Below are 254,189 nucleotides of genomic sequence, written 5' to 3' on the forward strand. Positions count from 1 at the left end.
TTTAGCTTCAGGTGGCTTTACAATCTGTAGCGCATACAGCCCCCTTTATCCTTTGACCCTCATATGAAAATGATCTAGTCCCAACAGGAATTAAGAACGCTAACAGTGGTTCTTCAGACCGAAACACTGATACTGAAAATCTTATCAATAATGGTGCATCACCTTATGGTAAACTAGCATGCTAGCTTGCCATTAAAATCCTAGTGCTAGCCAACCACAATAGCCCAACATTAGCACAATGAATGAACAAAAAATTAACAAAAGAGATGCATTTGTATCTTCAAGTCCTGTGTGATAATTGACTTTGTTTTTTGGATTATTGCAAAAAATATGATTTGTGGCAAACAAAAGTTTATTACACATACAAGTTTTGTTCAGCAAAATAATCGTCACAACTGAACACCACTTTTATGATTTTTGAAGCATAAGTAAAAAGCTAACGTTAGGCTATAAATGAACTACACCACAGTCAGGGTCACCACCACTAACTATATATAACTACTCTGGATGGCATTACTCTGGCCTCCAGCTCCACTGTGAGGAATCTGGGGGTTATGATGCCTGTTCAGCAGAAACCATCCTAAAAGATAGACATGTATTAGTCTTGGAGGAAAGTAACTAAAGGTAAGGTAGGTAAATTGAGATAATAATAATAATAATAATAATAATAATAATAATAATAATAATAATAACAATGTACAAAAAACTTGCATAACTTTGAGGATAAAAACTATAAAAATGTACAATAGCAGAATAATAATGGAGACAGGTGAACTGAGTAAGTAGAAAACTTTTGACAATCAAAACTAATAAAGTAATGTTACAGATAATAAAAAACAATTCACACAAAACTTAGCTAGCTCGTTAAGTCACCATTTACTGTACAGTATATTTTCTTAAAGAGCTCATAGTACTGTACTACCCCATTAGAGCTCTGCACTCCCAGAATGCCTAGTGGTGGTCCTCTAAAGTCCTCTAAAGTAGTGATGGAGGCAGAGCTTTCAACTATCAGGTTCCTCTCCTGTGGAATCTCCTTCCAGTTTGGGTCTGGGGGGCAGACACCCTCTCTACATTTAAGAGTAGGCTAAAAACCTTCCTTTTTGATAAAGCTTATAGTTGAAGCTGGCTCAGGCCTGTGACCAGCCCCTAGTTATGCTGCTATAGGTTGAGACTGCTGGGGGACTCCCCATGAGGCACTGGGCTCCTCTCTCCTCCTCTTCCTCTCCATCCTTATGCCTCATGTCTCTTTAACCCTTCGGAGTCTAGGACCGCCACACGGCGTCAAAGTCACATGTCGCACGTTTGAAAATGTAAAGCTGTGACACAAGCATGCAGGTGCTCAATTCAAAGACTGTTGGAAAGCGGACACTTCAAACTTTTTACAAGTGTTTGAATTTTGTCGATCAGCCTATTAAGACTAAATTTATGAAGAGCCGAAGTCGCGCACTACAGCTCTTCTACGAGTTAGAAGATGCTGAATCTGGGGAAGAACGTTCTAATTCTGAGGAAGACTCCTCCACTGGAAGACTCTGACTCCAGTTTCAGAGGATGAAGTGGATGCTGCGCGTGAAGACGAACGAGAGGAGGTGTCCGCGCAGACCCCCGCTCCTCCAAAGATCCAACTAGTTCCTACTCTGATTTTGTGTTTCTTTTGCACTTTTACATACAGTGTGTCCATATATTATGTCAAAATAAATAAATGCTTGTAGAATCACATAGGTGAGGTTGTGCTGAAAAGAAAGACACAAAGAAAGGCAAGCTAAGCAGTTTTAATGGGAAACACAAAGGTAAAATGAAAAGTAGTAAAAAACGCCGTTTTACCCCAGACTCTGAAGGGTTAATGTCTGTTACTAACTTCGTATCTTCCCCAGAGCCTTTCTCATCTCTCAGGTTCCTGTGGATCCTGGTCCTGGTTCTCCTGCTGTGGTTCTTTGGCTTCTCTGCTGTGGATCGTTTGCTGCTGCCACTTTTTACTGATATTAGTTGTGCTATTATTATTCATATATTAACTATTGTCATGTCTTCAATGTTACCACATTGTTAACTATTAGTCATATTCCTATTATCAGTAGGCTACTATAGTTGCTGTTAGTATTTTGGTTGCTGTTTGTTTTGTCTCTCTCTCTCTCTCTCTCTGTCCAACCTCCACCCTGACAGAAAGCCGCCCACCTCTGAGCCTGGTTCTGTTCAAGGTTTCTTCCCGTTAAAGGGGAGTTTTTCCTGCCACTGTTTCCTAATATAATATCTGATGCTTGCTCATGTGGGGATTCTTGAATCCTTAATTTTGAATTCCTGAATCGTTGGGTTTCTCTCTTAATTAAAGAGTTTGGTCCAGACCTGCTTTTTATGTAAAGCGTCTTGAGATAACACTGTTGTGAATTGGCGCTGTATAAATAAAGGTTGATTGATTGATGATTGACTAACCTACACTACAATTTGAATAAAAAAAACATAATTTGATAAATGTACAAGTTAAAAAGTTTGAGTTAGAAAAGTATAAACAAGTTAAAGCACAACCAGAGACTGTAAAGGCTGACTACTGTGTAGATACTGAGTGTCTTTGTTTTACGTAACGTCAACAACCTCTGGAAGTGCTAAAATTCAAATGTATTTCCATTTTTTAGGACTCATTCATGTAGCATTCCACACTGGATAGCGTGACACAGCTAGTATGACAGCTTCCTCTGTTTTGGACCTTGTGGCTCTCCATCAGAGTCCAAGAGCCTTTCTACCAATTTTTCTCAGTGGCCGCTTGTGGTAATGAACCATTGCAATGAAAACATCACAATGAAAAGCTCAACAAAGGTAAACAAATACATTTAACTTCTATATATACATACATAAAATATACGTACATAATATATGTATTAAAAAACATCAATGAAAATTGTGAACAAGAAGACAATAGTGCAACGATGCAGATGCTAGAGTAAATATGTCCCTTAGGAGTTGAGCAAAAGTCAACTGGACTTGTTGAAGGTACTTGAAGACGTTTCGCCTCCCATCCAAGAGGCTTCTTCAGTTCAGGTCGGGCATATAAACACTGGTAGGGTCGTTAGGCCCTGGGCGGGTCTTATGTGGGCCATTGCTCAGTCTTCATGTGAGTCGTTAAATCGCATGAGTCATGGTGTGAATGGGTGTTGAGTCACTCCGTGTAACAATGGTTCATTAGCACACCAGGCCATCATGTGAGTCGTCAGGGTCACATGATTCAACGTGTGAATGGGTGTTGAGCTGCTTGGGGGGGGGGCTCAGGACAGCATTGGCCGATAGATGGTGTTGTAGGTCACCTCCTCTGTTTAGCGAAGGTCGCTCCAGTTTGACAAAGATGGCTTCTTCGACTCCTCTTTCAAACCATTTGTCTTCTCTGGCCAAAACCTGTACATTGCTGTCCTCAAAGGAGTGCCCTTTGTCCTTCAAATGGAGATGGACTGCTGAGTCCTGAGGAGTTGGCTCTCCTGTGTTGGGCCATGCGCTTGTGGAGCGGTTGTTTAGTTTCTCCAGAGTTTCTCTCTGTCTGGGCATTCCTCACTGCATACACCACGTTGCTCAGTTTGTGTAGAGTAAATATGGAATAATTAGCCTGATGTGAAAGTATATGAATGTATAATATGTATGTGTAGTATATACAGTGTGCTTAGATTTAAATAAAAAAGGATGATATACACATAGAGAACTCTATTTAAGTTATGAAATAAACAATTTAGAATTTAATCCGTTTTGAATGGAGGGCTGGGAAGTGTAGGGGGCACTGTCATGTCAACAGTTTTGAGCTTGTTTAGCTCCATGTTGTTCAGACCACACCAGCTTTCAGTGTCCTGTCCTGTATGCAGACTCGTCACTGTCCTGGATTAGGGCAGATGACTGTGGTGTCATCTGCAAATGTCATCACGTTTATCAGATGGGGCTCCTGAGGTGCAGTCATATCTGTTGAGGGAGAAGAGCAGTGGGGAACGCGAAAGCAGCCAGTGCTGATTGTCTGGGTTCTGGATATAATTTTCCTTCTGCCTCAGGAAATTAGTGATCCTCTGGCAGGTGGGGGCTGGCACAGTGAGATGGATGAGTCTGTAGCAGAGGACTTCTGAAGTCCACAAATAGGATCACTGCATACAGTATGTCCTTGGGGGTATCAATGGTTGCAGGATGTAATTCAGTCCTATGTTGACTGCATCATCCACTGACTTGTTTGCCTGGTAAACAAACTGCACGGAGTCCAGCAGTGGCCCTGTAATGTCCTCCAGGTGGGCCAACACCAGTCTGTGGAAGGCTTTCATGACCACAGATGTCAAGGAGACGGGTGTGTAGTTATTTAATGCTGTGATAGAGGGTTTCTTGGGAACCAGGATGATTGTGGGGTGTTTTAAGTGGGAGACTTCACACAGCTCTGGTGATCTGTGGGAGAAATGTGTGAAGATGGAGGCCTGATGGTCAGCTTAGACTTTCGAGCAGGACGGTGACACGCTGTCTGGACTTGGTGCCTTTTTGATCTTCTGTCTCTGAAAGAGCTGACTCACATCCTCCTCACAAATCCTGAGAGCAGGTGGGGGGTCAGTGGGGAAGGTTGAGGGGATTGGCAGGGGTGTCGTTGGTTGTTTGATGTTGTCAGAGCGGTTGAAAGTGGGTGTCAATAAACTCAACTTTATTTATATAGCACTTTATAGACACCACAATTGATCCAAAGTCCTTTACAGCACAGAGAAAACAGCACATGAAAGGAGACAAGTGATCAAGTAAGTGACTAATTTCTGTAGACAATGCCGTTTTCCAGCTTGTAGATTCATTAGTTTTCTTCTAAATACTTCTGCATGAATATACACGTATAGATTATTATATCAAATCAAAGCTTTTTCTTTTGTGCAGCACTTTTGTGTTATTCACATTATGTGAATGTAGAAAGCTCTATTCCATGTTTTTGAAAATTGAATACAAAATATGGTGTGAATGCTAATAATAATAACACAGTCACGTCTATCATTTCTATTTAAAAGACACCCTCCAGTGTGTGAAAATCACGTATTGAAACCACAGTGCACCAACAACAAACTGGATTCACTCAGGTAGGCTGTCACAAACCAAACCAAACCAATCCCATTTATGGAAGAGGTGATGCTTTACTTATCATTATGTGCTGCTAGCCAAAGGAGAAGGCAGGTATAGCAACTTAACCCCTTGTTGCCTGTTGTCGCGAATTCGCCTCAAACCTCTTCCGGTCTTGATGCATCTGAGGTGGCCTCTGTATCCCACTAATACCGATTGATGCATATTCTATGTATACCTTATATATACATAGATGCATACATATATAAATAAATATATATATATTCTATCCGTATGTACATATATATATTTTATTATACTATTATTATATTGCACTAGTCTATGCTATGTTATATTCAAATTAACAATCTCCACTTCATTTAGCATCTGCTTGAATGCAAAGACACAAATAATAAATTTTTTTATATAATTGTAAATAAATTCAGGCAGTAAGGGGTTAAACATAAGCGAACTAAGTTTCACTGTTTTTGAAACTGTAGGGCATCTTTAAAATAACTTTTACAGAGGAGCAAAAGAAAGCTGGCTGGAAACATCACATATTGGTATGAGAGAGGCACACCCCAGGACAGGAGGGCTCTGCAGTGGGGGATTATAACAGCCCAGAACATCTTTGGGACTCATCTGCAGAACATCAGTGATATTGCTGAAGTGAGGTGCCTGCGCAGAGCACCTCATCTCAGTACCAGCCTGACCATCCTGCTGCTGCCTGCCCAGAGGTACACAAGTGTCCCCCGTCCTACTGCCAGACTACAGAGCAGCTTCTCTCCTCTGACTCTAATAGTCCTAAACTTATCCTCCATTGTAAAAAATGTTGTTCTTGCATACCAGACGTCACTACAACTTGTGAAAACGTGAGCATTTGACAGGGTTGTGATAAGGTACTGTTGATTAGAAACCTTGATATTGCAACAAAATGTTCTTCTGGTGTTAAATTGGAGCTTTAGTGTCACCATGAAATGTTTTTGACCTGCACAACAGCGACGTTTCTCTCCCCTTGTTTTGAGAACGTCCAGAACAAAAACAAGATACAACACTCACTCTAACCTGATAAGCAGGAACCAAAAATGCTTGCTTTGTAAACATATTCCAGTTAGATACGCGCCTACGCAGACAACACCCACAACTGTTAGAATATTATAAGCATCACTTCAGGGTCGTGCCACCTGTGACGCACCAACCCCAATGGCAAATCAGACATGGTTATGTACAGTACCCTGTCCAAGAATCATTTAAAATCTGATGTTTAACTCAGTTTGTCGCTCCTCTGACCAAGCTCCTCCGAGAGCTCTGTCACGAGCCCAGCGCTGCACGTACTTTACCTGTGACCTGAATAAACTGCTTCTGAGACCGACTGAATTCTCCGGCTAAATTCTTGGGCTGTCAAAACAAGGACCGAAGGCTCCTTAACAGTACCATTACTGTTATTAGGGAGACTGAGATTATTCTTTGTGACCTCGCAGTTATGTTGTACGCATTTTACTGCACCAAAAAAAAAAACTCAGGGCTCTGCATTGGTGGAGGCGTGCTGTGATTTCAGGAGGCCTGGTTTCATTAATACATTCATAAGTTTGACAGTTTTTCAGACGCCAAAGAGCTGCACCACGGTACAATACATACTCATATGTGGTTGCCATGGTAACAAACAATTATGGCGTAACAGGAACACGTGCTTCTACGTATCTAACGGGCCAATGCCCACGCTGCTGGATGATGTTAATTTGCGTTGCTGCAGAAGTTGACACCCCTGCATTTTTTTCTCTTTGTCAGGATTCCATTCAAATGAAAGAGGGGGCGTGCTAGTGTAGGTGTGAATGTGGGGGTGTCACTGTAGCAACCACATGACAGAGCTGTTTAATAGGCTGTAAGTTTGTAAGTATAACCGCCCACTATTGTGAGGAGCCCTGAGCCACACTCATAAAATGACATTATTTGCATAGACTTAAGTCAATACAGCAAATGAGTTACTTTGTGGGTATGACTAGCTGGGTCACAACATTTAACCAGGGGTCACATGGCAGCAAAGACCAAAACAGGATCTTGTTTCCCCAATCAGATGGCTGACTATCCAGCAAACACTGCACTTACTTGCAATAATTCAAGTAGGCACAACAAAAGTACTTTTACCATTTGTGAGTTTACATGTTCTGTTCAAGGTCTATGTACTATGGTTTATGTTCTTAACAAGCTGTTAAAAATGACACCAAGCAGATGACACTGAGGCTGCCTTCGAACCAATAATAGCGCGGCGTCACAGTACACAGCCTCCTAATAAAATTTAAAGAGGCAGTTGTCACAGAGGCTCTGCCAATAAAACCAAGGGAGGAAGCTGAGCTCGGCCAATCACATATAAACAAGCTCACATTCTCAGTAGATTGATTTTAAATGGTTTTCTGCACAGTGTGCTGCGTTTCTCAAACTGGACCTCCTTATTTATCATCTTCTCATCTGTAGCTGTAACACCAACCCAGCTCCAGTTCAACCTTTTTCAGTCTCTGGGTCTCGGAGAGATCGGTGCCAGGACGTCCCACCTGTAGTGTTTGTGTGTCTGGACGCAGCACACGGGGGCAGTATAGCATGAAAACAGGCTGATAGATACAACCAATGTCCTTTTCTACAAATACATCTTAACACATTAGCAGGATGACCATATAAACTATGAATACTGAAACAGTTGCTTGTTGTGATCAGTCCAGTTGCTCATACAGGTCATTAAAGGCCTTGTTCTAATGTCTCTGAACTGTGAGTGGTGAGTTTCAAAACAGACTTGAAAAAATGTGAACCTGTCCTATAAAGTGGTGTAAAATTGGCCTTTTTCTGTAAGAATGTTAGACAAAAGGAGAACTGAGGGTCATGATTTTTCAGATGGTTTTATTTGCAGTTAATGTTATTTCATCATCATTGATGTACAACAGATTTGTGATACTGATTATATCCCAGATATGTAACTACCATCCACTAATGTAGCTAAAAGTATGTGGACATACTCTTACAGGAATATGGCAGCTATATGCAACAGTAGAACATGGGCACTATGGGCATTACTCTGCTGCTATTACAGTCCCCACTCTTGGATCTGGCTTGCAGTCTGCATTCAAGTTCATCCCAAAGATATTAGATCTGGCTGAGGTCATGGCTCTGATGAGACCAATCAAGGTCTTTCACACCATTTCACACCAATGGAAAACCATTTATTTCTGGCTTAGTGCTTGGGGGCACTGTCATGTTCAGGGAACAGGAAAGGATCTTCACCAAACTGTTGCCACAATGTTGGAAGCACAATATTGTCTGAAATATCACTGCAGACTGTACGAGGAAGATTGGCAGGCTGTCCACATACTTCTGGCCACATTGTGTACATAATCAAGCAAAGGTAACATTATGTCTCATGATAGTGTGTGACAGGTGGCTAATGTGCTAGCCTTCCAGTACCCTCACCTTGTACTTTAGCTCCAAGAATACTGATTCAAAAACAGCACACATTAAACAAAACATTAAACACACCACCAGCAAGTCCCTGTCTGTTTGCCTGTCTGTCTGTCATTAAGTCCATCCATCAGTTCATCAGTCAGTCGACAACTTTGCGAGCTCGTCTGCAAAATGTCCAGTGATGTTCCACTGTGTTTTCATTGGCCCGTTCGCTCATGTGGTGAACACGCGTGTTGCGTATTGTGAAACCCTGGAAAATAATGAGACAGGCAAGCTGAGTCATCTTACCACATAAATTATTAGCATATTTTTAAACGTTGTGCCATTCAAAAGCATGCTATGCTATAACATTATCTATTATTTAATTATTACACACAATGCACATATACATAATGAAGGATCTGTCTCTAAAATTTACCTAAAAACATTGAACACTAAGCAAAAAAAAATCAGCCCGTAGTGACAAGCTATGATCTAATTTCTTGGTAGGATGATCATTTCTAAACATGATGTGAATGGAATAAAAGCAACATACAGATTTGGAGATAAAGTCGAGCAGGTAAACGCGCAGGCTGACTTCCTGTTGGTAGTCACATGGCCCAAAGGTAAAGGACACCTGGTAGTCTCTGCTGTCCATCATGTGTTTGCTCCACCTTGTGAAATCTCTGGAGATGGACTCCAACACTGCATGGACCTAAAAAAGAGTGAGAGTCCTGTGAGTACTTTTTCAAAATGTGCTTATTTCTTTCTATGTTCTGTTATTTCGTTAGTTTGGTTTTAGATGCTCTGCTATTATTTTTACTATATTTAAATAACATTATTCTTTGGCATCTTGTTACACAGTATCTTTTTAATTATGTAATTACATGTTGTATGTGCACAGTTCCACCTTAAGAATGAGATCTCAATCACCACAGACTGAACCTGATTCAATAAAGGTTATATCCTTATTATTATGAGTGTTAGCTCGTCCTAATAATGTACAAGTACGAAATATTTATTCCATTTATAAATAATAAACACATTTTGCATTTTTGCCTAAATTGCAAATGTCACAACTTTCTACCTTGAACTGGTGATACAGATAAATTTGTCTTGTCCGAAGCAATGCAGTATACACTGTTGTTCAGTTGCATTTAATTTAGAGGCAGTATGAATACAAACATGGTCAATAGAAAGATGTGAACAGAGGGGAAAAGGTGTACTGGACATATTAAAGAGAAGAAAATGCTTCAAATTAGTAAAACAAGGAAAATATAAAGACAGATGCAGACAGGAGGGTTTGGAGCAAAATAAGACAGTAATGGGTATAATCCTGTGTGTGTGTGTATCACAGTATATTGGGCCATGATGTGTCCACACTATTCTAAACAGACCTGTCCCCACTCACCTTGGTGGTGATGGTGAGCTGGGTGATGATGACTGCGACAGGGTTGGAGTACTTAGACAGCTTCCTGGTGCTGGACAGCTCGACCACCTCCTCGTAGGTGTCGGTGGGGTAGGGCAGCTGGGATTTGGGGTCTCCCAGGCACTGGACCAGGGGCTCGATCTGATAGAAGTCAGCCTCCTTCCTGAGGAGCTCAGTCTCCTTGAAGTCGCAGGGCAGCGTCAGCTCTGACGTCCGCAGGAAGTTGAGGATGTAGCTGAAACAGCAGAAACAGAGACAGGATCAGTCCGGACTGCTGAGCTGATGATTCTGTAAATCTCTGAGCTGTCAGTTTAAGTCAAGACTGGAGGGGAGGAAGCCGATGTGCAATTCAAGAGTGAGAAAAGAACTGTCAGTTTTTCTTGCGGTTGAGTTTCTTCTTTATCCTCAAAAGTTGATTCATTTCCCTCTTAAAAGGGAAAATTTGCTAAGTTTTATGTTGATATCAAATGTAATCAACTGAAGAAATAAACACCTCAGTGTGCACTATATGTACTGAGAAAGCTGAGTTTTCCCACTCATTGAGCCACGCTGGCAATGCCTACACATACCAGGATACATTGAGCACAAGCTTCTGACAGCCAACCCCCAAAACCCACCCAGCTTGAGGAGGTGGGCGTGTCTAATGTGGCACAAAAGGTTAGGTTCTCACAGTGTTTTGTCTGTGATTTTTTTGTTGTCAGTGGCTGTGCATGTTTTATTTCACGCCACCAGAAGATATTTAAGGCGTCCGTTGACACATGAAGGGCTTAAGACACATATTCGTACACAGGGTTAGATGTTGAATTATGCTTAATAAAATGCTGCAAGACCAGGGCTGCCAACTTTTCTGCTTAGTTTGGAGTGAGATTTGGTATTGGTGAAGTCAGTGCATTTTAACAGTGGACCCCATGAGATATTACCCACCGCAGGGGTCAATGCTTTGTTGTGATTACTTCTAGCAGACAGTGACACGGACAGGCAAGCGGTCTGTCGGCACAACATTATCAGCACACTCCAACACGCAGCACAGAGTGTCAGAGAGATAGATAATAATAATAATAATAGGCAAATAGCAAGCCTGGAAGCAGAGCCTTTGTTGCTTTTTAACCAACCAATAACCAATAACAGACTCCTAAATGGTAGCAATGTCTGATGCTGTAATGTCCTCGCTGTTACCAAACTCTGGCTGCTTAAAGTAGAGATAGCAAGTTTATTGTGTTTATGGAGAACAATGGCGCTCATCATTACTGAATGCATATAGGGGAAAAACACTGTGACTGAAATACTTCACTCTTCTATCAGTATATTAGTGTTATAGGAAAGCACATAGTTCAAATGGCACACAGGCAAATATAGACATGTCTATTTTTTTCATTATTTTGGGCCAGCTTGAAAGCCCTCCACTCTTATTTGTGATAACTAGCGTTTCAATGTGCCACTGATGGTTTGGATACTGGTTGGAAGTTGATTTGCACGTTGGCTGCAAGTGGGATGTTGTTACCTGCTGCTTCATCTACAAATACGAATAGATATGGGTTTGTACATGTAGCATTTGTTCACCTGCTTATTACTTGGAGGGTTGGGTGGCATGATTATAGTAGCTTATAGCGTGAGCTTTTATCAAGATGCGTCTACAAATAAATATATCCCACATTGTTGTAAACGACCAGCCAGAAAAATCAGTTCTTCCTCACTTCCTTCTTACTCAACATTCATGAACAACCTGCTTCAACTGCCAGTGTGCCTACTACTAGCTGTGGACTGCTTGACTGTAACCAAAGCAGTGTTGGCTAGCATCCCATGGCTAGATATACATTTTTCCAGGTTGATCTGAAATTACATCTCTGACTTAATCACACAATTTGTTCAGAACTGTAAAGCAACCGTCAATTGACCTAGTCACCAGTTTCAGCAGCATTCAGAGACCTCTACCACATCATCTTCAGATGACAAGGCTGGGAAGACAGACTCTTAGGAATCAAAAGCCATTGAATACCGGTTTTGTGAGCTGGAATTCTTAAAGAAGTGCCAGCACAATGCTTTCTTTGTTACAAACTGACTGACTTGTCACAGACTGGAATCCAAACTAGAATTTACCACTCTTCTGCACTTTGTCCAAAACTCCCTTTTCCTTCTGATTTTATTGCATGACTTTGTAGAGGACCAATTTGTGTTGAAATTAATCATGAATTCTTGACTGATGGACAAAAATGTGTTTTGTGAGGTCATTGACCTTTGGACCACCAAATTCCAATCAGTTCAAGTGGATATTTGTGCCAAATTTGAAGAAATTCCCTTCCTGAGATATCTCCTTCATGAAAATGGGTCAGACAGACGGACGGACAACCCGAAAACATAATGTCTACAGCCTTCCCTAAATATATTTTTGTCATTTCAGGTGAGGTTTTTTCATTTTCCTGCCGATGAAGGTTCGAGTCTTTACTCATAACTTCAGAGCCTGCCTTGTTGAACTTGTCATTGCACTAAAACTGAACACTGCCTACCAAGTGTTGACGTTATTTCTTGTTTCTTATCCACACAAACCTTGGAATTGAGAAACACTGAGTTTGAATAGTGTCCTTCAAAATAACATATCTTTAGCATGGACAGAACCCTGACATGTATCTAACTATTTTTTGACAATATAATAAAGCCTTTGTACAGTGCATTGATATTTCAACCTTTGTTGGTGTTTATTAATTTTTTTGCTATATGCCTAGACATGAACAGGTTCTTATAGGTAAAATAGGTTTTTAAAGGGCCCATTCCTTCTTGCTTAGAAAACCCACTCCACAGCCAAACTCTCTACTGTGCCCTGTTTTGGGCACAGTAACGCATTGCATCTCACCTCTGAAGTGAATATTAGCGAACTCTGCATAAGCCAGCAGGTATGATTAAATTATTAAATTGATTATGATTAAATTGTATGATTGAATTTTCGAATAAATGTTAATCATTTAGCATACCATGCTTTGACAAGACAGATCAGTCACAGAAAGCTTCAAGCTAAAAGCGGGGCTTGTTTTGGTTGTATTTTCCAGTTTGCCTACGGGATCCTGAAGAAGGTCTCCAGCACACCTCTGTCCATGTGAGGAGTAAAGTTTTCATGCAAAACAACCCACACACGTGCTATCTCGGAGACTGCATCCAACAGAATTATTCTGTTTCGGTTGGTATCGATTAGAACCACGCTCTGTTTGCTCTTGCCAGCTCAGGTTCTGGATGGTCCCCGATGGCCATGTCCTTGTGGCCAGCTAATGCAGCCACAGCATCAGCCTCTCTCCACTGCATTTCTTTGGCCATCTACTGTGGCTTGAACAAAAATGGCTTGATGTCCGAGTTAGCCAAAACATTGTAAAATTGTGTTGGGCCCCAACAAAATGTTAAGAACACATTTCTTGTCTTTTGAACAAAGGGCTCAGTTTCCCAGAGTCCTGAAGTTTCACACCTCTTTCCAGCTTTATCACAGGCATTGGTTGATTCGTGGCACAGGACTCTCGATTTTCTCAAGCCAACAAAACCAGATTTCCCCCACTGTTCCTCCTCTCTTTTCGCCTGGGCTCTCTTTCTGCCCTGAACCTTCCTGGGGGTCCAGCTCCAGCCCTGCAGCTTTCTTCTCCAGCCTCAGTGTGGCCTGTACAAAGCAGACCATTTTCATGGCAGCGACACAAAGTCCTGCCAGAACCAAGTTTATTCAGAGCCAGCAGGTATGACTCAAAGTCTGCCAGCTGATCCTCCAAGCCAACATGAGCACACCAGCATGATAGCACAGAGTGGCTAACTAGCAAGGAACAAAGGAGCGACCAGTTTCCTCCAACCTGCGACCAGGACACAGCAAGGACAAAGACAACCCTTCTTCCAGCCTGGCTCACCAACAGCTGAGAAAGCAGCACATAGAAAGACCTCTCTCGTTTCCCTCCAGGGACTGGCAACAAGCACTAACTGGGCATATATATAGCATAACATAACTGTAATACATGGCTAGGCAGTGGTTTAACCTTGTGAATGTATTGGTTTTGATGTGTCGTTAGTTTGCTGTGTATCCATGAATTTAAGTTGATGTTAGTTCAGCTCACAGGCACACTTACACATACAGATACACAAACTCTAAGGTCTGTCCCTCTGACCCACACCTCAGGGGGTCTGAGTGGCAGCCATTTTGTATCTAGTCGCCTTTTGATTCTCTCACCTTTTGTCTCAGTCGGCACACGGCTGAGCCTTCCCTTCCTTTGCATATTCACACACACACACACAAAATCCAAGCTGACACAGCCTCTAGTTCCTCCCGGACACCAACTACGTCACTGCACACATCAAATGATGGTGTCAGAAGAGCAACAGATTTTGCAGCAGGACAACTTTGAGAGCTTTCTTGGTCAACATAGCACACACTGATGTATTTATTGCTTCAACTGACTACATTAACTATTAACCTTTTTATGGATTTTTTTCTTTAAGGACAAGGCTGGTGTTATTCTGTTTTTCTCATACTGTCAACAAATTCCATGAAACCAAAGCCAATAACATCTTGGTCTTTCTACTTTAACTTCCCTTGTAGCATTCAGTCCCGAGCTCATCGGTTCCTCCTGAACATGTAAATCTTAAACAGTTCAAAAATAAATGATCATTTCTGAAAATGCTCAGCAAGCTTAATACCAGTTGAGCATTGATTAATGGTCAGGTACATTGTTATTGGTTTTTTTTTTAGGTTTTTATATCATTCACTCATCATTCAAATCCAAAAATCTAATTTTGGTCGAAGCATGCATGCTTTAGCATCAAATAGCATTTTCCCAAGCCATTCTAAAAGCCAAGCCTGACCTTGTCGATCTTCCAAATGAACCATTTAGCCATTAGACATTGTGTTATTGTGCTTCCCGTTCATCTCCCTACTACTCCTTTTTTTTTTTTTTACTCTATCATTATTGTTCGTTAGTCTTCCACAGAGGACACATGATAGGTGGGATGACCACAAAGTGTTGTGATTCTCTTTATACATCCATGGATATCTCTGGCAAACAGTAGCCAAGCGGTTCACAACAGAAGTGCATTTGGAAGCACATTTGTGTGAGCGAGAGCGACGAGCAGACACACACAAGCAGACAAACAGAGTTTAGAAATCTTGTGAAAAGCCAGACTCAGATTCAGTTTGTCAGGCTCAACTCTTCACTGTCAGACTTGGCTCAACTTTTATCAGTCCAAGTAGACATGGTAAAGTCCAGTCCAAGCATGTGCCAGTGTTCGCATGTAACACTTTAACGCTCGTGCTGACGTCTGGATACTGACTTCACTGAAAATAGTTTGATTCACCCGATAAGCAGATTTTATTATCAAAAACAGTATAATTCTGCCATAGGGACACACACTTACCGGAACAGTGGGCCATCACGGTCGATGAAGTAGTTTCCTTGAGCATCCCTGACAGTGGGTAGGTCTCCTCTGAACATGGCACACAATATGGAGTCTGGGTAGCGCTGCAGCGTGGACAGAGACGTGCTGTAAACACAGCCACCCACATTCAGAGTCACTGGGTCCCCCATCTGGACAGAACAGGAACAGCAGTCAGAGACAACACTGAGGGCCTGAGATTTAGAAGTGGGTAAATGCACTACAGACAAGCTCTTTTACAGACAGCAAGTGCTCTTCTGCTATTAGGTGATTACACCTGAACCTACTTTTTACACTTTTTGTCTTCTATGTCATGCAGATTTAAACTAAAACCAAATCTGGTACCATACACCACACTGCCTAATTATTTTTTTCTACATATATTGATATTTCCAAAAGTGTAGCTAATTTTTGAGTAGACATTATAAATAAACCACATATTTGAAATCTATTAATTTCTTCTCTAAAAAACTGCTCAATTGGTCCTAAAAATATCCATTATAAGAAAATGCTAACCAAAACCGCCAATCCTCACCCAGGAGGTTACCTTTATTTTAATGCTTTTTTGTGCACCCTGGCACCTTATTTACATTCAGAATACATGTCTTAATTACAGAATCATTAAAAATTGTAGCGTACCTGAAAAATTTGTTAAGTTTCCAGTTATGAAGTGTAATGTTACAAATAGTGGAAGTTGTTAGTAATTAGTGTTAGTATGCTATCGTTAAACAATTACTAACGAGAGATGGAAAAACAAATGTATCTATGTTAACATTCGTTTATTGAAATATTAAAGGGTATTATTTTGTTTACTCACCCACCCACACACACAATTTTCAGATACAGTTTTTGCAGTGTAGTGCACTGCTCACCTCTCCATCTTCTGCTGCTCTCTGTCTGACCTGCTGTTGTATTATCTTTCTTCTCTTTATGGAAACAAAGTTGGGTTTTTTTCAACCTGGACTTGTATGCTTGGCCTTGGCTTGGATTTTTCTCTTTACTCTTTCTGCTGTGACTTGTCTCACTCAGCGCTGACCATCAGATGGGGGTCTTATAGGTGTAGCGTAGCTTCTTCAAAGAATATGCATTGTGAGTGAGTGGTTGAGCGAGTGAGAGAGAGCAAGAAGCAGAATGACGGTAAATGCGAGAGGAGCAGATGGAAAGGTTAGCAGTGAAATAGTCAACTGGGGCAGTGTGAGTGGGGCATCACGGCCACTCTGGCAACAGGGAATGTGATTTTTGAGGGGCATAAGGCCAAACTAAGGGGGCACAGGGGCCATGGCCGTCATGGCCTCCATGAAATTCCTGCCCTGGCGATCAGAATGTTCATTAAATCATGCTGAGCCTGAGTTATCCACTGTGAGGTGGACAAATTCTGAATTGTCAGCATCAGTTGTCTCTCCCTTTCATTTGTGTAGCTTTTTGCATGATTGTTGGGGCTTTGCATTTGTGTTTTGTTTCCAAAGCATTTTGGATATGCAGTTTGTTCGACAACTCAGAATATCCCTGAACTGACTCTGACCAACTACTTGAAGGACCAGCCCAAAGGACAGATCAAAATGTCCTCACAAAGATACACAAACACACAGAGCATGAGGGCAGGTGCCATCATGTCAGAAATTGTTTAACTGGCCAAATACTCAAATGCCAGAAAGTGGGAGAGTTCAGACAGAAAAATGTCTGCAGAAAAAACCACTTCTGAACACACACACTTACACACAAACACACACACACACACATGCACACGCACCATGTGACCCAGGTCTCCATTCTCCATCTGCAGCCCAGCCTTTCTCTTCAGGTCAGACTGTTGAGAAGATCATTTCTGCGTCTCCACAAACACCTGCAACAAGAGGACAAACAGCTTGTGAGATGGTTGCTATGGAGATAAGCAGTCAGCTGATGCAGTGTTGCAAGGGCCCAGACATCATCTGGCTAATTAGTTTTGTGTCCCTGATGTGCCCGCAAACAGCCTGCCAGTGAGGAACAGGAGGAGGAACTGTGTCTGTACAACACTCAGAATATTAATACAACATTAAACAACTATTTGTTTTGTAGAAATACAGTAGAATAATGGTGACCGGAGCAGACAAAGAAAGTCACTCTCCCATTGTGTGTGTTGTTATCCGAGCTTCTCTGTCATTTGCTTTGGTTGTCGGAACGGGCGCACATACTTGTTAGTGCGTGTGAGGCTGTGAATAGTTCAGTGATCGAAGCCAGTGGTAGATTTACTGAGCGAAAGATGAAGTTGCTGGGGTACACAACGAAAACGGTATACTTTTTGGCCTGTCGACTGCAGTTACCAAGCTAACCACCATCACTCTTATGAAGGAGAGTGCCTCCTCCACTTCCGCATGTCCCTGCGCAACTGGTGAGGGCTCCATATCCTTCGGCTACTGACGAAATCTAAGTTCCAAAAATGGCACCAGCTAGGTTAGCTTGGCTCTGATCCCAGCTCTCTCTCCTCTTGTCCTAGAGAGACCGCCCCTCCCACTGTGGTGTTAGGTCTGGTTGAACAGAAGATGTCATAGGCGGCAATCAACTGATTTAATCCAAAGGCTTAATTCAAATGTGCAATTCTGTCATAAGTAATCCGAGTTTCAGCAAAAAAGGCAAACTAAATGGCTGATACCTGATAAAACAACAACAGAGTTTGAGATGTTTGTTTTTGATTGAGATGCTGGTGCTCTAGTGGTTCTTAACCTCATATATAGGACCTTAAAATCTCAGAAACAAAGGCAGATTCCAAACTTTTGAATGAACCTCCGTGTGACTGATTAATGAAGCTCACACAGCATAATCTGCCATGATTAAATCACAAAACAAAACAAAACCCATCTCAATTCCTCAATTATCAATTCCAGACAGTCAATGGAGCAAAAACAGAGATGCTCTCGCTCTCAACAGCATTTGTTAGCTACACAAGTGATTAGAGGAGAGCAGCGGAGTAGAATTGCATGCTGACTGGTGTAGAGAAATGCCAATACTCACCCAAGAATCAACATATCGCTGTGCTTAGATTCCATATTTATTCCAGCACACTCCTTTTTGACATCTAAATTTATATATATATTTATATATTTACATTGTACATAGACCTTAAATATTAATATTTTTGCTTAAATTAAATGTGTGTTTACTTTGTTCAGCTTAATTGTTCTTGTCTCCCTTTTTGTCTGTTTATGTGTAAGTAGTAGTACACAAGAGCAGTGGAAAAACCTCAAAGTCAAATTGCTTGTATGTGTTCACATACTTGGCCAATAGAAACTGATTCTGATTCTGTTTCCTGTGAGTTGTTTTAAGGTTAACTGTGCTATCTTAGAGCTGAACGCTAATGTTTAGTAACGTTAACATTAGAATAAAGTGCCCGTACATTCGACCACTAAGCTGCTGATTCCATGCCATAATACTGGATATATTTATCCAATCCTTAAAGTAGTATATTACCCATTCAGAGTGCCAAAGACAGTCCTTACATATTAAATTCACTCAAAATTGTAAAAATTAAATCGTTGTCTGCAATGAAACAATGCACAATTATAACATTATTTTCATTAAAGTATGATTTGTTCTCTTTGAGCCATAACAAAGAAAAGTCATGATGACACGCTGCATCTAGAGTTTTATATCTATGGATTCAGGTGTCTCCCCCTTGAGCTGCCACCTTACCGTGGTGGGGGAGTTTGAGTGCTCGAATGATCCTTAGGAGCTATGCTGCCTGGGGCTTTATGCCCCTGGTAGGGTCTCCCACAGCAAACAGGTCCTAGGTGATGGGCCAGACCAAGAGCAGTTCAAAAACCCCTATGATGACTGGAAAAACAGACAGTGACGTCGCCCGGTATGGTGCAGCCGGGGCCCCACCCTGGAGCCAGGCCCGGGGTTGGGGCTTGCAAGCGAGTGCCTGGTGGCCGGGCCCAGCCGGAAAGGACGATGTGTGTCCGACCTCCTGTGGGCCCACCACCCGCAGAGGGAGCCGTAGGGGTTGGGTGCTATGTGGAACGGGCGGCGGTCGAGGCGGAGGGCCCCAACGACCCGGGCCTCGGAAACAGCCTCTGGCTGTAGGGACATGGAATGTCATCTCGCTGGGGGGGAAGGAGCCAGAGCTTGTGCGGGAGGTTGAGAGGTACTGGCTAGATATAGTCTGGCTCACCTCCACTCACAGCTTGGGCTCTGGAACCCAGCTCCTTGAGAGGGGCTGGACTCTCCATTTCTCTGGCGTTGCCCGAGGTGTGCGGTGACAGGCTGGTGTGGGCTTGCTTATAGCCCCACAACTCAGCCACCATGTGTTGGAGTTTACCCTGGTGAACGAGAGGGTCACGTCCCTGCGTCTTCGGGTCGGGGACAGGTCTCTTACTGTGGTTTCGGCCTATGGGCCGAACAGCAGTACAGGGTACCCGGCCTTCTTGGAGTCCCTGGGAGGGGTGCTGGATGGTGCTCCGACTGGGGACTCCATTGTTCTATACTGGGGGACTTCAACGCTCACGTGGGCAGCGACAGTGAGACCTGGAGGGGCGTGATTGGGAGGAACAGCCTCCCTGATCTGAACCCGGGCGGTGTTCTGTTGTTGGACTTCTGTGCTAGTCACAGATTGTCCATAACGAACACCATGTTGTCCATCGGTGCACGTGGCACCAGGACGTCCTAGGCCGGAGGTCGATGATCGACTTTGTTGTCGTGTCATCTGACCTCCGTCCGTGTGTTTTGGACACTCGGGTGCAGAGAGGGGCTGAGCTGTCAACTGATCACCACCTGGTGGTGAGTTGGATTCGCTGGCAGGGGAGGAAGCCGGAGAGACTCGGCAGGCCTAAGCGTATCGTGAGGGTCTGTTGGGAACGTCTGGCGGAACCCACTGTCGCTGCGGTTTTCAACTCCCACCTCCGGGAGAGCTTCTCACAGATCCCGGGGGAGGTTGGAGATATTGAGTCCGAGTGGACCATGTTCTCCACCTCCATTGTCGTCACGGCCGCTCGAAGCTGTGGTTGTAAGGTCTCTGGTGCCCGTTGTGGCGGCAACCCCCGAACCCGGTGGTGGACACCGGAAGTAAGGGATGCCGTCAACCTGAAGAAGGAGTCGTACCGGGCCTTGTTGGCTCGTGGAACTCCTGAGGCAGCTGACGGGTACCGGCAGGCCAAGCATGCTGCAGCTCGGGTGGTAGAGGAGGCAAAAACTCGGGCCTGGGAGGAGTTCGGGGAGGCCATGGAGGAAGACTACCGGTCGGCCTTGAGAAAATTCTGGCAAACCGTCCGGCGCCTCAGGAGGGGGAAGCAGTACTCCACCAACACTATTTACAGTGCGGGTGGGGAGCTGTTGACCTCGACTGGGGATGTCGTCGGGCGGTGGAAGGAATACTTCAAGGATCTCCTGAATCCCACCGCCAGGTCTTCCGTTGAGGAGGCTGGGGACTCAGAAGTGGACTCGTCCATCACCCAAGCCGAAGTCACCGAGGTGGTCAGAAAGCTCCTCGGTGGCGGGGCACTGGGGGTGGATGAGATCCGCCCCGAATACCTCAAGTCTCTGGATGTGCAGGGACTGTCTTGGTTGACACGTCTCTGTAACATCGCCTGGCAGTCGGGGACAGTGCCTCTGGAATGGCAGACCGGGGTGGTGGTCCCTCTTTTTAAGAACAGGGACCGGAGGGTGTGTTCCAACTATAGGGGGATCACACTCCTCAGCCTCCCTGGGAAAGTTTATTCCAGGGTACTGGAGAGGAGCCTCGGATTCAGGAGGAACAATGCGGGTTCTGTCCCGGTCGCGGAACAATGGACCAGCTCCACACTCTCCATCGGGTGCTCGAGGGTTCATGGGAGTTCGCCCAACCAGTCCACATGTGCTTTGTGGACTTGGAGAAGGCATTCGACCGTCCCTCGTGGCATCTTGTGGGGGGTGCTTCGGGAGTATGGGGTCCGGGGCCCTTTGTTAAGCGCTGTCTGGTCCCTGTATGACCGGAGTAGGAGTCTGGTTCGTATTGCCGGCAGTAAGTCAAACCTGTTCCCGGTGCATGTTGGACTCCGGAAGGGCTGCCCTTTGTCACCGGTTCTGTTCATTATTTTTATTGACAGAATTTCTAGGCGCAGCCAGGGGGCGGAGGGGGTCCGGTTTGGGGATCTCATGATAGCATCTCTGCTTTTTGCAGATGATGTTGTCATGTTGGCTTCATCGAGCCGATACCTCCAGTGTGCACTGGGGCGGTTTGCAGCCGAGTGTGAAGCGACTGGATGAGAATCAGCACCTCCAAGTCCGAGGCCATAGTTCATGACCGGAAAAAGGTGGTTTGCCCTCTCCGGGTCGGTGGAGAGTCCTTGCCTCAAGTGGAGGAGTTCAAGTATCTCGGGGTCTTGTTCACGAGTGGGGGAAAAATGGAGCGCGAGATCGACAGGCGGATCGGTGCAGCGTCTGCAGTGATGCGGCCATTGTATTGGTCCGTTGTGGTGAAGAGGGAGCTGAGCCAAAAGGCAAAGCTCTCGATTTACCGGTCGATCTACGTTCCTACCGTCACCTATGGTCATAAGCTTTGGGTCATGACCGAAAGAACGAGATCACGGATACAAGCGGCCGAAATGAGTTTCCTCCGCAGGGTGGCTGGGCGCACCCTTAGAGATAGGGTGAGGAGCTCAGCCATCTGGGAGGAGCTCGGAGTAGAACCGCTGCTCCTCCACATCGAGAGGAGCCAGCTGAGGTGGCTCAGGCATCTGTTTCGGATGCCTCCTGGACGCCTCCCTGGGGAGGTTTTCCGGGCATGTCCCACCGGAAGGTGGCCCCCGGGGAAGACCCAGGACACGCTGGAGGGACAACGTCTCTCGCCTGGCCTGGGAACGCCTTGGGGGCCCACCGGATGAGCTGGAGGAGGTGACTGGGGCCGGGGAAGTCTGGGCATCTCTGCTGAAACTGCCGGCCCCAGCGACCCGACTCCAGAAGAGTGGTTGAAGATGGATGGATGGATGGATGGATTCAGGTGTGTTATGCTAGTAGCGGCTAATGTAGTCTCCAGCTGCAATCCTTAGGCAAAGATGAGGAGTGGGCTACAGCGGTCTGGCAAGCTTACTTCTCACTCACAAAATGTTTTTTTTTTTTTTAAACTACAGCCCCGGTCAATGTTGCCTCGTATGACATCACTTGAGTCAACTGATCAGATTAAGGGTTAGGATTATAAAAGCTCCCTCTGGAGCCACAAAAGGCTTTGTACAACTATTCGTCTTTTCCACAGCAACAGTACTCTCCAACACCTGTAGACAGACTGTTGTGTAAAATCAGTGGAGTCTCCCTTTAAATAACCCTCCACAGAACAAAACGAACTGCCTCGTTTTGTAGCTTCTTTCAACTAATTGTTTAGGATGACAGCCCACAACTTTACTGTTCTGAGTCAGTCTCACTGCTGGTATCTACCTTGTTTCTTGCACCAGCAGGCAGCTGCTTACAGCAAACAAGCCCTTATAAAGCCACAGATGGTGACCTGCTCAGCACCAATCAGCAGACAGACAAAGTTCAGGACTGGAAAAAGGGGAACTGTGCATACTGTTTATTAAAAGAATACGTTTTATCCATAAATAACAAGTGTTGTGCATCGCTGCTGAACGAAAAGATATTCTTTACACATAATTTGTTTATCACATGCATAAGAAGATGAGTCATTATCTAAGTGTGGAATTATTAAAAGAAGGGCTTAGATCAGCAAAATGATCACACTTGATCACACTTCACACACAGATGAAAGCTGACTGAGAGCTCTCTGACAAATAAATGGTTAAAGACTGAATTAAAAAACTGTCACGTTAAATTCAACATAATTCATGCTTGAAGAGCATTAGGGCTGAAATCGTGGTTTGATAAATCGCTCATAAGCCTAAAGCAAAAATGATAAACATTCAGTGGTCCCAGGTTCTCCACTGTGAGGATTCGCTGCTTTTCTCCATTTCATGTTTGTTGAAGGTGTCACTTTGGTTTCTGTGTGGTGCATTTTTCACTATTTTCTAACATTTCACAGACACAGTAAAGAAAAGAATGAATTTAGATATGGATTTCTATTTGCCGTCTAGAGCAATACGCATGGAAACAGTAAACCAAATAATCCATTAGTCAATTGACAGAAAATAAACAGGCCAAACATTTCCTTAGTTTCAGTTTGTGAAACTATAGACTGACTTCTGCTCTTTTTAGTTTTCTATGAATGTAAACTGAATATCTTTGGATTTTGGACGGTTGAAATAACAAATACTTTGATTAGAATCCTTAATCATCAAACAGTGTAACTAAAAAAGAGCTGTGCTGGGTATACCTGTGTAATCCAAGGCAGTACAGTCCAGACACTGACACACACACACACACACACACACACACACACAGTGCACATCAGGTGAGCTGATCAAATCTGTCTGCGTCACACTGTAAAATGTTGCTCCACATCGCTTTGATAATGAAGAATATTAGAAACCCCTGAAGTCCACTGAAACCTGTGATGTGCATGTGAACATTAGACACACACACACGCACAGACACGCACGCACGCACACACACACACACACACACACGCACACACAGACACAGACACAGACACAGACACACACACACACACACACACACACACACACACACACACACACACACACACACACACACACACACACACACACACACACACACTGTCTCTGTCCGTCTGAATGAAGCTAATCAGGGAGTCTCGCGGCGGTGAGCAGCAGCTAGCTAGTTAGCACGATACGTGTATACAGAACAAGTCACAGCGTCACTTTGACAGATTAAACATCAATCTAACAAGTTTGTCGGGTCTTACCTATAACTGCTCCATCAGTGCTGACTGCTGCTTTATCACGACGCACAGCTGGAGGTGAAGGCTGCTAGCTTACCTGTCTGTTTACATCCTTCCATTGTCAGGCTACACACTTCCGGAATGACCTATCAAAATAAGACGTTGTAAAATAAGAGTTGTTAATATAAAGGTGAGAATAATAATATTGAATGTATTTCTGTCGGTGTGTATGCTCAGAGTTTAAGAATACTGGGATGAAGAAGAAAAAGTCTCTCATTTTAATTATGATCATTAGAATCATATTCTAATCCCGTATTATTACACACCCTTACATAATTAGCTGTGCATACTTATGTATAGATTTATTGTATGGGTGCTTTCAGAGTAATATGTGTAACTCCATTTAAGCATGTTACCGGGGCTAAAACTAATGTTATTTTCATTAATATCTATCTATCTATCTATCTATCTATCTATCTATCTATCTATCTATCTATCTATCTTAACGTGTAGTACCTGCCTCCCAACACCTGGGGGCGCCAGCAGCAGCCTGTCGGTTTACAAAAACACGGAAACTGTTTTGTTTATCACTGTCTACATCCTGTGGTCACAGCTCTTCTGTGTTTTCCATCTGCTCTGGAGACATTCCTACCAAAATCACTCTTTATTTCGTCTCCACCGCTTCCTCATATTCAGCAGTTATATTATATTCGCCGTCGCTGCACACGTCGCCCAAAGCGTTTAGGCGAGTTTTACTTTGAAACGTCGGTGTGGAAGTCCCGTGTTTTATTGTGGCGGGCTTTGGTGCTAGCATGAAGTGTTAGCCTGCTGCTCCGTGAACAGCGATGACCGCTGACAGAGTTTTGCTGTCTGCGTATTTTGACTGTTGACGAAAACCGGAGACCCTCCGTTCATAATGGCGAGTGAAAACACCGAGACCAACGCGGGGAACAGTGAGGGAAATGGTTCTCCGTCAGAGCCAAACGAGCACGACTATGCCCACACCACGGCCAGTAACTTTGCGTCCACGGAGGGGTCCTCCTCCTCCTGCGGTACACCGGCGGCTGACGGCGGAGTCACCGCGCAGGAAAGCTTCACTGCACCGGCTGAACCCGAGCAGAGCGCTCCGGGGCAGCCCGCGCTGCCGGTAGAGCTTCCCGAGCCTGCCGTGGGGGCGGAGGTGGACTGCCCCGGTGGGAATGAAGTGGAGGCGTCCTCTCTGCCGCAGACCGAAGAGGACCCCCAAAAGACAGCAACGTCGGAACTTGCCCCTGCTCCATCCTCTGCCGTGCCGCGAGGCGGCCGCCGGCGCTCCAGGGCCCCGGAGGACATGAACTGTTCCTGCTGCAAGTGTCACTTTGAGCGGCAGGGTCGCAGTTTCAACCGGAGGGCGGTGTACACCTTCACTACCCCGGAGACTGTGCTGTGGGCCTTCCCGGACGCCATAGTGCACGAAAAGTCCTTCCTGTGCGAAACCTGTGCTCAGGTCATCAGGAGCAAATGTAAACGTAAACAGAGCGGGAAGCGGTCTCTGTGGATCAAACCCCCTGTGACAAAACAGGTGTGTGTGTGTGTGTGTGTGTGTGTTTTTGGCAAAGCAAATGTCCAAAACTGTTTAGTATTCCCTATATAGTGTGTTTGTCATAGTGGTGCCTGAATGTGTGGTGAGAAGAATTATTCTATGTAGTTGACTTACTGAATATATCTATCAGGCACTTATATATGTGTTTGTTGATGTATCCACTATTGCTTATCCCAAAAGTAGTGTACAGTCAATGTTGATTGAGAGCTACCAGTCTGCATGCCAGATGAAAGGAATGACCTGAATCCTGTCCAAGAGTGTTTACTGTATAATTCTCCACATAAATAATTTTCAGTGTATTTCACAGTATAGAATCTGTAGTATTGAGAAAAAAACACCCTCCATAATAATGTTTCATTATGTTTTCTGTCTGTGTCCTCTGTGTTGGTGACTACAGTCAGAGGTGAGAGACAAGAAGAAGAAAGGGCGCAGGATGGGGAAGAAGAGCAAAGCGGCGCTGCTGGTCAGCAAGTCCTGCTACAAGGCTGCTTTGAAAATGCTCTGGTCTGCCAAAGGTGCCCGGAAGCCCATGATGGAGTTCTGGAGCAAACAGCTGAAAGAGGAGGTGAGGACAGAAGCTCCTCCTGGTTCAAGCGCCTGTCGGTCAGGACAAACACATCCCACTTTAAGTCATTGTTATGTAATCGTGGCATGACGTGATTCCTCTTGGTGGTGCAGATGAAGGCGATGACGCGGCACACGGACAATCCCTTCCATCAGAAGGTGTCGAGCAGGAAGCCGCTGTCATCCTTCCCCTGGCGGCGCTGTCTGAACTGGGCCCAGGACAAAGCTCCTCTCGTCACCTCCTGTCTCACCTCGCTGTTCCCTGATATCACCGCCATCTCAAAGAGCAGCCAGTAAGTCTGAGTTAGGACACACAGTGCACAAAGCTTTAAAATGGTCCATTAGTCAAAAAAGTTGAATAGTTCTGTTTTTTAAAATGATGTTCTAAGACCCCCATTGTGGGTCTGTGGCTCTAAATCTTACCAGATGTGGGTCAGCGATCTGATGAGCGTCTTCTTTGCTTGTTTGTGTGGCAGCCAGCTTACGGAGGAGCAGGCCCAGACACTGCTGGAGCGCCGGGCCGTGGTGGCGCTCTCCATCCCGCTCTTCACCAGGAACATCTGGAAGAACAACTTCCTGCAGGCGGCTCTGGGGGCGGAGCTCCGCCTGCAGGGCTGCTCTGGCTCCGCTCTGGACGCCCTCAACACCATGGGACTGTGTCAGAACAAAGACACCGTCAGGTTACTGCTGCACAGGCTCCGAAACGGCAAGAAGGCTGTGAGTACAGCACAGTGCACAAACACTGACCGCAGTCAGGCATGTTTGTGTGTTTGCACAATTCAAATGTCACAGTGAATGAACAGAAGAACAAAGCAGCATCGGTCTAGGAAGCACAACTTTCAATGTTCAGACACAAGTGTAATCGGCAATCTCAGGTAGACAAAGCAACAAATCAGAAGTAACGCTAGTATAAAAATACTCTTTGAAGGATTCGACTAATTTGGGAGTCCTGTGTGTGTTGAAGTCAGTTAGCATTGATCTTGTTCAAGGGGTGGAGTTCCCCAAGTGTTGCAGCTAATGGCTAACAGCCAACAATAAACAAGGCTTTTTAGCATCAGCTAACATTAACTCTGATTAGCCTCCATGTAACCAGTTTCAACTGACAATAAGGCACACATGTACTCTTAAGGTGTCCTGAAATGTTTACTCACGATAAGGCGTCCTGTGTGCTTGACGTTCTCCAGCTGATTCATCTTTTCTCCATCCGTTCATCACAGGATGCATCTAATACTAGTGTCCTTTCAGGCTGTCTTAACTATGTAGAGCTGAGCCTGAGATGTCCAAAAATGGCCACCATTCAAAGGATAATCTCTCTTTATTCAGACAACAACATGATCTTTTCACTGGCACACAGTTTACATTTTAGTCTCCTCTGTAACTTTGATCCGTATCAGTACAACACCCGCAGTTGATAGATGGATCTGTTAGTCTTTGAGCTGCAGGTTTTATTTTTTAATCTCACTATTGGTAAAGATTAGAAAAGAGCAAAGTTGTCTCTTAATTTTGCATCCGTCCTCCATGATTGAATTTACTGGTGTGTAATCATTGTTTCAGCCACACAGGGCTCCAGAGTTTAGTTTTCTAACTCTGCGCTCTCTTCCTGTTAGCTAACGCAGAACGGACGGCAGAGGATGAAGCTGAAACAGTTAAAAGGAGAAGATATGACCGACTTGGATGAAGAAGATATTGAGGAGGAAGGTGATATGGAGGTGGAGATGGAAGAGGATGGGGAGGATGTTGAAGAGGAGGAAGAGGAGGAGGAGGAGGAAGAAGAAGAGGAGGAGGAGGAAGAAGATGATGATGATGAGGAGGAGGAAGAAGATGAAGATGATGATGAGGAGGAGGAGGAAGACGAGGATACTGAGGAGGAGGAGGAGGAGGAAGAAATGGAGATGGCAGTAGAGGAGGAAGTGGAAGAGGAAGAAGTTCAGATCGGAGTGCAAGAGGAGGAGGAAGAGGAGGATCAAGCAGCAGAGGAAAAGGCAGATATGGAGAAGAGAAGGAAGAAGAAGGCGAAGAAGCAGAGGAAGGAGGAGAAGAGAAAGGAGAGAGGGAAACGAAAGATGAAGGAGAGAGGGGAGGAGGAGCAGGAGGAGGGGGATGATGACGATGAAGGGTCGGAGCAGAAGAAGAGGCGGGTGGTGGTGGTGAGGCTCGGCCTGCTGAAGGGACACTCAGAAGTTGGCCGATCCGACCTATCGGCACCCTAAGACTCTACAGGCTGCACCCAAGGACTCAGTACGCCCCACCGCCAATCGGACAGCAGGACAGAGGCCCCGCCCTCTCCTCTGGGGGGGCTTTGAAAGGCATTCTGGGGACTGTAGGAGGACAGTAACTGGAGGGGAACTAATGAGAGCTTTACTTAAAAATTTCATTTCTTGATGTTTAAAAAAAGAACCAGTTTGAGCCCAGAAAAGCCTCTGAAAGCTGAAACTGCTCCACTGAGACTGAGACTAACAGGAAAACACCCACAGCCGACTGACCACATGATTATCTGCATCGTTTTCACCCCTCACGGTCGTGTGTCTCAGGTTGGCTGGATCACCTCTTATGTTCCACCCTCCATATATTGCAGCTTCCAAAATACATTTTCCTGTAACGTTTTGTTTGGCAGCTGCCATAGTCTCCTGGTAATTTACTGAAAAAGGAACTGATATGTCATTTTCAAAACGTAGAAAGGTTTCTGGACAGAACTACATAATTCGGCACTAATTGTAGGGACAGATGATGGGGTGCTAAAGCCACCTGGGGATAAAAGAAATTGGACATTTGGCAAATCAAGTCAAAGTAATTTGGGGAAAAAAGTCAGAAATTTGTAATTTCTGAATTTTCCAGGCTCATTGTGAGATTAAAGCCACAATGAAACGGAAAAGAAAACTAAGTTGCAACTCTACAAGAAAAAGTACTGATTTGCAATCTGGCACTAAAAAGCCAAATATTAATGTGCTTTCTGGGCTTTTGAGTGCTTTTCTCAACTTGGTGCCATCAGTGCTGCAGCTCTCCTCTCTGTCACACCCCAAACAACAGCATGCTGGTTTTAGTTTGTCAACTCCACACTTTACAAGCGGTTCAACAGTCTCAGTAAGAGGCAACTACTGTACCATTTCACGGGCGTTGACTATCAGAATGTTTCCTTATGGTTAATACCAAATTTGTTTTAGTTTTGGAGCAGCAGCAGCAGCAGCAGCAGCAGCAGCAGCAGCAGGAGTCTGTTCTTAAGGTTGGTTCTGCTGCTGGATGTCACCAGGAGGTAAAAAGCGTCTTGTTTTCATATCCTGAATAAGGTTGAGATTTCTTTCTGAGTGACTGCAGCTCTTTGAGTTTGGAGTTTGGTTCCCCTGACACAGAGTAAAGTTTATAAACTCACAGGATCAGAAAATGGTTTGTTATTCTGAACACTGTGGACGTGGAGGACGTTTGTGTTTATGGACTGAATATGTTTGAAACGCCTTCTGCGAGCCATGTGGATGCACGCTAAGAACGGGACCTGGAATTTCTCACTTGGTTCTTTTTTGTTTTTTCTTTGTTCATTGTTTGTTGGCCACAGTAAACCCAACAGAACAGAATCGAGGATCGTCGATCGAGGATGGTTGTTTGATTACAGGTTTGGTCCTGTGAGGGTTACAAATACAGACAAGCGCCCATAAATGTTTGATTGTCAGTCACTTTCTCAATAAGAGCACCAATTTATTATTTCAGGAAAACTAATAATTTAGACTTGGACACTATTTAACTGGTAATTACAGTAACTCCAACATGACGTGAACACAGCATTAAAACCATGTTAGTTATGGGCCCCAAGGAGAACTTTCGCCTTTTTCTTAGAATTCAGACACAGTTCAACTCAGAAAACTGGATTTTTGTCTTTGCTGAGCTTTATTTCATTTTTTTATTTCATAGTCAAAGAAAGAACAATGTACTGTGGTACTGGTCGTGGTTAAAAAAAAGAATGTGAACTTTGTCTACAGATGTATGGAGGATGAAGTCTCCTTTTTTTGCCGACCATTAGTACCAGACTACATGGTTCTCTCCAGGAAAATATTGGGACTTTAAGGATCCAGAATATGAAATGTTTAAATGTTCCTTTTCTCTGGTGTTCACTGAATATTTCCACTATTTTTTAAGACTCGCTAAACATTTCTTCTGAGTTTCTGAACCAGGAGACTCTGTAATATAGTTTAATTTTGTATGGACGGCTTGTTCTTTGAGTTTCTCAAAGCTTATTCAGAAAATGTTTCTATTTTTATGTGTTTGAGTTAAGGAGGACTGTGACAGATGTGTTTTCTGGCTGTTGGCCTCAGACCTGATGTTCAGTGAGTGGATACAGATTAGCAGATCTGCTGGTTTCTGTAACGGTTTACCAATAAAAATGTTCAAGGCTGCCCCATGTCCTCAACTTTCTCTTTACTCTGTCAGCGACCCACTTGTTGCCGCTCCTGTCAGATGTTAGATGGTGTTTTGTTATTTTATTATAATTTATGGTGAAGTTATTTGGGTTTTTTTGCTCACATGGAAAACAAATTTAAGATTTAAGTTTAGAAAAGCCGTGTTTGAGTTCTCAGAGAAGGAACTGAAATATTTATTGCTGGGTGCCGATATTAGCATGTCCAGCTCAGTAGTTTCCTACACACAGCAGAAACCAAATTGTATTTGACTGCCAACAACAGCTGTACAGACACGATTGTCGTGTTCAGCTTTACTGTATGTTCCAGTCATCAGACGTAAGAAATAAAACCAACACTGGTGTGAATGAAGCAGCATGAAGGACTAAAGGATTTTTATTTCTGTAACAGATTCATTTACAGCAACAAAAACATCCACAGAGCTGCTGCAGCTACAATAAATATCCCAGACCACATTCCACCTCCAGTGCTCGGCCGGTTCATTCTTCACTGCTGCTTTTAGAGATGAAGCCGAGTCAGTGCAAGAATTATGTTAACAGACTTAGGACAACACGTTTTGGTGGTTAGAGAGATGAGAGTTTATTAACAACAAAACTAAGAGTGAAAACATTGAGTCTGCACGTCTTAAACGCTCAGGACATTTCCAGCTTTCGCCCAGTCTGAAATCAGCCTGTTTGCAGACATTTTCTCAGATTCTGTGAGCGTGAGGAACAAACACGTTTTACCCTTATTTTCCATTTGACAATATGGGTAAAAAGGGGTGGCATCAGTTGAATTAAATTTACACGGTCCCTGCAGACTTATCAGATCCTCACATTTTTGTGCTCACTCAGCAGTTTGGTTGTTGACAAACGTTCTCACAAGCACAGAAAAGCCTACAGGATACAGCACCTTATTTTGAAAGGGGGGGAAGTGGAGAGAGCAGCTAGAGCCACACACAGAGTTCGGTCAAGTTCGTTACCGACAAGCAGAGGTGACGACTTGACGGAGCCCTGTGTGTGTGTCCCCTCCGCTCTGAGTGCAGAGAAACAGCTGTGCGTTGGCCAACATCTGGAGCGTTTTTAAAGGAACGGTTTGGCTGTATTTACACATGGTTCAAATGTTTTACCAGACGATGTCTCCACCTTCTGTGTGAGCAGGACAAAGAGCATTCGGGTAGGTTTGTCCTCTGTGAGTGTCTCAGACATTGAGGGTCTTTTTGATGGTGAAGATGATGTCTTTGATCTGCGGCAGGCTGTTGTCCTCCAGGATTTTAGCGTACGGCATGGGGATGTCTACGCCAGTCACCCTGGTGACCGGAGCGTCCAGGTAGTTGAAGGCAGGACCTTAAAACACACACACGAGGTTTAAGTTTTATTTCAGTGCCCTTAAATCCCCAAATGTTCTCTCTCACTGTTAATATTTCACACCGCTGTGTGCCACCACCTTTAACTCAAGACATTCCATGTTTTTTGTTTAATCAGGCTGCAGACAGATCAGCTCATCACAGAACTGAAATGAACTAAAAGATTTTAAGAAACAGCGCCCCGAGCATTTGGTATTTTACTGACTGTGAAATTTGCTTTGCCCCTCAGTGTGGCGTTTTGGCGTCCGGTAGGAGGCTCGTGACAATGAGGCCGCCCAAAGCAAGTTGTTACTATCTTTAACAGGCTGATGAGGCAGTAATGTCACATAGTACTGCGTCTGAAAGGGGCTTTAATGCAGCCAATCAGCTGTTACCTTCCATGATCCTGGCGCAGATCTCAGCTCCAACCCCAAACTGAGGCCAGCCGCCCTCCACCGTCACCAGGTGGTTGGTCTTCATCACGCTGGCCTCAATACTCTCCACATCCATAGGACGGATGGTCCGCAGGTTGATCACCTGACACAAAGACAGACAGACAGGAAGGAGTTAACTGGCCGCTGAGCGCCGGTCATCAGCAGCAAAACAACAACAGGTGCTCCGTCTTCTACCTCGCACTCGATTCCCTCCTTGGCGAGAACAGCAGCAGCATCCAGGCAGTGGCTGACGTACCGAGAGTGACTGACCAAAGTGATGTGACTGCCTGAAACGCAGGAGGAGAGGAAGGAGAAGATGATGATGATGATGAGGATGTTCAGGAACACAACAGGGACTGAGACAGCTCATGGGGACAGATCTCTAATATCCAGGTCACCACCCATTTCCCCCCCAAATACCAGCACCATGTTTATATCTGACAGCAGAAAACAAAAAGGCTCATAACTCATAAAACTTTTTGGGAAATACACTTGTTTTCTTTCCAAGTAAGTAAGTACTATCCACCACTAGCCACAGAGGCATTGATGGAGCAGTGCAGAGCATCCCGTGTCCAGTGTGTCAGTCTCACCTTGTCTCTCCACCTTGGCCTTGCCGATGGGAATGGTGAAGTCTTTGGACTGCGACTCCTCTGACATCTCGAAGGGAACACCGTACATCAGCTCATTCTCCAGGAACACCACTGCAACACACACACAGTTCCAAGTCATCTGCATAGTTTTTGGTTTAAAAAAAATCTCCATAACTCCAATAACATTCCACAAAGACGTTTGTATTGAACCTTAATGAGGCAGAAGTGGAGGAAGATCCTTTTAGTAAAAACAGATACATCATCTGACATGTACTGTGGCTACCATAGTCTTAGCAAGGGATGGGGTGGGGGGGACAAAAAACAACATAGATTCACTCAGGTATTGCAAGTTTTTAAAGTCTGAATCGATATCATAGCCTATTTGGAAATGAAAAGAAGTTACTGCTGTTATTGTTGATGCTGTTTCCCTCTCAGGGAGCTCTCACTGATGCCGCCACAGAGAAACAGAGAAAATGACCCTAAGTATCATGAAAGGAATCTGCTCTTTGATATTATTTGTGTCTGATGTGCTGGCAGACAAAGGGACTCTACTCTGAATATCACTGCATCAAATCACAGTAATTCATAACGTAGTAAAATACTATATAGTAACAGAGCCTTTTTTTTTTTTTTTAAATAGACTACAGCAATTTTCTATAACAGATTTACATTAAGGTGCAAGAGAACTGACTGAGTGTTGAGGAAAGACACCAGTGGAATCAATGAGACATTAAAGAAGAGCGGTGGCACCAGGGTTTCAGTTCAGAATGAAGTTTTCCAGTTTTGTTACAGAAGTGGACTGTAAATGTCTGAATAGCATTATGCGGATCGTATTCCTCTAAAGCCTTGAGCCTGTTGGTGACCTTTGCTGTAGTGGGGGGGGGGGGGGGGGTGTCTCACCGGGGTTGTCGTCTCTGATGGCAGATTTCAGCAGACCTTTGGCATCCTCTGCGTTCCAAGGACTCACAACCTTCAGACCTGGACAGTGACCGTACCTGCAGACAGACACGACATCCTCAATGACACCACAGCTACTGCTGCGCCCACTGTTGCTTCAACTAATGTCACCACCAGTGCAGGATAATTCCTTTCTTGAGACTATCAGGCGTAAGTGAACGCACCATGCGGCGAAGCACTGAGAGTGCTGTGCAGCGACGCCTGCTGACGCTCCGTTGGGTCCTCTGAAGACGATGGGCACCGACTGCAGACCAGCTGACATGTAGTAGGTCTTTGCCGCAGAGTTGATGACCTGGTCGATGGCTTGCATGGAGAAGTTAAAGGTCATGAACTCACAGATGGGTCTCAGGCCGGCCTGAAGGGAGGACAGCAGTCCAATATTAATGAGAGCTGCTGGGGGAAAAAAAAGCATGTCCACAGAGGACGCATCATTTTTAATCCAAGATGTTTCAGGTGTGTTGTCGTGGGTAGTCAGGCGATCTTCATAGGAATTGTATTGTATCCTTTTGTAATTAGTATTTATTTTGTATGATAAGTTATTTCTGGCACTGCGAGGTCTTCATGGGTCCGCTCACTCCTAGTAACCGAGACCTGTCCCAATACAGAGTCCGTCAGAGTTCAAATCATATCCAGTCTAAATACGTCCACCACAGGCCTCATGTCTGTGCAGAGCCTCGGGGTGTCATGGAGAAAAGAAGAACTTATGTGCACAAAGTACTAATTTGTGTTTTCCATCCAATATCATGTTATACATTTTACTTCCCCTCCTCTCACACGGGGCAGCAAAATGCCTGTGGTGGGGCAAATGCAGTGACATGTCCACATATCTCAGTCAAAGATTAAAATAAAACCATATTAAATCCAAGTGATTCATAATGTGGCAACGACATCATACCAGTGTCGATAGGTCGAAAGTCTAATAGTGGATTCTCTAGATCACAATCAGAATGGATCCAAAAAATGTTCTAACTGTGTAATTACAAATATGCCAAGTATCATATTACTATTGTACCGTTAGGGATTGTGTGTGTTTGATGAATGTGTTGCCATGAGGATGAATGGTAACTCACCATGGCGGCTCCCACTGCCATGCCGGTAAAGCCCATCTGCACCAGGGATGGAGGGAGAGAGAGACGTTAACCAGCTGAGATATGCTAACAATGACAGAAAACTCTCCACAGGATGTTTCACTTTAGTGTTGTTTTAAAAGGGTGAATGCTGGAGTGTCTCACCTCTGTGATCGGAGTGTCAATGATGCGTTTGTCTCCGTACTTCTTCCACAGACCCCTGCTCACCTACAGACAGACACACACACACACACACACACACACACACACACACACACACACAGGATATTACCAGCTGTCTAACATCCACTGTTCCAGATCAGTTTTTCAGATTATGTTGGATCTTTGAGGGAAAATATAAAATGTTTGTCAGGACTTTTCATTGATCTCAGCTAGTAACTTGGAGAGTACAATGTAATCACTTACAGAAATGATGGATAAAAGTGGAGCAATAAGACCCAAGTTGCAATAAACTGTAGTTTCCCTTTAAAGAGACTCAAATGTAGTGATGCTGAGTGAACAGGCTTAGCTGCTGAAATGTCCAAAGGTCGGTGCTGAGACCATAATAAGAGGCAATATGGCCAGAGATCCTCTAACTGTCCCAGATGGGGTCTAATCGAAGGCCACTTAACATCTGAGCACAAGCTGTAATAAGTTTAACGGTCTTCGTGAAGCTCGTCCACTGTGCTGTCCTGGACATCTACTCACCTTGTACGCTCCGTCGTACTGAGCCACCTCCTCACCCAACAGGAACACCCGCTCGTCCCTCTCCATCTCCTCGTCCATCGCCTGGTTCAGGGCATCACGGACCGTCACCTGACACACACAAGGGGGCCACAGTAAGTACAGACCCACTGCTGTCACCCACAAGTCTCGCCCTTGTCAGGTCATTCAGTTAGAGAGGTGAGTCCACTCTGATTTTTTTTACAGTTTGGTCCAATTTCTACCCGGTTAGTAAAGATGTGATTCAGACAGTGTGGGAAGACAATTCTACAGAGACACTCTGATAAGGATTAATTAAATTAAAGCTGAGAAACTACAGCAATGCTTTAGAGTTATTTCTATACATGTGTATTTTACATATGTATACAGAACACTATGAATAAATAAATTCACAATTTAGCATAACAAGAGCCTCAGGCTCTGGTGATGACAGCATTAATATTCTGGTGATTATAACAGCATGATGATGAGCTTTACAACCCCTACATGTTAATATTTGCTTTTCAACAGCTGGATGGACAAAAAGAATTTTCACTTCACCTTGGATGTAATTGGATGTACAATTTTAATCATTTTGGACATTTTGTGATTAGACAATTGAATGAATACATGATCAAGAGATTAACTGAAAAGGCAATGTTTTTTGATTTGTGCCCAAAGTCTGTAGAGTCTGTCACCTAATAATGAAAAAACCTCACAGTATAACATAATACAATGCAACAGCGCCACAGAGAACAGCCTCCACATGACTGTACAGTTTAATTAACACCTCTAACAGAGATTCAACAAAAACTGAACCATTAAACAGCCAATAAATACACAGTAAAGACACTTGTATATCCTTGGTGTGTGACTACATCACAGGTTTGATGAGACACCTCTGTGACCAGACAGGAGCTGGGACACCGTCACTTGGACTGAGTACAAACTAGTCCGACTGGTTAACCACTAACAACTAAGACAACTGTTTGTTTTAGTTTGCATTAAACTCTGTAGTTTAAGCAACACTAACCGTAAAGCCCAGAGCAGCCTGAGTGTTAGCTGTAGCTGAAGTTAGCCTGCTAGCTAGATGCTGACACTGACCTGCACCGCGGCCGGAGCGCTCCTGTGAAACTCCCGCCGCCGCAGAGCCGACACGGCATTCTGTGAGACAACGGAGAGACGCCATTAATGACCTTCATCATCAACAAACACAGACTGGTGATACGGAAGAAACATTTAGTAATAATCTCAAACCTTTCCTGTGCGGAGAAAGCACCTCAGGGACGCCGCCATGTTCAACCTGTCCTCTGCCGGAGAGAAGGCGGAGACGCTTCCGAGGTCACGAGCCGACAGCCAATGAAAGCTTTAGTTTATCCGTACGGTCGGAAAGCGTCATAACGCAGAGCCAATCACTGAGGCGGAGGCGGGACGAACCTCAAGAGTGGGGAAAAAAAACAGAAGGGATCCAAGGACACTGTGTGGTGCTGTCACCAAGTATGGAAGACCAAGTCTGCCATCAGAAAAATTGATTAAATGTTATGGATGAGAATAGTTTTTACTATTGTGTCATGGATACAACCATATAACAAGCCAGCATGACTTTACAAGGGTCCAGTAGAGTTGTGAAGTTGGAGTTAATATCCCATTTGGTTTTCCCACAAACATTGTTATGTGACTCACAGTTGGAGCACTCCTACGGTTGGGATGGGCGTGAAACGTGTGTGGTTTAATCAACAACACAAAAGAACTGCATTAGAAAATATCTGGCTCTTTGGTAAAAGTCTAAGCTACAAGCTTGTATGGCAAACATTAGACACTATTCTATACTATACATTTCAACATGGAACAAAGAAAATCCAATCACAGAATTTAAAATTCTGTTTCATATTTCAGGGTTTTGCCAAATACTTTCATGGAAAATTGAAATTCTTAAATTGTCATAATATGAATCCATCATCTACTTGTCTGTAGGGTTAGCTAGTTTGTTTGTAGATTTTGTTGTTTATTATAACCCCTGCCCATGATATGCTTGCTGCATATCATTTTTCAACCCCTCCAAAACTTTTACCAGCAATCAAACATCACACCGACAGCAGGATGGCTCAACATTCCTATCCATCACTTCTCCTTCCTATCTAGCAAATCTCCCTTCATAGTACACCTCCCTGATGAAGCAGATGTTGTTTTTGGGGACGTTTTAGTGATATTGCTGTTTTTAGGGGCTTTAAATAAATTCAGACCAAGTTTGAATCCTCAACAAAATACCGTAGCTTAAACTAGACTTACAGTTCTTCTAACATATGAATGTCTCTGTGGACCTCCAGGGAGAGGAGTGTTACGTTGTGTTTCCACCAAACGCAAAGTGAATTTTTTTTTCTTGCATGAGCAAATTACATAGTCAATGCAAAGATGTGAAAAGATGAAAGAAGGTGTGAAATTGCGGCCAGCGACGCAAATGACAGTTGAAAATATTCAACTTGAGCAAATAATTAAAAAATGCCCAAATAAAAACAATTTTGACAGGTCTAAACTTTTTAAACTTTCTTTCTTTGACTCTATCTTATCTAGGCATTTTAAATCTTCCATATTTCTAAGGGGTATTCAAAACAATACATCACAGGCATTTGCAATGAACACTCCTTACTCTCCATTTTCCTGAACCATTTTTTTAATCAAATGTTGATACAGTTGTCATTTCATCACAGCAGGCTTGCTAGATTTTTTTATTTCAATATTGATGATGAGGAGGATCATTTTACATCTGCATTAATGTACTTTCATCTATAGTTGACATATGGGACAAAACATGTAATGCATCTAGTGTGTGATAACTGCAAATGACCTGGAGAAGATTGAAGAGTGGTTTTTCATACCAATTTACTTGGAATCCAGCACCATCTGTGGGACTCATTGTTTTCACAAACACAAACACCTCTGGACTTGTCTTCCACCCCTCATGGGTAAAGTGCTGCAGAGAAACATTCTGATACAATTGAATGACCATTCAAGACATGAAGACCATCTCATTGGACCGGATTGCACTGAATAATAAAAACAATGATTTCAGCATATAGCAATCATTTAAAACACATGCTCTGAGTGCTAAAACTTAGATTGTAGTGATCAGAGACATCAGGAGGCAGGATTCACAACAAAATCTGCTCTTGTAGCAGCTCTGTCCGCCACACAGGCTTTAACACTTTAGCACACAGTATGTCGGGTAATCACAGGTGAGTGGGATTAATGTAAAAGTGAAGAAATGAGTGCTCCCAATTCTGGCGGCCTGGTGATGCTGCGTTTCTAGCCTGAGGATCCATGGTTGCTAAGTCACACTCATTTTTAATAAGAAATAGGTCAGCATTACAGGAGATACGCCTATTTGCTTTTCCATGGAGAGTTCGATGAGAAGGTCAATACCACTCTCACATCTGTCTGTTAAACATGAAGCACCCGCAGGGAGCATGTCAAATCCCTGTCATAACAAAAACCCTAACATTGTGGCAAAACAAACACAGAAAGGTACATTTAGTAGCTGCTCTGGAGCTTTCAATTGCATCACACCATCACCACCAAGTTCCAAGTATTTTCCACCACGGATGAGAAGTCTGTAAGAAAGCTCAGGAAAATGGTTCTGGCACTGCTACTAAATGGACCCTGAGGTGAGGTCAACGATACATATTCATAGACGAAAACTCAAGATCTCCATCAGACAGTTAGATGAAGTTGGATCGGAATCACTCATTTGTTTTTCCAAAACGCAGGAATTTTACATTTAATCCCACTTTAACTTTTAATTTCTCATTTTCAATCATGGGCTTATTTCTATTGCAGAAAGGATTACTACACTGATTGATTAGATGAATGGCAGAAAAAAAATGATCTGCAACAATTCTAATAATCAATGAGTTGTTTTACGTCTCTTTTTAAGGAAAAAATGCAAAACATATTCTGGTTCCATCAACTCCAAAGTGAGACGTTGTAAAATTGTAAACAGAATATTTTTGGGTTTTGGACCATTCACCATTTTCTGACATTTTATAGACAAAATGATAATGAAAATAAGTTTCCTTTTCAGGGCCATTGCTCCTGTCTGCCCAGCCTCTAACACCGATAACCACATGATAACATTCTGTGTGCTAAAGCGTCATCAGTAATCCTCATCTCAGCATCCTCATCAGAGCTTTATACATACCGATGATCTGGTTATAGATATTGTTACATACAATATTTTAACAAAAAACATTCAGACTGCCATAGGCACAGGAATCCATATGGCACAATAAAATAAAAAAAAAAATCTTAGCTCTGTGACGGCAACAAACATTAAAATACAACAGGATTAAAAGAGAGGCAAAACATTAACAAATAACAGGAATCAACACAATAAGGGTCTGAAATTAATCCTCAACGGCCGCCCAATGAGGGTAAACTGAACTCTGTATAGGAAAGTAATGGTAAAGTCACTAATGCTAGTAGGTGCTGCTAAACAAAATAACTTGTACATGCGTGTCTGCAGATTTGACTTAAGTAGCAAAGGTGTCACTTCTCACCAAAAAAATGATTTAATTCTTTCATTAAAAAGGTTGAAACTTGCTGCAGAGAGTTCCATGTATCTGTCTGTATTGTTAGTTTTATATACTGCACTTGTGAGCAGGGACTGTGTTAAGACTGGACCGATGGATTTGAATAATCAAAGTTAAGGGAGCAGCCCTGAGCGCCAGCAGACAGAAGTGAATCAGCAGTTGAAAAGCGTTGCGTTTAACAGAAATCCAAATCCAGAAGAACGAGCAGAGATGGATGCTGTGAAAAGCTAAATTTTCTGTTGCGTTATAAAAAGCAACAAGCAGATCTCTAATCTCTGCTGTACAGTCGATAACAGTGAGAACAACTAATACAGCGGCTGTTCAACACCATCCCTTCTAGCAACCTGAAATGACCAGATAACTATGAAGTCCTCAAAAGCTAAATGTTGGCCATGATGGATTTTCTCTCTATGGCAAGTATCAGGTTGGTTTTCAGACAAATTACTGAAACCTGAAAGGAAGGAAATCTAAAATGTGATGTTAATGGGCCAAAACATGCAAAAGCAGCAGTATGGATCTTGTATGTGGAATAATAAGGCTTTATTTTGGTGCAAAGGAGAAAATAAATTTATTTTAGATTAATTTCAGACCCAAAATACAATCAGAGCTGAGCGGCTTGTCGCTGTAGATCCATGTTGCTCTGATCTGATTCTGCATTCACCAAAAGTGCAAGTGAGACATCACGTAGAGGAAGGCCATTATTTCAAATGGAGAGACCGGCTGCGCTAGCCACAGGGGCACGGCCAACACTTTTTTTCTGCCACACTTAACATCCAGAGTTCAACTAAACTGAACTGCAACAAAACACGGTGCCGCGGTATTCTCTCACTGATGTGAGGCAGAAGTTCCACAATGATGGCGATAATTTCACTGTAGAGCAGAACGGTGGAAACGAATCTTGTGCCTCTCTGAATTCTAGCAGTTTTGTAATCTTACTTTCCAGTTCTACCAATACTTGAGTAAAAAGATCCAAATGAGAGGACGACTACATCTCGTAAGAGAATATATACTGTGACTGTTTATATCCCATTGGTCAAGCCCGTAAATTTGAACCAAATTTCCAGTGAGTCAAAGAAAGCAAAAGAAAATGCGAATGAATGTTTCCATCCAGTCCTGTTACAGGAGTATTAGGAGTTGGTTCATCAAGATAACAGTTACTGGGGCTAATTGTCCACTCAGCTGCCATTAGACCATTTGCAGAAGAAGACACAACAAGATGATTAATTAAAACGGCTGCAAGACAGTCGAAAAACCATGAGGAAAACACGATGAAGATGCAACGTTTCTGTTGGTTTCATGTATGAACTGGTGGAGGATTACGCTCTCCTCATCGTCTCTTCGGCGGACGTTTAAGTCGCATTGCTTCAAGTATGTTATGATTAATTCGCCAAGACTGTTTCCATTACTCGTTTTTCTATATCTTTTTAAATCTTCAGCTTTTCCACTCATTATGCACAAAAAAACCCAAAAACTGGTGGATGGAAACACACAGTGAAGTTTGTAGCGTTGCCGTTAGCTGCTCTGAAGCATTATGTGCTGCTCTTGGTTTGGCGCTCTACCTCGTGCAAACTATTCACTCTAGCAGAATGAATTTACAACCGACCAGTCAGGACGCCTCATGCCTATAGAGCTGAACAGGACACTGTGGGATCTGGACTGAAGAAGTGAGATCATCTGAACCAACAGCAGGTGTGATCCCACCTTGACTGTGGTTGAGGTTCGTGTCGTTTCAGACCAGCACACTGCAACAAGCAAGTCCTTCTTATCAAGTCATTTTTGTCTGTAATTTAAGTCACCAACTCAAAACAAGTGAAAATAAATGTGAAAGAGAGATCATGATCCTTTTTTTGTGCTTCAAATGCATTGACCTGCTTGATTTTTCTCAATTTCTATTAAAATGCATTTGTTTCAAGAAAATGATGTTTAAGGGACTTTGACAGAAATGACTTGATGATGGTGATTTTTTGTAGTCACTCTTCATCACGGACGTCTTGTAGTGAAACAGCCTCAGTAGAGCCTGGAGGCTACATGTCAACGGTCAGATGATTCCAAAAAGGGGAATCTAGAGTTTGGGCCTGTTCCTCAGCTGCTGCATGATCAGGAGCGGTACAGTGCCATGACAGTGTCAGAGCACTTGTGTCAACAGTTTTGGATCCAGAGAATTCAACTCCATCATCCAGCGGGATGAAGCGTCCACAGCGCCTCTGAAAATTCAAATTCCAAATGTTCCAATCGCCACTTCTATGCAGAAAAGAAGCAGAAAAGAAGCCAGTTGGCTGCTTGCTGAAGCGACAGGTCAAAAGCTCACCAGACTCAGTTACCAACTTTTTATCTTTTTTTAAATCTCCTTGTGAGAAAGCTTTCAGTGAAGACAAACCTTCAGGTGCCTAAGATTGTCAAGAGTTTTTGAACAGGCAGATTGAGGCGGCCATTTCCCTCCGCTTGTCCTCTCCTGTCTCTAACCACAGCAACAGATTTTAAAAATTTAAAAGCAGAAAAAAGTAGAATATAGCCATAAAAACTAAAATGGTACTTGGATTTTTTTTTTTTTGTTAGTGATTCCTTTTCACATGTCAGGGAGCGACGACGTGAACCAGTCCAAACCACAGTGCAGAACCGGCGGGGTGGTCATGTCGCCGTGGTGACAGTTTCCCAGCCGAGAGCAGGGATAGCGATGGGCGGGGTCAGATGATGGGTTTGCTGCGGTCGATGGTCTCGGCCTTCTTCAGTTTGCCCTTACTGAAGCTCTGGATGGAGCTCAGCAAGGCCGTGCGAACTCCTCCAGCTCCATCAGAGGAGGACAGAGGAGGAGGAGGAGGAGCGGAGGAGGAATCCAGCGTAGGAGGAGGAAGAGGAGGAGGAGGAGGAGGAGGAGGGGGAGGAGCAGTCTGGGCTCCTGGATAAATGAGAGAAGAATGAAAGTGTGAGACCAGCACCACTGGTTTCTAGTAACATGCAGTTTCTTCAGGAGCTGGTTGCACAAAGACTCGTTAAAGTGGTCGACTGATCCTCATTAGTCCTACTTTTACTCTGAGACTCGTCTAATGAGGAGGAGTGGTCACTTTATTATTATTATCACGCTACTTTCATTTGGGGAAAATTACAAGTGTTAAATAAAAGATAAATGCTCTGTAGGAGGATGACGATCACTGCATTACTTTGATACTGAAGAAAACTTAAAACCCTGCCTATTCTGAAGAAAGTTCTGCATTTATTAAGAGTGTCTTTTCTACGCTTATTTATGGATATTTATGCATAACGGACATGGAGACAGTGAGACGAAGAAAGTGCTGGTTGCACTGAAGCTAAACACATGTGTACGTGTATCTCTGCCTCACATTTGTCCAGCGGCCGTCACAATTTGAAAACCTCTGTTGTAATTAATAGCTTCTCACTGGTTTATAAAGCATTAGTACATTATTTATTAACCATAATTAAAACTATTAGTTCCAACATATAAACCTGTTACAATGGCTGAACTAATACAGAAGTGGTATTGTTAGTTCCTTCTTCTTTTTTTTTTAATGTTAAGTATTTCCTTTGTGAAACCAGCACCTGCATATCAGCGCCCAGACTCAATTCCATCCACCATCAGTTTCAACCCAATTTTCAGTTGTTTGATACTACAACCAAATGTTGGTCAAAAGTACTGCGGTTCAACACCCAGCCTTATTTCAGCATATGGGATTAAAAGGCTCAATGGTGCCTAAAGGAAATACATTTGAATTTGGTAAATGTTAAAGTTTTGTGATGTACAGTAGTCAGTTCCCATGAGCCTAAGTAGCTGCTGCTATGGAGAAAGAATAAAAGTTCTAAATATTATAATAACAAACTGATCCAAAATCCAAACAGTTCCACAAGGCTCAACCTCTAACTTCGCCTTACTGTTAACTACACAACGACAGCGTCTGAAGCTCTCTGATTGGATGATTCTTACAGCAATACCCTCTGGGACTAGTAGTTTCTCTCCTAAAGTTGCTGTGACCAGTCCATTTGTACTTTCTCTGTCAGAAGAGTGAACTGATGGTGAACTGAATGTAAACCTGGCGCATCTCTGTCAGTTGTGCCATTCTGCATCCCAAACTGAATGAACCCCAGTGATAACAGGCACAGAAGCAAACCGCCCGGGAGCTCGAACATGTGGGTAAAGCAGAGACCAAAAGCTGTGATGTGAGTCTGCAGACTCCACCTTTTGTCTGTCTGCACAGTGAGGTATCTGCAACGTAATGAAAGGACATCTGTCAGTCTGACAGATGGTAAACCAAACCTGGAGAAACTCGTCACTGCAGCAGATAATTAGCAAGTTTGAGGATGATTATTTTCACTGGAAAAAGCTGTTTTTCGGTTATGGTTAACACATCAGAAACACTAATGCAAAAATGAGCTTTTAAATAACTAATAATGACTGCAGTGGTGACGGATTATCTCCAGGATCTGTGAAACAAACTGACTTTCATTATGTTTAACAGCCAACAGTGACCTTCAGTGCTTTACTGTTCTATTCACATGACTCTACAGTCCCGTCCCCAGCTACATTGTCAGAGACCTGATCAGATCGGAGCCCAGTTGTTTCACAATTTCAGAATCAAAATGTGAAATCTATGCTAAGATCTGTGATCACATGCTGGCACAGTATCTACAGACTAATCCGCAGCAGATTTATGTGTTGCGCTGCGTTCCAAATTCACACCACCATCAGGGTTTGACAGCGGTCCCTTCTCACAACAATGAATTTAACAAAAAAAATAAATAAAAGGGGACTAAATGTTGGCGATGTTTTTAAGTCTTAGTCAGTTCATCTTTTCATAGAAATGACTGAACCAATGACAGCCTGGATGGTCCCGTATTTATCAAGCACAGAATCTCTTCTACAAGTTGTGCTGAAAGTTAAAGTCCAACTGTTCTTCCTCAGTGTTCGACAGAGTTATTGATGACGGTTCCTGCACTGACTTTCAGCAGGAAGAAATACCCTCTCATTAACAATGTAGGAATAATGATGATGTGTTGTTGTTTTTTAACACTTGCAGTTTGTTGTATTAGTCAGCGGTAAAATTCAGAGTACAGGATTTATTATTTTTGCTATTAATTTCAAATTTCTATTATCTATTTCTCTTTCTTTTTTTGTTATTTACTTCGGTTATATGTCACAATGGTACCTAACATCTTGAAAAATACAGACACAAAGTAAAAAAAATATAATAATCAGCGGCATTGCTCAGCATTTCTAGCCTTGATAAATATGGGTCCAGCTCTGCAAAACTGTCGACAGTGATATAAATTATACACAATTTATAGTTGATGTGCTTAAATATGGAATTCTGACAGAATAAAGAATCCAAAATGAGTGCAGAAAGTTTCATCTGGTTCTCTTCAGATCTTTGTGGACAAAGTATTGTCTGAATATTAAACATAACAAATAAAAATCTGTATAAAAAAATGTATTGAAAGGTTTGGTCAGCTATAGAGTAGCTCTCTAAGGTATGAAACCCTGTGGGGACACAAGAAATTCCACTGCTAATAGCACAGGATGAGAGTTACTATCAGTTCATTACGTTTCTGCCCCAAAAAACAAACGTTCATAGATCTGGCACATCTTCACTGTGACACCCCGTCCCAAACACACAAGCAGACAAAACAAACAAAACAGAAACAGAAACGGACGAACGGACTTGCTACATACTGACTGAGCAGACAGACAGAACTGACACGTCACAATCTCCAATGAGAAGAGCAGGTCTGAATCAGGGAGCAGCTGGACTGTCTGTGAGGTTTGGACATCATTGTAGATTGTGAGGTTTTTATAAAGATGTGCGTACACCCTGTTCCAGGCAAGCAGACACAGTACAGCCGTTGATACAGAGGAGCTTCTTCACTTCAGATCAAATCAGGCCTCGTTCCACTGAAAGACTTATTCAGTCTACTTACTTTTCAAAAACAATTAACGATTAACAGTCATCTTGCAGTTTAGTCACAATGCTGGGTATCATCTTCTAAATTTAAGTTTAAAGGTCAAGAATGAGGAAGTAGAAGCCTGCCACCATTAGTTTGTCCACCAGAGAGCACTGATAGGTCTATTTTTTCACTCAGTAAGTATCTTGTAACACACAGGCATGATTTTTAATGACTAACAAAATAAACTAAATCTAAGGGATCTTTACAGAATAAAATTATCATGAGCCAAAATACTGGTATCAGATTATTCCAAATATAGATATCAGTATCAGCCACAAAAATCCAATATCGATCAGGCTACATTGTTAATGTTTTGGGTCCATATAACTAACAGGAAAACCTGCGGGTCTGCACTGGATCCGTATGGGCACATTGATCATAAGCATGAGGAAGATCTCTGTGCTTGCTGGGAAGCCAGGGTGCGCGACAGCTTTAAAAACCACCGGGGACCTTCATCATCATCATTGACATTATAAATCTTTTACTTTACCCAACGACACGGTCAAAATGGAGCATGCTCTATGGTGGAGACGGCACAGGAAGGAGAGAGAGAGATATGACAGTTATCTGTTCAGTGGACTAATCAGCATTTACACAGTATCACCAGGACAAAGAGAGGAGAGAGGAGGGGAAATAAGAGGAGAACACACTAGTACCAGGGTAGGTTAAGTCTGGTGATATTCTGTTTTTGTCTTACTGTCAATAAATCCCATGAAAAAGAAACAGATCCTACTTACAAGCGTCCATGTATACCTCTATGCCATAGCCCTCCCTATTATAAACACATGCATGCATACAGCACATATACTTGCTTAATTAAATACTCAAAAGAGCATCAAATACGTATAAATCTGCCACTGAAAATAGTCCCCCGAAAATGGACTATTACTTCCTGTTTGAGTGACGTTACATAAAAACAACAGTGCTCAGCTGTTTTAGCAAAATACTGAGTCTTTTTACAAAATGAATCTATATGCTATATTTGTGAGCTGTTAACATTTTCAGTAGAAAGCAATAGGCTTGGGGCTGAAAGCCACATACTAACTAAGCTGGTTTGGGGTTTTTGGGAAAAAAAATAGGAATATTGCCAGACTTAAAATATGAAATTAATCATCAGTAGTTCCCACCCTGTGTCCAGCTAGCAAAAAACACAACAAAGTGGATAAGACACACTGCTATAGCAGACACAGATACCTGTCTGACAACCAGGTAACCATGACGAGAGAAGAGGTGAAGAGACAGACAGACCAGAGACATACAGGTCAAGTCAAATGATTAGCCTTCATTATCACACATGCAAATTTCTGATGAAAATTGAGGACAGAAATTCAGATGCTTTTATTGGTCTGAGCAGCATGCTGAGACACACCACAGCCTCAGCACAGTCTATCCAATACTTTCCCAAACAGAGAGACAGACAGACAGACACTTACCTGTGGTGGATGGTGGGGTGGGAGAAGAGGGGCATGTGGGAGGGGAACTGGCTCCAGAACCTGAGGACAGACAGAAACAAATGAATGACCAGCAGGAAATAGAAAAAAAAAAAAGTTGGTTCATAGCTTGACAACACAATAACAGTTTATTTAAAAAGGCACCGTGTAGCGTTTTTGATGAAGAGAGCATTGCTGTTCAGAGTGCCTCCCCATTTTGTAAACGCCTCCCACAAGCATGCACCAACCTTTTCATGCTGTGGCGCAATACTAAGTCAACTGATCTACAGTTGATCAGTGTACAGTAATGTGCCAAGAAATGTAGCAATGCCTCAAAAAAGACAGTGAAGAAGACGACGAGCAAACTAGAGTGTTAACATGGATCTAAACAATGCTGATGTTAAATTCTTTTTTTTTTTTTTAAATCAGCTTTGCACATGATTGCTAGCTGGCTAACTGACAGCAGTGACCTACCAGAGTTATTGTTGTTTCTGACAGAGACGTCTTCTTCGTTTTCATAAGCCGACTGTCTGGATTTCTAACGACAAAAGAGAAAAATACAGCATTGTTTCAGACTTCACTGTAACGTTACTGCACTGTAGCTAACGTGCATCACAGACGTGTTCATTAAACTCTTGTATTTTATTTCGGTCTCTCTGAACAGTTGAAACATGTTGCTGTGCGTCATTCTAAGATAAACAGGTAGCTACTCAACAAAGACAACAAATCCCATGAGTCACAGTCACAGTTAAAGTTTATTTTGAGCTGTAGTTGTTTGAATGTCTTATTGTGAAATCAATCAGCCATGACCTGTGAGGTTCCTTTGTATTGCTGGGTGTGGGAGACTGTTGCCTACCTTCCTCGCCAGAATCTTCCTCCTCTTCTTTTCCTCCTCTGAGCCGTGGTGAGACTGAGCTCTGGTCAGCCTCCTGTGCTGGTGGAGCTTCAATCAAACATCAATACATGACATTATTACAAATGCTTCAAGCATTTACGTCCCCAAATTCAGAATCTTTTTAATAAAACAGCCGTCTTTACCACTAAGACATTTCGCATATATGAAAGTAGCTGCTAAGACTCAAATTGCATTCACTTTGTATTTCTCGAGAGATGATTTGGGGTCTTCCTGCAGTCTGTTCCTGGAGTCAGCATCCAGTGGCCATTACAGAAAGAGCAGCTTAAAATAATTCCACATTGATGTCTGCACAGAGCTTTTGTGTTTGCAACACAGAAAAGGTTGCGGGGAAACTATGTTACAATGTGCTTTTTGAAAGAGGCGGACAGAAGTCCTCTCTGCGGCAAAGATTATGTCCACCTTATCTAGAAGGTTACTGGTTTAGAATATAGACATTTGCAGAAGAGACATGATCTCCCAAATGTCTCCAGAGGAGCATCAGAGCTCAGAGGTACAAACCATAGATCTTTGTAAAATGACAGTAATGACGCACCACTCTTTGCTCTTCCTGCAGCCTCTTCTCCAGACTCTCCTTCGCCACCTTCAGCGCCTCTTTTAGCCGGCTGGGTACCTGGAAGAGTGGAGGGGATTCACTAAATACTCTGGATCAAACCCTGTGCTCGCATGGACAAACTCTCAGACGATCAAACTGAGCCTTCTCACCTTGATCTGGAGTTTTTCAGAGTGTTGGAGATGGACGTCACTGAACAGCCTGCAAAAGACAATGTCCTATTTCAAAGTCCAGACATTGGTTGGCAATAAAGAATCTTTTCTCATATACATAAACCTGACAACGTAAATTATAATAATACACTGTTCATTTGTTATTTGATTTTTAGAATAAGCTGGTGAATAAGCTCCTGAATGAAGCTGCAGAAGTACCTGGTCGACATAATGAACAATGTGTCTGACTGTGTGTGCATCACAGCTCACTGGACACAGATAAACAACTGCTGAACTCACTGTGTCTGCATGAGCTCTGACACTGTTGGCATCCCGCTCTTACAGGCTTCTGTGGACAGAATGGATTGCAGCACCGACACTGTACGTACACACACACACACACACACACACACAATAAATCAACAGAACATTTTGAGAATAATACAGACACTTTGGGGTATTACAGTATGTTTCAAGTCCAGATGTCCGAATATCTGAAGTACCAAGGGATGACAAGGGACAGCATCTCTGCGTGTGTGAGTGTGTATTCATGTACTGACCCACAGCTGTATAGGGGACTGTGGGGTATTGATCGATGGGGACACTGTCTGGCGGTCGGCCATATGTCATCTCGTACAGTAAATGTCCAAAGCAAAAGACGTCGATGCTCTCTGTGGTCTGCAGATATATAAACACACACACAGAACCAAGATGAGCAAATTCAGATATATGCATCATACATTTTCAAATAAAGTATGGATTTCATTTAATTTTTAAGATATTCATTGCAACACAGGTTGATTCATCATTTTATTATCACGCTCATTACTCAGCTTTTACTGTGCTAATTCAACTTATTTTTGTGATTTAGTTATGTAAGATAACAGACACAAATAGAAATAAAAAAAAATCAAACAGAAGAAAAACAGGAAAGCATAAATAAGACCCAACAATCCTGTTTGTGTTACTTTGATGTAAATGGTTTGATGAGAATACTGGGTTATTTTTGTTGTGTTGTGACAGTGATTAAACATACGTTGATCTTCCTGAGTTGGGTGAAGGAAGGCCGTAGAGCTGAGGGAACTCCCAGCATGCCGTTTTCTACGTCCATCAGTCGACACACTCCGTCATCCACAATTACATTGGACGCATGCAGGTGACCGTAAAATACACCGCCATCATGGAGGTGCTTCAGGCCCTGAACACACACACACACACAACAATAGACACACATGGGCTCCAGACTGCACTAGTTAACACTTTATGGTGTATGTGTGTGTGGTTTATTTCTCTTGGGTGTGTTTTGTGTGTGTGTGTGTGTGTGTGTGTGTGTGTGTGTGTGTGTGTGTACCTCCAGGATCTGACGGCCGTAAAGTTTGATGTGCTGCAGTTCGAGGCCCTGACTCTTCTTCGGGTTACAGTACTTCTTCAGGTAACTCTCTCTGGGCTTCGCCTGAAACAAGGAGGAGAGGAAGTCAGCACTTTTTATTGGAACTACTTTCTCTCTAAGAAATAGTTCCAATGAAGAACATCTCCACTGTGTTTTGTGGTTTATCCACAGTTGACAGAGACAAAAATTAAACTCTATTCACCCTCAATGTATCGGCTTGGAGGCAAAGACATCTAAGAAAAACCTGGACAGTCTGAAATCTCTAAGGAGTCAAATTCTTTATATGTGTTCACATACTTGACCACAAAAGCTGACTCCAGTTCTGCTTTTGGTATCTCACAACCCAAACACAACCCCATAGCGCGTTGGTTGAAGCATACACACACAGACCTTACAGATGTGGTCTCTCAGAGAGCCTCTCTCACTGAATGGGCGGATGAGCAGAGCTGAAGACTCACTGGTGCTGGAGAACAACAGAGGACAGAGATACGGAGTCTGTGGAGGAGGAGGAAGAGTTTGATTATTTACAGTCATTTACATTAATTAGAATTAAATGAATCTGTTTTGCAGCAGTAGGTGTCTCTTTCTCTTCTATCAATATTTATACTGAAATCAATAGAATATGATTAAAAGAGAGATTTCAAAGGTATCTTAGCTTTAACAGGATTAAGGCGGGTTTTATTTGCATCATGACTGGATTTGGCTAAAAAACTTAGATTCTGGTCTTAACTTTTAACCAAATATGTGGTTACTGTGTTTTGGCAGTGTATGGCAGTGCTAGCCACACACACCCACATACCCACACCCACACCCACACAATGTGTACGCACAGAGAGGCTTGTTAGCAGTTTTATGGCAGACTGCAGGTCTTTGTCTGACAGGAACTTATCAGGACCCAGGTCCACCTACAACACACACACACACACACAATTATTTAGATAATTATCCTTTGGAAAAATCCGAGTTGTACAAATGCAATTTACCTCATGTACTTTTGGAAATATCCATCAATGAATGAGGTTTAATCCTTAAGTGTATTTCAAGGCTCTAAAGGAATTCCTTCAAGTCTGTTAACAAACAACCACAGCAACAAAAAAAAGAAGGAAACAAAAACACTGAAGTCTCTTCAGCCAGGTGAACAGAAATGTCAATAAAGCACTAATCAGAGTTTTTAAAGACTTTATTTCTCTGTCCACATTCATTGCTTCTTGACTGAGTTAAGTTCACCTAAATCTAATCTGTTGTGGACTGTGGGCAATCACTCAGTGGGAGATATGCTCCTGGAAAGAACCGAACACTGTGAGAGAGAGAAGCAGAAGAGCAAAGCTTCTCTTCTCCTGCCTCTCCTACGAGAAAGACAAGTAAGAATAAGAGATGTATTTAAGAGTTTATTGAGTGAAACCATCCCATGTGTTGTTCTCTGGACTCTTCTCCATAAAACTCCTTCCTGCTGGCTGTAACAGCAGGAGAAACTTGCATGTTGTGTGAAACATTAACTCAATTTCCATCATTAGTTTGCAGCCTGTAAAGGTCTGAAATGATCGGACGCCCGTTAGAAACCAGGATTTAATCCTTTAATCCTGAAGAAATGAGGTTGCATGTTTTCATTCAAAATACCGTAAAGATGATCCATATAAACAAAACCTAACTAAATATAAGAAAACATATGTTAAAGATCTGTATATAAATCAAGGGAATAATACATGTGGTGACAGACTTGCCCTCCTCATACATGCAGATATTGTTACTGATCAAAGCAGCTTTCAATGCAAAACACTATTTTCAGTGAAGTCAGTAAACAGAGATAAAGCGTCTCCTGTTTAGATTTCTATGGTTCTCACCCAGCTCAGTAGATACCTCTCCTTGGGTAGGTCTTTGTTTTTGATTAAGAAATATTTCTTCCTGATCCTCCAGCCTGAAAAACAAACAAGTCACTTCATTTGTAACTCTGACAATAAGAATTAAACATTTATTGAAATATAGCACATTGTTTTGCCTTAAAGCAACACTGTGCACTTTTTGAGAGAAAGACGGACACATTCTTCCTCTCACAAATGAAAAGTAAAGTTCATAGGCATTAAAATGCACCTTTGCTAATATCAAAACACTCAGAGTTGTGCTGCTACAGGCTTACTTGGTCTGGTATGACCTGTAGCTAATGTTAGCCAATGTTAGCAAACTTCAGTTAAATATTCCTGACTGTACAATAGACATTGTTAAGTCAGTTTGCTGACTCTCTGACTCTTGTGATGCTGCTACATTAGATCATCATTGTAGCTAAATGCTTGACAGTAACCAGCTTAAACAGTATTTTGGCATTTATAAGGCAAAATGCTACAATACTGACAATTAAAGCTTGTAGCTGCAATGGCCGCTGTTCTGCAAAAGTTATATAGTCTCACTTAAGGGGAGCATTTTAAAATGTAATGTGAATCTCATCTGTCAGTTTTTTTTCAGTCTTTATTTGGTTTATTATTTATTTATTTATTCATTCATTTTTTCTTTGAAATTAGATCATTGTGTTGGCTCAGTGATGGTAACTGACGACAGCAGGATGAAGTTTAAGCTCATCTTCAATGGAGAGTTGAAAACAGTGGTTGTCAATCACTGTGTTTACATGCCTTCTAATCATTTGATTATAAATCAATACTAGAGCTCAGCTGTCGTGTGAACACATTCGCAGGTTAAGGACATAATGCACTTTTCTCCTGTACGGACCAAAGCCACAGAGTGAACGGCCTGCACTGTCACAGCTGTTGGCATAATATGCATGGATGAATATAATGAGTAAATCTTAAGCAATGAGCCCATGAAATGATCAGCTGTCAAAATAAGTACGTAAGTAATAAGCAAAGCCAAAGTAAGTATCAGCATGTTCACAGCAGTCCTCCAGGTTAGCATTAGCACAGCATACAGTTCTCGTATTAAAAACTGTCAGTCAGGTTCAGATCCAGAAAGTCTTACCCATGTCTTTGTGAGGCTCCAGGACCTCCCACTTAAGGTCTGACCTGAAGAACATGGAGACCTGCTGCAAGGCGATCTCTGAGAGACAAACGACACACAGACAGACAGACAGACAGAGAGAGGTTACTCTAAACAAGCAATAATGTGTTTTTGGAGAACAGACAGACTTCATACAATGAGTGATCACACACGTCTTCCCTGTTGATGTCAGCTGGGGATTTATGTGCATGTTAACACACACTTAACCGAACGTTACAGGGTGCTGCTGTCCATCTGACTTTAAATCTTAAATAGGGAATAATCAGCAATTTGACATGAGTACTGAAGCAAGCTTAACAATCAGAAGCATTGTTTATTGGCCCGTATGAGATAAGTCCAGCTTTGGAACTGAAGTTGCTCCAACCCTGTTTTTTCTGGTGAAGGCATGTATACGACTCATATAATTCTGGGTTATCTGAAGCAAATAATATTAAGTCCTCCGCAGTGTAGCGTCTGTGGTTGCCGAGCTGGAAAATTTCAATATCTACTTTATTTACCACTGTGAAGGCAGTAATAAAAACTAAATGCCTTCAGCTCTGATGTGTGTGGATAATGAATCCCCAATCAAAAAATCAAAAAGCAGTGACAGAGCGACAACCTGCCAATTAAATGATTCAATAATATATCTTCAAACTGCAGTTTCCCTTAATATGTAATGTCATAAAATGTCTGATGTTATTATATTTAAATAATAGTTAATTAAGGCTTTTTTTGATATGTCATTTCTAAGCAACAAGTTCTTTACATCTGGCATTTTTGAGGTCCTTTACTGAATTTGGTGAAAACTCTTTAAACATAACATACCGTGTACATATAATGTCTTGACTTGTACATGTTCAGGAGGATACAACTGTTGTCTCCTGTGACCATGTGTCTTGTGACTACCACGAGGGGACAACAAAGTAAGAACTTTTCTACTACCTTTTCTTTTTATTAGTAATGTACTGCTGGAAAATGCACTGAATTCGGGGGGACAATATTTCCAATACCGTCCCTTTAAATCAGGGGTGTCAAACATACGGCCCGTGGGCCAAATCCGGCCCGCCAGAGGGTCCAATCCGGCCCGCGGGATGACTTTACAAAGTGTAAATATTACAGAGAAGACAAATTTCAGGTCATTCATAATGTTTTGTAAAAAGATAGTTCATTAAATGTGAACATTTTCAGAATGTACTTGTACTTTTGTGCACTAACAAAGGGAGTTGAAGTTGTCGTTATTTACAGGTTATTATGCTGTGATTTTACTGGTCCAGCCCACTTGAGATCAAATTGGGCTGTATGTGGCCCCTGAACTAAAATGAGTTTGACACCCCTGCTTTAAATACTGTTGGTGCTTTAATTAGGAGTTTTATAAATCTTCTATCTTTTGCATGTAAAGTCTGAATCTGCAAAGCAAACAGTAACAACAGCTGCATCCAGATAAAGGTGGTTAGGTTAAAAGTACAATATTACATCTGTAGAGAGGAAGTATCAAGTACTGTACTTGATGTTACTTTTCATCTTTGAATAAGACAAACTGAAAATAATCTCAGCACACCTGTGTAGTTGGCACAGTAGTTGTTGGGGTCCAGGAACTTCTTGACGGTGAGGGAGCTACAAAGCAGGGGGTGCTGGGTAATTGAGTCCAGATAGGTTTGAAGTCCTCTCTGCCTCTCTGCTATGAACTCCCTGTCCATGTTTCCAATTAGCTTCTTGGGAGGAAGAGGGAGACTAATACCACACACCTGGTGAGAGACAGGGGGAAAGAGAACTGTTCATAGTTGGATGTTGATGTGCAGTGTCTTCTCTGTATGTTTCAACACTGTATTTACAAAGAAAGACTAAAGTGAAGCTGAGTGATTCTACTGTCCGATATATTCATGCACATACAAATTTCACTCCACGTTCAACTGTGTATGCTTGTACATGTGATAGTAAACAGACAGAAAAGCAAACAGCGGCTTTCCGACAGTCCTGTTGCATGCTGACTGAAGATCGGGGGCTGACAAGAGGTCCAGGTCAGCGAGAGCCCCCGAAAGGAAATGAGCAGGCAAAACCTCAGCAGAAAACCAGCTAACTTCCTGTTATCCAGGAATGGTGTGACCTGAACATAGGACAAGTCACAACAAAGACAATCTAATATGAACCCCAAAGGCAGATCTGCTCCAGTCTGGTACGATGCAGTTCCACTGAATATATATACAGTACATAAACAATAGTTTATATATCTCAGTCTAGATTAAATTAGTGGACCGCACCACCAACTTTACCATCCCTGGAGCCATGTTGCTAGTATGGATAGCTCAATGTGAGCTAAATGTAATCAGCAGGACCCATGCAGAGTGACAGATTGTGTTTGATGCCATGCTTTGAGATACAACCTTAAACCCCATCCCAAAACTAACAACTAAGCAGTACAAGGACGATCATCACTCGCCAGCCGCCCAGTCACAGCACCAACAAAATCAATGGGAAATTGATAACACAACAGCAAACCCGTAAGCATGTCATAACGAATCACCACTGAGCTTTCTCAAACAGGAAGGAGATTGGCTAAGACAAAGCTGGTGTGTGTGGCAGTGGGTGTTTGTGTGTGTGTGCGCGCATGTGTGTGTGTGTGTGTGTGTGCGCATGTGTGTGTGTGTGAATGCGGACTGATCTCTGCTGTGCTTCTGTTCCCTCAGTTTGATTTAAAGCACTCAGAGCTGTTGATTTGAGACTCACCATCAGGCTGCTGTTGAGAACATCAAAGTCACTGTAGCGCCGGATCACCTGCAACACACACACACACACACACACACACACACACACACACACACACACACACACACACACACACACACACACACACACACACACACACACACACACACACACCTATCAGTTACTGACAAAATGGCTGTGTTGGTCAGTTCACCTCCTGTCACATCCTTATAGGTGTAATGATCTGGCCCACATGTTCAGTATTTCTGCCAAACAAACTGATTGATCGGCCTTGCTTCGTGTCCTCTCCCAGGTGACCTCTGATTGGTCATCTACCAAATTTATTACACAATAGATATGCAGGAAATGTCTTTAGTTTTAGTCTGTCAGTTCGAGAATGAGGAAGCAGTGGTGAATATACTGGAAGAACTTTTAAAACTGATAGAAGCAAAACTAAAACTAAACATTTTCAAATAATAAAAACTAAACTGCATCGAGCACACCCACTCTGGAAACTATCTGAAATGAAAAACAAAATTAAATTACAAACTAATGAAAAATTCCAAACTACAATAACTCTGTCGCTGAGCCAAGACCTGAGGCAGTGACTGGTGCGTTTACCTGCCAGTTGTTCTCTGAAGACACGCCCCTCTGGACTCGGATGATGTACTCCTGAGATACGAGAGAGAATATAACCATCAAAACCTTTTATTTGCTTTTAAAAATAAGTACATAGTATGGCGAAAAGAAATACAAATAGGTGAACTAATGACACAACACTGTGAGGAAACACCTGTTAAATACTGAAGTGGAAAAAGGTGTCACTGTGTGTTGTGAGCATTTCGAGAATAAAGTCAAAATATTGCAATAAAAAGCTGTATTGTTAAAATAAAGCTGTATATTTGAGTGGAAAAGTAAATATTATACATTTTACAAAGAAAATGCACAAAGTTTAAAAAATTTAAGAAACAAAAAAATGTCATCTCCAGAGAAGTGGTTTGAATAACTGGCCAGTAGAGGATCTGTCTGATCACGTCACCGTGATCACTGATATCTGCCATGAAGCTGCCGAGGAAAATGTTCTCATAACCGACAGGAACGGTGGAAAAAAAAAATTATGAAAACAAGAAACACGCTGTAAACACAGGATTTTCCTTCGATCTAATCCTCTCGCAGTCTAATTCCTGCTGACAGACTCTGGTTTCTGCTGTAATCCTGCATTCAGTCATGTGTGCTGCACAAACAGTTGCGACTAAGAATGTACACAGCTGAATTACTGACATCACTTCCTGTGCTGTGACTCATTACAATTTCCCATCAATTACTTCTTACTATCAGTCTTTCTGAAGAAAGTGATTTTACGCACCGTTCGGCAGTCAAACTACTAAAGCTTCCACAAAGCTTCTCCAGTGCAGACATGCTGTTTCTCTCTTTCTCATCATGTCCACCCATCTGTTTATCTGATGTCATCTTTCCAACTTTTCAGCTGTTATATTTCTTGTCTAAAAGCGTCTTCACCCTCCAGCCCATTATGTCTTCTTACATTGCCTTGTGCTTTTTTATATTGGGTCTTAATACCACTAATAATTATTAAATACAGTTTTCTTAGTCAGTGTCAGCATGTCTCTGCTACAGTGACGCCAAGCTGCCAAGCCACAGTTATCTGTGGTATCGTGTGACTTTGGTGTAAATGATCCCAATAAGCTCCACACAGAGAGCTACTGTGTGCAGATTTAAAGAGCGGCAGATACCCTCGGATTAACTATTGGGGTTTCAATCGGGAGAAAAAACATTAATCAGTGCATCTCTACTGACAGTATTAGATTGTGTTTTCTTTTGTTATTTGCTATCCATATTTAGACAAATAGAATGGACCTCGTCTACGTTATGCTGCATGTTAATGTTAGTGTGACTTTGAGTTTGTTTGTAAGTAACACATTTGCCACTGCCTGTATCAGTCTTCTATTATTTTTGATTTATTTCATTGTAAAAGAAAAGAAACACATGGAGAGGCTTCATCGCCCACCATGTGTGGAGCCCATAAGTGTTACAGCAGAGCCGGCTCAGAAAGCATCTTTGGTCATAGCAGGCAGAGGCCTGATCTCACACCACTGCAGTAAGTCTGGAGCTACCTCAATGCTGAGCAATTATGTAAAAGTCATCTGAATTACAGGAGAGCTGCTGTTTTGGTTTATTTCCAGGGTGGACTAATAGTAAAAAGTAAGTAAAAATACAGTAGCTCTGTAGAAATAAATACACACATAAATCTAATTAAATCCATTAAATCCATCAGTGACAGTCTGGGTGTGTTTTACAACAGCATCAATGCTGCCTGACATTAGCATGCTAAGCTAACTAGCTACCTCAGCTGATCCCAGCCAGACTGTAAACAACATAACCAGCGCCGATGCACCCATTATCGGACAAGGGGGCTGATATCCCGTGTTACAGTCCCTGTAGAAAGACCTGGTGAGTGACTGTCAGTCATGTTGTTTAAACGCCTTTCCTTAATGTACACACGAGTTTAAAGTACAAATTACATCTTAGTACAAAGTAACGCACAACAGAAGCTTGCCCCGGCAGCTGTGAGTTCTGATTGACGGAGAGATGCGAAGCCAAACTCCGTTAGAAAATCAGAGTATTTAGTGTTTTCATGGATTTCACTAGACACGGTTATTTGTAACAATACTTTTAAATTTGTACAGTAGATTCGATTCGGGATGGATGACACACATTAAACAGCACTTGTTTCAGTGACATTTCAACATTTATAACCGGCCAAAGGTCTTGAAGCAGTGTTAGCAGAAAGCTGCTAATGCTGTAATATAAGCACCTGTTTTTATTACAACTATAAAATGAAAGGGGATGTGTGCCGAATATTCCAGTAGACCATTAGAGATTCAAACAGGCCCCAGATGCTGTTCTGGGTGGCACATTCGTTTGTCAGTATTAAAATAAGACACAAAATCTTTACATGGAACTCGCTCTGATGGTCTTCCCGCTATAGATCACCGACGGATCTCGGGGCTTTACGAGTATAGTTTTGGCTACCGGGCCTTCAGCCAAATCCTTTATATCAGCAGTTTGCTGAGTACAGAGAAGCTTCCAGGAAATTGCTTAATCAGTGACAGCGCTTCAGTCAGGCTCAGCTGCCTGCCGGGGAGCTACGGCGCGACTCTGACGCGCGGAATCACATTACAAACAGACTGTCACCCAACTAACTGGGACGACAGCTCTGCTCCTACCAACTACTTTGGCAGTCAGAGACGGTTTGTAGTTAAAGCAACAATTTACAAAAAAGGAGACGAAATGAAGATTCTACAACTGTGTCCGATAATTGAACTGGTGACGCAGCGATTGACTTAAACGCCCCCCTTAAAAAACTTGACATTATTTGAAACGCATTCACAGCGGAGCCTCTCTGTCCTCCATGTGAACCACAGACAGAGGTTTCACTGTTAGACATACCGACTGTTAACGGTTTATTCTCAGCCAACACTCACCGTGTGGGACTGCAGGTTCTGGCTGGCTTCGATCACCGCCGTCAGGGGCACGGTGTCGTCCAGCAGCAGTCTGCCGGGGGACGGCTTTTCCAGGAAAGACATCCCGGAGGGTTGGCGGAGAAAGTCTGGCCTGAGGGTCCGTCTGTCAGTCACTGACTGAAGACACTGAGGCGGAAAACCGCCGAGCGGAGGAGGAACACCAACAACCCTGGAGAGGCGGACTGGCCGCTAGCTTAGCTTTACCGTAACCAGGAAGCGCTGCAGGCATCAGACGTCATCAGGCTGCTCTGTCATCATGATTGGATGTTGGACAACCACGTGAAGCAGCGTCACTGCCACCCGCTGGTCTGGAGGAAGAACTGTTTCAGCTGTCAATATCAGGCCATCAATAAACAGTTTAAAGAGCCAAACTAACTAATATGGAGAAATAAAAAAAGTAGTCAGACAAAAGTGCCAGTTTAAAGACCAGACTTGTTTCAGAAGCTAAAGTATCTATCTATCTATCTATCATGCTCATGTGTGCTGTGCTTCTATGTGAGTGTGAGGGGTCAAAGTCACAACAGTTGAATAATTAAATGCGTTAGACTGGGAGAGCCGACGCACTGATTCACACTCCTTCCAGCACATCCCTGCGAATACTTGTGAATTAAAAACAGCACCACAGTAAAGTGGCAGGGGGAGACGAGTAGAGGCAGTGAAAGGGAACTAGACTGAAATACAGTTGAACTCAAACAAGCTGTGAATGGATTAATAAATAAAAAAAAATAAAATAAAAATAAATACCAACTGGGTAAATAGAAGTTATCACTCAGCTTTTTTATTCCACACAATAAACAAAATACAGATCTGACATATTAAACACACAAAATAATAAATCTTTAAAGGGACTGACATGTCTCCCTGGTACCGCTCTGTCTAGACGCTTCTTGTCACCAAAGTTCAAGTACATGATCAATAAACAACAAAAATACAGCAACATGGAACAAATTCCATTGTGCAGAAAAAATGTTGCATCCAAATGATCTCAGGAGAAGCTTAACTGCATGGTGTTCGCTGCAGCAGCCATTTTTAAAAATCACTGCAACAGTCACATCAGGGTGCGCTGACGTCTGACCCCCCTCACTCCCTCTGCTGCTGCTCCTCAGGCATCATCACCATCACCTCCCCCTCCATCACCACCTTGTCCTTGACGGAGCACGTCACGGCGATGAAGGCGAACGACATCTTGATCTTGCGGACCTCGGCTTCGGCCAGCACCTCCTCATCGATGTAGAGCGGCGCCGGGAAGCGGATCTCCTGGTACAGGAAGACGCAGCCGCGGCCGGGCATCCTGGTGCCGAGCACGGCCGAGATCAGGCCGTTGATGAGAACGCCGTGGACGATGGGGGTCTCAAAGGAGGTGGTTCTGGCGTAGGCCGGGTCCAGGTGCAGCGGGTTGGTGTCACCCGTCAGCTCGGCGAACAGCGCCACATCGTTGGAGGAGAACGCTTTGGTGAGGGAGGCTCGCTGGCCGATGTGCAGCAGCCGGCACGAGGGAGGAGCAGCTGTGACGGAGGACAGACACAGCCGCGGTTTATTAAAGATACTGCCCCATATGCCACTCATCCTGAAGAACACCATGTCCCTCCTCCTTCAGTCCAGCTGCAGCTCTCGACTGTTTCCTGTCAACGCGAGCAGGAACGGAGACACCTGAGGATGATGCAAGAGAAACACAGATTTACATCAAGTTGTTTTCATAGCTTCTACATATCCTACACAGAAACACACAGATATCAGCAATACTTGAATTACACACTTGGTCACATAGACAGTCATAGATTAAAGGGGCTATAAGAGTCTCGTGCTATTATGAGAGCAAGGTGACTTTTTAATTCCTGAGAGACTGGGAGGAGGGAGGAGGATGATTTTGGAGGCAGCATGTGTGCTGCTGGTAATTCTGTTTAGCTGGAAACAAGAGGAACAGTCCAGCAGACACTCTCCGCCACATATATGCGTCTCTATATTACATATACATATATACATATATTAGCCCGTTCAGAAACCTGATCTGCACTGAAAGATAAAATGCTGGATAGAATTGAGGGAAGTGTTTCCTCAGCTCCATGATGCACATGCTGAGATCCCAGTTCATGGAGGCAGACCAGTAAAATCTAATGCTAGCTAACAGCTCCACACCTCAGTGTGGTTAATAATGTTCGGTCTGTGTTGACTGTGTGTCAGAAGAGGGCATTAACTCAGTTCTGTGATCATTTTTGAGGCTGCACTGGACTGAATTACAGTGAAACGTCTTCAAAATATTCTGTCCACCTTTGTTTACATACATGAAGGGGAAACGATTTTAGACTTTTGAAAGATTTCTGTTTAAATTCACATCATGAACTTATTCCCTAACACAAATGACTGATAAAAGTGACAGTAAAAGGACGGGTTATGAAGAGGACTGTCTCTTTAGCAGCTGATACAGAGCATAAAAACCACTTTGGGACACTGAGCTTAAGTGGCGTCTGCTGACCTGCAGCACTCTGAAGGCACAGGCCTGGTTCTGGTAGGAGCCCAGCAGAGTCAGGGAGCTCCACAGCTTCACCAACCCTCTGAAAACACACACACACACACACACACACACACACACACACACACTTTTAAAAAAAACATCTAGTCCAGGAATGAAAATGTCTCCCCCATCCTGCTGCTGCGGACCTCACCTGCTGTAAACACGCAGAAGAGCAGTGAGGGTGTCTTCATCGTACTTCAACAGGTCAAAGGTCAGCGCTGCTCCCACCTGATGCACATGTACACGAATGCATGAAAAAGGCAACTCAACTACTGCGTTTCAAGTCCTTTTGGAGAGAAAACACTAAGGCTACAACTAATGATTATTTTCGCCACTGAATAATCTGCTGATTATTTTTTGACTCATCATTTTGTCTGTAAAATGTTAGAAAATAGTGAAAAATACTAATTACAATTTCCTAAAGTCCAAGCTGATGTCACCAAATTTCTTGTTTGACCAACAGTCACAAACCCAAAGTTAGTCAGTTTACTATCACACAAGGAAAATCTGGTATATTTAACTTGAAAATGATCAATTAATCAAGTATCAGAATTATTATTCATTCAATGATTCCTTTTCTGACAGGTTCATTTCGGCACTAGCTTGACACATTTCCGGGGGCCTCTGTTCACAGGTGCTCGCAGCTCCAGAGCACATCCCACTATGTTCACATGTGGTGGGAATGGGACCGTTGACCCCGGCCGCGTTAATGATCTCACCTCTCCATACAGACTCTTCAGACCTGTGATGATGAACTGCTTCAGTTCGACTGCGCTCAGTCTAGTAGACTCATCGTCCAGCACTCTGAACACACAAACACAGAAATATCACATGGGATGAGCGTACACCCGTAGTAAGTGACAGACATGTACAGAAATTATCTTTTTAAACGTTCATATGCAATTTTATTGAGCCAAGAAAAAAGAACACCACAGTGACTTACAGGCAGACCTTCATGTAGTGGTACGGTGAGGCGTTCTTCAACACGACCCGTTGGTAAACTGCAGGTGGGTCCTTCTTGTCTACGGGTCTCATTCTATTTAGGCATCAGTGACTCGGCCTCCAGCAGGTGACGAGTGGCAGGTCGATCGACCGACTTCAGGATGAAAAACAAGCCGCTGAAGAGACACAGAATGGACTCAACATGATTTTAAAGCACACGAGTCTGTTTGTCTGGTCTGCATTTGGACACATATCCATCAATCCCACATCAGGACTGTGTGTTACACGGAAAATAGTCCCCTACAAATGGATTCTTTTCTCAAGTTTGAGGAATGTTTGCTAAGAACTACAGTGACCAGCTGTTTTAGGAAATCACTGAGCTAAACATTTACGTCTTCAGCTGAAACCAGTGGGCTCGAGTGCAGACAGGGCAGTCAGCAGTAAGACAGATATAGAATAAGTTCACTGATAATAGGATAAATTCTAGGTATCGATGTTCCAGTTTAACGAGTGACCATGTTAGCTGGCGACCGTCAGCCGAACACGTCTGTGGTTGTCGTAGTTACGACAGCTGTTGAAATCAGCAAATCGAATGTGTAGCTGTCCTCATTAATGCCTCTTTGTTTAGTTTTCATCAAATACTGGTCGTCTTCAGGGTCTTGTTTGAGCAGTAGAAAAGCCTTTCACCCTTTTAAACATAAAAAAGGAAAACATTTAATTAGTGGAAAATTGTGGGAAAATAAATGAACGTCAGGCGTCATGTTTAGCGCGTCACTGCCATCGTGGCACTAAAACACAGACCTGTCTTAAAACTAGTCATTCAGCACACAGCCAGTCGTCTCTGAAGGACAGGAGGCGGCCAGATCATCTTGTGACCACACTGCTCACGCTCTGAACACCATATGGATACTTAACTGGCTTCCAACACAAATAAACGGCCATGTAACACACATTTGTTTCGAAGATGAAAGACATAATCATGTTAGTGACCCTGAGGTTATGTTATAGACTACTCCAAACATGCAAATATGACAAACATATCATGAATAAATATTTATTTGTAACTGCAGATTATTCTATGCTCCAAAAAGAGATTTTATCCTAATATTATCTCTTCTGTTTCCTGATTAAATTAAGCCTTTTAACATGACGTTATGGTCTGTGCTGACAAAGTATTCTACACTGATTAACAGATCACAGTGCTAAATAGCCAGTCCAGGTTTTCCTGACTTCTGTTCACCTTTTGTTGTCAGACATCTTGATTAGTCCGGCTCTAACCTATTGTTTTAGTCTACCTTTGTTGTAATGGTATAAAACCTTGGCCTGAATGTTGATCTTCAGAGGAGATTTCATGACTTGCCATGAACTCTCTCTCTCTCTCTGCTGTGCAGTGAAATGCTCATCAGAACCACCTGTAATTCTTCTAAACTTAAGCAAAGATTCTTTTCTTGAATCCAGGACCTGAATGAAATCTTACTACACTAAGACCCCAGCCATGGCCAGTTAAGTCATAAGCACTTGATGGAGTAGTGAGGGAACGTGAGAGAAACCCATCGAAGGCTGTGCAGAAGTTACAAAGGTGTTGGGAGTAGATGAGTTGCTCGTAGATTAGAGACGATCAGAGAAACGGAAAAATGGATGCAAAGCTTATGAAGAGATTATGGACTTTCAAGTATATAATCGCCTTCCAGATGGCCTCACAAAACAGAGGTACACAATTAAAAGAAGAGCTTCAAATGTTGTGCTCAAGGGTATCAAATGTATATTCCATCAGTAATAAGCTAATTTGTTCTGTTATACCTTTAAGATTAAATTCAAGAGTAAGAGAATAAGAGTTCTGCACTATATATGCAGATGAAGGAAGAACAGAGAGAAGTACCTGGCAAAAGTAGTGCTTACAGCTGCTGAAGGGAACGACATTTTTAAAGAAATGCACTGCAGTAGCCTGGGATCCCACTGTGGTGTGGGGAAAAACCCAGAATGCAGTAATCAGCTGCTATTACTGGTCTGGAATAGAAGTGGACATTCGCTCGGGGTAAGTTCGAAGGGTCATTCAAATTTACCTCTGTTTTTTTTTTTTTTTTTACATGAAAGCCTCCTTAAAAAAAACTATTAGTCAGATTTAAATTCATTCAACATTCACATGTACATGTGCAACAGCTTCACTGGCTCCCCATCACATACCGCATCCAACATAAAGTCCTACTTCACACATACAAAGCCATCCACAACCTCGCCCCTCCATACCTCTCTGACCTCATTCACGTCTCTGTACCTGCCCGCACCCTCCGATCCTCTTCCTCTGTCCATCTCTCTGTCCCCTCTGCTCGCCTCGTCACCATGGGGGGCCGAGCATTCAGCCGCTCGGCTCCCCAGTTATGGAACTCACTCCCCCCTGACCTCTGCAACACTGACTCCTTACCCCTCTTCAACACCAGATTCAAAACCCATCTTTTCACACTCTCCTACTCCCTCTGATCATTTTGCACTGTTTCTGTATTTTATTGTTTGTTTTTATACCCGTTTTTACTTGTTGTATTGTACTTTTATTTGTATTCTGTACGGCTACCTTGAGAGCCTTGAAAGGCGCCCTAAATAAAATGTATTATTATTATTATTATTATTATTATTATTATTACATGTGACGCTTGTTGTTTCTGCTTGACAAAAGAATATTATTTGGCTCAGACTGCCAGGCGAGACGGGCCAGGCTGAATGAGAAGAGCCAGCACAATCGGATATAGGTGAGGTTATTGTGCAACTGAATGTCTCTGCAGCTACATGTGCTCGGATACCAGCTACTTCCTGTACAGATGTCTAATCATCATTCAGCTTTAACAGGTATCTGAGCCGTCTGAACTTGTGGGAATGGACTTGATGAAGCTCACTGTAACTGAGGGTGGTAATCAATATATTTGTGTAATGGTCGATTATTTCACAAAGTGGGCAGAGTCCTACCCTCTGAAGTGTGCAGAGGAGGTGACCAACTGTATTCTTGATGTTGTACACACATTTGGTGTACCTCAGAGACTGCTCACTGATCAGGGGACAGAGTTTAAAAACCAGGTAAAACACTCATGACAAACATTACTTATTTCTTTGAAAGCTATAATGTAAATGCTGACTTGCTTTTCTGTAAAATGGACATTAAGACCAATGCTAAGCTCTGTGAAGCCCTGGCCATTAAAAGGAGCTTCTGTTCCCTTTACCACCCACAAACAGATGGCCCGGTTGAAAAGCTAATTTCTTTTATTGTTGAATTGGCAGATATCATACACCTACACGGTATGAATGCTACAGACTAAATTAGTGACATAAAAATACCTGCTGTCATACCTGAGTCAAGGGTTTGTGGTCATAATTACTTGGATAAAAAGCTCACTCACTCCGCATTATTGCATTTTAGGTGGTAGCAGAAAGGGTAGAGAACCTGATAATGACAGAGGTGGTGTTTAGGGGAAAAACGAGGAACAAGGAAGTACGAAAAAAATCTGTAAACATGAGTTGGTGAAGGGGTGGGAGGACAACTTCGATGTTAATTTTTATGACACTGTCTTCAACTTTGGGCTACAGCAGCAAAAACAAAGTCAGATGGAGGGTGATATGATGGGTCCATACACAACTACCAATATCAAGGCAAAAGTTGGCAGTCTAGCCAACAGTAAAGCAAAAACGGTGGCAAATATTGACCAAATCTCACCCTTTACAGAGCCAGAGGAAAGAATTCCCACCAAGCTACTAAAAGTTGGCGTCTCTCCTTTGGCTTGTAGTAAGTGCACTTTGCATCAATGCAATTTCTGCAACTATATTTACAGCTCTGAGAACCTTGTACATTAAAGTATCCTATCTATGCAAGGCCATGTATCCAAAGCAAGGATGGGCTCTGTTTGCTGTAGGCTGATCCATTTGGAGCCACACCCAAAAAACAGACACTTTATAGAGATTCCACAAGCTAAGCAGACTCACAGTTTATTCTCCTTTCATCTGAAGTATATGAAATGGTTTCTGATGTGCAAATAACATACATAACAAAATAATGTTGGGTTTTGTGTTTGTTTTAGGGCCTTCATGTAAAAAAAAATAATAAACCTATGTGTCCAGATGGGTCTGCAATACAGTTTTACATCCCTGGCAGCAGGATTGTACATCCTGTGGGGTGATGTCTGAGAAACATTTATACTTTGATTGTGCAGCTGGCGACAAACATTTAAAGCAGACATTCACAGGAAGGGCAGTTTGCTGTCTTCCTGTTATCAGCTCTTTCAGCCTCAGCAAGCAACGTTCAAAACGCGACTCAGTGTCTCTACGTGCCAGGTTTCCTCAAGCTGGACTCCAAAGTGGAGTCAGTTCCGTATGTTTGGACGTAGTGATGAAAACTAAACAAAGACGCATTAACGAGGACTTCCTGATTTCAACAGCTGTCGTAACTACGACAACCACAGACGCGTTCGGCTGATAGTCACCAGGTAACATGGTCACCAGTTAATGTGAAACACCGGCTGTGACCCTAAGTTTGGGCATCACAATCAGTCTAAAGGTGGAAAAGTTAGACATGATGTGGATATCATGGTCACAGAACCAAAAGAGAGACAAGAAGTAAAATATATTCTGAAATGTAATTTAATTCATGCACACTTCTATACAAAAACAATAAACTTAGCTAGCAGGACAGACGCCTAACCACCAGGCTAAAAGTGATAACTAGCTGTTACAGTCAGTGTTTAATATCTAAAATATTTTACCAGACTACAGTTTACCTCGTGTAAATGTCACTAACAGTGACACACTGTAACTACAAGGCTGCACAGCCTGGAGCTAAAACTATAGCTAAACGGAGGTCAAACTGTAGCCAAGTGAGGTGAACTAACTGTTAGCTAACTTAAGCAGCTGCTCGCTGCTATGCTGACAGCTAACACAGCTAACAGTCAACAAAGAGTGCTTAGTTACGGTTAGAATACTTAAAAACAAGCATTTTACTCACCAACTACACCAACGTGGACAGATTAGAGCACGTCTCTGACCGCTCAGCGTCACTGCAAACTCAGACCTGCGCATGCGCAGGCATCAAATATATCAAAGAGGTGTAAAACAGAAAGATGTATCACTACGTTTCAACATTGAAAATCCAGGAATCACACTAAGTGTTAGAACCAGTTTCTTTCTGTTTGGGACGTGTATTTTTACATTTGAAACATTTGTATTGATGACAACATTTAAGTCACAGAAATAATTCGCTTCTCTCTAAAGGGAATAAACAGAATTCAAACTAAAACGTGGCAGATCATTTAACATTACTTTTTGTTTTTGAACTCATCATTTGGAAAATTTTGTCTCTTTTATGGATGCTCATTTCCTAAAAAAAAAAAAGTGAAGGTTTTCTTATGAAATCCATTTAACAATTTTAACATCTTTTATTCTAGTCTTCCACATACAGGAATGAAATCAAAAACTGTACCTAAGTCAGACGAGAATTACACTTTGGGGACAGTGAATGTCCTCAGAGAAGAGGTAAATGTTGGGTTTCTCCATGTTTGATTTCAACATATTAGCTCAAAGGCTCACCTAATACATTTTTGGTACTTTGTTTTGTTTTTGCGCTTTGAAACTCCCATCAAATTAAAAACAATGATAACATGAGAGTTCATAAAACAATAGAAGACTTGATAATAAATAGGCTATTGGAGAAAATGGCACACTAAGCTACAATATTTGAAAACATGTCCTAACGAAACAAGACATTTATATTTTGTGTGAAATGATCAAGTCACTTCGCTACTGAACATCAAGAAGTATTAGAATTTACACAGCAGGAAAGACACCACTTCCTTATATAGAGTAGACTATCTTGAAGAAATCATCTACTCTTTGACATTCTTGTTTGTAAAGATTTAAAGATATGTCGCTTCCCAGCGGTCTGCTGAGGTGTAACATGCAAAAACCAAAACAGATCCATCCATCCTTTTCTGTTTATCCAGGGTCAGCTCACAGTGGCAGCAGGCTCAACAGGGCACTCCAGACATCTCTCTCCCAGGTAATGCTTTCCAGCTCCTCCTGGACGCTAGTTCTGGGTCTGCCTCGGAGTCTGCTCCCAGGTGCACGTGCCAGGAGACCTCTCCTTTTGACACAAAGGAGCAGCGGCTTTACTCCAGGCTCATCATGTCACGATGCACCTTGAGATGCTTGAACTCCCTTGCTCGGGCAGCAACTTGCTCCCAACTCGGAGGGAGAAATTCATCATTTTCCAGCAGAGAACCATGGCCTCAGGTGGGGGTTTGTTGGCCTGAGAGCTGTGTTGTCGGGGGCAATAAGCCCCTGGTAAGGTCTCATAAGGCAAATTGGTTCCAAGAGAGAGGCCACATTAAGAGTGATTCAAAAAGCCCTGGATGTGTGGACCAAGGAGAGCTCTGTTCCCTCGCCTGGTTCAGGGACACCCGTGCCCCCTCCTGGAGCCAGACCTGAGAGGGGAGCTCACTGAAGAGCATCTAGTAGTCAGCCTGAAAGAGCAACGTGGAACCGCTGCCCTATGGGCCCACCACCCGCAGGGAGTATCATGGGGGATGGGTGCTAAGTGAGCCGGGCAAAGAAAGGGTCCTGGGCGCGGGGACCCTGGCATCACAGACTGGCTCTAGGAATGTGGAATGACCATCAGAAACAGATCCATCAATCCATCCATTCTCCATACCACTTATACTTAAGGGTTGAGGGGAAAGCAGGAGCCCACCCCAGCTGACATTGGGGGAGAAGCAGGGTACCGTGGGGGGAAGCCGGAGTTCCAAAACAGACAAGAAGCTTAAAATCAATCAAAAAAACAAGTGCTGTTTTTTAACTTTAGAAGATTTAATTCTGCAGTCCACGGACATTCTTTGTATAGATGCTGGAATTATTGAATCACTTCATTTATCAAAATTTTTAAAATATGTGACAGTAAAATATGTCTCAACTCTTTGAATGTGCTTTTATGAGGTTAAATATGCAGTCACATGACGTAAGAGACTGAAATACAGCTTTTCAAAAAGAGAAATGTGCAAAATCCCAACGTGGAATGTTTTCAAAAACATCTACATCGGAGACTGCAGCCTCCTTCATTTAGTTTTTAAATATATAAACACTGTTTGATTTAGAAAACCCTTACATCAAACTACAGACGAGTATCACCACAGCAATCAACTTCATTTTGTTCATCATCCTCATCCTCCTCCCCTTCATATGTTAGCATATGTTTCAGAGGTTTTCTTCAGGAATGTTTCTTTGCGTTTTCACCGTTGACTTCCACGTTGAAGTCCACGATGAGCTTGGCGGCTTTCCTGGGCCGCTCCAGCGCCACAGAGTGACCACAGTTTTCCAACAGCGCCACCTGGCAGTCTGGCAGCGCCGCCTGCAGCGCTGCCGCCCCCGACACGTCCACGACCTGAGGGAGCAGATAGTCAGGGTTCACGCTGAAATTATTCTTGCCGATACTTGTTTACTTTACTAAAGTCAAATCATGAAAGCAGGACTTTGTGCATGCAGCATTGTTATTTTGCTGTGATTCATTTGTACCTGGTCTTCCTTCCCCCAGATGACCTGCAGGGGTGTTGTGATCAGATGCAAGTTTTCCTGCAGCGAGTGACGAGACTTCTCTCCGACAATCTCCATGAATACTGCAAAACACACACACACACACAGATTAAATCAAAGGAGCACACACAAGCGTAAGCAGCAACATTTAAGGTAGTGACATTAAACCAGAGGAAAAAGTAAAAGTAAGTCCTAGAAAATAAATACTAAAAACATTTCTCACATACTGTAAATTCTCAAATAAAAGCTGATATTGAAATAATGGAAGACAAAGTGGAATTGCCTGTATTGTAATAGTTAAGATTATAAATTCAGTCATGTTCATTTCCACAGCACTAATTCAAAGTACAACAATAGTCATCTCAAACTCACAACTTCAGCGCGGAGTTTATCTTCTGCTAAATGAAATGCTGTTTTCATTTACTAATTAACAGCAATCACTTCTACTTTGGTGTTTCTGCTCACTGTTAAAAAGCTGTCAACGCTGTCCCAGCACTTCATTGTTCTTAATTCGGATCCCTATTAGCATCCACAAAGTCTTCACACAGAGATGTGAAGCCTATCAATGTTTAATGTGAAACAACCATATAGGAGCTTAATGCCGATTGAAAAAGCAGCACAATAGAGGAACTGGAATTAACTGAGTGAAAACAGCATTAGAGTTAAAGACAACGTGAGACTAGCGCTGGACTGATAGCATCAGTGCTGTGGAAATGTAAATTATAGAGTGGGTGTTGCATCGAGAGGAAACAGGAGCAGATCAGAAAACAGAGTGGCTTCAGGGAGATTAAAATAGTTTGGCACCACCATTAGATGATGGCTCTATAATCTGGGACTGATACAGGAGGAGGTCAGAGAAGGAGGAAAGCAGGGTGTGTTGGAGTGTTGGAGAAGGTCAGCAGACTGACCTTCTTTATAGAAACCATTGTTGGGGATCCTGTTGTCAAGGAGACCCCGCAGGACCTGGCAACACACGCACACACACACATCGATGGGTATCCCCAAAATATTTAGCAATACTAACTGATGCACTGACATATTGATGGAGGATTTTAGACCCAGGAGCACCACCTCGTACCTGCCGGGGGAGGTTGAGGGGGGTGTGGCAGCAAAGTCTCAGCATGCCCTCCAGCTCCTGAGGAGTGGTGGGGATCAAAGGGATCGACTCCTCCTGCTGATTCTTCTCCAACTCCCTCAGACGACTAATGAACTCAGATTCAGTGGGATATACCAGGCCTGCAGGAGGAGGAGGAGGAAGGATGAAGGATGAAGAGGAGGCATATCTTTAATTCTGCTTCATGCAACACTCTCAGGTTTGAATCCTGGAGGGAAACATTGTGTTGATCCAACATCTGCTGAGTTTACCTGCCGGGCAAATCAAGGTGGTGCCGGACAGGTGGGAGGAGTAATGGGAAGCATACACCCCCGCAACATTCCCACCCATCGATGTCCCGACCAGGTGGAAGGGTCTTTTATCCAGACCGATACTCTGCACAAACTGCACAGAGACACAGACAGGGAGAGCTGTTATCTAATTTATCATCTCTCTGGAAAACAACACTGAATCCATCGTCCACTCATTGTTTCCCTGCAGCGTCTCCAGCTGTGGCGTCGGCTGACAGATACAGTAAATGAACCCAGGTTTGGGTTGTGATCTCAGACACACTGGTGCCAAACCTGGCAACCTCACTGAGATTACAAAACTTAAGGAAGTTACACGTCCTGCAGCACAGCAAGAATCAGTTCCAGGCCGCAGCTCCACAAACAGCGGTTTCTATATTTCTGTTTGCGTACTGATTAAACAATCGAGACACATCACGGTAGCTTCAGAGGTATTGGTAGGTGTATTTTTGAACTGTGGAGTGAGCCAGGCTAGCTGCTTCCAGTTATTTCATGCTAATGTAGGCTGACCACATCCTGACTCCAGCTCCAGCAAAAAGGCAAAGTACAGATAGATAAACACGTAATTCTCAGGAAGAAAGAGAAGAAGTGTATTTCCCAAGACCATTCCTTTCTCAGGGATCAGCTGGTGCACAGGACAAAGCTGAGCAAAAGTGAACGACACAGAAAAGTACAGACCTGGTGGATTCGGCGGACCTGGCCCTGGATGCTGTAGTCCTCTGGCCCAGTGCGACTCGTCCCCTCGTGTCCTGGCATGTCCACACACACCACATGGTGGCTTGTGGGGAGATACTGGAGGAGAAAAGAAACACAACCAAGACTTACTCAAAGGAGATGTGTTCCATATTACTCACTAATTCTGAGCGGGCTTTTGGTACGTAGTTTGTTCACGCTGGAAAAGTAACAAAATGAAGTACACTGTAAGCTGACAGTAGACATTTCTTCCATCCTTCATGCCTTCCTTGAATCCTTCCTTGTCTCCATCTGTATTTTCTAACTCCCTTCAGGCCTTCTTTCCTTTCCTCCTCCACTTCTTCCCTCCTTCCTTCCTCTCTACTAGTTGTTTTATGCTCTACATCCTTCCTTACCCCGTTGCTCTTTAAAAAGTGTGTTTAAGAAACATATTCAGGTGCACACACGATGACAAACATTGTGTCTGAACCTGTATGTGTGTGTTACCTTGATGACAGGCAGCCACATGTCCTTAGTGGCGGAGAAGCCGTGCAGCAGCAGCAGTGATGGCGTGGCGCCCCCTGCCGTCCCGCGGCTGGAATAACAGAACCGGTAACTTCCACTGTATGAGTAACGGACCGACAGTCCCAGCCTGCGACGCCAGTACCTGGAGAGGATTACAGCACCAGCATGTGTCATCTGGATTTGTTTGCAACTGCATGATTTGTTCAAGAATTATAATTCCAAAAAAATGTTATTTTTCACTCCCCACAGGACATGAAGCCACATTTACAGTTGTGAGTTAAGAGATTGCTGAGTCACACACGAAGCCGAGTCAAATGAGATTCTACACTATAGTTGCTTTGTCACAGACAATATGTTTGTAGGTTCTAACATAGACTGCACACAGTTTGTTATTTCATAAGTAAGTCACAAAATGTAAAGATTGTCCTGGGGATGGTGCTCATTGAAATTTAAAGGGTTCATCCTCTGGAGAGCAGGAGTGGGACATACAATGTCTCAACAACCATTGACCAGATTTCAATTAGATTCTTGATCAATCGGGATCAAAGCGTTAAATGGGCCTTCCTTTGTAACATCAGGACCTGGAGTCTCCCGCCATCTCGGTGAGGATGTACCATAGACTATGAAAAGATGGACGTGCCTCCACTTCCCCCACTGTACAAAAATGAATCCAATATTTGCAGGATATGAGCGCCATCATTTTGTGCTATTTTGCTGCCAAATTCTAATGACTGCTGGGTGGAGCTGCGACATCAAGGCTTCACCCGTACATCTGCCCGACTCAATTGCAAGCTTACCCCCCATAAACTTTCGACACAGTCTGGCTGCTCCTTTCTTGATGGTCTTTGCTGCTGGTTTTACTATGACTGATGGCTCGTTAAAATATGGTAAATATAAGAATTAACCATATAGTCATATCTAAAAAGTGCCACATCTTAACATGCTATATTTGAAAAAAATATAAAGTAATTCTATTATTATTATTAAAGTTAAACATAACTGTTAAAACTTGGTGGACAGCCAAGTCATCTATCTGTATCTCATACAGACTGTGATTTAGCTAAATTAGCACATGCAGTCAATATGTCAGTAGATTTAGTAGGTAATTATCAATGCAACATGTTCAGTCAGTGTACTTGAATGGATAGTTAATCATTGTTTTGTTTCTGTTTTTCCTCACCAGAGCCAACGGCCAATTAAAGTTCTCCAGCAAATTGCTTTTTAGTCTATTTTTGATGCATTTGAAATGAGTGTTTTGAAAAAGGGAGAGAGAGAAAGGCAAGGTCACATAGAGACATGTGTGTATGGGTCGATAGTACTGAACGAACAGGAGAAAGACAGAACATGTCTCCCCGTCGCCAAGCGATATCAGTGATGTTCTGCCCACCACAGACATATGGACAAATGTGCTATATGGTGGTGCAGAGGTTAGGTCTGTAGCTCTGTAGCCTCACAGCAAGAAGGTTGCAGGTTCAAGTCTGCCTCTTGGCTAGTTTGTAGTTTGACTTCTGCGTGGAGTTTGCATTGGCAACATGCAGGTTAGGTTAATAAGTGACTCTAAATTGCCTGTGAGTGTGAGCGTGAATGGTCTCTATGTGACTGACTAACGACCAGTCCAGGGTGTGCATCACCTCTGGGTTTGGCTCCAGCCTCCCATGACCCTGAAGGATAAGCAGCATGGACAATGGATGGATGTCTATTGGAGGAAGTGTTGTACATGTTTGGCCAGCAAAAAAAGATGTAAGTATTTCTAAACTTTGTGATATTTGATGTGCACTCTTATTTCCATAAAGGAGTAGCCATGCACTTGTTTGTGCTGTCACAGCTCTTCCTCTTCAGCTTTACCCCAGCTGCTCCACCTGATGCACATCCTCAACTGTTTTTTTCCCCGCAGTGAATGAAGCCAGGGGTTTGTCTTTAGATCAGCCAAAAGTTACGGCTTCTGCCCATTTTTGTGTAAATTAATTATTCTTAAACTCTAGCATTGCTCATTTACTGTACAATTACTTACAGTATATGTGAAAGAATTCCAGCATAAAGAGCTCTAGCTTTAGGTTTTATTTAATGCCGTCAAAGACGTATCACAGGTTATCACAAAAATGAGCACTTGACCAAACATCAGTGTGAGTTTAAAAAATTACTTTTTTCAAGGGGTTTTCAAGGGGTGATCACGATGAAAGTTGCTCAGTGGCGCATGAAGCTAAAAATAGAGCCTATAGACTGCGTGCGTTACCATTTTCTTTCGCCCCCCCTTCCCTACTGCCCGGTCCCAAGCTGCTCACATGAACAACAGTTAGGCTATAAAAAACTCTGGATTCGGCTATTAGTGAACTCATAACCCTTTCGTAACGTAGGTCTACGGGATGAAGTCTTTTTGGGCTCAGTTTCATCACATGATGGACCTGAAAGTTGTAATTTCACAGTTTGACCGATATGTTAAATTTGCTTCAAAGCCGAGCACTGTTCCTGTAGCCAACGCTCTTACATCCATGTAATTAGTTTTGCAAGCATTTGATCATAAGCATAAAAGTACTGGACAAATTAAAAGTCTGACCTAATGACAGCACTAGATGAGAAGAACATTGTACTGAATTTCATGGCAATCCATCTAATGACAACATATTTCAGTGAAAGCCAAAAATGTCAGAGGGATTTGTGCATCCTCTGCACAAAATTTCACGCCAATCAATAGTTAATGAAACATTTTAGTCGTCACCAAAGCGGCGGAACAATACAATACCTCTAGCATGGCTGAAAATACATGTTTGTCAGAACAGATATGGTCCATGGTGCTCATTCAGTAAGTCATACCTGACAATCTGAAGATCTTCTGTATCATCTTTAGTTCTCCTTGTTAGTCATATTTTCATTCATTCAATTGTCAACAAAGAGTATTATATCACAGTGACTAAGCAGAGTGTGCGTACTTGTAGTTGCCACATAGTGAGGAATCTACAGAATGAGGACATTTTTGAGAAGTCAGGAGGTTTTGGTTGGTCCTCACAGCTTCAAAGGGCCGTTTGAGGGTTAAAACTTTTTTTAAGGTTCAGGTTAGATTAAGGTTATGTTTAGGATAAGTATTAGGGTTAGACAGGGTTTAATTGTGAAGGTTGAGGTTAGGGTAAGGGGCTGAGGGATGCATTATGTCAACCAGGGTGCTCACTAAAATAGAAGTACAAGTGTGTGTGTGTGAGTGTGTGTGTGAGAGAGAGAGAGTGACAAAGCTGCAATAATCTGTCAAGCTGCAAACACACAAAGTTTTTTTTTTTTTTACAGCTTAGACAAAGTCCACTAAGCAAGGTCACACTAACAGTCCTGCTCTTTCAAAATAAAAGTGCATTTTGGAGTACAGTAAACCAGAGTACTTTTGTTTCTATTGATTCTTTAGGTTAGTGGAGAGGGAAATTCACTAATAATTATAGGAAATAAGCCTGTGATGTAGAAACTTATGTTTTCAGATTCAATTAAATATAAAATCCAATGTGTTAACAAAGGGGAAATGATCATTTGCTATGGTGTGGCTTTGTGTTCTACACATACTGTATAACCGGTATAGGTAATCCTTACCACTGTAATTCAAAAGTAACATCCAGATTAAGGAGCGCTGATATTACCAGGATTTTATAAATACCAGTGAACAAACACTAACCACTTGTTGTTGTTTTAGTGTGATTGTTCTTGTGTGTTTACCAGTTGTAGGCCTTCAGCAGCACTCCAGGCCAGAACAGGAAGGAGGTGATGAAGGCGAGGACAGGAACAACCAGGATACCCCCTGATACCATTATCAGCTCCATGGCTGCACACACCTTTAAAAATACAACACATAATCATCTTTTTCTCTCAGTCCAGTCTCTGAATTGCAAATGCTGACGCAGTGTCCCATCAGTCCTTATGCTAGCCCTATCTGTAAAACCAGTAAGTTATCATTTTAGTCTTTCAATGTATTAAATTGTGCAGTTCATTCGGCCTAAAGTCAGATTAAATCATCTATTCTGGTAAGATTTGGATATTGTGGGAAATTAATTTGTTTGCCGAGTCAGATGACAGAGTCAGCATCAGTTTTATCTCCTTGCATGCAGTACAGAAAAAAAGTGTAGCACACAGACTGGACTGTTCATTTAGCTGTACTTCTGGTCAGTTATGAAGCCTTGATGTGCCCTTAGAAAACAACGACTACAGTCCATTAGCTAGCAAAAAGAAATAAATAAAAATAATAGCAATTTTCACAATTTTGTTCCTCTATATCTGCCAAATCGCCAAAATGTATGAGATCGCCTTCTGTCTCTACACATTTCTATTTTTCTCAAATAATAAAGTTGGGTGGCGAGGGGGGGGGGTCTCACTGCCAAACTACAAACACTGGACTGCACCTTTAAGCAATCTTACTTACAGTCTGTGTGATTAACAGTTTCTGTATTTTTCACAATAATAGCAGGTCTTCTTTGCACAGTTGGTTAAACAAAGTTTCTACTAAGTTTTTGTAAAATGATGACTTGTGTTAAACATGTATTGTGAAGGTTATCTTCACATTACTTAATAATAATCTTAGTAAAAATGTATTTTCTGTAAAAACATTGCGGTGATCAATTTGTCTTTAGGTACAGTTGCTGCACAGTTCAATAGTAGTCTACATCATATAATTTAGGGAAGTGGATCTTGAGTTTGGAAAGTTTTGTACATTTCACTGAACACTGAACTTTCACGCTTTCAAAGATCAAAGTGCCAAACTCCTTCCACGGATGAAGACCGTGTGACACGGCTGAAAGGCCCACAGAGTTACACGAAATGCAAATGGTGTCGACATCAGAGTGGGTGTTCAGTAGAAAAGAAAAGAAAAGAAAAGAAAAGGAGGCTCAAACGAGCTCCTGAGCCAGCAGATAACATTACAGTAGAGTACAGTATCATTACAGTATCAAGGAGCTGATCCCGTCAGTGTGACGTTAACGTGTTGCAGAAAGCATCACATCTGAAACATGCTCATGGACCCCCTGCGTGACGTAAACACACCGACTGAATGACGCAGTCGCGTGCTGCAGTGACAACATGGTTTAATTTTCATTACTGCTAATCGGCTGCGGAGGAGTACCACCGTACCTGTCCGAGTCCTCTTCGATCTGTCACCGCCAGCTGCCCTCCGTCCAGTCCGCTCCTCCTCTTCCTCTTTCACCCAAATTACACAACCTTTCATCTGCACTTAAAGGGGAAGACTGCGCTGCGTTCATGTACTGTCGGAAATATCAAGACGTCGTACTGTATGCTTGAATGATGGTAACAGAAAGGTTGGGAGAGTTCAAAGAGGGCAGCGTCCACCACCGTGATACAAACAAGTAAAGTCCCTAAAAACATAGTCTCTGCTTTTCATTGTGAGGCAGCGGACATTTGGGCAACTCAAGTACAAATCTGATGAACTTGAACTTTTCTTGAACTTTGTCTTTACATGCCACTTCCCACTTATATTCAGCCATAATTCAGAGGTAAATATTGTATTTCTACCACAATGATAAGAGCTTTTTACTTATTATTTCAACATACAACATATGTATAAAGAGCTAATCAAAAACACAATACGTACAACAGCATACACTATAAGATTAATAGATTGGCTTTTCATTTTATTTTAATAAAGTATTATAACTACTTTGATTATCATTTATGTCATTTGTCATATAAACAAAGTTTAAAGTTCCAGCCTAACAAAACTGAAGATCTGTGCTTTTCGTTTTAACTTTTTAATCATTTGAACGTACATTTACTAAGGTTTGGACTGTTGGTTGGACAAAATAAGCATTGTGAGGGTGTCATTTTTGGGCTCTGGGTACGTGTGAAGGCATAGAATTTTTTTTTACAAATGAAACAATCAATTGATTGATGGAGAAAATAATCAGAAGATTAATCCATATTGTAGTCTAATGGCTCGAACAGTCCACCGTAACCAGCTACAGCAGTAAAATCCTGCTTTTACATTACAGTAACAAAAATCTAATCATAGAGTATTGAAACAGTCACAGGGGGCATTTAGCTGCTAATTATACTTTCATACTTTTACTTAAGTGACCTTTTTAACACAATACTTTAATATATACTCATATACTTTATCCTCTGTAAGTAATTTTAAAGTGCAGTATTAGTACTTGTACCTCAGCATCTGGATACTTCCTCCACCACTGATGTTGGGATCGTACACGAACATGCAGTGTGATACAGTTTGTATTATTTCACATCATTTATATTGTTTTCATTTTGACTGCTTTTCACTGGTTTGAAGTGGGCAGGGCTCAGTGGATAAAAAACAATGCTGTTTCCATCCATGCACCAATGCTGATTAGCTATTCAGCATTGGAGGGAACCATTTAACAATGTATGCCCGCTCAGCCTGACACTCTGGTGGGGTCTTGGAAGGATTCCCCCCAGGAGAAATTATTAGAATTTCACAGCTGAACTGACATGTAAAATTTTGAAACAAAAATCTTAGATGACTTGAGTTATGCTACATATAAGGTAAAACGTTAATAGTCTGTTGGGGTGTTAGTACAAACAAAAACACAGAGCAAAGCACGAGATCCCAGTCAATCAATAAAACAAGTTTTTCTTTTACTATAGCAGCTTAATTTCTGTAGTCCAAAAACTCTTTGTACAGACGCTGGAATAATTGAATAACCTAATTTTTCAAGCTTGTCCAGTAAAGTAAAATGATGTCACATAATATGCAGGAAACAACGTGGAATGTTTTCACAATCAAATATAGAAATGCTGTCACAGAAAACTGATACAAACACTAGGAGAGCATCTTCACCACAATCAGCCCCCTTCATCATTCATCATCATGACCTCATCATCTTCATCATAACTTTCATTCTCCTCGCCTACATCATCCATCATGACGTCAGGGCTCGGCATACTGTTCAAAGGTTTTCTTCAGGAAAGTTTCTTTGCGTTTTCACCGTTGACTTCCTGCGCAGACAGGAAGTCCACGATGAGCCTGGCGACTTTCCTGGGCTGCTCCAACTCCACAGTGTGACCACAGTTGTCCAACAGCGCCACCTGGCAGTGTGGCAGCGCCGCCTGCAGCACTGCCGCCCCCGACACGTCCACCACCTGAGAGAGCAGACAGCCGGGGTTCACACTGAAATATCGCCACAGCAAAGGGTTGTAGAGACATTCATGGTCCCCAGAGGATAAGCCCCAATGACTTTGGTGCTCGCTGGTCGGGCCAGTGTGGCTTAGAGGTAGAGTGGGTTGTCCACTAATCAGTTTGATCCCCGACTCCTACAGTCTGCATGTCCAAGTGTCCTTGGGCATGACACTGAAACCCAAATTACTTCCAAAGATGCGGTGTCATTTCAGAACAAAATATTGTACTTTTTTACTTCACCTCATTTTATTTTACAGCTATTAGTTGCTACTTTCAGATTAAGATTTCAGGTTAGGATTTTACACATAAAGCATCAGTATATATAAAGTAGCTAAAATTAGCTCCCCTATAACTAACCACCACATTAAAGTGCTCGCATGTTAATGTATTAATAGCAATGACCCATTAGTGTAATCACATTACACTGATAAAAGCCATACTGTATTGTGAGGACTTGAGAGAGTGAGGAGATTTTCTTGCCAATACTTGAGTATTTAAAGTGAGTAAAATTTGGATTACAGGACTATTACAGTTTTTTTTGTTTGTTTTATTTCCTCCACATGCAGATGTAGCTACTTTTACTCAAGGACATTTGTACCTGGTCTTCTTTCCCCCAGATGACCTGCAGTGGTGCTCTGATCAGATGTAAGTTTTCCTGCAGCGAGTGACGAGACTTTTCTCCGGTTATCTCCATGAACACTGAACACACACACATGAAAGCAATAAATACCTCAGTGAGTGATGTATTGATTGAGAAAGCTGAGCTCTCCTTGTACTTGTTCTTCCAGCTCAGCAGCGTTTTTTGACATAGTTGGTAACCAGACAGAGCACCAGGATATATCAGCTCAGATTTTAAGTCTGGTTAAGTTGTTCCATACTTGTATTGTAAACTAGCTATGTTTCCAAGAGCAAAAATGGCATTTCAGTAATGAGTGTGGCGGACGTTATGGATGAGGATGCATTTTATAGTGCTTTGGCTGACTCTGATATCCAGTGTATCTATTCTAGCTAGAAGCAGAGAGACACTGAGGCTGCATTCGTACTGCAAGGAGATACAGCTGGCAGGGACCATCCAGAACCTGAGCTGCCAAGAGCAAACAGCTACTGATGATGCTTTTGTTCAAATTGCCCTCTGATGTCAGCAGAAACTGAATCATTCTTGTCAACGCTGCATGTGCCTCCGAACACAGCAGAGAATGAGATGTGCAGATGATGGCAGGGCACCTTTTTCTATGGCTTTCATGGTTGTTGCCATCTTGGCCTCTGATTGTCTAGTCACACAGACACACTCTGCACACACTCTGCTTTAATATCTATTTTGCTCCAAATGGGACCAAAATTTACAAAACAAACATCATGCTGGTTTAGACTTGAAACTAGTCATTGAGACCATGAACTTATAAGGAAAATGTTTACGGAGGTAATAAATCAAGACAGAAGTAGAGTCATTTTCTCGTAGACTTCCCTATAACCAGACATCCTTTTGAAGCCAGTGGAGTCGCCGCCCTGCTGGCCATTATAAAGAACGCAGTTTTAAGGCATTAAAACAGAGCTGATCAGAAAATAAGGACGCTTCAGGGAGCTGAATTAAGTCCCCACCCGCTATATTATATTAACTTATATTAACTAAAATAGTTTAACATCAGCAATGGATTGCTGTTCTTTAATATGGGAGTGATGCAGGAGGAGGGCAGAGAAGGAGAAAAGCAGCTGGAGATGAGTGTTTGTGATATGAGCAGACTGACCTTCTTTGTAGAAACCATTATTTGGGATCCTGTTATCAAGGAGACCCTGCAGGACCTGACAACACACACACACACACACACACACACACACTAACATCAAATGGTAGTCCCCAAATACTCTAACATCAGCAGAAATAGCAGTAACAGCACCAGATGCAGAATATTAGGAGTGTTAGTGTTATAACAGTAGTTGCACCAATATATTGGTAATGTATATGGAGGATTTTAGACCAGGTAGCACAGCCCCGTACCTGTTGGGGGAGGTTGAGGGGGGTGTGGCAGCTGAGTTTAACAAGCTCCGCCAGCTCCTGACAAGTCGATGGGATCAGAGGGATTGAGTCCTGTGAACTCTTTTCAAACTCCTTCAGACGACAGATGAGCTCAGAGTCTGTGGGATAAACCAGACCTGAACAAGCAGAGGGAGGAGGAAGGATGAAGAGGAGGCATATGTGTAATTCTGCTTCATGCAACACTCTCAGGTTTGAATCCTGGAGGGAAACATCGTGTAGATCCAACATCTGCTGAGTTTACCTGCCGGGCAAATCAAGGTGGTGCCGGACAGGTGGGAGGGGTAATGGGAAGCGTACACCCCCGCAACATTCCCACCCATCGATGTCCCGACCAGGTGGAAGGGTCTTTTATCCAGACCGATACTCTGCACAAACTGCACAGAGACACAGACAGGGAGAGCTGTTATCTAATTTATTGTCTCTTGGGAAAACAACACTGAATCCATCATCCACTCATTGTTTCCCTGCAGCGTCTCCAGCTGTGGCGTCAGCTGACAGATACAGTAAATGAACCCAGGTTTGGGTTGTGATCTCAGACACACTGGTGCCAAACCTGGCAACCTCACTGAGATTACAAAACTTAAGGAAGTTACACGTCCTGCAGCACAGCAAGAATCAGTTCCAGGCCGCAGCTCCACAAACAGCGGTTTCTACATTTCTGTTTGCGTACTGATTAAACAATCGAGACACATCACGGTAGCTTCAGAGGTATTGGTAGGTGTATTTTTGAACTGTGGAGTGAGCCAGGCTAGCTGCTTCCAGTTATTTCATGCTAATGTAGGCTGACCACATCCTGACTCCAGCTCCAGCAAAAAGGCAAAGTACAGATAGATAAACACGTAATTCTCAGGAAGAAAGAGAAGAAGTGTATTTCCCAAGACCATTCCTTTCTCAGGGATCAGCTGGTGCACAGGACAAAGCTGAGCAAAAGTGAACGACACAGAAAAGTACAGACCTGGTGGATTCGGCGGACCTGGCCCTGGATGCTGTAGTCCTCTGGCCCAGTGCGACTCGTCCCCTCGTGTCCTGGCATGTCCACACACACCACATGGTGGCTTGTGGGGAGATACTGGAGGAGAAAAGAAACACAACCAAGTAAAATGTTGATGTTGTAAAAACAAAAAAAGTAAGGATTATATCTAAACAAAGACATTTTGCTTTTTCTTTGTGAAGTTTGATTGGCAGAAGCATCCCACAGTTGGATAGATGCCAGTTTGATAGTTACTGATGCCTAAAACAGCAGTTGTTAACTGTCATTTCTTCCACCCTTCATGCTTTTCTTTAATCTTTCCTTGTCTCCCTCTGTCTTTCGTATCTCTCTTTATACCCTCTGTCCTTCTCCATTTGTTCCTTTCTTTCCCTTTTCCTTACTAACTCCCCCACTACCTTTGCTTCAATCTCTTCATCCTTCCATCCAACCATCTTTCCTTCCCTTCTTTCTCCTGAAAAATTGTGTTTGAGAAACATATTCAGAGTGCATACACGCTGTGAAAAGAGTCTGTACCTGTATGTGTTACCTTGATGACAGGCAGAAACACATCTTTTGTGGCAGAGAAGCCGTGCAGCATCAGCATGGACGGCGTGGCACGCCCTGGTGCCCCGCGGCTGGAATAACAGAACCGGTAACTTCCATTGTAAGAGTAACGGACCACCAGTCCCAGCCTGTGACGCCAGTACCTGGAGAGGATTACAGCACAATCATGTGTCATCTGTCATTTGTTTACAAGTGCATAAAGTGTTCAAGACGTATAATTTAAAAAAATGTAATATCTACTGCATACCAGAGAATCCAGTGTTTATCACACCCCACAGTACATGAAGCTAGAATTATAGTTGTGTGTTAAGAGGTTATTAAAGAGGTTAAATACCACCTCACATTAGATTATACACTTTAATTGTATTTTACAAGACGTAAAATCTAAGGATTGTCCAGGGGGTGTCACTAGAGGAAAGATCAGGGGGTGATTAAAATCTAATCAGTTCAACCTCCAGAAAGTAGGAATATGATCAGGAAATCTCACTGAAATCTTAATAGTTGTTGAGACACTGTATGTCCATCAGGACCAAAGTGTTAAATGGACCAATGAACCAAAACTGCCATTCTTTGGGGAAAAACCACTCTCGGTTTTCCTCATATACAACTGAACAAGACTAAAAGTCAACTGCCATGCCTCCACAGATTGACAACACAAACTTTAACTGGGCATATAAAGGATAACAACTGTGTAAGATTGTAAGTTAAACTTGGATTTGCTTTAATGTTATCAAATGTGTTTGACTGCTTTTTTATCCTACACCTTCACACACCTTACACCTTATTTAATTGTACTGTTGTCTTAGGAGTGTGTTTGTGTTTTTACCAGTCATAAGCTTTAAGGAGCGCTCCAGGCCAGAACAGGAAGGTGGTGATGAACGCAAGAGCAGGAAAAACCAGAATACTTCCTGACAGCATTAAGAGCTCCATTGCTGACAGCTCCTTTAGAAACACACAAGCAGACACTGTCATTTGCCCTCAGCTCACTATCTAAATTGTGGCTGTTGATACAGGGTCCCGTCAGCCCTCCATTAGAGTGGTGCAGCACTACTTGTCCATTAAACCAGTAAGCTATTAAGTCTGAGGCAGAACTAAATGGATATCAGTTTTATCTCCGTGCATTCAGTAGAGAAATAGATTTGTTTTTAGCCTAACTCAGCACAAAGACTGCAGGCAGAGGGAAACTAGTGTCTATCAGCTCATGTTCTTATCCGGGGCAGGCTAATAAAATGCCTAACTATTAACTTAATATCCATATGATTCACAATTTTCTAACATTTCACAGTAATAGTAGTCCTCCTTATACAGTATGATTAAAATGACTAGCTTCATGAAAATCTTTTTCATTTGTGGTATAATTAAAAAAAATACTGGTAAAGTTGCATGAAGTGAGTGATGAATAACAGGAAGGTCTCTGAAAACATGTTCATTTTCATTCTAGCACGTTTATAATCAGGTGTAGAGGAGTAGCGCCGTACCTGTCAGAGTCCTCTTCCATCTGTCACCGCCAGCTGCCCTCGTTTCATTCTGCTCCTCCTACTTCTACTCCTCCTCCTCCTCCCCCTTTTTCATCCAAGGTGCACGTACAGGTAGGCTACATATACATACAAATACACCATTTCTATATCTATGAAAATTAGAATTTTAAATTATAAACGACCTTTGATCTGCACTAAAGTGGAAGTACAATGATATCAGGCACTGTTTAACATCAGTTTCTCTTCTTTGACTTATTCTGACATAGTCCTTAGTTATAGCAGAGTCCCTTAAACACATGCTAATTTTAATTAATGACGTAACTGGAAGCTCTCTCTCTCTGTGTGTGTGTGTGTGTGTGTGTGCATTTGTCTTTGTATAGTTAAGAGAACTAATTTTGGTTTTACATCATTATGAGGACATTCCTGCGTTGTGAGGACATCTTGGCTGGTCCTTAAAACTTCAAAGTGCCATTTCAGGGTTAAGACTTGGTTTTAAGGTCAAGGTTAGATTAGGTTAGGGTTGGGGTAAGGGCTGGTCTTAGGCAATTAGTTGTGATGGGTAAGGTTAAGGTAAGGGGCTAGGAAATGCTTTACAACAAGTGAGTTGCCCCTCCACATGAGGGCGCCACCATCACAGCTTCACATTTACAGTTTACAATGTTGATGCTCCAGCAGTTAAACCAGCTTCACAACCATGAGGCTGTGCTGCCTTTTTCTTTTAATCATGTTTTTAACAATGTTGCCTCGGCAAAACAATCTACTTTAAGCTGTCATTCTAGTCTGCGGGTAATTATGTTGGCATTTCTCACTTTTCCCCCTTTTTTTCTCAACAGCACTAAAATCCTGCTTTTACATCAATGCATCTAATTTTTTGACATCTAATTGTGGCGTCAAACAGGAGTTCTAAAGGGAGTGAATGGCAACAGTTGGGGCAGAACCAATCTGCGGCCACGGGGTTGCTACCTGGGATAAAAAAACGGGCGCACACGGCACCTGGGGGAAAGGCTGATGAAGAAGGAAGCCACGAACAAACAAAAGTACAAAAGATATCATTCAAAAACGCTGCGGAGAGTTGCTGTGTCAAACTGTGCAGGACCGATCCCAACACAAAATCCGGGTGGCAGCCGGTTTTTCACCTTGAAACCATGCCACTTAATTTCTAAACAAACTGCAAAAATAAAAGGAGGAAAAATCAACAACGGTTTGGTTATTTGAGTGGAATCCAACTCGAGCCTGTGTGTAAGGGATCGTCCTTTTCAAGTGGGGAAGCTGCACAGAGAGAATTACCTCCAGTTAATGACTGAAAGAGGGAAGAAATTTGACACTAATGATATAGTTAATAATAGTATATCAGTAACAGTGGATATTTTTCTGTGTTAAGTCTTTTTACTTTTAATACTAAGTGGATTCTACTGATACCTTTACTTATAATATAGTAGATTTACTCTGAATCCTTCCTCCTCTACAGGTGACACATGAGCATACAACTTTTTGTTGAAGTTGAAAAAGTTTGGATTATTTCACTTAAAGTATTTCTATACATGTATATATTCTATTTGTATAGTTTGCATGTTCTCCCCATGCTAGTGTGGGTTCTCTCCGGGTACTCCGGCTTCCTCCCACAATCCAAAGACATGCATCCAAAGACATGCACATTAGGTTAATTGTTGACTCTAAATTGCCCGTAGGTGTGAGTGTGAGAGTGAGTGTTTGTCTGTCTCTGTATGTGGCCCTGTGATTGGCTGGCGACCAGTCCAGGGTGTACCCCGCCTCTCGCCCAAAGTCAGCTGGGATAGGCTCCAGCTCCCCCACGACCCTGACGGATAAGCGGTATAGAAAATTAGATGAGATTTCTATACAGTTTGTTTTGGCTGTTTTTCTCTGGTTTGAAGTGGGATCAGGTGGAAAGATGTCATTTCCTTCAATGCACCAATCAAGATGTAGCAGCGTTTGAGTCCAAATGTATAGGTGGGTACTTTGGTCACTGTCGATCAACTCTGATCAGACCAGAGTGCTGATGGAGCAGATTAGCTACATTTTTAATGTTTAACTCTTAGTACATAATATCTGAAGATTATTTTTTTCAAACTGTAACTCATTTATAAACGGTACTTTTATAATAACAATATATCAAATGACAATGAAAACAATGTGACAATGAGGAAGAGGTCGCTTGTAGTGATGGACCTACACAGAATTATCACCTGAATCTGCAGCTCCTCTCAGCTTTATTGTGTTCATCCGTCCGGCCCATGACTTATTAGATTGTAACTGTTTTGGTTCACTGTCACTGCTCTCACATTATTGTTTTTAGCCACAGCAAACAGCTGTTTTCAGTGAAAAAGCCCTGAAAAGTCACTGTGTGCTACCTGCTCTGTACCAAACAGCAGACAGACACAGTTAAATAGAGACCAGCTGATGAACATAGTAGATCATGTAGCTAAAACTAATAGAGACTGAATATTGGACTTGTTTCTGATGTTCTCAAGTGGGCAAAAAGTAGGATTACATATTCAATCATAAATACTTAACATAACAGAGAAATACATCAGCTTTATTTATTTATTTGTTCTTACAAATGTAATTATGACCATATAGCTGCTTGTGGGGTCGTAGAGGAACAACATTAAAGTGTTTTCGCTCTGATTTGGTTTCCACAAAGTCCTGACAAAAATATTTCACTCTTCTTAAGTCAATGTAGCCAAAATCTTGCATTAACTGCCCGTCATTTCTAGAAAGCATACAAAACACCTGGAGTCTTCTAACTCATTCAGTAAAGGTTGTCAGTGTGAAGATGTCATCGGAACGCCAACATCTAGATTTGACTTTGGTCTAACTTTGTGTTGTACAGAATAAGTACAGAATCAGAGGAAGTGCTGAATAAGTCGTACAGATCCTCTGTAACCCTGACCATGCTGGCTGCTATTAACGGCCATGAATTTGTCTCAGTTTGAGACTAAAAATATCCTTTTCTGGTTTTTCTTTCATGGTTCAGGAAGCGGCTGTCAGACGCTCAGTTAGGTGACGCCACTGCCCAGGAACGCTGGCCGAGAAACCACAGGAATACTTCACATTCTTGCTGGGAGTAGGTCAGCACACACGCACGCACACACACTCACACACAGGTTTGTGATCCTTGTTCTAAAACCAAGTCTTCATTATTTTCCTTACTGTAAATCAGAGCTCTGCTTTAAGGCTGCAAAACATTTTGCTCCAGCTGAAGAGCTTCAGTTCTAATCTGAAACTGAATCACCTTATTTCTTTCTCTGAAACCCGCAGTTGTTGCTTTTAATAAAAGATTTTTGGAACTTAATCTCTGGCCGGAGCTTTTTCAAGCTCAACAACAGTTGCATTTAAAGTTTAAACTTTAAATGCAACTGTTGTATTTGAATCTTATCAGAGTACGTCTGGTTCTAACTCTCCACAATTATCTTAAATGAAATTCATTCTCATAAAGTTGAAGAATTGAACTTCCTGCAGCTTGGATGATGAAAAAGAAGGGATGATATGATGATATTGTTTATTACTGCTCATCAAAGCTTACAATCGCCAAAATGGTTCTTGATGTTTGTATTTAAATCATGCATTAAACTTGTGCATAAAGCAAAGAATATATTAGTTGTTTTTTACCAAATATAGTTTTAATGTCATGATTTCTGACAAAACACAGGTGGCAACTGCTGGCAAAACCCACTCACTGTAAAGTCAATGTATCAAGTATGTCAGTAATGTGATGACTTTTCAACATGAATTAGTGGAGGTATATTTACAGATCACACTTGCATCAAAAACACTAAGAGTTGCAACCTGTCACTAAGTGATCTCACCCCAACTCTCTGTCCAAAAAGATGATAAACAGGGAATTCAATCAGTAGTAACTTTAATTCAAACCAATCAGCTGAAACATGATCAGCGGAAAAATAATTTTTCTGTCTCTGACTTAGGATGATTTTCCCCTGACGGAAGCACTGCAACAGTGCATGCAACCATATCCTGGTGTTGGATTATTATCAATCACTGCGGGTAAAGACATCATCATAATAAAGCCTCTAATCTAAAAAAAAAACACCATCAAAATTGGCACTTGACCCACATCATTCAGTCACTCAAACATTCACCACTCAATGTTGGATTCAGAAACGAGTTTCATTTTATTATTTATTTTATCGCTGCCAAACAGAATGAGTGTCCACAACTGTTTACTGATAATAGTAGTATAATATCTGACTGGGAATTCCTTATTGTGAATTGTGAGTGATGATAACTTTGAACACAGCATCAAATGTTTGTGCTTTATACTGGCTTCTCAGAAAGGTTGTGAACATGACGATCTGCCAGTTTCTGGTCTTTTTTTATTCCTGTACACTATAACAATATTAATTTCCTTCCCAGAGAAGATTTTTTTTCTTAATCTTTGTTTTTCATCTTCCCCAGACAAAAATTAACATCTCATCTCCTGATATCAAAGATGCATTATTTCGTTCATATTTTATGAGTCAGCTAGACTTGCAGTCTAGTTTCCAGTTTTTGTGCTAAGCTAGGCTGAACACTCCATACTTCACACAGTAATGAAACTGGTATCAATATTCAATTTCACATAGCTGCATTCTTCAGTATTATTATTGTCTGCCATAGATAACATGCATTAAACAGTATTGTTGTCTATATGCTACATATGTACGTTAGCTAATGATGTCAAAAAATCTAAAATATTGATTCTGAACAATTAGCCTTTTGCTGACCGCCATCAATGTGACGAGCAGTTATTAGCTGATGTTCAGCTAGCTGACTGTAACACAGATTTGCTTTTAGGGAATTCAGCATATTGCAAAAAAAACTTTGCAGCCAGAAAACTTTGGGATCATCACAACAAACAAACAAACAAAACAAAACAAATGAATGCCTTTGTTGAGTGTTGGCTAAATTCAGGATATAGGAATATGACCAACATAAAGCCTAGCAGTGCAGAGATCTGTGTTCATGACCTTGGCTGAAAGAACACATCAAACAGAAAAGAAAAAGAAGAAAATGGCATATTAATGGGGTAAGTACTAATAGAAAAGAAATCAATAGTTTCTATTTGTACAATTAGTGCAACAAACACGATCCAACTTCAGTACTGGGAATTAAAAGTCAGACGTTAGAAATCTGGTGTAGAAAAAAAACACAACATCCAAGCCTATTAATTTAACTATGTAGTTATTAGTAATTAGTGATATGCCTTTTCCAGCTTTCTGCCAGTCCAGTTCTCTAAGATTTAAGTAAAAAAAAAAATGTTTACAAGTGAAATCTGCACAGATTCAAACCTGACATGTTAGGATGCTGATGAAGACTGTGTGACACAGTCGGAAGCTCCCAAGCTATAACTGGACCTTGAGTTTTATTCGTGTTTACTAACATATTTATTCCTAATTTTACTTCACCCTTCTATTTTTTCATTTAGTCATTTGTTTCCTAAGCTGTCAGGTCTGGTCGTCTGCCGTGGAGGCTGCTGTTAGTATCTGAAACACTGCGGAGTGGAACCAGCACATCTGGCTCCAGTCACTGTCAGAAGAGCTAATAAATCAACAAAAGGTTTCTTAGAGCACTTTAAACACTTTTGTGTCAACTAAACATTTGCTTAAGTACTTGAAACACCGCTAGGCTCAACTGAACAAGTCTTTGAGTACTTCACTGTCAGCTGAATGTCTTAAGTATTTTAAACATCAATATATCAACTGGACGCTTTCTCTTTGTGGAAGAAGGCCTGTTAAATACTAAATGTCAACTTAACGTATAATTTAAAGGCATTTATCCATTACTTATTTCTTTTGTTTTACATAAAACAAGCTAAGCAACAGTTTATGTTAGTTTTGTTTTTACTCTTAGTCTCTTAGTCTAACATTTTTATTCAGCTGCCTCTCTCTGAAGCGCTTTGTAATTCTGTTTTTGAACAGTGCTACCACTTCTTACAACTGAACACCACGCTGTGTTTTGTGTGTGTCTCAGTGCTGACAGGGTGTATCCAGGTTTTGCCCGCACTTCCAGCAGCAGTAATGATGATGATGCCACGTCTGTCCATCTTTTGCCGTGTGAAAAGACTGGCAGAAGATCAACTGAGGGAGGGGAACAGGGCGGGGGAGGGGTGTAAGAGAGAAGGCAATTAAAAGAAAAAGTGATAAATAAACAGTTATTTAACTGATAATGTCTAAGACCATCAACATCAGTGTAAGTGTACGCTATATTTAGAATATTTTCACTGCTCTACATTGCCATCAGACAGCCCTTTTCATCTGGGAACTGCATCCATTTTATAGCTCTTTGCTCTCTTCAAAGAACCAGATTGCATTGACAAAAACCTTGCAAAACACCGGACTTGCTTTTCAATGGAGTCTGGCGGCTTTAAAGAAAGCATTTTCTGTGATACAAAGACTTCAGTACCCCAAAGAAAAACAGGTGTCTGATGGCAATGTAAAACAATGAAAACAGTCTAAATATAGCATATTTCTTTAAGATGGGCCTTTTTTAGGTAGGTAAAATATATATTTTTTCTGCTGACCACATCCTCAGCAATACATTGCTTAGCATCTGTGCTTCTGTCTGCTTCTCCAAACTGGGGGGCGTGCCATCCGTAATCTACATTAAGCAAAAGCCTAACCGAAGTGTAGGACAAACAAACTCCCTTACAGATTTCCTACATTCCTCTGTCAGATATTAATATTATCAACAGGAAGTCTCCCGTGAGGTCGCCTCACCTCATCACAGCCTGAGCAGCGCGGCCAAACAGTCTGACAGTAGTGTCGTCCACAGAACAGCCTCTGATTGGACCAGAAGTAGACCAGGTCCACCAATCCCTGGCCACACTCTGAACATACAAAGCAGGTGGGATGCCACAGGGCACTATGATAACCTGCACGCTCAGCATAAACTGCTGGACTCTCCTTTGCAACTTCACCTTGGCAAGCAGTACAGCGCTACAGGACAGAGAGAGAACAGAAAATGACAGTGAAAAATGGCTGCGAACCAAACTACTGGAGAAAAACTTTGTTTAAAATGGATGAGGTCAGAAGCATTACAGTGAGGCATGTGGGGGGGGCCTTCAGTGTTACATAATCTGCTAGTAGTGCAATAAGTCCATGAAACAGAGAGAGCAAATTAGGTGGGGTGCGTGGTTGGTATTGGTAATCTATACAAACCCTAACCCCCCTAACATGAAGGGATCCTAAAAAAAAGAAGTTAACTGGATATAACTGTAGTTCTATGGGTACATATGTAGCCCTCTAACAAATATAATAATAACATATATCGGTTTAGTCTGACACGGTTACACTATTGCAACCTAAGATTGATCAGTCATTCAAAACCCCAAATGAGATGGCATCTCCTGTAAGTAAGCAGCAGGCCCATGCATCATTTGAGCTTTGATACAACCATTTGTGATAGAAAGAAAGCCACACAAGTATATGTCAGAGTGCCCCAGAAATAGAAATGAATTAGCTGTGCAAACTAGCGTGATAACGCCTATGAACAGTAATATTTCAGGGGTCTACAATGCAATATGATTGTGATAGGAACATAAAACCTTTTCTGAAGTTAAGAGGGGACTGTGTCGCAGGATGTTTCCTGTCTGTCTCATGCTTTGTCAAAGTGGTTTTCTTAAGGCTGCAACCAGAAGTGAAACTTTAAAGATGTCAGACTCCTCATTTACTCACATATTCAGTCTTAGTGCTGTCGTCTGTTCCGTTAGTGGAACCAGTTCCAGCAGCAGTGCTGCTGTTAGTGGAGCTGTGGTCCTGGTGCTCCAGAGAACCCTTCTTGTGACTGTTGCTGCGGTCCTTGGCCTCCTTCGCTGTCCTCTGAATGGCTGCTTCCCTCAGAGCTCCGCCCTCACCAGGTAAGGCCACCTCTCCGACCCCCAGCACCTCCTGTTTGTAGTGCTTCACAAACAGCAGCATGGAGGAAATCTGCAGGACGATGTAGGAGAAATAAGAGCTCAGAGTCAGATTCATGTTACCATCATGTCCAAGTTGCTTTCGAGCATTAATAACTGATTGAAATGATTCTGGTTTGTTAACATACAGCTGACCTAATGTCAGCTACACAACTAACAATACTTGGGTTATTAGTAATGTAGTTCTGTAGTGTGAGGAATGAACTGAAAATGATTTGCACCAGCTGAATATAATTTATACATACTCATTAAACCCTTACAATCAAATGCTAGCATGCTGCCTGCAGTATTGCCAGTACCTCCTCCTCAGTGACCAGGCTCTGACACTTCATGGGGTCTTGATCGTAGATGGGGAGCTGACCGAAGAGCTGCCTGCGTCGCTCCAACGCTCCATTTGTCCCTGAGACAGGACGTTGACTCTCCGGGATGAGCTCCATGTACTGCATGGCCTGAGGGAGATAAGCAGTTTACTTCCGGTAACTTTTGCAGCAATTATTAATTCTACAGCAGCTAAAATGTGTTGTTGATTATGTCAGACGCCTTATTTCCAGAGGCTTTGACGTGTGTCTTTATGAACTTCACCAACAAACTGACAAATTCACTCATTCATATTTATCAGACTGTAGATTCGCCACGATGGGGATGTTTGATCAGATCAGCTCTGCACCTGTTGCCCTGCACCAACAATATCAAAGAAAAATAGCTGCAGTATTTTAGACCTGCAGATGTAGACCTGGTGGACTGGAACTGCCACTGGAACTATTAGCAAGGCCTGTTTACAGTGCTTTTTAGTTCTTGTCAGTGGTAGCACGGATATTCAGATCTTAAATAAAAAGCTAAAGTGTTAATAACTAAATGTAAATAGGGCTTCCATTTAAAATGTTACTTTGGCTAAGAGTGTGGAAATATTATCAATGCATTAAAGAATCAAGGCCCCTTTAGAGTGCTATATTGTTATATCGTATTATCGCCATTACTAATGCATTAATATGTAAGCAGTATTTAAATGTTGTAGCTGGATGAGAAGGAGCTTATTTTTACTTTTGAGTAGTTTACTCTATAACATTGCATCACATTTTATGAGCACTTATTTTAAATGATTCATCGCAATAAATGTAGCTCAGAAAATACAATATTTTGCTCTGAAATGTAGTAGAGCAGAAGTATTGGGTAGAGTAACATGGAAATATGTAAAGTGTAGTACTTGAGAAAATGACTTTCCACCACCGATGGAGTTCTAGTCTATAAGTACAAATACACCATTAAAATCAGCTGATCTGATCGCAGCTCTTAGGAATGATTGACAGCACAACACTGAAGCAAATCAAGGAGCTTGACTGATGAGAAGTGCTTTACATTAGTCTCTTTAAATTATGGAAGACTACACCTTTAGCTCCTTCGTTGCCCCTGTACAGATGTAAGAAGCTTTAGCACAGAGTGCTATATGTGATGTGTCTGAAGAATCTCTTTATATCTGTAAAACCAGTTTATATCCACTTCAAACCTCTAAGATTCACCAGTTATAAAACAATTTAAAAAACAGACTTCAGTGCTGATTTATTTCTGCTCAGTGTTAACTGATGTCAGTGAGTCAATGCTTTTGTTCCCCTTTGACATTTACTCAACCTTTTATAATACTAATGTCAGTTTTTAATAGTCTCACTGGGAAATATAAATCAGTATGACAAGAGCAAGAGTGAAAAAGTAGAACCCCCCCCCCCCCCCCCCCCAAAAGAACCAAAACTGATTGTTTAAACTAATTTAAAATGAATGAACTTGTCTCTATGTCTCTGCTTTGTCTGTTCATCATTTGTCTTTATAGTTCCAACTCAGTTTTAGCTTGTTGAACACACACTACAAGGTAAATACATAAATAAATACTGGTGTCACATTGCAGTATGGATGGGCCTGCGTATTGCTAACATGTCTGGATGACATACTTGAATCTAGAGAAAATATTACGAAGAATTTCGGCGTCTGTGTTACCGTTGCCATCACACTGTCCAGGTGTTGTCAGATGACTGCACCAGAGTACAATGGTGTCTAACGGTAATTTCACAACAGAATACAAAAGCGTTGGATGACACAAACAACATGTTGGACAGATCTGGAGAGCAGTCCCAGGGTTGGATCTGTCTCTACAAGTCCAACCACAGTAATGTCCCCCACGACTCCCCCCGCCACACTGCAGTGCTCAATAATCACTGTCATCCTGATAATTATAGGTTGTGAAACCTGAAACATGCCTGAATCTGGTTTTAATGGAAACCAGATGGTCTTGAGTGTTCGACATGCAGAGAAGACTGCAGAAACTGATGCAATCGAAAATAAACTAACCAGCAGAGTGCTGAACCTTTAGAATGGGAATGAAATTTGTTGGACAAGTGCCCATAAGTTATTGGTTAAGACCAATGCAAATGTTGGGGATTGGTACCAAGGGCTGGTTTTAAAATGGCACCAGTTACTGATTGGTCAAAACCACAATACAAACTCCTGTGCAGTCGATGCCGTTTTCAGTATTTGAACATCATCCATTCATCTTTTATTAATAATGCATTTCTTAGCATTGTGTGACTTTGTGTTTAAGGTAAAACTCATGGGACATTATTCTAATGCTGTGATTTTAATTTTCCACGCCTCCTTTAGAAAGTAACACCTCCTTATTTTGTGTGATTGCTTTGCTCAGTGTCATTGTGTCCTCAGATCTCCACTGGTGAGTAAACTGTGACTTTACCAGCTCACACAGACCAACAGACTGCAGCTTGATACGAACAACCAACCTCCTGTACTTCACACTGATCCTCACCAGTGTCTGGTTGAGGCCGGCCGGCGCCCAGTCGTACGTCGTGGTGTTGAAGGTCGGGTCTTTGCGCGACACCACCGGATTGGTCACGATCATACGGTTCCTCTTGTACATGCGAAGGCCGCCGCCTCCTTTGATCTTCGCTGTCAAATGGGAGTAGGGTGAGTCTGCGAGCAGGCGTCCCATTCGCTGGTCATCTTCGACGTCACCGCCGGGAGCGTGGTCGACCGTGCTGCAGCCGCAGGCTATGCAGGCTTTCCTGCACAGTGGAAAGGTGAAGAAGAATGTGAGAAAAGAAGGCACCGAGTGATGAGACATCCAAACCTAAATGTCACTTTAGGCTATATTGCAATGAATCTGCCCCCTCCTATGATGAGATTGGCAGGACACTGGGTTCAGTCGGCTCCCCCCAACACGATCCCTCACTGGGTTCCCATTTGACAACTACGGTGGCCGGGAGGTGCAAAACAATTTTACAATACGAGAAACACTTTTACAAAGCTGGAGACAAATTTACATTTTAGAAAACATTTTTACAAATCAGAAAACAAAATTTACTTGTAAATTTGTTGAAGTGATAAGGAGTTCATGGCGACCCACGATGGACGGCAGTCAAGCGGTCTTTTGCCCGTTTTGTGGCGAACATATAAGCCGATTAACGCGGTACATTCCCTTTCCGGTTGAAAAAGTTACTTGTAAATTTGTTTCGGCCGCTTGTAAAAGTGTTTCAGGTCTTGTAAATTTGTTTTCTCAAATGTAAATTTGTCTCAGGACATGTAAATGTGTTATGGCAATGTCATTTTGTTTTCTGATTTGTAAAAATGTTTTCTAAAATGTAAATTTGTCTCCAGCTTTGTAAAAGTGTTTCTTGTATTGTAAAATTGTTTTGCACCTCCCGGCCACCGTAGACAACTGACAATTGTGTTGGCAGGGGCGCCTTGACACAGACTACATCATTTTTTTCAAATTCACAAGGTCCTTCTTCACAAGCTCTGTCTTCCAAGAAGTTTGTAAGCTTGGGAGCGCTGTGCTGTTTGGAGCCCTCAGTAAAAGGCTGAAAGCACGAACATGTTCTTTTAAAAGACAATTTGAGAAAGAGAATTGTTTAGAGGAGCGAGGGTTTCTAACCCCACCCCAAAGGCCGTATCCAACACTTTCAATTTATCCCTTTTGTTTTCATTTTGTTTTTAGGAGGAGAACAATGATAGCAATAAAGGAAGGGTTGTACCTCCAAGAATGTGGCTGAAATCCAGAGCAGCTCCCCTCACATACGAGACACACCGCTGCACCTCCCACACTCTGCTTCACCGACATCTGAGTGGAGACCAGCGACAACACAATGATGTTATACATTCAAATCATTTAACTCAAATAACTGTGATCTTGACAGGTACAGTCCATTTAACTTTCTATGAGAAACCTAATTGTGAGAGTGTCAAAGATCAGAGGTCACAGCAGCCTGACAAGAGCTACAACTAGCACAGAAAACATTGACATTTACACTAAAAAACAGATGATAAGGTCAATATTATCAAACACTAGGTCATAATCGTTTTAAAGGATGAGCCCGATATATCTTCCTCCTCTGTGCCATAGAACTCCATTGTTGTCCAAAACTATTAAAAACACACCAGTAGCCACACTGTTGCACTGATTGTTCCTTCACCTTGATGAACACACACACTGTAGTTTATTTTGACTGAACACACACCATCCTGCTGCTGTAAATACTAACTAGAGCACCAAATGTAGATTAATCCACCGCTGAAAATAGTCCCCAACGAACAGACTGTTTCCTCGTGTTTGAGTAATATTTGCTAAATTGTTTTAGGAAATTACCAGGACATTAAAAAAAAAAAAGTATATTTGTGAACCTTTTTGAAGATGTCTTTGGTTGGAACTGATGGACTTGGAGATGAGTGCCACAGATGGGTAAGAATTTGATCTTTCTATAGGATTTGATGAAATGAGAAAAATATAGAATAACACCAGGATTATACTTGAAGTAAAATTATGAGATAGTAAGTTTAAACTAACTTAAAAAATCTTAAATTTACCAGTTTTCTCTGTAGCTTTCAACCAAATTCCACTGCTGATGAAGACTGTGCGATGAAAGATGTGAAAGCTCTGGAAATAGCTAGTTTGTGAACCTTTACTTAACCAAAACCAAAAACTTTTAGCCCAAACCTAGCAGAGAACAAAAATCAAGGTGTGGTAGCTGAACGTGCAGAGCTGATCTGAAACAGCAGATATTTGTATGAACGTTTGTACTCAGACATGTGAGGAAGTGTTGGATGAGAAAGAAGAGTTGTTGTTTTGGACTTTTCTCAGTGAGTGTGGGAGGAAGAGAAGGGAGTGAACACCATACTCTCTCTCACACACACACACACACACACATACACACAGGGTGGATGATCTCATTGGTCCACCCAGTGACATCATCACCACACTCTCGAGTCTTATCTGTCGTCCCAACACCTAATTTTTCATCTCCTCCTACTCGGCTCTACAGACCTTTTGCCTTTTCTCCTCTTTTAGCTGTTTCAACTCAGTGTCCTTATTTGTTCCACCCCTTGTTTTTCGCCTCGTGTCCTCATCTGTTATTCTGTCATTTAAAAGAAGAACATTCCCACAATCCTCAGCCATCTTTTATACTCTATTATCAACAATAACAAATAATAACAATGTCTGTGATCAGTTTGTCAGTTATTGAATTTTGATCACATGATACATGATCACCTGTGATCATGTGGCCATGATAGGCAGGTACACTTACTCACTCACATGATGGCAACTGAACAGACTCCATCCAAAAAAAGCTGCTACGTGTATTTCTTGGTTAAAAATATTATTTCCAAGCTCAAGAACTTTAAAATGTAACTGTCAAGATAAGTTTAATTGGTTGGTTTCTGGTGAAACTTTGTTTTCTGTTTTTCTTAGGGTTAAATGACATTTCTACAGTTTCTGCATGTGTGCTTGTGTCTGCGCGTGTGTGTGTGAAACAACACTGGCTGGCTGTTTTTACAGGTTCTGGCAGGAAACCTGATGACTGTTTTGTTAAAATAACTTGCTGCTATTTGTCTTACAGAGAGAGGGACTGTCTACCTATCCATCTGTCGCTAGGTATTAAGGAGACCATCTCTCCTCAGGGAGACATTCATATAATGTAATGTAACATAGATAGATAGATAGATAGAGAGAGAGAGAGAGAGAGAGAGAGAGAGAGAGAGAGAAGCTCTTCCAAAATGATGAACTGGCTGCAGGGATTTGCTCCTATTTAGCCACAAGAGCATTAGCGAGGTCCAATGCTGATGTTGGCTGATGACGTCTGGCTCACAGTCGGCCTTCCAGCTCATCCCAAAGGTGTTGGTTGGGGCTGAGGTCGGCGCTCTGTGCAGGCCAGTCAAGTTCTTCCTCACCAAACTGGGAAAAAAATTTCTCTCTGGACCTGCCTCACTGTCATGGTGAGACAGGAAACAACCTTCACAGGATTGTTTTCACAAACTTTTAACTGAGAGTTAAATGAAAAGACTGACACCACCTTCATGTCTGTACACTAAATATGAGGCTGCAGCTTGCTACCACTTGACTGCTGCTTCCTGAGATCTCTAAGACCGACACATAACATATCTTGAATTCTTGTACGGATTAAACAAACAAGACTTTAGGTGTAATTAGTGAGCCTCAGAGACGCTGGATGGCAGATTTTGTTACCCTTGGACAGAGTCACGCTAGCGGTTTCCCCCTGTTTCCAGTCATTGTGCGAAGCTGTACTGTGGCTTCATATTCACATGAGAGTGACATGAATCTTCTCAACCAACTCTAAAAAAAAGGAAAGTAAATAAGCACATTTCCCCAAAATGTCGTGCTGTTGCATGGAGATTTTCCTTCACTGGAAAAGATCTTCCCTCACAGAGAAGTATGTGGACAGAGGGAGTCATTGTAGTGTTTAGAGGTGTTATGAGTGTGTTTGGAGGTGTGAAGAGAGAGACAGAGAGTGTAGGTGTGTGTGACACTGAAGGGACTGTTGATCGGCCCGTGTTGAAAAGGTCAAAGCGATGACGGCTCGAACAGAAACAGCTGAAGAACAACAAGACTTCATTACATCCCTGTGGAATACACTGACTGACAGACTGCGTGCGTGTGTGTGTGTGTGTTCATTATTATGTTACTGGGCAGGTGCAAGTGATGTCAGCAGCAAAGTACCTTTCTGAAGTCAGTTTAGACCTAAAACCAGCTCTAAAGGAACATTCCACTAAAACTCTGCTTTACTCCATGTAGATAAGGCAGGTAAATGGACTGTACACATATCATACCTTTCTGATCTTTTCAGCCACTCAAAGCTCTCTGACACTACATTCACATTTACACACATATCCTTCATTAAGGAGGAACCTAGTTGGACTGGCAGAGGTTCAGCGTGTTGCTGAAGAACACAGCCAAGGACGACCCGCTCCACCTCTGAAACCACAGTAAAACATGTCAGTAGTTTGTCTAAAGGTATTCTTAACAGTGAGTGTATTCAATCAATCAATCAATCTTTATTTATATAGCGCCAATTCATAGCAGCGTTATCTCAAGACGCTTTCCATAAAGAGCAGGTCTTGACTAAACTCTTTAATTAAGAGAGAGACCCACATTCTATACAAGCTGATTATTATCATATTTTAGTAGTCTTTCCCGGTGTGTGAGAGGAGTACCTGCAAGTTGCCACAGCCACAGATAATTAAGTTATAATCACAAAGGTTTTTAAGTAAATGTCTATTAAGTCACTATCGCTGAATGAGATGACACAATGATTAATGGTGATTGAGGCTTTGGGCCAAAACCCTTGCATTTGCAGTATTCTCTAGTATTATGAAGTGGATGTCAAGTCGTCATACCCGGGGGAAAATCCCATGTGGCGTCCATCGGCCATCACTGGTTGGTGCACCAGAGAGGGTAGATGGAAGCAGCGCACTGTTTTTTCATGGTCTCTGTTAGCGTTGCGAGGAAACAGTTATTATGGCCAAACAAACAAAGAGAAGATGGATGACTGCAGACGATGAAACTTCATAAACAAGTGCAAATCCAAAGGAAAAGAAACAAATTCAACATCAAAACTATCAGCAAGGACACCTGTGATAACTGCCTTACTGCCAGAGACTCTCAAAACAGATCTTTGAAACTGCAACTTCTATTTACTTAATGCAGCCATAAAGCTCAGGCTGCTGCATAACGGTCACTGAAAGGACGCGTTTTGTGTTCGCTGCCACAGGAGAGAACTAAGAGAAAATAAAAAGGTCTTCCACAGTGGCTCAGAGCCGCAGAGCTAGTGCTTTGCAGGCACAATAACAAACCCATGGACAGCTACAACAACTGCGTACGCACTGAAGAAGTGGATCGCTTTTCTTAGCATTATGTGGTTATGTTTTGCTGCCATGGCAAAATGTGACCAGCAGAAGCACTACGTGTGGCAGCGCTGAGGGTTTGTAATGAAGTCATTTCAGCAACCTGCCAACGACAGTTGACCTCATTTATTTTTAACAGCAACCCAGATTTTTGCTTGTATTTGGCAAATGGCAGGTGCTCATTTTGGAGCATGATAACTATTAACAATGACCGGTATAAAACACCTAAATGTAGCTATGTCAGAACTGAAATTTTGTCCCGTGTTACACATGTTGCTAAAAATTAATCTTGCAATTGAAGTGTCCCATATTATGATTATGATGACAGGGTGGCGCTGTTCCAGGCTGCTTGAGCATGTCACAGAATTAGCCGGTATGCTGACGTTACCAGCTATTAAGTATATTTGCCAGTTCTGGAGCAAAGGTTTGTTAATTGCTCTTTCCTTCTGTTGTATCTTAGTGTCATTCAGTTAGCTTGCCTTAGCTGCAGTATCTGATTATATCGATTACATACCTTTATCTCAGAGGAAATTTGCACCAAACACAAAAGCAGCTTCTTTCCTCTACTGGTCAGGAGAAACACAAATTAAGTCCTATATTTCACAATGCTTGTCATTAGATATGGATCTTAAATAAATACAAAATACTTCCCATCTTTGTCTGTGACTCTGGGGTAGGAACTTGTGAGTCACAGTAAAAGCAGACGTGTCGTCAAACATGAAATAAACCTACCACTCATCCTGCAGCCAGTCATGACAGAGCAGTCATGACGCAGGTAATGTTGTCTATGTGTTGTGATGAGCAAGTCTGTGCGAAAACGCCAAATGACAACATTTCCTAGTGTTTGTAAAAAACTCTCAATTTGCTTGTGCATACTCAGCAAAATTGGTTCCTTTTTTAAAAATGTTTTTAGGGAATGGTGTGGCTCTAACAGATAGAACAAAGAGAGATGATGGCAAACAAGGGTAGAGATAGAGATGGGGAACGACATAATAAAATTCCCCAGAAAGACACAAACCAGGGATGTTGCACAATCAGTGCCTTGCTAATCAGAGGGCTTTTCTCTGGTTTCCTTGAATAAGATGAACCCACAGAGTTGGCACAGGTATGGAAGTTAAACCAAGCTCATGACTTCATGACAAGTCTTTATCAAGCAAGACAAAGTTGTGTGATTGGCATAACTGGCTCTGTCCTGTTTGTCTTGACTGACAGACGACTTTGTCATGAAAAGTAGCATTTAGCTGCTTTAATATGTTGGACTACTGTCAGTAAGAAGAGTCTCGTACTCACTAACATTATGTCTCAGTCAGTGATGTTATCTGATGTTTCTGGTTCCTGGAGGAAACTGATTTAACAAGAGGTGGCAACAAAACATCTGTTACGAACTGAGAAAACATGCGGACAGCAGGTAACATAATCTTATAGATTAAATTATTTTTAACATTTTTTTCAAGTTTCAAGTTAAGAAACTGGCTTCTGGATCTGCAGTGAACTCTGGACAAGTTAAAGCGTTTTAGTTCAGCATAAACATTTATTTTATGCAGCTCCTCTGTTATCAGGTGATCACCGCCCGCTGGCTAATGGAGTTATCTTAAACACAAATACTGCACACACACACTCTTCTTAGTTGCTCTGAATGAAAGCGTCTGCCAAATAACATGAGGCGAACTAGAAATGCATTTTTTCAGAAAGAGGGAAAAGTGTGGCAGCTCTATATTTAGGAGTCAGATATGGCAAGTATGTTGTACTGAGTGAGTAATTCTAACCACGTCGGCTATGTGAAGAGGAAACTGCAGGAAACGATGTCAGATAAGAAGGTGGAGGTCAAAGAGGCGGCGAGTTGACCTGCTGCAGTTAACATCATGAGTCCAGAACCTCGTCACATGGCATCCTGGTTATTTCCTGTTGTTCTCTTACAACAAAATTAGATACAAATGCATTGGTATATTACACCTCGTCGTTATCACTTTTCACGACACTAAACAGATGAGATATCAGGAAGAGAGAGACAGTTTGATTGGATTAGAGAAGTGAGATGATTGTGATTTTTTAATGTTTTTTATATAGATTCTGTGCATTTTGTCTTTGTTTTTGGGATTTTGTAAAACTTTAAAGTTGCAACGATTAGTCAAAAAATAGAAAAAAAAAGGCAATTGAATAGAAATTACAAACTTTATCCAGTTCCAATTTATAAGGTTTGTGGGGATTTGCTGCTTTTCTTAGTCTTATAGTAAATTCAATGTATTGTTAATTCAATTCAATATATAGTTTGGACTGCTGGTCCGAGTAGAACAGATAATTTGATGGTGTGGGCTTGAGGAAACTATGGATGTCACATTTTTCACAATTTCCTGATATTCTAGGGACAAAACAATGAATCGACTTATCAAGAAAATAACTGCATAATAAATAAAATAATCTTTAGTTCTATTCAGCTTTACCTAGTCTGAAAGTTTTTGTTTAGTTTTTTTGGTTATGGAGATACAAACCCATTATGTTTGTGTGTTTGTGTGTGGGTGTGTGTGTATGTGTGTGTTGGGGGTTATTTCCATCCTGATGATGGCAGTTTTTCCAGCTACAGGGTATAAAGGGGGGACGGGGGGATCAAAGCCCCGACAGGTGACACTGATCTGTCAGGTTCTGCCCCTCAGACTGATGTGACCTCTGGATGGACAATCAGAGGATGAATTACGGGAGGGATCTGTGGGAGACAAACTGTACACAGCTGCCAGAACAGACCCTGCGGGGGGGATCAGGTCCTCGTGGTTGTGGATTACCTTCACTGACTGAATTAGAAAGCTCCAGCTGTTTGAAAAGAACTGGATGTGAACAAGCCCGAGAGATTTGTGCTTTCACACCGTCACTCAAACTGTTGCAATACAAGTCCTTAAAAGTTTCTTTGGACAAATTAACTCCAGCAAATACAGTCTCATCAATTTCAACTAATTAATTTGGCACCTAAATAGATCATTTAGGTTCTTGTTCTTGCTGATATTTTTCTCTAATTCACCATATGTGAAAAGCAAAAGATCATTTTCAAAACTGCACAGCTGTGATATTGAAATTCATTTGCCTGCTAAGATGCACTCTTTTAACAAGAGGAGTATTATGAATGCAGTGTAATTTATTAGCAACTGATGCATTGGTGCAGATAAATGCGTCACCACCACACATTGTTTCTATAAAGACTGAGGAAGAGACACTGACTAGCATCTAACACAGATTCACTCCTGCATAATTTACTGTGAATCCCTCTCACTCCACTGTGAAAACATATACAGTATATGTATGAAGGATTATAACTCTAATCTGGTTAAGGCCTCTGAATTGCTGATCATGTGTCACATTTCCTCAGCGATTCAATCAAGTCTAGTGTTTATCGGAGAAATACGACCGACCAATCAGAGCTTGGTGGGCAGGATTAAGAATAGAGGCATCACTAGCTAGCTTTACTTTCTTGTACACTCAGCGACCAACTTTCATTTATGTTAGAAGCCGCCAAAGATGAGCTTGATATTCACTTCTTATGATAAATCCCTGCTGGAAATTACATTGAAAATTGCATTCAAATGGCAATTGTGAATGAGCTGTAGAGTTTGTTTTAAATCAATGTACAGAAACAACAACTCCTAAAACAAAATAGTGCACAAATGTGACGCAAAGCAAGGACTCAAACATCAAGTTATGGCAAAATGAAACAACACAGCCCCCCTCTCAGACAAAAATGAATTAACACAATGCTAACTGGGGTTTTTCAGTCTAAATATCAGGTTAACAATGGAAACAGAAGAACGGAGCAGACATGAGACGGCTTCTGAGTTCTTGTAAATCCTCTGTCAAACGTAGACCTAAGACCTGACTTGATCTGGACCAGACCTCCACCAAAAGAATTGGCTTCATCACATCTGACTAACAAACCCTCTGACCCTTGACCTCCTCATTACTGTCGTTAATCTAGAAAGATCTATGAAGAAGAATTTTCAGACGTGTGTGATGTAAAGGTTTCTGTCCCACCTTCTCCATGGCTGAGCTCACATCCATGTTGTCCAGCGTCTGTCAGTGGTCCGACTCCTCAGCTCTCTCTGCCTCTGCTCTTCCAGAACAATGAGACTTCAAATTCCTCTCCTGTCGACCACACTTCCTCTCTCCCCGCCCACACTCGCTCCTGCCGCCGCTGTGCCCCGCCGCCTCTCCCCAGCTCACTGCAATTTGACCGTCTAGACTTTCATTTCTTTCCTGCTGAGAAACATCAACTTTCTTCTCTTTTAACTGCAGAGTCTCAGTTTTCTCTTTCTCTTCTTTCCCTTTTGTCCGTTTGCAGCAGCAACAGAACTCACCTTTCTCCTCTTCAGCTGTGGACTCCTGCTTTTCCTTTTCTGTTCTGGTTTTTTTCCTCCACTCTTCCCTCCTGATTCGTCCTGTTGCCAGCTCTCCTTCTCCACCCTCTGCAACTTGAACTGAGCAGGTTTCTTCACCTCCTGTTTTTGCTCCAACATGCTGCTTATGGGAAACTGACTGTCACCCCACCCTTTCTGCCTGACAGTGAAACAGCAGCTCTCTCATTCACCTCTGTTCCTCGGTGAATTCACCCTGCAATGCTAAATATTACAGGTGCCCTCTATGTTACAGCAGTGAACCATGTAGCTGCAGTCTGGCAGTAATCAGGGAGATTAATGGTCTTGAAAACAGCAGCTGTACTGTTGCTGTCTGCTGCAGCACAGCAGACCGGGCTGTGAATTCAGTCAGTGGACTGGAGGACTACCTGGAGTGAAGATGCCTGACTGGATTGTTTGTGTTTTTAGGACAAAGATAGCGAGAACCCTGAGGGATTCCCTGCTCGTACTCAGCCAGCCAATCAGAGGGAACCTGAAAATCTCCTCAGCCAATAGGAACGTCAGGGATTCCTCCTCCTCTCATTTTGCAGCTTTTTAGTGTGGGGCTCAGAAGATGTAGACCACAAAGCTCAACAGGGCCAAATTGGACTAAACAGAGCCAAGATGGGCCAGTTGTGTAGACACAGCCAGGTAGTCTGTTGAGGCTAAACAAATCTAGCAGGACCAACGGGGCCACACAGACCCAGGCAGGTCTAAAAGAGGGATAAAGTGATCTGGACAGAGCCACACAGAGCCAGGCACGCCCAACAGCCAGGGATTAAGAGCAGGCCAAACAGATCTAAGTGGAGCCAAACAGAGCTTGACAGAGCCAGGCAGGACACCCACGCTAAATCATGACCAGACAGAGCAGAAATGGCTAATGAGGCTAATAGTCGGGAAGGGCACGTGGGCAAAACAGAGCTAGGATGGGACAACTAGGCTAAAAATAGCAAGGCAGGGCCAACAGGACTATATAGTGCCAGGAGGGCCAAACAGGGCTTGACAGAGTTAGACAGTCCAAAGAGACTAAACAAAGCTAGGCAGGGCCAAACAGGACTAAACAGAGGTAGGAAGAGCCAGGATAGGATGTTAGGATGTTAGGCTAGTTGCTAGCCAGCAACTATGGATGGCCAGAAACTGTAGTGCAGACACTGATTGGTTCCTGGAGGATGAATCCAGTGACATGGCAGTGTCAACGCCTCAAGGCCTGACCTTTTCTCTGGTGCCACCATGAATATTTACCATCTGTATATAGAAATAGATAAATGTAATATAAACAGGGATTTTAGATTAAATTACAAGTCAAAGTACTGGAAAACTTTCAAATTTCTTGGCTGGCTGACGTCCTTGTCGGCTGCTTCACTCCAATATAAATGTTTTCTCAGGCACAGAAGGATCCCTGTCTTGTGTGCCATGAAATTTTTCAAGATCCTGTTGTTCCATCTTGCAGGCACAGCTTCTGTAAAGATGATCTGCAGTTATGGTGGAAACTGAGACAAACTTTTATTAAGTGATCCACCTTAATAAAAGTCATCCACCTGTGTGAGGCCTTATTACTGGAGAGATCAGAGAGCTTCTGAGGCTCTCTGCAGTCTGAGAAACTCAGACTCTTCTGTCTGGATCATCAGCAGCCAGTGTGTATTGTTTGTCGGGACTCAAAAACACACATCAATCATAGATTCAGACCGATTGATGAAGCTGCACTGGATCTTAGAGAGGAGCTCCAGAAGTCCCTGAAGCCCCTACAGGACAAACTGAAGCTCTTTGAACAAGTTAAAGGAAACTGTGACCAAACAGCAGAACACATTAAGGTCCAGGCCCAGAACACAGAGAGGCTGATTAAGGAGCAGTTTAAGAAGTTTCGTCACTTCCTACAAGAGGAAGAGGAGGCCAGGATCTCTGCTCTGAGGGAGGAAGAGGAGCAGAAGAGTCAGGTGATGAAGGAGAAGACTGAGGCTCTGAGCAGAGACACAGCAGCTCTTTCAGACACCATCAGAGCCACAGAGGAGGAGCTGAGAGCTGAAGACGTCTCATTCCTGCTCAACTACAAGGCTGCAGTGGAAAGAATCCAGCAGCGCCCCCTGCTGGAGGATCCACAGCTGCTCTCAGGAGCTCTGATAGACGTGGCCAAACACCTGGGCAACCTGAGCTTCAACGAAGCATCTTGAGATATAATTTGTTATGAATTGGCGCCATACAAATAAAAATTGATTGATTGAAATTCTGACTGAGATTACCCTAATGACATCGCTGTGACATCATCAGGGTTACTTTGTCCTCCAGAGCCAAAGAGGACCTTATGTAAAATGAGTAAAATGAGCAGAGTGACACTTTCAACATTCAATCAGCAACACAAAGACGAGACAAGATGTGAATGTGGTCAGTAGATTATATTATTCTCTTAAAAAAAGACTTCATTACAAGAATTTACTTCATTCATTCAAAGCCTCAACATGTTCAGTGTTCTAAATACTGCTTAGCACTAACTGCATAACATCATGGAGCCACTGCATTCGATTGAGAGATCAGTTTTGTTGAGTATCTGGACAGAGAAACAAACAGCTGACGTCCCCTGCTGCATGTGGTCAGTAACAATAAGTCGACTGTAGAAGACACATCAGTACCTCTGTGCGTCTGAGCTACTGAGGGGACAAAAACATGGACGACAGTGGAGACGAGCTCCAGAAACCTTCAACTGTAGGGGTGAACCAATGATTGCTTTGGCGTTGTCCCTTTTAAATGCAAAAACAACTTCTTTTTTACAAGAAGGATGACACAAATGACGAGGCAGAGTTATTCAATCCCCTTCATTTGAGCAGAATGAGTGAAATCTGTTTTAAACAGACTCTTCCCTTGATGTTCATTAATATACCTAATCAAACCGTCGGATGGCAGATTCAGCACCGTTAGTCTGTCGGTCAGTCTGTTGACCCGACACTTTGGTGAGGAGTGACATCTCTTAGCAAATATCAGGTTTGCCACAAACTTTGGTTCAGAAATTCATGGTCCCCACCTTTAGCACGCTGACAAGCTAACATGCTAAACACAAAATGATGACATTAGCATGTTAACATCAAATAGTTGTGTGTTAATACTGCAGCTGTAATTAACTGATGTACATCTGTGATGACAAAGTACAACTTAGACCAACCGAAGTTGAGCTGAGCCTGAAGTTGAGCCTGAAATGTCCTAAAATGGCCACCATACAGAAGACAAATGCTTTAGATTGAGGGAACAACAAGACCTTAACTCTTGCACCCCACTAGTGTTAAAGAGCAGCAACATCTTTCATCAAAATTTTCATCTATCAAACAATCTTTTTCCTGGTATGTCATGCACAGGATTTGTTAATTTGAAGATTCTGATTTATTTATCAAGATTTATTTGGACAATCAGATCAGAATGAAGTAGGAAAATTCATGCTAACCTGTCTTAAGAGTAAGTTAACAGTGGGCTGAAAAGCTGTGTTTCAGTGTTTTCTCTGGGTGAAAGTTTCAAACCTGTTTCTGTTGCATCTGTAACCACACCCAATAGTGATGTCACAGTGTCCTGGAGTACACCTGTGTGTCACTGCAGCGAGGTGAGAAGATGAACCACTAGAGGCCAGCACAAACTAGATCTTATTAGCATTAAGGGGCTCTAAAGGAAACTCTTGAAAATGGAAAATGTGTTGAAACGATACATGAATTCAGAGGAGAATATCTGTAATATCTGTAAACGTACTTAATAAACTGCAGTTTGTGGTCAAAAGCCTGCTACATTTTGTTCTCAGTCTTCTTACAGAGCAGTAACCTGTTTGGCATTCAAGCGCACAGTTTTCATGACACAAAGCAAGAACAGAAAAACCTGTCACATATACCGAGGCAACAAAACACACTCAACACCTACTCCATAACTGATTAAAACGGCGATAATCAATATTCTCAGAAAAAAAAAAAAAAAAACTGGATCAAATTACATTCATCAGACTGACACAAACATAATAATAATGTTCCTGTGTCTGCTGGATGTGTTAATGAGCAGCTCTTGTTAACAACTTTATATGGTAAATGTTGTGTTTCCAGCATTGTGTCCTGGTGCCCCCAAAAGGCCGTCGACTAATTAAGCGATGCAACTTTAACTGTAACCGATACTGCACTGTGTTTAATATGTCCGTCTATGAACCTCAGTGTCACCAGTCATGACTGTGGTGTGATCCTTAAGTGCCTGTTCAATGATTCTCTGCAGCTGTCCAGGAAATGTAAATGCATAGTGAATCGAAACAGTAGTGATCATATCGCTCTGTAAACCCCACTCTCCCCCTAAATACACTCAGTATTAGTCCCTCCACCATCTGACAGACAACCAGCCCGGGTACATCAACCCCACCGCCTTTTCTCTATTAGTTACTATTAGCAGTGACATTTGCCATTTATCACATTTGGGACATTAGTCTTTGATGTTTTACTTGCAGCTCTGACAGGAGTTCTAAACCTTCCTGACTGGGCTGTTTTTTGACATGTGCTCATTCTCATGCCATCATTTCTGATTGATGGACGGTGCAGCCAAGTAGGGCTAAAAAGCGGGTCCAAATTAATAAAAAAAGAAAACAAAACCCTTCTGTTGTTCCTTTTTCTCTCCTCCACCCGTCCGTTCGTCCCTCTCTCTCTCTGGCACAGTATGGGCGTTCGGTCGAGTTTGTATAAAAAGGCGCTGGGTTTTTTCCTCCTCCACCCGAGGCTACATGATGATCCGTGGCTCTGGGACCGACTCGTTGATGGATTTGTGAGGCAGGACGTTGGCACCGTTCAGGTAAAGCTCGTCGTTCACGATCACATCCTCCCCCAACACCGTCACATTCTCCATACGGACCTGAGGACACAGAGGGGAGTCATCACATCTGACGACAATCTTAACAGGCATCTACCCATCCAACATGGGATGAGATGGAGGAAAAGCATTTGGCATATGAACAAAATACAGAGTCAATGAAATCTTTCAAAGCCTCAGGACCAGACCGGCCCAATCACATGGAGCTAAAATTCTGCTTGATTCTTGAATTTCTGTCTTGCTGTAGTCAAGTTGTGTAAAATGTGGACATTGGCTGAATGTCTTTTTTATTGAATGATGTATTTCTTCTGATTATAATAAGAAATCATGGATCTGACAACCGCAGTAACAGCGAACACCAGATTCGTCGATTCAGACAAGTGATCTTCACTTTAAAAGGATGCCGACCTCGGTCCTACGTGCACTCACCCACTGGCCGACTGAGGAGCTCCACCCCACGATGCAGCTCTCCAGCCAGGAGTGTGATCGAACCCGTGCTCCCTTCAGCACGGTGCAGCGTTTTATCCTCACCCCGTCCTCCACAACCACCCCGGCACCGATGGTGACATTCGGGCCGATGGTGCAGTTCTCCCCAATCTGCGCCGTTGGGTCCTGCAGAGGAAACCGAAGGCGGATGATTACTATTTAGTGCGGGTGTCTTTATTTGAAATGAAGCGCCAACGAGCTGAACTCACCACCAGAACGTTGCCTAGGAAACCGGGCCCCGTGCGTAGCCTCTCAGGAGCGTGTTGTCGTAGCGACTGAAGGTACATACACATCCCTGTCAGGAAGTCTTTAGGCTGACCGATGTCCATCCAGAAACCTGCAGACAGACAGACAGGTAGACAGACAGACAGATAGACAGACAGACAGACAGACAGACAGACAGACAGACAGACAGACAGGAAAACAAACAGTATACAGAGATACAGACAATGAGAGCAGTTAGTTACCATGGAAACAAGGACACAAAAGGAGTTTCCTTGTGGTTGGCAAAGGGTGATGTACCAAAGAATGTGGTCACATGACCAGCAGACACATTTAAAGGACCATATCGGTGTTTTTTTAAATCCTACTGGTACATTTGACCTTTCTGAGTTTCCTTCTCACAAACTGCACTGTAAAGCGGTGATGTTGCGTGTCATCCCCCGTCTCTCTCTTTCCTGTCACATTTCTGTTTTCCTGTGTCTAATAAAGGGAAAAATCCCCCAAAAATGACTTTAAAACACACCTGAAGTTAATGAGCCCATTATGAAATAAAAGAGTAAAAGCATTAAAATATATAATATATATAAAATTCAAGCAATAAAATATTTATATACATTTATTCATTTATCAGTTTGCTTATCTTCAACTCAAATAAAAATATGAGGAAAAGAAACATGAAATCATTTATACTGCATGGAATTTATATTCGTGATACTAAATTTGAAGCCTTCAGCTTTGAAGAACTGAAAAATCTGGCTGATGAACTGTTTGAGTATCTTCTGCTTTTATAGTTCAGTCACAGCCTTTTTATCAGTTGGGAGCTGATCTGTGTTTCACCACAGATTCATGGAGTTTTCTGAGGGAAACAAAGCCACTAGGAGCTGAACCGGAGTCAGTGACTTGGACCGGTCCACCTGCCTGGACTACAGGACGGGAGGGAGGTTTAACTGCTAAGCTAGATGGTTCCACTACTTCAGAGGAAGCTGATCGCTCTGAGAGAGGGATGAGGATCTAGAGACGCACCAATTCCAGATTTCTATCTCTGCTTTGGTTATCGTGTTTATCTGAACACTACAGAATGTCTTGCCAGGTTTATCTGGAAACAGCCCCGTTGGGTCGGGGCGGAGGAAAACTTCTGCTCCTTCTTGTTTCAGATATCGTGCTTTGTTGGTATCGGTGCTGCTCTACAAACGATTCCCCTCCAGAACTACATGAGTTCAGGTGTGAAGAAAAGCCCAAACACTTACGTCTGGCAGAGCTGTGAACTGTGAGACCAGAGCGAGCACACAGGTCAGCTTGGCACAGTGCATTCCATTACTGTGTTACCAAAGTGTCTCTTACATAAATAAATCAAATCACTGGGAACACGGTGACGTCAGTGTGTAGTGATAGTTACCGTGTAGCTCCATGGCGTACAGGTGTCCCTCTTCTGCCATGACAGGAAATATCTCTTTCTCTATGGATGTTGGTCTCAGCTGCACACACACAAAAGTCACAAATGTATTTAAAAAATGATCGCATTACGCATCAACATGTAGAAATATTTAATATATAACACTAAAAAGTGTTAACTTTAAATATCCACTGCTTCAATATTTACTCTTTAATTCATGAGACCTTTGAGGCAGTGTGTGTGTGTGTGTGTGTGTGTGTGTGTGTGTGTGTGTGTGTGTGTGTCAGCCACCTGGATCCTGCTGAGCATGCTGGGATTAAAGATGTACATTCCAGCGTTGATCTTATTGGACACAAAGACCTGTGGTTTCTCAACAAAGCGATGGATCCTGCCGCTTTCCGTCTCAAACACCACCACGCCGTACTTAGAGGGCTCCTCCACCCGCGTCACCTTCACACACACACGGTCTTATATCAAAAACTACAGTGTATTTGCTGCTTGAGTTGTTGGACTGTTGGAGCTCTGACTGTGTTGAAGTGCCGTCCAACATTATTATCTTAATGACAACTTTGTTTTCAAAAGGTGCTGTTTCAATAAAATCTTACTTACAAGTGAAACCACAACAGAAACCAAACTGTTTTCACATTATACCGAGATTAAAGTCAATATATAAAGACCAGTTAAACCGGTCTTTACTGCATATTTATAGTTTCCTTTTTCCAGGCCAAAAGCCTAAAGTTATTATAGAATTACTAGTTCACAATATCAGTTTGCCATTTCAATATCCAATTTCCTTTTTCTCCTTAAAACTGAATTATGGCCTGATTACCCAAAGTACGACCGTAAAATAAAAGTCAAAACGTGGACTGCAGCGGTTGTCAGCCTGGACCTGAACAGATTCCCTCAGGAAAGACTTGTCTGCCTGTCTGTTTGTCTGTCTGTATGTATATCTGTCTGTCTCACCACGATGGTTCCCTCCTTGCCGTGGTTGCGGTGGAACTGCAGCAGGTCTTTGAAGGGAAAGTCACAGATGACGTCTGAGTTGAGGACGAAGAACGGCTCGTTGTCGACATTCAGCAGCTCTCGAGCCAACGCCAGGGGCCCCGCTGCACGCAAGAACACACAAACGTTCATTTCACATTTTTATCCTAATGGATGTGGAAAGTCCTAAACTGGTTCTAGTCCAGGTCAGTGATGACACTACACGGCCAAAAGTAGGTGGACAGACCTTTGGTCTGGACCTGCAATACTGCACTTCCAACAGTTTCACCATTTTGACCACAGGACAATTTTAAAACTTTCTTTCTTGTGGCACAGAGACAGTTTTCTGTCTGTCTGGATTCCTGTGTAGTGAAGAGAAACTCACCCGTCCCCAGAGGCTCCTTCTCATGAGACAGAGAGATACGAATCCCAAGCTGAGGAGAAAACATTGAAACATTCAGGATATTGCTGACTGAGCACAATAATCATTTCTGTGACACCCAAATACATCAGACTAGATACAAATCCAAGGCACTGTGTGTGTGTGTGCTGAGTATAACAAAATACTCCCTTTTCAGTATTTTTCAGCTTCAGCCACTTTAGGGTTGCAGCTAATGATTGTCTACATTGCTGCTCAACCTGATGACTTTCTGATAAAATAATTAACGATTTAGAAAATTGTGTAAATTTCCACAATTTCAAAGTTTAGGTTGACATCTTTAGATGTTTTGTTTGACCGAAACCCAAAGATATTCACTTCACAATGATATAAGAGAGGGAAAAGCATCAAATCCTGAAGATTACTGTTCAAGTAAAAAGGTGTTGTAAAAAATATCCCAGGTAGATTTCATAAGAAAATACTTTATATCAAAGGATAAAACCGACTCTCAGGGAGTCATGCAGCAGACAAAAAGACTGATGGATGAATAAACCATACAGTGACGACTCAGTTAAATTAGCGATTCTAATTCAGTGCACTTTTTGTCAGATTAAGCAAATATCTTCTCATGCTCTTCTGTGTGCGCTGAAAGAAACCCAGTGTTTGTACCCAGACATGGCTCTGTAAACGGGACTACTCCAGCCAGTCTGCAACAAGAGACGTTCTCACACTAACACAGGACGGAGGAAAATAGGGGGCAGTGGGAGTGTGATGGACGGTAAATCTGGCTAGAAATGATATCACTTCCTATACGAATCTCTGCCCTTCAAAATAAAAGGGGGTGGAGGGGATTTAGATAGCTTAACGGCAACATAATCTGTTATCTAATCTCCACTTTCACTAATTAACAGTATGGATTAATAGTTGGTCTCAGACAACACCAGAGAGAACGCTGTAGCATGCATCCTGCATGCCGTACATGTTTTTCAGTTTTTCAAAAGTCATGCTGTTTGATGCTTTGAGAGACAAACGAAATTCTATCCACCTCTCTTGTAACGTGGTGGAGGCAGAGGTCGAATCTCAGAGTATAAAACCAGAACTACCGGCGTCACCTGATACCACTGTGGGGAAAAAATATGTGATATATAAAATGCAAACCCTTCAGGAAAGTAACGGACCGACCCACCGCTCTGGTCCTGTACACTGTTAAAACACTCGGTGTGTGCAGATGTGTATCACAGCTGGAACAGCGTGATGGTTTATCATACGTACCCTCTCCTCCTGGACTCTCATCTCCCTCTCCAGCAGCTCTGACATGTAGCTCACCGCCAGAACCACATGGTCCACTCCGACCTACAGAGACAGGAGGTCAGCGGTGAGGTTAAAGCCGTCTGTGTGTCGGACTTTAAAGACGTCCGACTTTTGGGGATTCCTTGTGGTAGTTTCAGGATGTGGAGTGCAGCTGGGTTGAAGCTCACTGAGCTCCACCTCCTCCGTACCTTGACCAGTGCCTCCACCTGGTGCAGCAGGATGGGTTTGTTGCAGAAGTCCACCAGCGGCTTGGGGACGCTCAGGGTGAGCGGTCGCAGCCGGGTCCCGTACCCCCCCACCAGGATCAGAGCCTTCATGCTTCTGTTGTTAGCAACCGTTACCAAGGTGACCACAGCTCATCAATGACGAGACACCAACCGGCCTGCAAGTTGTTTTCCGAAGCAATGATGGAAAAACCACATTCACTCTTTGAGGACTCCACCAGCGGTAAGCTTTGTTAAACAGCCTTCTGGGTTTTTCATACATCTCTGGGGAATTTACTTTTCAGAAAATCAGATGCTTTGTTGCTCTGTGGCTCAATAGTAAAACAGAAGTAATACATGAAAGGCACAAACTGGGACTGGATGGTATTAATCAAGCAGGGATAACCTCAGTGTGATGACAGAACTTCAGGAGGGTGTGAACAGCCACTGTTCAACAGGTCATGTCCCCCCTGCGATCCCCTAATAGGTTTATCTGTGTGTGCTAGCAGCAGGGCTAAACAGGGAAGGTTTCTCCAGCCATTAAAAACAAACTGATTTATCCTTTAGGAAGCGTTCTGTCTCCACTTATTTATTCAGGGGTTTCCCTTTAATTGATAACTCCTCAGTGTGTTGTGCACAAAGTTCATATTTGGGCCGGATGGAGGTGCTACTGACAGGGCCTGAACAAAGTCACCAGAAATTAGAGCAGCTCACTTGACAGTGTTGCATCCTTGTTTGGGTCAAAAGACCCCTGAGGCTTTTTAAACCTGAAGCTTTACCACGACAGACAGAGGAGTCTGTGAGGATGTGAACAAGCACAGCAATAAGATTTGAACTGCTAAGAAACTCAAATGCTTAATTCACAGACTAGATTGTAAATGTTTGATTTACAGAGTCACTTTAACAGATGATCCCATGACAGACAGATGCTGTACATTTGTAGTCACTGTGCTCCTGATGATCCATGTCCAGGTTGTGGTCATGGTTTCACCTCAGCTCACATGAGTCCATTCATTCCTTGAGGAAGTCTGACCGAAGCTCATGTTAAAGTACTTGACTTATGTTAGTTTCTGTGTAGTGTCAACCAAACCAGCAGAGGTGATAAAACGAGGGCACACAGAGAGAAACACTAATTGAAGCAGCCTCTATTTTCGGCACATCACCAGCGGCTAACTTACTTAGCAGTCTTAGCAGTGCAGCTTTCTCTGCTGTGAAATTGCGACCATTTCTGAATGAACGCTGGCATATTTGAGTATAAAGTGGAAGTAATGAGCCAAGAGACAAACACAGACAGGCTTATGTTTTGAACTCTGACACAAATGAACTCACAGTGGTTGTAGCTAACTCACGTTAGCTAAGCTAGCTAACTTACTGCTGACTTCATTTACAGCAGTTTAACTACAAGCGGCCCGCTGACTAGATAACATCCCGCTTCTGTCCTCCGTCTGTGTGGAAGTAGATAAAGAGGATGGAAACTTACAGAGATCCGTTCAGCTTAAGTCTGCAGGAGATTTCTGTATCACTGAAACTCTGGGAATGACACGTAAGATCGTTCAAATCCCAACTCCTTGTTTGGTTTCCGGTCCCTCTAACAGGCGTCAAGTCAAACAACGTGACACAGGAAATATCCGGTTTACAGTTTCAAAATAAAAGACACTGTGTTCGGTTGTTTTAAATATTGTGATAGTGTATTTCGACCTCCTCTTTTATCAACCTGTTCAACAGCCTGTCAGTGTAATAAAACATTATCATTATGATCACTTCAGAGATTATTGGAGCCAAACAGGGATATCTGTTTTCTTTCATTCAATTCTTTATCATAAGAATTGAATGGGCATGTAGGGCATGTTAACCCCACCTGACCACTTTTTAGCAAGTTTAGTAGTAGTAGTAGCATTTCTATCTTCAGGACATTACTGTGCTCTGACTAGGACTAGTTGGTCGTCATTGGATCATCACTGACTGGTCAACCATCACCTGTGATCACCTGTGTTGTTGGTTCAGGAATACAGACTACTGACTTGGTTATGTCCTCTCACAGACATGAACAAGCATGTTACTATACTCTTTGTAGTGTGTTCAAGTGCAATGTTACACAGAAGTCATATGGAAACATGAGGCAACACAAAGTCTTTATCGATCAGCATCTACACTGTTTCTATTACATTGGTCTGATGTGTCCTGTCCCCAAAAATGGCATTTGACACAACACAGGATAACTAATTACAATTACATACAGTTACAATCACCAAGAGAAAAATATATAACTTATTGATCAACTTCTTCCAAATAATGTAACTGACAATTAGACAACAGGAAAAAACTGATATGGGTTTAAGCTTTGATATAATTGCACCAGCAAATCCAAACTATAATCACCAACGGTTAGTTTTTTGCTATTAGTTTATCCTAATTTCCATGTCATATCCACACGTATTGCTTATTGCTGAACGCTTATGTTTTCATTTGAAAAAGACCTCAAGGAAAAGCAAGAAAAGGGGTGATTTCTGCTTTAATTTTAAAGGCCAAATCAATCGGTTTCCGGTCTAACGAGCTAACTCTGGCGAACTTGCCGGTTTGCCTCACACTGCTGTCACTGACTCGGGGTTGTCACAATCCGCCAGAGCCTGGAGTGCAAAACGCAAATCTGCCCTTAGTGCAACAAAATAATGTGCCATGTTTTATCTTTATTTGTCATTATTTTCTCCTGACGAAAAATGGGCCAAATCGTCACGGCTGCCCCACATTTTCCGTAACCTTTATTCACACATTTCTGTGCTCCCCTGACATACGACACAATGGTATGTCCCAAACACTGTGGGCCCGCCTCTTCTCCACTTCTGACCAATCAGAGAAAAACAGCGTGGCGAAGGAAGGCGGGTATCAATCGTGCCCATAGACTACTATTTATGTACTTCCTGTTCTCCATCCGCTTCATCACTATTGGTGTAACACCGTTTCCATGGAAACTTTAAGTGTTTTAAGCATTAAGTGGAAGTATAAGAAATTAAAAGACAGCAGCGTGTGGGCTTAAAAACTGTAAACTCAAACTTTATTTTAAAAAAAGAATCAGAGAACCACACAGCAACTTATTTGGCCGTATTTGACAGTAATAAATACTTTTATTAAAAAATGTTAATATTCATTCATCAACTATGTCATCGGGTATTGAAGCCAACAGTCCCACAGGGTGAGGAAGAGCCAACAGGAGACACATTACCCAAATCTGTTGGGACTATTCCAAAGTAATTCATTACTTTGAAGAAAAATAACAGCAATGTGCACTTAATTATTTTTCCAGTAACAACCCCAACACTGAATATCAGTAATAAAATCTCATTAATCATTGTAATCATGTGAAATTAATCACAACATTTCAGCCATATTGTCATTTCAGATAGTTCTCTAGTTCAGATGATTTTTCTGCTCATCCACATTTCTGTTGTCTTCCATTAATCATCCGTTAACCTGCAGGAACACAAGTCAGACTGTATGTGCAGGTTCTCCACCGTCTTGTGAGGTCAGAGGTCAGGCATCCCAGCGCAGGTCACAGACCAGAGCGATGTGGTCGGAGGGGTGAGCCACGCTGGGCAGAGCCTCGTAGGTGGTGACCTCCTGGTGGGTGGGCAGAGGTATCACCTGCTCCACCTACACACACACGCACACACACACACACACACACACACACACGCATTAGCCTCCTGTTTAGATCATCACATCTATTCATTTTCCAGAATCCAGAAAATCCAGAATCCGCTGGAAGAAAACTTTCGTCCAGCGGATTCTGGATTTTCTCTCTGTTCAGAGAGAGGACCATTGCTTCCTTTCAGGCAGCCAATCATATACTGGCTAGGGAGGGAGCCGCATGACTCATCGCCCTGGTAACCAAGAAAATGATCACCACAGAGACAGAGAAGCTCCTGATGTGAGCAGGTCGGCCGGACACTGAATGTTGCTGGTGAGTGCTGCGCTTTCATCACCCTACTCGCTGAAAGTTTGTTGTTAGCTGCGTAGCTAAACCTCTGTTGATGTAGCGTTATGCTAGCTGCCTAGCTAATGTCTGTCTCTAATCTGATCATGTGACTACTATAACATCTGTAACATCTGTGTTGGATGAGACTATTTTGCGCAACCAAACGTGCAGGCCATGAAGTTGTGTTGTAGATATATGCAGAGAATAAATACGAGCTGCGAAGGATATATGATTGTGTTGCTAAACAGACTTTAGCTATTCATTGTTATATGATAAGAAAGAAGTACAGTAAGTCAGTAAGACATTCTCAGTCTAGACTGAACACATGGTGTAAACACAAGATAAAAAGACTAAAATGTGAGGTTAAACCAGCTACAACTTTCGATAAGTGGCTTAATATAGAAGTGCAGGTTTGTGGCCTGATATATAATGAGCTGCTGTAACCTTTAGTAATTGTACTTGTAATACTGCCATGTACAATTGCTCTGTACTGGAGCCTGCTGACTATGTGTCCTCCCTCAGCGCTATATAAAAACTAGAGCGCTCCTGTTTTGGAAGGCCTGGCTGCAACACAGCAGCAAACAGTGGCTGCCAGTGCTAACCTAGCCATTTTAGATATTTCACTGCAGTCAACCAAACCTTGATAACCAGTGTTAGGATGGCTTGTGTTGACTGCTCCACTGTTCCAGGCAGTGTGTCTCCTCTACAGACGTGTCCCTGGGTTACAGAAGCTTCTCTCTGTTACATACATTAGATATCACAGGGACTCCACAGTTTTAGCTGCAGGCTTGTTGGCAGGCCTGCTAGCACAGGTGTGGTCTGCAGCAGCTGCTGCAGTTACTCCTTCTATGTGCAAACTGGTTTTCATTCAGCCCTCCTCAGCTCCACTGGCCCACGAGCAATGGACAGAGACAAACCCCCCCAGTAGATGTTAAAGAGACTCAGGCCCCCCTGCAACAGTGGAGCAGTCAACACCAGCCATCCACACTGGGTATTAAGGTTGATTTGACTGTGGTGAAAAAGCCTAAACTGGTAGGCCTGGCAAGGTTAAGCTAACAGGGCATGCTAACAAGGCTACCGCCAACGGCAAGGGTGGTTTGAAATAAACATATCAAGTGTGAAGTGATCTAAACTTAGCGACCCTACTAAAGTGCCAGTGAGACTGTGAAAGAAATCAGAGAATGAACAGATTAAAACAGACAAACGAGGAGGGAGACGGCAAACAGCAACCTTGAAGGTCTCAGTGCCCTCAAAAGGACGTCTCAGCGTCTCAGAGCAGAGAATGCTGCTTATTTTGTCACCATTTTGAAACTTAATTTTTCATATATGGCGATTCTTTTAATCATTCAAATTTGAATAGATGGTTAATAACACATTTTTCAGTGCTGTGACAAACTCAGAACACATCAATTATTGGTTTCCACAAAATAGACGGGAGCGAAAACAGAGTATTCAGGAAGAGGGTGAAAGTAGGTGCAGCAGCCAAACCCGGTATAAGAAAAGTAACCTCACAGCACGGACACGTATTCTGATAATACCCCCAAATAGAAGTATGAGTCGAAAAATGAACATGTCTTCTTTAATAAAGATTACAAATGTGAAAAATATGTAGATTGTAATTTGCCTTAAAGTCAGAGATCACTCTGTGCACAGTTGGCTTATTACCACAGCATACTGAAGCAGGAAGGACTGAAGAGGAGAGAATCTGGGAATACTGTGAGCTAAATGAGGTAGAGAATGGATATCATTTCATTTCATACGGTCCTTTATTTCATGATTTAAGACAAATGTAGTTTTAAAAAGCTCATATTCCTGATTTAGATTTGATAGGAATTGAAAATGGGGCTTTACTTGAGTACATGTTTTGATTGTGTTTTTGTATTTTCTGAATATCTTTCTAAAGCATCGGACAGGAGGAGAAAAGTAACATATGATAGATCGATTCCTCAGACTCTGTTCTATATGGATTGGTTTATGAGCTGGATAAAATACACAGTGTTTGGCACTAAACGAAACAGCTGTGTGTGTTTGTGTATTTGTTGTGTTTCCATTTTGGGATACGGGAGCCTGATGTGTCTGAATAATTATATTCATTGATTCAGTAGCAGTATATGCAGTGTCAGTGCCAGCTTTAGTACCTGCATGCTGTCCGGCTGTATGAAGATGTAGTCCAGGCAGCCGTGAAATCCTCCCACGTAGTTTGTGTAGGCCGGCAGGTTGCAGGCGCTCAGCAGTGGGGGAAAAGCAGACAGCAGCTCCATACTGCAGGACTCCTCCGGCCCCGAGCTGCTCCAGTCTGGGTGCTGCACAGGAACGGCGGTCTCACTGATCAGCTGGAACACACCTTCAGACAGGGAGAGGAGATACACAATGACTTCACACAGCTCGCACGGAAACAGGAAGTCCATTTTGGAAAATCAGACGTGTGAGCTTCGTTCGTGGCTTCGGCTTCAGACGTGCAGTTACCTGAGTTCGGGGAGGAGTTGAAGTCACCGCAAAAGATCAGAGGGGCTCCAGGGGCAACCTCGCTGATCACATGACTCAGGTGTCGCAGAGCCACACCCATCTGAACCAAGCGGATATTCCCTCCTTCAAAGGAAACAAACTCGGTTTTAGAAATGTGTTCCTGCGCAGACTGAGCGTAAAGATCATCTCTCTGCTTTTTTTTTTTTTTTTTTAAATCAGTGACTCAGCAGTGAGCATACAGAGGAATGAGTTGTTCTACCTTTCGGGTGCCAGTACAGGTGAGTGTTGGCCACACAGACCTTCCTGCCTTGTTTATTCAGGTCCTCAAGCACACTGACCTACAAAAAAATGTCATACCGCAGATTCACAAAGGGACCAAAGCCAAGGGTTTAACACACCGGGTCTGCAACTAATGACAATTTTTGTTACTGATTAGTCTGTTTTTTTTTGATGAATTATTGAGTCTATTAAACTGTCTGAAAATTGCACAAATCTAATGATTTAGTACAGCAGACAAACAACAGTACCTGCAGGACGGTGGACCTCTGCAGGATCTTGTCCTTCAGGGCGCTGTTAGCAGAAACCCTCTCCAGCAGCTCAGAGTGGATGGGGTCAGAGGTCAACGCTTCGCTCAGCATGATGTCATGGCGGCTCAGCATCTGGAACTTTGACCTAAAAGGACAACATGATGACATTTTTAAGTTACTTGACTTAATCCTGGATTTAAACTGTTGAATATCATGTCACCTTAACTGTTCAGTTACAAAATATCTGTGAAAGAAAACAGAGAGAATCTGCTTGCAGCACTGGTGCGGTGTTCTTGTGTGGGGGCGGGACAGAAACAGCCAGTTGGATGATCAGCTTTGACTCAGGTAGCTTTAAAATTAAACCCTTTCTGAAGCTGGATTGAGCGGCTGTGTCCCACCATCTCGGTATCAACAATCAGACATTTATGCCATGTTCATGTTGCTGAGATGAGAAAACCAGGGTTTTGAGTCTCTAATTTTTATTCTCAACACAACTACTTCTGTCACTTTTCAGGTGAGCAACCAAGTGCAACAGTGAAGTTTTCTAGGGGAAAACTGAAAATGTGCATCATTAACCACATGTTCAAACAATGTTGTGTCTCTCCACATCCTGAATAAATGAATAATAAACGATGCCCAGTCCATAAAGACCAATGTGTATCATTGGTAGATGGCTATAGGGGATTGTCACTCCCACAAGAGAGACGATCAAATAATGAGTGCAAAGATCAGGAGCGCACAACTGTAGCTGCATCAGACAACACTGAGAAAAGACAAACAAACATTTTTGTCAGATTCTGGCTGGCAGACCTGACCTGCGGTAGAAAGTGCTCAGTCCTTCGTGCTGCTTCTCTTTGATCTTGAACACACCGTCCATACCGAAGGCATCCAGAGCCGGCGTCAGAATGTCCGCGAACACCCCTGAAGAGCCCAGAGAACATGAAGACCGTCAGAAAGCAGACTCACACATTCACCACATAGTAGAGGAGAAGTGCTGTTCATTCACTTCCTGTCAGTCAGCTAATCTTTTCAGCTCTAATTACCTTTGTCGACCTCCTGCAAACAGATGATGTCAGCGTTGTACCCAGCCAGCTCCTTTTTGATCAGGTTCTGTCTGTAGTCCAGCTGCAGGGCGTAGGGGGCGCAGTAGGGGTAAAGAACAGTCTTGGACAGTTCTGTCTGGGCGTAGACATCAGCCAGGATGTTGTACGACACCACCCTCACAGACGGCCACTCCGCCTCTTTGACAGTGTATGCGTGCCGGTTGTCGAACGTGCAGACGCCTGGTGCGGCCTCTACGGTTCCTGAAGAGACCAGCTCCTTGGTCACGCCGCTGCGTCCTCCATCTTTGGGAGTGCAGCGCAGTTTGAGCCTGCAGCCAATGTCTTGATTGGACGGGACGTGGACTCTTCCACGTCCGATCTCTGTCCAACCGCTGTCCTGATCTGACACTTCTCCAGCAGCTTCAGGGCTAGGACAAGAACAACGGGAGGAAAGATTAGGTCAAAAGGTGCTGAATGTCCCACAACTTCTTCCACTAAAATTTGAAAATTTAAATTGTTTTATTTGGCCAAACCAGTTTAATTCACAACAACCTGCATTTGCACAGTCGTGTAAAAAGTATTAGGTATATACGGTATTTTTTACTCTATGGAGAAAGTTAATTGTGCCTCTGTGTCCTCATGTTTCCACACTAGCTTCCATGATCATCATCATCTTTAATAATCCTAATAATGAATCATTGTATCATTACCCCGGGCAGCACAGTGGCTCAGTGGTTAGCACCGTTACCTCACAGCAAGAAGGTTCCAGGTTTAAATCTGTTGGCCGGCTGGTTTGCAGTTTCAACCTGGAGCCTTTCACTGTGTCACTGTCTGCATGTTCACCCCACGCTTACGTGGGTTTTTTCCCGGGTACTCGGGTTTCCTCCCACAGTCCAAAGACAGCACTGATAGGTTAATAGTTAAGTTAACTGGTGACTCTAAATTGCTCGTATTTGTGAATAGTTTGTCTGTCTCTAAGAATTGGCTCTGTGAGTGACTGGCGACCAGTCCAGGATGTACCACGGCCATCGCCTAATGTCTTAAGGATAAGCTGTATAGACAATGAATGGATGGATCATTACTCTCCCATGTTGTGGTATTATTTGTATCATTATTATTTTTATTATTATATAATACAGCGCCTCACTCTGAGTGTACATGTTGTTATATATTATTATTAATAGTAGTGGTATTATTTGTATCATTATTATTATCATTATTATTACTTTCGTGTTTGAAGTTTATTCTTATTCTTTTGGAGCTGTGTGTAACAAAAAGCAATTTCCCCCTGGGGATTATTAAAGTAATTCTGATTCTGATGTTAGAGCAAACATCACTTTTGATGATAGCCTATAGACTGATGCTGGGTTGTTGAGGCAGACACCCATATTGATAGTTTAAAATAATGATGATAACACACAGGCAGACAGTGACCAGCAGACATTTTATAGTGTAAAAATAAACTTGTCAGCTCTATTTGGTGATCAAACCATGCATGGACTGGAGTGACTGTTTCCAGATTACCTACAACATATATATCCATTATGCTTGTGTTACTTAACGGCTGATAATCGATTATCAATGATATCAAGCAGAGAGGAGCTGAAAAAGTTTCTAAATGACCTTAAACACATCTTTGGCACTTACGTATTACTTTTGTTTTCTCAGCCAAGATATGTCCTGATGCCAGACATGTGTGATAATACTAATATCAGCTCATGTATCATCGCCTGTGCTGTAATTAAAAAACAACAAAGACTAAAGAAAAAGAAATGTATATAAATATAAAGCTGGTTTCCCTCAAAGTGGGAGGAAACATATTGATAACATGTTGTTTTGTTTCCATTAACATACTTATGGAGTGCAGAATGAAAAAAAGGTATTTCTGTCGCAGTCCAACAAAGACAGCACCATCCACACCTCTACACCTCTACACCTCCACACCATCCACACCATCCCCACCTCTACACCTCTCCTGGCCTCAGAGCTTGTTCACCTTCACACAGGTCGGACTGTTGGACTGCGGGGCTTTACTCAGCACAAACTCTGTCAGTAACACCTACTTTCCAGTGTCGTTACCTCGTCTTTGGGGTCGTTTCTTTGTACCAAGTGAACTCGCAGTCTTGGAGGTTTCCAAACTCCACCTCCAGGTTGGGGCAGACGGGGAACCCGGCCAGCAGGGACACCGGCAGCTCCGCGGTGGTCAAAGTGGGAGCGTTCCTCCGGACCGAGTATCTGACGTCTCCCACCTGCAGCTCGGCTCCGTCCCGCCACGCCTCCGAGTTCAGCACCGTGTCCGGCACCTCGTCCCCGCCGTAGTACAGCTTCACCACAGCGGCCTCCGGGGTTTCACACGGCTGCTGTTCCTTATTCCTCTTCGACTTCTTCGCCTTCCCTTTGGGCTTGGCGATGCCATTGGAGATCCGGGCCAGGACTTTGCCCAGAGCTTCGTCCTGGTCCCGCAGCATGTGCTTGTGGCTGCCGTCCAGACGGAAGGAGATGGTTAGCTTGGGCTCACCGGGGAGGCATCGCACCACGACCGGCTCCATCCTGCCGGGGAGGCGGCGGAAGGCTCTGGTCCAAGTCCTCGGTGAGGAGGAGAGCAGGCGGCGGGGGAGCAGCGTGAGAGCAGCGGAGAGGTGGTTGAACATCAAGTCCCCGGCAGCAGGAAGAGGACACGATGAACTACGACGGGAAAGTTAAGGGTCGGCGGGGGGGGGTAGGTGGTCCCGGAGGGGGGGGATACCTGACGTCACCTCGTCCTCCAAACACAGTGGTTAGCCAGTATGCTAACCAGTAGAGCTAATGCGAAGAGAAAACCGACGAGTTTAATTCAACTTCCAGATGTCTGGGTTGAAAACTAATCAACACACAGGCTGCAGAGACCAAAGTGCTGCTTTAAATAAACTGTACTTCACTGTATCGACAAAAAATGGTACATAAACTGTCAGTACTTCCCATGAAGCCACCGTTGGCTTCTCCTTCTCTGTGCTCCTCTGTTAAATATGGCCGCTCGGATGCTTCCACACGCAGCACTGCCGCCTACTGGACAGGAGGTGTCACACAGTGTTGTTCATCCTGCTTCTTTTCACAAAACACTGTTTATGATGCGTCACTTTTATTTCATTGTTACAACGCCAGTTCTGTGATTTAGACCAAATCATCAATAGCCAATTTGAAATAAATTCTAACAAACTTTGCCTGCAATAATGAACTGTTGTTGTGAAAAGAAGCAGGATGAAATAACATTTCATAACAATGAACTGTGTGAGGGAAATGTGTTTGCTCGTGCACAGTTAATCATGTTTATTTCCCTTATGTTTGATCACGCTGAACAATGCAACATTTAACCTACTGAACTTTGGCCTCATTGTCTAATGAGGCTTTTTTGCCCATCCTGATGTCACCTGAAGATGTTGATCTTTTGCTAATGAGCCCTTTGTCTTGCAGACACTGAAGATACTAACAGAAAGTAGCCTCTATCAGAGTGGGGAGGACCAAGCCAAGATAATAAGAGAGTGAACAGCTTCCCATCTGTGCGCATATTACAAGCAAACCTTTGTTTTGTGTAGCTTGTGTACGTAAAAATGTGTAACAGTGTAAGAGATTTTTGTCTTGTTCCTCATTGTCAAAGTGGGTTTCAAAATTGCTGAGACATTTTATATGTTGAATAGCAAATTTTCTTAATATAAAAATAAATATTTTAGAAATATATATTGGCTTATTTCACAATTTTGGTCTGTATTTACTCACATGATTTATTTATTTATTTCATAATATCTTATGTACTTAAGCATGAAGTGTCTTGCGGCCCTTCAGGGTATTCTTAATTCTGCTCACAGTGCTGATAAATGCCCCCACATGTGTCCAGGCCTTCATATCTATCGAAGACTGTGCCTGCAAATATTTGATTTAAATAATTACATTGAAATCCCATTTCCCATTTGTGTGCACATTATAAGGCCTACTTGCATGATTGACAGCTAACATCACCACCAGCACTGATACACACTTGTGATTCAGCCCAAATTTACATGCAATAGATTTTTTTCTGTATTTTTATTAAATTTGTTATAAAGACAAATGCAGAAATTCACTAATGGGCAATTAAAAAAAAAACACTAAAAATATATATTTAAAAAAATCTAATCCTGAGCTGAAAATGTTCCATCACACCGGAGGTATGGTGCCAGTTGTGAGCATCAAATCAGCCGTGTCTCTTTTAGAAGTGTGTGTCTTAACAATGTCTTTTTATCTTCTTGGCTACACTACAGAATGTTTTTCTCAGCAACGCTCTCCACACAGCATTGTTCAGGCTGTTCAGGGTTTTGGGGGAAGTAGACGTCGGCCTTGTGCTCGTCGTCATGCTCGATGTGTTTCAGGTGGATGACCATGTGCAGGGCGTAGGCCAGGACCAGCAGAAGGATGAGGGAAGTGATGAGGCCCATTAGGATGGCCGGCGTCAGGAAGGTGGCGCAATCGCTCGCAGGAGAAAATTTACCAGAGGTGACGTTGAAGGCCTGAATCTGGGGAGGGAGACATTTTGAAAATTACTAAGACGGTAAAATTCATATTGTGACAGTTACAAATTCAAGTTCATTGTCATTGTTGTACAAACACTCAGTGAAAGAAATCATCTGTGGAGTCAAGGTGCATAAGAAAAGAGTTCAAAACAAAGAGCAGAACAGTTTGGTTTTTTACCATCACTATATTCACTATATCACTATGGAGGGGTGTAATGAATGGTAAATTTAAAGACTGATGATAATTATTTCTCACTTATTATAATTATTTTTTCTTTGAAAATATCAGACAGTAAGCTACTGGGTCAAGCCAGGTACCTGGAAGTTGGTGAAGGTGATGGTCCAGCGGCGGGCATGATCAGTGCCGGGCAGCAGGAGAGCACTGTGGCGCTGGAGGCTGCTGACATGGAGGCAGTGGTAGGAGGAGGAGGCTGGAGCGTACACCTCGCTGGCGTTGAACACAGCTTCCTCAGAGACATTGTAGAGCAGAGAGACGCTGTCCACCGAGAACCACCACTGACCCGAAGACTCATAGAAAGTGCTGGACAGCTGCAGTCTGAAACCAGTGGGACGTCAGGACACCGTCAGTCATAACTTCACATTGAAATTTTCAGGCAGTGCTAGCATGGCTGTAGACCTGCTGTCCTTAAAGGAACCATGTGGGGGTTTTAACTTGTAGTCGTGCTATGTGAAGTTTTTGATGCAATGCAATCCACGTTCCCCTTGTCACACTACTCCACTGATCAACAGGAAGTAGTAATGCAACACTGCACCAAAGACAGCAAACATGGATGTAAACAATACAGGTCTCAAACTTTATAATAGGCTATCAGCATAGCCGTCGCTTTACATAATATTTGATCACACATTTGACTTGATAATGAAATCAGATGTTAGTGGAACATTGGCAGACGGATGGCATAACTAACCTGATGGACAGGCTTTTCAAGTCCTCCACATCTCCAAACCTCATGACTAGCCTGATGAGGACAGACAGACAGACAGACAGACAGACAGACAGGCAATCAATTTCAGATAATAACTTGTAGACACAGGTCTGTCAATTCACCATACAAATGTCCAGAAATATACATTTACTATGCTTTTGTACAAGGTAATACACCACACACAAGCAATGGGACTTACTAACTCACAGTACTACTACCAGTGTGAACCTGGCACCCACTGCAAGTACCTACACAGTTATGGATTATTGTTGCCTTCCATGGTTGCTCACACATTGTGCAGCACAGTGCGCTTAACCTTTAATGGAGCGTGCTATATAAATGTATAGATTTGATTGCTTGCTTGCTCTTGGACTTTGTCATTCAGACGGGTGTACATACGTGGCCTTGTCTTGGCGGCAAACAGACTGACTGGTGTCGACAAGTTTCTGTGGGGAAAAGGCTCTCTCAGTTAGGTCCAGCTGCTTCTGCTTCTCATAGCGGAGAGACAGCTTCCTGGCCTGGAACAGGATGCATGGCTCCCCATTGGAGAACACCTGGTGGGGGGAGGCAGGGACAAAAATATTGTTTGACAACACCTGGTAGGTCAGTCAACTGTGAGATCCTTTTGCTTTTTGTAGACATGGTCAGATTAGAGGATGGGTATAAGTTTATTATCTGTGGGTATGTGGGTAACACAAAGATTCTAAGCAGGTGAAAGCTGCTGGCATAGTTACTTTAAAAGTAAAAAATAACACCTCGTGCATAAATACCAAACGGAGGTTAACAATTGTAAAATATCTAGCAATAATATTGTAGACAAAGGCAGCTTCTTAGTTTAAACCGGTGAGCTTCAATTTAGTGTTAGGAAAGCTGACCAATAAGCAAGTACAATAATGGATGATTGGAACTTCATTTGAGCAAAGATTATACATCATGAACTAAAATGATCCCCATGACTGTGTGATTGTTGTGAAAGGTGTTTCTTATTTTGCAGTTGCTCCCTGCCATCTAACAGCAGCTGGTTATTCATCCGAAAGTAAAGCCACCTTGATGGGGGGGAAGGGAAGTGCAGCTCCTGGCGCCTGAAGTAACTTCCTCCTTGATACATCTTGAGACTGGAGAGGAAGCCAGAGACAGGGAGAAAAATTTCATCAGTCACCATTCATATATAAATTCAATTCAGTGTGGCTACATGTGATAAATTCATACCATGACCTCTGATTGATCACAGGAGTTTCCCTCTCATATCATGTTATGCTTCTCTCCTTGTATACTTCATTTCTTTTTCCTTTCTTTCCTCCCTCAACTGATCTTAAGGAAAGAAAATCCCTAAAGCTGAAGAGTCAGCGCTCACACTTTCATTTACTTAGGTACAATTCTAAATACAGGACTTGTGATGCTGTATTTTTCCCACCAGTGTTCACTTCTGAGTAAAGAATTAGTTGTTGTCCTCTGGTCCACTCAGTTTACCTGCAGTTGTGTGAACTGTTGCTCTGCAAATACCAAACTCTCCTCCATCCACATCCCTCCATCACTCTGTGCCATCCCTTCATCTGGAGGGACAGTTAGAACATATATTGCAGGTTATACAACACATACAGTATCTCACCCACAGCACTGGCAGAATACTATGAAACATGACTTGTGTGCTGATACGGTCTGGAGGTCTTTTCCTCTAGTGTTAGCTTGCTAACATGTCTCTGATAGTAATTATACTATCATTTAGTATGAATACATTATTAGTATCATTGATATTGTGCATGGATTTAATTGATTGTCATATTACCTACTATTTTCCAACTATGGGCAGCTACTGGGGTTCATGGGAAGAGTGACAAGTCACGAAAGTGCAGATGTGTAGTAGATAATCAATACACACATCAGCAATATTGTTTGTTTTGTGATTTGAGATAGATAGATAGATAGATAGATAGATAGATAGATAGATAGATAGATAGATAGATAGATAGATAGATAGATAGATAGATAGATAGATAGATAGATAGATAGATAGATAGATGGTTCTTACCGTGAATTGGAGAGACAGCAGTCCTGTGAACAGAAGTGACCAGAGGATCAATACATAACTTGACTACATACATAACATGATTTCTAATTCCCACTTTTCTCTCTCAGTGTCCTCTGCTTTCATTTCTTTGATTCTTTCTATTTTGTGCTAAGTAAATAAAACAGACAAATGTCTCATATAAAACAAATTGATAACTAGTGCATGTTTTGACAAAGCTAAAAACTACCGATAGTTACTTGAATATGATCAAATCATAGCATAGTGTAACATAATGACAACATGTTAAGTCAATCCAAAAAAACATATGAAGATTAGAGGGGAGAATGAGTGATGACCACGAGATGAGCCAGTGAGGTTTTGAGTACCCAGAATGCACCTGTGTAGTCCAGTGACCCGGTCGTTCACCCTGTGGATTAGTGTTTCAGGTAACAGACAGTGATCAGTCTGGAACAGAGATGTTCAGTCGCTTAGAGGACCCACTCTGACCCACATTAGGCAGACAAAGACTACAGCAGAAAAACAGTCTTGAATATTAGAATCAGTTTCACACCAAACAGCAGCTCTGGTTGCTTTCAATAAAAAACATGCAGCACATTACGGTTTTATGTAACAAATCCTGAGCCTGCAGATCAACAGGGCGAGCGAGACAACAACAAGAACAGAGCCTCAATAAATCCTGGAAAACTGCTCTCGTAGTTCTAACAGTCGGAGTAGACGTTTCTGTAATTGAAGCTCCTGGAAATTTGGTTTCAAGTCCAATTATTTCTCTATAATAAACAATACAAACAACTGAAGCTACAGTACAGACACAATTTATTATCATTAACCGTTTAAGACAAAAATTAATTCTGTGTAGGTGTGGTTTAGTGTGTTTGGATTGACAGTAGCCTGGAAACATAAGCACACAGCCTCAGGACTGCCGCCACATGTTGTGAAATGTTATTGAATTCTTGAGCTCGAAGGTTCAGTCTTGACTTTGCCATCTGTGACCTCCAGAGCAAAACCGGTCACAGCAGACACCATCTTTGTACAACCACCTGTTATCCCACCTGTTAACAACTACACCACCTCTGTGAGTACTGAGCAACTCCGTCTGGTGAGGAAGGTCAGGAGATGTAGTTGAATACTTTAGAAACAACAAGTAAGTATGACCCAAAGCGTGCAAGTATGTGATGGCATCATTTTCCAACTGAGCCCCACCCACAGAAAATACAGAAACCTGTGATAAAATACAATCAAAACTGTTTTAACTTTTACAGAAGTTGTGTGTTAATGTAGTCAAAGTCAGAAGAGAAGGGAATATATTTTTTTAGGCTAACACTCTGTGTCTTGTGCTCCATTTCACTGGAGACTTTTTCAGGAAGAAACCAGCCCAAGATCTTTCTCTAACCTTAACCAATTACTGCCAGAGCCAAAACACAGCCATAAAAAAGTGTCTGCACATGTCCACGTCCATTTATATCTGGCCCTTAGCATTAAATAATAATGGACATTTCTGCATACAGTCGGGCTATATTTGAGGGATGTTATTTATATATATATATATATATATATGTATATATATATATATGTGTGTGTGTGTGTGTGTGTGTGTGTGTATATATATATGTATATATATGTATCCCCGTGCTAAATCAGGAATAAACTGTTGTGTCTGCTCTGGTCAGACAGGGAGGAGCATGAAGTCTATTGCAGTACTGCCTCTCAGGGTGAAAAATCTCTCAGCAGGTCTGAGTTGAATAAAACATGCTTCACATTTTTCTCAGCACACATACAACAATAGACAGAGAGTTGTCAAATCCTCCCCAACACACCGCCTGCAGCCAAAAAGAGGGTTTAGCTCCTCTCATCCAGAAGCATGGATCAGAGCACCAGACCTTGGATTGTGGGATTGCACTGATTATATAATCATACAATCATGAGTGCACACACACTCACACACACACACACACACAGTCAGGGAATGAAGGATGGGGTGGCTCTCAGCCAAAAGGAGATTTTGCAGCTTTTCAGCAGCTGCACACTGTAAAAAATGACACACCTCAAACAGCTCCTTTCTTACACATCCTGCAGACACAGAGCAACATTATCATCCATGCTTGGACAAAAGAACTGATACTGAATGGTTCTGCAAGACCATTATTAACAATTATTATTATTTAACAATATTTATCCTTTGGTTCAATTCCGATGTTTGTACAATTCTGCTTTCTACAATATGTGCACATAGCAGCTGCAGCCGTAGCTATGATTAAGGTTTGGGAAAAATCATGGCCATGGCAAAATATATGATATGACTAAAAACTAAACTGTACATATTTTTTTATGTATATCTCTTCCTGTCTGCTGTAGCGTTGTGAATTTCTTCGTCGTGAGACTAATAAAGGAATATCTTATCTTATCTTATCTTAAAAGATGGGAAAAATACAAAAACAGGTCTGTAGCCGGACACAAACTCCTGTACGACAGTCAGACGTGCTATTCTATAAGTGTGCATATTGGGATACTGGTTTTATGAAGTCCAATATTCACTCTCTTTCGCCACATTTACTGTATGTTTCAGCATTGTTTCCAGCACAGAGACGGAGGCCAGCTGGAGCATTTAATGTCTAAAGAGCCAGATGTTCTCAGGAGTTGGTGGAGACCAAAGCAGAACTCACTTGAGGGGGAATAATGTACTTACATTCACCAGGTGGACACAAACACAACTCCAGTAGCATGATAATGCTGCTCTGTGTCTGTTTGATGTGGAACAGTTTGCTGTCACGTTTGCCATAACCACTTTAGAAGATGACAATGCGTCAGATGTTCATCTGCCCCTAAATGACCACATTTAAATCACTTAATGCAGCTTTAAAGAAATAATACAATCAGTCAAACTCTCCACTGGTCCTGTTGAGGCACACAGTAGAAACACATCAGTAATCTGGGATCTGAATCGTGACAAGCGTCAAAGATTAGAGTGTCAGGAGACATCAGCAACAACAGGCATCAAGGTAAAACATAATCTCTGTCTCTTCTCCTACCTGTCACCAGTTTTTTGGTCGAGGCAGGAAGACGATTGCAGACGGAGGACAAAGAGAGAGAGGAGGAGGATGCAGCAGTGTTTCCATGGTGAAGCCATTGCTGTGGTGACCAGATTATGATGCCAGGACACTCTCTCCCTCTCTCCTCCCTCCTAATCTACTTTAATCAGCCCACCGCCTGTAAGCCCCCCTGACAGACCGATGAATCAGCCAATCAGGACAGAGCAGAGACAGACAGGGTTGGGAGAGCCCTGCCTTCACGTTAAAGACGGTTGTTATTCCCTAATTTTCTCATTTCCAGTTCAGAATTTAAGGTAAATTCAGTCAATTCCACCTCTGTTTATCAAATAGTCCAGAATAGTATTTTTTTTAGGCATTCTCATGAAAAGCCTCATATCTACAATCTTGGCAATACTGATTATCAAGTAAATAACAAGTTGGGACTCATTTAGGTGCTGTGGTGTTGAGGGATATTCATAATTTCACTCATGAAAACTTCATGGACGAAACTGAGAATATAGGGAAGGAGTTCTGGTCTGATTCTTTCAATGGTTGTATGAGTAACCTAATTATTTATTTTTAGCTCTCTTGTGCTGCATCACAGGGGGGAAAAGACAACAGCCTGCTATGTTAGCAGTTCTGTGAGGCTGCTGATTTTACACTGTAGAACATCATACAGGAATGTTGAGGAATCAATTAATCTTTTCTCATTAACATAACGAAAATATGGAATTTCTATTTATTCCACATTAATTTAACTTACAAATTTGACTTAAAGGCTTTTGATTTGAAACAATGAGTTTCAAAAATATGCAGATTTTGCATGAGAAGGCTATATAACAATATAGTAAATAATCTAAGCCCCAAAGGAACCTATCAAATACACATTTTCCTATGAAATGACGGCAACAATAAACCTAATATCTCATATCATCAAAAGTATTCCAACTCTTTGGTTTGTATAAAATTCATACAAGAAAACGCCAATTTTATTCCATTGGTGTGATAATTTCAATCAGGCATTTTATGTAGCCACACAGGAGCGGGGTCCTCAGACTAGACATTGCCGCGGTGCATGCTGGGTCCTTCCTTTCCATCCCAGACTCGCATCTGCAATCATGGGTATGGTTCTAACTTCATCCCATATACTGAATAATCGTCTTTACTGTGGTCATTTTTCACATCGGTGTGCTGTATGAGTATGTTAGTAACTGTTTCAATGTGTTTGCGATGGAAAGAAACTCATCATTTAATGTGAAAATGACCGTTTTACGGCTCTCCGTCTCCGCAACGTGGAGCGGCCATAATATGTCTGCGAGATACTAGCGGCGTGTTAGCACGGTTAGCTTAGCGTAGCGTTCCCTGTACGCTTTTTATTGTTAATGTCCATTTTACAACATTCAGTTAAGTAGCTAGACACGCAGTGTACGAAATGTAACTACATTTCCGAGGTTGTATGTGTGCAAAGGCTCAGATTGAATGTTTGTACGGCTAATTTGCCCACAATAATGTCAACGCCTCTCGCCGCTAAAAACGAGTTGTGAAGCTTCCTTGGATCAGGTGTCACAATCGCGGCAGTTTTGGGGGAAATCCTTCATATTTAAATATTCGTTTATGTATATACAGGATTGTGTATGGTCATTTTTGATGAGCAGTGAAGCCAAAGCCAGTAATGGGTAAACATACGTTACGGCCATACGTTGTTAGCAGACACAGTAGTGATAAATTAGGTTCCATATTCTGTTTCTCAACATTTAAATAGGTTTTTTTTTCTCAAAATTGAATCTCTACTGATCTTCTGCTTCCTGTAGGTTTACTTCAAATAACCACAGTGATAGAGCTGGGTCCTTAGTGATCGATCAATTTAACAATCAGCCTTACAGGTGTGGAAACTGACCTCCATGGACCTTCAGAGGTCTTAAGAGTTGGAACTTTAAGTTTGATTGGATGAACCAGTAGAGAAGCCAGTCTTTGTAGTGACGGTCAAATCATTATGGACGCTTTAACTGTAAACTTATGATGATCCGACAGATTAGGGAAACATCGTTTTGTACCTTCAGTTTTTCTCTTTGGCATAACTATACAAATGTCTTGGGTCTGCTGTAGCAGTGTGTGGTTTGACGACAGGGTTGTGGTCCTGCATTGGCTCTAATTTTATTTCCCACTGGTCTTTGTCTTTTAGGAAAGTGTCGTGGTCTGCGCACAGCCAGGAAGCTCCGCAACCACCGCCGTGAGCAGAAATGGCACGATAAACAGTACAAGAAGGCCCATCTGGGCACTGCCCTGAAGGCTAACCCCTTCGGAGGAGCCTCCCACGCCAAGGGCATCGTCCTTGAGAAAGTGTGAGTAACACGAGACAACTGACGTAATGTTTGATCACACTCTTCCTGATGCAAAGGCAAGACAGTTAGTCGTACCTCTTCAGATGACGTCGTGCCCATGTTGGCCACTCAGCATTGGATGTCTCAAACTTAATTATGTGAGTTGTGGTGGCCATGTTGCTCTCTATTGGGATTCCAGCTTCAAAATCCATTCCCCCTCTACATTATATCTACTGGAAAATGCCATTGAGTCTTTGTGTTGTTTGATTGCAGTCCTTTATACCTTCTTGTTTTTAGTCTATTAATCAGGCCCAAATGTGGGTGTTTCTATGAATTTTGTTGATTTTCTTAATTGTTGATAAAAGATTAACTGCTGGCATCACATGCCGAGTGAAAACCACAACAATTAAGCCAATCTGAGGAGCAGTGGCAGGTATTAGAAAATACAACTTCAGTGCAGCAGGTATTTACAGGACAGATGGATATGAAATGTAAACATATGCTCCTGGCATTTTCTTCCACGTAGTTTAAATTTTGTGTAAGTCTGTTTAAGAGAGTTATTTGTTTCTCGCCTGCAGAGGTGTTGAGGCTAAGCAGCCCAACTCTGCTATCAGGAAGTGTGTGAGGGTTCAGCTCATCAAGAACGGCAAGAAGATCACCGCCTTCGTCCCCAACGACGGTTGCCTCAACTTCATCGAGGTTAGTGCCTGCCCTGTATACATTTTTGAATAACAACCAAACACGCTGTCTGTCTGCGTAGCGCCTGCATGTCCTAAAATGTATTAAAGCTGCAGCTAACGTGATCTTTCCAAAATCTATATGTACATAGATGATGTTGTCTTGAGCCATTCTGCAAAATTATCTAAGATCATAATTTTGTTTCACCTCAGAGGTCCTCAATTTGAAACGTAACTACCTGAAAGGCAGATCGTAGTTAGTTGTGGTTAATTGACAGTATTTGTCGCTCCATTGTCTCCATCTCAACGCCTTTCTTCTTCGGTCCCGCAGGAGAACGATGAGGTTCTGGTGGCAGGATTCGGACGTAAAGGTCACGCCGTCGGTGACATTCCTGGAGTCCGTTTCAAGGTGGTCAAGGTGGCCAACGTCTCCCTGCTGGCACTCTACAAAGGCAAGAAGGAGAGACCCAGATCATAAACAGTTGTGGCAGAAAATAAAATGTTTTCAATTACACTCTGGTTGTTTTGTGTTCTCATTTGTTTGTCACTCACAATTGTTACGTTTCGAAATACTTAATGCATGAAAAATAGTCCAAATGCTCAGACTATACTTGGAGAAGGTCAGCAAACGGGGTTGAGTTACTTAACAGGCTTTTTTTCCCCCAAACAGTTATCTGACACATCATACTTTAATAGTAAAACTGTCATAATTCAACAAGCCACTGCTGTGAACTTAATCTATCAACAGATTTCTAAAATTGGGCTGGACCTGGGGTGCTATCCTGCCCATCAGGAGCAGCTTGAGGTTCAGCATTTTGCTCAAGTACACCTTGACAAGCAGATTGGAAGAGCTGCCAACCCTGCCATTACTGTCACAGCTGCCCCTGTAGCCCAAACTGCTTGTTGAGGACTCGTGTCAAAATCTAAAGACCTTTTATCGTTCTACTTTATATGGTGCATGTTTTACATATATCATTATTGTCTTATCACATGACGACAAAGCAACAGTACTTCTGGCCTTGTCAGTTAATGAAGCTGCTGTGTTGAGCTGCAAGAACTGGGGTGAGGATTTGCTGCTCCTGTTTTTTCATATTACATTTTTGGTTGGCCAAAACAAGAGATTTGATATAATCAACGAATTGTGAGACATTTTTCATATTTTATATCTAAAATCTCAAAAAGGTTAGGGAAAATAAATGTTATTGTCAGCCCTGCTGCTGCGTGCTCTGTTTAATGAGAAAGTAAAGGTGATCTGGTGCGTAGATGCTGCCCTCAGGACAGTCAGACTGGAGTTGAGGTGGATGGTCACCACTAACATCTGCTGATCATTGCACTGCACAAACATGGAGGTGTAAATATAGTAACAAGTATCACATACCCCGTGCCACCAGCCAGAGTGCTGTAGCTGAAAAGCTGAAACATGCCGGGGGCTCATGAACCTCCGCTTTTCTTTCCTGCACAATTACAGGTGCACTTGAACACATCTGTCTTGTGATAGTGTCATTAATCTCACTGATGTGTCTATAGACGGGGGGGCCTGTGCCGGTCAAACATTGGTATATGGGTTCATTGATTTAACCCATGTGTCCGTACAGCTCTGGTCTCAGCCCCATATCAGAGACCTCTGCTCCTGCTGCCATCTTCAGCAACAACAACAACAACAACAGCAACAACAGGTCCTCTAGAAATCTGCAGGGACGCCCAGCCAAGTAGGTGGAACCAGGACAACCCAACACAAAACCACAAGGTAAATAAGTGTGTCAGGTGTGTTTTCAGAGACAGTAAATGTTCATGTACTTATCAGCTACAGCTAATACTTCTTATATTCCCGCACACTGTGTGTAAATTACAGCTACAGTTCGGTTGAGGTTAGCTGAGTGAGCAAAGCCAACTGCTGCTCTTATACAAAATGTAAACTCAGGCCTCTCCTGTCAAACTCATTTCACACCCACCCGCCTTCTCGTCCTCCACAAGATCACTTTTTACTTGCACTACATGAGCGTCCACATTCTTTCGTGTCCTTTTCATCTGTGCCTGTTTTTCCTTGTTTGGGATCCAGTGAAGGGAAGTAAGCATACGTGATATACATGATATATCTCTCTGAGATGAGATAGAAATAAAAGATGATATATAAATGGAGGTAAAGTGTACAGAATATGAATTTACAAAAATCAAGGAAAAGTGTGGTTCCAACTTTGTAGCAACAGTTTGGGGAGACCCCTTTTCTGTTTGATGACAGTGTCCCCACGCACAGAGCCTCGTCCATAAAGAAAAGCTTTTCCCAGTTGGTGAAGAACTTCACTGACCTGCACAGAGGCTTGACTTCAACCCCATCTGACATCTTTGGGATATGTTGGTACCCATCAATGCTGCAGCAGATCACAGCCAGGTTCAACATCTGGTGGAAGGTCAGGAAGCAGAGGAGTGGAGCCTGTTAGAGCAGAATTAGTGTTTATTAGTAGATCAACGCCGCTGGTTTTGAAATCACAACTATGGCACACAGCTTCAGCGCTCAGAGGTCCGTGCTTGTGGCCATGCAGTGTTCATGATGCATTGACGTCCAGTTTGAGCCCAATTTGAACAAACACACACAAGTGCCCTCACCGAGTATTCTCTTTTTGAACGGGGCCAGGTCCCTATGTGTGGACATCATGGAGTTTGAGCCAGTTGGGACGGAGGATGAGGATGGTGTAGACGATGCAGCCTTTCAGTACATGATTGAACAGAGTCTGCTGGAGGGCAACAAACAGAAGGAAGCCCACCGAGATGCCACAACACGAGACGGCAGGAGGTCAGTCGAAGAGGAACCGAGATGTATATATTTTTCTGAGATGTTTGGTTTGTCCTTTACTGTCCTCCATCACTGCGTGCGACCCCCCCTACACTGAAGTGTATTTTCTCTTAACAGCTTTTGTGTAAATGCAAAAAGACTACAGTTAAATGTTTCACAACTGTGGAGCCCCCAAATGGACAGAAGGCATTAAAAGATTATTTGACTATAACATATAAATATAATCATAAATAATAAATATCATAAATAATTAAAATGCATCATAGAAAGAAATCTACAGCTCAACACATTCCCCATTCACCTCCAAGTGTTTTACTGTTTTTCCTTTACCACCAGTTAATAAAGTGAATATTGTCATTTATAAATGTCATTTATTTGAATCTCTCTCTTGCTCCCATTTTAGTTTTCAGCTCTATAGTTTTCCTACAGTTAAAGGAGTAAAATTAATTCAGTGAAATAAAGTTTTGATTATTTTATTAACTGCCTGGCAAAGGAAAAACCTTCTTAAATAATTGATTGCACTCTGCTTTAATTATCTAAACAACAGTGCTATTTATTGATGTAATCAGGTCTATTTTTCATTAATCTGATGATCCACAAATGCTGATGTTAGTGCAGAAAGTCACATGTGAGCCTGTGGTAGAATGTATTAAAGTACATCTAGTTGTACATTTAAGAACTGTACTGTAATATCAAGGTATTTGTACTTTGAGTATTTCCATTCTATGCTCCTTAATACTTCTGAGCTAAATACTGTACAGTTTACTCCACGACATCTGTCTGACAGCTGACAGTTATTTCTCACATTACAATCTTTCATCCTCCTTCTGTCCAGTGAAACCACATTTCTCCAAATGTAGTGATTATGAATCTAAATGAAGTTATTGACTGATAATCCTACTTATCAAGCTAAACAATCTATTTACCTTGTTTGGATCATATAAAGTAGTTAAAATTAGCTCAACCTTAAAAGGAAAACACAGACAGGGAATTTTACTTTTAATACTTTCATAGTTTTACTTACATAAGAGTTTGAACTAATAATTTACTTTTAATTGAGTATTTTCACAGTGTGGTATTACTTAAGTAAAGCCTCTCAATTCTTCCTCCACCACTGATGGGAGATAATGGTTTTTGAACCAGTTGAGGTAGTCCAGGGCTGAAGAGCTGGTTCAAGAAAAGTACATCCATCCTTATTTGTTAACCAGGACTCTGGTGGACTTAAAGACAGGTAGATCTGAGCAGTCTTAGAGGACAGTAAGGGGTTAAAAGGTCCCCATGCAGGGTCCTGTAAGAAACGAATACTGTAAACTGTATTTTAAAAGAGATTGTGAGGCTTTAATCTATAAGAGATCTATGAGGGATGTTAAGTGATGAAATTCGCACTGGTTCCAAAATGTCGGTCTCATGAGTTTGAATGAAGTTTTGCAGTTACATTTATTATATTTAACACAGTGAGTGATCTTCTTTCCTCACAGCTCTGGACCTGCTTCTGCAGAGAGCAACGCAGTCTTCACTGCTATAAAACAAGGTGAGGGGGGGGGGGGGGGTCAAGGCTTATAACAAGGTGGATGCTTGTGTTGTGACCATGTCCCTGTAAAAGAACACACATTAAACATATCCTTAGGGCATTTTTGTGATTTAGTGGAGGTTAAGTTGACTCATGGTTCAACCTGATGGTAACTCAAATGTCATGGTGCATCTGTTCGGCAACACATTCAGGCAGCGAGAGGCTCTTGAAGGATCTTAGTGTCCGACAAAGAGACAAGTTTTCACAGACAGACAGCAGAGGCTGGACTCCTCTCCATGAAGCAGCAGCTCAGAGCAACCAAACCATCCTGGAGCTCACATTCAAAGGTTTGTGCCCACTTCACAAGAACACACGGCCACATTAATGAAGCACGGGCCTGATGAATGATAAAGAGGTTCGTTAGAGCGAAGAGTGAATTATCCTGCTGTCCAGTTTCAGGCCCAGACTCTGTGGAGAGTGGGACTCTCAGCGGGCAGACGCCTCTCTTTCTGGCAGTCGAGCGAGGCCTGATAGAAAACGCCTCCTTCCTCCTCCAACATGGAGCTCGGCCAGACAGCCAGGACCACAACCAGGACTCACCGCTGTTCATAGGTAGGCTGGCCTACACTTCACTGCCTCAACGCCAGAGAGGAGGTCTCTTGTTTCCTATTTTATTTCTCTCACTTTGATCTCTATTCTAAAGTTAAGTTTAAAATTTAAGTTAAGCCCTGAGCAGAGCAAGAAAGACTTGTTATCTGTTAAGTAGATCTCTATATCTATATGTTTTATGATCTGCTCTTCTATTCTATCTTATACCATCTATATACATATATATATACATATTATAATTGCCACATAAGTGTTGAAAAGTGCTCTAAAATAAACAGTTCCTAAGAATGAATACAAAAATATCAAAACCGTGCACAGTGCACCATGTAGCAGACATTTTGTCACAATTTAAAAACATTTGCAAACAATATATCAAAATTGCACCACATGTCTGTCCAATGACTGAAGTCACTGTAAGAGGAGGATGTTACAGGTAGGTCACAGGAAGGTTTCTGTGGCCAGTCTGGTGAGTTAGGGAATAGATCTTGACCTTGGACACCGCTGAAAGCATGATGTCACTACAAGGTCTGCTCTGAAGTTGTCCATCGTGACGCTGCTGTCTGTGCTTTAATACTCTAAGTATTGAAAGTACTCAATGCAGAAAAATGTCCCGTGTGACTCATCCATTAATGTGAAAGCAGGATTTCTCATAACTATCACTTATTACAAGGACGTTACTATAAAATGTGACTATGTGATTATTTTCTCCATTAACCAACTGATTGTTTAATATGTAAAAAAATCTGAAAATAGTGAGAAATGCTGCCACAGTTAGCAGAGCCCAAAGAGACATTTTCACAGAGCTAGTTTTGTCCAACCAACAGTCCAAACCTCAGAATTATTAAAAAAATAAATGATCAAAAAATACACACAGCAACAAATCATGACATTTGGGAGGTTGAAGATGTGAAATGTTTTTGGCATCATATTCTATAAGCTCTTCTTGTCTTTTATCCAAAAATGTCATTTGCAAGGTAACTAGTGACTAAGGCTGTGAAATAAGTGTCATGAACCTCAGTAAGTACCTCAGTATTTTAGTAAAAGTTTACAAAATAAAACTGACAAGAAAGATGTGATGTGTGCGCTGCTTCTATTTAATTATCCTATTATCTGGAAAAAAATACATATAGAGGCCACATTTTACTACACTGAGTGCTTGAAATGCTATTACATCTGCACAAGGTACTGTACGTTCCCATGTTTTGATCAGTTCGTGGCCACATTTTGATTAATTTGTGCACAAGAGAAGTGTCTGCAGAGACAGATCATTTCTTCCCTGTCTGCCTCAGCCACAGCTCACACACACACACACACACACATGAACTGGTCTGGTGTTTTGCATTTCTCTGTACATACTTATCACCTGTGCACAAATTGTGTCTAGTGGCCACAAACTGTGTCTAATGCACATGCAACAGCACTTTGACTGCTCACTGTAGAAAAATCTTGATATATATTTTGTTCCCTATGGCCACTGGACATCAGTCTACAGTGATGTAAAACCTGTTTGACTCGTTCCCTCTGCAGCGATCCGCTCAGACCGTGCTGACTTGGTGAGGCTGCTGCTCCAGCAGGGCTCCAAGGTGAACCAGGAGGGTTGCCACGGCCGGCGGCCCCTCCACGAGGCCGCACAGCTGGGGAACATGGCCCTGGTGACTCTGCTGCTGGATGCCGGAGCACAGCCAGACCCTCGCAGCCACTACAGCCTCACGCCGCTGGCACTGGCCGCCCAGGGAGGACACCTGGAGGTGGTGGAGACTCTCCTGAAAAGAGGCGAGAGAGCAGGGAAATGGCAGAATAGAGTTTGAGAAGTTCATTGTAGATGGCACAGGGATCAGGTTTAGGGACTGCAAGTTCTTTTCTTGGGACCCTGATATTGTGAAGTAATTTAAGTGTAGTGTTGAGTTTGGTACAATTTAACAAAAGAAAATTAAAGTATTTAAAATACACTAATACACATTTAGTTTTTATCACTAAAGACCCCATCTTTATGAAAAATAGACTGGATTTACTTCTTTACCTTTACTGCTGTGTCTTTGATTGATGTTCACTTCTAGCATCTTTTTAAGAGAATATTAAATAAAATAAAATAAATGAAAAATAGCTGTTATATATTGCAATTATGCTGCCTTTATTTCATAGTTAAAGCTGATAGTTATTTTGCAGATCAAGATCTTAAAAACACAACATATATTCATCTGAAGACTGAACTAAAGCTAAAAACTGTAAATGCTGCACGAGGCTTTACCAGTTGAACGTAAAAACAAGTGGCTATTTTTCTATCTTGTAATTTCCTGTTTTTGTCTTTCCTGCAGGGGCAAACGTTCTGTCCCAGGCACAGGATGAGGCATCCGTTTTGTACGAGGCGTCTCTGTCTGGAGATCCATCTGTCATCAGTATGTTGCTGGAATATGGTGCAGACGCCAACGTTGCCAAGCTCACAGGACACATGCCAATTCATCGTGTGGCACACAGAGGACACCTGCAGTAAATGTTATATTCTTTCCTCTGATGCTACAATGTTAATATTTGTTTAAACTCTAACATTACACCTCATTTTTATTAGCTCATTATTTGTTACTGCATCTGATATAAATGTAGCGCTGTGTGTGTGTGTGTGTGTGTGTGTGTGTGTGTGTGTGTGTGTGTGTGTGTGTGTGTGTGTGTTTTCAGGGCTCTGAAGCTGCTGATTCCAGTCACTTCTATTGACGAGGTAAAGAGCAGCGGGATGAGTCCTCTACACTCTGCTGCTGCAGGAGGACACACAAACTGCCTCAAAGTAAGTGTGTGTGTGTGTGTGTGTGTGTGTGGTATGACTCACTTTCAGGGACACACAACAGACTTACGGTTGATTGAGAACAGCTTGTACAATTGGAGACATAAGCCGTGTCCCAGTCTGTAAAATGTAGATTTATGGTTATGGTTATGGTTATGGTTATGGTAAGTCTCTAGGAAATGAATGTAAGTTTATGTAAACACAAGTGACTTAAGTAAATGCGCGTGTGTGTGTGTGTGTGTGTGTGTTATGAGCAATGATCACCGATGGAAAGTACATTTACTAAATGACTTGAGTAACATTTTTTGGTACTTGTAGAGGTCTGGTAGGCTCAGATCAGACATTTTACAAATTATCCTCCACTGGCCTCCACCGGTCACACACGGACGTGTTTTGCATGTACAGTGGAAGAGGAGCAGAGGAACTGTGGCAACGAGCCAAAAAGTCAGTAGCTGATAGTTTTATCTCTGACCAACTACATCCCTCACTCTGTCTGGTGGTGGTGATCATCAGGCCTGTATCGGCTATTATATCAGCCTTTAAAAATCCACTATCGGTCGGTTTCTAGGCACTTGTACTTAGTGTAAGAAAATGTATGTAATATTCAATGCATCAACTATTATCCATACCATCCTTACCCATAGCAACCGTCTGTCATACATAGCAACAGTCTGCTACACAGAAATACCAGATCATAGAATAGGACTGAAAATAGGACTGACCAATCAGAACTGAGTTTTCAACAGCGACGTGTAATAGACTTCATAAATTGTATTGTTTCTTGTTAAGTTGTACAGCATTTCATACTGCATCTGGTAACATCCTATCGTTTCACATCATTTCATTGTATAACATCCTTACCTATCATGCCAGCTTGTATCCTATTGCATTGGGGCTGCAACTAATGATTATTTTCACTATCAATTGACTAGCAGACAACTTTCTCAATCAATCAATCAATCAATCATTTCACCAGACCAACAGTCCAAACCCAGAGGTATAGTATATAGTTTGCAGGTTGAGAAACTGTTGCAGGCCTTTGTGTTCTGTATACTTGTTCTTGTCTGGACAGGGAAAATACTTGTGTCTGATTTGCTAACAGGCGTCTGTTAAACTCGCTACAGTTCAACAACAACTGAATGTCCTAACTCCCATCAGGTGTTGCTGGATGCAGGTTACGACCCCAACTACATGCTCCATCCCTGTGTTCGCCGTAGCTACAACAACGAGAGAAAGTCAGCACTCTTCTTCGCTGTCTCCAATAACGATGTGCCATCATCCAAACTGCTGCTAGAGAGCGGCGCCATGGCCAACCAAGATGCCGTCAAATGTCTGCAGGTGCCTCATTGTGTGTGTGTGTGTGTGTGTGTGTGTGTTACAGTCTCAGCTCTTGGTCATGACTGAAAGCTTGTGGCAGAAAGTCCTTTTAAAGGAGGATGGAAAAGGAAAACTACCTCTTTTTTTTTACACATGAACATCAACCCTTCCATGGGACAAAGAGACTGAATAATTTGTTAATGTGATTTTATTGGTGAAATACTAAATGCAGAAGTTTGATCACAGATTGTGACACATAAGTACTGTGAGAGGAGAGGATGAATGTTTTAATCTCATGTCTGTGTGTTCAGTGCAGAGCTGGAATCAAGACGTGGTTAGCTTAGCTTAGCATAAAGATTGGCAGGAGGGGGAACTTGTCAGCCTGACTATAAACAAACAGCAGTTTTTTGGGGAGTTACTGTACATGCTGGAATTATTTTTTTGACAAGCGACAGTCAGTTCAGTGACTGTGTGCAGCTTTCTTGAGTCTTGGTGCCCCGGTGAGGTTGCCAGGTGTGAGAGAAACCAAAAACATTTGTACTCACCAAACATACAGGGTTCACAAAAAGTTAGGGATATTCGACTTTCAGGTGAAATTTATGGAAAATGTAAAAAGTGAATGCTACAGTGATATTATATCATGAAAGTAGGACATTTAAGTATCAGCATGCAATGGTAGTTTCTTCATTTTAAACAATTTATTGAAAGAAAATCTAACAACAGTGGAGGGTAAACGAGGGTAAACGTAAAATTGGGATGTGGCCAAAGGACGTCCACTCCTCTCCTTTCTGTGACTCTTCCAGTCTCTGTATCACTGTTACAACCTCCTGATGACACTCTGTGACCCTCTAAGTTCAGAGGACACTTCTGTCTGAGGACCTGTTTGAAGCCTCCAGTGTTGAGGTGCTGCTGATCAATAGTTAGGTGTCATCTTGGTCTCATGATGTCAGAGTGTGAACAGCTTGATGAGGAGGACTGTTTAAATACCAATCCTAACTGAAGCAGGAAATGTATGGGTGGTGGTTCATCCTGAAATTTCACCTGAAAGCCGAATATCCCTAACTTTTTGTGAGTAGTGTATTTTCCAGAGATGCTGCACAGATGTACTGGGTGGATGGATACGCTGTTGTTTGTCAAGAAATATCAGCACCAAAGTCAATATTTGTTGGTCTGTCAGTCCACCTCTTTGTTGATCCCTGAGCACTGATCCACTGACTGTGTCTTTAAGGTTGCACTACGTTTGGGCAACTATGAGTTGATCCACTTGTTGTTGAGGTTCGGAGCCAACGTTAACTATTACTGCAGCATAAACACAACGCACTTCCCCTCCGCCCTGCAGTACGCTCTCAAAGACGAGGTAAACTGTTGCTCTTATTAGCACTGTCTAAATGTTTTTCAAAAACATTTATTTAAATGCACAGATATATAATTTGGCCTGTTGTGTGTGTGTGACAGGTGGTCCTCAGGATGCTGTGTAACTATGGTTACGATGTGGAACGCTGCTTTGACTGTCCCTATGGCAACAGCCCCCACATCCCCGAAGACTACGAGGGATGGACCAACACGGTGATAAAGGACACTTTGGTAATGAACAGGGCCGCACCAGTTTGTCGGGGGGGTCGCTCTGGTAAAAGCTTGTATTAACTGAACATAAGATAAGCAGGGCTACACTAAACTGTTGGATCCACGAAAAAGGTTCCTGAAAGCTGCATATGGGGATTTTTTGGTCACTTGGGGGCAACAGTACAGGCTGAAAACACAACACTGAGATATTAAGAGCTTGTAAAGTTTCTATGGCTAACGTGTTAGCAAACAGCTGCTTACTTCCACATCCAACACAGAGCAACATTATGATCCCACTGGAGTCCTGTTTGCATCCACCTGATTAATTCAAGTCCAAACAGCTGCCTGCTGCTGTTTCCATTGGAAACACTGAGACAGAACTCAACAGTAAGTAGTGATTCAGACAGAACAAGACGTGTGTTAAAACAGCTGGAGGCATAAAGTACGATCCATGAAGTCGTCAGTTGTCGTGGCAGATTTTGTGTTAAAACACTTCTCAGATGCCAAAACAGCTCATAGCAGGTTCTAATGCTCACAGACAGGATGTTACTAACTTTCTCTGCTGGATTTAAAGGGTACAGTAAATACATTATTTATGTTACAAAGTAATCCAAAGAGAATGTGCGCTTGGACCGGCTCCATTCGTATGAATGAGAAAGCTGCCTTTTATCATGTAGGACAACTGCTGTGTCACCTCTTAACCCTTGTATGGTGTTCAGGTCTGTGGGACCCGCTTTCATTTTTTTTTATCAAGAGCAAAATGATAAGGTTAATTATTTTTCCAAACTCAGACTCATTGGCCTTGGCTCATGTTGATGAGTCTGAGATTGAAAAAATTATTAATCGTATAATTATTCTTTTGATAAAGAACATGAAAACGGATGAAATCTGGTCCACAAACCCGAACACCATACAAGGGTTAAATATGAAATATATAAAATATATGCATATATATAAAATATTTTAACTACCTGTGCCGATTTGGTTTATTAACTGTTCTTTAATTTCCTAAAATGATGAACGTTTTGTTTGAGCAGGACACCTCTAAAGACTCTAATAGCTCTAAGGCAGCAGAAGCAGTGTGGATTAAACTCCACAGGTGTGAGCGGCTGTTTGTTCAGCTCACCACTGTGAACCTCTGAAGGACTGAACATGTCAAGCTGTTGTGTTGAACCTCTGCCTGTCTGTCAGTGCAGTTCTGTGAGGTGATCACTGTCTACTGGCTGAGTGACCTCTCAGGTCAGGTGGTTCGCATCATGTTGGACTACATGGATCATGTGACCTTGTGCTCCAAGCTGAAGGCGGCTCTGATGGAGCAGCAGCAGTGGCCCGACATCTGCAGGCTGCTAGGTGAATTAAATGAAACTTTATCGATCCCTACCCTGACAGAGACAACAGAGACCACAGAGAGATCTACATTCATCCTTCATCTCCATGTTTCCTCCTCCTCCTCCTCCTCTTCTCCAGAAAACACCCGCAGTCTGCAGCATCTCTGTCGCCTGCGGATCCGTCGTTGTCTCGGTCGCCTTCGCCTCCGGTCTCCTGTCTTCATGAGCTTCCTGCCGTTGCCAGAGCGACTGAAAGACTACATCCTGTACCGGGAGCACGACCTGTACTGTACTGGGGGGCTGCAGGAGTAAAATATGAGCATAACAACAAAATATCTGCAGACATTCAAAATCCCACTTTAAACTAATTTTATACATCCAAGAGCCAAAAGAAATATTTTTTTTAAATTTATTTGATGTATTCTATTATTCCTTTTCCCTGCTGAAGGACAGCGTGGTCTTATTGTCTGACGGTCTATATTTTGATAAAGCATTCAGATCTGGAGGATATAATCTACTGAGAATAAAAAAAAAAGTATTTTTTCATAAAAGGAGAAAAAAATAAAAATGTCTCATATTTGTTTCAGATTTTAATTAGTGTTTGTACTTCATTTTCAGATTGCACAACACAAATGTGCATCACTCAAGAAGTGTTGCACAACCGGGGGGGTTGTGCAACATTATTTGCTTGTTTAAGACCCATTTGCACAAATAGTGATGTATTATATATATATTTGGGTTTATGTGCAAAAATCCATCCACTGAATTATTTACTATTTATTGGTATACACACATATATGTGTGTGTGTGTGTGTGTGTGTGTGTGTGTGTGTAAAACATATATGATGGAAACAACACTCACCTTAGACTCCTCTTGGACTAACTGGTTGAATTTGCTGGTTTATTTCACAAAAAAGCTGGATTTAATTTAAATGGAACATGACTGAAGCTTAACTGGCAGCTGAGTTGACACATGATAAAACTGATGGAAAAAAAAAAAGCTTTACAGCTTAAACACAAAATAAAACGATTCTGGGTGAATATTTTTTCTAAATCTGACACATTGAACTCATTTGAATCCTCTGCTGTGAGTCTTAACACAACAACAGATGTGGCCTCCACACGACAGGAAGTCCCCGAGGCCACGGAGATCAGATTCAGCGCCCAGACGACCCATGTTGAACCCGTCCACCTGCTGTGTTGAGTCCCTGATGGAGTTTACCGTCTCACACTTCTGTCCTCAAGAGTTCTTTAGTATGCAGACATTTCGGACGACAGGTTGTCTCATGAACAAAAAGAAAAGCTCTGGATCTCATCCAGCTGTCGATGTGCTTATTGGAAAGCATCAAGACCTTTAAAGTTGATCAGGTTTTCAGGGTAAATCAGGATTATCAGCTATAAAGTCAAAATGAGGACATACTTAGTGCCCTGGTGGCCTTGGGGTTTTAAATGGATCTCCACCAATTTTACACATCTTGGGGAGTACGACTGCATAATAGGGAAAATTTTTTTGTATAGAACCTTTAGTGGCTCCAGGCAGGGCTGTGGGAGGTCTGAGGAGTTGCCTCAAGTGACATCACAAGCTCCTAAAAAAACAAGAGTTTACCAGACCTCTGCATCCTGCTGCTCGCCTCTGCTTAAAGTCTAGCAGGTCACAGATGCTTTAATTGCCAAGAGCAAAACGCATGCAAATCTTAACTTGGTCAAGTTGCATTGTGGGTAATGTAGGCACCATGTTTTAATATATATCTCTGATACTGCTGCATTTTGATCTTTTTTTTAAATAAATAAATTAAAAAATGTGTCCGACAGTGTTAGAGGAGTGAAATGCCAAGTCAGTGAACTGTTCTTAGAAACCGACCACCAAATGTACTGTTGAGTGCAGCCAGGAGACCTTTGTTCACTATCACACTCTCTACTTAAAACACATGAAGTAATATGTCAAAGACTGGACTTTTTTTCTTACAAGCTATGAAATGTTTGTTTTGTTTAGAGACAAAATTAATAATTATAATAGTAAGTCAAATCTTAATAATAAATCTGCTAACATTGATTTAGTGTCTACAGAGACTAAAATGTAATCCTTATCTCATAATTATGACTTATTGTCTCTAAAATATGGGAAGAGTGTCTCAAAATTCTGTGATTCATCTCATAGCTTTGATTTGAGCTCTTCTTGCTTTTTCCTCTCGCGTGCAGGAAAGGACTCCACGGAGTGATTCTGGAAACGATCAACGAGTTCAGGGCTTTCAGGACACGGTGACACACGCTAAGAGTGCACCTCATTTCTAGCAGTCACGGTGCTTTTTTAACTGCATTAATATTCCCAGAAACCTTTGAGGAACGTTTTACATCCTTCCCAGCCTAAAGTACCGTCTTTCTGCTGGTCCTGCTCTGGCCTGAAGGAAATAGGGCACTTCTGAACAAAATGCTACTAAATATGTTCAGCATTTATTCATTCTGCAAACCAACACCAGCTTCCTCTCAGGGATTAGGGCTACAGCTAACAATTCATGATTTCATAATCCATTAATCAGTTGATTATTTCCCTGAATTATTGATTAGAAAATGGTGGAAATTGCTCTCCAGTTTGAGGTAATCAGGTGTCGACTAATTGATTAACTGACTTATTGTTGTGGTTGCATTTGGGATGTAAACATATTTTAATGGTCCTGACTTTTAAGGACAGTGATAAGTGATGAAAAAGGTTTCCGCACACTTGGATCACCTTAGCAAAGATTTATGCAGGTCATCCAGGAGGGACAATGATGAGGACATTTGTGTGGCTGACTTCCTGGGTAGTACAGATGTGACAAAGAAAGTTAAATGAACAGTAAAAACAGTCAGCAGATCTCTGTGACTTTGCAGCTAAGCTCATTTTCTCTGTCCACCTCTAAACACAGTGGTGCACTTAGCAGTTTTAGAGGCAGATATTTCCCTCAGGAGCCAGTAGAGGAGAGTGAATATTGGACTTGGATCGGACATGACTCCAGGATGAATAATCACATCCCACTAGTAGCCAAAAAATATCAGTTATTGCAGGTGAAAACCCCTGATTTAGTTCCTGGGACTATCTGGTTACAGTGGCTATTTTTACGGAGACTCTTCACACAAATTCCTCAACTCTGTGATTCTGAATTAGAGGAGTACGTCTCTACACCAGCGACTGAAGAGAACTGGCAGCGCTTTATCAGAACCATTTCTGATGACCCAGAACCTGTCAGACTGGATGCGACCGTCTGATAAGTAATTACAACAGGAGCCCATGAGCTTCTGGAAAGATTTAATCTCACTTACTTTCACTGTTCTAACAGTCAGGATGATGTCAGATGCAGAAAATGCTGCTAAATAACTCTGATCAATCATTGAGGCTAATGTCCATGATGAAGTATCATGATCCGAGAGGACACGTGAACCATCGCTGCTTTAGACTCTGTAACAAGAATGTTTGATGATGTGGTGGAAACTGACCCAAGCAGGAGGACGTTAATGTGCATGCAGTTCTTTACCAACTCTTTAAATGTGAAGTGAAACAAACCAAAGACTAAAATATGGCATCTACCTCTGTTCTAACACACACGCACGCACGCACACGCACACACACACACACGTTCAATAGAGCTTCCCACCTGAGCAACAACTCCACAGCAGGCACAAGTGTCGGGCTCAGTGAGCTACCTGAAGTCTGGATTCGCTGCGACTGATTCTTCATTAGACTCTTTTGTCTGATACCCACAGAGTATTTGACTGAAGCCGAGTCAGCAGCAAATAAAACAGACTTGAGTTAGCTCCAATAATACTGCGCATTCTCCTGACATTTCACAGACTGTGTCTCTGATGCACTTAATTTCTTTACATTGTATATATTTGGAGGGGAAACATGTAAAAGACAAAACATTTACCCACACATGTGAGTAAAGGTACAATAAAAAAATAAATTATCACCTCGATAAACCAAAAATAAAATATTCATATTTGCTCTCTCTTATTCCAGCTCCTGGGGTTGAGTTCCTGTTGCTGCCCAGCAGGGGGGGGTGCTGCGTCGCAGCCGGCCTCTGGAACTTGTTGAAGGAAGCATAAACTGACAAATGTGATTGGCTAACACTGTCTCATCAGGACCAATCAGATGAGATAAACGGTGACGTCTTCACATGACACATTGACGATTCTGCTGACAGTTACAGGATGACGAATTGGTTTTTGTTTTGGTGTTTTTTTTTTTTTTTTTTGAGTCGTGACACATTTGAGGCAGGGCTGGGCAATAATTCGACATTATTGTTTAAAAAAAACGTCTATTGGAATTGATCACGAGTTAAATGCATCGTTTTGAACTCTGTTGTCCGAATGAATGATTTCAAGTGAATTAGAATTTAAAAACCTGCCAGAATTAGTTGAAGTGAAGTTCAGTGGGACACAGTTCATTGTAATGAACATGAATTAGATTATTTTGTGTGATTTCATGCAGATTTGACATATTGTGATTTGGCTGCATATATACAGTATGTATATAATATATGTAAGAAAATATTCTCCTTATTAAATATTCTTGTTATTCAATCATATCACCCAGCCCTAACTTAAAGAATAAGGCTGGTATTATTCTGTGTTTTTGTTTTTTTATTGTCAACAAATCCAATGAAAAGACCGTTTGTCTCTCAACACCTTCTGGATTCTCCTCCCTGTCTGTAGCACTCAGCTCAAAGGCAATCTGTTCCTACTGAAGATGGGAATCTAAAAATAAAAATGGCTCATTAACATACAGCTGACGAAGCAATCCCACCCCATCAAGGTCCATCAAGCAGCTGTTTCTTGAGCTTTTGATCATATCCCACAATCCAATGTTTCTTTTTTTTGAGCACTTCTTGTCCATGTTGGCTTTAAAGTAGGGACTGAAAGTTCATCCTAAACACCAGAAACAGCATTAGGAAACATCAATTAGAGTCTCTTCAGGAGCTTTTGATCTTCAAAAGCCAATATGGATGTCGTCAAAGCTTCTTTTTTTTTTTATAAAAATGGAAATTAGATCATCTACAGTTCAAGAGTTCAAGACAATTGATCTCCGTAAATGGATGTTGTAGGAAGGATGTTTCGTCAAATGCTGTTTCCAGGGTCGAGAATAAAGTCTCAGAGACGCCCTGGTGCCCTATGAGTTAAGGCGCTGACCATGAAACACAACATCCCCTGATTTTATCTAGCCAGAAATTTCCTATCATCTCTCTACTGTCGGCTATCGAATAAAGGCATACCTTCAAAAATATTTTGATGTATATATAAAAAAAAAAAAACATCTCACAAATATATAATTTAATTTCTTAAGGCTTCGTAATCTCCTAAAACAGCAGAGCGCTGTAGTCATTAGCAAATGCTAATCAAACAGGAGCAAATAGTGCACTTGTTGGGGATTATTTCTAGCGGCGGTGTAATCCACATTGGGTGCTCTAGTGAGTATTTTGGGCAGCAGGACGCTGTGTGTGGGACTGAGCCAAAAATAAACTACAGTGTGTGTGTGTGTGTGTTCATGATAATGAAGGAACATGTTAGCCAGTGCAACAGCGTGGCTCACTGATGTGTTGTTGTAGTTTCTGGACAACAACTGAGCTCTATGGCACAGAGGAATAATATCTATCAGGCTTTGGAAAAAGACAATACTCATAAATACTTGTAGATCAGTTCGGTGTTGGTTTGGGTCTTTTCATGGGATTTGTTGACAAAAAAGAAAAACAGCACCATACCAGATTTGGGAAAGTGACACTTATGCTCTCAATATTACACAATAACCCAGAGGATGATTTTACAGGACACCACTACTTACGTTTTTGAATTAAGCCCCAAAAACGGACATACAGCGTTTCAGAAATTATCTATATTCTCTCCTTAAAGCCTACATCTATGATGCAAATCTCTGTTGCACTCTATCACCGTTCTCCCTGTGGGCAATGCTGCCCTCTGCTCTGCTGAAGAAAAAAGTTGCTGCCTATCGTCGCCATCTATTGCTTTAACAGATGCTTGGATGTGTTTCTGAGTGCGTTTTACAAGGTAACGCTTAAAGAGTCTGTTCATCTGTCCAGGTTTGGTTTCTGTAGAGAAAGAGGGGCGAGGAGGAGGTGAAGGGGGGAGGAGGTGGGGGGTGGGGTGTCAGGGAGTCAGGGGTGGTGGGGTGGACGATGAAAGTGAGTGTTGGCCAACTTCAGTGGGGGGACCCTGGGATCCAGCTGATTGGTCGCTCAGAGAGGACACTCTGTCCCGCTGTGCTGTCAAACAGCTTCACAGGCAGCTGTTCCCAGGATGTGTGTGTGTGTGTGTGTGTGTGTGTGTGTGTGCGTGCTCTTGCTCGTCTATCGTGGGGAGGACTGATTTGAGTTTTGGTAGTGAGGACATTTTTGGCTGGTCCGCACATCGTTAAAAGTCTGACTTGGTGTTATGGTTAAAGACCCGTCCATTCATGAGTGTGTTTTACTTTGTGTTACTTTACTTGGATGTTTGAGCTTCACTGTACAGAATGACGAATGTGCAGTTTGACACATTTTAGACTTTTTAAATCAGTCTACTGAGGTTTGTTTCCCTGAGCTCACCTAAAGCTTACAGACATGTACTTGTACATGTACTCCATATCCCTATTTTTTTTTTATTGAAACAGGTCTGGCTTCCAAACTAGTTGGGATGCTCATATCTCTAACTCAGGTTTAAGGTGAGCACAGAGAAACTTTCCCCCCTTCAGCAGATAAAAGTAGGTTTTCGAGTTTCAAACTCTGCACATACATCACAGTAAAGCCCGAACATCCAGGTGATGTAACAAAGAGAAAAACACATTTGCGCACGAAGAGCGTCTTTAAGGTTAGATTTCAGGTTGAGTGTTGTGATTAGGCAATTAGTTGTGATGGTTAAGGTCTGTATGTGTGTGTGTTGTGCAGAGTCTCAGACAGACAGAGGTTCTCCATATCAGCTTGAAATTTCAGTCATTTTGGCTCCACTGTCCCACCTCCTGGCTGTTGCTATAGTAACTACTCGACTGTAGAATGTCCATGTTGCCATGGTGACATCCCGAAGAACCCTGCTCCATATTTACAGCCAAACTGCCTCAGTTCTTGAGAACGCCGCGGCATGACCTGCACTGACTTTATGACCTGAACTAACTCACAACAAGCTCTGTGTGTGTTACTCCATGTGAGTTTGTGTGTATGTGTGTGTGTGTGTGTGTGTCTGTCTGTCTGAGTGTGTTTGTGTGTTGGGAGCTATGGCAGGTTGTCGTCCCGCAGGCTCTCCAGGATCTGGACCAGGCTCTCTAGTCCAAACACGTAGCCTCGGTCCGGCCCGTCGTGTACTGCCGTGTCGCCCCGGAAACCCTTGAAAGTGGAGTGGGCGAAGTCGATCATACGTACATCCACCAGGGGGGGCCGCTGGGGCTGGGGGGCGGAAGGGGGGGGGAAGGAAATTAAGCTGGGAGCAGGGGAGGAGGAGTCTGGATGGGGGTGAGGCGAGGGGAGAGGGGGGACAAAGGAGTGGCAGTCTGACTTGGTGAGCGGGGCCTGTGGGGGAGGATGGGGGGAGGGAGAGGGCGGAGCCATCAGTCCAGGTCCCTGAGAGGACAGTGACCCCAGGTGTGGGTTCTGGCTCATGTCCGTTTCACAGGGGGCGCCTGGGGCGGGAGGTGCGTGGGGCCCTGGGCCACAGTGGGGCTCTGCAGGGGCCGCAGGAGTCTTCTGTTGCACGGCTGCATGCTGCCCAGAGCTGAGGACCGAAGGGCCCTCAGGTTCCTACAGACACAATCAAACACAGCGATCAGCGTGAACCTGACAGCACAGGCCACTTTAAACACAGTCTGAGGACTCAGATATCCAGTTTCTTATCTCTTCATATAGTTTTTCATATAGTACACAGTGAGGATATTCATGCCACACACAACAACAATAAACTGTTAGTTAACAGTTACTTGAAAATACAGGATGTTTGCCCTTACCAGTTTTCATTTTTTATTGATCTGCATATATTGATGCTTATCAGTCAAATTACCAGGACGTCCATGCTGCATAGCTCATCTTGGCCTTTGTGGCCCTTGGGGGTCTGGGGCCCCTGGGCCTGGTGGGTAATCCAGGCTTGGAATGTAAATAAACCTTATCTCGGGCTCACCTCACTTTAATAGTGAAATTCTTAGGGGCCGATCAGACATAGATGCGTCTCTAGAAATGCGGCCGCTTCAGAAACGCCTCGGCAGGCTAAACAGCTGGTGCGCCTCTGGAGCTGAGCCGCATGCGCAACTGGGCTATCAAATGTGAAAATGGATTAAAGCAGATGCTGAGCTCTTGCCGTTGCTGTGCTCCTGAATGAGGATGGAAAAAAGTGGAGATTTTGGTGGTATGGTGAATACCACCATCTCTTCTATGAGTTTTGTCCAAATGACGAGTGCTTCGAATAATATGGTGGCTCTAAATGATGTAGTTCATCGTACTTAAAGACAGCTAATATCAACTTTTTGTCATTATTTATAATTGTTCCACTGTTCCTACCACATCTTCCGGCATCAAAACAGGATGGAAGTGGTAAAGTAGTAAAGCCTGCCTCTTCCTTGATGTGACTGGCTGCCTGTGCCAAGTGTGACATTGACGAGAGATGCAACTCTGCACCTTGCGCTGAAAAGTGGAGAATAACTTTTTTAATTTTCATCTAAAAACTTAAAGAAAAGCACAACGCCCAGCACAAGAGAGCAGCGCGCGTCAGATACGCCGTACCATAGGAAAATGATGACTTGCCGACGTGTTTCTAGCGGCGTGCCTCTGTCTAATCGGCCCCGTAAAACGGTTAATCCCACTGCGCGCGTCTGCATCGTATTCTGGGTGCAACAATGCTGTCAGAGCTGATCGCACCCACTCTAGTTAAAGCTTCAAATTCCACCAGAAGCACTGCAGCAGTTTTAAAAGGCTGGAACACGACGTAGAGGGAGGGATTTCAGGGTTAGCTATGAATATGTGACTTGTCGTCTGCTATCTGAGGTGCTCACTGAAGAATAAATTAGTCCTCATCCATCACCTGTAGTTCAACTGATCAGCTCATCATCACAAAAACTAAACCTTCAGTGTTTCAGGCTCGGCTCACCTGTCCCTCATAGATGATGAGCAGTGAAGACGAGTAGAAGCGATAGGATGCCTGCCTCTCCAGCACCGCCTTCAGGCTGCGAAGCTTATTCAGGATTGGCTCAAAGAGGTCCAGCCTCAGACCCTTTCCGTTGTGCATGTACTGGTAGAGTGCCTGGCGGAAGCCGTCGATCGACAGCCCGCGGCCGTAGTACTTGTTCCTGCAGAGGTAGTGACCCGTGTTCAGCTGGTACACCTGCAGAGACACGTGGGAAAGCGCTCAAACATCACACTGACAACAACACCATTTCCTTATGTAATACATTATATTATGTTGTACATTCAGGCAGATTTTCAAAATGGCATGAGACCATAGTTAAAAAAAAAAAAATTGGATTCTTCTAACTTATTTTCCTCTTTTTGGTGCATGTACATAGTCCAAATAGCCCAGGCCTAATTAGTATGATCAGAAAGATAAATAAATGTATTATTTCCCAACATCCTCGTGCATTTATCTCCATGGACTGACAGTCCTGAACACATGGACATCACATGGCTGCCAGGTATTTAATGATGCTGTCTGAGCCGTAGCGGCGTTGTGGTACCTGCATGCCACACACTCTGACTCCCAGCGTCGCTGAAGTGCTCTGTTCACATTTCTTCATCTGCCTGGCCGCCTTCTCCTCCGAGGCGTCGTCTCCGTGCTGCCTGGTGCCCATCTTCAGGTCCAGGATGCAGGGGTAAGAGAAGTGGTGAACCACATTCTCCAACAAGAGGAATTCTGGTTAAAACACTGCAGTTAGGGAGCAAATTTAAAAAAAACAAATCATCCCTGATTTCTGCCCAGTCAGGAGATTTGTTAGTGGGGATGAGGAGATACATGCAGCATCGTATAATGTTCAGTATCACATTGAATTATTATTTCTTTTTGCATCTGCTAATGTGAACTAAATTTGTTTAACAACTTTAGAAACAAGATATTGTAAATGAGCCAAAGTGCAGTTTCAAAACTGCTAAGGTTAACTGACTTGTCTGAAAGTCTTAAAGTCTTTGCATTTCTATTGATAAGCTATAGTCTCTAAAATTCAGCACTTCCTGCAAATGTATCATATTGAAAGCCTGTCTGAGCTTTGAGCAGCTGTGATACTTTCAATAGGATGTAATCTGTAGCAAGTGTAGAGTTTTAACTTGGCATCAATTAAAAAGAAGGACAAAGTAAAAGAGACAAGAAAAGCCTCAGAGATGATCACTAGGCAGTCATTTCAATAATGTGAGTGTACCCATGTATGAAAAGAGCCTTCTGACAGCAGTCCTGTTCAGTCTGCTCTGACTGAAGACAGCTGCATCTGGTTGAGGACAGTGTGTGTGTGTGTGTGTGTGTGTGTGTGTGTGTGTGTGTGTGTGTGTGTGTGTGTGTGTGTGTGTGTGTGTGTGTGTGTGTGTGTGTGTGTGTGTGCTGCTGTCTTTTCCAGGCAGCTGCTGTCTGCTCTCTTTGAGGCTGAGGATCAAAACATGACCTTTGACCTGATAACCAAAGACGCCTCCCACCCTCCCCGCCCTCTTCCTTGCTGTCTCACTGACATTTATGTTAAGTGCCTACACGACTCCAATACTCGATTACTCAAAAAGTGGAGCACTAGACCCACAAATCAAAGCTTCAGTTGACTTTTTGTGGAGAATATGATTTTAGCCAGCAACACTAGATTTACAAATAATACACTGATGTAAAACATCACTGCTTGTATGTGTGTGTGTGTGTATATATATGTACATGATTTCTACAGTGACATTCATTCAGGTTTGCTGACATGGCAGTCAGCTGTGCATAATACTGCATTATTCATCACTATGTACCAGGTCAAGATTACTCTTGAGATAATCTTCTAAAGCTACAAAATGGACCTTGCCTTAAAACGTTTTTGTCAAATGGAAAAAGACCGTTGAGTATCGGTGGATGTGACTGGCAGGGCAAGGATACTGAAGAGTTTGCGGTCCTTGGACTCAGACCTCATGCGGCTGAGCTGCTGTTTGTGACAGCGGAGGCTCCAGGGATTGTGGCTAATCTTCTCTGAACTCAAACCACTGTTCCAGTCCAACATCTGGAAGGGAACGTCTGAGTGGATCTTTGGATCAAGCCTGGGACTCTTCAGCTCTGCGAGACTGCAGGGGGGATGAGAGAAAATAATTCCTTTTATAAAAATGACGGCCATTGACCCTCTGCTCACACTGCATCTATAATGAATTTAAAGGTTTGAATTATTCACACTGGACTGTCCTGAGAAGTCTACGTTCATCCGGCCCAGCCCATGCACTCACTGTACAGATGTGGACTGTACATACCTGCAACATCTGCACATTTTTGTCAGCTCAAACTGACAGAGCCAGAAACTCCACTTCTTCCTGTTATTTTCTTACCATCTCTCTCCCTTTTCCTTTCAGATCTGTACATTTATGATGCAGATCCATAAAGCCTCGAGATAAACTTTTTTTTTTTTTTTTTTTCATGGCTCTGTGAGGCTGTACAATGCTAACCTGCTGATGTTTAGTGGGCATAATGTTTATCCATAGACTGTATTGAAGAGGTGGTTGCAGCTTCAGGGACTGAAAAGTGAAGCCAATGCAGACGTGCCTTAAACCTGCATTCTTTCTAATGGCCAGCAGGGGGCGACTGACGGTTGTAAAAAGAAGTCAGAATGAATGGAAGTCTATGAGAGAATGAGCTTACTTCTCACTCGATTTACTACCTCAATAAACACTTTCCTGATAAGTTTATGCTCTCAGTCACTGGTGTCAAGTCTTCTTCAATACAGCATCATTTTCATTTAGTGAATTATAGCCCCATTTAGAGGAAAATAGACAGTAAAGCAGGGTATGCTTTAGGGCGGGACTACGCTGTGACTAACCAATCAATGGTAGTCTTTGTGGAACGACTGTCACTTCTGGTTCCAAAAATACCAAGATGGCGACAGCCATGAAACTAAGATGGTGACACACGAAAAGCGAAACTCGAGGCTCCAAAACGGCTGACCACAAACCAATGGGTGATGTCACCATGGCAACGTCCACTTCTTATATACAGGCTATGTGATTACCATATTCACCACGCTAGTTTAGTGTGCAAGCATACTAACATTTCATCATATTGACAATCACAAACACTAAGTAAAGCCGAGCTGAGCAGCTGATGGGGATGTCATTAGTTTTGCAGGTGTTTGGTCACAAACTTAAGTACAAACAAAAAAAATGACTTGATGATGGGGCATAGGACATGAATATGTGCTCCAAATGTCATGGTAATCCACTCAATAGTTTTTTAGGCATTTCAGTCTGGATCTAATAGTGGAACGATAGACACTGCCATTCCTACAGACACGCTGCTAATGTGGCTAAAACAAGGACTAGACTACATGTCCCATAATGTCTAGGAGCAATTAATGCAAACTAATGCTTATTTTCATAATCAATTCATCTGACAGCTATTTTTGGATGGGTGAAGAAATGTTAGAAAAAAGTGAAAAATGTATATCACAGTTTCACAGAACACAATGTGACATCTTCAAATGTCTTGTTTTATTCAACCGAAGATATTCAGTTTCCAGCGATATAAAACAGAGAGAAGCAGCATGTCTTCACATTACAGAAGCTGTTACCAGAGAATTTTTAGAATTTTTCATTGATAAATTATCGCTATGAACCAACTGATTCATTTTTGGAGATCCCTTCCTTTAATACGATCTTACTTATCAGAAGTGTCGGTGTCGTGCGCCTCCCTCCTGTCGGGCCGCTCCTCCTTGTGTTCAGAGGATGAGGAGGAGCGATGAAGGCTGCGGCGGGAGTGTTTCCTCCTCGGCTGCTCCCTCTCCGTGAGGTCACGCTCCTCGTGCTCCGCCATCCCTCCCTCCATGTTACTCTCCACGTAGGGGTAGGCCACCAGGTTGATGTAGCCGTCAGAGTCGCCTTCAAAACAAACCAGCACCACACCTGACAAGACGGAGCAGAATACAGACAGGATGTTTAGAAATATCGGTCATATGTATTGCAACAACAAGACAGACACAGATCTTCTAAAACACTTTGAAATGTTTTACAAAATGTTGCCCCCAGCAGAGTTTAGAAGTGACAGTAGTGTTACAGCGGTGCGACTCACCAGCGGAAAAAGTACCAACTGCATTTTTAAGTTTTCATGTGTTTGCTCAGTTCTAAGTAACCAAGACAAGTCTTACCAGGTCCAATTTATAAGCTTCAACTATTCACACTGTGTTTAAAAAGCTTCCCCTGTATGTATCAGACATGCTCTTTATAAATCAAGCTGATCTGTCCGGTCAGGTTCCTATCCAAATCCACTGAAGAAGCATTCAGCATTTGTGAACCTTACCACTTAGTTCATTTAAACTGAACATTGACCTTCAAGTGAGACTACCCAAAAGTGAAAATTATAGAATAATGTTAAACAGCAGTGTAACAGTAACAGTAAGTAAAGTGACTCAGTAATGTCAGTTACACAGCGGTGTCTGTCTAAAGTTTGCTGGCATCAGCTATCGGTCATACCAGGTCATGTAAGGCTGCAGCAACAAAAAGCCCACGGTGCATTAAAATGAGCAAAGGTGTGTTTTATTACGCAACTTTTAGAACACAGTATATGTGCCTTTATCTATATACAGATGTGTGACAAATTAAAGGGAAATTCTGGTGTCTCAGGTACGACAAAGCCTCCATCGACAGGGTCCCAGGGCTCACTGAATGGATCATATGCTGCGGCCTTCAGATCTCAACTTAATGGAGCACTTATGACTTAGACAGTGCTCTCCACCACCGTCATCCAAACATCAAATGATCTAATATCTTCTGGAAGCCTCCTGAACTAAAGCTCTTCTGGAGGCTCACTGTGGGACAACACTTTACCAACACACTCAATGTTGGATTTTATTATTAGGATATTATTATGATAAGATATAGTAAATGTTCAGGAAATTCAATTGAGAAACTGCGTAGAGATTAAATATCCAGTTAGGAATGTCTGGTGATGTTTTATTTATACATTAAGCTGTTATCTTTAGCTTTACAAACAGAGTAGAGCATCTCTCCCCTGCTACACAGAGAGAGCTACACTGAAAAGCCTCCCTGTTCGTACAAATTCAATTTTGCTATCAGTTTAAAGATCAAGTCCAAAGTGAAGAGTCAAATCTTCTGCTGAACAGCACAGGGGGTGCACTCTGTCCCCGGAAGACTGGACTTCTTCTCCACACCCACACCCACAACACAGGGAGGAATCTGATTAACAGTTTCTCAAACTGTTTCTGGAAGACACAACCTTGACTGATTCAGAAAGTCATCCCTGGGCAGCTGTCTGTCTGTCTGTCTGCCGTTATTTAATCAGCAGGACAATGGTAGTGGGCAGAGATCCAGGGCTAAATATAGACTCCTTATGGACTGCTGTTGTCATGGCACTGGGACCAGGACCCACAACATCATCAGGGGAACTGGTTGGAATACAGACATAGGAGTAACTCCAGGTCAGTATACTGGGAACATGTCCACCAGGATGCTTGTAATGAAGGTCAGTGTGCTAGAAAACATACCAGGACGAAGGTGAGATGCAATTTAAGTTATAATGTGCAACATTAGATTTTATTTTGTTCATTAACGGATCTGTTGTAACCTGCTGCGCCAGGTGGTTTGTTACACAGAACAAGTCACCACAGTAAATTGTTTGTAAAGGGGCAGGGACGTCCAAATAAATCTTTTGTTGCCTATGAACTTCATAAAGTAGTTAGAACTTCTTGCCAAAGTCACTTTATAGTATGCTGCTTTAGTACTTAGTATAAAACAGTAAAGTATGTTGATTTCTTTTATACTAACAGGAAGTGGTACAATATGTGTGGTGTTAAACATCAACCAAACTGTAACTTCGGAACAATGCAACTTCCCAAACAGAAACAATCATTGTGTTCCAAAATATTCAAAGACCCCACAAACCCTCACAGGTATTTTCTCTTATTCTGGAGGATTTGAGTTCCCGGCAGAGCTATACTGAGAATCATATAATCTCACCAAGATCCATCTACTTATAAGAATGAGGAAGGAATAAGTTGCCCCAGCCAAACCCTAACAACAGCAAAGGAAAATGCATGTTAATATTACGTTTGCTCAGTGAGACAAACAGTTGATGGCATGAATTCTCCATTTGACTGCCATTAAACCATTACAGAAGAGGAGGGCACAATGTGATGATGAAATTAAAAAAGTGCCAGACAAACTTCAAAAGGTGGAAAACCATATAGAAAACCTAATGGAAATCTGGATTTTCTAGTTGCTTCATGTATTCACCTCACTGGTCCACACAGATCTGATGTTTCGTCTGCAGCTATTCTTTACCTCTTAAATGGAAGCTTGAATGAAAGTCACATGCTTCATGTACGTCATGATTAATTTGCTGTCACATTTTGTTTTTGTCTTTTTTAATACATTTCTGCTGGTTTTTGTATGCGCAAATTGCAAATCCACATAAAGATGACATGGAAATGCGCTTAATCAAGCAAGGCTACTCACACCCACACAGCTCTTGAAAGATGTCTAATCAAGCACAAAAAATGAAAATCTATGTGAGAGCACTGTGATTGTGCAGTGGATTTTATTCTAATTTTTGAGTTTTTGTCTTCCCAGAGCTTTTTTTACCCCACTTTGCAACTGCTTTTTTGCAACTGTGAGTGAGACCTAGCTTTCTACTGTAAAGTGCTCTTGGGGACAACAGTGTCCATCAACAGGACTCTCACATTCATATTTCTTGTCTGCAGACTCACTTTTTTGGAGTAGTTTTGTCAGTTTTCCAATCTGATCCCACTACATACTCAAAACCTGTTCAGAATCAGCATGTAGCTTTGAACTGAGACACATCTCGTGTGTCTCATAGCAATATCCTGCCAAACCTTTCTTATTTTCACGCCAAAGAGGGATTAAACCAATGCATCATCATAACGACCGCATTCCATCGAAGTGTTTCAGTGTCAGGTCCCTGGCGTTTTGTTTGTTGGCTCATTGTCATGACTTAGAAGCACACCTAAATGGAACAGAGCCCATGTTAATGTTATTATTACACCTGCTCCATCCATCATCAAAGCTCTCTTCCTCTCCCAACCTTCGCTGCTTCCTGCCCTGCCACCCCCAACACTTTCGTCATTGTCTCCTCTCTTACATAGTTTACTAAAATGATAAATAGGTCACGTACACGCAGGAGAGGATGAGGTGTGTGTGTGTGTGTGTGTTGGCTGTCAAAGTGTGTTTGGGTCTGTTACTACAGCAAAATCAAGTGGAAGCAGCTACAGTATGTGCCTGGTGATGAAGAGCAGAACAGCAAAACCACTTCACTGCCAGTAAACATCCGTATTTCCGTCCTTCTCCTCAGCCGGTCTGCATCTCCATCCGCCACCAAACCCAGAGGAGTAAAGATTATTTAGAGCAGTGTTTAAATGACGGGGTAGCCCTACAGGATGCTTAAAAGAGACCTGGACTGCAAAAGGGTTTTATGCTTCCTGGAAGTAACAACAATTCAAGTCTGGCTGCTCCACCAAAATGATAAATAGTTAACAATTATAACAACGTCTTCAAAATACAGAAAAGTATCTGTGTGCCAACGAGACAGCAGTTGACACTCAGCACAAAAACCAGAATTTGTGTTCAAAATATAAAGTGGCTACAAGTTTAGGCTACAAGTAAGTTTCAAATAATCATTGTAGCAAAAACCACTAACCACTCCAGCTTTGACAGGCTGACTGCTCGGGACTTGCTTCACTTTGAGTAATAACACTTTAACAATAAGTGTTGCTATGTGATGATTAATAACAAGTGCTCCTCTGCAGTGAAATACAATGGAACAATTACATGTGTGGGTATGAGGAGAGGGTACTTAGGCCAATCTGATAATAAAAAGAGTTGGTAGAGGTTGATATAGGGAGATAACCATCAAATCTATCTCGAATCCGTGGCTACCCTGATACTAAACATCAGCGACTGACCTTTATATTCCGGAGTAAACTCCTTCATTTCCGGAGGCAGAGACTCGTAGAAGCGCTGCTCTCTGCTGATCAGAGGCTTACATACTGTGTGGTCATCGTAGCGCATCATACTGGTGTGGCCCCCCACCTGCAAACACAGACACAGACATGAAAACATCTGACACAGAAAACAGGTCACATAAAAGGTACTGTCACTTCAGATGTATACATTTGGGTTTGTTTGAGTGGTGGGGTTTTTTCAACATGGAGCACAGCCTTTATTTCAGCTTCTCTGACACATGTTATTCCTACCCACCTGGTGTATGAAGGGCTCCAGTGGAACGCCTCCTGCCCGTGGTCGAAGTGAAGCCCCTCCCCCCGGCCCCGCCCCCTGTAGCTTGCTGTCCATGTTGTTGGTGTGAGGGAGGCACATGGCTCCTGGTGGACGCACCGCGCCTCCTCCTGAAGAGGAGAGGAGGAATTATCAAAGGGGTGACAGAGGTAACTGATCTGGACCGGCCTGTGTCACAGTACAGCTGACAATGTCCGGCTTCAGAACTGCTCATTGGATGGTTGGGGTGAAGACCGGCAGGTGTTCATTGCAGTTTGAGCTTAGATGAAAACTCCAACATTGAAAATCAACACGAGCATCAACACGAACATCTTTCCTTAAACTAATCCTGTCCTCTGTTGTTTCTTTAATCTATGCACAGGAAACTGTCAAGGTTTACCTGACAGAAGAGACATAAAAGTTACTTTCAGTACTGCTGCATTTGCCGTCCATGTTGTGTATTCTGATTACAATATGCTACAGGTTGCTGCAATCGACCTAATCTAATTTAGTAATGTAGCCTAATTTCATAACATAATTGTAGCCTAAAATAGAGAAAATGGTAGGCAAGACGACACATTTTTATCATTTAGCAGCTCAAGCCAACTGAAGTCACAACAAATAAGCAGTTTGTCCTCTTAGGTGAAGAGGTGTATAACTCCGATACCAGTAAGCTCCTGTTGACTTCCAACTGACCAACTCTGCTGATTGGCAGGAAGATCTGTGAGATCTCCACTGAAATAAATCAGGTATATATATATATCCTGGTCTTACCCTGGGCATGGGCTCTGGTGTGCAGTGACGGGGAAGGGGGGGCACAGGGCACCACGGGCTGCTGGGAGCGCACGCCGGCCCCGGGGGGAGGCGGCGCCAGACCGAAAAACCACCTCGCTAAGCCTCCAATCAGAGTGCTCCAATCCACCGCCGGCAGCACAGAGACCCAGTCAGGACAGGGGGTGGGGGGGCAGACTTGGGTGGACGGCAGGAGAAGCAGGGTGTCAGATAGGCAGGATCACCACTTCCTGTGGAGAGAGGAAATGACACCATGTTAAGTTTAATTGTTTAATGTGCATTTAAGCTACATTTATTGACTTCCTGGCAACTGAAAAAGGCTCCACAGCGCTGAGTGGGAGACAGTTCTCTGTGAGCGTGTCACCATGAAAGCCCCATTACACACAGACATTAGTTCCATCGTTAATACAAAATTATTGATAAGTGCAGTATTAGTATTTTACTTTTCAAAATAAATGTGCAGAATCAAATTGTACAGTTGCAAGTTAACTGCCTGAGAAGACAAAATTGGGGGGAAATAATCCCTGACACATCATGTTATCCTACAGCTCAATACATCTAAACCAGGCAGCTTATAAAAATAACACACACACACACACACATGGTTTTCTGGGCATGTCGCCACATACAGTTGACATCAAATGTTTCTGTGTGTGTGTCTCTTACACACACACAGAGCATACACAAGTTCTTGACGTGGCTCAATGAGTAGGGTGATACAGCAGCACTGCCAGACTCAGAAAACACTTCCTCTTACATATGATTTTTGCTTTTTGAGTCCTATTACACGGTGGAATGATTTTATCTCCTTTTAACTTTAAGTAAGCTCTGTGTTTGGGGAGCCACTCCATAGAAGGGGAACTATTAAGCAATTAAAGTATGGTGAATTTAAAAATCTTCTGCATCATATGGGGACCATTAACTTCCTGGAACACACTTCGTACACCGTTTGAAGACACGGCCCATGTTTTTGTTGTAGAGCTCCCAGATGTCCTCCAAGCTGATGATGTGAAACTGCTTTGAATTTTAAAACATCACCAATAATCTGAGAGAATATTCTGCTTATTCTCTAATAAGCAGTCAGCACACACTTTCACAAACACAACGAGCCACAGAATGATATCAAAGCCTGTCTGTTGTTGAGTAACATCTAAATTGAAAACCACAATTATAAATGATTAGCATTTTAGACAATGACACTGGAGACAAAAACAATGAAGAACAACACCAGATTTTTATTTATTTATTAATTACCACATCAATCAGCTTTTCTGTGGAACATGTCTATTTCTATTTGAGGTAAATCATTCAAATGTATGCAAAAGAAGATGGGCTAGTAAAACCCAAATCAAATCATCCTAAAGCTTCCTGAAACAAAATGATATGTTCTGGTTATTGCTGTGTCTGTTTCTATAATCTATTTTATATTACACCGTGATCAGGTTTAAGTAGCAAGAGAAGCCTCCTAACCTCCTAAAAGCCTGCTGCTACTTTTACATAAACATCATTCTAAATTCATTTTACACAGATGGGTATCTGGGTGGTTTATTGGTCTGGATTCATACCACATACACTATTGTAAATGGCCAAAAGTATGTGGACATGGCAGTCTAGATACTTCTGTGCACTTTTGCTCTACGACATATCTTGATGCTACAATATACAATTACATTTTAGACAATAGTGTTCTTTCAACAGTTTGCTGAAGGCCATTTCTTGTTTCAACATGACACTGTCCTCACACACAAAGCCAGGTCCATGAAGTAATGTTTTTCCCAGTTTGGTGTGGAATAACTTGACTGACCCGCACAGAGTGCTGACTTCAGCCCATCTAACAAATTAGTCATAAGAGCCCTGAGAATTGTGAATGACCTGCCGTGGAAATAAGTATTCTTCCAAGTCTCATCTTAAAGCTCCCATATCATGCAAATTCAACTTTTTCAAGTCTTTTCAACTTAAGTATGTGTGTCTGGTGTGTCTAGAAACTATCAAACTATGAGAAAAGTCAGTTTCTTCTGCTCCATCTATCAGTAAATGTGTGAAAACGCTCCGTTTAGATTTTGCTCCCCTTATGACGTCATAAGGGATCTCTTGATCCCCTCCATGTGGCCCTTGAGCAGGCCATCTTTCCCCGCCCACTGAAAACCTCCTGCATTTACATTTGTTTTTTCCTTATTTACAACAGCTCCAGGTAACACAAAGATGTCAAAGGTGAGAGCGAACCATGCAGATTGTTCTGTTCTTATAAAACAGAGCGTGCAGAAAGAGGCTGAAAACAGCTTTAGACCTTTAAAACACACTTTCATCAGACAATATTTCCTGATCTTATCTGAGCTACCCGGTTTCATTTCATGTTTATTATTATTTTATTTATGTGTGTTTTATAATGTGTGTATTTTTACGGGTTTTAGTTGATTTTAATCACTGTTTTATGTGTTTGTTTTAAAAGTAAATCTCTTTGTACACTTTGTTAAGCACTTGTGGCTGAGTGGGAACATCCCTGCAACCAGGTTCCAACAAATAATGGCCTGCCTGAAGACATGAGAAGAAAGGACAAAAGAAGAGAGGAAGAATGGATGAAATAAGGAAAGAAAAAACAGGGGACTGAAAGAGAGAGGCAGGCCCGTTAGTGATGTCACTGCCTGTGTATGTGTGTGTGTGTGTGTGTTTATGAAGGCATCATCTGGTCAGTGTCAACGCTGTAGTGAGGCATGACGCTCACTGATGATATCACTATGTGGGCTCAAAATAATGGAGTAACACCAGACACAGCCTCCATACGCAACAGCTCTTACACAAGACAGCAAGTCTGCTCATTTGAAACCAGTTCATTGCAAAAATGTAGGAATTACAACCAAACCTTTATTTTGAATTCTGCTCATACAGACTATGTAAAATTCATGTGATCAAAAAATGTCATGTGGTCCCTAAAAATGATTAAAATTTTGGGTGGTTCCAGCTTCTCAAATGTGATGCTTTGCTTTTTGCTGATGTCTTTGTCAATAGCAATATAATGATAGTGATAATGAGATGAATGCAATGTATTCAACAAGGGAAAAGTAGACTCAGTAGACTGCCAGTAACTAAAAAGAAACCACTGTATGGAAAAGTAATTACATCATACAAATACTGTATATTGGACATGATGGGATAGCTGAGACATGCTACTTTGTAACAGCACAAAAACAAGACCTTGTTTTTAACCACCATGCAAAAAATGTTGGCTATAAACAACTACTATTCAGTGTCCCATATCAACTTCAAGACTTTTATCAACTGCATCAGCTTTTGTTGGCTCTTTGTCACTGAGGGGCAGCTGGTTTAGTAGAACCTCAATTCTCTTTTTGATGTGAACATTTTTTGGCAGTTTTTCTTTGCTTCACGTGAGCTGCTTATAAGAGAAGCTGCACGCATCAGACGCGTGCTGAAAACCTCCAAAACATCCAACATGTCATCAAGGTAAAACATGCCTTTAACTACACTGTTCCTGTTGTACAAAAACACATGCGTACCAGGCCCACATCACAGGCTCTGATCACGACTGCTCACAGCACGGTGCACATATTTAGCCACGATGGAAATTCAACATCTCACAGTCTGATCTCAAGTCACGATCCAAGCTTGACCAAGCATGAGCCCCAGATGCAGACAGGAGTACACACACACACACTAACACACACTAACACACACAGACACACACAGACACACACAGACACACACACAGACACACACACACACACACACAGACACACACACACACACACACACACACACACACACACACACACACACACACACACACACACACACAGTAAACAGTGTTTCCCATGAGCAATGAATTCTAAAGTTAGCAGCAAACAGTAAACATCAGGTCACATCTGTTCTGTTCTGGGATCAGTGAAAACACCCCGATCATCCATGACTTCTAACATTCCACTGCACTCAACAACACACACAAACGGCATCTATCCAACACCTACACCGACTCTGTGAGTTGAGTGGTCCAAAGGAATACTCACATATCAGAGATTATGAATTATCACTTTAATACTTTCAATTCTGAATAGTTGATTTTAAATATTGCCATATACGCTGTACTCTTAAGCAGGAAAAATGAATTCTGTGTTTATCACAGACTTTTAATCTTTGTTATTGTCTTGTATCTAACAGTATTTTCAATCAGTAACTAAATCTCATCAAAATAATCTGAGAAATGATCAAAAATAGTGATTCGTTCTCACTTTACTCATTTTCACTTGTAATTGCTGTAATTTTATAAATATAGATAATGAAGCCTAGAGTCTGACCTACAAGGCAAAATGATGATTGTGTCTGTCACTGTATCATTTTACACCACCAATCACTTCAAGTTTAATTACTACACATTTAATCATCTAAAATACAGTAAGCTACAGTGATATCATAATGCACAGCATGCAATGCATTGAACATTAGACTACAATTTATACTCCAGTTACAGACACTAAAACCATCGCAGCATTTCAACAATAACCAAAAGAAAATAAATAGAATTGTTTTAACCATGCTAGCTGCATGGCTTCAGGTGGCAAAGTTGGTCTGTTAGTTGGTCCACCATTTTGGTCCTGAAGACTACTGGGATGGATTGTCATAGCATTTTGTGCAGACATTCATGGTTTCCAGGGGATGAATCCTCAACCTCATGACTTTTCCTTTTAAATCCACCAGCAGGTCAAAATTTTAACAAATTTGGACACACATTCATGGTACACAGACCATGTATCCCGCTGACTTTGGTAATCCCTTGCTTCTCTTGCTGCAATGAGGTTGATGTTTTTGCTTTTTGCTGAAATATCTCAACATCTGTCAGTGAAATGTTGTGCATTTTGTGCAGTCTCCAGAGGAACTCTTGCAATATCTTTGATCTCCTGGCCTTTCATCTAGTAACCACCACCAATTATTTTGTCTGCAAAACTAAACTAACTGGATAATAAAAAACGCACACTGATTCACCATAGTGAAAAATAATACCTGGTACAGATCCACAAGTATCTGGTCACGCAGAGGCAGGTACTGTATTAGGGTATCCAGTGAACAGCTGGTGTTCGGTAACGCCTCTGTTCGGTGGTCTTTTCTCTGTTAGTGGATCTATATGTGTCTCCAGTGAATTCCTGGCACACAGACAACAGGTGTGTGTTTCCAGCAGGCAGCGTCCTGTGTGATGCAGAGGGCTGGGAATAGGCTGGTGGAAGGGCAAAGTCAAGGACGACTTGCCTCCCCCATGCTCTCTCCTATACTCACCATCCTCCTCCCCCTCCTGTTTCCTTCATCCCTCTCCCAAATCTCCTCACTTCATCCCCAGCCCCTCTTTATATCTCCTCCCCTCTTTCAATCCTTCTGTCTCCTGTGGTTGGTTGACGTAGAAGAATCATACAGTATTTTTTTTACCAAATACCTCACTATCAAAATATACTGATGTACAGTAATGTCAATTTATGAATGGCTATTGATTTCATAGAGATAACTGCACATGGTGCTGTGGATTGGGGATTGTGGATGCGCATTGTGGGCAAAAATATTTCACAAGTGGGACTGGTCCATGCAGTATTGGCTGATGGTCCACAAAGATGCTGTCTGACAAGAATGGACATCTCTTGCACACTCTCCACCCCCACCACCTCCTACCGGTGTGAGCAGTGCATCAAAGCAGAGTATGCCACCGTCTGTCCGTCAGATGCAATGTCTGTTTCACTAAAACTGTAGGAGGCAGTGGAGGAGCTCGTGGCCCAAACAAACAAACAGACAAACAACCCAACCTCTAATCGGCCCCCTGTGTCCTGCCAGGTGTGGTTAATGACCTGAGCAGCCAGCCAATCAGCTTAGAGGATCTGTGTGAGCATAGTTTACATCATCAGCCATCACTGGGACAAAGCTGTGGGCTCACTGCGGCTCTATGACACTGTCAGACTGATTAGGCTGCTATTTCTGACTGAAGGACCATGTGTGTGTCTGCGTGTGAGTGTGTGTGAGAATCCTCCTGTCCTTCAGTAAGTCAGAGATAGAGCCAATTAAGGACTTCCATGACTACCTAAGAGTAGAGTCCATAGTTTGGCAGTGAGTAGTCTGTGTTGAATTTCAAGGGTTACTGAGGATTTGCAGCACATTTATCATTTTTTGAAGACACCATCACCTTGGTAGTGTAGTTTAAAGGAAAGGACATTACTAAAAAGCACATCACATCTTTATTGTTGAGTTGGCAACATTATTTACTTTCCTTCCAAACAGTATTATTTCTTACAGAAAGGCACAACAAGTGTTTTACTTGCTTCTTTATCAAGTTTGTCAACAAAGTGCAGAGCAGAATTGCATTTTTTTGTACTTTTGCATTCGATGCATCTGGAATAGGTGTGTATTAACATCCCTACCTAGCTGCTTATCTTGGTAGACACCTTGTAATTATCAAAAAGATGTGAAGTAACAAACCTGTGTGTGCGGGACTGACTGCTTTTAAGAATTTAAGATGAAAAACAAAAGCCCAACGCTAACATCTCACATTTAACATTTTACAAAAGCATACTGAGCCAGCCACTTAAAGGGTAATTTCTTCAGAAATCTTAACAGCTTTTAAAATTGCCATCCTTAATTTATCTGGAGGCAATGAAGAACGTTTTGCTCTCTTTGCTGTCACACACAGAGTCGCTGCTTGTTGTCACAACAAACATCCATCCTGTCGCCTCATAACCTTTGAAGCCACAAGACACAGACGGCCAAACTGCTCCATAAGAACTGAGAAATCATCAAAGACTGAACCCAGCAATGTTTGGTAGGTCTATTCCCCGTGCAGCAACAAAGTAAAAACAAAAACAGGAAGAAAAACACGGTGCCCTCTCTCCATACAAGAGTCAACATAACACTACAGGGTAGGGTGTCCAGATCAGGTTTTTTTGGCTTTGATCCCGATGCAAGTTTTTTTTAATAGTGAGTATTTGCTGATACAGAGTCTGCTCCAAAACACATATTTGCACAAGTGTTGATTGTCCTGAAACAGGACAGGCCCTGGACATCTCTAGCTTTATTGAACTGGTTAAAGTATTACTGTTGGAGCGACACTAGACAGGACTATTACTAGATTACTATAACTACTACTGTTACTCTTGCCCCTGACTGTTTCTATCCATTTGTGTCCCCTTTACACAGTGAGGTGGTTAGCTGAAGTTTGAATGTACATCAATCAGATTGCTCCTGGACAAAGTCTTGGACTACGGCAGAGGGCTAAAAAGTTAAACACCAGGAGAGAAACCAGACATGCCTAAATGGTCTTGAGCCACAGACCACATAACCAAAGCATCTCTGTTTAGAAAGTCCAGCCAAAGACATTTGTTCCAAGTCATCCATTAAATATTTCACCCTCAAAAAGGAAAAGAAATGCCTAAAAAAACAACGTCTTGTAGAAAAAAGTACAAATAACCAAAACGGTAAAAGAAAAAACTTTTTTTTCCATCAAATTAAATCTACATATTTGTTTTCATTAGCCAATTAATTGTTCTACTGTGTCATCATCCAATTTGTTCTCTGCACTTCCATCTCTAACTAGAGTGGATCAGCCACCAAACAGGGACCACAGAGGGCTGTCAGAGAGCAGAGAAAATCATCACACCCTGGACACAACCTCGGGAGGGTACTACAGAGCACTATACGCCAAAACAGCGGGATATGCAAACAATTTATTTCCACAGGCCATCACGCTGATGAGCACTTCAAAGCACCAACCATCCACTGGATCTACATGTTCTAAATTATATTTTGCCAGTCAGTCGCAGGGCTTCCCTCCACATTGTCACACCATATTCATTTCAGGATGTTTGCACTATCATCTTCTTGTTCACTGATTTCATTGTTGTTTTTTTGTTTACACATGTACTTTTTAATATACATTTGCATCTGTATATAGAAGTTAAAATGTTTACACTAAGGTTTACTAGTTCAGCTACATTTCTGTGTACGTACATAAGAGCGGTGGAAAACCACACTCACATTCCTTGTATGTGTACACATACTTGGTGAATAAAGCTGATCCTGATTCTGACAAACTAGTCAAACAAATGAAGAATGCTCTCCTCAGGTTTACAAACCCCAGAGGGATGTTTTCAACTTAGCGACTGCTCACACGAGATGCAACCAGCTAATGTTTGTTTTTAGTTCTGTTTTGTTTTTTACTTGATAGATTAACCAACCACTCACCTAAATCCATTTAGTCAATCACTCTCATTAGCTTACTGTTTCAGCACTACTCTGTCTCTCACCTGTTTAACACTCACTTATTTCAGCCGACAGTTGACCAAATGTGCTTACAATCCAGAAAGACACCTGTTCCACCTGCATTTAAATCATTTGAGGTAATCAGATCATAATCTGTCAGGTCAACCACACTGATATACAGGTGTAAATGTATTCAGCAGTACAACAATAGTTAGCAACACATTAACACATCAACAGCTGGAACACAACTCCGGGCCACACCAGATTGGGTGGTGAAGTCATGGTGGGTAGTGAATCTTCATATATATAAATTTAGAGCCATTTCCCGGGTTGAAAAAGAAACAACCAGTCAGAGCTTTGTAGGTGGGATTAACATCCTCATCCTGCACTACAACCAGAAAAATGACAACAGGAAAATGGCAGAAAAAAAGATGACAAGTGTGGACGAGATAGACGTAGCTACATAGGTTGTTGCCAAGTTGATTTACAGAAATAACAACTTTTAAGTCGATTTATCTCTTCAATTCATGACAAACACTAACTGCTCCTTGAAACTGGTACCACATCCTCTGTGTTGTTCCAATCACCGGTTTCTTGGTGGCATTGTTCTAAATCTAAATTCAAGCATTGTGTTGTTCCAATCTAACGAATCCAGAGTTCAAGATAAATCCCAGAATTCAAAACACAGGGGTAAGAGCCAAGACGGCTTCATCATCATCATTATGTCTGAACTCAGCAGCTTGTGTGTGTGTTAGTGCTGAGTGGTTGCTTTAGTGAAGCATAGCATAACCAGGCTAAATGAAGCTAAATAAGGGCTGGAGGTATGCTACTGCTGACACATACACACACAGAGACACACAGAGACACACCACTATCCCAGGACACTTACAAACACTGAGAAAAGAAGGAGAACATACAGAACTGGGTTTGACTGTGATAGATAATCAATTAAGAGGTGGGGATCAAGGAAAGGAGGACGGACTGGATGAATGAAGGAGGAAAGGAAGGAAGGACAAGGGGTAGTATAAGGAAAGTAAGGAGTTGAGAAGGGAACTGAGGAAAGGAGAATGTAATGAAGTGAAGGAGATAAATAGGGAACGGGGAGCAGGGGAGGAAAGGGAGTGAAGGAAGGACGATCATGAGGGGAGGAGGTTTAGTAAATGAAGGACTAATGCAGGAAAAATGGAAGACAAAGGAAGCAATTAAAGACAATGATGGACATAAGTTGGCAGGGAAGGAATGGAGGAAGCAGTGAAGGAAAAGAGATCCAGCTCTCTCTCTGTATCATGCAGCCCTGTGGGAGAGAAACCCCAAACACATCTGTCAGTCTCAAGCATCACAAACTACAACTGGGAAAAAACACACAAACACACACACAGCTGCTGCCCATGTCCCCTGACAGAACTCAACAGCTGCTGAGCAACACACACACACACACACACACACACACACACACACACACAAAGAACAAGGAGAACAATCTGTCCTATCAACAATCATCTGCGTGAGACAACAGTGTGCTCAGATCAGTCAAAACAACCACCAAGACCACACATGTCTATCATTTGGGCTCCTCTCCCACCATAAACCTAAGACTGTGGCGTTACCGCGGCAACCAAAGTTACAACATGTCAGGCAGCTGATAAGACGTTCATGTCGATGAAGTGCATACATTCAAGCTTTTGGTCAAGCCGTGGCATTGGTAGATCTGTGCTGTGGGCAAAACATTAGAAACACCTCTCATTATAATGTAGTCTGGAAACTACAACCTCAATAATAAACATATAATTGAATTCTGAACATTATTATCTTTGTAAAGGTAGAGTTCATAGCTGAGCTGTATTGCTCTGCATTAGCTTTTACAGGTCTGCATGCATCATCTTTTTTTTTTTCAATTAAAAAGCTGATTATGGTGGGAACACTAAAAAATTATGTGATACTGTCAAAGACTCTTTTTTCATGATTGTGCTCAGCCAGCTAACCTTCATGTTCTTCTTCATGGAAACCCGTTCAAACTAAAGGTGTGTGCGTGTGTTGCTTCAGACTGAATGGAGTGCTCAGTGTTGGTTGAGTGCCCTGAACAGACCAAATTATCAAATTACAGACTTATGTCTAAATTATACTTCAGCAAGCCAACAGAACTTTGTCATGCATCATTTTTTATTTATAGTTTGGCGACACAGTACACACTGATCTTATAGGTACAGATGCCACGCATGGCTGACGTTTGTTTACATCCTGTTAAAGAGTGTGAAGCAGCACAGCAGAACAAGTTGAATGTTGGGAGAAGGAAGCTTTTCTCCATCTGCACTGTGTTAAAATGATAAAGGGTGTCTTCTGAGTGTCGGCTAAGAGTTTGGATTTCTCATCCATCTCACCAATCTGATACTCTGGATTAGTATCAGCACAAATACTGGTCTAACTCAATGGATCAAGTATCAGCCACATGAGATCAAAACACTCCTTTTTCCACTGTCAATATACAATTGTAACACTGTATCTTTGTAAATCCACAACCACAGAATAACTCAAATTTCAGGTCTTAAAATACTATATTATAATAGTAAAAATATGAGTCATTCATATAGCCTCACCCAGCCAATGTGATGAGCTAACATTTTAGGCTATTATTACCCAAATATGAATAATGTAGACAAAGATATCTTCTGAGGCAGGACACTTACCGCTGAACAACTAACTTTATTGTCAAAGATGAAAGCAACTATAAGGTGACAGCAAATTCTAGATAGACTAGAGATAGAGAGATAGAACAGTAGACTATACAGGAAATTGGCAAAAAGCATGTTTCAAACATGAATTAGAATATTTAAAAAAGTGTCAGAAAAGCATAAAAATGCAAAAGCAAATTTTAACTGCAAGTCAACAAGGACACATTGGTATATCAATATATCAATATATGTGTGAAAAGCAGATATCAGCCCACTGATATATTGGTCAGACTCCTGTACTGAGATCAGCATCAGGAGAGAACAAGTGTAATTTGAGCATCTCTAATACATAAACAATCACCACAACACTCACACCAGTCCAGCTGATGTTTCAGAGTAACTGCCTCCATATTCCCTCCAGGCACGTTTTTCTCAGTGACCAACCCCAGATCTATTCACAGCTCTGACACTTGGTTGTGATGGTGTCACAAACGTTCCACAGATGGAAAAATAAATCCAGTAGACAACAAGCGCGGTCCACACCTGATGTCAGAACTGTCAAATCTGCATCCTTATTATCTCAAAACATGTTGGACAATAGTTTTTCCTGAAACAGGAGCTGGGCTTGAGAAGCTTTTCACACACAAACACCAGAGTTGTTGACGTTCACTTGGGATAATGAACTCAAGTTAAAGCCTATTTAAACCTCTCACAACAGCCACAACAAACCTCTGTCATTAGTCATTTGTAGTCCCTGTCCATCAACATTCACACAGACCATTTCCATGACCACGTTCCATACACACCATTACTAAAACCAAATTATTACATTAGAAACTGCCACTGTCTTCTGTGGAAATACATGCAGTCACTTAATGCTGTTCTGAAGGTGCATCCAGAATACGACTAATTTAGGTGTCATTTTGTCATACAAATAGTGTAGTAACATATTTAATTTCCACCTACCATCTTTAGGATCAGGATACAAAGCTGTAATTTAGGAAACAGGCTAAATATTTTGTAGAATCATTTCGTATCTTGATGGATAGAAGAGTTTGGAGGATTAGAAAAAGAGAAAGGCACACATTGGGGCTAACTTATTATGTAATAATTGTGTGGCTACCATACTGACTACTGTCGTTGAGCAAATTATATTTGTGTAGACATTTCTAGTCATTACAATCCCTAAACTTTGAATATGAAGATCCGGACACACGCCCTTGGCCAACAACTGATGGAGAGAGAAAGCAGGCAGACAGACAGGAAGCAGCTTTTTTTCTCCACTCCAACGTCGACAATACTGTCATACGGTCATCACCATCAATCACAAGCGAACCATGCTGAATTTGTGGATGACAGAATGAAGACTGATTGTCTTCAGCAGGATAATTAGCATAGAGGCCAAAAAAACCCCATCACATCACAAGCCAACAGTCACGGATCTGTAAAACCAGAGCGGTACATAGCCGATGAATGGCCGTGTGCTTGTTAACTGCTATCTTGGTCATTTGTAGAGCGGCATGATAAGGCAGTCCTGCAGCAGTAGTATGACAACAAATAAACACGACCAGCAGCATGGTCATCATCACACCCAGTGCAGCTGAAGCTACATAATTAATCCAAGTAAAAACCACTGAACCTAAACTGTCAACATGCCATGTAGTAGTAACGATCTAGTTACTACTGATAATCTGTCACCGTACTTTCCCCCAGGCAGTCCATCTCAATCCGAGGTACGATAACCTCCATTAAGACCATAATGATATTTACTCGGAGCTAGCTTCAAGCTAATGAAACTTTTACCACCTCTACGTCTTTCAAACCACAGAGGTCCTGTTTCCAGTGTTAACCTGATCATAACGTTGGCCGATGTTGCTGTTAACTGGCAGCAGAATGGCTGGCTGCCACATAACACGTTTATAGACTCCTGGGTACCATATTAGTTAGCATTAGCTGTCAGACTGGCCAGCTTCTTGACCTTAGCCTGGCAACACGCTAGCTAGCTAAGTCAGCTACACTCATTTTAAATCAGCTTAGAATGAAGGCAAAACTTCACACCTCTTCGTGTCGCTGGGCTTTAAAACCGAGCCCGTTGTTGACCTGCTGCTCGGTGTCCCGGACACTGACGGAAAACACTGACGTTTGTTCGACACTAACTGCCGTTTAAGTAGCCTTGCATGCTAACGCTAGCTAAATAGCTAACATCACGGTTTGACGTTACGCAGTCTCTCCGATTAGAGGCACAGAGCTGTCACAATAACAACATACCTTCTGGGTCTCCGGGTGGCCACTGAGCTGCCTTAGCGGAGGTCACGGCGGTTGCGCTTCAGAAACCGAAGAGGTTTATGGATGTTGGTCTCCGGTATCCAAACTCACTAACGGCGGAAAATACATCCAAGAGGCTAACGTCATTACAGTGAAGCTAACGCAGGCTATTTAGATTTTTTACAGTTCATTTGCAATACTGTGGCGCTTTGGCGCCACCTATAGCCTACTGCGGGGTCTACCGTCCTCACCAACTAACCTCCTCCTTCTCTTTCTCCTCCTCCTCCTCCTCCTCCTCTTGCTCTTCATGCACTGACTGCGGGACATTATCCAAATTTTAGGCTCTCATTGCTGCAGTCGCACCTCAGTAATGTTTAGAGAGAAAGCTCAGTTAATATCACACTTAACGCTAATTCAAATGAGATTTTAGATTGTAATTGTTGTTAAAGAGATGCTAAAGATGTAGGAAACGCACCAGAGGAAATGCCCTTAAACAGTTAAATACATAGAAATAAATGGGGTTCATGAGCTGCACTGGGAAAATGGCCAACACATATATGAAACAAAAAGTATATATTTTGCATTTATCTGTTTATATTCTTTTGGAATCATGGTGGTACTGATAGTAACGTGCGTAATTGTTATATTTTGGCTCGCTGGTCCAGTCGTTTTGAATAAATTCCCAGGGATCATAAATGCAACATCTTCTAACGTATACGTCCAAACGAAGGCATTTGATTGGCTTTTATTATGACAGTGGAAACGAATGAGCCAATCGGTGAAGCTGTTCTTGGTCGTTGACAGCAACCAACGTACACAATTGAACAACCAGGAACTGGCGTGTGACTGGCAGTGCGGTCAGTCCAGAGCTGGACAGAAGCGCCTTTAGAAAATTATTATTGTATACTGTCGCTGTTTTTATTAGGTTGTTGGTAAATCTGGCGCCATTTCGCTAAATATTTTCTGTCGGCATGAATCTCGGGTGAGTCTGTTTTCTCCAAAATACCAGTAGCTAGCTAGGCTAACGTATTGATCGAACATGTCGCAGTGAAATGCACGGGGATTATTGTATAGCGTTAGCTTGCGACCAAACTGAACAAACAAAAGCTTTTCCTAAAACACGCAACATTACTGTCAGAAATGCACAGCGTAGTTACTAGAACAACCAGATGTCACTGTGGTTCAGCCTTTAACTCACAGAGCCTCTGCTGTTCGTTGTAATAAGCTGAGGAGATAAAGGCAAAATCAGCCAAACTATAAGGAGCTGCAGCTAAACATTCATCTACTTAGAGTTCCTGCACACAAGGGAAATTATAAGGGATCGAAATACATGGTCTTTAAGGTGAAAAGTGTACAGGTAAAAAGTAAAATTGAAATACAGACACGCATCACTATCAGTTACAGGTGTAATATAGCGCTTTTATTTTTCATTAGTAATATTTAGTGGTATTTTCATCAGCCAAAGTCAGATCTAATTAAACAAGCCAAGCCAGAAAGTAGAGTAACTGATATACTCCTGAAACATAGTGACATATTGACTGTGTTTACCTATTGTGAGTTTTGCTGTGCAGCACAGCGACTGGCAACATGATACAGTTTTAATTGTTCTGTCTCAGTTTACTGCTCTGCCTCAATATCTCAGTGTCATAAAGACAAAGTCTACAAACTCAGTTTTCAAGCAAACGGCAGCAAAAGACCAAAGCCAGACCCAGATGTGTCTTTGCGCTCAAGTGAGCGAGAAGAGACATATAAGATGATTGTGCGATTTTTCAGGGAAGAAACATTTGAGCTGTTTTTAAAGAATCCTCAAAATATTGAAATAGTCTTTTCACACCTGTATGTGTGAGAGGGGCTTAAAAAGAAAGCCAACAAAAAAGACATGACTGATTTAATGCTATAATATTTATTCATTAACAACATTTTGGTCATATGCCTGATGACAGAATAAATCTTCCAGCTGTGGAGGTTGAAAGCTGGTGTTACAGAGCGGTCTCTTACAGCTGTGCCCAGCACCGTCTTTAGCTCTAACTAACTCTAACTCTAACTAACTTTAGCTCATCGTCGTCCCACTGGAGGAAACTATTTCTGTAGTACGACATAAAACAATAAAGACACAATAAGACAATTGAAAACATTAAAGGTGCTGGTAATTTACACACATTACTGAAAACAATAAAATGGTCATTTTGCTTACTTCTTGTATGTTATTGTGTTTCTGCTGTTTGTTCTGCTACCCCCCTTCATGTGAACAGAGACGGCCTGCTGTTTGAACTTGAAAATGGAAAACCCAAGCTGATTTTACTCAGTCATGGTGAGGCCTTTCATAATCTTAAGTTTCACTTATTCGCTTTTCTAAATGCGTCCTTACGTTCAGTTATAAAAGGATGTATTAAATTGAACTTTGCTTAGATAATAAGTTTGTTTGTTTTTAAGATAATTACTTATAGCTTTTAGTGATTATTTTTTTAGTTAATTTCAGCCCTTGAGTGTTTTAAATGGTTGGTATGCCCGTTCACACTTTAAGTTTTTTGCAGACCTCCAGAGGTAATGGTGAAGGTAAATGTGTTTGTGTGGACATATGTGTGTATGGTTTAATATTCATTGCTGCTCACTGTCCCGCCTTTCTTTAACTGCAGGTCTTGACAAGAATCCAGCAAAGGTAGGAATCATCCTTACTGTCTGACCATTACATTTCTACACACAACACATACGTGTGGCCACATATTTCAGTACACAATAGAGGTTTCTAATGGACAATGATAGTAAAAGGAAACTATCCAGGTATTGCCCTTTACAATTTTGTCTGATTTTATCTAATTTAACTTTATCCCAGCAGCTGTCCTGCAGGCCCAGAGCTGCAAACATCCTGAGCTCCAGACAGCCGACCTGTGTGGAGGAGGTGCAGCGAGAGGAGAGACCAGCCCGGCAGCATGTGGGGAGGCACAGGGAAACCAAGAGCAAGACAGGAGGAGCAGCTGCCTCCTTCACCTCCAACACCGCCACTGCTGGGGGGAGGACCACCACACATGAGCATCAGAAAGGGAACAGCATCAAAGTTGTGGCCAAAGTCAGTGTCATGCTGCGTCCCATTTCTTTGCTTTACTCTCGACTCTTCATCTTCTGATCCGATCTCATTTATCTTCTCTGTGTGTGTTCGTGCGCCGAAGGTGAAGTCAGACAGACACAAAGACAGCACTTTCGTTGGTTCCCCGAGGGCCAATGGGAAAACAGGACAGCCTCTGAACAGCGGGGCACAAACTGGAGGAAAGGCGGGACGAAACGCCAGTGGGGCAGCAGGATCAAAGGACAGCGTGGTGTGTCTGACTAATGAGCAGCTACAGCAGATCCTCAACACAGTTCAGACCTCCAGCAATGGCCAGCACCCACCAGAGGACCACAGGCCCCAGGGTAGTGGTAGTATTAGCACTGATAGTGGCGGTCTGCTGCGATCACTGAATGGTGGTTTGTGAGACCAGGACTACAGCACAGAGGGAAATGAGACTTTCCCTCTTTGTCAGTACAATGTACAACTTTGTGTCTTTTTCTCTGTTTGAAAATCAAACAGGCTCAAAATCTGGCTCTTCAATGAATGAAAGTGGAGGAGGAGGAGGAGGAGGAGAAGGGGGGAAGAGGAAGGAGGAAGACAGAGGAGGAGGAGGAGGAACTGTTACAACTCGAAGCTCACAGGATAAAGACAGCAGGTGAAGAGGCATTTGTACAATATGTAGGCATATGGGCAGCAGGAAAACGTTTTCTTCTGGATAGAGTCATAAAATATAATATGTAAATAAGACATATCTATTTAACTGATATCAATAAATGTATTTTAAATTTAGACAGAGCTTTCATCTTAAGTCAGCTGTGTCAGGCTTCCCTTCTTAGATAATCATAAATACAGTCATAGTGTGGCGAGGGTCATAGGGCCCTGTAACCCTAGAGTAAGGCCAGACCCACACTAACATCCTCTTGTCTTCAGTGTATCCTAAACACACAAAAGATGTTTGTGTTCAGGATACAGTGGAGATTTGTAGATATTATAGAGATCCCCCTTTTATCCACCGGTTTACTGCTGTATTGTGGGTCTGTCCTCTAGAGGAATTGTATGGAGACAAGATATGATTTGTTTTCTCTTCAGCCAACAGAAACTGCAAGAAATATCCTGATAGTTTGCTGATTAGGGGATATTTAGTCTCACATTGGACCCATTTAGTTATACTGTTCAAAACAGGTCAGCAGTATCAGCGCAGAGCAGGTCCATTGTGTTCCCATAGTGTGCTGATGTGTTTATAGACATCTGTTCTTCTTAAATGACGGCTACATCAGAATGTCGCTGCTGTTGTTCAGGTCATCTGGGTGTCTGTTGAGCTGGCTGGAGCAGAGACAGTCAGACAGCAGAGTGGCCATCGACGCCAAGAAGGCTCAGTGGAGGAGAGAACTAGGTAAACACACACACACACACGTGTTTTTCAGTTAGAACTTTCAATACAGCAAGGTTTTAATACCTTACCAAAAGGTCATGAAGATAATCCATGCCTAAACCTAAACACAAGCCTTATTCTAAATGTATAATCCCACACAAAAATCCCCACTCTGTCTATTGAGGAAGGAATCGGAACAAGTGAGGGAGGTTGAGCAATGTCAGCTAGAAGATGTGTGTGTTGGTGATGTGTGTGTTTGTGTGTTAGATGAGCAAGTGGCTCTGAAGCAGCAGCAGGAGCAGCAGCAGCGTTCGGCCCCCGGCAGACTCCAGGTAAGGCAGATATTTCACCTATGATCTCTTCTAGAGTTTCACTTTGCTGGTTGTTTTCATCACTGTGGGAATAAGATCACCCAAGAACAACAAACCGTTCTTCATCGAGAATTGTGGTGCTGATGCCTTTGTCTCCGTCCAGCTGTTCAGGTTAAATATTGTACAAAATGTCAGCAAAAAGGAAAGAAAATCTGTTTGTGTTTGTGTGTTCCCCTACATTTCATGGGGTTGTGGTAACAATTAGAAGTGATTAGTGTTTCATGCTGTCATACAACAGCACTTTTTCTGTGCACTTTTTCATTTTCAGTCATAGAGGCACAACTGGCACTTTTTATGTGGGAAAAACAACAGTGCAACACTTGTGAAATCACTAATACACAAATTTAGCAGGTGTCATTTTAACTTAAGGTTTGAAAACAGAACAGTTAAACGCCTATTTATGGACAGTGTTTGGTTTATTAAAACACAAATTGGAAACATATTTACTTTCATACAATATTTAATCTTTGTCAATGTGTGTGTTTCAGGCTGAGGAGGACACAGAGAGTGTGTTATCAGTTCAGAGCTCCGTCAGCCACAGAGAACAGCCTGCAGCCATCAGATCCAGCCTCAAACTGGGGGTAAATCTGACCTGTGAACTAAACGCTGAGCAGCAAATCTGAACTCTGTAGCTTTTCCTCTTGTTCTTGGATTCCTCATCCAGGTGAAAACTAAGCTGATCAAGCACAGATGGCTGTGCCTGAGTTTCCAGGACTTAATATATGTTATTCCTCTGTGCCATAGAGCTCCATTGTTGTCCAAAAACTATTGAAAACACATCACTTATTGTGATTCAATCCCACATACTCCGTCCTGCTAGAAATACTCACTAGAGCACCAAATGTGGATTCATCTGCATGTGAAAATAGTCCCTTACAGATGCACTATTTCTGTCTCTGTCTGTCTCTTTGAGGAATGTTTGCCAAAAATTGAAGTGTCTAGCTGTTTTAGGACAATACTGGGCCTTGACTGACTTTACTGAGGTTTAAAAGATTTATGAATAAAACTGCTCCTATGATTTCACACAAGGTGCTTCGGAAATACTTGGTGTTGAACGTGTCAGACTATCTCAAGAAAAACTTGACTTGAATTTTTTTTAAATTCAGTTTTATCAAAAATCCTGACCTGTGTTGTGTCTGCAGGAGGTGACTCCGTTGGAGGAGGTGCTCAGTGTCGAAAGGAGAGAAGAGCAGAGGAGACGCTGGCTGGAGGAGCTCGACCGACAGAGAGAGGAGACGACTGAACGCAGGAGACGAGAGAAACAGCTTCAGTGCCAGGTACAGTAGAAGACAAGTACAGCAGAGACGCAGAAGAAACTGGACAGGAAAGATTCTGTAGTTCACATAATAGATTCCACCATTTTCCTGTTTATGTCTTTGCTTTTTAACGTGTATCTGCAGACAGAGGACCACGAGCTCTGGGTCATACACTTTGACTCTCTGCAGAGAAGGCCTCCTGTCCAGACCACAGCTCCATCAGCTCCACCTCCACCCCCGTCCAACAGCTCTGAGCGAGGGGAGTGGGAGCCCTCGTCGAGCCTGTCCCTGGTCTGGGAGGCCATGAGCAGCTGTGGAGCGGAGAGTGTCGGGGGAGCCAGCCTGGATACAACCAGCGGACACCCTACCAGAGCCAGGTAGGAAGGAGGAGTGAAAGATGAGACAGCAGGGGGTACAAGTCAACTGATGAATTTATGTTTACAGCGCTCTCACAATTTGAATGTATTGGATTACAGTGAGAGGTGTTTCTGCCATTTAGTCTACCCTCACTGATGTAAATCAGTTCAGCAGCCCCCAAAGTTTCCACTTCTAAATGTAACCATATTACCATGCTAATGTTGCTTAAAGGCTGGGACCCTATATGAAAACATGTTACAACAGTTTTGGTACAGTTTCACATGACAGATTTCTGTATTTCTTTTTGGTTTGAAATGTGCGGGGCTCAGTTGGAAAAAGGTGATGTGACGTACTTGCATGCACCAATCAGGATTCACCAACATTTGAATCAGAATTTGATGAAGGTTGTTTGGTCACCGCCGATCAAATCTGTTCAACCACACCTGCAGAGTCCCGATGAAGTAAATATATGATTTTATAAAAGGGGTAATTAAGATTTGATAAGTTTCTAGGGGCTTTAAACTAACTAACTAAACTCTGACAATATAGAGCTGGGCCCTACAACCCTAAAGTAGCCAGTGGACAGAGGACAAGGCTTTTGATTTCCTTATAGTGTCGCACGCAGGACAAGACTGTAGCACAACATTAGTGGTACGAATCTAAAAATACCAAGTTTGTCTCTCCATTCTTTATCTATCCAACAGTTGTGTAATGAGCTGAACAGATGCTTCCCATCTTAAGAAATATCTGGCTCTTAGCAGCTAAACGCTCCACACCAGCTGGTCTCTGTTTAACTGTGTCTGTCTGCTGTTTGGTGCTGAGCAGGTAGTGTACAGTGGGCTTTTAGAGCTCTTTCACTGAAAACATGCTGTGGCTGAGAGCAATGCTATGAGAGCAGTGAGAGTGAACTCAACAGTTAAGTTGCAGGCCGGATGGCTAAACTTAGAATGCTCTGTAAAACCGAGGGGAGCTTCAGATTCAGGTGATAATTCTCACTCCCTTTTTTACTTGTTACTTGATATGTTGTCGTTATAAGAATATTGCTGCTACTGCTTTAAAATGGTATTACCTTTTTGTAAAGGGAGCATAATGACTCCGGTAAGCACATCACCCAACTGTGTTTCTGTTGGCTAACACATCTAAAATGTGGGCAGTGAATCAGAGGTCTGGAATTAGGCTAGCTCCACATGTATGAGTCAATGTTAAGTAATCTTTGTTTTGTCCAGCTATCTAAGGACCATGACCGCCCTGCTGGACCCCGCCCAGATGGAGGATAGAGAGAGGAGAAGGCTCAAACAGCTAGAACAGCAGGTAGGAAGATGATGATGAGGAGGAAGTGGAGAGGGGAGGAGGAACACAGCGAGGGAGATTTTATCGTTTAGCTTCGGAAATGTTTTAATGCCTCCACTGCTCCCGTCTCCCACAGCGAGCGATCGAGGCTCAGATGGAGGAGCGTCGGCAGCAGAGGGACCGCGACGAGGCAAGGAGGAGAGAGGAGGAGGAAGAGGAAGATAGGAGAGTAGCACTGGAGAGAGAGATGCTGGAGAGACGGTACGAGATGGACACGCAGAGGGAAAAGCACAAGGTCAGGACACAACACACACACACACACACGCAAATCAGTGCAACTACAGCAAAATGCCGGTGTGGAGGAAATGACTCTGAAGTATCTTTGCAGTTCCATCAGTGTTTGACTCCTGTGTGTGTTTGCAGCAGAGCCAACAGGCTGAGCAGCCAAAGAAAGGCCACAATGACGGCAGACATCAGGAGACACTGGAGCCCAGCAGTGAGCAAAGATTTTGCAGTACTACTGCAATATTACTGAAATACAAACCCAAACAACTGCACCATGAAAAACTGACTATAAAAAAAGCACACGCTCAGGGTGCTTTCACAGTGAACCTGTTTCACTCTGGTGTGTTTAGCTGTTTGATGCGGTTTGCTTAGGCTGGTGTAAAAGATGTCATCAGCGGTGAAAGCACACAAGTGCCAGCACAAAAGTGTAGAAAGGCTCTATTCCATGTAAATGTACTGCGTTCATAATCCCATTTAAGTAAAAGTGCATATATTATTATGTATTATTACATATATGACATCATTAGGTTGTTAATGACTGATGAATCAGTGTGTAAGTCGAGGTTGAGCCACTCTACATACAGTGTGGTAGTTCAGTCCAGTGGCTCCTAACCAAGGGGCGAGTTCCCTTCAAAGCTACACAAGTTAAATCTGATGATTAATAGGAGAGGAAAGAAGACAGCAAAGCTCTGCGACACAAAGTTGCATTTATGTTTTCAGATTTTTCTATAATCTTATCTTTATTTCTAAAATATTAGAAATGTTGAGTCAGTCACCAGAAATTTGATTTCCCCCTGTGGGTCCATGTATCTCTGAGGAAGAAGGATGACAGACGGAAAAACGTACCTGTCAGTCCTCATGACTTCATGTTTAACGTTCTTGGTTTGTTTGTAAGTAGTCAGTGTGAATATGAAACAGATCAGATGAAACAGAACTAAAAGGCTGTAACATTTGTATTTTGTAGGCACAGGTGTGATAGTTTGGGATAACTCCTAATTGTTTGTGTGTGTTCAGCAGTTATCAGACAGAATGAGTGTTTGGAGAAGGTGGAGGTCGACAGTTCAGCCTCCCCATACAAAGACACTGCTGTACAGACAGGTAACTCCACTACTACGACTACTACTAGCTGTGCTTTGTGATCAGATATACTGACACTTAGAATAAGTGATCATAGAGAAAGTTTTGAGGCAACAGTAGATTCGGTTTAGTATTTGATGACTTACTGTGGATTTACTGCTAAGTGTAGAACATCATCTGTGTGTGTGTGTGTGTGTGTGTGTGTGTGTGTGTGTGTGTGTGTAGAAGCAGCTCCCTCTCTCCCGCTTGGAGCCGACAAAGTGCAGACTCCTGACGTCTCTGCTCAGTACCAGCCACCTCCCTGTCTGTCTGCTGCTCCTCCAAACAGCAGGAACCGAGCGGTCAGAACAGGCAAGGAAAACATCTGTCTGCCAGGAGGTGGTGGTGGAGGAGGAGGAGGAGGAGGAGGAGGAGGAGGAGGAGGAGGTGACCCGTACGAGGCGTTTGCCAGGACAGAGAGGAGAAGGAGAGACAAGAGGAGGCCGGAGTGGAACACACAGAGGTAGAAACACGTGTGTGTCAGGTGGTTTGGGCTTGTGCTTCATTAAATAGACAGTATACAAATATGATATCTGGTTAAATAACTCTGTATCACCTACTACTTGGTTAAACTTAAACAAAACAAGAAAGATCTTCTTTGTTAAAGCAGTTTCTTATTTTACATTTCCTTTTTACTGCTTTTATCTGACAATTGCAGTTACTGGTTACTGGGCAGATTAAGATTTTACCAACAAAGTATATGATGATTTTCTAATATTTGATGTATTGTTATAGATTAAACTGCCATCAGTATACAAAAGTGTAAAAATTAGCACAGCCTCGGGCAACCACAACAGTGAAATGCTATTTCCATTATATATTATTGTAAACTCACAGGGGTAGTTTTTCTCCATTATGAGGACTTTTGATACTTAAAGTACATTTTATTAGTAACACTTGAGGACTTTTACTGAGGTAATATTTTAAATGCGGTGTCCAGTCTGGTGTTTCTGAACCAGAATACTTCCTCCACTGTCATTAGATTAGACTCATTTATTTGTTCATTTTGGTCGTTTTTAAGAACAACCTCCTATCGCAAAACTAAAGCCAAAGCATGGCAGAGTGTAAAACTCTATAAATGAATCCCAAATCCTCACCACAACCTCCGTATTGTCTTCAGGAATGAAGAATACAAACAAACAGCCCAGTCTCCATTTAGTCATCTCTTACTCTGATCCCGTTCCTCCAGGCCCAGCCGTCGGTTCGTTCCAGCTTCGGAGCGTTACCCAGCCTCTCTGCAGAAGAACAGGCAGGAGAGTCGGCTGAAGAGGCAGGCCGAGCTCCTCGCTCTGCAGGAGAAGACCTGTCTGTCCAGGACCGACCCCCCGGCTCTTCCTGCGCACCAGGAGCCTCGTCTCTGCACCAACCCCACACAGACCAGAACCAGTCCCACGAGGAAGGTACCCTGACAGCTGACTCTGTTAACGCTGTAGACCTTCACACTGGATTTCTTTCTTCTCTTTTTAAAAATCGAAACCTTTACCATGCTCTCAAGGTCCAAACTGTTTATCCACAAACCTTGGTCTTCTTCCTTACTGCAAAATAATTTACAATACACATTGGGTAGTTTTTCTGCAGGCTGCTGATCCTTTCTGTCCCTGCCAGCTGTGGTTACATGTGTGTTAATAACTGTTGCTGTCTCAGGTGGAGAGTGTTTCCAAAGGACACTGCATCTCTGCAGCCATCAGCACTGAAAGGTGAGCAGCACTGATTCCAGCTGTCCTACTGTTAATCTGTTGAATACTTTGAAACTGCAAAAACTCAAAATATATAGATGTATGTTACATGTGACTGTAATACATGTATGTAAGAGAGTCTCATCTATAAAGAAGGTTACTGTGGCAGGTCTTTACTGGCAGACTGACTTTCTATAATGGCAATAAACAAATAGCTACCAAACTGAGGAAAGGAAAAAAAAAAGAAATGTACCATAAACATTTATATTATCACGAAACATATAATTCAGAAAGAACAAGTAGTTAACTGCCAGCATTTATCTGTGGAAAGAGCCAACACATTTTTACTGTGTAAATAAAAACCAGTGCAGTGAGCAGCTCTGCCAGTCAGGATGATGAAGTTTAGTTCAGTGAGCTGATCGCTCTGTGTTGACACCTCGTCTCTCCCAGGGGGCGCTCTCCCCCGATCCCTGCTGTCAGACACAGAGTTCAGAGTCGGCAGGCCCCGACCTCCTCCACCCCTCCTCCTCTGGTCATGGACTTCATTCCCTATGTTCGGACTGATGAGGTCTTTAACCTGGATCCACTGGAGCCCGCTGACACTCCCCCACCTCACACACACACAGGTTAGACACACACACACACACACACACACACACACTCTGACAGGAGCTGTACATTTTACTGATGATGCTTAAAACTTTGCAGTTTGCAGTTTGCAGTGATGACTTGCTTTAGGGTATGCCACACTTGGGTCAGTGTCCGTCCTTGATCCAGCCCTGCCCGTACTCTCTCACTGTGAGAATCCTCGATGTCGATGTCTTCAAGCACTAGGTGCTCGTAGTGTTGCTGGGCTGGTTCCTCTGGGCCAATAGGCTGAGATATCACATGTGACAAACAGCCTTCGTACGTTGTCATCCGTGGTGCTGAGCTGGAACAGCGGCCATACCTCCTTCATACCCTTGTCCACTGGCTCCAGCCTGAGGTCTAGAGCGTCTGTTCTCCCCTCTTGATGTTCTTCCTCCGCACCTTCATCACCCTTATCTTTTGAAATGTCTTTCCGCAGTTCTTCTTCACAGCCTGTTTCATTCTCCTCAGCATAACATCACGTGTGACTGCAGTTTGTGCCGATCTGAAGTTGTTAGTCAGCTCTTTACATGCCACCAGCGTAGAATAAGTTGGCATCATCAAAATGTTAGCCCACTCCCCAGTGGGTGAAAGAGAGAGAGTGAGCAAGAACGGTTTGATCGGCCTCTTCAACCTTCTCAGGCTGCTGGATAAAGACTCACAGAAAAACTCCCGACTCCTGAAGGTTATTTATGATCCCTACGTCGTCATAGCAACGCGAGCGAAGAAACTCCAAAATTTAAATTATAATCCACAATGGCTTGGAAGAAAAATGGTTAATTCCCCCAAACCCCAAATCTTGTAATCCACTGCAGATCCTTTCGAGTTACTTCCAGATGTTGGGCTGCTCAGCAAAACTTACTCTCAGATGTTCATCCAAGATCAGAGTGCAAATAATCCACACACAGAGGAAGGAACCTCGATCCTTTGTTCCATCCCCTCGTACAATTTAGTTTACGGCTCTCTCCGACTTATTCTTACACAGGCGGTATGTTCTTGTGTATCACGTACTGTCCAGGTGTCACGCCGTCTGTTTTCATACTGTTCGCGTTGTCATGACAACTTCTCTATCCTGCGTATGGTAAATGAGTATGCAAGGGCAACATCCATACTGGTGTGTCTGAGTGCACAAGTGTATGTCCATTTACTAGATTAAAACATTTCAAAACATGATCATTGTTTGATTAAACTTGTCAAATAACATCAACACAGAGCATTTTAACTTTATTGTCACTCATCATAAATCATCTTCCTTTAAACATTCCTCTCTCCACTCTCACCTCTAACACTCTGGTATGTATCTGCTCTTGGCCGTTTTCCTGTTTTCCACTCTTGCTCTGTCTCACATGATTACATTATTCTGATTCACTGATCAAAACCTTTTAACACACATTTCTTCTTTTAAACACTACATTAACCAACTTTTAATATAAACCAATTTACATTCTGATCTTACAATAGCATGTGTATTTTTATTCCTGTGTATTACAGACTTACAGTGGTGTGAAAAAGTATTTGCCCCCTTACAGATTTCTTCTGTTTTTCCTTTTTATCAAACTTACATGTTTCAGATCATCAAACCAATTTTAATATCACACATAGATAACCTGAGTAAACACAAAAAGCAGTTTTTAAATGATGATTTCATTTATTAAGGGAAAAAAGCTGTCCAAACCAACCTGGCCCTGTGTGAAAAAGTAACATGTAAGTGTGACAAAAAAGCAAAAACAGAAGAAACCTGTAAGGGGGCAAATACTTCTTCACACCACTGTAGATGACAGTCTCTTGCAGTTCTGTACATGGCAAAAAGGCCACAGGATCTCAACTCTGGTGACACATGCAATAGACGTCATACATACACAGTAGCCCCAAATGACAATAGTACAGTTGCAATAAGAAACAGATTGACACCCGTCTCTCATTGCTGACATCTGCACAGTAAACTGTACTTTCTCCTTGTGAGAAGCTCCTCCTCAGAGCTCAGCGTCTCCTCCTGCTCCCTCACATCGAGATCCGCTCCTCCATCCTGAGCTGCTTCGTAACACACACCGACAGCAGGAGATCCTGAGGGGCCTGGCCCAGCTCCGGCAGGTAACACACACACACACACACAGACAAATACAGGTGTCCAAAGTTTCACAACCTTCACACTGTCTCATCAAACTGTACTCTGAGGCCTGAATGTTTTGAATCAGTATGTCAGAGTTGGGCTTAAATGATCATTATAGCCCTAAATCTTTTGATAGTATGACAGCATTTGGTTTTCCTTTTAACCGCAACACAAAAAGCAAACAGATTACGACCAGTTGAGCTTCTTTTGTTACTGTGTTTACTAGTAAAGACAGTAGAGTGACTGCTGGTTAAGTCAGGCACCAGTTTGGTGTCACTCTTTGATAACACTGGGGAACTTGTGAGAGACATTAAAAAAAACTATGTTCCAACAGAAGCAGCAGAGACAGAGACGTCCCCACTTCTGGTCCCAAGTACAGGTCCAAATAGCAAGACTTCTGTATTTCCCATAATTCAACTCGGTAGCATCTTTTTGTTAAACCCTCTTTGTTAACCAAAACTGGGATGACATCACTGTGACATCATCAGACTTGACGAGGCTCCCCCACGGTTGCAGAAGACTTGATACAGCTAAGCAGCACTAACCACCAGAGCTTAACAGAACACTGAAACGACTGGCTGACTGATCGACTAGTGGAGCTGAGCGCTGAAAGGATGCTAATGTGCATGTAAACTCTCTCAGTGATGATCCTCATGGGTACAAACCAGTGCTGGTGTGTTTTCAGGGCTTATTGCAGAAGCAGAGGGAGCTGGAGACGGATCTGAACCCTCTGCTGAAGCGCCATGACAGCGAGCTGCGGTGACCCCTGAGCCCCTGAGTGTGTGTTGGCTGTGATCGGAGCGTTCTCAAGTCAGGATGAAGCAGAAACACCACAGTGTTTCACCCACCAGCTGTCATGGAGAACATTTAACAGAAGGACCTCATTCAGTCGTCCACAACACTTCAGTGTGCCACGATGTGGAGTTTACTTCTCATCAAGTTTCACATTTCAACAAACACTTTTGGGGGGGAGGGTCTCATCGTGAAGCTGATCGTACCTGTGTGAATTTGAGGGATAATCTCGTCCCACCTGTCCTGATTGTGATCACCACCAGGAGGCAGAAGTGCTTCGTTGCATCATTGTTTTCTTTCCCCTGTCAGCAGCTCAGAAAGTCCAGCAACACAAAACCACTCTCAGTACTTTCACTGCTGAGGACACACACAGCTCATGTACCATAAACACAGACATTAGCTGTAGCTGTGGTTGACTGGCACAGCTTCAGGATTAATGCTGGGTGTCTACATTTGCAAAAGAAAATCTGCATCTATCTGCAACTACTGACGTCTTTCTATAGACTTTTTATGCAAATAACTGATCCCAAGCAACAACGCACCAATCAGAGCTGAGTGAGGATCCATCTTTTCTCTGCTGTGCTACGTTGTGGCTGCTGGAGACTACAGCTGTCACTTTTGATCTGAAATGCACAGAGAATAACAATGTAAATATTCAGTCTGTAAAGACCACAATTCAGTGTGTAACTTTTTTTTTTTTTTCAAACTGTCCATCATCAGTCTGACAGTTTTACAGAGGGAAACATAATGAGCGATAATCATGACAGCAAATCATCTGAGAGGTAATCTCAGACTGAACACACCACACACACATGATGTACAGTGGTGTTGTGACGACAGCAAATATTTGCTCAAGCACTAAATTTAAAAATCTACAGACACGTCTGAATTTCTTGGTTTTTGTTACTGATGAAACTGAAATGTGAGTTGCAGGTTCAACACGAGCACTTAGGAGTCTTTAACTTTGACTGTTTGACTCCAAACACCTCAGTGTTTTTCTGCTCCATCAGTTCTACCTCAGATCAACACCTTTTGTAAGACAAATGCTCCTCTGAAACTAAAAGACTTGCTCGTATTTTCTCTTCTCTCCACCGGGGACCTAATAAGACAATTGTGTTTTCTGCTGCCCATGAACTGAATTTACAAAAGCAACACGAAGATTGTATTTTGAAATTCTGGTTTTAATGCACTTTCCATAAGAATGACACTGTACCAGACAGGTATTGAGTTTTACCTTGTTTTTTTGCTTCTGCTTTGGAGGCACCTCACTCCCTTTCTTCAGAGGAGCACAGTCGACTTATTTAAATCACGAATTAAGGTTTTTTTTTCTCTCTTCAGCTTCCTGCTGGCCAAGAAGCTCCATCTTAGTGTTTTTGCTTCTGTGTTGTGTAATTTTCCCAGTTTGATTGTATCGGTATCTTTTATTTATTGCAAATGAAATAAATAATGTGAAACATTCATTTTATTTTGGCGTCCCCTGATCCTCCCTACAGTGTGTTAAATTCAGTGTCCCTGTCTTTTTGATCGATGTGAACACAGTTGAACTGTTGAAGCCACAGAACGCTCTTTACCTCCAGCAGAGATGATGCATGTGCAGAGTCTAACACTACAAGTCTGTTTCCACATTCATCACATGAAGCAGCATTTGGTGACATTTGGTGGACTTTGAGGGGAGCTGTGGCTCGGAGGTAAAGTGGGACCTCGTTCAGTTCAGTCACAGCAAATGGCTTCAAACCCCCGTGTTAGTCCTGGAGTGACTGCTCACTTACAGTCTCTCGGGGGGAGCAAATATGTTTGCAAAGAAGTATTTTTTTTAGTTTTATATTGTATTTTGTTTCAGTGTTTTTCACTTTGACACAGTTTAAGCTGCCTCACCCTTTACAATAGTCAATAAAATCAGCTGCAACATATAAGTGATGCTTATATAATAATACATCAATAATTCAAATCCCATAATACATCTACAGCTCTAAAATGAGCCCTTCTGCATAATTTCAGTATATTTTGATGTGAATATGTCTACTTTAACTGAGGTAAAACTTTGAATGGCATCGCTGAGTGGCCACAGATGGATGGGAGACAAGATATTAGGCAAACAGAATATTATCTTGCATTTAAAAGCTTCATCTTGTACGCACAGCATATCTTCTGTGGACAGGAGAACAATCAAATCTTGCAGGATTTCGGGAGTTCTGTGTATCTTACATAACCAGTTGAGATCAAACTGGTAGTGAATCCAAAACACAGACATTTAAAATGAATGTGAAATCGGGCCAATTTAAGTTCCTCAGTTCCTCAGCTGCAGTGAAGCGTCGTTATCATCAGCAGTTCAATCAAGAAAATCTCCAGGCAAACTTGCTGATTTAAGCAGGCAAGTTTTAATACAAAAAAACTCTGATGTAAAAAAAACATAAAAATGACTTAAGTTAAAACCAGTCTGTTACAGAGTCACTTCTACTGTACATACAACTAAACACAAACAGTTTCCAAGTAATAAACCAAACATTCAGTTCAAAAACCATTTTTTACAAGACATAAAAATTGTCCACTGGAAGACGTGTGAGGCAGCCCGTCCATCTGATCTCTTTAGAGGTTCTCGTGAAAGTTCTTCCACAGTCTCAGTTTCCACAAAGAGAACAAATAAAAAGCTCATTTCCTTGAAATTCCTCAAGGATCTTTTTGTCGGGAGGCTGGAATAACTACCACAGGTCCCCCAGAGCCCGAAAAACACAACGTTTAAACTTTTATTTTCCCGACTGTAGAAAACACAGTTGGTCAAAAACTGGCAAAACAGTGGTGGCGCCTTCAAGAAAGCTGGGAGCCAATCAGAGGCTTTTAACATTTTAGTTGCTGCTCGTCCACAAAGCAGCGCTCAGAACAGATAAATCATACTCAAGGCTCTTGAACTGATTTAACCTGAGACCACAAACACTTCCAGAAAGTGACTTATGTACAAAGTGAGATTAAATAAAACTTTTTTCTTTTTTTTTTTTTTACATGTCCATAAGGGGAGATATGGCCTTTTCCTTTTGACTCCTTAAGTACCAACAGGTCAGTTACAGCAGGCAAACAGAAGGTTTTACCCAGCAGGCAGCAGGTTTTTATTCCAGCCAAACAGCAGCTGATTTCTGCTGTGTAAGCACTTCTTTTAGTCCACACTGCATATTACACAAAGAGCATTTTCGCCTGAAACCAAGGTGATGTGTTTGGGACATTCAGGACTGTTTTCTTCATTAGAGGGTGACGCACTGTTTCAGTGTGCCACTTCTTTAAAGAGCATGTGGGCGGAAACATCGACAAACGCTGACCCATCGTCACACTACACATCACAGTCCTGGATCGCCGTCTGTTGGACCTCCGGGACATTTCAGTCACTCAGAGGTTTGTAAAAGTTACTGGAACAATACTGAAATCACAAATTCACCTGATAATCTTCTTAGTGGCTTTAAAGGAGGGAAAAGTGAACAAATATGAAATCTTTCCTTTTTTCAAATGTGACAAATACGTTTTTGTGGGTTTTAAACTGGATTTTTTCACTATAATCTGACATTTTATAGACCAAACAATCAATCAACAATCTGATGAACCCCAGTGGCTGACACATCCAGATTGTTGGGGACGGCCATCAGGGACTGTGATACGTACAACAATGCAGGTTGGGCATCACCTGACTATGATAAATAACATAAATAGTGTCGTCCTTGGTGTAGATAAACTGCCGCTCTACATCCCGTTAAAGCCTCCTCCTCTTTGCCCACCTCTGTACCTGTTGCTGCCCTGACCTGCAAGGTTGTGGTACCCCCCCATCAGACTAGGACCAGCGAAGTCCCCGCCGGCATGTTGGAAGCCCCAAACCAGAGCAGCAGTGCCTGCTGGGCCCAGGCCCCCTGACCAGACGCCCGTGGGCCCCAGGAGGCTCCTCATCCCTCCCATGGGCCCCAGCATGGGGGCGTGGGAGAGAGGCTGGCTGTGTAGTGGAGGCAGGTGGGGGGGGGGCTGCATGAGGCTGAGGTGAGGTGGTCGTTGTAGCTCCGACGGTCTGTGCTGGAGCGGCTGCTGGTTGTTCAGTTGCTGATGCTTTTGGGGCTGCTGGATCTGCTGGAGGCGGGGTAGGCCAGGATTTGGGTCGTCTTCCTGGCCTGTTACCATAGTGATTCTTCCTGTTACCTTGGTGCTACTGGTAGTTCCCACCGTGATGTTGCCAGGAGGTGTTCCTCCTCCTCTAACTGGCTGTTGCTGGACTGACTGTGTGTCTCTATAGGAAGAAAACAAGAGGTTGAGCAGCACCATACAGGCAAACTGCAGGACTTCATTTTGACAACACAGCTAAGATGTACGGCACCAAAACCAAACATTTCTTTTGCTCAGTTTCCGGTTTTACCCAGATCCTTTTCACATTACTACAAAACAATCATGTCCTTCCTTGAGAACTCCTGATTCTGCACAAAGTCAACTAAACAAGGAGAATCGAGGAGGTCACTGTGCTGTTAGCGTTTTCAAAACTTTCCACCAAAGGTTCGGTGTAATCGTCTGCTCCACATGCTCAGGTGTATCTTGCTGAAGCATACTGTTAATTTTTAGGCGTATACATCATCCTCTGCCAGGGAGAAAGAAGTAATCAGTTCCTTTTTACTAACCTTGATCTGTCGCTCTCTACAGGATACGCTGTGGTACCCGAAGACGCTGCACCATGTTTGGCTGCTTTGGGAAATGCAGGCTCTCCTCGATGATGTGCCGTCTCTCTCCCATCACTGGATGAGTTCGTCTGGTTACTTGGTCCCGTCACTGCAGCTGCGTTTTGATTGGACGAAAAGGTCGATGTGTCGCTATTACTGGGACCTCGGTGTCCTCCCTGTAACCCCACCACTCTTCCTGGCGTACCATCTCTGTGATCCCTCGACCCCGGTCCTCCTCTCCTCCACCCCTCTGCCCCATCCTCCCTCCTCTCCTCCTTCCGCGGCTCCAGCTGCAGTTCTGAGTGAATTAACTCCAGAGTGGCTGCCACGGCATTCTCGCCAGGATTGTGCTGGCCCACCTCAGCGGGAGCTCTTTGGCCTAAAGGAGGGGTGGTGTGACCGCTACCTGTACACTTAGGAAGGAAGCTTTTAAGGGGGTTGATGCTCAGCTCTGCCTGGGAGTCTAACTGCTGCTGCTGCTGCTGCTGCTGCTGCAACTGCGCCTGACGCTCCGCCCGTAGCTGTGAGATGGCCAGACGAAGAACCTCGTAGTCTGTCCCTGAATGGTGCGGCCCAGCTTCCTTACAGGAGGCGTCTGGGACGAGCTGGTCGGAGAGGTGGGAGAGGGGGGAGAGGCCGGAGCCGACCTGCTGGAGAAGATGTTGGGGTTGGTCACGGGAGGAGAGGGGAGAGTTGTTTTCTGGGAAGATGGAGGGAGAGCCTTCAGAGCTCTGCCTGCTGAGACCTGAGGACACAGGAGAGCACAGAGTAGAAACGCACCGGAGCGATCTGGACTAGATGCTGCCAGCTTTTTTTGGCTTAGGACTCCATTTAATATCCGTTCTTTTGTAACAGCAGCTATTTCACCTTTTTATTAAGACATTTATTTGCAATTGCGTACTTTTAAAACTATTGACGGCGTTTTTAAGAAAGAGTTCAGAAAGAATATTGCAAGTGTACAGATTTACACATCAAAGTCTGTTTACAAGTCTGTCTGAAACTACACATGTGGAAAAAAAGTTGTATGAAGCCTTGTGGGTAATGTAGGAGCCAGACTTTAGCAAGGAAGAATGACTAAAGAATAAAAAAAGAGGATCTCTCTCCAGTGTTTTTTGATACAGAAATGAAACGTTGAATTGGTCTTTTAACTCTGGAGTCCTTCCATTACATGTCGACACTGATGTTCATTTAAACTCAGCATGTCTGATTAGTCAGTTGTAGCCTAAAATAATGGGTGCGGTCGAGCGCACCCTCATCTCATCGGTCATGTCAAGCCTGGACCGCTACTTTGATTTAGTTCCAAAAACAGCACTAATTCCAGCTTCAGTCAGTGATTCTGAAGGAAAGCAAAGGTTTTAAAGCGTGCAGTGTCACTTTAGGTAATCTTCTCTTTCTCTGAACCACAGCTCGACTGATCACATCAATTACATGAGAACTCTCATGTCTCAGTGCATCAGTTAGGCTCACTTCCTTTACTCTATACAGCAATGAACAGCAGGTCACATGAACGCTCTGTGTTGTGAAAGTCGAGGTTTATAAAGTTTAAGGGTCATGCAACCTGATCCGAGCGCTTTCTTTTTAAAAAGGATTTTAATATTTTCTGATTGAAATGAAAAATGTCGACCTGCCAAAACTGACCTTTGGGAGCCAGCATGTCGTCTATGATTGGCTGCTTGTTCTTGAAGTCATGGCAACCGACCAGTCTTGTGAAGTCGTGCAGAATTTCATCAATACTGGCCACAATGATGCCACTACTGGAGTACGCAGGGAAGTTCTTCAAATTGTGTTCTGAGTTGAAAAAAGGAGAAGAAGAAGAAAAAAAAATAAAAAAATCAAGCTTTCAAATCAGATCATCAGGTAATCACAGCTGGTACTGATCATTCCCCCGAGAGTGATGCGCACGTACCAGTCAGGAAGACTGTGTGTCGGTACTGTGTGTATCGGGCCTGGAGCTGCATGAGACAGCCGAGGTCAGGTGCCTCATGGTTCATCATGTCGCACTCATGATACGGGAGGAACTCGATGATATGTCGCTTCTGATAGGCTGACAACACGTCCAGCAGATTGGCTGCATCTCTCCTGAACCTGACGGCCAAACACCGCGCAGACATGTTAAAATACCTTCTTTACTGTAAGTAGCTCTAAACAGAGCCCAGGATGAAGAGGAGAGAATGTTAACTTGTAAAAAATATCATGCCTCATAATCAAGTAGACCAGTTCAAAGTTGTTATGTTGGTTATGGTGCAGTCAGGAACTTGCTAGTGGCTAAAGCACCATTTTAAAAGGTGTATTTGTGCCACAATGTAAACAAACGTAGTGTAAAAAGCAGGACAGGCAGCTAACTGACTAACTGAGTGACAGAAACTTAAAATATCTGAATCTAAATCCCATCAACGTGGCACCAACATATAAATATACATAAATATTTCTACTGTCTTACAACCAGTAGACAGGAAAAAATAAAATTAAATAAAACTGTCTCACGTCACGGACAGCAGCACTGACATGCCAAACAATTACAATGATAGGATTTCTAAACAGCTGGACTCATTCTAAAAGTAACATGTGCCATGCCTTAAGCCTGCAAAACAAAAGGAGAGAAAACCAAGCAAAAGCAAAACAGTTAGTTACATTTACATCTCTATCAACTGGGAGAGTGAATCTATTCACTTATAAGTCATTAAGCATTGTACAGTATAATCCTGTATCAGTTGTGCTGTAGTGTGTGCCACTACACACCACAGACACAGAACTCAGTACCTGGCTTGTTCTTTTAATTTCTTCTGGGTTTTGCAGTGAACCTTCCACCTCCAGACATTCTCTGGAGAGCTGTTCTGCTCCAGGACCATCAGCAGTGCAGCCAGTTGATCTGCAGAACAACATCTCATTAGTCAACACGTTAAAATATAAACACACAACAAGCCCGCTGCCAGCGATGCGTTAGTCTCATCATTTACAAAAAGATTCCCAAAGTATTTCTAATATTAATAATACATTATTGATGTAAATGATGTGTATTTCCTGAAAATAAGATTGTCGATGCAATGTGTTAAATGGGATAAGCAAGAATAGAAAAAGTGAAAAAAGGTGCAGAAATGTTTCCATTACAGTGACTTGAAAATACAATTTACTGGATTTTCTCAGCCCCGACCTACCGTGAGTGATGAAGTCTGGATTGAGGACCAACTCATCCGAAACGATGCAGCCGCCAGAAACAAAAAGTTCGTTGTAGCTGTTGTTCCTGATGTCGTCCAGCGTGTCGATTCCCACAAACACCACGGACGGGTGTCGCTTCAGAGACACGAGCTCTGGGATCTGATGTGGACACAGACACGTAAACACATCCCCTTTTCAGTTTCGGGAAGACGACTTATTGTCCTGTGAAACAGTCAGTGCATCTATCCAGCATCAACAATCACTGGCTGATGATGAATTCCTTCCAGTGGCAGAATACAAAGTCTGCGTGTCTCCTCACTCTCCAGATCGAGATCTTACATGAACAAAGTCACTTGCAAGACGTATAGTCTTCATTTGATGGGTTCAATAACTCAGTAGACAGTAGAACAGCCTTTGCTTACACCCTCCGATATCACTCTTCGCTTTGATGGAAACTATTGGACACCTGGTGACATCTGTGCATGAGTATACACAAATAAAACCCTCACCACCAAGATAGAAAGTAAGAAAGAGAAACAAATAGGACAGAGTGAGAGAGGAAGAGGAACAAAAAGTGCAAAGGGGATGAGGGGAAATAAAAAAACAAGTAACCTGAAACCAAAATAACTTCAGTATTTAATAGTGGCTTCAGGTAAAACTCTTCAACACTGAGTTGGTGCCCACAAAGATTTACTACTGTGACCTGTAGCACATCGAACCAAACTCCCCACAAAGGTTTGTTCACTGGTTTGTGGAGTGATGTTACCTTTGACTGAGAACATGTGGCAACCAGAGGAGCTCATGCCACACAAGAATGTGACTGTCATGTAATATCCATACCTGGGGAGTGTATGTAGCCTTCAGATCACACAGTGACTTTGTTCGTGTAAGATCTAGATCATCCACCTGGTTTACTGTCACTAGCAGCCAGGACAGACAGGAACACAAGTAGCTGTTTATTAGAACTTATTATTCAGAGGTACCTTGTGTACGTGTCCAGCTATGTCTTTGTTCTTAATGATGACCAGCAGTTTGTTATCGGGGTTTTCTTGGTTTACAAAGGCCACAGGACTGTGCTCCACATTGCCCTGCTTCAACAGGTATTCCTACAACAGTAAACACAAAGATATCATAATAATCAATAAGGGCTGATTTTGACACTTTATTTTCATTGATGAATGATTTAACTGTGGAAAGTAAAACATTAACATAAGTTTGTAAGTATTTGTGAACACTGTCGACTATGCCGGTCGTGAAGTTACCTTGACGTCTTCATAGACCTGGTCCTGGTCCTGGTCCCCAGTGCTGTGGACGTAGAACTGCAGGGAGTTTCTCTTGACGTCTTTGATGATCTTCACCAGGCTGCTGAACACTTCTGGCTGCAGCTGGCTGATCAGGGAGCTCAGGGCTGCGGGTGGGGGGGCTGGGTCCGCGCCAGGCCCGGTGACGGATGCAGAGGCCGGACTGGAGAGCGGCTGAGGGGGGTGTGGTGGTTCCGTTAAGGGCTTGGAGACACCGCTGAACGCTGGCAAAGTCACCCCACCGCTTACACCTGCAAAACTACTCCCAGCTTCAACACCAGTGGTACAATGTACAGTCCTGGTAGTGCTGCTCTGGGCAACTGGTCGGCTGATCTCCAAACTGTGACTTGGCTGTGGTTTCCAGTGGCACTGTGGGGACTTGTTAGGAGGAGAAGTGGGCTTGTAGACAGAACCAGAGGCCGAGGTAGTAGCAGGTAAAGTGACGTGAGAGGTTGGGGGATTCCTGCTGTTTGCACCATCAGGAAACTGTTTGGTGATTGTATGTGGCTGCCGCACTTCACTGGCGTCAGCGGCTGTCAGTTCACCACAGGGACCATCATCGTCTCTGCCTGTTTTAACATTAGCTGCTCGGATTCTGGCCACGAAATCACTGACTCTGTTTGCCAACACGGTATCAGTGTTAGTACAGCTGGTGGCAGGCCTGTGGCTTGGCCAGCTGTCATTGAACTCCGTTAGCATGCTGTTAATGCTGTCCTGTAGTGAGCTAACATAGTCCTGGACAGGGGGGCAGACGTTATAGAAAGACACGTATTGTGAAAACTGAGATAAGGGGGTGTGTGAGAGGGTGTGTTGAAGTGCTGCTGTTTCTTTGTTTGAAGTGGAGTGTGGGGTCTGTGGGAAGCTATACTGAACACTCTCCTCCTGCAGGAGGAGCTGTATGTCAGAGGAGAAATCACCAAGATGTTTGTCCACGATGCTGTCAACATCTCTGAGGGGAAGAGAAGGAGGTGGGGATACGGACGGAGAAAAGCGCTTTTGCTCCTCATCACTAGCTACCGCATATATTCCCATCACCTCTTCCTCCTCCTCCTCATCTTCCACTCGCTTTTGCCGTTTCTCAAATTCTTTTTCCTCCTCTAAAAGTTCAGCCTGTACCACCATCACCTCCTCCGTTTCCACCCCTGCATCTTCCTTCTTTCGCTCAGCAGGTGGTGGTGAGGGGTTTGTCCTCCTCCCAGGAGCTGGACGAATAGATGGCTGGACTGATACAGAGATGGATGGCTCTTCATTCTTCTCCTCTTTCCCCTGAGGTTTCTCCTCTCTGTCCTTGGACACTCCTGCAGGAGACAGCTTATGTTAGACGCAAACTTAATAAAGAAACTGACCTGAGTGCCGTGTGCAGACTGTGGTCAAGGTACTTTGAATGATAAAACATGATTAACATGTAAAATGTAAATGAGTGACAAAACATAATGAATGCAGATGTTACACACAAGTACAACTGTGAATAAACTACTGAATTGATCTCGGTTTTTTAATGTCTTCAAAGGGGAAACTTAGTCCAGATCAGAGTGGACAATATTACAGATTTATTTGGTCTAGAGGACAGAATAACTGGTTTTTCTCTGGAAAAATGCAAAGTACTGCTGCTGCCAGTAAACACTACAGACTGTAGGAAGTGACCGCACATATAATTTAGTATTTCAAAAAAGTGTTAAATTAATCCTTTTGCAACGTCCTCTGCTATCTAACTGGGCACCTTTGGGAGATTTTGGAGCGATGTGTGTGACAGCAAATCACCAAATGGTAAATGGGCTGTATTTGTATAGCATCACATCCTCATTCACCCACTCACACATCATTCATACAGGAGGAAATGTAATTTGGAGGAGACTATTCTTTCACACACATGGCTTCAGTGTGTGAATGTGTACCAGGAGCAAGTTGGGGCAGTTTCCTGCCTCCATAGTTGCACAGACTTGAGTATTTGTCAGGTGAAGCTGCTCTAGAAACACCTTCACTAAGACACAGTGTTTTTCCTCCTATCCTGGGAAGTATTTTTGTTCAGTTAAATCTAGCATCACATATCAACAGTAATCACAAAAACTGGCATTGGTGTTCCACAACACCCAAATTGACCAACTTTTTCATGTACATACATGACATTGTGAAGGTTAAGAGCTTAAATATGTAATAAGCTAAATTAAAGGAAATAGTAGCAGTAAGATTGGTACTTATTACCAAACTATAATCAACATTAAATCAATCAGGCAGTACAAACAAAAGCCACAAATTTTCAAAACTACACAATTTGTTTGCAAGTTATAAGTTTTACTTTTAGAATGACTTATTCTTGTTGTTTGATATACTGATGTTTGATAAGGTTTCTTTCATTGTATTGAGACAAATCTCATTCCATATACGTCTACATCCTCTCAGCTTGGCTTTGGCAAATACTGCAGCAGGAAATAAAACTGGGCCAGTTTTTAAATGCTTCTGTTCTAAACTGTGAACTGACCAATATCCATGATATGGCGGTCAAAACTGTGGGCTGTATTATAGTCTAAAACCTGGCCAGCTGCAACAAGTACACTCCAGACCGATTCAGAGTGGCTGAGGTTACCTGCAAACTCCCTGGAGGCTGTGGGGGCTAACTGCTCCTCCTTAGCACCACTGCGGTCCTTGTTAAACAGGCTGAACTCATTAGGCTCTGAGGACTGGTGTCGGGAGCGAGAATGGCGAAGGTGAGCGGACTGGCGTTGGGAGGGAGATGGAGGAGGGCTGGACTGTGGCGATGGGCACTGGGAGGGAGAGAGGGGAGGGCTGGGCTCTGGGGACGGGCACTGAGACGGTGAAGGGGGAGGACTGGGCTCTGGGGACGGGCATTGGGAGGGTGAAGGGGGCGGGCTGGGATCGGGTGATGGGCATTGGGAGGGGGAGGGAGGAGGGCTGGGCTCGGGGGATGGGCACTGGAGGGGGGAGGGAGGAGGACTGGGCTCTGGAGACGGGGTGGGGCTCTTCCTGGGAGGTTTGGTTGTTGTGGTGATGCTCGTTGCCGTGGTGAGGTGCTGGAAGCGAGGGTCCTGAGGGATGTTTCTGTCTCTCTGGGTGTACCTCTCTGAACACAGACCTGCAGACAGAGTCTAGAGTTAACTTCAGCTTTCATTTGTGAGACTCTACAGTCTGGACAGTCAGGAGCTGCTCCCTAAAACCAGTATCGCAAGCAAGTATCACAGCTGCAGTCAACCTTTGCAAACTACATTCCACTAAACAATTAAAATATTTATAACCTGTACTCAGATCATACAGTCACATTGTAACCTGCTGTTTGATCCCTTAACTCGGTACAGGGCAGAATACTGCACTGCTCTGGAAATGGTTTGCATCATGGTTGGAATGACATTAAAAGATTGGGGGCACATTGTGTAGTGGGGGGTATGAAATATACATGTTGCTATACTGCGGTGTGATATTCCTCAGTAGCATCTAGACATTGAGTGTGCTTAGAATGAACCGCAGAAAAGGATGAACTTGAATAAAAGACTGTCTACAGTTGTGATACATGACCCCTGCAGGACAAATTCATCAGGGAGGACTCTTATCACTCGCTTGTTTTCCCCAAAACATAGGAATCATAACAGCCACCTCAAGCGTCACTGTAGAACCAAAGGTATGTTAGAAATGCAGTATTTTGCATTTAAAGGTTATTGTGTGCAAACATTTGATATTTGTCAATAATATGTAATAAAGTATTTTCTGGTTTTTACAATTTTATGTTAAGTATGTGAAATATTTCCAACTTAGAATTTAATATGTACGTATACAAACAAATGTATGGTTGAGACGTCAGTGCTTCAGCTAGACACAACCTTCTTTGACATAATTCTGATAGTTTTGGAAATGTGTCCAGACACTTATTGTGGTTGCACATCATAGAAGACTGGGTTGGAGGTCTGCACTCTCCGAGTTTTTATTCTCCCTTCATACTATTATGGTGTATTTATGTTTGGAATGGATGTAGGCTGATGTTAAATAAGGCCGTTATGGGAATATTTGAATCCAATGGCCAATAACTATTTTGGCATTTCACATAAAGGGTATTTTCCAGATGTACATCCTGACTGGGCAGGCAGACAGACAGACAGACCTGTAATGGGGATGAGGACCCACGGGATCTCCCACTCTTCCTCCTCCTCTTCGTATCCTTCTACTCTCCTCCCAAGCCCTCCTCCTCCTCCTCTACCTGCTGCTCCGTGGTGATTCATCTCCCCGCTGTGGGAGCTGGGACTGAATCCCTCCAAACTACTGACGCTGCCCGCCATCTGCTCCTACACACACACACACACACACTTGTTAACCTTACCTGTTCCATTTCAGGGAATATGCATTAGTAACCTCTAACCTACAGGAGCTTTATGAAAGAGGGCCTAGCAAAGTGAAGACGCTCAACTCAGTGATGTAGTTCGTAATCTAATAATTGGTGACTAGACCTTCCTCTGTATTTATAAAGTGATTTGTGGATCAGACACAATAAATCTAAAACACCTTGCCACCTGCCACTTGATTGGCAACAAATATTTGCTTCAAACTTCAGTTACCTCCAGATCCTCCTGCTTCCTCAGGTCAATGTCACACTTAGTGGGCAGACCCAGCTTGGTGGCCAACCTATCAAATGGACAGGATTCCCTCTGCCCCTCCTCTTGCACTTCACAAGCACTCTGACTGGCCATTCCCCTGGCAGCCTGGTTGAGGCCTATCAGTGGGAAGAGATGGGAAAAAATTTCTATTAATGAAAGTTTTCTATTAACATAATAAAAAAAAGAAAAAGAGGACTACACACGTGGAAGTAGTTAGTGTATCTGGTCTAGCAGGAAATCAAAGAACCCAGTCACCTGTCAGCAGGCCTACAAGTTTGTCAGCTAGTTCAGATCCGTCTTCCCTCAAATCAACATCCCTCAAGCCCACAGAGCCAATCACAGACGCAAGAGAGCCAGGAGAGGCAGGGACTTGGTTTCCCTCAACTAGGAGTCAAAAGCAGATAGAAAACATCACCGCACCATCACCTACCACTTGATTAGCAAAAACAGATGGAAAAAAGTTGCTGTGTGTCTGTTAAGAATGCAGTGAAAACGCAGGCATGAAGCCCTCAATGAAGCACAGTGGTGGCAGAGGAAAAGCTACTACTGTCTCCTCACCTGGAGTCTTGCTGTGTCTTCCAGGTTCCTGTGATGCCCTCAGGAATTTAAGGGCCCTCTCTGCCGTCTCCTGTTCTAGTTTCCTCTTCCTGCCTGGCGCCTTAACCCCCCCTCGTGTTTCTTCTTCCCTGTTGACCTCATTCTCTGCATTCCTCTTACAGGTCAATATCAGGTCTACCAGCTGCTGCATCTGAGCGACAAAGAAAACACGTGAGGTCACTATAAACTGGAAAGTCAGTGTTTTTCAAGAGTCATGGTTGCAAAAATGCCCGTTTTCACCTTTTGACCATTTGTCTGTCCATCTGTGGTGTTGCTGGTCGCATTCTTCCCCGTTGGCTCTCTCTGGCCTCCACAGGTCTTCCTGAGCCTGTCCTCCTGTGGCTCTTCGGGGCCGCAGTGCGCCATCAGCATCTGCCTGGCCCTGGCCACTGACAGCAGGTAGAGGGCAGGACTGTACAGGTAGGAGTGCAGATAGCCGTCCAAGTTCACCCGGTGGTGTTTGGGGGGAGGAAACAGCTTTCCTTCCTCATCCAATTTGGACTCGTACTCGCCCATAGGATACTGTCGAACCTGGAGAGCAAAGACAGGAATTGGTCTTTTTATGTTGTGAGTAATGATTCAAGTAATAAATATAAAACAAATATAGGCTAAATGTATGTCAAATTGTCATACAATGATTCAACATGATAAACACTGTAGCTCAACAAACAAAGAAAAGAGCACCACAGAAGATCTAATGAAGATCATGCCACGGTCCCATGGAAAAACTAAAATGCAAACAGAAATTTGATCTAATGGTTTAAAGAGAAGTTGGTCGTACTTTGCCGTCGTTCTGGCCTATGAGGTATTCCCGCGCCTGTCGCTCCACACCGGTAGACAGCTCAGCGGGGGGGTTAGCGCGGGCCTTGACCAGGGCATGGTGCAACGCTGGGATAAACTGGTTGAGCCGCGGCATCACCGTGCCACCAAATATCAAAGGGTCTGAGGCCTCATGGGAAGAGGAGGCACACCTTAAAGCTATGGGAAGATAATAACATCATATCATGTCAACTTCAGAGTTGCATTCTACATTCATATCATATCTACAATTTTAGACACAGACTTTATACTTTTGAACCAGAGATGAAGCTCAAATGAAATGAAAACATTAAAAATAAGATGCATTACATTTAGAAGGCTTCAGCTGTTATCAATATCTCAGACACTTTAAGTATTGAACGCATTGGCAGATACATTGGATCATTAACTGATTGGTAGCCTATTCAGTCGGGATCCCTACTGAATAATACAGAATAATACAGAAGTCCCTGTTACTCACTGGATTTGGCAACATCTCTGGTCTCTGGGAAGACAAACAAGGCCTGAAGACACCTCTTCCAACTCTCTCCCCTCTCTGAAAACACAAGATCATCATTCTCACTCTCAGTATTATGTTCTAGTACATTCTTACATGCTATATATATATACACACACATCTAAAAAACAGAAAATCTAACTTTTCTTTGTTTGCATTTTGGCCTGTACCACTTCAATGCCACCTAAAAATTTCACCTTTGCAGAGAAAGCTGCACCAAAGTGATATTGTTTGGGCTAAAAATCCACTGTCTCAGCGGTTTAATGCTTTGTTTTATGTTATTGCACATTAAGTTACATTTAATGGAGTGGTCTATAGCTTCCTTAAACTGAAAGTAAACTGTGTCCTATAGATAATTTACATCATACCAGGGGGCTTGGCCATCTGAACACTGGATAGCAGGAAGAGAAATCCTTTGTCTGTAAGTGGAGTCACCAGAACCTGTAGGGAGAACAGACAGCTGTCAGCACTGCCCTGTGATCACCTGTGGAAGATAGTTACAAATATTGATATCTTTAACACTGCAACTGTGGCACGAAAAGAAACACGACTACCTTAAACTACTTTCGATTATATGGTAAATTCAATATAATGCATATTTCCACAGGACTAATTCCATCAGTACAACAAAGTCATGTCATACTCACCACTCTGCTGGTCCCTGTATCTCTCTAACACAGACACTGCTATCAACCATTGAAGAATCACTTCTACTTTGCTGTTTTTAAATCACTGTTAAGCTACTGTCAGTGACACACTTTTCGTACATTTTTCACAATAAAAGCTAGCAGGAAAGGGGGAGGAGGCTCACACCCACTGAGCACCTGGAACGCTTTAATATGAAGCACCTGTTCAGGAAGCGTTGAGTTTCATTGACAGTAGCTTACCACTGATTAAAAACCAGCTAGAAGCAACTGGCAGGGGAAACTAGGGTCCCTCCCTTAATATAAAGTCTGTTTCAAATAAAGGCATGACTGTCTCTGCCACTTCCCTGCCGCTATTGAAAAATGCATTTGTTTACAATCTGTAAGCGCCAAATGCACTCTAATGCAAATAAAATTGATTCGCAATATTAAAATATGCCAAACCCACCACTCTTTTTATCTCCAGTTCATGCAGCAGTCTTGTCAAACTCGTCGTAGTCCGACTTCTGTCCATCACCTCTAGAAGACTGCAGCAATGGCCGTCCTTCACAACTATGCAACCAAAAAACAAACAGAATCATATTCAATTTCTGTTCTGGTTTAATGTACTCCATATTTAGGCTCTACAATAGCTATAATACAGTACAAATGGCAAAAAAACCACTTATTCTTCTTTGACAAATTTAAAGCTACAAGATCACAATACAACATAACATTTGTATCCTAATGTGTAGTGTAACATCGCTCTGTAGCTTCATTTGACTTCACCTTCTTGGCTGTTGTTGTAGAGGTTATAGGAGAACAGGTCAGGGGGGAGCTGCTTGGTCACCTGGTCAAGCCTCATCAACCAACCAATTTCCAACTTCTCTGGTCTGAAGGAGGCATGTGGTGAGATACGCACAGAGTAAAACAATTCAAAATGTAACTCAAAACAAGATAGGCTACAGGATAAAACAGGCTCCTGTATTTGAGGAGCAAATGACTAACTTCTTGTTGGTTCTAGTCCTCGTTAATTCAGTCTTTTCTGTATGGGACACATTCATTTGATTTGATCCCGTCATCTGACTTCATTTTACACAGTAAACGGGTACATCAGGGTTTCAGGGTGTTAAAATTGTGCTTAAACAGTCAGAGAAGTCAGTTCAGTACTCACAGTCTGTGGGGCAGGAAGGGGGGAGAGAGGGAGCGAAGGGAGATCTGGAAGAGAACCCGGTCACCCTTCACCAAATCTCCAGTCCACACAGTGAACTGAGCACGCTCTGAGAGGGCAAAACATGACATGAGAGAGAGAGACAGAGAAAGAGAGAGAGAGGGAGACAGAGAGCAGGGCTTTCTTTAATGTCCTATATTTTAGCTCTAAGTGTGAACCATCTCATTTAAGTCTGGCGTGCTTAAGTGAATGAGACCAGTTCTCACCATTACTCCCCTCTGCTGATTGGCTGTTCATCCTGTTCGTCAAACACAGCACAAGACAACGTGTAAATTCAGATATTTAGTGCTTGGATCAAGACTGTAACACATGTAGCACTTAGCGTCAGCTTCAACCTTCATTTGAAGGACCACGTGGATGATTTTGTAAATGTAAGCCAGTTTGTTTAAGTCCTGTATAATTTGTTACCGCAAAACGGTATTTCAAAGCAAATCATAACAGTCCAGATTTATGAGTTTTGCCATCAAGTGTTACGTCGTCAATGAAGATTAATGAGCCCGTCCCAGAAGAAGCCATGACATGACCTCCACTGTGTTTCACAGATGAGCTTGTATGTTTGGGATCATGAGCAGATCCTTTCTTTCTCCAAACTTTAGCCAAACTTCCATCACTTTGGTAAAGGTTCATCTTTGTCTCATCAGTCCATAAAACTTTGTCCCAGAATTTTTGAGGCTCGTCTCTGTAGTTTTTGGCAAACTACAGCCTTGCCTTCCTATTCTTCTTGCTAATGAGTGGTTTGCACTAACAGTTGTTTTAAGGTCTTTCTTTACAGCTCTCACAAATGTCGTCAACTGCTGCTGTTTTCCTTGGTTTACCCGTTTGACCTCTGTTACTTAGTACACCAGTGGTTTCTTTCTTCTTCAGGACATTCCAAATGGTTGTACTGGCTATGACCAATGTTTGTGCAATGACTCTGATTGATTTTCCATCTTCTCTCAGCTTCACAATTGCTTGTTTTTCAGCCATGGACAGCTCTCTGGTTTTCTTGTTGGTTACACCTCTAACTATAAATGCAGTCTGCACAGGCAAAACCCAAATCTGAAACTGAACGTAGACATTCAGCGCTATTTATTGTTTGAATAATCAATGTAATAGGACACACCAGGGCACCAAAACACAGGATAATGGGACGTGTTCCAATACTTTTGCTCACATAAAAAATGGGTGGGCATAAAAGGTGCTATCTTCTAAGTTGTGTATCACATCCAGATGTAAATACCTGGAAATAAAAGCTGAAATGTTGATCTCTTGTCTCATATTCATCTTTTGATGTCAAACCCAAATGTTTTCAGTCTACAGCAAAAATAAAGGAATTGGCCTCACTGTTCCAATACTTTTAGAGGGGAGTGTATGTGCAGCTATACTGGCAGCATAATTTCATTTGAACACTTTTCTGGAGCTTACAGACACTTTGATGGTTTCACATCACATAAATTTAGATTTCTGTGAGGGCAAGCTCTGAGAGAGAGTTAATAAAACAACAAAAGGAATAAAAAAGGACCTCCAAGAGCTCTACAACCCAGATGATAAAGTTTCAATGACCACCTAATTTCTTATGTTTAGGCATTAGGTGAGATGGCTTATTGGTATAACACAGAGTTGAGAGTTGGAGTTAAGTCCATACCTGATGGGGGCCAGGGGTTTGCTGGGAAGTGGAGAGTCTTTTCCTTTAAACTGGAAGGAGATGACAGCATACGGACAAACCTGGCGAGGTCGCTGCCGCAGCTCGTCAAATGAATACTCATAGAAGTATTGCTGAAATAAAAAAGATAATAATGAAGAAAAAACAATAGCGATCAAAGACATGCTTTTCTTATTTAAAAAGGACCACTCCACAGCTGCAGAAAAAAATCATGTTGATTCCTAAAACAGCCAAAATCATTGAAATAATTCACTTACTTAATGTTTCTGATTATGAGCCCGTAGCGTGTGAGTGTATTTACCTGCGTGAGTTCGAAGGCGCGGTACGAAGAGAGCGAGGTGACTTTGCTGGCGTTCTTGGAGATGTGGCTGTCAAAGCGAGGCGTCGGATCTAGAAGGTTCTTCATGTTTTCATAGATGCTCTTCACTTTCCCCTGAAACCAAAATCAGATACAACTCCACTGTCAAAAACTTTCTGTCACTGCATACCAAGTACAGATCCATCATAGAAGGTTTTGGTGGCCTGCAGACAGTTGACAATAAAACTACAGAGGAACAAACAGGTTTCTGTTAAAAACACAGGGTCAAGTTTAAACGTTGTAATATGATTGTTAATTGAGAATGATTTGTTTGTCACAGACCTAACATTAAGCAGGGTCAGTTTGTGACGGGGCTGTAAGTGATCCCTTTTGGACCATGGGTTTTGCTGAGCCATGTACTCAATGATAAGATTCTCCTGAACCTGTTGATGCCTCTGGCAGTGGGAGCTACTAAAAAACAACAGGGTTTCCAGTTTTGCAGTGTCCAGATGTCAGGGAGTTTTTCTTCTGTGTCACAGAAGGAGCATATTCTAATTGTCTTACCACTTCTATCTCTGATCATCTGCCACAACTGGAGTTACAAGTTAAATCATCTCCTTAGAGGAGGCTGTCCTCATTTGCGCCTTTCTTGCCTTTTTCCGTTGACTTGATCTCATTACAGTTCTTAGATTTATTAACACTTCCAGCCTCTCTTCCAGTTGTAATGTCAGTGGTGACTGTGGTCTGCGTTTATATCCATGCCAGATATCCGGCAGTGAAGTTGGCTGAGCTGATTTCGTAAACACTGCTCTCTAAGGGAGTACAGTCTAGCACCTATCTTTAGGTTTTGCACTCAGATTATCTGAGCAGGTGCAAATCCTAGTCGCAGCACAATGACTTCACTGTTTCAGTGGGTCTGGGGAAAGTTATGGTGTCATTTAGAGTTAGCTGTCCATTTAAATCATGTCGAGATCTGCTCAGCTTAACCACCTCAGCTTTTATGGAGTTCACAGGTCAACTTCTGTGCACTCCATCGTTGTGAATGAGCTCAGGGACATGGTGTCGTCCAAAGCACTGCTGTCAGTAGTCCTGCAAGTTGCTCTTTGGGAACTGGAGGCGGCTGCAAGCCGATGATCGCTGGTGTGTCGATGAGCGATGGAGTGTTTCTGTCATACAATATCCAATAACCAAATGAAGCTTAAAACTGAATGAGTCAAAGATTTTGCTGTGACAGGGAACAACCTTATAACAACCTTGTAGTTTTATAAGGTGTAAAAATGAAGCAGAGAGCAAGGGAAAAAAAAAGAGAGTCTGCAGTGCAGCGAAGCAGGAAGCAGAAAGTCCAGTTACATCACATTTCCTCTGACAGGTGAACTGACAGAGCCAGTGGTGATGATGATGACCACCAGCCAGCTGATTTACCTTCATCACTTTGAAGATGATGATCTCCCCCATGAATCCAGGGCTTAAAGTGTTAAAGTGGACCAGGTCCGAGTACCTGGACAGGCACACTCCTAAAAACACACACACACACACACACACACACACACATACACGAGGAACAAAATGAAGATCAGAGTCACCACTGGAAATTACACACTCTCCTCCTTTCATCAGGAACAAGAAAGCTCAAAATTAACAATAAATAAATTGGAAAAGGTAGGAATGAATGCTGTGTTGTTTTCAAAGTATATATATAAGTATGTATCTGTTCACTCCTACCTTTATTGGGATCTCCCAGCACTGTGATCCAGCTCTGACCCACCAACAGCCCCTTCTCACAGAGGCAGGGCACCTACAACAGTCAAGTTAGAAATTAGATTAGAAATTGGATAAAAACCAATCTTAAAGGAAAAGGCTCATTTGGTTATTCTCAGCTGATCGGCTGCTTCTGGTCCCTACCCAGGCTCTACATTACAATGGCAGTTTCAGTCATTTTGTCATTTAGGGGATGTAGTTGCTTTGTACTCTACGCCCCTAAAGATGCCACATTCTATCCTATCTAAGCCACGCCCCCCCATTCAATTAAAGCATGATGGTGTATTAATCCCATTTTTCTGATCTAGGAAATAAGTACTTAATCTAGATTGGCAGGATAAATGCCAAAAGAAGACTTTATCCTGTCCTGTTGGTACCAACATTTAATAAATTTTTTTATTTTTTTTTTTATTTTAAAAACACAGCGCAGTGTTGATCTCACCTTATCAGTATCAGCCAACAGAAAACAATAGCTCTCCTCCAGCTCCTTGTCTGTCCTCCCATCGGCCTTCATCTCCTTCCTCTTCTCCACAAACTGTAACACACGCGGTCAAGCCATGAACAAAGAAGCTCAGCTGGTTATACCGAACATGGCTCCACAGTAAACACTCTATGTCTGAATGGCCTTTTCTAGATTCTTTGGTTGAAGACAAATCTAACCACAACTACTCCTCCATAATCAGACTCCAGACACTTATACTTATTATCTTATTCAGACACGTTATTATGTATTTGTTACCTCTTCTCTATAATTAACTTCCATCTTATAGAAATTCTACAAACCCTTGTGCACATTGTGAACTTGCAGGAAGGATTTAGATGACGAGTGAACCTATCAACTCTGAGTAAATCACTACAATTTGATGGCATTTCACTTACATTTAACCCTAAAAGAAGAGGACCTGTCCTTCTCTCACCTCTTTCTCCAGCAGCTCACTGTAGACAAGCCGAGGTCTGCAGTATGTGAAGCAGGCAGCTGAGCCCGTGTCGATGTAGCTGGAGGTCAGGATGGTCATCATGTCTTCGTACTCCCTGGACTCAGTGGAGACACAATGGAACAGAGCTGAAAGGGAGACGGGAGGATAAAAGCAAAGGTCAGTATGCGTTTAAACCCGCTGAACTCTGGGGACCTTCCAACCATTTGAACTATGCAGGTTTACAGTGGGTCTAGTGTTTCACCAGTTCACTTAAACAGCATGTTACGTTCCATCCATTAACAATGGTCAAAAACTTCAGCCTTTGACCAAGACACCTGTTTCTAGCACCCACCCAGACATTACATGACCGTCTGTGGACACCTGAACAAAGAGTGCTGAAACCTGAACATTTCAGCTAAATGTTAGAGTTGAACATGCCATTCAAAAACCATGGGGATTAATCCGCTGCTATAACAGCCTGCCGGTCATCCGGGAAGGCTTTGCATCACATTTTGGAATCTGGCTGCGGGGATTTATTCCCATTCAGCCACAACAGCATTAGTGAGATCCACTAATGTTGGCAGATCAGGTCTGACTCACAGTCCGCGTTCATCCCAAAAGTGTTGGATGGGGTTGAGATCACCGCTCTGTGCAGTCTAGTCAAGTTCTCTCACCCCAAACTGGGAAAACCATTTCTTTATCAACCTGGCATGTGCACGGCGGCATTGTCATGTTGAAAAGGGGTCTTTCCGAGGCTCCAGACCGCAGACCAAAATAGCCTCATACTGTATGTTAAAATTTCACATGATTGCATTCATGCGAGTGCATTAATGTAAAAGCAAAATGAGGCAATGAGAGGTTCAGACGCCACTGATGATGAAAATGCCAACTGAGAAAGTTGGTCACACAAGTGTTATCTGTGAAAAAGTTAGTGTGCAGGCCTGGACCTTGTTGCCACAAAGTTGAAAGAACATAATTGTCTCAAATATCCTGCTGTAAGAGTTCCCTTCATTGGAACAAAGGGGATAATAAACTGACAGCAATAAGCTAATATTCTGCTTTCATTTCTTTTTTCAATGGATACCACACATATCAGAAGTCTGAAATAAATGTGTGATAAATGCCCAAACGCTGCTAATCCTTTAGCTTTCGGCACCGTTCAGGTGAGCCTCACCCACATTCAAACAGAGGGTTTGGCCATCTGGGGAGCCCACAAAAATAGTTGTTAGCTCGCCCCAATTATAAAAGGCCCATTACTGCGTTTTTTGTGCACATTCTCAGGAGACTGCAGCTCAGCCTCCTTCAGTCTGGAGGAGTGGGCTCAGCTGGAGCATCAAACACCAAGAAATGCTGCTCACGTGTAAACATATTCACTCAGAAACTGACAAGAGATCATTCTCCGTCATAATGGAATTGGCACAGAAAACATTTGTGTTTGCCACAAGCAGGAGGTCTTTTTCAGAAGCAGTGGAACAACGCTGGGCATCCAGAGCTGGTACCATTTTTTAAGGACCAGTGATTCGTTCGTTGCAGTTTGTTCATCAGTGCCTGAAAGTAAAAACTGACTGCTTTCCTTCTTCATTTTGGGTCACACTTAAGGCAACAAAGCAAGATATTACTAGTTTTTAAGTAGTAAAACTACATACAATTGGGGCTTTAAAAATCAGTTTATGGCTGCCTTTTAAGGGGCTAACTTTATACTGTATATTGTCTGCACATTGACACTGATGTATAAGAAAAAACATGCTGCACAGCTTATGCAGAAGACAAACTATATTTGCACTGTCATCTTCTTTTACTGAATATGAGGCGTAGAAGACAAAGCAGGGTCCTGATAGCCAGAAACCAATCTGGGTTCATTCTCTCCTGCTGAAGTAAATCGGTCACTCCAGAGATGGCTGATGTAGGATACAGATACAGACGATTTATCGGTGTTGGAAAAGTCACAGACAGATCTGAGCGAACACTGATGATCAGATCATCTAGCTAATATCAAAATGAATGAACGTACACATCATATCCCAAAATGAAAACAGGCTGATACTCAAAACCAGGATACCGATGTGAATGTGAGGGACGGTGGAAAACGTCCATGACATTTTTACTGAAAGCTACAGGATCATAGACGGTCCATCCTACCGCTCTCACTGACTATACTTCCTGCAGCCATCTGGATAAAGGTACCAAAGCATCTGGGCAAGATCCTCCACACTGCTGCCCCCGAGCTCAACATAACACACTCACATGCACCTGTACTAGTCTGTTTACCATCAGCTTACTGCATACATATCCTGTACAAATTAATATCCTCTGGGAGCCCTAAACTGCATTTACTGCTGCCACAGAGCTACGGCACTTTCCATCTGTTCACACTTACTTGTATTTATATTTCTATAACTACTGCACAGTTGTCATGCTTGCTGCACTACATTTTTATGCCTCGGGTTGGCATCTTGTTAGTACTGTACATCTGAATGTGTGTTTCCTTCCCACTGATTGTTGTGATACATCATTCAATTCTTTCTTTCGCACCAGGAGAGACACAGTTCAGTTCCTCTTATCTCTCTCCCAGCCATGAACTAACTTGATAAAAGGGAAGGACGAGCCTGTTCAGGGTCTTGGTGCCCTTCTGGTAACAGCTACTGCCCTCAAACTAAGAAGCAGAAAGGAGCGCGCACTCTCAACTTAAATGTAAACAAATAGAGGAGGCGGTTACCTCATGTTAGCTAACACTCGTTAACGCAAGCTAACGTCAACATGAAGCTTAAATTACTCTTAAATCACAGAACTGACTCCGCGGACATTTACCGTCACTTGCAAACAGAGCTACAGTGAGCTGCTGACAGGAAACAGGTGTCAAGTAGTGATATCTAAGCAAATAATTGATAATAATCTGGCGAACTACTACTTAGCATTCTTGACTAGCGTTAGCCTCAAACACATTACAGCGTTCACAAAACTTGATTAGTTTCCTGGCATCATAATGAATATATGGGGCAGCACAGGTAAACATACGACATACACATTAGTAAATATGCTTAATGTTAACACTGCTCCCTGTCACTAAGCTAACCCAGCAAAACAGAACTGGACTTTTCTGAATTTGATGTTTAGTTGTCCGATAATGGAACTTTTGCCGTTATTCCTCTACTTTAAAAGACACTAACAACTTTAGTGAAAAGGCGGAGGCCGGAAATAAAAAGTTAAAGTGTCCTGTTAAATAGAGACTTCGGAGTTGTGCTTTTTAGCTTGTGCAATTATTTTACTGAATTTAATGAGGGATGCGGACCAACTCGCCTCTCTTTTCCTTGGTTTTCCTCGGTATCCGTTGGAATTTGAGGGGCTCCATCGGCATATGTCTCTGGTGGACCACTGGCGGTCCCGAGTTCCTCCTCTCCATCCTCCCTCCAGAAGCACCCAGCCTGCCCAGACCCAGCAGAGGTTCTCTGGCAGACTGAACCTCGGTTACCTCGCCATCTTGCAGGCTAGCGCTAGCGCCGAGCTCCGCGGCAGCAGAGACCCTCCTCGGACGGGCTGCCTCCCTCCGGCCGAGGATGTCGTCCATTGTCGGCTCCTCGACCAAACCGAAGCCTCTCCTGCTAACCGTCACTCTGTCTCTGGTTGTCAGCAGGAGCCCCGCGGCGACACAGCTGCTACCTCCGGGTCCCGCAGCGAAGGCAGTCGGACCAAAACACAAGCCGCGCCATGCTTCCTGGGAGCGCAGCTCTTCTTCGCTGACATTTACTGCAGCTGCTGTGCTGCTCTACTGCCATCCTCTGGAAATGACCCGCTGCTGAAGTGTCAATTTGCTTATTATGGGCGATAATAATATTTTTTTTAAAAAGAAGAAAAAATAAAATGCAGGAAATGACACATGACACATCAATTCAGTGTGTGATTTTTGACGGTGGGCACGTTGGTGTGTTTGACAGTGTGATGGGAAAATATGGAAGAATTGTTTCTCACCGCTCTTTAACCGTGTCCTTGAACAACTATGTACAATGTATTGTCTTCTCTGCTATGCAGCTATACACATTCCTTGATTACCCTGTCATCGCGTGGGAGCAGTTGCCTCTGCTCCCTGAGATCCTCCCTGAAACTTCCAGCCTCTACCTCATCAAAGATTAAGAGATGAGAGGACAGACCTGGACCATCACCACTGGGATCTCAATAGAGTTGGACCACATTGTCCTTAACGGTGAGAAATCTGAAATTTCCCTGTGATTTACAATGAGTTGATTTGTTTCCAAGTCAAGTTTTTACCACCGTTTTGGCTGCTTATTTTAACCAAGGTTGTAGCGGAAACAACCTGGATTCACTTCGTCTTAAGAGAAATAGTGCACTGGGAAGATAAGACGGCTGTGACCATGGGGAATAAATCAAGTAAATTAGGACTAAATGACCAACCAGATTTAACTGCTGTAGAATCATTGAAGGTTTGGGTGAAGGATTTTGGGTTGCCTAGAGGAGGAACATTTGGTTCAAGGCAGTTAAAACTAGTAGAAGAAAAACTACAGTTCAGGATGAAGGAGAATCTGTGTTAAGGATTTAGAGGGTGTAGAAAAACAACTAAAAGCACTGAATGTGTGGAAGAAGGAAGCAGAAATTAGGGAGAGAAAGAAACATGCAAAACAAATGCCATTACAAGCAGTAAAAGATGACACTGATGATCAAAGAACAGACAAAACCTCTCAGGAAAAGTCTTCTCTGTATCCTACAGTGCCTCAGTGTCTCTGAGTGGATGACGATCTCGACTGCGCCCCTCCAACGGCACCCCCACCCTAAGGTTGTTCCTCAATTTTTTGGGCTCAATCCTCGGTCCTCTCCTTTTCCACAGTAATATCCTACCGCTGTATGTTTCGAACTATCACTGCACATGTGCATGCTTGTTTTAAAAGACAAAAACATTTCGAATTTTCATTTTGTTTTATTTAAACACAATAGCATTTTCTATGCAACCAGCAGTAACCAACAGTTCAGTGACAGGCATCATTTATCACAATGTCTTAATGCTTTGGTCTTGTGACAATCCACACATGAGCTGTTACTTCAACTAAACATGAGCTTTTTATGTTTTATTCAACACAGGAGAGAGCAACTGAGAGTGTGCACAAGTTTCGTCTGGAACATTTTCCCTTGTGTCTTCTCTGAGATGTGCAAGTAACCTGCCGTTAAACATTTGGTAACTCTCTGCTAGCCTTAACACTGTGGCCTTCGTCATCATCATCATCATCATCATCATCATCATGATCACCGGCAACTTCAGCATCACAACTATCCTGACAATGGTAAGTTACACTATCAAACTGATTGTCTTGACACTCTAAGTCATATCTCACACGTAACGTGTAAGCACGTATATAACAGACAGACACCCTTGGCTTTGTTCCTACATTCATATACAGATAGACTTAATATACACTCTTTACAGACATACAGTACATACACAATAGGCTCCGTCCTCAGCACTTCTCCACTGACAAAACACACAATGGAACCTGTTTCCAGTTCACAGGATATTGTGGCAAAACTGTAGGCACAGATGGGAAAAACTGAAAATCTACTTAACACGCGTTAAATGCATTGGAAGGCTTTTAAGTAGACTACATGCTAAGATTACAATACTGTATCGGTAACCATGTCTCGCTTGAATTACGTTCATACACAACTATTTGAGATTAGTGAATTATGCTTTGAGGAAGAAGTCCTATCATGTTGAGAGCTTACATTTTTCTTCAAAATGTTAAATGTTCATTTTTCAGTCATTTATTTTCAGCAATGTTTCTGTGTACATGCCAACTGTTGCAAACACTACATTAATCAATTTTTGGCAACAAGGTGGAGAAACAAAATACGATCTGAAAGCCACAAAGCTACTCACCACCTAGTCGCCATCTCACTTTAGTTGTCATCGCTACCATGACAGCACACACAGAGTAACATCGTCCCATTGGATTTGTCTCTGTGTCCACCTGATGACTGTCAGTCCAATATTCACTATTCTTTTAGCTCTGGTTTGGTCTCCACCAACCCCTGAGAAGAATATCTGGCTTTTCAGCTTCTCAGTGCTTCACTTTCTTCACCAGCTGGTCTATAACTTTGTCTGTGTGTTGTTTGGTGCTAAGCAAAAAAGCTCAATGGCTCCCAAACGCTAAAACCTTTCACATTAGACAGTCATTTTATTCAATGCTAATATTAAAAAATATTGATTACTGCAGGTTTGAGGCAAAAGGCAATTAAAGCTCTTTAACAGAAAAACTAGTGGTCATGTATTACAGAAAATAGCGGCCGTTGATTGCAAATAAAAAACAGGATGCTGTGTTGAGGGTAAAAGTCTATACACGCCACATCCACAATCCTAGTTTATCTTATCTTGTCTTTAATAATCCATCAGAACTGGATGCATAGCTCTGTTTTCTCCAGTGTTTTCAGACATTACAAACTTTAACTCATTATTTAAAGAGTTTTACAGACAGAATAAGTTAAGAGAATTAATGAGGACCAATCAATCAACTGATCAGGATGAATGGTAGTCCCCAAAATTTTCCAAGATGCACGTTTGAGATGATTACTGTTTACTTGGTTTTATAAAGCTGTAGAGGGGTTGCACAACTGACTCCCACTGACTCACTAGTTCTTGCCTGAGTATGCATGTACTAAATCTCTTTGAGGTTTTAAGTGACAAATAATCACAAAACTAGAGTTTGGGCTGACATCTGCAATGCTCAGTTTCATATTTTTCAGTTCACTCATTGCGTTTGCATTGAGTGGTCGTTGCAGCTGCATCATTATCACGCTTTCAGATTCCAACTGATCAACTACAAGTCAAGTTATTATTTGTTGTTCCAACAACTTCGGTAAGCGACAAGACTTTTGTCAGGGACTGTAAATGCTGAAGGCTATTTTATTGTCTTCCATTGACTTTGCTTAAATTTTGTGACTATTTAACATGGTCTTCACCGTAATTATTACCTGAGAATGATGCTGACATTGTTTACAACAGAACTGTAATAGAGGTTTTATGAAGATCTTACTACCCTTAACACCCTTATGCAAACAGAAGTTCATAAACCAGGCGTCTTTTCTGTGCAAAGAGCTCACCCAAAGGCAGGTCAAGTGTAAAATATAAGTAAAGAATTTCATTCAGGGTTAAGTTAACTGGGATCAAACAAGCTGGGAAATACTTTGACTCTTGCGTGTAACAAGATGCCACTGATGTGGAACACAGTGATGAGCATGGTAACCTGACAAAATGTCAGAGCCCCAGGAACAGCATTGGACTGTGAGGAGATTTTTGGCCTTGTGGCTACAGTTTGAACTGGTCATGTGACAGCGACTGACCCCCAAAGTATTTATTCCCATACACATATATATCATGTCTAAAGGAAGAGAAACCATACATACATTTATCTGAGCATCACAAAAAGTCCAACTTACGTCTTTGTGTTCTCAGATTTTAAGCTATTAGGTCAGCTAAAAATTGAGTAAGTGTGGAAGAGCCATAACTGTAAATACTCTTTGTGCCATTAATGTGTGTTTGGAGTTGCTCTATGAGGCCAATAGAAGGAACCTTCAAATACATTTTGTTGCATGCGTGTGCCTAGTGAGCAACTTTCACTGGGAGTAGTAGTATCCAGTTCTCTTGACGCATCCATGCAGGTAGTACAGTTACACGGAGCCAGTGTTCCAGTGCTCGGGGTGACTGCTGTTGTGGCATTCTAGAACAGCGGTTACCACGGTTACCAGCAGTCAGGATAGGCAGTTACAGCATTCTGGAACATGTTGGTTAATGTGCACTGACGAGTTTGTCTGACCGCTGATATTCTTTTGAGTTGTTTTCTGACAGTGACGTCATCACGGAGTCCTCGGTGTGATTGGCTGCAGAGCCAGTCCCTCACTGTGTCATCCTTTTTTTTTGTTTGGTCCTTGCATCAGCACCTGAGAGTCAGCTCCTCGCACTGCACTGAGTCAGCCTCGCTGGTGTCCATGCCAACCTCTTCACCCTCCTCAGCACCACTCCACTCCTCCATCACCTCCCTCGCCTCTTCCTCTTGATTGGTACAATCAGAGGAGAGCAGGGAGGTGGAGACATCATTAGCACCTCCACTGAGAGACTCTCCTCCTCCTCCTCCTCCTCCTCCATCCATCTTCCAGTCGGCTCTGGCTCCTGGCTCTTTCCCCATCTCGCCACTGCCACCCTGCACTGTCTCCATCTCGCCCGTCTCTGTCTCACCCACCCTCTGCCTCGTCTCACTGTCCATCCCTGTTTCTAGATCTAATCCCAAACCTGTCTCACCATCCACACCCAAACCTGTCTCCATCTCCCTACCCGTCAGTGTCTCTCGAGTCAAACCCACCCTAGCCTCTTCCCCTAAATTGACATCTTCCTCTACACTCAGACCTCCCTCTCCTTCCAAACCAAGTCCTGTATCCATCTTCCCCCACGCCTCTTTTTCATCTTCAAGCCCTGAATCACAGCGCAAACTCAGACCTGTCTCACCAACCTGCCCCACCGGCCCACCCAGTCTTGTCTCCAGACATTGTCCTGTCTGTGGTGGCTGGTCTCCAGTCAGTGCTGCAGCTTCCTTGGCCTGTCTGATGCAGTTGATCCATTGCTGCTTGTTGAAGGCGTCGCTGGCCTGGAAGCAGTGGCTCTGCTGCTGACCTCCACTTCGGTACGAAACCCTGAAGAAGTTCTTTGCTGTGAGGACGAGGAGAGGAAGAGAGAGTAGGAGACATGGGTGGTTAATACAGTCAGACTTGTTCCAATGAGTTTTACATTTATATTTTGTAATTTCAAGTACAGACAATGAATGATATGTCTGTCTGTCTGTATCAGGTATAGCCTTACTGATACCCATATCAATATTTGACAGTTTAAAGAAAAAACAATAGGGAAGTAATGTTTGTACATCACACATGGAATAAACAGACACATTTGATGAGGATCCTTTAAAATTGATTTTTAAAGAATTATGGCAAAGATACTGTATAATCTGTTGACAGGGTAAAAATCAAACCTGTCTGCCTGGTGGACAAACTATGTGTGATTAACTATGTGAATGACATCAAACATATATCTGAGATTCACTTGTTTCAAACCATCAAGTGAGTTTTGTCATGTTGAAGCATTTGTTAAAGCATTTGTTGTCATGGTATCTGTGGTTCATTGGAACTACTGACTCCGCTCATTGTTGCTGAAGGCTCCTCTAATGGACCCGCCCACTCTCATCTCGCCGTCTGATAGGTCCTCCAGGTCCAGCTGCCGGATGGGGATTGGCTGGCGGCAGAGCTGGTAGCTGACTGGCTGGTCATTCAGGGAGACGGACCTGGTGATGACCAGGACGTCCTGGAGCAGAAACACATGGAGCTTCTGGAAAGAGAGCGAAAGACAGAGATATTATTATTATTTTTTTTTTTTTGGTGAACATTTGTGTACATACACAAATGACAGATGAAATATATGATTCTGATCAGAAAATTGGTGGGGGGTTAGGAGAGTTGGTGGGTATAAAATTGTAGAAATCTACTGACGAGTCCTCTGTTGTTCTTCAGTTCTCCGTGGCAGCTGAGGGTCCTGGACCGGTCAATGAGTTCGTCCCTCTGTCCTTCCTCCGTGTACAACAGACGGTCCTTGTAGTACTGACACTCCGACTCCCCTGTCCTCCTGTTGATGTCTGCTACCACACTCTGAACCATCAGCATCTGTTGAGCACACAGATAAAATCTAACCCCATCCAGATGTATCTAATATCATCTGATCTGTTTTCTCATTATTTAATGTAACAAATGTGGAACACTGAATTTACATCCTGCCAGACTGGTTCCTTCTGCTCTTTGTTGCTGTTTTCAATGAGGATCAACAATGTGTCAGTGCTAACAAGCTACATGCAGTGCAGAACACAGCATGTGTTCATTTATTAGATATTCCCCAAGATTGATCTGATTTTGTATAACATATAAATAAAGTAAAACAAAGGTGTACAATATCCTACTGCTGCTTTTCCTCACCGCCTCGTCCAGGTGCTGCCGGTCCGGGTGGTCATTAGGGGTGTGCTTCAGGATCTCCCTCAGCAGCAGTGGGTATTTCACTACTCGGCTGCGGGGGATGTCCAAGAAGTTCCACAGGTCCAACTTCCTGCTAAATGGTGACTGGAGACAGCGCTGCAAGAAGTCCTGGACCCGCCGATCCTGCTTCTTCTGGTCCAGCAAGGCCTTTGCCTTCACCTGGTTACTGCAGTACGGAGTGTAGGAGGAGAGACAGGGCAGCTGCAGGGACACAGAAACAGAGAACTAGTTTCTACACAGTTCTGGACTCAGTCTGCGTCGGCTGGTTTTGTCATTATTTTTAGTAAGTTGTATTATGTTGAACAAAACACTCACCCAGTCAGTCAGGATGTGTCCCACATGCTCTGTGGACCCGTCAGGTTTTCTGGCGTCTCGGAGGCGACTCAGCAGGTCTGAGGAGTAACAGGCAATTAGATCATTATAAAAACAAGGTCAGGACATAGAGCAGCATACTAAGTTTTAGTGGCAACCAGACAGCTACAACAGCAGCACAGTCCATACCACCAACAGGGCTGGTATATACGCATCTATACCAACAAAATGTTTTCTAAAAGCTTTTTTTAATATTTTATGAAAAATTAAATATGTTTTTCTACACATACATTTCCTTTAAAAAAAAAGCTGAAAGTCTCAGATATGTTGAAATTCTGAATACATGAATGAAGAACACTGGCTGAATAAAAGTCTCTTGAAAACTGGGCAAATCATTATTTTGACTAACTGATGGTACTTGACAGTTTTTGAGGCTTGGCACCATGGACACAGTTCAGTCCATTCAAAGTTCAATACATAGCCGTAGTTTCAAAGCCAAGTCCGACTTCAACAGCTCAGATTTTACATGAATACCAAAAAGCAACATCTTTTTCTAATTTCAGATCTCAGCCTTTCAAAGCATTTGGCCAAACATGCTAACATGCATCCAAACCAATACTTCTAGTTAACATTGCCTAAACACTGCATGATTACATTTTTAAGAGCTGGCAATATTCAATGTGTGAAGCACCTCTCCCTCTCCTCAGAGGGTCATTATTTCTCAGGCTGAAGTTCAGTTAGTGTGAACTAATTCAGTCTTTATGTCTGCACCAACTCTGCAGCGCTGCCTTTATGTGCAGAGAGAGGCTGTGGGTTTCTCTATCACTTCTACACAGTCACCAACAAAACATTCCTCTCTTCACAATTCTGTTAAAATAGGCTCTACATAGTCTTTTAAGTCAGTGTTACTTATGGCTTTATTAAGACATGACAGGACATTGACGGAAAGAGCTGATATTTGGCACCTGGTTTGCTATTGGGGTGAGAGAGTGCGTGAGAGAGAAATAAAAAGAGAGGAAGAGAGAGAAAGAGAGAGGCTGCAACAGGCTTCTTTAAAAATAATTTTGCAGTAAAAGCTAATATATAACAGTGCCCAAGCATTGGATAGCAGTGGAGTGTTAAAAATAGAGATATATAGAGAGATATGGTCAGATTATTTCTTTGTACACAAGGGAAAGGGAATTATCCTCCTTAACAAGGGAAAATAGAGGAATAAAGTTTTATTTGCGCATTAGAATTGTAAAAGATTGTGATAATGAATTTATCAAAGTGATCTTAGTAGGTGAAACGAGACATGCATCTCTCTCTCTCTCTCTTTACATGTTTAACCTTTATTTCATGTCACGCATGTAACATGTTGAAAGTGATGCAGAAATGTTATGAGGTCCGACCGAGTAAGATCACCATAGTGACTTTTATGTAACAGTGAACAGGGTTTTCATGCTGACAAGTTAAAGTGCCAGCAGATTAATGTGCAGGGGCGCAGGTCTGAAAGCAGCAACAGCCACTTCAGCTCTGAACCCAGGACTCATCTGTAGAGGCCGTTAGATGCTCCCTCCTACCTTCATGCAGGGGTATCAGGGAGTCCAGAGTACCAAAGATCTGGTTCAGTTCCTGCTCAGTCATGATGGACAGCTTCAGCATCGGGTCATGATAGGCCTGCAGTTTGTGGACATGCACACACACGCACAACATATTTGAAGATACATACTCAGAAAAGTATGCAGGAAAATCAGTTTTCAAAATAAATAAAGGTTAAATTTACCTTCTTAGCCAACTTGAGATCCTCGACTAAGTCTTGCTCACCCTGAGCCAACTCAAATATAGCCTGCAGGGAGAGAGGGAGAGAAAGAAAGTATAAAGAGATGGTCAAGATTTGAGCGTGTTGGTTTCTTTTCAAAATTGGTTTGATGGGTTTGTGGTGGAAAATGGAGAGTAAACTGTTGAATAATGGCCAAAAAAGTGTTATGTAGAACATTATGACGTCACAGTGAAGGTGACCGTTGACTTTTTGGATATAAAATGTCATTACTTAAATGTACCCTATTAGACATTTGTATGGAATTTTATCTAAATTAGCGGATATATTATGGCCAAAAACCTGTAGCTTTTGACTATCAAGTTCTAATTATTTCAACCTAGAGTCCTAACGGACGCTTGTGCCAGGTGCAATGAAATTCCCTCCTGAAATATCGCGTTCACAAGACTGGAAAGTACAGCTGTACATAGTGACAGACGGACGGATGGCCATGTCTCTGGCCGTGGCTGTCACCAGCGTGGAAGGCTAAACATATCTAAAATGTGATGGTGTTGTTTTTTCTATACATGGTACTTTTTTCTTAAATCAATTGCTTCAGCCCAGCCGCAGTGTGTCTCTCACCTCTTGTCGTTTTATCTCTTTTGGGCTCAGAGATTGCATCGCTCCCAGTCGGACATCGAACGTCTCACTCCAAAGCTTGCTGTCACGGCGTTTGGCGGCTGGGAGCGTTGCGGCAGAAACCCGTGTCGCAGCCATGGAGGAGGAAGGGTTGGAGACTGTCGCGGAGATAACCCGTGTCTTCATCGTCGAAGAGGAGGGAGGAGGATGAACGGCTCTCTCTATCTGACTCTCATTACGAAAACTGATGGAGCGCTGCAGAGAAGAGAGATGGTTAAACCATTCAACCAACACAGAGCTGTCTATATACTGTCAGAGCAACAAGCTGTCTCATTTTCAGCATCTGTGGAATAGAGTTCCTATGTTGGAACTAATTTTTCCCAGGGACAATATTAGGTGACTCCCAGTTGGAGCATTTTGGCACAAAAATCCTCTGGTGGTATTATTATTTTGAAACATGTGTGTTAGAAAATATCTGGTTCTTTTATTAAAATATTGCTGGTCCAAGCCTGTGGGCATAAAAACACTGCATCGGTAATGGCATTTGGAAGCTAAAGATTGATTAGCTTCCATTTGATTTTACAATTTGCAGCTTAAATCAGTTCACTTTAGAATACTGTTTTGCTGAGCCCAAAGTGTTTTTTTCAGTGAGATTTTATGGGATTATAATTATTGAGGAAAGCCTTGCGTTTCTATGTGGAGTAAAAATGAGAATATCATTAAAAATGTAATTCAAATGTGAACGCCAATTAGAGGAAAAAACACTTCAAGAACCAGTGACCCCTACAACTTAATCAACTTAATGCAAGAATAAAACAACTGGTGGAGATATTTGGTTGGCAGATCACCTGCAGCGTCTGACCTATCCTCTTCAGCGGTGCGGACTTGACGGGCGGCAGCAGGCCGGCCAGAGACGTCACCCTGGATACAAGTTTACTGCGCTTGGTGCTGGGCTCCTGGAGGAGAGAACAAGAGCCCTGTGATCCATGAGTGGCTTCACACAACACGATGTCCAAACGAAGACGCCACAACCTGATTAACTGATTGTCACACAGGCCAACTAATGACGCCAGATTCTGGAAATTCAAAAGCACACATTGTTGGGTCACACCCCCCCCAGAGGTAATATCAAAGGAGACACTCTGGCAGACAGTAATGCATCACCATCGCCCCTGAAAAAGTCCAAACATTCTGCAAACACAGGATTTAATTTCTTGGTCATCTTCATCGGTCAAAATCATTTAACTAAGATTGTATTTCTTTACAATTGAACAGACTGTAAAGAAATACAATCTGTGCTTTATGTAGAAGCTGTAACCTGAGAGCATGTGGAGTTTTCTTCATAGATTAATTACAATATAATTATACAATTAAATCAATATTAGAACTGATTGATTCATTTTCTTCAAAACAATGTTTTGGGAACAACTTGTCCATGAAGTCTACCAATGTCCAGTCTGAGCTCTGTGTGTGTGTGTGTGTGTGTTTTAGTAGTGTGCAGGAAAGTTGACTTTGTATTGTTATACGGCAGGTTAAACAATAATGTGACTCAAAGTCTGTTCCACTGTGCCAGACTCTCTCTCATGCACACACACACGTGCACGCACACACACATGCGTGCACATACACACACACACACACACAAATATCTGGCTTAAATTTTCATTTCCTTTCATTTCATTTCAGAGTCGGTTTCTATGTGTGAAAATCCCACCAGGCTGTTTGTCCTGGATACAGAGTTAAAATACATCAATACGTGTGTGTATGTGTGTGTGTGTGTGCGAGCGAGTATTCAGCTCTGCCCTGCAGCCCAGTCAGCTGACTTACTGGAACACAGTAACCATCAAACTCAGTTTCCATCAGCCAGTTGACCAAAACTAAAAAAGCCTCCGGCAGTTTTTCATCCTGGATTGCCTTTGATTCACAAAAGATGTCCAGCTTTAGCCTCAAGTTCCAAATCTGATGACAGATTGTTTTGTACAGCGATTTCTCCAAACCAAAAATAAAAAACCAACTACTTTCTGTGTCTTCCAATTGTCAGCAAAGAGGAGACTGACAATTTAAAGATGTTAGCGTCTACAGTTGCTGTTGTAGGTCTGATGAGTCTCTAAAATCTAAAATATAAACACCAGTTAAACTGTGTAATTAAAGTCAGCACGCTTTCTCTCATTTAGCTGATGATACTGCTGTGAAGATAAATAAATCTATTCGTTTTATAATTGAGAAGTTTCCATTGGACATGCTTGTAATGGGGTTCTATGTGTGACGGCACTCCAGTTGATTCAATCTGACAAAGATCAATTCAGTGCAGTTGATCAACAATGGACTGGTTATCTAATTACAGCAGCTTTATGCAGCTGACTGACGATACGGTCAAAGAGTTTGAATAACAAGGGAAAACTCTACTGTGGAAGAGCTACATCAGCCCCAGAAATAACTCTGTGGTGGTATCTAACATCACCATCACCTGAACTGGTGCAACCACTTGCACTGTCCAAGTGTGACCCGGCAGGAGACGCTCCTCAGTGAGCTGGGAGGACCAGGGCGCACAACTTTTATTTCCTTGAGACAATGAGCAAAGGCATAAAAGGCATGTCTTCCAGGTAAAAAATGTCAGGGGACTTGACATGTTATTATTAGAGTTTAGTGTGAGGAGGCTCCTCTGCAGGGGCACTGGATTGGACTGTAGTGAATAATGTATTTCTCATAATTATAGACAAGGTATATTAGTACAATATACAAGTAGTAGTATTTATCAAAATGTTTAGGTATTTATACATAAGAAAAAGTAAGAACTACAAGCACATGACAAAGAGTAGAAAAGTCAAATATACACCTGGCGACTCGAATGGCAATTCTGATTCAGGTACAGCCCTGGTGTCCTGTGTGACATGCAGGGCGTTTTCTTCACAGGACGTTAACCCATGACTTTGGGATGGGGGTTATTTAGCGCAAACCAGTCCCGTCCTTCAGATGTGAGCCTATTTTCAGTCGGCATAGACGCTGTGGTAAGTGGTTGTCCGTTTGTCATCTTTTAGAAATATTTCTCTTTTTCTGTCTCTACCTTTTTGGCTGTGGCACAGTAAGATGATGCCCCTGTAGCCAAGCTCCAAAGACCTGATTGACTGTTTTTCCATACAAAGAGACAGCTGTCAAAGAACACCGGATATATTTGAAGCACTGGGGAAAAAAATGGGAGATGGTACTGAAGGAGTGACGAACAGAGCTAAGAGGACAGCTGAAGCCTGAACACAAAGATGGAGAATCCAAGATCATGAAAAACTACATGAAGTTCTCTCAGTTATTCTTCCAAATCCCTGAGAGCAGTGTTAGGCTGAGTGGTAGGCAGCACAGGCTGTTTTCAGTCAAGTGACCTTCTGTATAAAAAAAAAAACCTTAAGGTTACAAAGGCCTCAGAAATGAAAAAGGTGGCATTAGGAATGTGGTGTACTGACAACTAATACAACAGACAACCTTGACATACTTGAAACAAACAACATACTTGAAAGCTTTAACCCCTTGAAGGTCCTCAGAAATAATCACGTTAAAGATCCTTACACACATAAATGTGTATGCATAAAAACAAGCCATAAAAATGTTAAAAATCTTTCTTTTTTTTAAATTTTTTTTAAATAGTTTTTTAGACCAGCATCAGCCCTAATCATACATATCAAATTTTAATTAGTTTTTTAAAAAATTAACCCTTAAATTGCCATGTTTTTGTCATGATGCGCATCATTTTATGGTCTAAAATACACAAAAAATACATGAAAAAAATTGAGAACTCTGAAAAATTCACCATCTTGCAAAATTATAAGCAATATGCATGAAAAACTGATAAAATATGCTAAAAATAAAAATCATAACACACTAGAAAGTGCTGAAGACCCTCAAAGGGTTAAGCATCTCAAATTCCCTTCACATCCACTGTTTTGGTTTGGTGACAGAAATCTCAGCCACAAACATCTGAGCTGATAAAACGAAACTACCTGCAGTAGCTAGTAGTAGTCTAGAGTAGATGCCAAGAGGGGTGTTGTGATTTGGGTGAGATTATCCCGAGTGAGTTTTTACAATCCCAAACTGATTCTGATATCATTGAACATTACATCTGATTAGATTACATCACATCAACCAATAAGGTTACATTAGATCTATTCAGATTAGAGCAAATTTGAAGAGATAAAATCACACCTGATGAGATTAGACCAATTCAGATTAGGACAGATACAATCATGTTAGATTAGATTAAATGGTAAATCAGGTGACAGGAAATTAGATGAGAGATGAGATTACTTGAGAAGATTAGATTAGATAAAATCAGGTTAGATCAGATTCAATTAGGTAAAAAATTAAACTAAAATAAATTAGTTTAGATCAAAAATTACATTCCATCAAGTTAGATCAGAAAAAATCTGATTAGAAAACATTGGATTAGTTTAGATTACATTACATTGGGATATGTTAGACTAGAAGATCAAGTCGAATTAGATTATATTAAATCAGATTAGATTAGATTAGATTAGACTAGATTAGATTAGATTATCTAAATTAGACTCAAATCGATTAGGTCACTTTGGATCAGATAGTTGGTTAAAAAAACATGGGGTCTATTAAGTTACACTGAATACAAACAGAGTGAAAAGTACATGAAGTTTAGCATGAACACTTTGTGTGAAACAATTAAATAGTACAAACTAATATTTCCAATGCAAAATACTAAAGACTGCATAGATTACAAACAATTAATTCACGGAGTCCTGAGATTTAAATCAACTGAGGAGAAGTGAGGAAAATGCTTGAATTTAATTAAATTTTTTGTAGTTCTATAGAGGACATTTTCTCCATCTTACCTCCACCTGTTTCCCCATGCTGTTGTTCCCTTTGCAGAACTCCACAGAGCATCCAGACTTAAAGTGGTGTACCAGCAGGCAGAGCGGCCCCTGCCCCACCACCATACTGTTCACCCCAAAGCCCCGCACAGGATGAGGACCTTTCCCGGTATCAGAAGAGCATCCAGAATTATTTTAAAACTGGTCCAGGAAGAGTTTGGTGCTTGTAAAAAAAAAAAAAGTCTGGAAACAGTCTGATTCAAGAACCTAAACCCCAGCAGAGTGTTTAGAAAGAGGCTAGTAATGCTTCCATTAAGAGACTGAAGTGTGAGACAAAAGAGAGGGATCCACAAAGTCTTTAGTGCTTTTAGTATCCAAAAAGTGCCCAATACTAGCAGAGAACCCAGACAGGAATATGTACCAGCAGAACTTACAGTAAAAATCTGGGACTGGACAAGAACACAGAAAAAGTGTGGCACCAGAAGAGTTACCTTGACAACCTGTGTCCTGAAAATGCCTGCTGCTCAAATGAAAGAATCCAGAAAAGGTTTTGGTTCAGATTTTGGCGTTTAGACCGTCAGGAGCTCTGATCTCTTATTCCAGGTTTCTGTCTGACATCTCAGATGAATAGTTGTTAAAGCATTCTCACTCTCTCAGTGATGGTTGTTCACTCATCACCCTCCTGTCTCTGTCTGAAAACTCACAGCTCGCTCGCTCTCTCTCTCTCTCTCTCTCTCTCTCTCAGACTTAGTTACTCACTGGCTCGCTCACCCACCCACTCACTTACGTCCTTCCTTTCCTTTTCCCTTTTTACTTACTCATCTTTTATTTTTATTATTTCATTACTAATGGAAGAGGTGTTCTGAGCCTTTCCTCAAAGAATAAGATATTGTGTGTTTTTTATTGTGAGCAAATCCCATGAAAATACCAAAAGCAACAATGAGCTGATCCTGCTAATGTACTAAATTATTATCTGTTTGTCCTGAGCCTGATATATCTTCTTCCTCTGTGCCACAGAGCCCCATTGTTATCCTCAAAACTATTAAAGCACATCAGTGAGCCACACTGTTGCACTGGGTGACATGCTCTTTAATTACCATGAGCACACACACTGTAGTTTGTTCAATCCCGCATACACCGTCCTGCTGCCCCAAATACTCACATGAGCGCCAAAAGATTCATCCACAGCTGAAAATAGTCCTCATTAAATAAGTAAAACTACAGTGTACAGTGAAATTAGAGAACTTTTTTTTTTTTTAGAAATAGAGACGTATATTTGTTATACCAGTGGGTTTGGCACTGACAGCCACAGACAGGGAGGGGAGGTCAGAACGTTCTGAGAGACGTTGTTGGTTTTGGTATTTCATGGGATTTGCTGACAACAAGAAAAACAAAAGACATCACCCGCAGTCTTATCTTTTAAACAGAAGATTAAAAAAATAAATGTAATAATAATAATGAAACAATTGTGGTTGGTCCAGCCACTATTAGATTTAACCACTTTTTACAGTGATCTTATTAATAACATTATTTACAAGCAAAATCAATTCTGCAAATAAACTTCCTCATCCGTCATCGTCTTTGCTCAATGGTTTCTCATTATAAATGTAATATTATATTAATTGTAATTGTAATATACATTAGAAACTACACACTATCACACCGATGACTGCTACTGGAGCTGATAGTGGAACTACTGGTGGTGCTGGGACGGGACTGTTCAGCTCAGCATCAATCAATGACAATCTGAACTGTAATTAGTAAAGAGAGAGATGCCTGCAGGCATCCAACGCTCTGCCCTGGTTCTCCACTAGATTTTCAGTCCATTACTGTGTGTGTCTGTGAGCGTACTCATATTAGTGAGGTGCTAATGTGGTAAGCATCAGTTTACAGAAACACTGTGGGGATTACAACATCCAAAGTTAGAACTGAGACTTGGTTGTTGGTTCAGGTTAGGGTGAGGGCTAGGGCAATAAATGAATCCTTAAGTCACATGTTAAGGATGAGGCTATCAGAGCAACAGTGCTTACTGTGTCATTTTTAGAAATGTCTCCAAGGTTTCCTTTGAAAGGCGCTGACGGGTATCGGAGTCAGAGCATCGTCGCTGACCTCTGACATGACATGAAAACACACGTCATGTTCAGCTAACAAAAGCTGCCCCTCTGACTCAGCTCCATTGTCTGTAAATGGAACAGTTGGGTCGTGGCCGCTCGGAGAGAGAACCAGAGCCCCCGACTGATCCGAGAACAGATTCAGATGTCTCTACTGACTCAAACAAACCCGCCTTATTTTATCTGTACCGTGACTCATCTATGTGATGTAAACAGTACGATTGTATTTATTCTTTAATATCACCAAATAGGTAATAATTCCTTTGCTTTTTGCCAAAGATTAATATTTGAGGACACAATGCATGAAATATAACTACTTGGAAAGCTTTAGTGCTAGTGCTCATATATGTTATCTCTATGATGGAGGTGGCAAGTGTGAAGTTAATTAGATAAAAAATTATTAAACATAAATTAATTTGTTTAGATTACATTACATTAAGTTATATCAAATCAGATATTCACATAGTCACATAGTCAGATTGGACAGGATTATGAGAATAAGGCTCAACCCAGGTTGAAAAATAGCTGAGTTTTTCTTTAAACTGCCTGAACTGGAAACACATGCTATGATAGAATATAACAGAATGTATACACATACTGAGGTTTTCAATAATGAATTAATAATGAATGAATATTTTTTAAAGGATGTCCATTTTGTAATCAGCAACTTCTTATAAACTTTACACAATTAAAAAATCATTTTTACTATTAGTACCAAATTACAGCTTCCTTCCACAAAATGTCGAATGCAGTGGTGGAAAGCAACTAAAACATTTTCTACTGTACTGACAACTTTAATTTATTTGTACTTACGTATTTCCATTTACAGCTGCTGGTTGTACTTGTATATACCACAACAACCCAAAGGAAATTATTGTTCTTTTCACTTCACTAGATTTATTTGACAGCTTTAGTTGCTTTGAAAATATGGATTATCAATGCAAAATATAATAAAGTAATTAATAATCACATATCAAAATTAGCTCATCCTTTACCAGCTGCAACATTACAGTGAACATAACAATAATGCATCAATAATTAGAATCAAACAATATATAACATATTATTCTGAAAAGTTTTTCTTATTGTTCTATCAGTATTTGCTGGTGAATTTTTGAATGCAGGACTTTTACCTTTAAAAGTGTGTCTTCACTGTGGCTCAGACAAAGATAGCTCTGCTCCTTAAGTGAACATGTTGATATAAAGTCTAAACCCCTGCCGTGACCTTTGACCAATCATTCAATTAAAGAAGGCTCCAAGTCCTGCAGAATAAAAGCAGAACATGACTGTGTGTGACTCACTGAGGAGTGACAGTCCAGAAACAATAGCGTCATTTATTCCAGGTTCATAGTCTGACAGCGCTGGTTTGTAACAAAATAAGAGTGACGGTGTGTTTGGGTCTGGTTGTCACACTGGGGTGTATCGAACAGGGTGGACATCCTGTGTTAGACTGAGCAGGGAGGGAAACGCCCGGGAAGGAACGGGCTGCTGGCAGAGGGATAAAAATACAGACAAGTACAGGAGACGGTGCCCAAAACGAGGCCCGAGGGCCCCTGAGATATACAATAAGCTGCAGTCAGTGCTGGAGATAACAACGTACAAAGGTCAAAACTCACAGTGTCTTATTTCGCTGGAAAAAATCCAGAACCAGTCTGTCATCCTGGATGGTTTAATGATGTCAACTTTTATTTAAAACTAGAGATAATACAATTTACCATCAGAGGAAAATCTGCTAAAACTTTAGGAAGAGCCGTTTAAATGTCTTCTTGGCTTTCACAGTGTTCTGTGTACTATATTGTTTCCTGGATACATGAGCGATGCTTCTGTTGTGTATAATTAGGAAAATTCTATAAAGAGAAATCTAAAATAAAAATGATTCTATTAAATTTCACCTGTAAATAATTAGATATAATATGTTATATGATATTAATAAGCAAACAAAAATGAAACAATAACATCTTTTGTTAACAAAAATAATATTTCTCACTAAGCCGTTATGGATGCACTTTTTAATTCTCTATAATGTACACAAATTACAATTCCTTAACCCACATTTAACATTTTATGAGTATAATTAAATGACCACCACTAAAATACACTAAACTGTAAAGAGGACTTAAATCACATTAGTCACAATGGGGGCTGTTCACGAGGAAACATGGATCCAAGCGATGCAGGTTACATCGGACTTCTAAATGTCGCCACCAATACACACAGTGAGTTTCAGACAGTAACACAGACTGTAAACATACTGTAACTGGACATACCCGGACGTGTATATAATCTGCTGAGGTGTTTCGGAATTAACATTGATATATTTGATGTTTTCAGCTAGTTCTGTGTGGATTACAGGGCCAGGTATTGTTTAAAGAAGCACTGAGGCAGCGACTGACGTTGCTAATATTGTCAGGAACCTGTTGAGTTATTGTTTTTGATGACTTTCTTGCCGTGACAGATCTGCAGTCTTGACCCCTCCCCTGCACACGCCCCATCCCCAATGGGACCATAATGGAAATAAGTCTCTGAGCTTTTTTGTGTTATCCTGACTTTTTCCATGACAGAATTAGCATTTTCTTTGAAATGAAATTGTCTGATAAAACAAACAAACAAACAAACAGGTGAAAAGAGCCGATGTTAAAGTTCTCTGCTTGCCTATCATGATTAAATATAGACCGGACACAATTGATAGTATGATTAAAATTATAAAACATAAATATAATTGCCTAACTCAAAAAAGTGGGTTTAGTGTTAACAAATAGACAGAAAATACATAACACTGCAGGAGAGTTACCATCCCAGGTCATATCTGAAAGGTGTGAACATACTGCCACCACAGAATCAGGAAGTATTAAGTCTCGCCAAAGAAGGGACATTAAGGTTTTCTGACACATTTCACCACTGTCTGCGGGAGTCTAAAACTTTTTAGCCCCAACAGAGAAGTTAGTTTAGAGGAGGTGAACTTACGTTGATGTCCAGGCTGCAGAGACTGAGGGAGTCTGCATCTCTGCTGGCCTGCTTCCTCTTCTTCTGCAACACAAGCCACAGCAAACGTAACGTTACATGGAGAACAGGTGTTATATGTTAAGAAGTGTTGACACGTTCATTTGTACATCTGATCCAGTTAGGTCTTTTAAAGCTCCATTACATGGAGTTTTAGTTTCACACTATATCAGATGACTGAAATATAATGTGAACGTTTGGTTTGTAGTGATAAACACACTGAAAAACCTGGAGCTCTACGCAGCTTTTAGCTCACTGCTTTGCTAACAGATGGGTCAGTTTGGTGAGCTCATTAAAATGTAGTCAAGTATCCAAAGTAAAAGCACTATATATACGATCGGTTATGGATAGTTTCATACTTCGAGATCAGGGGAAGAAGGAAAAGTGGGACGAGAGGAGGAAGGACAGAAAATATAGTTCAGACTGAGACAAATTCTCTGTTTCAATGTTTTTCTGAGCTGAAAAGTCGACAGGTTGGAGATAAAACGTGTCTGCCCAACAACAACAGTGATATTTTATGATCATATTTCATGTTCAGTAAAATACATTTCTCATAGCATCCCAACAGTAATCAATAAATGAAATAGTTTGACAAAAAAAAGTAATCAATCCAAGCTGCCTGTCTCCCTATGGATCTGCTGAAGCTGTAAGTGCACTCATTGCGCATGACCGGCGTCTTGGACAAGGCTAAAGCTAGCGAGCTAACCTAGATGGAGACAGTGTAAACGAGAGAAAGAGAAATGGTTCTGAAGTCAGTGCACTGCGACAGACTGCCGTTTAGTGAGCTAACCCTTCAGCACAAAGCACAGCCTCTGAGCCGTAGACTGGATATCAAAGTACATCAATGGGATCACGATGATTTGTTGCCTTTTAAGCAAATGGTCCCACATTCATCACTGTTCTGTTCAGACCAGGTAACCTCTGCGGTAACTATGGCAACTGCCATTCATCTGGCGGGAAGCAGCGCAGGTGCAGCTACACTTGAGAATGAGCAAAACACTTCCTGTGTGCTACCATGACAACCAAAACAGGAAGAAATCTCACTCGTAAACACCTGATGAAGCGGGTCACTGAGGGCAAACTGCTGTTTGTGTGATAGGAGGGGGAGGAGGGGGAGGAAGAGGAGGAGGAACAGGGAAAGGAGAAGAGAGAAGAAGGAAAGAGAGGAGAGGAGACAAGGAGAGAAGAGGAGAGGAGGACAGTTGAGGGAAGAATGGGAAGAGAGGAACATGGTGTGGCAGAAAAGCTTCAAACAGATGGGGGAGAGAGGGAAGAGAGGGGGAAGAAGAGGAGAGGAGAAGAAGGGGAAGGTAAAACAGAAGAAGAATCATGGGAAAAGGGGGAGTGCAGAATAGGAGGGGTGAAGTGAGATAAGTTGAAGAAATGAATAAACAGAAAAGAAAAAGAGCGGGTGAGTGAAAAGGGGCAAAAGAAGAAAGGGGATGTTCAAAGAGAGGAGAGGAGAGGAGAGGAGAGGAGAGGAGAGGAGAGGAGAGGAGAGGAGAGAAAACAAGGAAAGGAGGAGGAGGATGAGGAGAGAGACGAGGTGCAGGAGGAGGAGGAGGAGAAAGACGAGGAGGAGGAGGAGAGAGACGAGGTGCAGGAGGAAGATGAGGAGAAAGACGAGGAGGAGGAGGAGGAGGAGGAGGATGAGGAGAGAGACGAGGTGCAGGAGGAGGAGGAGGAGAAAGACGAGGAGGAGGAGGAGGAGGAGGAGGAGGAGGAGGAGGAGGAGGAGGAGGAGGAGGAGGAGGAGGAGAGAGACGAGGTGCAGGAGGAGGATGAGGAGAAAGACGAGGAGGAGGAGGAGGAGGAGGAGGAGGATGTTGGGACCAGTGTAGGGGAGAGTAACAATAGCAGGAAGTCTGTTGTTTGTTCAGTATTGTGTTGTGACTTTGTTGTTGGCCGGATGTTATATAACCTGGCAGACTTTACCTTTAACTCACTGCTGCTATAGAAACCAAAGAGGCGGAGCCTGTCCTCTAAAGGACGACCTATCAATCAAGTCTCAGGTAACTGCAATATTACAGCAGGTACCCATGAAATGCTCATGTCAGTGGCTCCAAAGTAAATCATTTCCAAATGCTACTTCTTCTGACTTTTGAGGAACAGTCTGATGTTTTGGGATACACACTTTTTTGAGTTAAATGTGAAGATTCATACCCCCCTTATGACTGTATGCTACATTTAAGTTACAGCCAGCAGAGGGTTAGCTTAGCTTAGCATAAATACTGGAAACAAGTGAAAACAGCTAGTCAGGCTCAAACTCCAGCCACCAGCAGCCATAAAGCTCATGAATCAACACATTATATCTTGTTTATTTAATCTGCACGGACACCAAAGTGTAAAAAATAGTAAGTAAAAAAGTGTTTTTAATTCAATACTATGACACCCAATGAATCAAAAACATTACTGTAACACACTGGTCACTTCTTGTGCAGCTGTAGTTGTCGGTGGTGGCTTAATTTTTTTTGGCAGGTCAATTGTAATGAATATGAGTAAGTGTTAATGCATTAAGCCAGATAATGTCCCATTTGCACTTGTAGCTGTAATGGACTGTATACTTACATTTTCCTTTAACTTCTGCCACAGTGCAGTGAATCTTTGTAACATTATAAACTTATGACTACAGATATTTTGCACATCTTGCTGCAGTTTGCACACTTGTACGCCTGTCTGTCTCTCTGTCTCTATAAAAACCCTGAGACACACAGCGCTGCCTGGACGACTCCATCAGTGCACCTGAAAGAAACTCTTCCTGAATGTGATGTTGGTAAGACATGAGAGAAACCGTTGAAGATATAAAACACAAAGCAACAAGCAGAGGGCACATCGTCATAGCTCTGAGGGGTTCGTGCTCTCATCCATGCCCATGTGATCAACCTGTGATGTCTCAGTAAACCCTCTCTGGTTGTCGCTGCAAGGCACACTGGGATGCATTAGAAATCACTCACACAGACGCAGGGACTCACCCGATAGTAAACAAACAGACAGCAGCCCATCGTCAAGATTAGATCTGCTCCTCAAACACAGTGTCAGTTAACTCTCTGTGCAGACAGTCATCTGCTGCTCCTCTTCCTCCTCTTCTGTCTTCTTCCTTCCTCTCTCCTCCTTTGAATCCCTTCTTTCACAGTCACATTTCTACTCTCCTCTTCCTCCTTTCCTTTTCTGAACTTCGACTCTTCTCTTCTCTTCTTCTCTTCCTCCTCCAGTTTGTCTCTCTCCAAGAGCCACTTCTTCCTCCTCCTCCTCCTTCTCTTTTCTCCTCCTCGGTCAAATTCTCAAAAGGTCTTGTCTCTACCCGTCTCTCACTCCCTGTATTCTCCTCCTGTTTTCTACCTTCCTCTGTTTGCTGCCCTCCTCTCGTCTCCTCAGTCACAATATGAACCTCCTCAGCACCTCCTCTCTCCTCCTCAGCCTCAACACCTCTCTGAGTGGATCTACAGACCCTCAGGAACAGGAACTCCTCACAATGTGTGTGTGCGTGTGTATATGTGTGTGTCCACTCAGTTCCCATTGGACAAACAGGAAGTGACGGCCGTCGGGGGAAACAGGCCGTCTATAATTAGGTGCTCCGGGAGACACGGAGACACCAGCAGTAGAGACGGTGACACACAAAAAGAACCTGGTCAGTCTACCGCTGTTGTCCCAAAATATCTACACATCTACATCTATATGTCTCAATATATAGATAGATAGACGAGCTGCTGGATGAATTCTCATGCAACTCCCATCAAGCACCACCATCATGTCAAAATTTTTACTTGTGCCATGCTTTGGTTAATGACAAAATACCTGCATAACGCCCAGTGGTGGAAGAAGTATTTAAAACCTTTCTTAAATAAAAGTATGTAAGAAATATTAAGTGTAATGCAAAAAAATGATCCCTATTATATCTGATGTTAATGGATTCATATTAATCTGTATGTATGTTTAAGGCTGTGCTACTATATATACTGTTGGGCAGTTTAATCTACAGCAGTGCACCATGGTCTATAAAATCTACACATGTTTGTAGTGCTGCCGTCCTGTCAGATCTCTATCTCTAAAAACTCATGAGCTCAGACAGCCTGTTTTGTGACAACGAATCTTCCAGCTAATCCAAGGAGGGTTTAAATAATGTATTTAGCTTAAGAAGCATTTTTCTCATCCTTTTAAGGGGCACTTCAACCTTCAGTTTATCAGAGAAAAATCTAATTCAAAATAACTAAGTGTAGAGATACATGGTTTTCAGTGGACAGGAAGTGAAGAATCTTAATCTGAAAAGAAGCTAAAGTTGTGAGACGTATATGCTAGAGTAAAAAATAGAATATTTGCCTCTAAGATGAGGTTGAGTAGAAGCATAAAGTTGTGTAAAACTGTGTAAAACTCTCAGAGCTCTGACTCTTCAGGGCAACACACAACAGCAGCATCAACACGCGGAGATAAACCAGCGTCCGCTTTGACAGCATTAATGCTTCAGAAAAGGAGCAATTTAATCATTTCTGCTCCTGAATCATCAGCACGTCTCGCTGCTGTATCTTATTTATCTTACTTTTTCTGTAGCACTGTAGTCTTTTTACAGCCCTACTGTAACACAACAATAGCCTAAGATATAGCTACTGTTACAGGGATGGCAGCACTTTCCACTGAGAACTTTCAAACATACAAGAGATCTGATCCTGTCTCCTAAAAATGTTCATATGCAACTAATTCACAGGAGAAATATTAACGGCCCATTATATCATCTATTAACATTGTGAGGAAATGTAAATACTGAATATGAATATGAATTTTGTACAGACAATCATGGCTCTTAGAGGTTGAATCCTCTAAGATGAAAACAGTTACAGCACATAACTCTCCCTGAACCCACAAACCGCTGGTCTCACACCCAGACAGAATAAATAAATAAATAAATAAGCTTATTCCTTTAACTGCACAGCAAAATACTGGTTTGTTAACGGAGTACTTACTTTGGGAAATTCACTTATTTGCTGTCTAATCTGTTTTTACGCCACATTACCAGTTTAAGTACCTCCCACTAGTGAAAGTAAACACGAGTAAAACTGATGACAGACACATTTATGGTGTGTGGCGTTAGAGCCATAACGCACCCGGAGGCGTAGAGGGGACATTCTGCGTCACCTCTGTCTCGTCCTCGATGATCCAAAATGGAATCATCTCGTCATACATTGCATCTTAATAAAGTTGTCGCGCTGCAGAGAATAATAGGAATCAGACTGGTTGTTTCTTACCCCTCGTAGGGACCAGCCGTCAGGGGACAGAAGAGAGAAGGAGGACGTTTCCTTCTGCAGCTTCGACCTGAAGGAGGGACAGAGGGAAGCAGAGAAAAAGAGAGAGATGAACGTTATTTCATTCTTATGAGCTCATTGATGACTTTATTAACTGTGGTCAAGTTGTTTGCACTTGTGTATTTATATGCGTGTGCAGGTTGATATGTGTACAGTTGTATAATGTAAGTTTGCATGAATTACTTAATTAATATTTGGGAATGAGGTGTTTTTCACAATTTAGATAGGCCAAACAATTAATTAAGGAAATAATCTGAAGATAGATCAATAATGAAAATAATCAGAATTCATAGCCGTAAATTTTTTGCAGTTAACTATTCTTGCGTCGTATGTGTATATGACTTTGTGTGTTTTCCTCAATAAAAATAAAAGAAAAGTGCAATATTAATAAACTTTATTACTATTTATTATTGAGGTCATGTGAAAACAATGGAAAACAAATAATTATATCTGTGCCCCTTCATTTGTTTTTACTTTTTGGGTTTCATATGGGTATGTGAGTATTCTATTAAGACAGACTTGAGAAGATCTTTTAGGGTGTATGAATCCCACAGAATGATGTTCTGTGTCTGCGCTTATTTCTTAGTTGCATATTGGAGGCAGTGTGGTTTGATTTTGACCACAGAGCCCCCTAGTGGTATCTGTTGGTCAGTGCAAGTAAACACACTATCGGCTATATACTTTTATCTGAATTATTATTTCATTTCAAGGTGGTTTTTTTGCATCAGTGCAGAGAACTAGTGCAGACTGAGAGGAAGCATAAAATCAAAGGTAAGGGATCAAACGTCACACACTTTGGTCTCTCTCTCTCTTTTTCAGTGTGTGTTTGTGTGTGTGAGAGAGAGAGAGAAACAGGCAGTGAGAGAGATCGCACCAGATGCTACAGAGAGCGAGAGTTTATTAAGGGGACATTTATGTATCACTAAATCACAACAGGGCTACACCCAATAAACTAGTTCTTACACAGAGATTATTGATTACTAAATATTTACACCTACTAGATACTTTACAGATTAAAGGCTCAGTTGTGATCACTGTCGCTGACAGGTGGGTGAGAAAAAGAGAATCAAACACACTTTGTTCTGGACTATACTTTTACATACAAAACATATGATCACCCAACAAAATATGTTGCATATTTATTGATTAAACTACCAAACAGTACGACAAGTGGTTCAGATTTAGAGCTGAGTTACTCCTTGTCACAAGCTAAAACATGAATAATACTGATTTTAATACATCAGCAATAACTAATGATAATACTGTGTAGAACTAACACTGACAGGTCTGCATAAGTACTTTTACTCCGGTAAAGAAGTAATACTGTTGACATCATCTGAACTGGCACGTCTAAATGCTGTCTAATAATGATGTAAACTGAAAAGACTTTTAACCGGACCACATTTCACAAAAATCACATAATGCATCATAACAATGCAGATGAAATGACCCAATCCTGTCGGTTAGGTTGGCTTCATCTATTTCTGTCTCACTCTTACCACACAGATTTCTTCATGAATACATAAATACATCATACAAAGTCAGACCTACATTTACAAAGGGTTGATGATTACGTTTAATGTATCATTTGGCTTCCTAAAATGTTATTTTTGAAGGTTATATCACAGCTAGTGGTGCCACAGTGGCTTCCAGTTCACACAGCGCTACAAATGGTTTCCTAGACAACCAGTAACGTCTTTGCTAGCTATGACGCTCCTCACGTTTTAATGGTGCAGCCTGATTTAGGAAATCACTTGTTTGAAACCAGCAAGCAGTCACGGCGAACTTAGGGTGGACTTAGTGAAGGATTTACAAAGAGCTGGTGCAGCCCAGTCCTGTTCTGTTTCCTGCCCTCAGTCACCTTACCTACAGTAGGAAACACACACACACACACACACACACACACACACACACTTAACAACTTCTACAGAGTTCCATGTGCTACATTGCAGGGTAATTTGAGTCCACCCTGTAGGGCATTACATGACAACATGGAGCTGTCGAAAGAGTTGAGTTTCCAGATGCTAAAACACGCTAACAGAGCGTTGGTGGGATTTCAGCGACAAATTTACCAAACAGAAACTTGTTGTGTTCTCTTTCTGCTCAAAGCTTCTGCAGCCTGGTCTCCTTGTGTGTGTGTGTGTGTGTGTGTGTGTGTGTGTGTGTGTGTGTGTGTGTGTGTGCATTACAAGTGTTTAAATATGAGTGTGACTCATTCATTCCTGGGAGTAGCACTGCTTTTTCCAATAGCACACACACACACACACACACACACACACATACACACACACACACACAAACGCACTCTCTTATTATCCAGATCAGAGGTGTGTTTGGCTTCAGGCTCCTGCATCCCTCTCTCTCTCTCTCTCTCTCTCTTAGTCTTTCTCTCTCTTTTTTCTTGTTCAATCTTTTACCCCCCATCTGTTTTCAATCTTTGTCTCTCAGTAAACATTCAGTTTTCAGACTCAAACTGGGTGTTTGGTGTGCAGAACAATGAGAAGAAGCTAAAGATTCGACACACACTTTTTTTTTTTTCACAAACTCTCGGCCGTCTGGCGATATTCTGTATTTTTCTTACTGTCAACAAAAACCCATGAAAGGAACAAAAGCAACAATGTGATCCAAGTATTGTCTCTGTCTAAAGCCTGGTACGTCTTCTTCCTTTGTGCCAAAGAGCTCCATTGTTGTCCACAAACTATTAAAAACACACCAGTGAGCCTTACTGTCGCACTGAGTAACATGTTTCTTTTTTTACCATGAACACACACGTTGGATCAATTCATTATCAATCTGCAGATGAAAATAGTCCCCAAATATACACTATAAACTACAGTGTGACTTTACCGAGCATTTTTAAAAATGAAGCGTCACGACAAAAGGAACAATAGAGAATAACGCCAGGCTCATCATCTAAACACCTACTGTTTCCTGCTGGTGACTGTGTGACGTGAACAAAAGCTCCAGAATGAGCAAGTAAGTGGGCCGTCGTTTCCAAGGTCAAGAGTGAACTGAAAATGGTGTGGTCAGGCTAGCACTGTCTTTTCTGTCAGCCAGGTGGGACGACGACGTCTCCCGCAGTGGAAAAAGCTGAACACTGCCCCTCTTTGACTCTCTCAGAGGCCACCAGCTGATCTCAGGTCAGGCCTACAGACCTCAGCTCAGAGCTCAGCCCGCTCCGCCAAACTGACACATTTTTATTTTCAAAATCCAAACTTACGTGATCACCATTATAACTCATTATAACATCATTTAGATTCTAATTTGTAATTTCATTTCATTTCACACAAACATTTACTGCTGAAACTATTTGAGAGGTCGAGTCAATTAGACAACAGACAAAAAATCAATCGACAACAATTTTAAAAGCTGATAAATCAACTGAGTTATTCATCGAGCAAAAAAAGCAAAATGTCCTCTGGTTCCAGCAAATGTGAAAATATTCTTCAGATTTTTTATTTTTTATTTTTCAGTTTTTCTTCAACACCTTACTCAGAGAAATACCTTTTTCTTTCCATGTAACGCTGTACTGTAAAGCTTTAGACTGCTGACCACCTCATGAGGCTGATCGAGAGAGTGAGCCAAGCTGTCATCAGAGCACAAGTCTGAAGAATCTAAAATATACAACGTATTCTGGTTTGTTGTTTTATGTGCTCCTTCACAGATCTGATGTCTCCAATAAGAATCTGATAATAACAGAACAAAAAACAGTGAATGAGAAGGTGTGCCCAAACTCTTACTGTGTGTTCCCACAGCATGAGTAATACAAACACACACACACACACACACACACACACACACACATGTACCCACATGCCTTGAGGAACCAGCATGGCGGCATGGCGCTGACAAAAACATGATAACTAGAGACAGAACAAAGCAGCAGAACAAACGCCACCTGAACAACATCTTCATTGTCCCTCGACAGCAGCGGAGCCACATTCCTCCAAAGACCAACTGGGACTCCAAGTCTCCTCATCTGTTGTCACGACTGTACGCTCGCACTCACGTGGAAGACTTCGAGCTGTCTTTTTTTATGAGCATTACATCAAATGACTGTGTGTGATGTGAAAGTGTCTCCGGTAGAGATTTGTAGCTCCTAGTTTTGGTTCTTCGGCACATTCAGTCCCAGAGTTTCCATTAAAACGAGCTCTGATAAGTAAAAGTGCACTTTCTTTTTTACAAAGTTGGAGAGCAGCCGGTGACGAAAGCTGAACATGTAGAAGCTGAAGAGCCAGATATTTTTCTCAGTTGGTGGAGACCAAACTGAAGCTAAAAGCAGAGTTAACATACGACTTACTTTCTTTAGGTGGACACCAACGCTGCTCCGATGGAATGATGAGTGTTTCTCAATTCAGCAGTCGACTGAAAATGTATCTGCAACTATTTTGACCCTCCGGTAAAAGATTCTGCTGTTTTTATGCAAAAACTAAAATATTTAAATATTTAATATCCAAATATCTGGTGGTTGGAGCTTCTCAAATATGAGGATATGATGCTTTTCTTCGTCACACGTGACATCTTTTGGTTTTAGATTGTTGATCTCCCTGAGCTCTGGATATTTATGATGGCATTTTTAACTTTTCTGTGGTGTTTTTTGGGCCAAACAATCCGACTGATCCAGAAAACATCCGACAGATTAATCCATAATGAAAAATAATTTTTTACTTATTATTTTGAGAGATTCTGGTTGATTTGCAGCTCTGACGTCATTTCCACAGTTCCCCTCACTTTCTCTCAGCCACCTTACCTCATTAAGTGTAAACTGCTGTGAACAGCACCCTCCTACAGCAGGAAATAGGACACCGTTTGGGTGTATGAGGACATAAAATTGAGGCAAAAAATCAGTTTATACTGTTGATGGAAACATTTTTTTTTTATCCTAGTCATCCTGAAGTATAGCCTCTTTAATATCTCTGTTTTTTTCAGTGACAGAAGTTTATTGCGTGCTTATATGATCTATGTCCATTAATGTTGTCACTATATCACTATGTTATCTTTTATACTGTAATATAACATTATGTGTACATCCCATTAGTCTTAGCCATAGAGGTGCTGTCCGGTTAGTTACATGTTGGCAAAATAATCACTGTTTTATCTTCTACATGATGAGGAGCTAGGTTTTTACTATCAAGCACAGCAGTGGAAAGCTATTGATCTCAGAATACAGACAGAAAACCACGGGAGCATGTTTTCAGAGGGGGAGCCCCTTGATGGAAAATTACACTGAGGAACAAAGGCTGGTGGAACAGACACTACATGAGATAACTCTTTTAATAACCAAGTGGCTGCTGAGTGGACAGGCCTTTTCATACTGAGGGGGAAAAGAAACAAACATCTAAAAAAAGGTAAAGATCATCAACACTATCTATGATGTACTTGTGTTTACATCAAACTGCATGAGTTACATTTCACTAAGAGGGCCTGAAGGCTGGTGGCCTACAGCGTGCACATGTCTATTTTAAGACACTGCGTGCGTCAGTCTGAGCAGAACACAGCGGACAGTCTGGTGTCTGTGGGCACTTTTGTAAAAAAAATATATAGATATATATTACGATTATTATAGAAAACTGTGTGTTTGGGTGGTTAACTGATTGCATGTAAAAACTTGTGTCTGAATTCTACTGTGAATGTCATTTGGCAGTGAAGTGTGCAGCAGCCCTGCAGTGTTTTTACTGCTGCTGATAATCGTTCTATCCCAATACTATTGTTAATACTGCTAATGTCAGTATTTCTACAACAGTGCTATAATCTTTAGACACAGTAAGTACAGTTTACTCAAGTACTGTACTTAAGAGCAATTTTGCCATACTTTACTTGAATATTTTCATTCACTTTACTACATTTCTGAGGGAAATGTACTTTTTACTCCACTACATTTGACTTTGTTGCTTTTTACACAAAAAAACCATATGAAACAGTCCAGTGTCATACTACTGATCCACCCAGTAACACATGTAGAGTTTCCACATTGAGAAACTACAACAATAAAGTGCTCTTCCATTACTGATGAGAAGCTGACAATATCCCACTGTACTAGTCTGATTCTGTGAGCCATTCTGCATGATGAGCTCTTCTACTTTGGATACTTGAAGCACATTTTGCTGATGATACTTTTGTACTTTTATTTAACACTTTGATTTCAAGACTGCACCACTGGAGGAGCCAGTGGGGTTTTAGCAAAGTAACAAATAAACATCCATTTCCACACTGAGCTGCCATGATGGCCAACAACTGTTTACAGAGGGCTGTGTGTGTGTGTGTGTGTGTGTGTGTGTGTGTGTGTTTGCAGACTATAAGTCACTCTCAGGCAAACTTGTGACTCACAGCAGCAATAAAACCTCTTTTCTTTCTTTCTTTCTTTCTCTGCAGCCCCAACTCTCTCCTCTCTCTCTCTCTTTCTCGTGTGTTTCAGGGTCTCTCGACCACTGACCACTCACTAACCAGACTTTAACGTCTCCTCACAGCTTTTACACTGTAACACACACACAGACAGGCAGACAGACAGGCAGACAGGCAGGCAGACAGACAGGCGGTGGAAGAGTTAACTCCCTGTCTGTCTCTTCACATTCTTCTTCTCTTCCACAGAAACAGAAACGCCCATTCTTATCGTCTTTTTTCTCCTACTTTAGAAAACTAATCTTTTCCACGCAGCCTCTCACCTTGAAGCCCGCTGACATCCATCACCTGCCTGCATCGGGCTGCGGCTCCTCCCGAAGAACCGACAAAGATCCACAATAAACTGATTTCAGAGGAACAAACACTCAGCCGAACTGTTCCCGGCTGCTGTCACATGAAAACAAACTTTTCTCCTTCTGAAATAAGTCAAAGCTCAGTCCGAAGATTCAGCTGAGAAACTCACTGTGAGCCGCTGTGATTGTAATGAAAATCCTCCTTTTCATCCCACCGTCAAGTCAGAGTCTGCGTCACGTCCCTCTCTTCCGGCGGCAGCTTCAAAATAAGAGCCGCGGTGGAAGCGGTATTTAGATATTGTACTTGTCAGTGGAAATGTCTGGTCGTAAAAATACTCTGTTACGAGTAAAAATCTTATTTGATTAAAGTATGAAAGCATTAGCAGCAAAAAGCACTTGGAGAATCTAAAGTAAAAGTAGTCATTAGGCAGCAGAATGTCCCTCATCAGTGCAATTTTACTGTATCATCTACTATATTATCTGAATGTTATCATAATGTTTGAATCAATCTTATAGCAGGTCAATGTGGAAATAATTCTAATTTCAATACTCTATATAGTTACTATTTGGTAGTAAAGCTCTTAGCAATATACGCTATCGTTTTAGAAACTTTATCTGAAACACAGGCTTTTAATCTGAAAAGCAATTAGCAGTTAAACTGACAGATAAATGTTGTAAATTAAAAAGTGCATTTCCCTGTGAAATGTAGCAAAGTAGAAGAATAGAGTAGCATACTTGAGTAAAGCACCAATAAAACTGTAACAGTTGCAAGTACAGTACTTGAGTAATTGTTCCGACTGATTATACTGAATGTAGCTTGATTAAAATCAGGACCTATCTGATCACAGAGTAAATAAACAAGGTTATGAATCTGACCTGGTATTTGGTGCCACCTTTCAGTAACCTAGAGGTTTGATATCAGAGCCATGGACACATTTTGGTCTGCACCAAAAAATACCTGAGCTTGAGTAACCACTTCTATACAAACAAATAATCAACAGATTAATATGCCACTTATGAATTATTAGTTGCAGCCTAACTCCTAACATTGACGAGGCCCGTGCTTTTGATTTGAAGGTTGCTGGTAGGCTGACTGTGTGCCTTTGAGCCCGGCTGTCTGTTGGTTTTAGAGGCTTCTGTTGTTTCAAGCCTTGATGCTTCACAGCTCACACACTATAGAGCTGTCTGCTGGTTTTCATGTCAGCGAAGAGTGTGTATGTGTGTGTTTGTGTTGCTGCAAGAAACTAAAACTTGTTAGTCAGCTCGAAGCAAATGAGAAACACCAGTCATAAAGCAATAAAGATACTACCCATTCTTTGGAATATTTCTTCAATAGTTTGTATTGAGCTCAAGTATTTATCCCTCTGATTACATGATTAACTACTTTTTGCAACACCCTTGTAGTTTGCTAAAACTTAACAAGTATGCATTATGTCATTTTTGTCTCGCATCCTAATTTTCTTTATTCTAGTAGTCTGATTTAAGTAACTGCAAAAAAACCCAAAAGAATAAAAAGATGAAAAAGGGGGACATTTTATTAGATGGATTTATCTATTTCCTATATTTAAGTACTATAAAACAGTACATTCCTAGAAAATGTAGAAAAAATAGTAAAACAGGGTCTACAATACAACATTGAAGCAGAACAGACATTTCCAGGAAAATACATAAGAATACTATTTACAAGTAGGAAATGCTGAATCTTCCCCTCCAAAAAAAACCCACTATGAACCAGAAGTCGATGCTCAGCCCTCAGCAGCCACTCAGAAAAATCACAAAAATAAAACTTGAGACTCTCTAAAAACTTTACAAACAGAACACAAGGTTTAGTCCAGAGGAGAGAACAAAATGACTGCAGCTGCTGATCATGAGAGAAATCGATGACTGACAGTATGTTCATGAGATCAATACTTGACAAATGTATGGAAGCCCAATTGTGCACGAAATGGAGAAGAAAAAAAAAGATAAAAAAGTTGAATGATTAAAATCTGAATTCTCATGACAAGTCACAATAATTACTAACTCACAATTTTGAGATAAATGAAAGTGTTTTCTCTTTTTTTTTTAAGCCAGAGGTCATAATTTGACTAATTTGACAGCATTTCATGTATTTATTTCCTGTTCTGGCATGAATGAGCTTCCGTTACGGCATTTCTAAAGGGGTTTAATACTTTTAAAATAATGCCCTCATCATTGCTGCTTCTTGCAACAACATTAGAAAAGGATTACAAAGCATGAAATACATAACTATAAATGTAACATTAATATTAAATACTTTAAAATATGCAACCACACGCTCAACAATGGAACCACAATATTCAATGTGTTATGGTGGAGGAGTGGCACCACCAGCCAAACTCATTTGAACTGTCTGGTCTGAA

The 254,189-nt window shown here is 42.2% G+C and overlaps 17 protein-coding genes across 19 annotated transcripts; 4 read left to right on the forward strand and 13 right to left on the reverse strand.

Moving 5' to 3' along the window:
- Window positions 1–7,906: 7,906 nt before the first annotated feature.
- kctd6a (potassium channel tetramerization domain containing 6a) lies at window positions 7,907–24,166 on the reverse strand. The gene is made up of 6 exons (XM_070845918.1): window positions 24,066–24,166; window positions 17,031–17,123; window positions 15,263–15,432; window positions 9,875–10,127; window positions 9,020–9,178; window positions 7,907–8,734 (listed from the first exon to the last, which is right to left on the reverse strand). The coding sequence occupies exons 2-6, from the start codon at window positions 17,055–17,057 to the stop codon at window positions 8,624–8,626; spliced, it is 720 nt and encodes a 239-aa protein (XP_070702019.1). The 5' UTR covers window positions 17,058–17,123; window positions 24,066–24,166; the 3' UTR covers window positions 7,907–8,623.
- A 484-nt stretch (window positions 24,167–24,650) lies between these two features.
- On the forward strand, window positions 24,651–28,968 carry LOC139213731 (uncharacterized). The gene is made up of 5 exons (XM_070844331.1): window positions 24,651–25,602; window positions 26,021–26,188; window positions 26,302–26,480; window positions 26,664–26,904; window positions 27,795–28,968. Exons 1-5 carry the CDS (start codon window positions 24,958–24,960, stop codon window positions 28,395–28,397), a joined length of 1,836 nt encoding a protein of 611 aa, XP_070700432.1. The 5' UTR covers window positions 24,651–24,957; the 3' UTR covers window positions 28,398–28,968.
- Window positions 28,969–30,947: 1,979 nt separating this feature from the next.
- pdhb (pyruvate dehydrogenase E1 subunit beta) lies at window positions 30,948–36,999 on the reverse strand. Its single transcript, XM_070848417.1, has 11 exons — window positions 36,922–36,999; window positions 36,769–36,828; window positions 35,671–35,778; window positions 35,128–35,190; window positions 34,966–35,001; window positions 34,060–34,250; window positions 33,839–33,933; window positions 32,939–33,049; window positions 32,544–32,635; window positions 32,310–32,451; window positions 30,948–31,915 (listed from the first exon to the last, which is right to left on the reverse strand). Exons 1-11 carry the CDS (start codon window positions 36,958–36,960, stop codon window positions 31,770–31,772), a joined length of 1,083 nt encoding a protein of 360 aa, XP_070704518.1. The 5' UTR covers window positions 36,961–36,999; the 3' UTR covers window positions 30,948–31,769.
- A 5,541-nt stretch (window positions 37,000–42,540) lies between these two features.
- pxk (PX domain containing serine/threonine kinase) lies at window positions 42,541–60,066 on the reverse strand. 2 transcript variants are annotated; one of them, XM_070839602.1, is made up of 18 exons: window positions 59,829–60,066; window positions 56,947–56,997; window positions 56,347–56,394; window positions 55,181–55,367; window positions 53,605–53,682; window positions 52,482–52,555; window positions 51,471–51,545; window positions 51,031–51,135; window positions 50,602–50,703; window positions 50,287–50,448; window positions 49,811–49,928; window positions 49,551–49,629; window positions 49,251–49,299; window positions 49,081–49,158; window positions 48,489–48,575; window positions 48,107–48,170; window positions 47,636–47,695; window positions 42,541–43,146 (listed from the first exon to the last, which is right to left on the reverse strand). In XM_070839602.1, exons 1-18 carry the CDS (start codon window positions 59,928–59,930, stop codon window positions 42,935–42,937), a joined length of 1,731 nt encoding a protein of 576 aa, XP_070695703.1. In that variant the 5' UTR covers window positions 59,931–60,066; the 3' UTR covers window positions 42,541–42,934. The 2 variants fall into 2 exon arrangements, with proteins under 2 accessions (XP_070695703.1, XP_070695713.1); XM_070839612.1 differs by lacking the exon at window positions 42,541–43,146 and adding an exon at window positions 46,692–46,721.
- A 563-nt stretch (window positions 60,067–60,629) lies between these two features.
- Window positions 60,630–68,351, reverse strand: rpp14 (ribonuclease P/MRP 14 subunit). Of its 2 annotated transcripts, XM_070845026.1 has the most exons (6): window positions 68,303–68,351; window positions 63,323–63,497; window positions 63,099–63,183; window positions 62,531–62,607; window positions 62,341–62,419; window positions 61,319–61,517 (listed from the first exon to the last, which is right to left on the reverse strand). In XM_070845026.1, the coding sequence occupies exons 2-6, from the start codon at window positions 63,412–63,414 to the stop codon at window positions 61,461–61,463; spliced, it is 390 nt and encodes a 129-aa protein (XP_070701127.1). In that variant the 5' UTR covers window positions 63,415–63,497; window positions 68,303–68,351; the 3' UTR covers window positions 61,319–61,460. The 2 variants fall into 2 exon arrangements, with proteins under 2 accessions (XP_070701119.1, XP_070701127.1); XM_070845018.1 differs by lacking the exons at window positions 62,531–62,607; window positions 63,099–63,183; window positions 63,323–63,497; window positions 68,303–68,351 and having other exon boundaries at window positions 60,630–61,517; window positions 62,341–62,418.
- A 1,820-nt stretch (window positions 68,352–70,171) lies between these two features.
- On the reverse strand, window positions 70,172–78,631 carry LOC139210511 (monoacylglycerol lipase abhd6-A-like). Its single transcript, XM_070840522.1, has 9 exons — window positions 78,571–78,631; window positions 77,167–77,282; window positions 73,459–73,618; window positions 72,958–73,071; window positions 72,244–72,376; window positions 71,957–72,114; window positions 71,787–71,841; window positions 70,861–70,961; window positions 70,172–70,729 (listed from the first exon to the last, which is right to left on the reverse strand). Exons 2-9 carry the CDS (start codon window positions 77,268–77,270, stop codon window positions 70,556–70,558), a joined length of 999 nt encoding a protein of 332 aa, XP_070696623.1. The 5' UTR covers window positions 77,271–77,282; window positions 78,571–78,631; the 3' UTR covers window positions 70,172–70,555.
- A 1,512-nt stretch (window positions 78,632–80,143) lies between these two features.
- LOC139210520 (monoacylglycerol lipase abhd6-B-like) lies at window positions 80,144–85,107 on the reverse strand. The gene is made up of 8 exons (XM_070840535.1): window positions 85,004–85,107; window positions 84,161–84,320; window positions 83,599–83,712; window positions 82,885–83,017; window positions 82,605–82,759; window positions 82,354–82,408; window positions 81,207–81,307; window positions 80,144–80,571 (listed from the first exon to the last, which is right to left on the reverse strand). Exons 1-8 carry the CDS (start codon window positions 85,105–85,107, stop codon window positions 80,392–80,394), a joined length of 1,002 nt encoding a protein of 333 aa, XP_070696636.1. The 3' UTR covers window positions 80,144–80,391.
- A 6,465-nt stretch (window positions 85,108–91,572) lies between these two features.
- Window positions 91,573–105,870, reverse strand: lmcd1 (LIM and cysteine-rich domains 1). The gene is made up of 7 exons (XM_070850046.1): window positions 105,793–105,870; window positions 97,617–97,702; window positions 96,392–96,647; window positions 93,885–94,034; window positions 93,347–93,598; window positions 92,390–92,608; window positions 91,573–91,750 (listed from the first exon to the last, which is right to left on the reverse strand). Exons 1-7 carry the CDS (start codon window positions 105,817–105,819, stop codon window positions 91,640–91,642), a joined length of 1,101 nt encoding a protein of 366 aa, XP_070706147.1. The 5' UTR covers window positions 105,820–105,870; the 3' UTR covers window positions 91,573–91,639.
- Window positions 105,871–110,139: 4,269 nt separating this feature from the next.
- gmppb (GDP-mannose pyrophosphorylase B) lies at window positions 110,140–117,490 on the reverse strand. Its single transcript, XM_070840398.1, has 10 exons — window positions 117,416–117,490; window positions 115,921–116,053; window positions 115,694–115,774; window positions 114,428–114,476; window positions 114,025–114,167; window positions 113,353–113,511; window positions 113,065–113,143; window positions 111,656–111,783; window positions 111,390–111,572; window positions 110,140–111,002 (listed from the first exon to the last, which is right to left on the reverse strand). The coding sequence occupies exons 2-10, from the start codon at window positions 116,047–116,049 to the stop codon at window positions 110,871–110,873; spliced, it is 1,083 nt and encodes a 360-aa protein (XP_070696499.1). The 5' UTR covers window positions 116,050–116,053; window positions 117,416–117,490; the 3' UTR covers window positions 110,140–110,870.
- A 1,483-nt stretch (window positions 117,491–118,973) lies between these two features.
- Window positions 118,974–126,630, reverse strand: pde12 (phosphodiesterase 12). The gene is made up of 8 exons (XM_070840352.1): window positions 126,024–126,630; window positions 123,945–124,372; window positions 123,717–123,822; window positions 122,902–123,046; window positions 122,634–122,712; window positions 122,375–122,497; window positions 122,047–122,252; window positions 118,974–119,583 (listed from the first exon to the last, which is right to left on the reverse strand). The coding sequence occupies exons 1-8, from the start codon at window positions 126,593–126,595 to the stop codon at window positions 119,464–119,466; spliced, it is 1,779 nt and encodes a 592-aa protein (XP_070696453.1). The 5' UTR covers window positions 126,596–126,630; the 3' UTR covers window positions 118,974–119,463.
- Window positions 126,631–128,144: 1,514 nt separating this feature from the next.
- On the reverse strand, window positions 128,145–130,943 carry atp6ap1la (ATPase H+ transporting accessory protein 1 like a). Its single transcript, XM_070840421.1, has 6 exons — window positions 130,885–130,943; window positions 130,461–130,529; window positions 129,814–129,968; window positions 129,397–129,447; window positions 128,786–129,023; window positions 128,145–128,470 (listed from the first exon to the last, which is right to left on the reverse strand). Exons 1-6 carry the CDS (start codon window positions 130,936–130,938, stop codon window positions 128,213–128,215), a joined length of 825 nt encoding a protein of 274 aa, XP_070696522.1. The 5' UTR covers window positions 130,939–130,943; the 3' UTR covers window positions 128,145–128,212.
- A 4,597-nt stretch (window positions 130,944–135,540) lies between these two features.
- rps23 (ribosomal protein S23) lies at window positions 135,541–137,981 on the forward strand. The gene is made up of 4 exons (XM_070840427.1): window positions 135,541–135,591; window positions 136,652–136,811; window positions 137,369–137,489; window positions 137,799–137,981. Exons 1-4 carry the CDS (start codon window positions 135,588–135,590, stop codon window positions 137,943–137,945), a joined length of 432 nt encoding a protein of 143 aa, XP_070696528.1. The 5' UTR covers window positions 135,541–135,587; the 3' UTR covers window positions 137,946–137,981.
- Window positions 137,982–139,122: 1,141 nt separating this feature from the next.
- asb14a (ankyrin repeat and SOCS box containing 14a) lies at window positions 139,123–149,955 on the forward strand. The gene is made up of 13 exons (XM_070840363.1): window positions 139,123–139,214; window positions 140,100–140,258; window positions 141,737–141,789; window positions 141,981–142,115; window positions 142,222–142,380; window positions 143,905–144,150; window positions 144,693–144,864; window positions 145,051–145,156; window positions 146,312–146,491; window positions 147,699–147,827; window positions 147,926–148,054; window positions 149,230–149,383; window positions 149,501–149,955. The coding sequence occupies exons 2-13, from the start codon at window positions 140,119–140,121 to the stop codon at window positions 149,671–149,673; spliced, it is 1,776 nt and encodes a 591-aa protein (XP_070696464.1). The 5' UTR covers window positions 139,123–139,214; window positions 140,100–140,118; the 3' UTR covers window positions 149,674–149,955.
- A 3,253-nt stretch (window positions 149,956–153,208) lies between these two features.
- On the reverse strand, window positions 153,209–167,762 carry ip6k1 (inositol hexakisphosphate kinase 1). The gene is made up of 8 exons (XM_070840386.1): window positions 167,526–167,762; window positions 166,737–166,882; window positions 166,442–166,568; window positions 162,170–162,410; window positions 160,408–160,589; window positions 159,035–159,210; window positions 158,452–158,685; window positions 153,209–157,115 (listed from the first exon to the last, which is right to left on the reverse strand). The coding sequence occupies exons 2-8, from the start codon at window positions 166,851–166,853 to the stop codon at window positions 156,594–156,596; spliced, it is 1,599 nt and encodes a 532-aa protein (XP_070696487.1). The 5' UTR covers window positions 166,854–166,882; window positions 167,526–167,762; the 3' UTR covers window positions 153,209–156,593.
- A 13,828-nt stretch (window positions 167,763–181,590) lies between these two features.
- Window positions 181,591–195,391, forward strand: ccdc66 (coiled-coil domain containing 66). Its single transcript, XM_070840428.1, has 21 exons — window positions 181,591–181,697; window positions 182,968–183,026; window positions 183,352–183,374; window positions 183,552–183,782; window positions 183,883–184,121; window positions 184,267–184,416; window positions 185,060–185,154; window positions 185,401–185,465; window positions 185,993–186,085; window positions 186,647–186,781; window positions 186,905–187,137; window positions 188,344–188,428; window positions 188,544–188,702; window positions 188,843–188,903; window positions 189,710–189,790; window positions 189,995–190,271; window positions 190,998–191,208; window positions 191,453–191,505; window positions 191,935–192,110; window positions 194,075–194,202; window positions 194,907–195,391. Exons 1-21 carry the CDS (start codon window positions 181,687–181,689, stop codon window positions 194,982–194,984), a joined length of 2,643 nt encoding a protein of 880 aa, XP_070696529.1. The 5' UTR covers window positions 181,591–181,686; the 3' UTR covers window positions 194,985–195,391.
- Window positions 195,392–197,389: 1,998 nt separating this feature from the next.
- On the reverse strand, window positions 197,390–220,824 carry tasora (transcription activation suppressor a). The gene is made up of 28 exons (XM_070840227.1): window positions 220,423–220,824; window positions 217,126–217,271; window positions 216,651–216,743; window positions 216,173–216,245; window positions 215,873–215,964; window positions 214,454–214,585; window positions 214,135–214,265; window positions 212,717–212,748; window positions 212,454–212,559; window positions 212,069–212,172; window positions 211,749–211,852; window positions 211,025–211,097; window positions 210,621–210,695; window positions 210,123–210,319; window positions 209,582–209,872; window positions 209,303–209,492; window positions 209,000–209,128; window positions 208,706–208,860; window positions 208,255–208,435; window positions 206,731–207,237; window positions 204,108–205,444; window positions 203,829–203,951; window positions 202,845–203,004; window positions 202,450–202,558; window positions 201,596–201,774; window positions 201,328–201,477; window positions 199,651–200,434; window positions 197,390–199,268 (listed from the first exon to the last, which is right to left on the reverse strand). Exons 1-28 carry the CDS (start codon window positions 220,688–220,690, stop codon window positions 198,737–198,739), a joined length of 6,453 nt encoding a protein of 2,150 aa, XP_070696328.1. The 5' UTR covers window positions 220,691–220,824; the 3' UTR covers window positions 197,390–198,736.
- A 3,955-nt stretch (window positions 220,825–224,779) lies between these two features.
- Window positions 224,780–243,172, reverse strand: arhgef3 (Rho guanine nucleotide exchange factor (GEF) 3). Its single transcript, XM_070840430.1, has 11 exons — window positions 242,795–243,172; window positions 239,787–239,849; window positions 230,731–230,838; window positions 229,886–230,137; window positions 229,271–229,333; window positions 229,068–229,164; window positions 227,509–227,585; window positions 227,137–227,394; window positions 226,660–226,830; window positions 226,309–226,498; window positions 224,780–225,826 (listed from the first exon to the last, which is right to left on the reverse strand). The coding sequence occupies exons 1-11, from the start codon at window positions 242,822–242,824 to the stop codon at window positions 225,057–225,059; spliced, it is 2,079 nt and encodes a 692-aa protein (XP_070696531.1). The 5' UTR covers window positions 242,825–243,172; the 3' UTR covers window positions 224,780–225,056.
- Between the last annotated feature and the right edge of the window lie 11,017 nt (window positions 243,173–254,189).

Source organism: Pempheris klunzingeri, chromosome 2, assembly GCF_042242105.1.
Source record: "Pempheris klunzingeri isolate RE-2024b chromosome 2, fPemKlu1.hap1, whole genome shotgun sequence".
Taxonomy (NCBI): Eukaryota; Metazoa; Chordata; class Actinopteri; order Acropomatiformes; family Pempheridae; genus Pempheris; species Pempheris klunzingeri.

Bases quoted from the DNA above. Each gene is read 5' to 3' on its own strand.
- kctd6a (XM_070845918.1), bottom strand. From the start codon at position 17,057: ATGGAGAATGGAGACCTGGGTCACATG. The intron at 15,433-17,030 runs GTGCGTGTGCAT...TGTTCTGTCCAG, and splicing joins ATGGAGACCTGGGTCACATG to ATGGGGGACCCAGTGACTCT. The intron at 8,735-9,019 runs GTATGTTGCTTT...ATTATTTTCCAG, and splicing joins TCGACTTTATCTCCAAATCT to GGTTTCACAATACGCAACAC.
- LOC139213731 (XM_070844331.1), top strand. From the start codon at position 24,958: ATGGCGAGTGAAAACACCGAGACCAACGCGGGGAACAGTGAGGGAAAT. The intron at 26,481-26,663 runs GTAAGTCTGAGT...TTTGTGTGGCAG, and splicing joins GCCATCTCAAAGAGCAGCCA to CCAGCTTACGGAGGAGCAGG. The intron at 26,905-27,794 runs GTGAGTACAGCA...TCTTCCTGTTAG, and splicing joins TCCGAAACGGCAAGAAGGCT to CTAACGCAGAACGGACGGCA.
- pdhb (XM_070848417.1), bottom strand. From the start codon at position 36,960: ATGGCGGCGTCCCTGAGGTGCTTTCTCCGCACAGGAAAG. The intron at 36,829-36,921 runs GTTTGAGATTAT...GTTGTCTCACAG, and splicing joins GCTTTCTCCGCACAGGAAAG to AATGCCGTGTCGGCTCTGCG. The intron at 33,050-33,838 runs GTGAGACACCCC...TGTGTGTTGCAG, and splicing joins CATCAGAGACGACAACCCCG to TGGTGTTCCTGGAGAATGAG.
- pxk (XM_070839602.1), bottom strand. From the start codon at position 59,930: ATGTCTTTCCTGGAAAAGCCGTCCCCCGGCAGACTGCTGCTGGACGAC. The intron at 50,449-50,601 runs GTACACACACAC...GTGTGTGTTCAG, and splicing joins ACGGCCGTCAGATCCTGGAG to GGCCTGAAGCACCTCCATGA. The intron at 49,630-49,810 runs GTCAGTACATGA...GTGTACGTACAG, and splicing joins AGTCCCCTATACAGCTGTGG to TGTCGGTGCTGCAATCCATT.
- rpp14 (XM_070845018.1), bottom strand. From the start codon at position 61,448: ATGGTGTTCTTCAGGATGAGTGGCATATGGGGCAGTATCTTTAATAAA.
- LOC139210511 (XM_070840522.1), bottom strand. From the start codon at position 77,270: ATGGAGCTGATAATGGTATCAGGGGGTATCCTGGTTGTTCCTGTCCTC. The intron at 73,072-73,458 runs GTAACACACACA...TTTCTCCTCCAG, and splicing joins TGTGGCTGCCTGTCATCAAG to TATCTCCCCACAAGCCACCA. The intron at 72,115-72,243 runs GTAAACTCAGCA...CTCCTCCTGCAG, and splicing joins CACCTTGATTTGCCCGGCAG to GCCTGGTATATCCCACTGAA.
- LOC139210520 (XM_070840535.1), bottom strand. From the start codon at position 85,107: ATGGAGCTCTTAATGCTGTCAGGAAGTATTCTGGTTTTTCCTGCTCTT. The intron at 83,018-83,598 runs GTCTGTACTTTT...GTCTCTGTGCAG, and splicing joins AGGTCCGCCGAATCCACCAG to TTTGTGCAGAGTATCGGTCT. The intron at 80,572-81,206 runs GTACAAATGTCC...CTGCTCTCTCAG, and splicing joins TCTGGGGGAAAGAAGACCAG to GTGGTGGACGTGTCGGGGGC.
- lmcd1 (XM_070850046.1), bottom strand. From the start codon at position 105,819: ATGGATGTGAGCTCAGCCATGGAGAAG. The intron at 97,703-105,792 runs GTGGGACAGAAA...GTCTCCACTCAG, and splicing joins TGAGCTCAGCCATGGAGAAG to ATGTCGGTGAAGCAGAGTGT. The intron at 92,609-93,346 runs GTGAGTAAATGA...TCTGTCCTGTAG, and splicing joins ACAGCACTAAGACTGAATAT to CGCTGTACTGCTTGCCAAGG.
- gmppb (XM_070840398.1), bottom strand. From the start codon at position 116,049: ATGAAGGCTCTGATCCTGGTGGGGGGGTACGGGACCCGGCTGCGACCG. The intron at 114,168-114,427 runs GTGAGTTTCTCT...TCTTGCGTGCAG, and splicing joins GAAGGAGCCTCTGGGGACGG to CGGGGCCCCTGGCGTTGGCT. The intron at 111,784-113,064 runs GTAACTATCACT...GTCTGTCTGCAG, and splicing joins GTACGCCATGGAGCTACACG to GTTTCTGGATGGACATCGGT.
- pde12 (XM_070840352.1), bottom strand. From the start codon at position 126,595: ATGTTCAACCACCTCTCCGCTGCTCTCACGCTGCTCCCCCGCCGCCTG. The intron at 123,823-123,944 runs GTAATTAGAGCT...TGGGCTCTTCAG, and splicing joins TTTGCAGGAGGTCGACAAAG to GGGTGTTCGCGGACATTCTG. The intron at 123,047-123,716 runs GTCAGGTCTGCC...TTGTCCTTTTAG, and splicing joins CTGAGCACTTTCTACCGCAG to GTCAAAGTTCCAGATGCTGA.
- atp6ap1la (XM_070840421.1), bottom strand. From the start codon at position 130,938: ATGTGGATGGAGGAGAGTTTGGTATTTGCAGAGCAACAGTTCACACAA. The intron at 129,969-130,460 runs GTGGCTTTACTT...TCCCCCCACCAG, and splicing joins TTCCCTTCCCCCCCATCAAG to GTGTTCTCCAATGGGGAGCC. The intron at 129,448-129,813 runs GTATGTACACCC...TGTCCTCATCAG, and splicing joins TGCCGCCAAGACAAGGCCAC to GCTAGTCATGAGGTTTGGAG.
- rps23 (XM_070840427.1), top strand. The intron at 136,812-137,368 runs GTGAGTAACACG...TCTCGCCTGCAG, and splicing joins GGCATCGTCCTTGAGAAAGT to AGGTGTTGAGGCTAAGCAGC. The intron at 137,490-137,798 runs GTTAGTGCCTGC...TCGGTCCCGCAG, and splicing joins GTTGCCTCAACTTCATCGAG to GAGAACGATGAGGTTCTGGT.
- asb14a (XM_070840363.1), top strand. From the start codon at position 140,119: ATGGAGTTTGAGCCAGTTGGGACGGAGGATGAGGATGGTGTAGACGAT. The intron at 140,259-141,736 runs GTCAGTCGAAGA...CTTTCCTCACAG, and splicing joins ACAACACGAGACGGCAGGAG to CTCTGGACCTGCTTCTGCAG. The intron at 147,828-147,925 runs GTAAACTGTTGC...TGTGTGTGACAG, and splicing joins AGTACGCTCTCAAAGACGAG to GTGGTCCTCAGGATGCTGTG.
- ip6k1 (XM_070840386.1), bottom strand. From the start codon at position 166,853: ATGTGCCTCCCTCACACCAACAACATGGACAGCAAGCTACAGGGGGCG. The intron at 159,211-160,407 runs GTATCCTTGCCC...TGTTTTAACCAG, and splicing joins CAAGGACCGCAAACTCTTCA to AATTCCTCTTGTTGGAGAAT. The intron at 158,686-159,034 runs GTACCACAACGC...GTGTCTCTGCAG, and splicing joins TCAGAGTGTGTGGCATGCAG to GTGTACCAGCTGAACACGGG.
- ccdc66 (XM_070840428.1), top strand. The intron at 184,417-185,059 runs GTGAAGAGGCAT...GCTGTTGTTCAG, and splicing joins TCACAGGATAAAGACAGCAG to GTCATCTGGGTGTCTGTTGA. The intron at 188,703-188,842 runs GTCAGGACACAA...CAGAGCCAACAG, and splicing joins CGCAGAGGGAAAAGCACAAG to GCTGAGCAGCCAAAGAAAGG.
- tasora (XM_070840227.1), bottom strand. From the start codon at position 220,690: ATGGACGACATCCTCGGCCGGAGGGAGGCAGCCCGTCCGAGGAGGGTC. The intron at 209,129-209,302 runs GTGAGGAGACAG...TTTGACTCCTAG, and splicing joins AAGACACAGCAAGACTCCAG to TTGAGGGAAACCAAGTCCCT. The intron at 200,435-201,327 runs GTCAGTTTTGGC...CTGTGTCCTCAG, and splicing joins CGACATGCTGGCTCCCAAAG to GTCTCAGCAGGCAGAGCTCT.
- arhgef3 (XM_070840430.1), bottom strand. From the start codon at position 242,824: ATGGGCTGCTGTCTGTTTGTTTACTATCGG. The intron at 230,138-230,730 runs GTGATCTGCCAA...TCTTCTCTGCAG, and splicing joins GGATAGGTCAGACGCTGCAG to CGCTCCATCAGTTTTCGTAA. The intron at 225,827-226,308 runs GTCAGTAGTTCC...TCGTCCTCACAG, and splicing joins CTTCAGCAACAATGAGCGGA to CAAAGAACTTCTTCAGGGTT.